The sequence below is a fragment of the Microcaecilia unicolor genome, chromosome 13 (assembly GCF_901765095.1).
Source record: "Microcaecilia unicolor chromosome 13, aMicUni1.1, whole genome shotgun sequence".
Lineage (NCBI taxonomy): Eukaryota > Metazoa > Chordata > Amphibia > Gymnophiona > Siphonopidae > Microcaecilia > Microcaecilia unicolor.
Window position 1 is genome coordinate 87,050,530 of NC_044043.1, and position 287,403 is coordinate 87,337,932.

At 46.5% G+C, this 287,403-nt stretch overlaps 2 protein-coding genes across 2 annotated transcripts; one reads left to right on the forward strand and one right to left on the reverse strand.

Moving 5' to 3' along the window:
- Positions 1 to 23,279: 23,279 nt before the first annotated feature.
- LOC115456845 (trichohyalin-like) lies at positions 23,280 to 184,072 on the forward strand. The gene is given in 14 exon segments (XM_030186168.1): positions 23,280 to 23,345; positions 38,613 to 38,743; positions 89,437 to 89,499; positions 97,081 to 97,210; positions 100,944 to 101,034; positions 123,404 to 123,491; positions 131,692 to 132,327; positions 136,308 to 136,444; positions 141,286 to 141,348; positions 143,394 to 143,477; positions 143,480 to 143,518; positions 156,564 to 156,685; positions 170,761 to 170,858; positions 183,574 to 184,072. Coding segments are annotated over 13 exon segments (1,764 nt in total). The 5' UTR covers positions 23,280 to 23,345; positions 38,613 to 38,694; the 3' UTR covers positions 183,738 to 184,072.
- Positions 184,073 to 207,625: 23,553 nt separating this feature from the next.
- TNFRSF9 (TNF receptor superfamily member 9) lies at positions 207,626 to 244,750 on the reverse strand. The gene is made up of 8 exons (XM_030186009.1): positions 244,683 to 244,750; positions 235,926 to 236,203; positions 234,168 to 234,278; positions 230,720 to 230,857; positions 217,877 to 217,943; positions 213,569 to 213,672; positions 211,418 to 211,552; positions 207,626 to 209,424 (listed from the first exon to the last, which is right to left on the reverse strand). Exons 2-8 carry the CDS (start codon positions 236,038 to 236,040, stop codon positions 209,306 to 209,308), a joined length of 789 nt encoding a protein of 262 aa, XP_030041869.1. The 5' UTR covers positions 236,041 to 236,203; positions 244,683 to 244,750; the 3' UTR covers positions 207,626 to 209,305.
- Between the last annotated feature and the right edge of the window lie 42,653 nt (positions 244,751 to 287,403).

Sequence of the window (287,403 nt, forward strand, 5' to 3'; positions counted from 1 at the left end):
TTCCTACTTTCTTACTCATCTATACGTTACACTTTACCTTACCCTCCACTACCAATTATAATGTTCTATTACGTATTGTGTTGACATTGCAAGTAGTATACCATGCCATACTTTGTATTGTTACTTGAATATTTTTACTGCTGTAATTGCCTATTGCTCATGTTTGATCTATTCTTACTGTACACTATTGGTCTGACCCAGTATGGCTATTGTTTTGTTTTTATGTAGAATTTGTAAGTATCTTCCTAATGTTTGTCATTTTCTGTTTTGGCTGTGAAGAGAACAGTTTTAATTGGCAAGTAAAGACTCTGTTTGTTAAATAATGATTGTAAAATAAAGGGAATTTGTGCATTTTACCTCATGAGTTACCGGGCATCAGTGAGGCAACAAACACAGAGCTACTCCTGCAAAGTACTACTACTACTACTTAACATTTCTAGAGCGCTACTAGGGTTACGCAGCGCTGTACAAAATAAAAATAAACAAAGAAGGACGGTCCCTGCTCAAATGAGCTTACAATCTAAAGAACGAAATGTCAAGTTGGGGCAGTCTAGATTTCCTGAATAGAGGTACAGTGGTTAGGTGCCGAAGGCGACATTGGTGGGCTTTAAGCAAAGATTTGAAGATGGGCAGGGAGGGGGCCTGACGTATGGGCTCGGGGAGTTTGTTCCACGCATGGGGTGAGGCGAGGCAGAAAGGGCGGAGCCTGGAGTTGGCGGTGGTGGAGAAGGGTACTGAAAGGAGGGATTTGTCTTGAGAGCGGAGGTTACGGGTAGGAACGTAAGGGGAGATGAGGGTTGATAGGTAAGGAGGGGCTGCAGATCGAGTAAATGATAAGGTTAATTTCAATGAAAATGTCCTCCCTGAGCAGACACATAAGCATGAAGCTACGTACATCTCCACTGTCTTATTGCAGCGACAATCATGCATTGATCAACCTTTTCCCATGCACTCAGTACTCTTCCGATGTTCTGTTGTATCAGGTTCGCCAATATTTTTCAGAAGCTTGTTTAAGCTCCCCCCCCCTCCAATTTTTTGACAGAAATTTAACAATGTCATTTTACATAATAATATTTAGTTTGTCAAAAAAAACTTGATAACTCTAACTTCTTTAGTAAACACCATTTTCACAGTTTGTCTAAACAATGACATCATGCTGACAACACTTTTGCTTGGTAGAAAAAAGTAAGCAAGCAGTGAGTTCTGGTGGTCAATCATGCAAAGTGTTGCTTGACATTTCGTTTGGTACAAATTACCCAAATTTGCTTAGATTGCACTGCTAAGCAAAAAGGTAGACGATAAAATCTAAGGGGCACCTTTTTTTTGCCAAACACTGTGTAGCATCAACACCTAGACTAGAGTTGATTTGATTTTGGGTGTCTGTTATTGAGATAAACATGGGGGAAGCCATTGCTTGCCCTTCGGATTGGCAGCACGGAATCTTGCTACCCTTTGGGATTCCAGAACCTTGCTATTCTTTGGGATTCTGGAATCTTGCTACTCTTTGGGATTCCGGAACCTTGCTATTCTTTGGGATTCCGGAATGTTGCTACTCTTTGGGATTCTGGAATCTTACTATTTGGGATTCTGGAATGTTGCTACTCTTTAGGATTCTGGAATGTTGCTACTCTTTGGGATTCCGGAACCTTGCTATTCTTTGGGATTCTGGAATGTTGCTACTCTTTGGGATTCTGGAATCTTGCTACTCTTTGGGATTCCAGAACCTTGCTATTCTTTGGGATTCTGGAATCTTGCTACTCTTTGGGATTCCGGAATCTTGCTATTCTTTGGGATTCTGGAATCTTGCTACTATTTAGGTTTCTACCAGGTACTTGTGACCTAGATTGGCCACTGTTGGAAGCAGAATACTGGACTAGATGGACCATTGGTCTGACTCAGAATGGCTATTCTTATATTTTTATGAGAAGTGAGAGTATAAAGAGTCCACTACAAGTAGGACTATGAAGCTTGTCTTTCCCATACCTCTTAGCACCTGGCAGGTAAAGAAACAGGTCTCCCTTTCACAGCTGATCCATTGGCTAAGTCCAGTATGGGCAGGTGCCCAGGGGGTTTGTTGCACAAAGAAGGAATATTATTGTGGTTTTCAACTCATTAATTCCCAAATGCTATTTGTTATGAACCTTCTGGGAATGACTACAACAAAATGTACCTTAATTCTTCCCTGTATGACTAACAGGTTATGCTATAACCAAAACAAAGTTTCCCGGTCTGCATAGATTGAATTATGTCTTTTTAAAGACTTATCTTTGTCTAGAGATTTAAGACAAGACTTTCTTAGCGGCTGGATAACTTAAATATGGAGGAACCCTGGCTTCTCCTGCACCATTTATTTAGTTTGGAGATAACTGGCATCCAGCTCTGAATGGGCTGCGATTGCCAAAGATATTATTTTATGTTGAGAGGTTTCCATGTCCTTTGCATTTGCCCCAGCCAGGGCAGCACACAATGTCCCAGTCTTATGCTCACCTACCGAAGCCAGAGAGCTAAGTTGGCCGCATCACTGCTGGAAGCACCAGCTGATAATTAACTCACTAAGTGTAGGCTCAAAATCTGCTCTGCACATCTTTTTATGGTTCAGCATGAAGGACGTTCAGCCTGGCATGCATGAGAGTTGGATAATACTTTGTGTAGAGCGCAACAAAGAAACCTCAGTTCTTGGGCAGTTCCTATGTCCTGGTATCTGCAGTAATCTCCTTCATTTTTTTTTTTTTTTTGTTACATTTGTACCCCGCGCTTTCCCACTCATGCCAGGCTCAATGCGGCAGGCAGTGGAGGGTTAAGTGACTTGCCCAGAGTCACAAGGAGCTGCCTGTGCCGGGAATCGAACTCAGTTCCTCAGGACCAGAGTCCACCACCCTAACCACTAGGCCACTCCTCCACTGTTGCTACTATTTGAGATTCTACATGGAATGTTGCTATTCCACTAGCAACATTCCATGTAGAAGTCGGCCCTTGCAGATCACCAATGTGGCCGCGCAGGCTTCTACTTCTGTGAGTCTGACGTCCTGTCCTGCACGTACGTGCAGGACGTCAGACTCACAGAAACAGAAGCCTGCGCAGCCTTCTACATGGAATGTTGCTAGTGGAATAGCAACATTCCATGTAGAATCTCCAATAGTAGCAACATTCCATGTAGAATCTCCAATAGTATCTATTTTATTTTTGTTACATTTGTACCCTGCGCTTTCCCACTCATGGCAGGCTCAATGCGGCTTACATGGGGCAATGGAGGGTTAAGTGACTTGCCCAGAGTCACAAGGAGCTGCCTGTGCCTGAAGTGGGAATCAAACTCAGTTCCTCAGTTCCCCAGGAACTGAATCCACCACCCTAACCACTAGGCCACTCCTCCACTGTTGCTACTATTTGAGATTCTACATGGAATGTTGCTATTCCACTAGCAACATTCCATGTAGAAGTTGGCCCTTGCAGATCACCAATGTGGCCGCGCAGGCTTCTGCTTCTGTGAGTCTGACGTCCTGCACGTACGTGCAGGACGTCAGACTCACAGAAACAGAAGCCTGCGCAGCCTTCTACATGGAATGTTGCTAGTGGAATAGCAACATTCCATGTAGAATCTCCAATAGTAGCAACATTCCGTGTAGAATCGCCAACAGTATCTATTTTATTTTTGTTACATTTGTACCCTGCGCTTTCCCACTCATGGCAGGCTCAATGCGGCTTACATGGGGCAATGGCGGGTTGAGTGACTTGCCCAGAGTCACAAGGAGCTGCCTGTGCCTGAAGTGGGAATCGAACTCAGTTCCCCAGGACCACCACCCTAACCACTAGGCCACTCCTCCACTCCACTCCACTTCATGCACAAATGCAACCTGCTGTCATTTTGTTTAGCCATTTATGATCAGGTATCTTTCTGCTACTTCTTTTTTTTTTTATTGGTTTGAGTCTCATTTCCCTGGCAGCGCTCTCCTGCCAGCTACATAAGAATAGGAGAACCGCCAAAAGTAGATCATACCAATGGCATCCCACAATGTTTCCTGTTTCAAACAGTGCCAGGGAGCAAGTGCTTAGCTGAAATGTGTAAGACATAGGCTGTGTGCAGCTACCCATCAGAATCGATCTCTTGTGATATTCCTCTATCAGATTACATGGAGGCTAAGTTATTGGAATAACCTTGTCAGGGTGAACCTCTGACCTCCAGGCAGCAGGTGTCAGTAGGCTCCGATCAGTGACTGCTCTATATCTGCCACTTCCTTTCAGAGGTCATCTTGTTCCTTTCTAGAGTCTGTATATAAATATAGTCCTAGCTCAACCTCTTGGCCGGAGCTTGGTCTACATGTTGCTGTGATGCTTGTACCTCTCACTCAGGGGTGTGCTGGTAAAATTTTAACAACGGGCTTTCTCTCCGGGCATAACAGGCCCTGAAATTTGGGGGGGGGGGGGGGGATACATGCCTCTCTCTCCCCTCCCTTGTGCAGGCACTGCTAGGCATACCTTTTCCGAGCCCCACCAGCCAATAAATGGACTGCCACCATTCTCTGGCAGCGATGCTGGTGGGGCCAGCATCGCTGCCAGCAAAGTAAAAATGAATTCAGGAGGGGGCCCAAGCCCACATTTTGGGAGTCAGTTGTTAAAGTAGGCATGGGGAGGCCGACTTTAACAACCGGCTCCCAAAATTCTTAAAAACGTAAACGGCTCTCGCGAGCCTGTGAGAGCCCGCTCCAGCACACCACTGCTCTCACTGCATCCCTTCTCTGCAAGGGTCGCCTTGATTTTGACTAGGTGTATCCCTTCTATAGAGGAAGAGGAGGGAATCAAAGCAAAACTTAAATTACCTTCACATTTTTAAACAAGGCAGAGAGGGATGCAACCTGCAAAGAGCGAAAGGTACAACCCAAAATTAAAGCATAGAGGGTGCAACCTGCACGGAATGGCAGGTGCAACTTTAACCACCTTATTGCGTGTACTAGACGGACCATACGGGGTTTTATTTGCCATCATTGACTATGTTATGTAACAATTGATTAGAAATAATGGAGCCAGTATTCAGACAGCGGGAGTTAGCTGGCTGACTCCCACGGTCTGCAGTGGTACCGGATATTCAATGTCGGGCTGTTTCCGGTGACCGGCGCTGAATATCTGGTTTATGGCCGGTTTGAATTTAACCAGCCAAGCTGATATTCGGCACTGGCTGGTCAGGTTCAAACCAGCCAAAGATATACCAGGTATGCACGCGGCTAAACATACGCTGAAAATCGGCAGATAGCTGGTTATATCACACGCTATAACTAGCTAGCTGCTGTGGATTTTTAGCGGGTCACGGCTGGCCATGTCCCACTGAAAATCACGTGTAGCTGGCTGAGTACCATTTAACCAGCCAGGTGCCATTCCTGGCCGGTTAAATGGTTTTGAATATCGGGGGGGACTGACTGTAAGCTACGCAGAAACCAGGAAAAAGTCTGGCCACTTCCAAGAGCACAAGATACCTCATGCAGCAAGTACAGGGCAAGCCTCTAGACCTCTTAAAACTGGATTTTAAACCTTCGTGAACTTTTATTCATTTTCTTTGTTAGTATTACAACAGTGCCGTGACGACTTTATATTGCTATGAATAATCCTTCAAAGTTGCTCTCTCTTTCAAGGGCATCCTGCAGAGCTGGAAACTTGAAATTCACAAGGCAATGTCCAGTAAATGATATGGATTTATTCATTAACATCTTAGTCATTATCACCATCATTAAAAAAGAAAGGTATTAAGGGTCCTTCTTTGAATAATATTTGAGAGAACGTCAAACAGCGTGCGGTCTTGGGGCTTTATCTACCATTCGATGACTTACTCCCTACTCGCTATGTAAATGAATGATGTATGGGGGGAGGGGCATTGCAGGATGAATCATAACCTTCTCTATCCATGATAAATTAGATGGTAAGTTATAACAATTGTTTGCTTACGAGGGCCTGCTTTGAAACATAATTGTATACGTTTGCAGTTATACAGGGCAAGTTGCAGGATGTGGGTCCCCTTTGAAAACCAGCAGGGGGGACAGCAGGTCCAATGCACCTGTATAAATGTATACTTTCTTTGAAGCAGGGGTATGTATGCTGCACGAAGTCCACATGGGACTTTCAAAATTAAAGCCCTGTGTGGACTTCCCTCACTTGACATGGAGGGGCATAATGGAACAGAAACGCCTATCTCCATGGGCGTTAATCTCCGAGAACGGGTCCGTGAAGGGGCGGAGTGAACCGTATTTTCAAAAAAAAATAGACGCCCATGTTTTATTCGCCAAGGTGTGAGCTGGGCGTTTTTGCTTTTCAGCGATAATGGAAAATGAAATCGCCCAGCTCAAAAACGAATAACTCCAAGGCATTTGTTCGTGGGAGGGGCCAGGATTCATAGTGCACTGGTCCCCCTCACATGCCAGGACACCAACCGGGCACCCTAGGGGGCACTTTTACAAAAACAAAAAAAAGGTAAAAGAGCTCCCAGGTGCATAGCACCCTTCCCTTGGGTGTTGAGCCCCCCAAATCCCCCTCAAAACCCACTGCCCACAAGTCTACACCATTACTATAGCCCTAAGAGGTGAAGGGGGGCACCTACATGTGGGTACAGTGGGTTTGGGGGGGGTTGGACGACTAAGCATTAAGCAGCACAATTGTAACAGGTAGGGGGGGGATGGGCCTGGGTCCACCTGCCTGACGTCCACTGCACCCCCTAACAACTGCTCCAGGGACCTGCATACTGCTGCTTGGGAGGAGGGTATGACATTTGAGGGTGAAAGTAAAAAGTTGTGAAACATCATTTGTTGTGGTGGGAGGGGGTTAGTGACCACTGGGGGAGTCAGGGGAGGTCATCCCCGACTCCCTCTGGGGGTCATCTGGTCATTTAGGGCACTTTTTGGGGCCTTATTCGTCAAAAAACAGGGTCCAGGAAAAGTGCCCTAAATTCTAGCTACAAACGCATCCATTATCGGCGAAGGGCGCCCATCTCTGTTCGGGTGATAACCACGCCCCAGTTCCGCCTTCACCACGCCTCCGACACTCCCCCGTCAACTTTGTCCGCATCCGCGACGGAGTGCAGTTGAAAGCGTCCAAAGTTCGGCTTTCGATTATGCCGCTTTATTTGTTTTTGTGAGAAGAACGCCCATCTCCCGATTTAGGTCGGAACTTGGGCGTTATTCTCGTTCGATTATAAGCCGGATAGTAACATAGTAGATGACGGCAGAAAAAGACCAGCACGGTCCATCTAGTCTGCCCACGATAAACTCATATGTGTATACCTTACCTTGATTTGCACCTGTCTTTTTCAGGGCACAGACCGTATAAGTCTGTCTATTTCCCGCCTCCCAACCACCAGTCCCGCCTCCCATCACCGTATAAGTCTGCCCTCCCCCATCCTAGCCTCTCAACCACCAACCCCTCTTCCCCCCGCCACCCAATTTCAGCTAAGCTTCTGTGGATCCATTCCTTCTGCACAGGATTCCTTTATGCCTATCCCACGCATGTTTGAATTCCGTTACCGTTTTCATCTCCACCACCTCCCGCGGGAGGGCATTCCAAGCGTTCACCACCCCTTCTCCTGTGCCTTTTTGGATGCAGATAAATATACCCTAATGAACCAACTTAATTCTACCAGCCCACCTACACTGCTCCTGCTCTGAAGATGACGCTGACTTTGACACCAATTGCACCTCTGACCTTATCCTCAAATCCCCTTATCCTCAGTCTCCAATCTTCTCTTCTCCATCCTTTTATACCATATCCCTCCCAATCTCCTTCCCTTTTACCTATCCTATCCTCTTTCCTTGTCGACCTCCCCTATTCCAATTCATATACTCTTGGGCACTGTTGTCATTATGTTTATCATAGGTTATAATATTCTTCTTACATGTTCTTTGTAATGCTTTTTTTTTTTTTTTTTACTGTGTAAGCTGCACTGAACCTGCTGTATGTGGGAAAGCGTGGGGTACAAATGCAATAAATAAATAAAATAATACCCACACTGTGAACAGTGAGGAGTATTTTTTTAACCTGTATTGACGACAAAAGGGACAGTTTTCAGGAGGGTTTTGAACCAGTGGCGTAGCCACAAAGAGTAGCAAGGTTCCGGAATCCCACTGTAGCAACATTCTGTGCGGAATCCCAAAGACTACTCTACTACTTCTCATTTCTATAGCGCTACTAGACGTACGCAGCGCTGTACACTTGAATATGAAGAGACAGTCCCTGCCCGACAGAGCTTACAATCTAATTAAGACAGACAAACAGGACAAATGAGATAAGGGAATATTAAAGTGAGGATGATAAAATAAGGCTTCTGAACAAGTGAACAAGGGTTAGGAGTTAAAAGCAGCATCAAAAAGGTGGGCTTTCAGCTTAGATTTGAAGACGGCCAGAGATGGAGCTTGACGTACTGGCTCAGGAAGTCTATTCCAGGCATACGGTGCAGCAAGATAAAAGGAACGGAGTCTGGAGTTAGCAGTGGAGGAGAAGGGTGCAGATAAGACGAAGGGCTACCTTCGAAAGCTAATCAAAAAATGAATTGTTAGTCCAAGGTATCATCTTATTTTCTTTTCTATGTTTTATTTTATTCTGTTTCTATTGACTCACTTGTATGTTAAAATCCGGTATCACTAATAGTGCACGAGAGAGACAGTGAGAGAGAGTTTTATACAGGCCCTTATTTAAAAGCTCTATTCATGTTTGATATGTGTATAAACAAGCACTTAAATGTTTGCATACATGTCTAAGTCCTCATTTTACAAAGCGGGGCTATACATATGTTAAAGCCAAGAGGTTGTAAATGGCAAGAGGGCACGTTTAGGTGGGACAAGGGCATGGCAAGTTCATAGGCATTTATTCCTAATCTAATCTTCTTTGAGTTCTTGAAGTTGATTCCATTTGCAAAATAATCCCTTCCTCTCACTGGCCCTGGCCCACCTGCTTTGTGTTCAGGCCCACCCATTAGCAGCACACCTATGATGTGACTGGCAGGGATCCCCAAGCCCCACCAGCCGAAAACTCCCAACTATCCTTCTTGCATACCTTGTAAATAGCAGATCTTTGCCTGCAGCAAGTAGCGACTGATACATACTGATCGCACTGGCCCCACAGCCTTCCCTCTGATTTAGTCCTGCCTATGCGGAAACAGGAAGTTGCATCAGTGGGAAGGCTGTGGGGCCAACATGAGCAGTGTGTATTAGTTGCTGCTCACTGCTGGTGAAAATCTGCTATTTAAATGGTATGCGGGGGAGGGGGATGGTTGAGAGACCCTATGGCATGCAGGCGAGAGAGGAAGAGACCAAATCACTTGTGGGACAGGGAGGTTCTTCTGACCACCCATCTTGGGCCCAGGCCCACCCAAAATTGGGTGTCTGGCTACGCCCCTGTTTTGAACACTTCCCCCTTCTGTCTAATCCTACTCTTTCTACAGCTATTCGAACTGCATGAAATTCTAGCTTTAGTTTAGAAAGTGTTCCGCAAATTTCAGAGTTTTCCCCACAGTTTACCTGCTGGAAAAGTCCTGCTGAAAATTAGCCACTCCCTCTATGAACTGCGCAGAGCCTCTCTTGGGCGGGGGAAAGATAAGGGAAGGAAAGTTCTTGTAAATTTTCAATGGGTACATTTGCAAATCAGGTATAAAGAGATGTGGCTACAGTAGACTCACTGTCCAGCCACAATTTAAAAGAGAAATCTTGTCCGCGGTTTCCCTTTAAAAAGGTGCTTTAAGGACTACGGCTATGAGCTTTGCAGTTATTTTTAAAATTGACCCAATAACCATTTCAAACCCTGTACTGAAGGTATAATGGAGAATATCAGGGCGGTGGAGTCGGAGTCAGAAGCAATTTTGATTCCAACTCCAGCTTCTAAACAAAAACTTACATTATAATATTATACTTGTATCTATCTACCTATCTATATTTATCCTGGTCGAAGGTTTGGTGTACTACTACTACTTATCATTTCTATAGCGCTACTAGACGTAGGCAGTGCTGTACACTTGAAAATGAAGAGACAGTCCCTGCTCGACAGAGCTTACAATCTAATTAGGACAGACAAACAGGACAAACAAGAGATAAGGACAAAGAGTAGCAAAATTCTATGCAGAATCCCTAAGAGTAACAAGATTCCGGAATCCCTAAGAGTAGCAAGATTCCACGCAGCATCCCAAAGACTATTACTACTACTACTTATCATTTCTAAAGCGCTACTAGATGTACGCAGCGCTGTACACTTGAACATGAAGAGACAGTCCCTGCTCGACAGAGCTTACAATCTAATTAGGACAAACAGGACAAACAAGAGATAAGGGAATATTAAAGTGAGGATGATAAAATAAGGGTTCTGAACAAGTGAATAAGGGTTAGGAGTTAAAAGCAGCATCAAAAAGGTGGGCTTTTAGCTTAGATTTGAAGACGGCCAGAGATGGAGCTTGACGTACCGGCTCAGGAAGTCTATTCCAGGCATACGGTGCAGCAAGATAAAAGGAACGGAGTCTGGAGTTAGCGGTGGAGGAGAAGGGTGCAAATAAGATGAAGGGCTACCTGCGAAAGCTAATCAAAAAATGAATTGTTAGTCCAATAAAAAAGGTATCATCTTATTTTCTATGTTTTATTTTATTCTATTTCTATTGACTTACTTGTATGTTAAAATCCAATATCACTAATAGTGCAGGAGACACACAGTCAGAAAGAGTGAGTTTATACAGGCCCTTATTTACAAACTCTATTCATGTTTGATATGTGTATTTTTATTTTATTTTTGTTACATTTGTACCCCACGCTTTCCCACTCATGGCAGGCTCAATGCGGCAGGCAATGGAGGGTTAAGTGACTTGCCCAGAGTCACAAGGAGCTGCCTGTGCAGGGAATTGAACTCAGTTTCTCAGGACCAAAGTCCACCCACCTTAAGCACTAGGCCACTCCTCCACTCCTCAAGCATTTAAATGTTTGCATACATGTCTAAGTCCTCATTTTACAAAGCGGGGATATACATATGTTAAAGCCAAGTGGTTGTAAATGGCAAGAGGGCACGTTTAGGTGGGACAAGGGCATGGCAAATTCATAGACATTTATTCCTAATCTAATCTTCTTTGAGTGCTTGAAGTTGATTCCATTTGCAAAATAATCCCTTCCTCTCACTCCAAACCCAATTGGGCTTCAATATTTTCACTGGTTTTCACAATGTTCAGGCTTAAAGATTCTTAAGGGGCTACTATGATAAATATAGACCCTTTTTGAAATCAAACAAATCACACATTTTGGGCTCATGATTTTTACACCTTGCAGTTTGATTGAGTGGAGGTTCCCTGGTGTTTGGGGGACATGTCACGAGAGACAGGCTTAGCAAGCCCTGGTTTTACGCCCCCCCCCCCCCCCCCCCCCGCATGCATGAAGGCAGAGCTTTGCTTTTCTTGGCCAATCATGCTTCTACAGGGTTTTTTTTCAGTACAAAATGGGGCAAAAAACCCCAGGTCTGTACCACCCTGTCCCTATGACACAGGGCTATTCATGCACCCATGCTTGCTTTCAGGTTTCCCAAAGTTTTTTTTTTTTTTGTTACATTTGTACCCTGCACTTTCTCACTCATGGCAGGCTCAATGCGGCTTACATGGGGCAATGGAGGGTTAAGTGACTTGCCCAGAGTCACAAGGAGCTGCCTGTGCCTGAAGTGGGAATCCAACTCAGTTCACCAGGACCAAAGTCCACCACCCTAACCACTAGGCCACTCCTCCACTGTTGCTACTGTTTGAGATTCTACATGGAATGTTGCTATTCCACTAGCAACATTCCAGGTAGAAGTCGGCCCTTACAGATCACCAATGTGGCCGCGCAGGCTTCTGCTTCTGTGAGTCTGATGTCCTGCACGTATATGCAGGACGTCAGACTCATAGAAACAGAAGCCTGTGCAGCCTTCTACATGGAATGTTGCTAGTGGAATAGCAACATTCCATGTAGAATCTCCAATAGTAGCAACATTCCATGTAGAATCTCCAGTAGTATCTATTTTATTTTTGTTACATTTGTACCCTGCGCTTTCCCCCTCATGGCAGGCTCAATGCGGCTTACATGGGGCAAAGGAGGGTTAAGTGACTTGCCCAGAGTCACAAGGAGCTGCCTGTGCCTGAAGTGGGAATCAAACTCAGTTCCTCAGGACCAAAGTTCACCACCCTAACCACTAGGCCACTCCTCCACTGTTGCTACTATTTGAGATTCTACATGGAATGTTGGTATTCCACTAGCACAACATTCCATGTAGAAGTCGGCCCTTGCAGATCACCAATGTGGCTGCGCAGGCTTCTGCTTCAAACTCAGTTCCTCAGGACCAAAGTCCACCACTCTAACCATCCTCTGCACACATTAAAACAGAAAGCCAGTGCTTGCACATTAGATGAAGTAGTCTGTAAACTTCTCATCGAGCCTCCCTTGCGTAAATTAGTCCCGCGTCTGACTTCTTTGCTTCAGATTAATGAAATCTTTCGTCTTTGCTGTCAGATTAATGAAATCACTCAGGCGGACTGCAGGCTGCGATGCTTCCTTTGCCCTTTCAATTATATTCTTCGTTTGCTATAAACACAGTTGCTCTGACATTCCCTTCCCAGCTGATATTTGATAGTTTACGATTCAGACAATAAATTTGCTAAACGGTGTAGAGCACGATATTGGGCAGATGCCCGAATGGCCAACGTCGGTGGCCTTTGGACTGCAACCTTCCAAATCAATAAAGTCTGAGATGAATTTATGGATCGGCCACTGACGTCAAAGCCCATAAAACAAAGTGGGGATTTATGGTTTTGGGCTCAAAAGCTGAAGTGGACAAAGTGAAACCTCTTTAATGGGTGTAAAAACACACCAAAAAGTGTTTGTTTGTTTTTTTCCACCTAAAGGGATAGTGGATGCATTCAGAAGTCAAGAGAAGACTTGCTATGAAAGGTCTAAGCACATGTTTGCAGGAGTTAAAAGCCACTTAAGTTATGCAAAGAGATTTAACAGGCTTACAGTATAAATAAATATAAGTGAGTCAGAAATAGTATAATCACACTACCTTAATTTTATTTATTTGGATTTTGCTCATACCTTTTTCAGTAGTGGCTCCATAGTGCAACCACACCTCGACTACAGTGTGTAGTTCTGGTCACTGCATCTCAAAAAAGATATAGTGGAATTAGAAAAGGTACAGAGAAGGGCGACGAAAATGATAAAGGGGATGGGGTGCCTTCCCTATAAGGAAAGACTAAAGTGACTAGGGCTCTTCAGCTTGGAGAAAAGACGGCTGAGGGGAGATAAAATAATGAGTGGAATAGAATGGGTAGATGTGAATTGCTTGTTAACGCTTTCCAAAAATACTAGGACTAGGGGGCACACAATAAAGCTACAAAGTAGTACATTTAAAACAAATCAGAGAAAATATTTCTTCACTTAATGTGTAATTAAACTCTGAAATTCGTTGTCAGAAAATGTGGTAAAAGCGGTTAGCTTAGCGGGATTTAAAAAAAGGTTTGGCTAACTAAAAGTCCATAAGCCATTATTAAGATGGACTTGGGGAAAATCCACTGCTCATTTCTAGGATAAGCAGTTTAAAATGTATTGTACTGTTTTGGGGACCTTGCCAGGTACTTGTAACCTGGATTGACCACTGTTGGAAACAGGATGCTAGGCTGTATGGCAATGCTTATGTTCTCAACTTGTATGATGGGGATTTCCAAATTTGGTAGAACGAAGCTTAAGGTGACATTCCTCTTCTGAGGGTATGTTGTGCCGTACTTTAATTCTATAACTCCACAGTAAACATTTCAGCTTCATCATTATTTTGCACCAGACTTGGGTGTCTGTGCAGTAAACTTTAACGTGCATGGAAAGGCTGTCTTGTACTATTTATATAGCGCTACTAGTTGTACGCAGCGCTTCACAATTGAACATGAAGAAAAGACAGTCCCTGCTCAAAAGAGCTTACAATCTAAATCAGGACAGACAGACAGGACCAATAAGGATAAGGGTAGGACAGACAGAAGGACACATAGCAATGATTCTAAATGGAATGTTGCTACTATTGGAGATTCTGTTGCTACTATTTGAGATTCTACATGGAATGTTAATGTTGCTATTCCACTAGCAACATTCCATGTAGAAGCCTGCCCTTGCAGATCAGCAACGCGGCCGTGCAGGCTTCTGTTTCTGTGAGTCTGACGTCCTGCACGTACGTGCAGGACGTCAGACTCACAGAAACAGAAGCCTGCGCGGCCGCGTTGCTGATCTGCAAGGGCAGGCTTCTACTACTACTATAAATCATTTCTATAGTGCTACCAGTTGTACGTAGCGCTTCACAATTGAACATGAAGAAAAGACAGTCCCTGCTCAAAAGAGCTCACAATCTAAATCAGGACAGACAGACAGGACCAATAAGGATAAGGGTAGGACAGATAGAAGGGCTCATAGGGAAGGGACTATTGAAGAGAGGAAGACAAGATAAAGATTACGAGCAAGTGACAAGTTAGGAGTCAAAAGCAGCATCAAACAGGTAGGCCTTTAGCCCGGATTTGAAGGCGGCCAGGGATGGAGCTAGACGTAATGGCTCAGGAAGCCTATTCCAGGCATCTTGTACTGCTAAAAATAGTCCTCTGTGCAGAAAGATCTTAATGTACACATTGCAGGAATCCAAAAAGACTTCTGTGTGAGCCTTCTAACATTTGCATGCCCACACATGTGAACGAAGGAAGGAGTAGTCACTGATCTAATCACAGTTCTTATATTCCGCTTAATCCCAAGGATAGTTCAAAGTGGATCATGCTGATGGAATCTAGACATTCCTAGAATTGACCACATTACCAAATTCTATTATCAAGATCAAGAATAATTCCATTACATAAATTAAATTATCAGTCCTGAATTACAATGATGCAAAAGTACCAAACAGGCTACAATGATAAGAAAAACAGTCTGTCTTAAGAGGGAGCTTCTTCCAAAGGACAGCTGCCTGAAAAGGAAAAGCATTTTTCATCTTAAATATTTAACTTCTTGAAAACGTAACCTAGATTGTCCTTGACCATGCAAGGGGGAGATCAAGGGAGGATTGGGCCAACCAGGCTTAGTTGTATATTTCTAGGATGCCAGCAGGAGGAGTCAAGAGGCGAAGGGTACTGAGCATGCTCAGTTTAGCATGCTTACACCGTTTAGCTTGCTTTCATTGAGTAGCATGCTCATTGTGACCCTTTAATTGAGAAGCAGAAGCTCAGAGCCCCGTTAAGGATCGACCTTCACCAAGCAGACCTGGCAGAAGGGAAAGACGAGAAAAGATGTGCTGTGATTGAAACAGATTGTTACCTCAAAGAGGTAAAGGAGGACCCCCCCCTAAACACACACACATGCCTTACAACCTTGTCCCTGCTGGACAGAATACTACCTGTACGTGCACACATAACAGATAAGAACATAAGTGTTGCCTTACTGGGACAGATTGAAGGTCCATTAAGCCCAGTATCCTGTTTCCAACAGTGGCAATGGCCAATCCAGGTCACATGTACCTGGTATGATCCCAGAACAGTAAAGCAGATTTTATGCTGCTTATAAGCAGTGGATTTTCCCAAGTCCATCTTAATAATGGCTTCTGGATTTTCTTTATGAAATTATCCAAACCATTTTAAAACCCTGCTAAGCTAACTGCTTTTTACCATATTCTCTGACAACGAATTCCAGAGTTTAATTACACATTTGAGTGAAGACACATTTTTGCCAGTTTATTTTAAACTGTACTACTTTGTAGCTTCATTGTGTGCCCCCTAGTCCTAGTATTTTTGGAACATATAACCAACCCCCAGATTCTATATATGGTGCCCAAATTTGGACGCTGATTCAAGATGTGTGCCCAACTAAATTGGCTGTGCCAATAATTGGGTGCTAATTGGTACTAATTTGGATTTGCATGCACATCTTGCTATGTGCTACTCTATAATCATGCATGCCCAAACCCAATAGCGTGTAATCCAAGTGGACACATGGCCATGGGAGGTACCTGGACAGATCAGGGGCACTCCTAAAATTTGCGTGCAGTGTTATAGAATACCAGGGATAAGTACATAAGTATTGCCATACTGGGAAAGACCAAAGGTCCATCAAGCCCAGCATCCTGTTTCCAATAGTGGCCAATCCAGGTCACAAATACCTGGCAAGATCCCAAAAAAGTACAAAACATTCTATACTGCTTATCCCAGAAATAGTGGATTCTCCCTAAGTCCATTTAATAATGGTCTATGGACTTTTTCTTTAGGAAGCCGTCCAAACCTTTTTTAAACTCCGCTAAGCTAACCGCCTTTACCACATTCATGCGCATCCACATGTGCATCCAAACTGGGCACCAGGAATTCCAGCTGGTTTCAGGAGATGTAAGACCTGGCGCTCAAACATCAGCATTATTCTGTAATGTGTGCTCATTGTTGAGTCCCCATTATGAAATAGCATCGAGCGCTGATTTTTTTTTTGTGCCGATTTTTAAGCATCATTTACTGAAACTAGCCCTAAACCCATTACATGCATAAATGCTCAGAACAGGGTTGTCCAACCTCGGTCCTCAAGTCGCTGCAATCCAGTCAGGTTTTCAGGATTCCCCAATGAATATGGAATGCACTGCCCAATATCTTAAGATCAATTCAGAACCATCTAAATTTCAGGAAATTACTCAAGACCACCCTGTTCGAGAAGGCCTACCTTCCAGACTCAATTTAAATTACTTCTTCTTTGTTACAGCAAAATTCATGGACTTTATCATAACATAATAGATGACGGCAGAAAAAGACCTGCACGGTCCATCCAGTCTGCCCAACAAGATAAACTCATATGTGCTACTTTATGGGTATACCTGACCTTGATTTGCATCTGCCATTTTCAGGGCACAGACAGTAGAAGTCTGCCCAGCACTAGCCCCTCCTCCCAATCACCAGCCCCGCCTCTCACCACCTTTAATTATTTGTTGTCTTATACGTTCCATATTCGATTACTATCTTATTATTACATTGCTAAATTGTATTTTACTAACTGTAGCCTACACTACGGTCTTGTGTAAGCCACATTGAGCCTACAACTAGTGGGAAAATGTGGGGTATAAATGTGTTAAATAAATAAATATGCATGAGATCTATTTGCATGCACTGCCTCCATTGAACACAAACAGATGTAATGCATATTGATTGGAGAAATCCTGAAAACCCGACCTGGCAAGGGCCGAGGTTGGACACCTCTGGCTTAGAATAATGATGAATAGCACCAATCTTTTCCCACTCAGAATTTCACAGAACCCCGAAAACCTCAGCGGTGCACCTTGCAAATGATTTTGCATTCATGCAAGGATTCTCCGCACCCACCTCGTCATCGGTGCTCAAGTAGTTCAATAGCCAGTTCGTTATAGTTTTCTCTTAACTTCACTATAAGTAATATATTCACGTATGCAAAAGTTCTCAAGTGTTTAGAACTATATATATATTTTTTCAAAATCCACTTATCTTGAGCAGAGAGCATTTGTCTGACGGGGAAATATATCCTCCGACACAATCATGGTTCACCCTCCGGGGCTGTTTTGAGGGCCATCCCCTCAAAAAACTCAGTAGCGCCAGCTTAGCTCCTGCATATCAGGTCTCCCCCCCCTCTCAGCTGCAGCATCTAGGCATATGCCTACTTTGCCTAGTGCTTCCATTGATTCCTTTGAAACCCCACTTAATTCTCTTTGGTTAACTGCCTTTAATTCTGTGACTGCTGATCCTTAAAGTTGCACTTGTGCAAAAAAAACAGAAGATGGCACTGCACAGGCAAAATAAAATTTGTTTTATGTTTCTGAAACCAAATAAACGTTTTAGTAACTACTTATCATTTCTATAGCGCTACTTTATATATGCAGCGCTGTACACTTGAATATGAAAAGAGAGTCCCTGCTCAACAGAGCTTACAATCTAATTAGGACAGACAAACAGGACAAATAAGAGATAAGGGAATTACTAAGGTGGGGATGATAAAATAAAGGTAGTGAACAAGTGAATAAGGGTTAGGAGTTAAAAGCAGCATCAAAAAGGTGGGCTTTTAGCCTAGATTTGAAGACGGCCAGAGATGGAGCTTGAGGGACCGGCTCAGGAAGTCTATTCCAGGCATATGGTGCAGCAAGATAAAAGGAAAGGGGTCTGGAGTTAGCAGTGGAGGAGAAAGGTGCAGATAAGAGAGATGTACCCATTGAATGGAGTTCCCGGGGAGGAATGTAGGGAGAGATGAGAGTTGAGAGGTACTGAGGAGCTGCAGAGTGAAGGCACTTGTAAGTCCATAAGAGGAGTTTGAACTGTATGCGGAAACGGATAGGGAGCCAGTGAAGTGACTTGAGGAGAGGGCTAATATGAGCATAGTGACATTGGTGGAATATAAGTCATGCAGCAGAATTTTGAACAGATTGAAGAGGAGAGAGATGGCTAAGTGGGAGACCTATGAGAAGCAAGTTGCAATAGTCGTAAGTGAGAGGTGATAAGAGTGTGGATAAGGGTTCTGGTAGTGTGCTCAGAAAGGAAAGGGTGAATTTTGCTGATGTAGAGAAGGAAACGACAGGTTTTAGCAGTCTACTGAATATGTTCAGAGAAGGAGAGAGGTGAGTCGAAGATGACCCCAAGGTTACGAGCTGATGAGACAGGGAGGATGAGAGTGTTATCCACACAAATAGAGAATGGGGGAAGAGGAGAGGTTGGTTTAGGGGAAAAGATAAGAAGCTCAGTCTTGGTCATGTTTAGTTTCAGGTGGCGGTGAGACATCCAGGCGGCAATGTCGGACAGGCAGGCTGATACTTTGGCCTGAATTCCTGCTGAGATTTCTGGTGTGGAGAGGTAGATCTGGGAATCATTAGAGTAAAGGTGGTACTGAAAACCATGGGATGAAATCAGAGTACCAAGGGAAGAAGTATAGATGGAGAAAAGAAGAGGTCCCAGGACAGATCCCTGAGGTACACCAACTGACAGTGGGACAGAAGTGGAGGAGGATCCATCAGAGTATACACTAAAGGTAGGATGGGAGAGATAAGATAAGAAGAAAACTCAATGTGGAAACTCAAATGCGTAAAACCATTCTTCCCTAGGGCAATGTTCCACAACCTGATACAATCAATGGTACTAAGCCATGCCAACTGCTGCAACGGAATTTACGCGGGATGCAAAGACCAACTCATAAAGAAGCTACAGACCGCTCAAAACACAGCAGCCAGGCTTCTATTTGGAAAATCGCGATTCGAAAGCACCAAACCCCTTCAAGCTCCCAATCAAAGAACGTATTACTTTCAAAATCTGCACCCTGGTCCACAAGATGCCCCAGGATACATGTATGACCTCATAGACCTGCCAACCAGAAGCTCAACCAGATCATCACGAACATACTTAAATCTTCACCACCCTAGCTGCAAAGGACTTAAGTACAAATCAATTTATGGATCCAGTTTCTCCTATATAAGCACGCAACTCTGGAATGCACTCCCAAGAGTCGTAAAGACAACGTACGACCACCTCAACTTCCGGAAATCACTAAAGACCAACTTGTTCGAAAAGGCATACCCTACCGACCGAACTTAAATGCCTTAACCCAGCAACGCAATGAAACAAAAATTGATAACGAACTCTATATAACTCCTCTTCTCTACGATTCCCTACTGTGTCTGTAATATATTTATCTCACCGACTATAATATCACTCTGTATTTGTTTCACCACCGGAGGTAGCTACTGCCTCACGGTACTATATAAGCCATATTGTGCCTGCAAATAGGTGGGAAAATGTGGGGTACAAATGTAACAAATAAATAAATAACCCAGGCAAGAACAGAGCCCTGAAATCCAAGTGAGGACAGCGTATCAAGGAGTAGGCTGTGATCAACAGTGTCAAAAGCAGCAGATAGATCGAGAAGGATGAGGATAGAATAGAGGCCTTTGGATCTGGCCAGGAACAGGTCATTGGACACTTTAGCAAGGGCTGTTTCAGTGGAATGAAGAGGGCGAAAGCCAGATTGAAGTGGATCAAGAATAGTTTGAGAGGAAAGAAAGTCAAGACAATGGCGGTGAACAGCACGTTCAAGTATCTTGGATAGGAAAGGGAAGAAGGAGGTGGGGTGATAGTTGGAAGGACAGGTAGGGTGCAATGAAGGTTTTTTAAGGAGTGGTGTGTGACTACTCCTTAAACATAAACCATTTAAAAAAAAAAAAAGAAGAAGAAAGTGTCACATATGGATTTGATAATCTAAATCCATTTTCTTTTTACATTCGCTTCTCCTCTTTGAAAATGGTTTGTTGCTCACAGAGTTGCCTTTATTCTGGTGAAAGTGAATTTATTTTTGTTACATTTGTACCCCGCACTTTCCCACTCATGGCAGGCTCAATGCGGCTTACATGGGGCAATGGAGGGTTAAGTGACTTGCCCAGAGTCACAAGGAGCTGCCTGTGCCGGGAATCGAACTCAGTTCCCCAGGACCAAAGTCCACCACCCTAACCACTAGGCCACTCTTCCACTGTTGCTACTATTTGAGATTCTACATGGAATGTTGCTATTCCACTAGCAACATTCCATGTAGAAGTCGGCCCTTGCAGATCACCAATGTGGCCGCGCAGGCTTCTGCTTCTGTGAGTCTGATGTCCTGCACATACGTGCAGGACGTCAGACTCACAGAAACAGAAGCCTGTGCAGCCTTCTACATGGAATGTTGCTAGTGGAATAGCAACATTCCATGTAGAATCTCCAATAGTAGCAACATTCCATGTAGAATCTCCAATAGTATCTATTTTATTTTTGTTACATTTGTACCCTGCGCTTTCCCACTCATGGCAGGCTCAATGCGGCTTACATATTGTATACAGGTACTTATTTGTACCTGGGGCAATGCAGGGTTAAGTGACTTGCCCAGAGTCACAAGGAGCTGCCTGTGCCTGAAGTGGGAATTAACTTTTACCCAAAAAGCAGTTGAGAAACCTAACTAGGACATGTTTAAATTTCCATGGTGTAAATAATCTGAGCTGTTCCAATGGTCTCTTCCCATGCCCACCCATCCATACATACAGTTTTTTTTTGTTAAACTTTCCCCTCTGCCTCTGCTATCATCATGCTTCTCTCCCCCCTCACCTCTCAGCATCTGCTCTTCTCCCCCCATTGCCCGGCATCCGTTCCTCTCTCCCTCCCTGGTCTACCTCCCAGGGCCGCCAAGATGGGGGGCAGGGAGGACAAAATTCCCCAGGCCTGGGCCTCCAAGGGGGGGGGGGCCTGGCACTGGGGTCTCTCTCCTTCTCCTGCTCCCAGGCCACCGGCGCCGCAGTCCCCAGTCTCACCTGCCTGCCCTCGACTCCATCAATAGCCCCCCTCCATCCGCCACTGTGACCAGGCCCCCTGCATTCAAATCGGCAGCGCCTCACCTCCGTGTGAAAGCGGCAGATCGCCTCCCTACGGGCCCTCCCTCACTGTGCCCCGCTCTCGCGGAAACAGGAAGTGAAGAGGGTGGGACACAGTGAGGGAAGGCCTGAAGGGAGGTGATCTGCCGCTTTCACACGGAGGTGAGGCGCTGCCGATTTGAATCCAGGGGGCCTGGTCACGGTGGCAGACGGAGGGGGGCTGCCGACGGGGCTGGAGGTGGGCGGGTGGAGACTGGGGACTGCAGTGCCGGCGGCCTGAGAGCAGGAGAGGGAGGTGACAGTGGTAGGGATTGGGGGGGGGGGCAGCCTTGCCCCGGGCCCGGCTCAGTCTCTCACCGGCCCTGCTTCCTCCAAGCTGTCGCTGGCAAAGATTCCAGTAAGCAGCCTGCGCCAGCCCTGCAGGCTTCCCTCTACTATGTCCCCACCAGTGAAGAAGCAGGAAATTATGTCATCGAGGGCGGGACGTGGTAGAGGAAAGCCTGCAAGGCTGGCACAGGTTGCTTACAGGAATTGGTGCTGGTGATAGCTCAAAGGTAGATGGAGGGCGGGGGGAGGGAGATTAGAGAGAGACGGGCAGATGGAGAGTGGGCATTCCTGTGCTACATTACACTAACCTCTTCCCCCTCCCCTTTTATAAAGCCACGCAGTAATGCGGATACAGCCCGTTCACTTTGAATGGGCTGTGTCGGCATTACCACACCGGCAGGGGTGTGTGTGTGGGGAGGGGGGGGGGGGTAGCTGATTAGCACAGAATTACCATGTGGGCCCTTACTGCCTATAAAATAGGGGATGGTAAGTACTCATGCAGTAATATTTTTAAATGGCAACATTATCACGTAACTATTAATTCGAAAAATGGAAAAACCTGTGCAAGGGCCCCTTCAAGGGTTGTTAAGCCCCAACATGCACTTAGGGCCCCTTTTACCAAGCTGCGGCATAAGGGGGCCAGCGCTGGCCTGTGTTTTCTACATTCGCCGAGGCTCCCTTTTACCACAGCTGGTACAAAGGAAGTCTCGTCTTCCTACAAGCTGGGTGCAAGTAAAGCACTTGCCGTGCGGCCGTTTCATGGGGGGGGGGGGAGCCGTTAACCCACCCACGAGTGGCACTGCGCAATTACTGCCGGATACACTCCGGTGCTACAAAAAAAAAAAAAAATTTTTATAGCGCCAGAAATGCACTACTTCCTGTACAGCAAACCGTAAGCCCACATTAGCCTTACCCAGGGCCACCAAAAGACTAGGCCGGGCCTGGGGCAAGGCCGCCCCCGCCTCTGCCCCCAGCCCCTGCAGTCTACGGTCTCACCTGCCTGCCTCCGCGGCTCCGGGCCCCCTTCATTCAAAGCGGCAGTCGCAGATCGCGTCTCTTCCCTCCCTGTGTCCCGGTTTCCGCGAGGGTGGGACACAGGGAGGGAAGGACAGAAGAGACGCAACCTGCAACTGCCGCTTTGAATGAAGGGGGCCCGAAGCCGTGGAGGCAGGCAGGTGAGACCGGGGACTGCAGCGCCGGCGGCCTGGCGCCGGGCCTGGGGAATTTTGCCCCCTTTGCCCCCCACCTCTCGGTGGCCCTGGGCTTACCACCGCTTAGTAAAAGGAGCCCTAAGTAAAAGGACCCCTTTAAAAATAGTGGGGAACCTTAATTTTAATCCATGCGTTTCTGGACGGGAAGTTGCCACATTTAAATAAGACACGTAAAGCTCCTTATCTTTCTGTTAATTATTTATTTGGGGGGGGGGGGGGGGGAGAGCGCTGAAAGTTACCCCCGCCCCCCCCCTAAAAAAATCAAAGTTTATTCGGGCTAAAGAAGCCCAGTGTACAGAATGCAGAGCCCCGGACGCATCTTATCCGGTAAGAGGCAGGCTCTGCCCTACCCTGCCCTCCCTCTCCCGGGCGGAGCCCAGCCAAGTTCTCTCCGGTCCGGCCTCCGTTTCCCAGCGGCAGCGGCGAGTGTCCGGGGCGGCTCCCGAGCAGGTAACCACCGACCCTACCGAGGGGGACATTGGCGAGGGGAGGGAGCGCGACTAGCAGTGATTTCAGGGGGAGAAAGAAGACAAAGAGAGAAAGGGAGAGGAGAGGGAAAGTGAGGAGGCAGAAGGGATGCAGTGAGGGGAGGGCAGCTTCGGCATGAGAGAGAGAAGGAAAAGGGTGAGGGTGAGTGAGGGGGTGCAGAAATGGGTGGGGGAGGGCAATTTCGGCATGAGAGAGAGAGAAAAGGACAGGGGGGGGGGGGGGGGGGCACGGGAAGCGCAACTAGCAACGACTTGCGGAAAAACAGCAAATTATTTTGTGGTTTTGTGTAAGTAGATCGAAATAAGAGACACCTACTAATCTTTGCCCGGAGAGGAGGGAGAGAGTAACTTGTCAGAAAGAAAGAGAGGGAATGACAAAGAAGGTCAAACAGGGACTGCACAGAACAGAGACAAGGGGGGAAAAGAGAGAGCAGAAACAAAGAACAGACAGAGGGAGCGCAGGAAGGAAAGCCAAAGAGACAAAGGGATTTACAGAGGAGAGAGACAGAGAGGGAAATGAAGCTGAGAGACAAAGGGAAAAAGAGAGGGCGAACAGACTGCAGAGGGGGAGACTGGAGAGTGGGACCTGAGCCCCCTCCCCTTTCAGTCTGTATGTTGAGATCTGTGCGCCTATAGCCAATTTAAAAAAAAAAAAAAACTGGTAAAAATCACTATTAGATTTTTAGTGCGGTTTAATTTTTTACTTCCTTGCTAAAATTTTACTTTATTTCACATGCAGTCATCTAATTATATGCAAAAAGCAGCAAAGCAAAACTTCTCACTGACACTAATAATACATTCAAAGTAAACTTCAAAGTGTGGGATGATATGATATCAGCTTATCAACCTTATCAGCTTCCTTGCACCTACTGGTACTCTATTTTCCACTCTGTATATATTCCCGGAGTTGGTTCTCTCCTGTCCGGTACCTGTAAGCCACATTGAGCCTACTGCGATGCGGGAAAATGTGGGATACAAATGTAATAAATAAATAAATAAATTATGCTTGTAGTCGCCAACTCCTATAACTGAAGTTCAAAGCGGGAAAACAAAAAAAAGTGAAAAAATGAATTTATGTGATTAAAAATGCGATTTCTGGAACAATGAAGTCTTCACATTTTTACAGAGGCATAATCCTAAATTCAGCAGGCAAAAAACAGCACCAAATATGGACTGTTTGCCTGTAAAGATTTCCTGTATTTAACTTCAGAAAATGAAGGAAAATAAAGGAGGGGAGAATCCCCAGATCGAGAAGAAGTAGTGGGAAAGAAAAGAAATAAATATTCTAGACATGGGCCTCCAAACATTTTAGAAACCCAGCAAGCTGACTTAAAAGAAATATGAGCATTCATAGGCAACCAACGCAATTTAATCAAGGAAGTGATAGCAAGATCAAACCTTTTTTTCCCCCCAAATCTGTTTTTTCTCTCTCATGGAAATAGTTAACTTCTGACTGTACCATTATTTTAACTATGCGGGGGGGGGGGGGGGGGGGGGGGGGGGGGTCTGGTCCAGGGGTCCTTGTATCTCTGCGTATCTGATTATACGAGTCACAAAAAGGGCTTCACCCGTATTGCTGGTGCAGATCACAAAAGAAATTGTAACCCTCTGACAGTATGAGACTTTACATAGTAACATAGTAAATGACGGCAGATAAAGACCTGTATGGTCCATCCAGTCTGCCCAACAAGATAAACTCATTATACATGGTATGTGATACTTTATATGTTGTGACAAAGCTAGCACTCGGGGGCCCCACAGAGAAGCTGCTAATCCCTGAACTACGGTTCCCAGAAGCCCTCTTACACCTGGCATTCATTTGATGTGAACTGATAGTCTACTGTTCTAACTTGACGTTCATTGTTTATTCTTTAGTAGATTGTAGTCGTGTTATTATTTTGGTTAGCAGTTATCTGCTACAGGGCCCACCTGAACCCAGGCCCCAGCACAGATCCTCCAAACCTCTCATCCCATTACTGCTGATGGTGGTCCAGCTGATGTCAAAAGTAGAGGCTGACAAATGCGCAAACCAATAGGGAGATAATCTCAAAAAACAGTTTATTCAGAATATTCATATCAATATCAAGTTCCCGACACGGTCCGTGTTTTGGCGCCAAAGCGCCTGCCTCAGGAGTCACAATCAACTTTCTTGTCACATGGTGTTTGCTGATCGGTTGGCTGTTCCTTTGTTCTCTCTGTGGATTAACTTGCATACATAAAGGAATTCAAGCCTATCAGCTTCTTCTCAGAGAAAGTTGATTGTGACCCCTGAGGCAGGCGCTTTGGCGCCGAAACACGGACCGTGTCGGGTCCTTGATATTGATATGAATATTCTGAATAAACTGGTTTTTGAGATTATCTCCCTATTGGTTTGCGCATTTGTCAGCCTCTACTTTTGCTGTTTTGCTTTGACTTTCCGTGGAGGCTCCTCCTGTCTTCTTGGATTTGGTCCAGCTGATGTCGTCATGTTTCTATGATGTTTGCTGAGGTTCGTGAACACCAGTGAGCTGCTTCTGTTTTCCAAGATGGTGGCTGTGAGGAGGGACCTCCAGTGTTCCCTCAGGACCATGTGTCCAAAAAGGGAAAGGAGGAAGGGGTATAACAGATTTGATGGTTGTCTGGTCAAGAGCCTCCCTTTGGTGGGTATGCCCTGAAACTAGGGGAATCCCATCTCAAGGGCTCCCTCATTTGGGAATCCAGTGCTGATATGTTTACTTTCCATTAAAAATTATAGGGACAGGCTTATGAACCTCAACATGTATACGCTGGGAGAGAGGAGACATGATAGAAACGTTTAAATATCTCAAGGGCATTTATGTACAGGAAGAGAGCCTTTTTCAAATGAAGGAGAGCTCTGGAATGAGGGGGCATATGACAAAGTTAAGAGGGAATAGGCTTAGGAGTAACCTAAGGAAGTATTATTTCACAGAAAGGGTGGTGGAGGCGTGGAATGGCCTCCCAGTGGAGGTGGTGGAGTCGAGGACTGTTCCAGAATTTAAAAGGCATGGGATAAGCATGTGGGATGGCTTAGGAACAGGTAGAATTGGGGGTTACAGAGGATGGGCAGACCGGATGGGTCATATGGCCTTTATCTGCCGTCATGTTTCTATGTTTCTATTAACATCAATAAAATTAAGGTGACATAGTTTCAGTGGTAATTCAAAAGTAAAAAGAAATCCTGTTGATTTTAGCACAGTTTGCAGCACTGGAAAGTAAATCTGGATGTAGCTTTGAGGCCTCCTGGTGCAGTTCGTGGGTCACTTGCCTACTGCACCCATGACCTGAATTTGAATCTTGCGCTGGGATTTCTGTCAGGTAGCTGGCAAACCACCCCACTGATAGACTGCCAAGAAACCATCATGTAATTGATGGCTTCCATAAGTCATTTATTTATTTATTTATTTGTAGCATTTATACCCCGCTCTTTCCTGCTTGATAGCAGGTTCAGTGCGGCTTACAGAGTATGGTACAAAGTATCACAGAGACAGTGCAAAGTATATTACAATGTATAACAGAGGTAATACAAAGTATGGTACAATGTGTCACAGAGAAACATAGTTATATAGGGTGGGACAATAGTGAAACGTGGGGAAAGGATTGGAGTGTGGGTAGTACTGGTGGTATGAGTTTGGTACTTGTGTATAAGGGACGATCTTTATCTTTACAATGCATGTTACAATTGGAAACATTTGTAACACATACTTCCTGTTTAGCCCTGTGCTGTGCTGAGGTTTCTGTGGTTTGTTATAGTGGGTCAATGCATAGGAGTATCTTCTTCTAAGGTGAACTGCTCCCTCGTCCTCCCTGGGTCCTTTGAAATTGGTTTTACAGTTTGCCTGGATCCTGAATTCAGGATTTGGAATCGGTCCCTTGGTCTGAGTTACTGAAACAAGAGCCACTGCTTCAAGATCATTATCCAAATGTTTGTGTAGATTGGGTTAAAAATATTTGAAAGGCTGGAAAGACAGCCTTGTATTCGCTCTTTCACCCCCATCCCCCCCAGGAAAGGCTAAAAAAAGATCTGAAGCAGCTAGATCAGATTACGTTTATACGTTTGTTTTTCCTTATATGTTGTTTTAAACCAAGTTCGCCTTTCGGTATTTCTATTATCTTCAGATGGAATCATTTGTAACAAAGACTCTGATCTGACTTCATCCTTCATCTGACCTACGGGTATTCATGCTAGTAAGAAATCTGATTGGCTACTGCAGTGATGGATTTTCTAGATGCTTTTTCAAACTTTTTTCTTATGCAGAAAATCTTTGAGGTTTTCCTTCATTTCAACAGTTAAGAGAACTGTAAGCAGAAGGACTGAATGTCAAGGAACATTCAGGATGAGGAAGGCTTGAATTGTTGAGTTGGAAGTGTGGAAAAAAACAAGGCCAACAATCAAGCTGTAAGGGCCCCTTTAACTAAGCCGCGTAGGCGCCTACGCGCTCCCAACACGCGGCAACTTGGAGTTCCCGCACGGTTACTGCCTGGCCCTTGTGTTAATTTCAATTTTGGTGTGCGTCCGCTAGGCCGTGTAAGTCTGCCCAGCACTATCCCCACTTCCCAACCACCAGCCCCACCTCCCACCACCAGCTCTGGCACAGACCGTTTAAGTCTGCCCAGCACTATCCCCGCCTCCCGCCACCGGCTCTGCCACCCACTCTCGGCTCGTAACCTTGGAGTCATCTTTGATTCCTCTCTCTTCTCCTCTGTGCATATTCAACAGATTGCCAAAACCTGTCGTTTCTTTATCTACAACATTAGCAAAATTCGCCCCTTCCTTTCTGAATACGCTACTAAAACCCTTATCCAAACCCTTGTCACCTCTCGTTTGGATTATTACAATTTGCTTCTCACTGGTCTTCCAGTCAGCCATCTCTCTCCTCTCCAATCTGTCCAAAATTCTGCAGCACGACTTATTTTCCGCCAAAATCGTAATACCCACACTAGCCCACTCCCCAAGTCACTTCACTGGCCCCCTGTCCACTTCCGCATACAATTCAAACTTCTCTTACTGACCTTTAAATGCATCCACTCTGCAGCCCCCCATTACCTGTCCACTCTCATCTCTCCCTACATTCCTTCCCTTGAACTCCGCTCACTGGACAAATCTCTCTTGTTGTCCCCCTTCTCCTCCACTGCTAACTCCAGGCTTCGATCCTTTTCCCTCGCGGCACCTTATGCCTGGAATAGACTTCCTGAGCCTGTACGTCTAGCTCCATCTCTACCTGTTTTCAAAGCTATGCTGAAAACCCATCTTTTGTTTGTTTGTTACATTTGTACCCCACATTCTCCCACCTATTTGCAGGCTCAATGTGGCTTACATAGCGCCGTGGGGCGAAAGCCTCCTCCGGTGAAGGAACAAATATAGAGTGATGTTATTTTAAATGAAATAGATATGTACAGACATAGTAAAGAAGCATAGAGAGGGAAGTTACCTGCGTATAATTTTCCTTCCTTTAGTAGCAGAAGAATCATCCAGGAACTGGTGGGTTGTGTCAATCTACCAGCAGGTGGAGATAGAGATTAAACTGAAGGCAGTGATAACCAGACGGTCAGCTCCTCCTTCACTTCAGTATCTCTCTCATCACCAAGCAGAATCAGACAAGAAACCAGGAAGCCTTCCTCACCAACCAAACACAACAGAAACTCATCATTAAGACTTAGAGAAACCACGACCGCAATTGACTCTTCTTCAGTGGTTTCTGTTCTCTCTCATTTTTTTCACCACTGCTTTTGGCTCCTAGCCCTCCCCTTGTTCCTTCTCACACAGTACTTCCCTCGCCCTTAATTGTCTTGTCTGTCTGTATTTTAGATTGTAAGCTGTATTGAGCAGGGACTGTCTCTCTCTGTGTCAGGTGTTCAGCGCTGCATGCGTCTGGTAGCGCTATACAAATGCTAATAATAATAATAGTACACTACCGCAGGCCATTTTCAGCATGCCTTTGGAAAAGGGCCCCTAGTATCGTTTTTTCTAGTACTAACCTAGCCTGTTTCTGGTGCTCCAAGGATTGGAATTTTTTTGCTCTGGGTGGCGTCACGAGGAGGTCCAAATTTAATTTTTATCTCCTTTTCCAATGGAAAAGAAGGCGTATGAGATTGCTATGTGTGCGTTCCACCACAGATGTGCTAATTCAATGGCTCCTGAGGTAGATTTCTACCCTGGTAAGTCAGCTGCTGGTAAAAAGATGAGTGGGGTGAGGTCATCAGAACCAGTGCTACCATCAATAAGGAGTCGGCAAGCGGTGCTTCTTACCTGTTGCTTCCTTATCTGTTGTGTCTTCCTTTCAGTCAGAACCACACAGGACGCCATGCGTGAAAGTTTTGAAATGGATTTATGTTACAATGCATTTGCTTGCTTAGGGTCCACCAAAGGGGTAATGCTGTTCTGCTAATAAAGTTTGCATTTGGTGTAGTGTCTGCACCAAATTTTCAGGATATGGGTGTGGGAGAAGCATGAGGATGTATGTGTGTATTGTGGATTTTTTTTTTTTTGAAAGGAGGGAGTGGGATCCATGGATTATACATGTATCAAAAAGTAGGCTTCTTTATGACTGGCTGGACCTTATTGTGATTTAAGTACAATGATGGCCAGAGCCCCTCCAGTTTGCTTTCTTCATTAATGAGTTACGTAGGCTGTTTTACAGATGTGCCATATTACTGGAGTAGCATCGTGCAGTCTGCATCATGGTTGGTTCTATCAGCCCAGACTTCTATTAGCACAGCTGAAACACTTAGGGCCTGATCTACTGAGCTTTGTTTCCTTATGATCCCTTAATGCCATGTGAGATGTCTTCAAACACACTTAAAATTTATGACCGGGCTGCAAGTTGCTACATTTGCATCTGCCATATTCTTCCATTAAATAAGAGGTTGAGATTAAGTTAATCCCCTCCACATTCAAATGTAGTTCAGTGCTTTGTTGTTTCTCTCCTGCCTGGCAGCCCATCCCATACAAACAAAATGTGTCAGTGTTTAAACCAGGGTTAAAACTGGCTTCAAGTTCTAGGTGCCCTTTAGATGTGACTGTATTACACCTTTGCTTATTCATTTCCATTGGCTTCAGGTACATTTTAGGATTATGTTTAAATTGTTGGTACTTGTCCCATCTTGCTTCTTCGGTTGTACCCTACGTACCAGAAAGGGTCTTAAGATTCCTATCAGATCACAGGGTTGTAATTCCTAGCCCCTCAAGAGCCTATTGGGAATCGACTCACGAAAGCTTTTTTTTAAATTTTTGTTTTTGGCTTGGAACAAATTAATGTTATCTGTGCTGAGGATTCCATAAAGAAATTTTAAGTTTTGTTAAAAACTCATTTTTTTTTTTCTGAATGCTTTTGGTGTAGAAGAGCATCTGGTATGATAACAGGGACTTGTTGAAGGTTATCTGTATGTAGACATTTTTATTGAGCGAATGATAATCTCTTTGTATGAATGGGTTAGACACTTTTCTATTATTGTTTAATGAAGTTCTTTTCTTAAATATTTTATCTTGTAAACCACCGTGATCTGTGGAAGCCTGGCGGTATATCATCATCAGATTTTAATAAAATATAAGCTATTAACTATAAGGGAGGAGGGGAATATGGCACTGTTATATAATTAAGACCATATGAGTCATCTGTATATAGCTGGTTATGTGAAAAAAACATTAACAGAGATGTCAAGGGTGAACCATCCCAAAGAGTGAGATTTTTCAGACGGTACATCCAGGGTATAAATCTAGAATGATTTAAGTGTAGTATTGCTTTGCAAATGAAGCAAACATCCTCTGAAAGAATACGGAGTGGAGGAGTGGCCTAGTGGCCTAGTGGTTAGGGTGGTGGACTCTGGTCCTGGGGAACTGAGTTCGATTCCCACTTCAGGCACGGGCAGCTCCTTGTGACTCTGGGCAAGTCACTTAACCCTCCATTGCCCCATGTAAGCCGCATTGAGCCTGCCATGAGTGGGAAAGCGCGGGGTACAAATGTAACAAAAATAAAATAGATACTATTGGAGATTCTACATGGAATGTTGCTATTCCATGTAGAAGGCTGTGCAGGCTTCTATTTCTGTGAGTCTGACATCTTGCACGTACGTACAGGACGTCAGACTCGCAGAAGCCTGCAGGGCCACATTGGCGATCTGCAAGGGCCGACCTAGTGGAATAGCAACATTCCATGTAGAATCTCAAATAGTTGCAACAGTGGAGGAGTGGCCTAGTGGTTAGGGTGGTGGACCTTGGTCCTGGGGAACTCAGGAACTGAGTTTGATTCCCACTTCAGGCACAGGCAGCTCCTTGTGACTCTGGGCAAGTCACTTAACCCGCCATTGCCCCATGTAAGCCGCATTGAGCCTGCCATGAGTGGGAAAGCGTGGGGTACAAATGTAACAAAAAAAATAATACAGACATAGTGGGCTGTGGGGAGTAATTTGGATAAACATTTTGAGCTGAAAATTGTTTCCCACCCAGTAGTTAAAGTAAATACATTGGTTTCAGATCACATGTACTTGCAGTCAAGGGAACAGAGACAGGACAGGGGGAAGCATTAGGCAAAAAGGTGTGCTCCGATTTCTTCCTATTGGTTGGACCATATGGTTTACCTCTCTAAGGGGCCCTTTTGCTAAGTAGCGGTATGCACCGAATTAGCACTGCGGCCGGAGTAGTGCAGGTGCCCAGCGGTAATTCTGAAGTTGGCGCACGCTGTTTCCCTTGGTAGAAAATAATTTTCTTTTTTCTACCAGAAGGGCATTCCTGGCGGTAGTTGGCAGCACAGCAACATTGGCGCACCCTGCACGATTACCCTGTGAGTAGCACGTGAGCCCTTATCGCTAGGTCAGTGTGTGATGATAAGGGCTCAGGCAGTAAATCGCCGCACGCTATTTTTAATTTTATCACACGGCCATTTACTGCCCCGTTAAAAAAAAAAAGCTTTTTTTTTCCCAGCCGTGGTAAAATTGACCCAATTTCACGTGTCCACACTACCACAGGCCACTTTTTACCGGAGCTTAGTAAAAGGAATCCTAAGGCTTCCCTCTCGTGAAAGTAGTGATCAAGATGAGTAACATACATAGTAGCATAACATAGTAAATGACGGCAGATAAAGACCTGAACAGTTATTACCTCTAAAGAGTGATGTTGTAGTAGTCCTTAATCGCTAGCGCTCAACCTCGGCTGCGTACACTAAAGTTCCTTCTGCTTTATAGATTATAAATATCTCAGTTAGTTTACTTGAAGTTTAATTTTTCCTAGATCTTGGATCAAGTATTGTGGACTAAAATTTATTGAGTTAAGTTACCTATATTTTTTTCTTCTTTCTTGTATTTTTCAAATATTCTAAAAAATTTATGTTTATTGCATAAATGTAATTTGTGAAAATTTCATAAATAAAAAATTTAAAAAAAAAAAAGACCTGAACAGTCCATCCAGTCTGCCCAACAAGATAAACTCATTTTACATGCTATGTGATGCTTTATACCTGAGTTTGATCTGTCCTTGCCATTCTCAGGGCACAGACCGTAGAAGTCTGCCCAGCACTCTTCTTGTACTAAAAGTTCTGAAGATTCTGGAATCCTAAAGAGTTACAAGATTCCGGAATCCCAATTAGTAGCAACATTCCATGTAGAACCCCAAATAGTAACATAGTAACACAGTAAATGACGTCAGATCAAGAGCTGAACGGTCCAGCCAGTCTGCCTATTAAGATATATTCATTTTACTTGATATGCGATACTTTATATATATACCCGAGTTTGATTTGTCCTTGCCATTCTCAGGACACAGACCGTAGAAGTCTGCCCAGTATTGCTCTTTACTAAGTTCTGAAGCTAACGTCAAAGCCCCTTAAAATGTACACTCCAGCCCATCCCTATCTATTCAGTCACAATCATGGCATAGACCGTAGAAGTCTGCCCAGCTCCCGTTTTGTTTCCCAGTTACCGGCGTGCACTGGTACTGAAGCTCTGGCAGTGAGAAAACTTTCAAATGAGTGTGACGCACTCCTAATGAGTGAGACTGAACATCACTGCGTTCTACAGGTTGAACTCACAGCATCGCTGTACACATACCAGCTTTGTTGATTAGCTGAAATTAATAGCTGACCTGCCATCGTCTCTTCCAACTAAGGATGATATCGCCTGCTTTGGGAGCTACCCAGACACCAGACAGCAAACACTGTCTACTGGGCCTTGGCATACTTAATGTTCATGTTGTGCTTTTCCTGTTTAAGTGAGAACAGATTTTTCCAAATTTTGCGCTTGTAAAATAAGCAGCATTGCCACTTAAACCTTCCTATGCTCCCTCTCCAAAAAAGCTGTGAAAACATTGTCTTTTTCCTAGAGCTGGTAGTTCTCATCATTTCTGAGGGAAGGAGTGTCATTGTCGCATCAGACTCCTTCCCCTTGAGTTTTATTTAGTCTGGAATATTGTCTGCAAACATAGTAACATAGATAGTAACATAGTAGATGACGGCAGATAAAGACCTGTACGGTCCCTCCAGTCTGCCCAACCAGATAAACTCATAGCATAAAGTATGATGGGATACTATGTAAGTACCTATACTTGATTTTGATTTGTCCTTCGAAGCCAACACCTTCAGAAGGTGACCTCTCCACAGGAGAAACGAAAGCCAAACAAAGCGAACAGTGGATCCAAAAAAAAATTCCTCTCTCAGATGGTGTTTCTTAAAACAAAGTCTTTATTCAAATGAATAAAAAGCGACCTGACACGAGTCGTGTTTCAGCCTTAAAGGCCTGCGTCAGGGGTCGCATTTGATGTGCTGCGAAACTTGGTAACCGAAAAAAACCCCTTTTTTTTCCGATTACCTATTTGGTGAACCACGTTTGACAAGAAGGCTCCGAGTTTTGCAACACCATCTGAGAGAGAAATTTTTCTGGATCCACTGTTCACTTTGTTTGACTTTGATTTGTCATGATCAGGGCACAGATCGTAGAAGTCATGGCTGCCGAGGAGGAGGGGGCAAAATTCCCCAGGCTCGTCTCCGAGGGGGGGGGGGGGCGGTGCTGGAGTCTGTCTCTCTCCTGCTCTTGTTGGGACCCGGTTGATTGTGTTAACATGATAACCCGGTCCTGGCACACAGGAACAGGTGAGAGATAGACCCTACTGTCGGGCGTCCCTTGGAGGCTGAGGAGGAGCAAACGCACTGACGCATGAAGGTGGGGGCGGGGATGGTGGCGACCTGAGCAAGTGAGGGGCAGTAGCGTCCCGAGTGGGGAGGGGGGCGGCTAAGAAGGTTAAGGAAATTTGCATACATAAGCGTTTGGGCTTTCTTGGATTGAAAATGGTCCGGCCGATATTCAAGCTGCTGACCGATTAAATTGCTTGGTCAGGGTTAGCCACCAATTTTCAGTTACTCTTAACTGGCAGAGTGCCGCTGAATTTGCGGTTAACACCTAACCCAAAGCTGACTATGTTGGGGCGTTCTGGAGACGGAGTCAGCACTTGGTTACTTAAGAGCTGATATTCAGCCCTTTAGGCCCAGATTCTATATATGGCGCCTAAAAAAGCTGCACGGAAAACATTTCCCATTAAGCATATTCTATAAGCGGCACCTAGATTTAGACGCGGTATATAGAATACGCTTAGTCAATATTGTATATACTGAAGCTTAGCAGAGATTGGGTGGCAGAGCCGGTGGTGGGAGCCGGGGCTAATGGTTGGGAGGCGGGGCTAGTGCTGGGCAGACTTCTACGGTCTGTGCCCTGAAAATGGTAGATACAAATCAAGGTCAGGTATACACATAAAGTAGCACATATGAGTTTATTTATTTATTGCATTTGTATCCCACATTTTCCCACCTCTTTGCAGGCTCAATGTGGCTTACATCATGGATGATGGAAATATATAAGAAAATAGACATTTAGTTTTACAGAAGGATCTTGGGTAACATGATACTGATAAAGCATGATAGTAATATTACAAGCAAGTATTATAAGACAATTCTGGATATATGTGGAGGAGTTCACATTTGTTGATCTTGTGGGCAGACTGTATGGACCGTACAGGTCTTTCTCTGCCGTCATCTACTACTAGATGAGTGGTAGATACTTGGAATACCCTCCCGCGGGAGGTGGAGGAGATGAAAACGGTAGCGGAATTCAAGCATGCGTGGGATAAACATAAAGGAATCCTGTGCAGAAGGAATGGATCCTCAGAAGCTTAGCCGAGATTAGGAGGCGAGGCTGGTGTTTGGGTGGTGGGGCTAGTTCTGGGCAAGACCTCTACGGTCTGTGTCCTGAAAATGGCAGATACAAATCAAGGTAAGGTATACACAAGAAGTAGCACATATGAGTTTATCTTGTTGGGCAGACTAGATGGACCGTGCAGGTCTTTTTCTGTCATCATCTACTATGTTTACTATGTTACTTTGTTACTACGACTACTACTACTAATCACTTTTATAGCGCTACAAGGCATACGCAGCGCTACTATATTACTATGATATCTCAGCGCCTAAAACTATGCGCCTCCATTTATACCAATGAAAATGTGATGTAAATACCAATGCATAGATTTAGGCGCAGAGGGCCATATTCTATAAATACGCATGTAAATTTCAGAACACCCATGAAATGCCCATTTCCCCGCCTATAACCACTCTCCTTTTTATCTGTGCACGTTAGACGTTAGGCACATTGCATTACAGAATACGCTTAGCGAATTGTGCATGTACATTCTAATTATTGCCAATTGGTGCTCATTATTGCTAGTTAAATGTTATCAATGCTAATTAGCTTGTTAAGCCAATTAAGTTACACTTTGTTATAGAATACGCTTGGATTTTAGCGCAGATCTCTAGGCGCTATATAGAGTCTGGGGGTAAGCGGCCAGGTTTAGCACATAACTGGGACCACATAAAAGCCTGTCTTAGCCGGCTCAGAAATAACTGGATATTCGAAGCTCGGACAGGACCCGGCTTTGAATATCCAGGGATAGCCAGTTGAAATCAAAGCAAGATTGCTAGAGCTTTGAAAATATACTGGATATCTTCCGAGCTGCTAGACTAGGTTTTAAGATATGTGGACAGCATAATACACAATGGTAATTATTTTTAATTCTTTCCCCCAGGTTAAGTATTGTAGTGGAATAGAGTTTTATAGATTTGAAGCATGGCAAAATTCTTCCTCATGCTGAGTGCCGTGTAGTCAAGAAGATGCTCTCAGGTTACCATGTTTTAAATTCTCTTTTCGTGCGTTGAAGAAACCTTTAAGGCTGTGCTTTTTGAGGCAGGCTGTGATATTTCGCTGGGATGATGGTAATACAGGAAATGTTTAGCAGAACTGTACTTGGCAATTTGGAAAGGAAATGGAATCCTTTCCCATTCCGGCCTTCCTGTGAGTCTGAGAAGAAAGAGTCTCTTCCCCGTTTACTGGCGGGCACAGCTGGATGTTTGCCTGCTTCAGGAATTGCTCAAGCCCTTCCGTCCACAGGGTAGAAGTCTGGGCAGGTTTGGATTTCTTTCTGAATCTGTGGCAGGAGCCAGGGAGCTGGAAAAAAAACCTAAGAGGTGTAATGAAAAGAGGGATTGGAATGGTGTGAATGAATGAGAGATGTGAAGCAGTGGGTCATTGTTATCTGATCAGCCTTAGGTTAGGCTGAGATAGTTAATGGCGCAGAATGGCAGAGTGGAAGGATTTGAGGGGTCCTTTAATTAAGCCTCGGTAGGCTCTACCAGCGTGCAGTGCCCCCCCCCAAATGAGACTACTGCCAGGTAATTTCAGATTTGGCGCACGCCCATAATGCATGGATGAATTATGTATTTATTTCCTGCTACGCGCGCCAGTTCCGGCGGTAATCGGTACTTGGCACACGCCGACCGCATGTGTAGCGCGTGAGCCTTTACCGCTAGATCAGTGGGTGGTGTTAAGGGCTCAGGCCAGTTTTGGGCACGCGCTGGTTTCATTTTTACCGCAGGCCCTTTTCCCGTCCCGTTAAAAAAAAGCCCTTTTTTTTAGATGCGGTAAAAACTGGCCCAGCGTGCGCCCAATACACGCGCCTACACTACCGCAGGCCACCTTTTACCGCTGCTTAGTAAAAAGGCCCCTGGACGCCCTTTTGTTTTTAATGTATGTCGGATGGATACACCAACTTGTTTCCTCATCAAACAAGTGTCTCGTGCATCCAGTCCACATTTATATATTTATTTGTTATTTGTACATTTGAGATCTCGTGGCTCAGTGGGACTGAATGCCCCCCAGGACACCACTACTTGCCATCCTAAGCAGTGCCTCTAGACAGGGCGTCTTTTCCCTGAAGAAGCCCCATTGGCGAAACGGGTCCATTGGGGATGCCCGAGTTTTTGTGTTCTTTGAACACAGTGAATTTAGTAAATTGAGTGTATTCGTTATAAAAAATTACAAAAATTTTGTTCACACCACGGGAGGAGGTTGGGCTAAGACCAATGATTGATATATGGTAATCTATCAAAAGCAATCCCAGCAATTTGGCTGATTATCACCTGTCTGAGGTCTTCCCCCCCCCCCCCCCCATTTATTTTCCTGCATATCTGTTTTGATCAGATCCGCTTATTCTACTGTTGTTTTACATTTGTATCCCACATTTTCCCACCTATTTGCAGGCTCGATGTGACTTACATAGTGCCGGAGAGGCGTTCACCAACTCCGGTATGAACAAATACAAAGTTGTGTTTTGGTAGGATGAGGTTCATGAGAAAAGACACGTTAGGGAATTGTAGAGCGGAAGAGTTGTGTTGTGTCCGTTACGTGCTTTAGTTTCGCTGTGACTTGAAAGCTGTTTCTTCCTGTCCCGGGTTATTTGAGACTGTTCTGGAGAACTGACTTTCCTCTTTTGGTGGAGAATAAACGAGCAGATCAAAGTGACATCCAAAGGATTTTATTAGAGATACCGTATATAAGAAAGTTGGATGTCACTTAGATCTGCTCCTTTATCCTCCACCTTGGATCTTGCAGATGGCTTGCCTTGTTGTTTTTTGGAACTGACTTCCTCGGACAGGTAATTTGCCTGCTTGCCTGGGGATGTATGGCACAAGGGCAGCGCAGGGATACAGCTGGGGCATTTCCCTGTTCAAGTTCCTAGAAAGCCTCGACCGCTGTTTCCACTTTCACAGTTTGCTGTGCCAATGTGTGTCCAGGGCATGGTAAGACCCGTTATTATGTGGTTGTGGAAAAAGTATAGCTACTGCATGTTTGTGTTTAAAGCAACCGCTTAAGTGAAAAGAGACACAGGACATTTCCATTGGTATATATTTTGTCTTCACAGTTGGTTGACCCTGAGAGCTCATTGCGTCTAAAGGCGCTGGGTGAAATTGTTGCCAGTGGAGGATCAGGTTGTGCTTCAGAAGATGACAGAGACTGAGATCGACGACTCGAGCCTCCATGGTGTGCAGGAAGGTAAGGTGTACTTTGTGGTGAGTGAATCTGGACCTCTGGGTATACAAACCTGTCTAGGATTAAGGATATCCCTAAAGAATATTCAAGAGCGAGATTTATATACTCTTTGGCCTTCAAAACTGATTTGTTTAGATCAGGGCCGCCGAGAGGGGGGGACAGGGGGGGACAAAATTCCCTGGGCCCAGGCCTCCAGGGGGTGGGCCCGGCGCCACCGCCACAGTCCAGCCTGCCCGCCCTCCCTGGCATTGAACTTAAGCACCTCACCTTCGAAAGCACAGCAAGTAGCAGCAGACCACTCCTTCCTTCTGTGTCCCGCCCTCGCCTGACATAACTTCTGCGAGGACGGGACACGGGAGGAAGGAGTGGTCTGCCGCTGCTTGCTGCGCTTTCGAAGGTGAGGCGCTTAAGGTCAGTGCAGAAGGCCCGGGGGTGGAGAGAGGGCGGGTGGAGGGGAGCCCGACGACCTCGGTTCGGGGGCGGGGGGCGGTCTTGTCCCGGGCCTGGCCCAGTCTCTCGGCGGCCCTGGTTTAGATACATTGATTAGCCTGAAAAAGAGATGGGATTTATGAACGGCTGACACTGATGATAGTGTTATTAAAAAAAAAACAAAAAATTACATTCCCCACATTCATATTCTTAGATGAGAGATGGACAGTTCTGGAGAGCCACTGACCATTTTGTTTTTCCAGGATACCCAGAATTTGCAAATTTAGCTGGGTTCCTATGCACTCATATTTGATAAAATATTTGTTGTGAACCCTGTACTTTGAAATAAGATCTGTCTGTACCGCTCGGGGCTGGGGTGTATCTGTACCCTCTGATGGCTTTTCACCATTTACATCAAAATTCACATATGATATTTTTAAACTTTATTTTATTTTATTTTTTTAAGACCTGAGTTATAAGCCTCTGAACTCATTTGATTTCTCTCTCTAGGCTTTTCTTTTTTTTCTTGTTTTTATTGAGGATAAAATGAAGACTTTTTTTGCCAATGAACTTTGTTATAAGTTACTGACGGGGCCTTTTACTAAGCTGCGGTTAAAGGGGGCCTGTGCTAGCATCAGCGCGTGTTTTTGATGTGCGTTATGGGCCGCTTTTTACCACAGCAGGCTTTCCGTTTTTGGGAAAAAGAAATGGCCGTGCGGTAAGCAGTGGCGTAGCCACAGGTGGGCCAGGGCCCACCCATTCAGGGCTCAGGCCCACCCGTTTAGTGGTAGCTGGTGGGATCCCAAGCTCGGCCAGCTGAAGACTTTCTCCTGACGGTAATGAAAACGCTACTGTCCACGATACCTGCACCTGCGCATGCTGCTGCAGACTGACAAGGTGAAAAGAAGCATTTTTCCACCAGCTGAGATATTTTTGGGTGGTGGTTGGGGGGGGGGGGGGGAGAACACTTGGTGCCCACCCACTTCTTGCCTAGGCCCACCCAAAATCTGTTCTCTGGCTACGCCCCCGGCGGTAAGTGAACCACTTACCGCATGGCCACTTCGGTGGGGAGCCCTTTGGTAAGGGCTCCTGCATTAACCTTGCAGTAACCTGATTACCACCGGTTGATTTCCGGCAGTACAAAAATAGGACATACAGTAGTACCTCGGTTATCGTCGATTTCGGGTTTCGGCGATTTGTTTCTGCGAAAATTTTGTCTAGGATTTCGTCGGTGTGCCCACGTGACCTCGCTGCTAATTTTGCGAAAGCAAAGGGCGACCCATGCGTTCTCCTGCACAGTGTGACGTTGTTTCTCGTTGTGTGAGCATCACCCCGCGCGTCTAGCCAAACAGTTCCATTGCTTTCCAGTGTTGATTCTTATGGAAATAATTGCCTCGGTTTTCGTCGGTTTTGGATTTCGCCGATTGTTTTCGGACGGTTTATCGACGAAAACCGAGGTATCGCTGTATTTTTGTAGCGCTGGAAATGTCGCGCGCTAGGGGGTCGGAACTACCGCTGGGCTCCTGTGGTAGTCCAGCGGAGGTCCAGATTGGCGGGAGGCAAGCCCACGGTGAGCTTACCGCTGCCTAGTAAAATGGCCCCTGAGTATTCTATTCCTCAAAGCTGTTAGCTTTGAATCTCACTTGTTGAGGTGCTCTGAATTTGCACTCGCATCCTGGGAGGACGATATGTGCTGCTGGCAATCTGAGGGGCCCTTTTACAAAGGCGCGCTGAAAAATGGCCTGCGGTAGTGTAGACGCATGTCTTGGGCGCGCTCAGAATCATTTTTCAGTGCACCCGTAAAATGTTTTGCCGAAAATGGACGTGCGGTAAAATGAAAGTTGTTGCGTGTCCGTTTTGGGTCTGAGATCTTACTGCCAGCCATTGACCTAGCGGTAAGGTCTCACGTGGTAACCGGGCGGTAATGGTCTATACGCGTAAAACGCCGATTACCGCCCGCATGCCAGAAAAGAAAAATATTTTCCCACGCGCATAGCAGACGCGCGTCAAAATGAAATTACCGCAAGGGCCACGTGATAGCCGGGTGGTAACTCAAAATTGATGCATGTTGGGTGCGCGTAGGCGCCTACTCAGCTTAGTAAAAGGGGCCCCTTTGAGCCTAAAATCTCCCCCAGCCAATGCCCCGGCTGCTTGTGAGACTCTGGAAAAGGCAGATCTATCAATATTTTGTTATGGACTTGACTCATTTGTGCAGTGAGGAGGGGGAAGGGAGATGCCAGGCATTTTATCCCAAACATCAGGGGAGAGCCTTTGTCTATGTAAATCCTGGGATGTGCTCAAACATTTGTTCCTTTCCACCTCAGACACTGAGACCAGGCTGGAGTAACTCTAGTTTTCTTCCCTATTCAGACTTTTTGCTTCTAATCAAAGTTGTAATTTATTGCATCAAACAGTGTCATTTTCTAGTTACTCACTGTATTGTGGGTGGCTGCTGGACCAAACCCAGGTTTATGGTTTAAAATGTGAACTGTAGAGCTTGGTGTGAACAAACATCCATGCTTAAGAGAGGTTTCAAGCAGTCTGCTCTTCTTTGAATGCCGGTTGCTTGTTTGCCCCATTGCTGTTTCTCCTCTCAGGTGAAATCTGTACAGTCCTCTCTTTTGGTCACAGTAACGCTGTAAACTGTTGGTGAAGAGTGAAAAAGCAGCTGGACACATCCTGCGAGATCCGTGCTTTCTCTGAGGCTGGAAGTCGCGCATGACCGTGTACAGAAAAGAATGTGTCACTTTTCCTATCCTGGAATTAAAAAAACTATTTAGGGGTCCTTTTACTAAGGTGTGCTGAAAAATGGCCTGTGGTACTGTAGGTAGGGGTTTTGGCCGTGCGCAGGATCATTTTTCAGCGCACCTGAGATGATTTTCAAGGGTGACGATGCAGAGGAACTGAAAGAAATCTCAGTGAACCCAGAAGATGTACTGAGCCAAATCGACAGGGCATAGCCCCCATTCCGACAACCCTTTCGGCCCCCCCTCCCGCCGCCAACCCTCCTCCGCCATCGCCGTGGGCTACCTTTGCTGGCGGGGGACCCCTATCCCCGCCAGGCGAGGAGGTCCTCTTCTTCCCCCGAAGGCTTCGTTCTGTTTCTGATGTCCTGCACGTTGTACAGAACGAAGCCTTCGCGGGAAGAAGAGGACCTCCGGGGATTGGGGTCCCCGGCCAGCAAAGGTAGGCGACGGCAGGGGAGGGTTGGTGGCAGGAGGGGGGGGGGGGGTCGAGAGGGTCGTCGGCAGGGGTCGTCAAAGTTGGCGGCGGTGGCGGCGGGGGGCCATGGCGGTGTGGTGGGTCGATAATGGCTGGGGGGGGGTCTTCAGCGCCGGGGGGGGGGGGGCTAAAATATGCCCCCTCACCTCGGGCTCTGGACCTCCCTCCCACCGAAGTCTGGCTACGCCCCTGCCCCAGGGTGCTGAAGGAACTCAAATATGAAATTGCAGATCTGCTGTTTGTGATCTGTAACCTCTCGTTAATATTGCGCCTTGAGTATTGTGTGCAGTTCTAGTCACTGTATCTTAAAAAATGTATAGCAGAACTATGAAAGGTTCGAAGAAGAGCGACCGAAATGATTAAGAGGATGGAACTTTTAAAGTATGCACATTAGTCCACAAAATCATTCACGGCGAAGCCCCAGCCTACATGTCTGAGTTAATCGACTTACCACCCAGAAGCGCTAAAAGATCATCCCAAACTTTCCTCAACCTCCACTTCCCTAACTGCAAGGGCCTGAAATACAAGGTGCTGCACGTGTCAACCTTTTCTTACATGAGCACGCAGTTCTGGAACACACTGCCGCGGAACCTGAAAACGATCTACGAACAAACCAACTTCCGCAAATTATTGAAGACCCATCTTTTTGATAAAATTTATGGAAAGAACCAAAACACATAAAGTCCACACTCACTGTTCAGTAATACATCAATACATCCACTTATGAATTCTCAACCCCCGAAATCTCACCACACTCATACCTTTACTCACAGAAAAATGTATACCATATGTTTTTGTTATGACATATTGCCCTTTAGCTCCTCATTGTTTCCTTCCAATGTTTCAACATTCTTTTCCATTGATATATTCCTTAACGATACTTTGATTTTGTCTCGTATAACTCTTCACAATGTAATCCATAACCGAATTGTAACAAATTGTATTTCCATCATTCATAATGTATTGTAAGCCACACTGAGCCCGCAAAAAGGTGGGAAAATGTGGGATACAAATGCAATAAATAAATAAACTCCTCTTATGAGTAAAGGCTAAAGAGGTTCGGACTCTTCAGCTTGGAAAAGAGATGGCTGAGGGGGATATGACAGAGGTCTACAAAAGACTGAATGGTGTAGAACGTGAAAACGTAAATCGATTTTTACTCTTTCGTAAAGTACAAAGACTAGGGGATACGAGGAAGTTACATGGAAATACTTTAAAAACAAATAGGAGGAAATCTTTTTTCACTCAACGAATAGTTAAGCTCTGGAACTCATTGCCAGAGGATGCGGCATCGGCAGTTAGGGTATCTGGGTTTACAAAAGGTTTGGACAAGTTCCTGGAGGAAAAGTTCATAGTTTGCTATTGAGACTGAAATGGGGAAAGCCACTGCTTATCCCTGGGATCAGTAGCATGAATCTTGCTACTATTTGGGATTCTGTCAGGCAGGGCCGGTCAAACCCGGTAAGCGGGGTAAGCGCCGCAGGGGGGCGTCTGCTTTCAAGGGCGCTGCTGCGGCGCCATACCGCGCTGCCCTTGGTGCTTTAAATCTTTAATTTACCTCAGTTCCAGCAGCCGCATCATTTGAAAGCCCTGCCCCTTCTCTAGCCTTTCCTCCCTTCGTGAGTTCATTCCGCAGTCCCGCCTTCTGACGTCATTTCCTCGAGGGCGGGACTGCAGAACGAACTCACGAAGGGAGGGAAGGCTAGAGACGGGGCAAGGCTTTCAAATGACGCGGCTGCTGGAATGGAGGTAAATTAAAGATTTAAAGCACCAAGGGCGGCGGGGGATGGGGGCGATTCGGGCGAAGGAGAATCGCTGGACAGCGGCAGGGTGAGAGAAGAGAGAAAGGAGATGCGGGGGGGGGGGGGGGGGGGCGCGGGCGCCAACTCATAGTCTGAAGGGGGGCGCCAGAGACCCTAGGACAGGCCCTGCTGTCAGGTACTTGTAACCTGAATTGGCTACTGTTGGAAGCAGGATACTGGCCAGATGGACCATTGGTCTGAACCAGTATGGCTATTCTTAAGTTCTTCTTTCCCCAGTGAATATGCATGAGATCTATTTGTATGCAGACAGATCTCATGCATTTTCATCGAGGAAATTCTGAAAACCCGACCGGGTTGCAGGACCGAGGTTGTCCATCCCTGCTCTAGAAGCTAATAGGCTATCGAAGCATGTCATCTGTTTATTTGTGCGAGACATTCCTTGCTTGAGTTTCCTAAATTTTGCAGCATTTTTTGGCTGACGTTGATCATTTTACCATCTGGATGCCCAAATAACCCAGGCTGGAATGAGCGCTTGTATCTGCATCTCTCGTTAACTTAAATGAGCCTAAAATGTCAGAAGTTCCCCACAGGAACATTCAAAAGAATAAAAAGAACAAATGAGGCAACGTGCTTAGAGGGCAAGTCGTCCCAATAATCGCATTTGACAAAATGCAGTAGGAATAAAAAAAAAATCAAACGTTTCATTCGGATGATGGGGGCAATGCCTCCAAACGGGTTAGTTTTGCGCATACTATGATAATGAAAAACCTCACTCCTAAGCCAGGGATGTGGAGTTGGATCCCAGATTCTCAAATTTACAGTTAACGGTCACTCTAGTGCTTGCATTGTGCCAAAGAGAGCTGCCCTGTGGAGTTCATAAGATGTCATATATACAGGCAACTAATCACGGTTTACTTAGAAATTGCTTTTAATCTAGGCTGTGGTACCTGATACGATAGGAAATATTTCTGTATGTCTGCCAAATTTCCTTGGTCTCCTCCGTGAGAATCCTTTCTTTCTCCGCAAGAATCACAGAATAATCCCTTGGCACTGACATCTCTCTTATATCAATGCTGTTCTCGTGTTTTTTTTTCCCAGATGATCACAATCTCTTCAATTCCTGTAAGTCTCTTAAGGTTGTGATTCCAATGCTAGTATTTGTAAAAGTTTCCAGTGGGTGAGACGTGCCACCTGATTGTGCCTTTCTGTATAAAAATGTTCTGCCTTCAGAACTTTTATGTGGGCACCAGTCCTATTCAGATCCAGTACCTAAATGTAACGTGCCTTGAGCTACAACTGAAAAAACGGACAAGCTAGATCTGCTATTTAAAAGGTACATGGTGGGGGGAGGGGGGGGGGGTTGAGACACATGGCATGTGGTGGGCGAGAGAAGGAGAGATTGAATTGTCTGTGGGATGGAGGCGAGGCAGGGTTCTTTTGGACCCAGGCCCACTCAGAATTAGATGTCTGGCTACGCCCCTGCCACTGATCCTCACAGGCTGAATATTGACCGGAATATGGTTAAATCTGCTGCACCTCTCAAAAGAAAAGTCCAAAGGGAACCTAGATGGAATGGAGTGACTTCTTTAAAAAAGAAAAAAAACAAAGAAAAACCCAGTCCTTTCTTTTGGGAGTCGTCTGTACTGCATCCTGCTTCTGTGGATAGAATTTGTGTGGATTTCACCAGCAGGGATCTTGTTTCGATAATACGGGTTTCCCCGCCCCTTTGCGGGCACGTCCTGCGAGGACGCCCTCAGGAAAACTTGGGCGCCCCGTTCGATTATGCCCCTCCCCGTATTCCTAGAAGAACCAATATTATTATTAGCATTTCTAGGTAAAATTATTATTAGTCTTTCTGAGTACTAGCCAACTTATTATCATATATCCAATAAGTGCTAACCACGATATTATTGCAGCCAATAAGTGTGTTTATTGTCGTATTACCTATGAATAATTTGTTGCCACCATAAAGGTGTAAGAGTGATTGTATTTCCTACTTCTAGGGAGATCTGGATTGCGAATACCTTTGTCTAAAAACAGTTCTCCTCCAGGGCCGTGCCAAGGGTCTGTGGCGCCCCCCTGCAGAAGATCAGTTGGCGCCCCCCCCCCCATAGACGAACAGTTGGCGCGTGCGCCCCCTCCCCCTGTGAAAATGATCACTGCCCTCCCATCCACGCTCCTCTTTCCCCTGCCCTCTCGCTCCCATGTCCCAACTGCCCGTCCTCTTCTCCCCCCCAACAAGATCCCTTTTAAATTTACCTCCGTCCGGCAGCGAAGGCGCAGCATCAGTGAAGGAGGCGGCGCTCCCGACGTCTCTACTAGTCTTCCCTTCGCTCAATGTTCCGCCTTCTTCTGACGTCATTTCCTTGAGGGTGGGACACAGAGGGAACGAACGAGCGAAGGGAAGGCTGGTGGAGAGTCGTCAGACAGGCAGCGCTTTCACTGACGCTGCGCAGACGTCGGAGGCAGAGCGAGGTAAATTTAAAGGTCTGGGGGGGCGCGTGCGCCAACTGATAGTATCCAGGGGGGTGCCAGAGACACGGCCCTGCTTGCCACTTAGGTTTCTCAACTGATCATGTGGCTTGGTACTGATCTGAAGCTTAGGGCCTGTCAGCTTTCAGGAGGACTTGAGCCCGAAACCAAAGTAAAAACAATGGTTCATGATATACACTGGCTATTGGGATTCCCTACCTTCCCTGTTTTGGTGATATCTTTTAAAGATACCTTGTTCCAAACCATGTGCTTTTGAGCGACTGTTGGCTTTCAGTGTTCAGTTGGAAAATTCCCACGGTTTGTTCTGTGTTATTTATGTTTGCATTTCAAAGCTAAATCATTGTCAGGGAGGGTGAAACATTTTTTGCTGTGAACTAACCCATTGAAGTGACCTGTGAAAGAAAAGTGAACCTCAGTAGAAATATGGGGATTTTTCTGGAAGGGAAGTGATTGTTAGTTTTTGGCTTCATGACCCCCCCACACCTTTCCGTTCATCTCTGCCTCTTTCCTTTTTGAGTCATCTGCTTTGCCAGCTTATTTTTATATGACCCTTTGCCACTTGCGTTTAGAAGTTTATTATTGGTTTTTTTTTTACATTTTTGTTTTTAGCTGTATGAAGTTACAGGAAAGAGGTTTTGTGCAGACAGAGAGAGAGAGAGCCTTGGCTGTTTCAGCTGTCTGGTGACTCTGAAGTGCAGACTGACTATTGATTTAATTATAAAATCTTCCTTATGTTCAGCACTGAATCAGATAAAGGGAACTGGGACTTGATATACTGCCTTTCTGAGGTTTTTGCAACTGCATTCAAAGCGGTTTACATATATACAGGTACTTATTTTGTACCTGCGGTAATGGAAGGTTAAATGACTTGCCCAGAGTCACAAGGAGCTGTAGTGGGAATTGAACCCAATTCCCCAGGATCAAAGTCCACTGCACTAACCACTAGGCTACTCCACTAGCAACATTCCATGTAGAAGCCTGCCCTTGCAGATCAGCGATGCGGCCGCTCAGGCTTCTGTTTCTGTGAGTCTGACGTCCTGCACGTATGTGCAGGACGTCAGACTCACAGAACAGAAGCCTGCGCGGCTGCATTGCTGATCTGCAAGGGCAGGCTTCTACATGGAATGTTGCTAGTGGAATAGCAACATTCCATGTAGAACCTTCAAATAGTAGCAACATTCCAGAATCTCAAATAGTAGCAACGTTCCATGTAGAATTTAGAATCTCAAATAGGGAAAGGGAAATGGGACTTGATATATCGCCTTTCTGAGGTTTTTGCAGCTACATTCAAAGCGGTTTACATATATTCAGGTACTTATTTTGTACCAAGGGCAATGGAGGGTTAAGTGACTTGTCCAGAGTCACAAGGAGCTGCAGGGACTATCAAATGAAAATATCGCCATTGAAGGTCACCTGCTTTGCAGATGTGGCTCGTAAGTTTTGGTTTCAGGCTTGGCAAGAATAAGCACAGACCAAGCTTCTTATGATAAAATGTCCTTGTAGCAGAACAGTTTGCTGTAGCAAGATGAATTCTAAAAAGGCCCATCGTACCTATAAATTTATTTTCAGAAGGAGACAGAGAAACTGAGATATCAATTGGACTTCTACCATTTGATATTAATTTCCTTAAACATGCTTTTAGCTCTATAAATCCAATGTACTGATACACTGCAAGGAATCATCATTTCGGAACAGCTGTCACATTTATTAAAGAATCATAAATTTGGGATTTGGAGGGGAAAAAAACTCTGTTCAGACATAAGGTCTTTTTTTCCTTTCTTTTTTTTTTTTACTGTAGTATTTCATAAAATCTTTCTAAAATCCTTTTCCTACAGGTTGCCGTGGGCTGCCGTTATGTGAAATAGATGTTAAGATCATCTGCTCCAACTTCTTCAAATAATAAGCCCATTTTTTTTCTAAGCTTATAACGTTAGGGTCTCTGACTAGGATCTTTGTTAAGAGGGAATGTGCCTGCCTTGGGAGAAGGGGATCAGTCTGATCGTGATGGGCATGGCCAATGAGGAGACACCCTCCAGATTCTGCCATCGTTCCCTTGCAAAGATGTTAGAGGGTAGAGCATAGGAAACGCTGCTGTGTTTGGCAGGGTTTTAATACATTGGATCCATACTTGCGAGCGTAGTGTCCAGTGCTGCTTGTGAACTACCAATTTCACTATTATTATGCTGCAGCTCTGTCTGTACATTTTAGACTTAGCAGCTCTGTCTCTGAATCTCCCCCACAAATTCAAACTTAGTGGGTGTGACCTGATTCTCTGTTAGAGGGGCAGCCTTCTATACCAGTTTTTCTTGAGAAATCCATCTTTTTTACAGATTAACTGGCTGTGCTGCAGCTCTGTCTGTACATTTTAGACTTAGATCCCTCCCACCCACCCCTCTACCCACCCACCCCTAGGGTGATAGTTCTTATATACCCTCCCAAGCAACCTAATCTGCCTGCAGATAACTGCTCTGTCTCTGTGTTCAGGCTCTTCACCTCCTTTCCTCCCACATTTTTCAAACATAGTGGGTGTGACTTGTTCTTACTGGGCAGTGCCTACCTGCCTGCTGCCTACCATTCCAGTTTTAAGCCTCTAATCCAGCTCTGCCGTTCTATCTATCGCTTAACACCTCAGTCACTACATATATACCCGTAACACCTCAGTTACTACTTATGGCCCCTTTACACATTCTCTTCCTTGCCCTGTCCCTTCCTAATCTTTTTCCCCTCCCCCTACCGCTGTCTACCACTGGAACTCACTGCCCACCCATGTCCTCTCCCATCTTGCTCACTACTGCAATACCCTACTCACCCCCGTCCCTCACCACCTCACCATCTCTCCTGTCCCCCTCCTCCTTCCTAGCTCTCAACCTTCAACACTTCCTTCCTGCCATTAACCCATCCCCATTCCTCCTAAGCGCATCCCGTCTTCGTCGCCTTCGTCGCCCTACCTCCCCCACCCTCCTCCGCACTCTCTTGCTCCTCCTCCTGCTATCCGCAGGAGACATCAATCCCAATCCAGGTCCCCCACACCTGTCTTCGTCCTATCCATGCAAACGTTTCCGGGATGTCTCCAATCTCATATCTATTCCCCTCCTCCCCCCCTCTTCCCTCCCCTTCTCATGTGCACTGTGGAATGCCCACTCGGTCTGCAACAAACTTCCCTTCACCCACGATCTCTTCATCTCTCATTCCCTTCACCTGCTTGCCCTAACTGAAACCTGGCTCTCCCCTGACGACTCTGCCTCAGTTGCGGCTCTATGCCATGGAGGCTATCTCTTCTCCCATACTCCCCGCCTAGTTGGCCGTGGAGGAGGCGTCGGGTTACTACTCTCGCCCTCCTGTAGCTTCCAACCCCTCCTCCTACCACAGTCTCACTGCTTCTCATCCTTTGAAGTCCACTCCATCCGTCTATTCTACCCGTTGCCACTCAGAGTGGCAGTCATTTACCGCCCCCCTGATAAATCCCTCCCTTCCTTCCTCACCGACTTCGATGCCTGGCTTTCTGTTTTTCTTGAACCCTCATCTCCATCCCTCATTCTCGGAGACTTCAACATACACGTTGATGACCTGTCCAACTCTCACGCTTCTCAGTTCCTCACTCTAACATCATCCTTCAACCTCCAGCTTTGTTCCACCACCCCTACTCACCGTGATGGCCATTGCCTTGACCTCGTCCTCTCCTCTTCCGGCTCACCCTCCAATTTCCACACCTCAGCTCTTCCTGTCTCTGATCATCACCTGATCACCTTCACACTTCTTCACCCTCCCCCTCAGCCCCGCCCAACATTAACCACTACTTCCAGGAATCTCCAGATTATTGACCCTCCCACCTTATCATCTAGTATTTCTAATCTCCTCCCCTCCATCATGTCCTCCGAGTCTGTTGACGAGGCTGTCTCCGCTTACAATGCCACTCTCTCCTCTGCTCTGGACACCCTTGCACCATCCACCTCCCGTCCCACAAGGCGTACTAATCCCCAGCCCTGGCTGACCCCTTGCATCCGTTACCTTCGCTCCTGCGCCCGATCTGCTGAACGCCTCTGGAGGAAATCTCGCACCCATTCAGATTTCCTTCACTACAAATTCATGCTATCCTCCTTCCAGTCCTCACTATTCCTTGCCAAACAGGACTATTACACCCAATTGACTAATTCTCTCAGCTCTAACCCTCGTCGTCTCTTCGCCACCCTTAACTCCCTCCTCAAAGTGCCCTCCGCTCCCACCCCCCCGTCACTCTCTCCTCAATCACTGGCTGACTACTTCCGCGACAAGGTGCAAAAGATCAACCTTGAGTTCACTACCAAGCCACCTCCTCCTCTTCACCCTTCAACCCTCTCCCTCAACCAACCAACCCAGACCTCTTTCTCCTCCTTTCCTGATATCTCCGAGGAGGAAACCGCCCGCCTTCTTTCCTCCTCAAAATGCACCACTTGTTCCTCTGATCCCATCCCCACCAACTTACTTAACACCATCTCTCCTACTATCACCCCCTCCATCTGTCATATCCTCAACCTCTCTCTCTCCACTGCAACTGTCCCCGACACCTTCAAGCATGCTGTAGTCACGCCACTCCTCAAAAAACCATCACTAGACCCTACCTGTCCCTCCAACTACCGCCCCATCTCCCTCCTACCCTTCCTCTCCAAGACACTTGAGCGCGCAGTCCACAGCCGCTGCCTTGATTTTCTCTCCTCTCATGCCATCCTTGATCCGCTTCAATCCGGTTTTCGCCCTCTTCACTCGACAGAAACAGCACTTTCTAAAGTCTGTAATGACCTGTTCCTTGCCAAATCCAGAGGCCACTACTCCATCCTCATCCTCCTGGATCTATCCGCTGCTTTTGACACTGTCAATCATGACTTACTTCTTGCCACACTGTCCTCATTTGGGTTCCAGGGCTCTGTCCTCTCCTGGTTCTCCTCCTATCTCTCCCACCGCACCTTCAAAGTTCACTCTCATGGATCTTCCTCCACCCCCATCCCCTTATCTGTTGGTGTTCCCCAGGGATCGGTCCTTGGACCCCTTCTCTTCTCAATCTACACCTCTTCCCTGGGCTCCCTGATCTCATCTCATGGTTTCCAGTATCATCTCTATGCTGATGACACCCAACTGTATCTCTCCACACCAGACATCACCGCGGAGACCCAGGCAAAGGTATCGGCCTGCTTATCCGACATTGCTGCCTGGATGTCCAACCGCCACCTGAAACTGAACATATCCAAGACCGAGCTTATCGTCTTTCCACCAAAACCCACTTCTCCTCTTCCTCCACTTTCTATCTCAGTTGATAACACCCTCATCCTCCCCATCTCATCTGCCCGCAACCTCGGAGTCATCTTTGACTCCTCTCTTTCCTTCTCTGCGCATATCCAGCAGATAGCCAAGACCTGTCGCTTCTTCCTCTTTAACATCAGCAAAATTCGCCCTTTCCTCTCTGAACACACCACCCGAACTCTCGTCCACGCTCTCATTACCTCTCGCCTGGACTACTGCAACTTACTCCTCACCGGCCTCCCACTTAGCCATCTATCCCCCCTTCAGTCTGTTCAGAACTCTGCTGCACGTCTCATATTCCGCCAGAACCGATATACTCATATCACCCCTCTCCTCAGGTCACTTCACTGGCTTCCGATCAGATACCGCATTCAATTCAAGCTTCTCCTTCTTACCTACAAATGCACTCAGTCTGCTGCCCCTCACTACCTCTCTACCCTCATCTCCCCTTACGTTCCCGCCCGTAACCTCCGTTCACAGGATAAATCCCTCCTCTCAGTACCCTTCTCCACCACCGCCAACTCCAGGCTCCGCTCATTCTGCCTCGCCTCACCCTATGCTTGGAACAACCTTCCTGAACCCTTACGCCAAGCCCCCTCCCTGCCCATCTTCAAGTCTTTGCTTAAAGCCCACCTCTTCAATGCTGCGTTCGGCACCTAACTCTTACCGTTCAGTAAATCCAGACTGCCCCAATTTGACTGCCCCGATCGGACCGACTGTTCACTTGTCCTTTAGATTGTAAGCTCTTTGAGCAGGGACTGTCTCTCTTTGTTAAATTGTACAGCGCTGCGTAACCCTAGTAGCGCTCTAGAAATGTTAAGTAGTAGTAGTAGTAGTAGTGTTAACAACATTGTAAGTTTTATGTTAAACTGCTGTGCACTGCCTTGGATGAATCTCTTCATAAAGTCAGTTAATAAATCCCAATAAATAAATAAATAAGGGGTCCTTTTACTAAGGTGCGCTGAAAAATGGCCTGCGGTAGTGTAGGCGCGTGGTTTGGTTGCACGCAGATCCATTTTTCAGCTCACCTGCCAAAAATGCCTTTTTAAAAATTTTTTGCCGAAAATGGGCGTGCGGCAAAATCAAAATTGGCACGTGTCCATTTTGGCTCTGAGACCTTACCGCCAGCCATTGACCTAGCGGTAAAGTCTCATGCGGTAACCGGGCGATAATGATCTACGCGCTGTGACAAAGCTAGCGCTCGGGGCCCCACAGAGAAGCAGCTAATCCCTAAACTACGGTTCCCAGAAGCCCTTGTAAGCAGGAGACAGGAGGATAGCCCCAAAAGGGTGGAACGGATTTCCAACCCCAGCAGGGGGAGCAGTGGCTCAGTGCTAGGGGAGCCAGTTACTCCCTTCCCCACTAGAGGGAGGTGAAGCTCAGTCCCTTAGCTGCATCGCCGGTATATAATTCCCTCCAGCTGTGAGAGGGGGGAGAGATTTCCGGGTGGCTCCCAGCCACCAGGAGGGAGAGGAAACTGATTGAGGGAGAAGCTGCCATGGAGTACGTGGAGGGCGGAAAGGGTCTGCCATTGGAACTTCCCTGGGGGGGGGGGGGGGGGGGGAGAGTAAGCTGCCATGGAGTGTGAGAATGTAAAGGTAGCCCTGTCCAGCACATGAAGGCAGTGTGAGAGGCCACAGGGGTGTGGTGCTGTGAAGTAGGAGGAAAGCTGCCATCGCTGTTTGGTACAGGGTCCTCCTGGGTGCTGTGAAGAGGACAGGGGCATTAAGTAGTGGTTTCCTTTGAAGGGTTGAATTATTGGGATGTATAGAAGAGCAGGCTGAACTTGGACTGAGCCCTTCTGAGGGAGAGGGGAAGGTAGTGCAAAGGAAGTGGGCCTGAACTGTTAAGGAACTGAATGTTGTCTGGAGTTTGGAACCCAGCCTGAACCCTGTTTGTGAACTGCATTTCAATTTTGCGAGTGGAACTGAATTGAGAATAAAGCGCTTTGGTCTTAAGTCCGTATGGCAGTCTGGTTCTTTGCTGGAAACCTGTGAACCTAACAGGGCTGCCGGCCCCAACGCAGAGTGGAGGAAGCTGACCCCTTTACAGCGCGCCAACAAATGCGTGCTAGCAAATAAAAAATTTTTTTTTTTTGGACACACGCCAAAAATGAAATTACCGCAAGAGCCATTCAGTAGCCAGGCGGTAACTCCATTTTGGCGCGCATAGAGGCTTACGCGGCTTAGTAAAAGGGCTCCTAAACAAACAAACTAAACTTTTTTTTAAAAAGTGTCTCTTAAAATGTTTGTTTGTTCGCTACATGGGAGCAGAACATTTTTTTGTGCAGCACCAGCTTAAGCGGTCACCCTACGTTTCAGCCTGTATTTATTTCCTCTAGATGTAATATTATAATGTACTGTTGAGGGTGTATGGATAAAGCTATGATGTCATTGGCTAGTAAGGGCATGTGATCCTTATAACGCTTCCCAAACCACTCTAGAGGACCTTAAAGGAATTCTCATACTTTAGGAGAGGGGAGGAGGGTGACATGATCAATCACATACTTTGTGTGTGTCCTGTAATTTTCCCTCTAGAGAGAGGAGTGTGGTAGCCGTGTTAGTCCACTCTTTTTTATTGGACATAACTTAATACATTTCTTGATTAGCTTTCGAAGGTTGCCCTTCTTCGTCAGATCGGAAATAAGCAAATGTGCTAGCTGACAGTGTATATAAGGACTTAACAAGGATCTGGGGTTCCTAGCCCATTATAAACCATAAAGCTGTATTTCTCTGTTGATCACCCCACCCCTCACCTATCCACACCCATCCTGTTAGAATATCAATGATATGCTTTGATGTCCCCATGCATACTTCCTACCCACCCCCCTCCTCCCACCCTGTCAGACTGTCATAGTAATGCTTGAATGTTTTCACTTATATACACTGTCAGCTAGCCCATTTGCTTATTACCCTCTAGAGAGAAAAACTATATGTGGAGGGGCGTAGCCAGACAACAAATTTTGGGTGGGCCTAGGCAAAAATTGGGTGGGCACCAAGTGTTCCCCCCCCCCCCCCCAAAAAAAAAAAAAAATTATCTCAGCTGGTGGGAAAACGCTTCTTTCCACCTTGGCAGCAGGCATGCACTGAAAACTGAGCATGTGCAGGTGTTGTGGAGAGTAGCATTTTCGTTACCATTAGGGGAAAATCTTCAGCTGGCGGAGCTTGGGATTCCCACCAGTTACCACTAAACATGTGCTACTGTTGGGTGGGCCTGAGCCATAAATGGGTGGGCCCTGGCCCACCCAAGCCCACCTGTGGCTACGCCACTGATGTGGACACATGATAACTGACCCAAGAAGCGACTGAATTAGCAGAATTGTTCAGGGAGAGAAAGAGAGAGAGAGAGAGAGAAAGAGAAAGAGAGAGAGAGAGTGAGAGAGAAATAGAGAGAGAGAGAGAGGGAAAGAGAGAGAGAGGGAAAGAGAGAGAGAGGGAAAGAGAGAGAGAGGGAAAGAGAGAGAGAGAGAGAGGGAAAGGGAGAGAAAGAGAGAGAAAGAGAGAGAGAGAGAGAGAGAGGAGAGAAAGAGAGAGAGTCTCTATATATCAGTTGTTTATCAGACCTGTTGTTCTCCCTGGTGGAGGGAGGGACCATGTATCACTCACCAGCCAGGCAGTGTACCAGAGACCTTCCATGGTATCTGCTTTCTCAATGGAAGGAATTCTGACCCAGCCACCCCCCCCCCCCCCCCAAGCTTTTCAGCTCTTTATTTTACAGAAAAAAGTTTGCTACTGCAGGGCTTTCTGAGTTTCAAGAAAACAAGTCTATTTTGAATCTTTGTGGCACTCCCCCCCCCCCCCAAGCAAACTCGTTACTGAAAGTAATAAAGACAGAGTAATGTGCTGTAGAAATCTACAAACTCCCTGGCAAAATGCCTGGTGGAATAAACACATCGAGCGACCCCTGGCCTCTAGAGAACTTAAGACAGAGTTGCTTTACTTTTTTTGCTGGGCTGCTTTTCATGAAATGAGATGTGGTATTGGGGTCATTATGTACAGGGAAGAGAGGTTTATTTTTTTTTTTGGAGAGGGGTGGGGGCAGGAGGAGAGGCTTTTGCTTTTTTTCCCCATTAAAGTATGCAGGCCCCATAGATCAGTTGATCTTTTTTTTTCTCACGATGGTGTATAATCGTTGTGGATATCCTGAAAACCAGACTGGCTTAGCATATCCTTAGGACTGGGGGGCATGCGATGAAACTACAGTGTAGTAAATTTAAAACAAATCGGAGAAAATTTTTCTTCACCCAACGTGTAATTAAACTCTGGAATTCGTTGCCGGAGAAAGTTGTGAAGGCGGTTAGCTTAGCAGAATTTAAAAAGGGGTTGGACGGTTTCCTAAAGGACAAGTCATAAACCGCTACTAAATGGACTTGGGAAAAATCCACAATTCCAGGAATAACATGTATAGAATGTTTGTACATTTGGGAAGCTCGCCAGGTGCCCTTGGCCTGGATTGGCCGCTGTCGTGGACAGGATGCTGGGCTCGATGGACCCTTGGTCTTTTCCCAGTATGGCATTACTTATGTACTTATGGGTGTGAAACCCACTGTTGTAAATTGATGGTGCCCAGCACTTTCCTTTTTTGAACCCTGCTTTACAACAACACCAGAATGTCTGGACTCCTGCTTCCCTGGTTTTGTTTTGTGAACCTTTAATGCCAAATGACTTCACAACCATAAACGGCAGTTTGCTTCAGGCTCGGGGCTGACACAGAAAAGCTACACAAAAATCCTATAAAAATGCAGGTTAAAGTTTGTGTTAATAGCCACAAAAACTTAAAGACCTGTCAAGACATACTGTTTTCCTTTGATAGTAGCTGCTCTTTCTACCTCCCCCCCCCCCCAGAAGATGCAGGCCTAGGCAACTGCCTAGTCTTTCCGAATGATTTTGTGACTGTGCTCCCACTCGCTGAGCTAGGGAACCAAAGAAGGAGAAAATACTCCACGGGTGAAATCAATGAAGAGAGAACAAAAGTGGAGCACACATTCCACTGGTGGAACCAGAAAGAACTTTATTCCCAACGTCCCACTGCATCAATAGTTACTTTATGTTTGTATTAATTTATTTGCTTTTTGCACTTATTCACAGTTGGAAAGTTTTCATGGTTCAATCTATTCTTGAAGTATTTTTATGTGTTTTTTGAATTACAGTGTTTGAATCTTTTTGTTGCATTTTAAACTTTCATTCACTTTGATCATCGAAGGTTTACATGTATATATTCATTTAGGGGTATGTTTACTAAGGTGCTTTAGTGTTTTTAACGCGCCTGTAAATTTAAGGCGCATTAAACGCTAACGCGCCTATACATTTTTATGATATTAACTAACACTTCTGGTCACAGCACTCTATTTATCGGTTAATACAATTAATTCTTCTCAATTATAACCTAAATTTTACAAAAGTATATATTCAACCGTTACTAATACATCAAAACCATACCTTTATTAATATTCAACCTAAAACATCACATTGGAAATGGAGATTCAATTTTACCCCTCGAAGTGGGTTAATTATCAACTATAACAGATGTCCATAATTACAAAGTTTATCTCCTTAAACTTTGCTTAAAGTGAATGTAGTCTTTTACTTATCTTGTTTGCATTCCCAAAACGGTACTGTAAAGTTCATCCATAAATCGATGTCAAATCTTCTGTTTGTTGATAAAAAACTGTCGTCAATCCCAACAGTATCTGTCTCCTTAAAGGAGTATAGTCTCTTCACACGCAATCTGCTGTACTCCAAAATAATCCTTCTGTTGGATACCACTCACAACGGTGTTGTAATCTCACATTATCCACTCAATTCACGGATCTCAACACAGGCCGTGTTTCATAAATACTTCTTCAGGAGATCCAGCCACATTTAAGCGCTAGGCTCAAAAACCGGACAGCCCTCACTGATGACATACATCGTCATACTGAGTTGAACTTTGGGAATGCAAACAAGATAAGTAAAAGACTACATTCACTTTAAGCAAAGTTTAAGGAGATAAACTTTGTAATTATGGACATCTGTTATAGTTGATAATTAACCCACTTCGAGGGGTAAAATTGAATCTCCATTTCCAATGTGATGTTTTAGGTTGAATATTAATAAAGGTATGGTTTTGATGTATTAGTAACGGTTGAATATATACTTTTGTAAAATTTAGGTTATAATTGAGAAGAAGGAGTATACATTTTTATGGGCGCGTTAGCGTTTATTTATTAGGATTTATTTACCGCCTTTTTGAAGGCGTTCACTCAAGGCGGTGTACAGTAAGAATAGATCAAACATGAGCAATAGGCAATTACAGCAGTAAAAATATTTGAAAACAATACAAAGTATGGCATGGTATACTACTTGCAATGTCAACACAATACATAATAGAACATTTTAATTGGTAGTGAAGGGTAAGGCAAAGTTGTAACATATAGATGGGTAAGAAAGTAGGAAGAATTAGAAAGTAAGGTGACTGATTTGAAGAAAGTTGCACATGGAGGAGTGGATAAACATGTCCCGCTGCAGTATGTGCAGCCCGAGTCACTCCTTGTGTGTGTGAGTGAGACTAACAAGTTAGTTACTTCTTCCATTAAAGGCCTGGTTGAAGAGCCAAGCTTTCACCTGCTTCCTGAAGTAGAGGTAGTCTTGTGTTAAGCGGAGCCTTTCAGGCAATGCATTCCAGAGTGTGGGGGCTACTCCGGAGAAGGCTCGCTTGAGGGTTTAACGCTCATAAACCATTTATGTGCATTAAAAACGCTAATGCACCCATAGCGCCGCTTAGTAAACATAGGCGTTAATGTGAAATGGTTGGTGTTTTACTATTTATTTATTATTCCTTATTTTAATGTCCTTGTGAAACTGTTGATTCATTTATTCAATTGTTTTTATGCATTTTGTTCTATCATATATGGTTTTTATTTTTTAATTTTCTATGATTTTATACAATTTTTGAATGCAATTATTTATGTTGTTATATTTATTTTGCTATTATAGAGTCTGTTTGACCCCTGAAGCAGGCGATGTGTGTGCCCAAAGAAAGCTGTGTCAGGTCATCTTGTAGATATTGTTGACCCTGGGAATAAAGTTCTTTCTGGCTCCACTTTTGTTCTCTCTTGGTTGATCCCACTCAGTCTGTTCACAGGCACCTGCTAAGCTCCTCGGGTCAGGACCCCGGGACCAGGATATACAAACAGAATTTAGATGTTTAGTGGGGTGCAGGCTGGGGCCGGGCTAAAATCTCGACGGGCTGTGGGGTTATCTTCGTCTGGATAATCTCAAGTCCGCTCTCATGCAAAAACAACCAGCAGTCACTGGATTAAACTTCAAACTGGCTTTACTTAACAATAACTAGAAAACAGTTCAAAATGCAAAATGCAGTTCGGGCATATAACAGTTCCAAATGTCTTCCTATCTCCAAAGTAGTGCAACAGTCAGCAGCATCTTTCTCGTTTATTTCTGTCCCACCCCGGTTCAGGATTTCCCTTTCAACACCCTTTGAATGCCCTGCCAAAAGTGAGGCTCCCACTTCTCCTAGCAGGGTTGTCTCCCCCCCCCCCAGCACTCCTTTTCGTTCCCAAGTTGGGAACTCCCTGTTTAGTGTCCAGCACTTCGCCCTCAGTGCTTGGGTCTGGGTCAGGGGCGTAGCTACGTGGGGCCACAGGGGCCTGGTCCTCCGTAGATTTGGCCCTGGACCCCCTGCCGACAACCCTCTCGACCTCCCCCTCCTGCCTTCAACCCGCCGTCTACCTTTGCTGGCGGGGGACCCCAACCCCCGCCAGCCGAGGCCCTCTTCTTCCTGCGCAAGGCTTTGTTCAGTTTCTGAGTCTGACGCCCTGCACGTACAATGTGCAGGACTTCAGACTCAGAAACTGAACGAAGCCTTGTGCGGAAAGAAGAGGAACTCGGCTGGTGGGGGTTGGAGTCCCCCGCCAGCAAAGGTAGGCGACGGCAGGGGAGGGTTGGCGACGGGAGGGGGGTTGAGAGGGTCGTCGGCAGGGTGGGGGGGGGTCAAAGTTGTTGGTGGTGGCGGCGGGGGGGGGATAGGCAATGGCGGGGGTCGGCAATGTTGGGGGCATCAGCGGCGCCAGGGGGGGCTAAAATGTGCCCCCTCACCTCGGGCCCTGGACCCCCCTCCTGCCAAAGTTGGCTACGCCCCTGGTCTGGGCAGGGGTGGGCAACTGAAGGCCTCCATTTCCCAGACAATCCCTTTTATCACTTCCTGAGCCAATCCACCCACCAGGCTGGCAATCCCAAGCCTTTGTTGCCTTAGTGACCTCCCTGAGGGGCCCTTTTACAAAGGCGTGCTGAAAAATGGCCTGCAGTAGTGTCGATGCCTATTTTGGGTGCATGCAGAATCATTTTTCAGCGCACCTGTAAAAAAATGCCTTTTTAAAATTTTTGACGAACGTGAACGTGCGGCAAAATGGAAATTGCCGTGCATCCATTTTGAGTCTGAGACCTTACCGCCAGCCATTGACCTAGTGGTAAAATCTCACATGGTAACTGGGCGGTAATGATCTATGCGTGTCAGATGCCACTTGGCACATGCCAAAAATGAAATGACTGCAAGAGCCACGCGGTAACTCCATTTTGGCGCATGTTGGGCGTGTGTAGGCGCTTTCTCGGCATAGTAAAAGGACTCCTGAAAATCCTCCTTCCCACTTAGTAAAAGGAGCCCTGAGGCTCCCATTATATTCCTATGGGTGTCTCAGCATTTACCGCCAGCTGATTTCTAGCGCAAGCTAAAAACACCAGCGCGACTTGGTAAAAGGACCCTTTAATGTTCTTCTGCCCACTGCAGTGCTCTCAGGGTGTTGTTTTTATTTTTCTAGAAAGGATCTTGTGTGACCCCCCCCCCCTGGAAGTTTGCTTGTAAACATACTAGGATGTATGTTTACTAAGGGACGTTAATGTTTTTAACGCGTCTGTAAATTTAAGGCGCGTGAAACGCTAACGCGCCTATACATTTCTATGGGTGCGTTAGCGTTTAACGCGTGTACACCATTTATGCACGCTAAAAACGCTAACGCACCCGTAGCACTGCTTAGTAAACATAGGCGTAGATTCTGTGGTCCAACTTGTTAAAAATACTTTTTACTTTGTAGTAAAAAAGTAGTTTGAAGAGCTGTATTTTTACTTGAGTATTTTTTTTGGGGGGGGGGGGGGGGGATAAGACTGTATACTTTTACTTCACTACTTTTGAAGCCAGTACTTTTACTTTTTACTTAAGTACTTTTAAAAAGTAACGACCTCAGCTTTGATAGTTCATCCTGGGAACCTGGCTAATCCAAATTGTAAATTTTTTAATGCCACATAACAGATCAAAATGATATGTTTAGTGAGTTCTGCTTCTTAAATTTTTTTTTAAAAAGAGAGCTAACTCTGGACCTATATAATCATACACTGACCAGGACAACTGCTCATGCTTTCGTCATCTGTTCTTTGCTAGTTACTGTTTTATTGTTTATATTATAAAAATTGTATGAGCACAGTTGGCCAACCAGTTCTGATAAACTAATTAGTGACTGTTCATTTGGATGGAAAAATTGACATTTTGTTTTAGGAGCACAATAAACTGTTTTACAGAACCGATGGTGTCTGCTCACCCGTAAATTTTTCCTTTGTTCTCATTTCCTAGTCCAGTTTAATGCCGTTAATGGTCCCTAACTGAGCACCAGTTTAGGTGAACTGAAAAGATATATTTGTTTGGGAGGAGGGGAGGAGGAAGGAGAGAAGGCTTGGGTTTTTTTTTTACTAAGGTGCGCTGAAAAATGGCCTGCGGTAGTATAGGCGTGGGTTTGGGGCACTCGCCAGTGGCGTAGCAAGGGCGGGGCGGTGGGGGCAGTCCGCCCCGGGTGTCAACGGGTGGGGGGGGGCTCTGCTAGCGAGTCCCTACCAGCTCCATCCACCCGGCAGCTGTGTGGTGCGGCGCCTCATGTCTGCGCTGCTGTAAGAGAAGAAAATCGCCTCGTCGGCCCTTCCCTCACTCTATCCCGCCCTCGAGGAAACAGGACGTTACATCAGAGGGCGGGACACAGTGAGGGAAGGGCCGACGAGGCGATTTTCTTTTTTTTACAGCAGCGTAGAGTCGCACGAGGTGCCGGGTGGACAGAGCTGGTAGACAGGTGGGGTCGGGGGGGTGCCGTGTCACGCCCGGGGGGGGGGGTGCGCGCGCAGCAGCGATCCACCCCAGGTGGCAGTGAACCACAGAATGCCACTGGCACTCGCGGATCCATTTTTCAGCGTGCCTGTAAAAAAAGGCCTTTTTAAAATTTTTGCCAAAAATGGACGTGCGGCAAAATCAAAATTGCCGCGCGTCCACTTTGAGTCTTCGAACTTACCGCCAGCCATTGACCTAGCGGTAAAGACTCATGCGGTAACCGGGCGGTAGTGACCTACACGTGTCAAATGCTACTGGGTGCATGTCCGATAATAAAAATTTGTTTTTTGGATAAGCGGTAGCCGGGAGGTAACTCCATTTTGGCGCACATTGGGCGCGCTTAGACGCTTACATGGCTTAGTAAAAGGGCCCCTTGGGTATTGAATAGGACATTTCATTAACTTTGGGGGGTGGCAAGTAGAGGTACCTTTGCGTGTGTGTGGTATCATTCATCTAATGGTAGGGCCGTCACTGTCATTTGGTATATGCACATGTACAGTATGCGCCATTACATTCATGATTTACACGTGTAATCGGTGTGTAAATGTTGGTGCCTACATTGTAGAGTTGCTCTGAACATGCCTAGATTTATTTATTTATTTGTTACATTTATACCCCACATTTTCCCACCTATTTGCAGGCTCAATGTGGCTTACATAGTACCGGAAAGGCATTTGCCGTTACGGTTGGTAACAAATACAAGATTGTGTTGAGGTCAGATGAGGTAGATGTGATTCAGGCGTCATTGGGTTGAGGGGAATAATGATAGTAGGTTGACCAGTACGATCCTTGATTGTGTTGTGTTGCCGGGTGTGGGAAGTTATGTTGGATCGGAGGGATAGGCTTTTTTGAAGAGGTGAGTTTTTAATAATTTCCTGAAGTTTAGATGGTCATTTAGATGGATTTGAAAATGTAGTCTTCATGATTTACGCACATCCCCGGGAATGCGTCCTCTCAGTGTGGCTAAAACTTCACAGGTCGTGCAACAAAAGTATCAACTGGTAGCTCCAATGATGGAGGGCAGTTTCTAGGCAGCCAGTTAACACAGCTAAAACACTTGTCTGTGTGAATTGCTTTAAAAGTTAGGCGAGAATGGATTTTTGGGGTTGGTTCTGTCAAATGTTGACCACAATAGGTGTGAAAAGCCTGTGAACTGACTAGCATGGTTTTAAAATAGTTTATCTTTCTACCCGAGGCTTGAATTGCCTTAATACCTAGAAACCTAAATAAATAAATCTCCCAGGGGAAGTGGGGGGGGGGGGGGGGGGGGGGGATCCGGCATGTGAACAAAAAGCTTTTGGGAAAAAAGAACTACAAATCTGTTGTCTGATATCCCAAATTTCACACGTATCAGTGCCGCAGTGGGTTTTGCTGTACATGTTTTCCCCCTGTAATAGTTCTGTGGCTTTTCCTATCCTTTTTCCTCTTTAAAAGTGTGGAAAGTAGCCATCTTTCGACAAATGATGCAGTGTTAGATTTTCATACAGCGAGTGCTCAATGTTTTCTGTTTTTCCATCTCCTTGGTTGCCTTCCCTTCAAACATTTTTGGCTGGGCAATCAAGGACCTCAGCCCAGTTTTCCTTGCCAGCTGCTGTTTGGGAGGGAAGGTGGGGGGGGGGGGGGGGCAGCACAGCTGCTTTCTATTGACTGACATGCTGATGGCTGTAAGAGCAGTGAAGATGATCAGAATTAATAAGGAGGCCAAGGAGCAGCGTAATTATGTTTTTAAACCAGTTGTCATGCAGTTACTCTAGAAGATCACCTCTGTTAAGTGCAGTGAAGGTTCGTTTTGCATACTGCTTTGGGGGTCCTTTCACTGAGGTGCGCTGAAAAATGGCTTGCGGTAGTGTAGGCGTGGGTTTTGGACACTCGCCGATCCATTTTTCAGTGCTCCTGTAAAAAAAAAAAAAGGCCTTTTTAATTTTTTTGCCGAAAAAGGACGCGTGGCAAAAGCAAAACTGCCGCACGTCTATTTTGGGTCTGCGACCTTACCGCCAGCCATTGACCTAGTGGTACTCATGCGGTAACCGGTCGGTAATGACCTACGCACGTCAAATGCAACTTGGCACGGGTCCGAAAATAATTTTTGGACACGTGTATTGGACGTGCCGAAAATGAAATTACCGCATGAGCCGCATGGCAGCCGGGCGGTAACTCCGTTTTGGCGCGTTGGGCACACGTAGACACTTACGCGGCTTAGTAAAAGGGCCCCTTAGTGAAATAGTTTAGACCACATGTTCTCAACCCAGTCCTTGCAACACACCCAGCCAATCAGGTGTTCAGGATAACCACAATGAATATATATGATATAGATTTTCATGCACTACCTGCATTGTATGCAAATCTGTCTCATGCATATTCATCGTGGACATCTTGAAAACCTGACTGGCTGGGTGTGTCCAGAGGACTGGGTTGAGACCGCTGGTTTAGACCAAAAGAATAAAGGCCTGGGAGCTCCTGTTACGACACACCCGCCTACCGCTGTCTCTTTGAGCAAGTTACAACAATTTCCCGTAGTCTAGCTTAAGATAGCAAACACCATTGTTCTCTGTGGTACTTTGTATGACTCTGTGTGCATATATTCACATTTCACTTTTACTTGGTAGATCACAAATCTAAGATTTAAACTCTAAGTGGATCCACAGAGCTGAATAGGTTCTTCCGAGAAGACAAGAGCCATGTGGCCGAAACCACAGGCAACTCGAGCTTAACGTGAACTGGGCGGCTAGCCCAACACTAGGATATTACAGTAGCGTAGCCAAAGGTGGGCCTGGGTGGGCTAGGGCCCAACCTCTTAGGGCTCAGGCCCACCCAACAGTAGCACACATTTGGCAGTAGCTGGTGGGGATACCAAGCTCCGCCAGCCGAAAACTTCCCTCTGATGGTAACGAAAACGCTGCTCTCCACAATACTGGCACCTGCGCATGCTCAGTTTTCCGTGCATGCCTGCTGCAGACTGTCAAGGTGGAAAGAAGCATTTTTCCACCAGCTGAGATATTATTTTGGTGTGTTGGGGGGGGGGGGGGGGGGGGGAACACTTGGTGCCCACCCACTTCTTGCCTAGGTCCACCCAAAATCTGCTATCTGGCTACGCCCCTGGGATATTAGTTGTAAATGAGAGACCGATTAGTAAGGACCACAGGTATAGAATAGTTTAAAGGCAAGACTTTAGTGTTTTAAACTCAATCCAGGTGACAACAGGTAGCTAATGCAAGGGTTTCCTTAATGGAGTCACCTGCAAAACGTAGATTTATATGTAACCGTCTACTGTCTGGTTTTGGTAAAGTTTCATTTTCTAGTATTTAGGATGGATCATTATGGTGTGCCTTTTTGAACAGGTTGGTTTTCAGTAGTTTTCGGAAAGTTGTTAGGTCGTGCATTGTTTTTATGACATTTGGTAGGGCGTTCCATAGTTGCGTGCTTATGTAGGAGAAGCTGGATGCATACGTTGACTTATATTTGAGTCCTTTGCAATTGGGGTAGTGGAGATTCAGTTTAACATTGTGTCTGTATAAATTGAGCTGTGTCTTTAGCACCTGGCTTATTTCTCCAACATAGCACCCTTCGTCACACTTTTTACATTGAATGTTGTATACCACATTGGAGGATGAGCACCTTTACAGGTGCACTGAGAAATGGATCTGCGCACCTTTTCCAGCTTATAGGAAGGGTAGTTTATAAAAACCCATTTCCAAGCGTAAAGCACCAGTTTACTTGCAGAAATACTACTACTACTTATCATTTCTAAAGCGCTACTAGACGTACGCAGCGCTGTACACTTGAGCATGAAGAGAAAGTCCCTGCTCGACAGAGCTTACAATCTAATCAGGACAGACAAAGAGTAGCAAGATTCCACACAGAATCGCAAACAGCAACAAGATTCCGGAATCCCAAAGAGTAACAAGATTCTGGAATCCCACTGTAGCAACATTCTGTGCGGAATCCCAAAGAGCAGCAAGATTCCGGAATCCCAAAGACTACTACTACTACTTATCATTTCTGTATCTCTACTAGACGTATGCAGCACTGTACACTTGAACATGAAGAGACAGTCCCTGCTCGACAGAGCTTACAATCTAATTAGGACAGACAAACAGGACAAACAAGAGATAAGGACAAAGAGTAGCATGATTCCGGAATCCCAAACAATAGCAAGATTCTGTGCAGAATCCCAAAGAGTAGCAAGATTCTGGAATCCCAAAGACTACTACTACTACTACTTATCATTTCTAAAGCGCTACTAGACGTACGCAGCGCTGTACACTTGAACATGAAGAGACAGTCCCTGCTCGACAGAGCTTACAATCTAATTAGGACAGACAAACAGAACAAACAAGAGATAAGGGAATATTAAAGTGAGGATGATAAAATAAGGGTTCTGAACAAGTGAATAAGGGTTAGGAGTTAAATGCAACATCAAAAAGGTGGGCTTGCAAGGGCAGGCTTCTGTTTCTGCGAGTCTGATGTCCTGCAGGACGTCAGACTCGCAGAAACAGAAGCCTGCCCTTGCACATCAACATCGCGGCCACACAGGCTTCTGTTTCTGTGAGTCTGACGTACGTGCAGGACGTCAGACTCACAGGAACAGAAGCCTGCCCTTACAGATCAGCAACGCAGCTGTGCTGGAGAAGAGGACTTAGGATATCCACAATAACTATGCATGAGATAGGTTTACTACTACTACTCCTTATCATTTCTAAAGCGCTACTAGACGTACGCAGCGCTGTGCACTTGAACATGAAGAGACAGTCCCTGCTCGACAGAGCTTACAATCTAATTAGGTCAGACAAACAGGACAAACAAGAGAAATGACTTTGAAAGTTATCCTTTAAACAGTCATTGAAATAATTAACTTTTTAAACACTATTTCTATCTTAAACATATGAATTGCTGTACTTAATTTAACAGCAGCTGTTTTTGAGTTATGGTGATTTGACGCTAATAAGCTCCTATCCCTGCTTTTCATTCTTTTGGACAAGAAGCTGCCAGCATTTAAAAACGGCTTGTTGGTGTTTTGATTTGTGATGTTTTTCTTGAATTTTTGTTCAATTTTTGTATTTTCTTTATGATTGGAAAATATGAATAAATTCTTAAATTAAAAAAAAAAAAATAATAATAAAAAAATCTAGGTCACTTGTAAGATCCCCCACTAAGTCTCATTGAAATCTACATGGAGGGGCATAATCGAAAAGGGTGCCCAAGTTTTCCTGCGGCAAAGGGGCAGGGAAACCCGTATTATCGAAACAAGATGGGCGTCCATCTTTCGTTTCGATAATACGGTCGTGGACGCCCAAATCTTAACATTGAGTTCGTCCCTAGAGATGGTCGCCCTTAGACTTGGTCGTTTCTGATTTTCGGTGATAATGGAAACTAAGGACGCCCATCTCAGAAATGACCAAATGCAAGCCCTTTGGTCGTGGGAGGAGCCAACATTCGTAGTGCACTGGTCCCCCTGACATGCCAGGACACCAACCGGGCACCCTAGGAGGCACTGCAGTGGACTTCAGAAATTGCTCCCAGGTGCATAGCTCCCTTACCTTGTGTGCTGAGCCCCCCAACCCCCCTACCCCCAAAAAAACCCACTCCCCACAACTGTACACCACTACCATAGCCCTTATGGGTGAAGGGGGCACCTAGATGTGGGTACAGTGGGTTTGTGCTGGGTTCTGAAGGGCTAACATTTACCACCACAAGTGCAGGGCCTGGATCCGCCTGCCTGAAGTGCACTGCAGTACCCACTAAAAACTGCTCCAGGGACCTGCATACTGCTGTCATGGAACTGGGTATGACATTTGAGGCTGGCATAGAGGCTGGAAAAATATTTTTAAAAGTTTTTTTGAGGGTGGGAGGGGGTTAGTGACCACTGGGGGAGTAAGGGGAGGTCATCCCCTATTCCCTCCGGTTGTCATCTGGTCAGTTCGAGCACCTTTTCACGGCTTGGTCATAACAAAAAAGGACCAAGTTGCCCAAGTGCTCATCAGGGACGCCCTTTCTTTTCCATTATGGGTCGAGGACGCCCATGTGTTAGGCATGCCCAAGTCCCTCCTTCGCTACTCCTCCGACACACCTCCTGGAACTTTGGTCGTCCACGCGACAGAAAGCATTTGGGGACGCCCAAAATCGGCTTTCGATTATGCCGATTTGGGCGACCCTGGGAGAAGGCCGGTCATCTCCCGATTTGCGTCGAAAGATGGGCATCCTTCTCTTTGGAAAATAAGCCTGATAGTAACATAGTAACATGGCAGATAAAGACCTGTACGGTCCATCCAGTCTGCCCAACAAGATAAACTCATTTTACATGGTATGCACTACTTTATATGTATATCCGAGTTTGATTTGTCCTTGCTATTTTCAGGGCACAGACCATAGAAGTCTGCCCAGCACTGTTCTTGTACTAAAGGTTCTGAAGCTGACATCGAAGCCCCTTAAAATTTACACTCCAGCCCATCCACATCTATTCAGTCACAATCAGGGCACAGATCGTAGAAGTCTGCCCAGTACTGGTTTTGCTTCCCAGTTACCGGCATTGCTACCCAGTCTCTGCTAAGATTCCCTGGATCCATTCCTTCTAAACAGGATTCCTTTGAGTTTATCCCACACATGTTTGAATTCCATTACCTTTTTCATCTCCACCACCTTCCACAGGAGAGCATTCCATGTATCCTTTCCATGAAAAAATACTTCCTGACATTATTCCTGAGTCTGCCCCCCTTCAACCTCAATTCATGTCCTCTAGTTCTACCGTCTTCCCATCTCCGGAAAAGGTTTGTTTGCGGATTAATACCTTTCAGATATTTGAACGTCTGTATCATGTCACCCCTGTTTCTCCTTTCCTCCAAGATATACATGTTCAGGTCGGCAAGTCTCTCCTCGTACAGCTTGCAATGCAAATCCCATACCATTTTTGTAGCTTTTCTTTGCACAGCTTCCAGTCTTTTTACATCTTTAGCAAGATGTGGCCTCCAAAACTCAACACAATACTCCAAGTAGGGCCTCGCCAACGACTTGTAGAGGGACATCAACACCTCCTTTCTTCTGTTATACCCCTCTCTATGCAGCCTAACATCCTTCTGGCCACGGCCGCTGCCTTGTCGCATTGTTTCTTCACCTTCAGATCCTCGGACACTATCACCCCAAGGTCTCTCTCCTGAGGGCAAGATGCACAAAAGTCCTCGTTAGAGCCGTTCCGTACCGAATTCCATAACGAATCGGTACGGAACGGCTATGCACGAAGGAAAGGGAATGCAAATGAACTGCTCGTTGCAGCTCACTTGCATTCACTAACCCTTCGTTAAAACCTATGCTTATCATAGCCCCCGTCTAGTACTAGTTGGCCTTTTGTGTATGCCTCCACCCCACAAACTGCACATGCCATCCCTTGCTCTACCTGCTCTGCCACAAAAAAAAGCCGAGAGAAAGTCTGTTCATAATAATAGCATTTTATGGACTGAGCACCGTATTTCTGCTTGGCATATTCTAATGAAAGTCTATGCATAATTGACCTATGCCTATTGATGTACAGTGTTTACCTTTCCTTTTTAGTCAGACTTCTAGTTTTTTTTTTCTCCACAAGTATGCTGATGGGTGAACTGTTTAGGCTTCAAAACTTGTAGAAAAGGGTGATGCTGGCCATTGCTCTCTTCGTCACATTGACTGGTCCCAGTTCAGATGCCTGTTTAGCAATTTCACTAGATGCTCCTTCTGAACTGCCTCATCTGGGTGTCTGCCTTTCTCAGCCGAATAGGACACAATTCATACCATCCTGGTTTGTAGGCCCTTCATGTAATTGGTGCTAGAGCATTGTCCAACAGGCTGAGTGACGTTACTGTTCCATGTTTTCTGTTGCTCCTGATAACATCAAGAGCACTGACTTCTTGAAGCAAGATAAAGCATCGTCAACTTCATTATGAATTCTTGGAACATTCTTCACGCTCATTGTTAAATGTAATTGCCGTGCTGTAGGGCTGCCCTCTTTCATTAACCTTGTATGTCGGAACATTTTGCTTTGCTGTATGCTTACTAATAGCAGCCACGTCCACTGTGTTACATTCCTTTGTTGGCAAGCCTCCCCTCCCCCCCCCCCCCAAACAAGAAACACTAATACGGGGATCAATTTTATCAAAGCGATGTTCTTAGCAATTCTAGAGCTGTACTTCTGGTGCAGTTTCCTGTTTCCGCCTGGGCAGATCTCGGCAGAGAGGGGAAAGCTTTGGGGCAGCCAGAGGCAGCTTGTGAGGATGGCTGCTGTGCCAGGGCCCCTCTGAGAAGGGAAATACAATTTTAAAGAAGACCGCAAGGTGAGGGGAAGGGAGGGAGAAAAACCATGGTGGGGAGAAGGGTAAGAGATGTCAGGACTGCAGGTGGGGAGATTGGGGAGAGGAGAGAGGATCAGGGGCCCCCCTCCTTAATTTCTGCCGTGGGCCTCACCGTGTCTAAAACTAGCCCTGGTGGGGGGAAATGCACATGAATGAAGAGAGAGGGGGAAATGATGCACTTGAATAGGAGGGAAGGGAGAGGGGGAAATGCACATGGATGGAATGGAAGGGAAGGGAGAGGATGAAAGGCTGCATATGACGGGAAGTAGGGAAATATGCTGCACATGAAGGGAAGGGAAGAGAGAAAGCTAGATAGATTTGAGAAGGAGGCAGAAAAATTGAAGAAAGATGAATATGAAAGATCAGTGCCAAACAGACATAGGGCAAATAAAGATGAATTCCTTCCTCTCCCATACATGGAAAGCTCTATGTGAGTCCCACAGGGCTCGCCACTCTCACCAACCAATACTATTCAACTTATGATGGTCCTTCTTGCCCAAACACTATCCAAGCAAGGATTCAACCCACTTATATATGCCAATGACGTATCAATCTATATCCCTTTTAAAAAGAATATGCATGAAAGCACAACCAGGATTACAGAAGGCATAAACGTAATGGAATTCTGAGCATCAACGTTCAAGCTTAAACTGAACAAGGTCAAAACATAATCCCTGATAATCACATCCCCACACAACACCGCCCACTTTCCCAAACATCTCCAGCATTGGCACATCCCTCCCAATATCCACAATCTAAAAATCCTAGGAGTCACCTTAGACTGCAACCTGACCCTCAACACACAAATCTGAAACCCTACAAAGAAAATGTTCCACACCATGTGGAAATTGAAACGCATTAAAAACTACTTCCCAAGAGATGTATTCTGCACACTAGTACAATCCATGGCCCTCGCCCGTGTTGACTACTGCAATGGAATTTATGCCGGGCGCATTAGGTGTCCAAAGAGGCTGAGAAGTGATTGCTCCTTTTGTCCATCCCGATGGACGCTTACCTCGAATTCATCTGGTAAGGTGGATTTCAGCAGCTCAAGCATAGTCAATTTCGCAGAGCAGTTATGAGGCTGGTTCAGAGGAATTTGCTGTGTCTCGATACTAGAAAGTTAAAATATCCCCTTTTTTAATGATACAGGATCATTGTGAAGCAGCAACTTTACCTGCGCTTAGATGGGAAGCAAACACAGAGCTGGTACCTCCTCTCCCTGGCCATGTAGGGGCTCCCTCTTGAGCAGTAACCGGCAACCGGCACCTCTTCCTCCTCCTCCCTTCTGGCATTCTGGGAGGAAGAGCTGCACTTAACGCACAACTCTTGAGCGCATGCCCCAAGCACCATCCTCCCCCTAACTTCTAAACAACTTCCCAATGCTTAACACAATGACCCCGCCCATATTTGCGTCTCATTGGGGCAGTTGTTCAGAAGCGCTGTTCCGGCGCTGTTCAGTATAGTGCCGGAGTTTTGAGCATCGGGGCCTAAAAGTGGCAGAAGTAGCTCCAGAATATCAGCTTGCAAGTTTTTTTTTTTTTTTTGTTACATTTGTACCCTGTGCTTTCCCACTCATGGCAGGCTGAATGCGGCTTACATGGAGCAATAGAGGGTTAAGTGACTTGCCCAGAGTCACAAGGAGCTGCCTGTGCCTGAAGTGGGAATCAAACTCAGTTCCCGAGTCCACCACCCTAACCACTAGGCCACTCCTCCACTGTTGCTACTATTTGAGATTCTACATGGAATGTTGCTATTCCACTAGCAACATTCCATGTAGAAGTCGGCCCTTGCAGATCACCAATGTGGCCGCGCAGGCTTCTGCTTCTGTGATACGTGCAGGACGTCAGACTCACAGAAACAGAAGCCTGTGCAGCCCTTCTACATGGAATGTTGCTAGTGGAATAGCAACATTCCATGTAGAATCTCCAATAGTATCTATTTTATTTTTGTTACATTTGTACCCTGCGCTTTCCCACTCATGGTAGGCTCAATGCGGCTTACATGGGGCAATGGAGGGTTAAGTGACTTGCCCAGAGTCACAAGGAGCTGCCTGTGCCTGAAGTGGGAATCGAACTCAGTTCCTGAGGACCAAAGTCCACCACCCTAACCACTAGGCCACTCCGTTTCTCAGATCTGTTACTGCCTCTTTGCTCTTATTTGCTATTCACCTTTTCTTCCTGACCTCCTATAAGTTCTTAAGTTTTTACACACTCTTGGGTTCTGAAGGAGTTACTCGTTTTTGTAATCCTCTGTTTTTCAATCCCTCTTCTGCTTGCTGTAGTTATTTCACTTCCAGAGTAGCCTGCATTGACATTCTTCCTGTTGAGTGTGGTTCTGACATCAATACCTCCATTTAGTTAAATTTATCACGGTGCCAGACTGCTCTTAAAACATGAGCATCTAAGAGGCATTTTAATGGTTTTGTGTTTTTGTTTTGGTTTTTTTTTTTTTCAGTTCTGCCCACAGAGTCACCCTAGGATAACTTTGGCAAGTTCCTCCTTGTCGAGTGTTGCTCAATTCCTGCACCAAACCCATCTAGGATGGTTTGGTGCTTGCAGACAGCATTCTTAAAGAGGGCGTAACTGCACGAAGTTGTAGGAACTCACATGCAAACAAATCGTGAGCTGTTCAAATACACGTGCGTCTGAAGGGCTACAGAGTGCATCAAAGAAGCTATGCAGAAGCCAGCTACAGCAGTAAGAGTGTCCAAATGGAAGGCACGTCAAGCATGGTACTAAAGGCTGGGGCTGATCTGGCAAGCTTGGATCATGGAGCAAACTTGCGGTCAGCTGTGGTTTCCAGAACTCCAGTTTTCTGCTTGTGTGTTTCAACGAACACTTCCTGCATCGTAAAATAGGAGTCCAAAGGGCGTGATGCTCTAATTTCAGTTTTTATAACCGTTTGGGAGTGAGACAAGCTTGAAATCGGTTGTGTTGAAATAGTCTCCACTTATAAGTAATTATTGCAATAGGGTCAGAATTCAAAGGCACTTATTTAATTAACAGGGTACCGCTAGTCGGATAACATAGTAACTTGGTCCTAAAAATAAGTGGACCAAGTGAAGCCGGCGAAATGCTCGTCAGGGCTGGCTTTCTTTTTTCCATTATCGGGCGAAGCCGGCCACCTCGTAACCACGCCCCTGTCCTGCCTTCACTACCCTACCGAAACGCCCCCTTGAAGTTTGGCCCGCTCCGCGACGGAAAGCAGTTGACGCCGGCCAAAATTGGCTTTCGATTATACCGATTTGGCCGGGTTCGGGAGATGGCCGGCCATCTCCCAATTTGTGTCGGAAGATAGCCGGCGATCTCCTTTGAAAATAAGCTGGATAGTAACATAGTACATGACGGCAGAAAAAGACCTGCACGGTCCATCCAGTCTGCCCAACAAGATAAACTCATTTGTGCTACTTTTTGTGTATACATTACCTTGATTTGTATCTGTCATTTTCAGGGCACAGACTGTAGAAGTCTGCCCAGCACTAGCCCTGCCTCCCAACCACCAGCCCCACCTCCCACCTCCGGCTCCGCCACCCAATCTCGGCTAAGCTTCTGAGGATCCATTCCTTCTGAACAGGACCTTAGAGATGGTCGACCTAAATGTTGAGATGGGCGACCTTAGAGTTGGTCGTCCCCAGTTTTCGGCGATAATGGAAACCGAGGACGCCCATCTCAGAAACAACCAAATCCAAGCCCTTTGGTCATGGGAGGAGCCAGCATTCGTAGTGCACTGGTCCCCCTGACATGCCAGGACACCAACTGAGCAATCTAGGGGGCACTGCAGTGGACTTCAGAAATTGCTCCCAGGTGCATAGCTCCCTTACCTTCGGTGCTGAGCCCCCCAACCCCTCCCAAAACCCACTCCCCACAACTGTACACCACTACCATAGCTCTAAGGGGTGAAGGGGGCACCTAGATGTGGATACAGTGGGTTTCGGGTAGGTTTTGAAGGGCTCCCATTTACCAGCACAAGTGTAATAGGTAGGGGGGATGGGCCTGGGTCCGCCTGCCTGAAGTGCACTGCACCCACTGAATGCTCCAGGGACCTGCATACTGCTGTCATGGAGCTGGGTATGACATTAGAGGCTGACAAAAAAAAAAATTTAATTTTTTTTTGAGGGTGGGAGGGGGTTGGTGACCACTGGGGGAGTAAGGAGTGGTCATCCCGATTCCCTCCGGTGGTCATCTGGTCAGTTTGGGCACTTTGTTGAGGCTTAGTCGTGAAAAAAAATGGACCAAGTAAAGTCGACCAAATGCTCGTCAGGGACACCCTTCTTTTTTCCATTATCGGCTGAGGACGCCCATCTCTTAAGCACGCCCAAGTCCCCCCTTCACTACGCTTCCGATACGCCCCCGTGAACTTTGGTCGTCCCTGTGATGGACTGCAGTTGAGGATGCCCAAAATTGGCTTTCGGTTATGCCGATTTGGGTGACCCTGAGAGAAGGACACCCATCTCCCGATTTGTGTCGAAAGATGGGCGTCCTTCTCTTTCGAAAATGCCCCTGATAGGAGACCTTTCTAGTTGAGGTTCACTAGGTTTCAATGGGAAGCAAACTGTCCACAGTACCTTTTTCTTTTCCTGGAAATCTAGATTTCCCCCCCCCCCCCTCAAATTGTACATATCACAAGAGCTATGAATTGTTGCTTTCTGGCTGCATAGGATATGTGCTTTAGGATCAAATTTTGGTAGCCTTTTTACCAAGCTACGGTAAGCACCAATGCATAATTACCACAGCTTAAAATGGCATATCACAGGGCATTCTGAGGCGTCCCGCACTACTTTTCACATGTGTGTGTGCTACTGGCACACTAAAAAATAAAACTTCTTTTTTTGCCGAGGGGGTGTATCTGGGGGTGGAGAGTGGGCATTTCTGTGGTAATCTATTAGTGCAGCTACATTGCTGTCCAGTAACTAATTACCGCAAGATTAGCACATGAGCCCTTACCGCCTGCATATGCTAATTTTTGTAAATGACCACTCACTAATGGCAGCGGCGTAGCAAGGGCGGGGCGGTGGAAGCGGTCCGCCCCGGGTGCATGCTGCTAGAGGCTGCATAGAGCAGCCGTGTGCCTGTCGGCGCCGCTGGTTCCCTGCTCCCTCTGCCCCGGAACAGGTTACTTCCTGTTCCAGGGCAGAGGGAGCAGGAAGCCAGTGGAGCTGACAGGCACGCGTCTGCTCTCTGCACCCTCCAGCAGCCAAGAATGCATCGGGGGGGGGGGGGCTTGATGCACCGGGGAGGGGGGTGTCGTGCTGCACCCTGGGGGGATGGACGCTGCTGCACCCCGGGGGGAGGGGGGGTGCGCAGCGGCAATCCGCCCCGGGTGGCAGCCGACTTAGGATCACCACTGACTAATAGCAAGATTAGCGCACAGCCATTAAATCGGAAAATGGAAAATCGGCCACTTTTTGCTGCAGCCATTGGTGTTCCAGGAACCTGTTTTCTTTATCACTTCTTCTCTGAGATCAGTTGATAAACGGTTAACAGTTTGTTCTTAGGTGGAGTGCACCCCACACGCCTAGAACTCGACCATGAATTTCAAATTATTAGCCCATAACCTTTTTCTGAACAGCTAACTTCTTCCTTCTTTAATACCATGACTTAATTTTATGGCTAATTTCCTATAAATGCTGCAGTGATACGGACAATAACTTCTGTGGTTTTTTTGAAGCCCTTCAATGAGCACATCTGAAAATAAACCAAACGAGTTTGTTATAATCGGTGGCAAGTTCGTTATGATTTTGTCCATTTGCTATGCTCTCTGCCATCATCAAACACTGGTTGGGTGTCAATAGTGCAGTGGAGACAGGGAAACAGCAGGGTAGTGTTTTAACATAAGCATGCGGCTGCTTATTAAATAGAGAACCCCACTACCCCCATCCCCCATAAATGGCAAAAAGAATCATTGTTGCATTGATCAAATGCTGGACAAAACCCTGTTTGGTCAAGGTTACTTACCAGCTCATTTTCGAAAGTGATCGCCGGCCATCTTCCGACATAAATCGGGAGATGGCCAGCGATCTCCTGAACCCAGCCAAATCGGTATAATCGAAAGCCGATTTTGGCCGGGTTCAACTGCTTTCTGTTGCGGAGCTGGCGAAATATCAAGGGGGCATGTCGGTAGGGTAGTGAAGGCGGGACAGGGGCGTGCCCACGAGATGGCCGGCTTCGCCCAATAATGAAAAAAAAAGCCAGGCTTGTAGAGCATTTCACCGGCTGTACTTGGTCCCTTTTTTTTCACGACCAAGCTTCAAAAAGGAGCCCCAACTGACCAAATGACCACCGGAGGGAATCGGGGATGACCTCCCCTTACTCCCCCAGTGGTCACCAACCCCCTCCCACCCAAAAAAAACATCTTTCAAAATATGTCGTGCTAGCCTCTATGCCAGCCTCAGATGTCATACTCAGGTCCCTGGAGCAGTTTTTAGTGGGTGCAGTGCACTTCAGACAGGTGGACCCAGGCCCATCCCCCCCCCCCATCTGTTACACTTGTGGTGGTAAATGGGAACCCTCTGCGCCCCCCCCCCCCCCCAAATTGCAGAGCTGGCTATAGCTGGGGAGAGAGCCTGGGGGGGGGGGGAGTGGCAATGCATTACTCCAGGAAAAAAAATTAAATGATCTCAGGTTCCAATCTAATTCATGTTTAATGTGCGATAAAATGCCATAAATAAGTAAATAAATATAAACTTTTAATGTTGAGCACCTGATTCTCAAAGTGAACATATTCCAAACACTATAATGAAAATAAAATGATTTTTTTTCTACCTTTGTTGTCTGGTGACTGTTTTTCTGATCATGCTGGCCCAGTATCCGATTCTGCTGCTATCTGTCCTCTTAACTCTTCTTTTCTTCTTCATTTCTGGTCCTCAGCTTCTGCCTATTTTCTTCATCCATGTGCAGTTTTTCTCCTCTCTTCCTTTTCCCTCATCTCATCTCCTTCCTCACGCTTCCCTCCATCCATGCCCAGCATTTCTTCTCTCTCCCCTCCTCTCCCCTGCCCTCCATCCACCCATGTCCAGTGACCCTTCTCTCCCCCTGCCCTGCATGCACCCATACCCAGTGACCCTCCTCTCCCCTGCCCTCCATGCACCCATGTCCAACAGTGACCCTCCTCTCCCCTGCCCTGCATGCACCCATACCCAGTGACCCTTCTCTCCCCTGCCCTCCATCCACCCATGTCCAACAGTGACCCTCCTCTCCCCTGCCCTGCATGCACCCATACCCAGTGACCCTTCTCTCCCCTGCCCTCCATGCACCCATGTCCAACAGTGACCCTCCTCTCCCCTGCCCTGCATGCACCCATACCCAGTGACCCTTCTCTCCCCCTGCCCTCCATCCACCCATGTCCAGTGACCCTTCTCTCCCCCTGCCCTCCATCCACCCATATCCAGCGACCCTTCTCTCCCCCTGCCCTCCATCCACCCATGTCCAGTGACCCTTCTCTCCCCCTGCCCTGCATGCACCCATACCCAGTGACCCTCCTCTCCCCTGCCCTCCATGCACATATACCCAGTGACCCTCTTCTCCCCTGCCCTGCATGCACCCATACCCAGTGACCCTCCTTTCCCCTGCCCTCCATCCACCCATGTCCAACAGTGACCCTCCTCTCCCCTGCCCTGCATGCACCCATACCCAGTGACCCTTCTCTCCCCTCCATCCACCCATGCCCAGTGACTCCCTTCTCTCCCCTGCCACCCCTCCCGAGTTGTTCAGTGGCGACTTCTCCCTCCCTACGGATCCATCCCTCACCAACCTGCCCTTCGAATTCTTCAGGACAGGCAGTCTTGCCTGCCCGCTGCCAGCGCTGACTCTCCTCTGCCGGTTCGCGCTTCAAAATGGCCGCCGAGACTTACAAGGGCGGCCTCCAAGACTTCAGTAGAAGTCTCGTGAGGCCGCCTCTGGCAGTCTCGGCGGCCATTTTTAAAGTGCAAACCGGCAGCGGGGGAGAGTTAGCACTGGCAGCGGGCAGGCAAGACTGCCTGCCCCGAAGAATTCGAAGGACAAGTCGGTGAGGGAAGGAGGAGGGAGGGAGGAGAGCCGGCTCGCGGGTTTTAACAACCAGCTCGCAAGTCGGAAGAAAAGTTAACAACCGGCTCTTGCGAGCCGGTGCGAGCCGGCTCCAGCACACCACTGAATTATACCCTGTTTTAGGAGGTCTTAAAGTTTTATTTTCAGTATAACCTTTGACCTCTGCTGGAGTTATAGAAGCTAGTAGCATTCACTTAATGGCAGATTCCACAATCCTTGCTTGTGTAGGTGAAGCGCTGTTGCTCTGTTTGCAGAGTACTGGAACTGTGAGTACTTTGTTTTTGAAACTCTGTGTGTGCTGTTTTAGGTCTTGTTGTTTGTTGTTAACATAAAGCCCTTTAAAAAAAATTGTTAATGAGTTTTTACCACACTTATTAACACGTAATATTAAAATTAGTGCATGGCTATTTACTGCCTGAGCCTGAACTGCCACCTATTTTTAGAAGGTGGTAAGGGCTCATGCGCTACTCATTCGGTAATCAGGCAGCTCATGGCAATGCGGCCACGCTGCTGATTACCACCGGAAATGCCCCCCCCCCCCCCCCCCCCCCCCCCCCGTGATAGAAAATAGAAAATAATTTTCTACTGTGGGAAACTGCGCACGCCAACTTCGGAACTACTGCTGGGCACCCGTGCTACTCTGGCGGTAGGGTCGATTTGGTGTGCGCTACCCGTGGCGTAGTAAAAAGGGCCCCTAAGGTTGGTGGATAAATTTTTGCTATTAGGGGAAGGTGTGTTTTTATTCTCCTTTAGGACGTGTCCTTTCAAGTGCTAATTATATTTGCATCACTGAAATGTTCAATGGACATGAATTGAGGTTGAAGGGGGCAGACTCAGGAGTAATGTCAGGAAGTATTTTTTCACGGAGCGGGTGGTGGTTACATGGAATGCCCTCCCGCGGGAGGTGGTGGACATGAAAACGGTAATGGAATTCAAACATGCGTTGGATAAATATAAAGGAATCCTGTTTAGAAGGAATGGATCCATGGAATCTTAGCGGAGATTAGATGGCAACGCCGGTAATTGGGAAGCAAAACCAATGCTGGGTAGACTTCTACGGTCTACACCCTGATCGTGACTGAATAGATAGGGATGGGCTGGAGTGTAAGTTTTAAGGGGCTTCGACGTTAGCTCCAGAACTTAGTACAAGAACAGTGCTGGGCAGACTTCTACGGTCTGTGCCCTGAGAATGGCAAGGAGAAATCAAACTCGGGCATACATATAAAGTATCGCATACCATGTAAAATGAGTTTATCTTGTTGGGCAGACTGGAAAACTCTTTTTATTGGAAAAAACTAAAAACAAATAACATACAAATCAAAAACAAGCCCCTAGCTATACACGGTCCTCCTATCTATGTACACCCCCTCCCCCTCCTCAATAGTACAGTGGAAACTGTTTATTAGAAAGACCAAAGAAAAAAACCGGACATGCAAATCAAACCCCAGGCTCCTAGCTAGACATGGTCTGCCTATCTATGTACACCCCCTCCTCAATAATACAATGGATCAACCCCCCCCCCCCGACCCCCCACAACCCCTTCAGACAACTGGCACACAATCCCCTGGGAAGCATGTCCCCTCATGGCGGCTTAAGCCTCACGTGTCTCCACCACCTCGAAGCCACCCCCACCCCTTTTTCCACCCTTTCCCACTTCGCCGCTTCCTGCACCGCCCTTACCACATCCCAGCTGACTACCTCCGCCGGCCGGACCTCCTGGTACAGGGACACCCTGCAGCGCGCCATCCAGAGGCAGTACCGCAATATCACCGAAATCAGAAAGCGTGTTACCGGATCCCCGCGTCCCTCTCCACCCCTCTGGGCCATACACCCAGTCCGCATAGCTGTAGTTGCGGAAACTGGGGATCTGCAGCAACGAGGAAACCCGGTCAGAGACCTGGACTGTAAATGGGCACCTCACCAGGAAATGCTCCATCGTCTCTTCAGTTCCAGCACATTCCTCCCGTGGGCACCCTCTATCCCGCACATTGCGATATTTCAAATTTCCTCGGACGTACAGTCTACCGTGAAAGGACAGCCACGCCAGGTCTTTATACTTCACCGGGATGCGGTTCGAAGCAATCAACCGTAACCCCTGCTGCATCCGTGGGGCCGGCGCGTCCCTCAGCGCCAGAGGAGCTGAGAACACCTGCGCCCGTACTCTGTCCATCCAGACCCCCCGTTGTCCTGCCTTCACCTCCCCCACCGTCAGCCCCCACACCCTCACCAATTTCACTAGGGTCTTGCAATAACTCACCCCCCCCGGAGCCCCCCTTCGCAGTGCCACTACCCTCCCCCCCTCCCGCCATAGGTCCCAATATCTCGGCCACCACTGCAGGACACTCCTAGCCCACCCCGGTGGCTCCCGCCCTACCGCCCTCCCCAGATTGAACTGCAGGAACAAAGCGCTGAAAAACAGGACTGGGTTTATCATGCCCACCCCCCCCCTCCCTCCTAGGCAGATAGGTAACATTCCGTTTTACCGGATTCGTCCTGTTGCCCCAGAGCAGCCGGAAGAACACCCCATACAAGGCCGTGTACCGGCTCTCCGGCAGCAGGCAGATGTAACTGACGAACAGAAACAAAGGAACTAAGTGTGCCTTGATGAGCTGTACCCGCTCCCCCATGGTCATTTTCCACCCCTTCCATCTATCCACCCTCCCCTTCACTTCTTGGAGACACCTATCCCAGTTGTAGAGCCTATAATCCCCCTTCTCGAAGTATATTCCCAAGACCCGTATACGTTCCACAGCTGTAGGAAACCTACCTCCCAACTCAAATTGCAGCCCCTGATCCCCAACCCACAGGCTATTGGACTTTTGAAAATTGACCTGCGACGCTGTTGCCTGCGAGTATTCCTGGATCAGGTTCTGCAATCTACCTCCCTCCCTCTGGTCCGCTACCCACACTGTAACGTCATCTGCATACGCCACGACCCTTAACTGGTTATTGTCCCCCACCTCCACCCCTTCCAGCCCCTCCGCCCCCCCCTTCTCCAGCCGTCTTATAAAAGGGTCGATGGCGTATGCATACAACAGCGGGCTGAGTGGGCACCCCTGTCGGACCCCTGCCCCTACCTCAAACCCCTGCCCTCTCCACCCGTTAACCAGGGGAAAACACCCCGCATGCCGATAGAGTAGCTGTAATTGCTCTATCCAACCCTTCGGAAACCCATAGCGCTCCAGAATGCTCCATAGGACACCCCACTGCACTCTATCAAACGCTTTTTCCTGGTCGAGTGTTACCAACAGCCTACCATGCCCTCCCACTCTACTGCGTTCTACCCCCTCCCGCACCCACGCTGCAGCTTCCAAGACCCCTCTCCCTTTAACCCCACATGCTTGCGAGGCTGCTAGCAAATCCCCAGACACCTGCCTCATTCTCTGGAATAGCATTCGCGCAAAGATTTTTCGATCCGTATTAAGCAGTGCTATAGGCCGCCAGTTGGCCAGCATCGCCGGGTCCTTCCCCTTACTTAGTAGGATAAGAGCCGCCTCTGTCAAGGAACTAGGCAAGGAACCCTCCAACTGGGCTGCCCCCCATACCCTCACCAGGATCGGCACCAGCTGCTCCTTAAAGGCCTGGTAGAACTCAGTTGTTAGCCCATCCGGCCCCGGCGAGGTCTTCCTGTGGAGCGCCCCGATGGCTTCCTCCACCTCCTGTTCTGTCCACGGGTTCAAGAGGGCCTGAAGCTGGGGTCCCCCGTGACCTATCCCCGGGGTTCCTTCCACATAACACTCCATCTGCTCCATATCAATCTGCTGGGCTGAAAGGAACACCGCAAAGTGGTCCCTCACTGCCCCCAGAATCCCCTCCTTGGTGTCCTGCAGGACCCCCTGTGCATCCCGCACCCCTTCCATCACCCTGCGCGCCCTCCGCTCCCGGCAGCATGCGAAGGGGTCCGGGCTACACATTTTCCCGAAGTCCCGCTCATACACCAAGGAGGTGTAGCGGTTGTACTGTACCTGCTCCAGGAGTGCTTGGAGATCATGTATTTCTTCCTCCCTCCCCCCTTGTGAAATCAATGTGTCCCTCTTTTTCTTTATTGCCATGCCCAACTTTGTCCTTTCCCTCCCCTCCCTTCTCGCCTGTCTGAGAAAGAATCCCCGCGTTCGTCTTTTCACTGTATCCCACCACTCCCCCAATGATTGAAATGCCCCCTGCACTGACACCTGATCTTCCAAAAACCGGCGGTACTCCTCCCGCACCTGCTCGCTACCTAACCACTTTAAATTTAGTCGCCATAACCCCCTCCCTGGCCTCTGCGCTGCCGCCCCCCCCCACCTGAAGGAGGACCATGTGGTGGTCTGAAAAGTCCACGTCCACGGTTCGTGGACCCCCCAGACAAACCCCCTTCTTTACCAGGAATCTATCGATTCTACTTTTACACTGCCCTCGAAAGAACGTGAACCCCTCCTGTTCCTCACAGAAGGCCACATGCGCGTCTACCAGCTCCGCCTCCCGCATGATCCCTGCCAGCCTCACCCCGTCATAGCCCACCTGTACCGATCGTCCCCCACTATCCTTTTTCCGCAATATGGTGTTAAAATCTCCCCCCCAGACTACTTGGCGCGAAGTGTATAGGTAGGGCTTGATCTTCCCAAAGAGGAGCACCCTTTCCTTCTTGCTTTGGGGCCCGTACACATTCACCACCCTCAGTGCTCTATCCTCCCAAATCGCATCCACAACAAGACATCTCCCCACCCCCAGCTCCACCACTAGCTGAATATTCACCCGGTGGGACTTAAATAAGATCCCCACCCCACCATACCTCTCCCCCGCCAACCCCCACACCGAGGGACCCCACTTCCAGGCCCGCCTTGCCCGCCTGATCACCTCAATGGACCGCAGCCGAGTCTCCTGGAGCAGGAAGCAATCTGCTTGGACCCTCGCGAACCAGTCATACGCTAAACCCTGCTTCTTCGGAGAGGCGATGCTGGCCACATTCAGCGTGGCAAATGTCAACACTAAGCCTGCCATCCTCATTGCGAGTCACGGGTCTGCTCACTCCCAACTTCTTTCCTTATCTCCTGGGATACCCCCTTCTTACCCTGAAGCAGGTCCTCTGCTATGCGGTCTACATCATCCCCTGCCAAATCCCCCTCCCCCCCCCCCGCAGCCGTCCTGTCTGCACCTTACCCCCCCTCCCCCTTTCTTCCTTCCTTTCTTCTTTGCTCTATCCGGACCCACCCCCTGATCCCTCCCTCTCCCCTCTTCACCCCCGCCCCCTACCTCCTCCTCCGAGTCCTCCACCTCCCCCAAGTCCTCCAAGTCCTCCAGATCCTCCTCTAGCTCCACTCTGTCCCCCCAAGCCAGCACTTGGGCCTTCACCACCTGCCCGGCCCCCTCAGCTTTCCTCTTACTCCCCTTTCCCCTCCCTCCCTCCCTTCCCTCTTCCGCCTCCCTCACCCCTACCCCTCCCCCCAGAGCCTTCCCGCCCTTCTTCCTACCACCAGTACCCTCCTCCAGTGCTTCCTCATATTTCCGTTTGCCCTCTCCAATCCCCCCTGCCGCCCCCTCTTCCTCCATTAACTCCACCTCTTCTCCTTCCCCCTGTTCTTCCTCCTCCCTCCCAACCTCCCTATCCTCCTCCTCCTCCTCCAACACCTGAAATCTGTTCCCCCCCCTCTTCCCCTGCAGCGACCCCTCCCTGCCCACCCCTACTTTCCCCCCCCTCCGAAACTTCCCTTTCCTCTGTGGCACTTGTACCCACTCCCCCTCTCCCCCCTGCTCCACTCCTGACCCAGCCCCCTGCCGCCCCCCCTCCTGCATCCCCTCCTTCTCCCCCCTTGCCCCTCCCTGCCTATCACCCCCTGCCCTATCCCCTCCTCCATTACCCCCCCTCCCCGTCCCTTCCCCCACATATCCCACTCGTTATGGGCCGCCCTAGGGCAGTTCCGATATGCATGGCCTAACCCGCCGCAGAGGTTGCACCTGATCGCGGTGCAGTCCTCTGTGGCATGCTGATCCCCGCATCTTCCACACTTTACCACTGGGCATGACATGCTGAAGTGCCTAAACGAACCACATCTGAAGCACTGCCGCGGCTGCCCCTTGTAAAAGCACAGTATCCTGTCACGACCGATAAAGGCAGCCGAAGGAATGTGCTGGACCACATGGCTCTCCTGTCTCAATTTGACCAGGGCTCCCCAACCTCCTGCCCAAACCCTGCTTGGATCCGGTAACTTTGTAAGTGGGGATCTCAGCTCCGCGTACCTCTGTAGCCAGTAGGCTAAATCTGCCCCAGAGATAGACTCATTTCTCACGAGCAGGGTGATCTGCACCAGGTCCGGCTTGCTGACTGGAATGGCCCTGAGGTCCCGCCACTCCCCCTTTCCCCTCACCCCCTCGTACCTTTCCCAGAATATTTCCATCCCCCTCTGGGTCATGAAGCTCAAGTCATATTCTGGGATGTTGATGGGGTGTATACACGCGTAAAAGTCCTCGGGTATAAACCCCATCCCCATCACCAGCCTCAAGACCCGATCCCTGGAGGGCATTGCCCCCTCCCCTATCCATTTGAGCTGTACCACATTTCGCCGCTTAGGCAGCTGTCCACCCCCTGTCCCCGCTCCCCCCCAACCCCTCCCTGGGCCCTCAAAACCACCCGATCTCCCCCCCTCCCTCCTTCCCCCTCCCTGGACTACTGCCGCAAAGGACTTGGACCCCAGCCCCCACCGCCCCCCCTCCACACTTGTTCCAGCCCTTCCCTCTGCCTCCCCCCCCTTCTGTCCCTCTGCCCCTCCCCTCATCCCTCTCCCTTCCTCAATATCCACCGCCCCCTCCCCCTCCCGTTGTCCCCCGTCCCCTTCCCTCTCAGACAAACATCCAGCAACGTCCATAGTCAGTTCTGCGGCTTGGGCTGCCTCCAACTGATTGTCCTGCCCATCACCACTTCCTGGAACGTCCCTGCTCGTCCCTGCCACTGCAGGCTCCAGCCTCTGGGCTAATCGCCTCCTCTCCTCTGTCTCCTGGCGATACTCTGGCACCTGCCCAGTCAGGTCTGCAGCTGGCGATACCAGACTCCCTGCTCGCTCTGCCCCCGAACTCCCTCCAACCTCCGGCACCAGGGGCGAAGCCTCCGGAACTCCGCCGCTCCCCTTGGCTCCTCGCTCCCAGCCGTCCTGCTGGCAGGTCTGCTCCACCACCCGCTGCACATCTGTTAGACTTGCCATGTCCACTTCTGTAGTCAACGAAAGTCTCTCAACAATCGGGTTACTTCCCCCTTGCTTCTGGTGCAGTCCCTCCTGCGTTCTCCCAATGGCTGGCGCTTCCCGGGGGCATGGCTTGTCTGTTCCTGATTCCGCCACAGGCTGGCTGTTAGCACCCCCCCGATTTCACCTCTTGTAATGGACAGCTGGTCAAATGAGCTCCCAGCTGCTGCCCGCTCCTATTCCTCTCTCTCCGACCCCTCTCCTGTAAACCGCCAGCTACTCCATGCTCAGGGAAGACCTCCCCTGCTCCCGGACTTCGTGGGCGGGGCTTCTCCAGATGCCATGCTGCTTCGGTTTCCACTTCAGTCATTGCAGACCCGGCCAAAAATACCGGAGTCTGCCTCTGCTGACCCTTTTCCAACAGGGCCTCCTTCACGGCAACTGTCTCTGCTGTTTGCACAACTGCAGGTAAGCCCTCTGAGACTTCGACCACCACCTCTGTAGAAAACAGGCTGCTACCTGCGTCTCCCTCTGCTGCCTCCATTATCTGGAGTTTTGAAAAGTTACTGAGTTCTGTCCTCCCCTCCACAGGTAGGATCTCTACTCCAGCCCCCACCTCAGAGCCATGTCCTGCCGCTGCCTCCTTATCCTCTGGCTGCTGGGTAAGTCTCTGGACTGTGTTGCCAACTGTCTCATGTATTTTAAAGTGGGGTCACCTCTGAACCCAGACAACTCTTTTGAGTCTAATGCTGCTGAAGACACTGAAGCTTGCTGCAACTGTAGTGTTCCTGAACCCCCAGACTGTGGTATTGAAGCCATCCTTTCTCGGTTAACATAGAGCTCCCTCAAAGGATTCACAGAGCCCTTTTTTAAACAGTTCAACAAGTGTTCTTTTTTCCCCAACAACTTTGATATCCGGGCTTCCTCTTTAACATACATTTGTCTGTGCTCCGCTGGGGCAAATTTACACATAGTTCTTGCCATTTTCAGACATTTTCCTAGCTCCACTACTTCTTTTTCCACCAGCTTAATTCGTCTTACAATATTTACCACACTACTTGCTGGATCATCAGGGTCATAGCTCACTTCAAGGAACTCCTCATCTGACGATCCACTCTCCTCACTCTCACTCTCAGCTGCCTCCAGCAAAGGCTTCTGGCAAACTTCCATCGCCTCTTCCTTCTCCCTTCCTTGGAAGCGCCCTTCTGGGGCCTGTACTATCTTCCTCCCCCCTCCACTGTCTTCTCGCTTACCTTCCGCAAGCTGGGCCATGGAGGGGGAAATGCTCTGGTGGCCTCCACTGGGCTGCTTCTCCCTTCGGTCCACTGGACTCCTTTCCCTTCTCCCGGTAGTCAAACCAGGGAGAGTGCCACTCCTTTCGGCCTTCTGGTCCCGGGCCCCAGGAGGCCCCATAGCCTGGGACTTTCCTGAGGCCTTCTCCCCAGGGACCCTCCTCATCTTTGGGGAGGGAGCTAGGTCTCACTCCCTTTCCACTGGAAGTCAGCAGAGCTCTCTAAAACACCTCCTTCCTCCTCAGCAGACTGGATGGACCATACAGGTCTTTATCTGCCATCATTTACTATGTTACTGTGCATGTTACACTACAAGATGTTATATAATAAGAGAGTTTTGCTCTATTTGTTTCAAAACTTATCGCACTCTGGCCCTGATGCTCAGAAGCAGATGTGTGCGCTAGAGACCATTAGATCTTGACTAGCACCCGCATTTGCTACTGTTGAATGCTCGGAGGGTTCTAGCGCGTGGACCAACGAGCATGCCAAAGCCTAACATAGATAGCATGCAAATCGCATTTAAATTAGACCATTATCAATTCGCCTTGATGCTCAAAGAAGAATGCCCGTAACAAGGGTGCCCTTAACGGTAGCGTTTATTTTGAGGTTTTATATCAGCTGGCGATCCACCGCCCCTGACGCGGCCATTTTTATACTGTGGAAACATGGCCACGTCAGGCATTTTATGTTGAATATCTGGGCGCTTTTAATCTGCTAATAAAGACATTTGGTTTTTTTTTACAAGGTCTGCCTCATTGTTTTATCTTCCGTATTGGATTTGGCAGACCGACTGCCTCGTTGTTGTCTGACTCCTTCCTTTTTAGCCCGATTTTATCCAAATTTTCCCTCGTGTACTTCTTTAAAAGATTTAGGGCCCTGTTTACTAAGCCGCGCTAGAGGCGAGTTAGCGTTTTTAGTGCACGCTAATCAGCGCTCGCTAACTGTGTAGATACCTATATTATTCCTATGGGCGTTTACACGGTTAGCGTTCTCTAAAAAAGCTAGCACACGTTAGTAAACAGGGCCCTTACAGCCCTCCTGTTCAGTGGAATGCAGTGTCCTAACTGGATAATAACAAACCTTCCCCTAAATGTCAAAACACAACAGGAGTCTCAGGCCCACCCAGCTGCTGCACCATTACTACTACTACTACTTAGCATTTCTATAGCGCTACTAGGGTTACGCAGCGCTGTACAAGTTAAAACATGGGGAAGGACAGTCCCTGCTCAAGAGAGCTACCACACTGCTGTCTTCCCCCTCTTCTCCGCAGCATCCCGGCATCTGCGCCAGGGGCGTATCTGCGTGGGGCCACAGGGGCCTGGGCCCCCACAGATTTTGCCCCGGACCCCCCTACCGCCGTTAACCCTCCCTCCCCCGCCTACCGCCGTCACCTACCCCGAGGTCCGCTTCCTCCGGCTTTTTAAAATATTGCTTCAGCTGGCGGGGGACCCCAACCCCCCCGCCAGCCCAGCCGCGATCTTTAACTTCTTCATCCTCGTCGTGCAGCGTGCTGTGAAAGCTGCATGCATCTTTAGATCCAGTTGGATGGAGTCTGACGTCGCAGCACGTTGTAACGTCAACATTCCATGTAGAACCCCAAAGAATAGCAAGATTCTGGAATCCTAAAGAGTAACAAGATTCCAGGCGACGTCAGACTCCATCCAACTGGAACTAAAGATGCATGCAGCTTTCACAGCGCGCTGCACGACGAGGATGAAAAAGTTAAAGAAAGCGGCTGGGCTGGCGGGGGGTTGGGGTCCCCCGCCAGCTGAAGCAATATTTTAAAAAGCCGGAGGAAGCAGACCTCGGGGTAGGTGACGGCGGTAGGCGGGGGAGGGAGGGAGTGTTGACGGCGGTGGGGGGGGGGGGTTGACGGCGGTGGGGGGGGGTTGACGGCGGTGGGGGGGGGGGTTCGACGGCGGTATGGGGGGCTATAATGTGCCCCCTCACTCTAGCCCCTGCCCCCCTTACCGCCGAACCTCAGATACGCCCCTGATTCTGCGCTTCTGTCTCTGAACCCCTTCCCTCTCCGGTGTCACTAGAGGCGTCCCCAGCGCCTACAGTGCTTCACCCTTGCTGCTTGCACCAAGCCCCACAGGCTTCTATCTGCCGCATTCTGCCACACAGGAAGCAGGCAATGACGTCAGCGAGGGCGGGACACCGGCAGATGGAAGCCTGTGGGGCCGGTGCAAGCAGCAAGGATGAATCGCCGCAGGCTCCGGGGACACCTGTACCGACACCGGGGAGGGATGAGGTTCAGAGACAGGAGCGCAGAAGCTGAGACGCCGCGGAGGAGAGGGACAAGATGTGGGGTAGGTGAAAAAAAATCTGTGTCCTTAAAAAAAATCTTTGGGAAGATGTGTGTGTGTGGTGCTGGGGGTGGCGGCTGCATGTGCGCACGGAAGGGCCCATCCAATTTACCTCTAGGCCCATCCAAAATATTGAGTCTGCTTCAAAATGAGAAACATAACAATAATTACAAATAATAAAATGCATACATGAAACTTAAGAAAGGCATAATATGGATTCACTATTATGCTTTATTAGTCCTTCTTACCCAGTGTTGTTTTCCCTGCTTGTTTTTCAGTCTGCCGAGATTTTGCTGTGCTTGAAGATGGAGCCCTGGCTCACTGCCTGCAAAAACAAGAAAGTAAGGTGTTAGATTGTGAGCTATTTAATTCCTGTGGAGTGGTTGTAACCAAGAACTTGGGTCTATGCTGGGGGCAGTGGTGTTCCTAGGGGGAGCGGTGGGGGCGGTCCGCCCCAGGTGCACGCCGCCGGGGTGTGCCGTGCGCGCCTGCCCTCCGTTGTTCTATGCTTCTTCTCTGCCCCGGAACAGGTTACTTCCTGTTCCGGGGCAGAGAAGAAGCATGGAACAACGGAGGACAGGCGCGCGCGGCACCCCCCCCAGCGGTGTGCACCCGGCGGGGGGGGTGTCCCTTCGTGGGGGTGTCCTTTCGCCGGGGGGGGGGGGTCTGCGCTGCATCGGGGGGGGGGGGGGCGCTGCACCCGGGGGGCGGGACGAATCGGCGATCCGCCCCGGGTGCCAGCCCCCCTAGGAACGCCACTGGTTGGGGGCTATTTTTAAAAGGATTTCTGTGGGTAAAACTTGTCTAACCCTCTGCCCGCTCTTCTGCAGGGAATTACGGTGGGGGTAGGCCAGCTCAAATGCATGCTGGGATTTCTCTTTCAAAGTATATAGGGAATAAGATCTCTGTGACACTGGTTTTGAGTGGATTTTTTAAAGGGAGCATTCCTTTAAAAATTGCTTTGCATTCTGTGGCTACTCTGTACAAAGTACTGATGGGCATAGGTGCCAGTTCTGTGGGTGCAGTGGGTGGGTGCTTGAGTACCCCAAATACTGAGCAAACACCTTCAGTGTACCCAAGGAGATGTAATTTGTGCTGAGTTTTACATCCCCAATTGTTTTGGAAAGTTGATTCCTATGCCCGTGGACCTACAGACTACCTGTACTGGCTCAAAATTACCCATCGTCGATTCCATTTCCATATCAGCTCATAAACTGGGTTATCTAAATTACCAGTTTGGGATAACAGATGTTTTCTTCCTGTACAGGGTAGTCGGAGACTGAAAATTAGATTCGGGTAGAATTTGCATGCAGAAAATGTAGGTCCTACTGCCTTCTGATGCTTGGTCTTGTTTCTCTCTGATCAATAAATTTTTATAGCTACAAGTAATCATAGTATAAGCAGGGTTTTTTTTGAGGGGGTACTTGGGGGTACTGAGTACCGGCACCTTTTCCACTGGGTGCTGAAATTGGCCCATGGTGGTCCCCAAGTTTTAATGAAAGAGCTCAGGCTCTACACACCAATTCTGCCTTGTCATAGATTCTGTGACTGGTTGCAGGGGTCCTGGCTATTGTGGGGTGGGTTCCTCAGTGATCACCTCATCCCTGAAGGGTGGCCCGGCATTTGAGTACCGGCACCTTTTTCGCTAGAAAAAAACACGCTGCTCTTTAGGATTCCAGAATCTTGCTATTCTTTGGGGTGCTAGATGGAATGTTGCTAGTCTTTGAGATTCTGCATGGAATCTTGTCACTCTTTAGAAGGGCTTTTTTTGAGGGGGTACTTGGGGGTACCAGCACCTTTTCCATTGTCTGCTAAAATTGACCCATGGTGCCCAAGTTTTAATGAAAGAGCTCAGGCTCTACACACCAATTCTGCCTTGTCATAGATTCTTTGACTGGTTGCAGGGGTCCTGGCTATTGTGTGGTGGGTCCCTCAGTGATCACCCCACCCTTGAAGGGTGGCATGGCATTTGAGTACCAGCACCTTTTTTCTAGAAGGAACACACATAAGTACTTCCTACTGAATCTCCTATAACGAACACTAGGACATGTAGAAAAGAATGATTTCTGCTTTAGTAGAACATTGACATGGAAAATTGAATTGCAAGTAAATGAATTTTTAGAAAGTAAATTTTCTTGGTTAGGTTTCACCACTTCAGTTAGTATATTGTGAAAGTAATAGATGTGATTAGAAAGGATACAGATAGGACTAGATTCTAGTTTACCTCTGACTCATGCTGTTTTAGCTCAGGTCCTGTTTTATGCAATGAGTTTTGTAAAAACTCCAGTCACCACAGGCTTTTCATACCAGATATTCAGTGCTAGGCCATGCCTGGATATTGGTACTGAATATCCAGGTATAAAAGAAACATACATAGAAAAATGTAGACAAAGACCATGTGGCCTACCCGATCTGCTCATCCATGCCATCTGCTTTCTCTATCACTCCCTTATAGATCCAATGTACTTGTCCCAAGATCTCTTGAATTACATAGTAACATAGTAACATAGTAGATGACGGCAGAAAAAGACCTGCACGGTCCATCCAGTCTGCCCAACAAGATAAAACTCATATGTGCTACTTTTTGTGTATACCCTACCTTGATTTGTACCTGTCCTCTTCAGGGCACTGACTGTATAAGTCTGCCCAGCACTATCCCCGCCTCCCAACCATCGGCTCTGGCACAGACCGTATAAGTCTGCCCAGCACTATCCTCACCTCCCAACCACCAGCCCTGCCTCCCAACCACCAGCTCTGGCACAGACCGTACAAGTCTGCCCAGCATTATCCCCGCCTCCCAACCACCAGCCCCGCCTCCCACCACCAGCTCTGGCACAGACCGTATAAGTCTGCCCAGCATTATCTCCACTTCCCAACCACCAGCCCCGGCACAGACCGTATAAGTCTGCCCAGCATTATCCCCGCCTCCCAACCACCAGCCCCGCCTCCCACCACCAGCTCTGGCACAGACCGTATAAGTCTGCCCAGCATTATCCCCGCTTCCCAACCACCAGCCCCGGCACAGACCGTATAAGTCTGCCCAGCACTATTCCCGCCTCCCAACCACAGCCCCGCCTCCCACCACCGGCTCTGCCACCCAATCTCGGCTAAGCTCCTGAGGATCCATTCCTTCTGAACAGGATTCCTTTATGTTTATCCCACGCATGTTTGAATTCCGTTACCGTTTTCACCTCCACCACCTCCCGCGGGAGAGCCATTCCAAGCATCCACCACTCTCTCCGTGAAGAAATACTCCCTGACATTTTTCTTGAGTCTGCCCCCCCCCCCCCCTTCAAATTCATTTCATGTCCTCTAGTTCTACCGCCTTCCCCTCTCCGGAAAAGGTTCGTTTGCGGATTCAGATACAGTTTTCATCTCCATCCTCCGGGAGGCCGTTCCACAAATTCACCACCCTTTCTGTGAAAAAGTATTTTGTCAGGTTACTTCTGCTGCCGACACTGATCCACGTGCGGGTAATATTCAGACCAGTATCCAGACAGTTACCCGGTTAGCAGACTGAATATTAACCGCTAACTGGGTAATTCTTAGCTCCGCCCCTGGACTATCTGATGCATCTGAAGTGTCTCTGGTCCTCGAAAGCTCATGTCTAAATAAATTGTTTAGTCTATAACGTGTCTCCTGCCTCTGTCAGTTTTATCTGGGTAAGTGCTGATAAAGATCCAGTTATGATCTGGTGAGGTGGGGGGGGGGGGGGACTTATCTGGATAGGAACCTCTTCTACTTAAATAAGTCCTGCTGAATATTGGACCCATTCTTTTAGTTCTGAGCAGGGGCGTATCTGAACTGCGGCGGTAGGGGGGGCCAGGGCCAGAGTGAGGGGGCACATTATAGCCCCCCCCCCCGCCGCCGCCGCCGCCGCCGCTGCCATTGCCGATCCCCCTCCCCCCAGCTGCTACCATTTCCAACCCTCCCCCTCCGTTGCTTGCCTACCTTCGCTGGCGGGGGACCCCAACCCCCGCCAGCCGAGGTCCGCGTCCTCCTGCCGCTGCCGCTGCCGGCTGCCTTTGGTCCATTCATTTGTCCATTGAAGCTGGCGCCGACGAAAGTTTCTTTTGACTCTGACGTCGCTGCACGTTGTACGTGCAGGACGTCAGACTCAGAAACATTTTCTGAGCCTGACGTTCTGCACGTACAACGTGCAGCGACGTCAGACTCAAAAGAAACTTTCGTCGGCGCTAGCTTCAATGGACAAATGAAAGGACCAAAGGCAGCCGGCAGCGGCAGGAGGACGCGGACCTCGGCTGGCGGGGGTTGGGGTCCCCCGCCAGCGAAGGTAGGCGAGCAACGGAGGGGGAGGGTTGGCAGCGGTAGGGGGGTCCAGGGCGAAATCTGCGGGGGCCCAGGCCCCTGAGGCCCCACGCAGATACGCCCCTGGTTCTGAGGCACAACAGGAGCTACACAGAAAATCTTACATTGGCTCATGTCTAATCTCCACTCTGTATTAGGAGAGTTGCCTTTATTGAAGCCACAATTCTCATCCCGATAAAACGATCATCCATCTTATTTATGAATCATTTTTCAGTTTTGCAGAACTTGTCCGCTGTGTAATCACGGCAGATATCGGATGCAAAGATCAATGTCCCTGTTGTTAACCAGACTGTTTCATTACAATCTGTCTTTCTTGACAGGATGAGATGACGAATGTTGTAGAGAAAACCTTTCAGTGTTAAAGACTTTACAGAAAAAAAAAATGTTTCGTGTGTCTTTGGTTTGTTTGCGTCAGTCAGTGGTCCTTCGGCGTAAGAAACGTTTGCCATAATGAGCTGAAGTCTTAGGAAGTTTGTCGGATTCTCTGTGATCTGACTCCCAGCCTGTTTCTGAGAAAATGTCGTTTGTGAGACACAGTTCTTACTTCACTGGATGAATGACTTCAGCTCCCCACTTGTAACGTCCAGGGCCACCGAGAAGGGGGGGGGGCAGAATTCCCCAGGCCCAGCTGCCAAGGGGGGGGGGGGGCCAAGCTTCTTCCTCCCTGCCTGCTTCCAGCAGTGGCGTAGGAAGGGGGGGCGGGAGGGGCGGTCCGCCCCGGGTGCACACGCTGGGGGGGTGTCGGCCCCGCTGGTTCCCTGCTCCCTCTGCCCCGGAACAGGTTACTTCCTGTTCCGGGGCAGAAAGAGCAGTGAACCAGTGGAGCCGACGCAGCTCCGAGCGACGTGCACTCGAGGCGGATCGGCCCTCCCGCCCGTCCCCGGCAAGTAAGAATTCTCTCCGGAGGGGGGGGGGGTGCGCGCCGCAGAGGGGGGGTGCGTGCCGTGCTGCACTGGGGGGGGGGGGGGTGCGCAGCGGCGACCTGCCCCGGGTGTCAGCCGTCCTCGCTACGGCCCTGGCTTCCAGGTCTGTCTCTCTCCTGCTCCTGCATGCCAGGACCCAAATTATTGCATTAACACAATAACCCGGGTTATTGCGGGCATGCATTCATCCGGGTTCCGGCACACAGGAGCAGGAGATGACAGACCGAGGGAGGAGCACCCAGACACAGGAAGGCAAGGGGGTGGGCGGGGGCGGCGGCCAAATGTTGGGGACAGCGCGGCAGCGGCCCAGGTGTGTGTGTGTGGGGGGGGGCAGCCCTACCCCACCCCAGGCCCGGCTATGTCTCTCGGCGGCCCTGGTAACGTCTGGTCCCATTTAGGCCTCTGTGCAGCGGCTGGTCTGTGCCGATTCAAAGCACAAAAGCATTTGTTAGCACCTGTCATAACTTCTAGAGGACAAACGTGGAACAGGGTCCCTGGTATAATCTTTGGACGAGAGCCAGCAACTAATTAGCACTTTTGCCTGTTGGCAACTGGAGTGTTTCCGCCCTTCTTACCGCCGACCATGCTGCAGAAACCTTATTTGAAATTCGGCAGCCCTGCTCTCCCCAGTGCAAACTCTTTGCTTCATCGTCCTCTTCCGGGGATATTTTATTTTTGTTTTAATTAAAAGGTGCCTGAGTGACTCAGCTTCTAGGGCAGACACAGAGCAATTAGCCAGGAGACTGAAGTCCCAGGTCCCAGGGGGCTCTACAGTGAATGTGTGCTGATGATTCTTTTTCCCCCAATCACAGCTTTTAGTTAATATAAAACTAGGCATAGGGTAGGCCAGTGACGTCTGAAAACATTACGTCCTGAATGCTTTGACGTGTGGCATGTATGGAGAATTACTGTAGGTGCAAAGTGTAGAACAGTTTTTCAGCACGGGGGACGTAACACTTGGGCGTGTCGTCATTGATCACTGGAATATAACGTTAGAATAGGCTTATAGCATTCTGTTTGAAAGTTAGGTCTTTTAACTTTTTAAAAAGTCATTGCTGTTGTAAATATTCCAGTGACATTTCCTTTGTTAACAAGTTTATGACCAGGGCAGGGGGAGCAAAATTCCCCGGGCCCGGCCTCCAAGGTGGGGCCGGGCCAAGCTCCGGTAAGCTTCTTCCTGCTGCCTGCTTCCAGGTCTGTCCTCCCCTGCTCCTGCGTGACAACCAGGACCCGGATGATTGCATTAGCGTGATACCGTGTTAATGCAGTCATCCGGGTCAAACCGTTGGAGCAGGCACACAAGAAGCAGCTTACTGGCGCCGGGCCCAGGCCCCCCCTTGGAGGCAAAGACAGAAAGGAAGCGGGCAGGCGGGAACAGCTGTGAGTGTGAGGGGGCGGCTTGCGGCAGTCCAGTTCTGCCCCGGGCCTGGCTATCCAGCTCATTTTCGAAAGTGATCGCCGGCCATCTTCCGACACAAATTGGGAGATGGCCGGCGATCTCCTGAACCCGGCCAAATCGGTATAATCGAAAGCCGATTTTGGCCGGGTTCAACTGCTTTCCATCGCGGAGCTGGCGAAACATCAAAGTGGCGTGTCGGTAGGGTAGTGAAGACAGGACGGGGGCGGGACGGGGGCGTGCTCACGAGATGGCCGGCTTCGCCAAATAATGGAAAAAAAAAGCCATGCTTAACGAGCATTTCGCCGGCTTTACTTGGTCCCTTTCTTTTCACGGCCAAGCTTCAAAAAGGAGCCCAAACTGACCAAATGACCACCGAAGGGAATCGGGGATCACCTCCCCTTACTCCCCCAGTGGTCACCAACCCCCTCCCACCCCAAAAAAAACTTTTTTGCCAGCCTCTGTGCCAGCCTCAAATGTATGACAGCAGTATGCAGGTCCCTGGAGCAGTTTTTAGTGGGTGCAGTGCACTTCAGACAGGTGGACCCAGGCCCATCCCCTCCTACCTGTTACACTTGTGGTGGTAAATGGGAGCCCTCCAAAACCCACTGTACCCACATGAAGGTGCCCCCCTTCACCCCTTGGGGCTATGGTAATGGTGTAGAGTTGTGGGGAGTGGGTTTTGGGGGGGATTTTGGGGGCTAAACAAGGGAAGGGAGCTTTGCACCTGGGAGCTATTTTTAATTTTTTTTTTTAATTTTTAGAAGTGCCCCTTAGGGTGCCTGGTTGGTGTCCTGGCATGTGAGGGGGGCCAGTGCACTACAAATGCTGGCTCCTCCCACGACCAAATGCCTTGCATTTGGCCGGGTTTGAGATCGCCAGCATTATTTTCCATTATGGCTGAAAACTGATGTCAAACCCGGCGAATTCTGACATTTGGCCGGGCCCAACCGTATTAGCAAAGAAAAAGATGGCCAGCCATCTTTTTCAAAAATACGGTTGGCTCCGCCCGCTTGCGGCGCCGACCCCGGGGATGGCCGCCACCGTTCGATTATGCCCCTCCAGGTCTCTCAACGGCCCTGTTTATGCCTTGCCGAGAGAGTCTGAACGTTCTGTGTCTTCCTTATGCCTGCCCTAGAATTTCTGCAATAAAGTCAAACATTTTGCTTTCCAGTGAAATGTTTGGAGTGAGTTTTCTGTTTCTGACAGCCTCAGTCCTGCAGTGGTCCAATGGCTATGTCTGACTGAACCCGTTTCTCCCTTTACCACCCCAGTTGAGCAACATTATGCTTTAAACATTCAGAAGAACAAGCTAGTCCAGAAGGACATTCGAATAGCCAAGAAGCTTCAAGATGAAGAAGACCAGCAGAGCAAGCTCCAGTGTTTACAAAAACGACGACAGATGTAGGTCAATCCACTTTTATTTGACTGGGCTTCAAGGTCCATTTTCTGTTTTTGTTTCCTACTGGTCTCACAATTTTTTTTTTTTTTTGTGAAGGGGTTTTAGATAACCAGAGCACAGCACTTTAAACTTGATTTTATTCCAGCTATTATGTTTTTTTTAATTAAAATTTGTGAATATTATACGCAGGACATAGACAAAGGAGGGGTTAAGTGATTTGCCCAAGATCATAAGGAGCAGTAGTGGGATTTGAATGAGGCACCCCTAGATGTGAAACTGAGGGGCCCTTTTACTAAGCCGCGTAGGCGCCTACGCGCGCCCAACGTGTGCCAGTTCGGAACTACCGCCCAGCTACCGCGTGCAGCACTAACTGGGCGGTAATCGCCAGTGTACCCGCGCGCTGATGATTACTGCCTGGTTAACGCGCGAGACCTTACCACTAAGTCAGTGGGTGGCGGTAAGGTCTCAGCCCAAAATGGATGTGCGCCAATTTCCCCTGGTACAAAATAAGTACCTGAATATATGTAAACCGCTTTGAATGTAGTTGCAAAAACCTCAGAAAGGCGGTATATCAAGTCCCATTTCCCTTTCATTTTGCTGCACGTCCATTTTCGACCAAAAAAAAAAAGACTTTTCTTGTAGGTGCGCTGAAAAATGGACCTGCACGCATCCAGTACACGCGTCTACACCAGCGCACCTTAATATAAGGACCCCCGGTGTTCTAACCATTAGGCTACTCCTCCACTCTATTATGAATTATTAATATTAGTAATTAGCAGGTGGAAGGGTGAGCAGGGAGCACGGTTACCATCCAGCAGTTCCTTTCTTGAATTGTGCTTCATAGACATTAATTCCTGCAAATTTATCTCTTTTACACTTGATCCATTGGGTGTACCTAGATGCATTCTGCTTTTGTGGTCTATGTCTACATTCCTCCTCCCTCCTCATTGCAAGTCTGTTAGCCCCTCCACTGCCTAGTTGGCATGCCCAGGTGACTCAAACTACCCTTGCCATCCCAAGGGCTGGTGGAGAGCTGCCACTTATGGATCAGCAAGGGGCCACTGTGGCAGTGGCAGCAACAACACCCATCTTCTCTCCCTCTCTGGCCCTGGGTGGGCCACCTCCGTTTTATTTTTAGATTTATTTATTGGGAAATGCTTTGTTCAGCTAACATCCATGTAAGGCTGAAACCCATTTTTGAGATTAACCTAATCAATGTCATTGAATCATGAGGCCTCATTTGGAGTACTGCGTGCAGTTCTGGAGACCGCACCTACGGAAAGATATAAACAGGATGGAGTTGGTCCAGAGGGCGGCTACGAAATTAGTAAGCGGTCTTGAATGCAAAAATTACAGGGACAGGCTTATGAACCTCAACTTGTATACGCTGGGAGAGAGGAGACATGATAGAAACGTTTAAATATCTCAAGGGCATTTATGTACAGGAAGAGAGCCTTTTCCAAATGAAGGAGAGCTCTGGAACGAGGGGGCATATGACGAAGTTAAGAGGGGGCTTAGGAATAACCTAAGGAAGTATTATTTCACAGAAAGGGTGGTGGAGGTGTGGAATGGCCTCTCGGTGGAGGTGGTGGAGTCGAGGACTGTTCCAGAATTTTAAAAGGCATAGGATAAGCATGTGGGATCGCTTAGGAACAGGAAGAATTAGGGGTTACAGAAGATGGGCAGACTGGATGGGTCATATGGCCTTTATCTGCCGTCATGTTTCTATGTTTCTATTGGCTCTGAAAAATGTTTTTGATCTCTTTAAGGGGGTCTTTCACTAAGCGGTGGTAGCATTTTTAGTTCGCCATAGAAATCAGCTGGCGGTAAAGTCCGATATGCCCATTGTTTTCCCATGGGTGTCTCGGCATTTACCGCCAGCTGATTTCTACCACGAGATAAAATGCTATCACAGCTTAGTTAAAAAAAACCCTTATATTTTGAAGTTTCAAATTTGGGCTTAATTTTGGATTTTCTTCAGCCCCTTTGCTTTATCTTTGTTACTTTACCTGAGTGGTAGTAACTCCTGAGTGGAAGAATAGCCTAATATTTAGAGCCGTTGGCTGGGAAGCCAGAGTTGAAACCCCACCGCTGCTTCTCATGATCTTGGGCAAGTCACTTAGGTCTGGATTGCGTTTGTTTGTTTGCATAATGGAGACCCGGTATCACCGACATAGATCCATGTTTCGCTGTACGCTATGAGAAAACAGGAGACTACCTTGAAACAGCGTACAGCGAAACATGGATCTATGTCGGTGATACCGGGTCTCCATTATGCATGTTCACTGAATCTGAAAAGCTAAGTATTAAATTGAAAATCGATAATGAGTGTGGAAAACCAAGATAAATGATAGAAGTGAATAATACAAAAAGAAAAACTAAAAATTGGGATCAATGAGGATTGTGGTACTGCCTTTGAAACATGCTTGGCTCATATTAGCCATTATAGAGGCAGACACGCTGGTCTGACAATCCTATTAAAGTATCTTTGTTTAACTAGACCATGATGTTTTGAATAAGGATGTATTTTATGTGAAGTTGAAGCTGAGTATAATGAGATAGATTATCTAAGCACTCCCTTCACCATCAAACAGTTATGTATGCCTAGTGAATACTTTGATAATAATTGATTGTTAGCACCCAATTAGCACTAATCGGCTTGTTGGCCAATTTGGTTGCATGCACATCTCAGTGATATCATGCAATTTTGTGTATGGCAATCTGTGTGCCATTTATAGAATCTGCCATTAATCCCTCCATTGCCTGCAGGGTCCTTCTACTAAGGTGCACTGAAAAATGGCCTGCAGTAGTGTAGGCGCGTGTTTTGGATGCGCACAGAACCGTTTTTCAGCGCACCTGTAAAAATGCTTTTTTTTTTTAAAAATTTTTTTTACCGAAAATGGACATGCGGCGAAACGAAATTTGGCGCGCCTCTGTTTTGGGTCTGAGACTTTACCGCCACCCGTTGACAGCGGTAAGGTCTCATGCGTTAACTGGGCGGTAAGGGTCTACGTGTGTAAAATGCCTTTTTACCGCCTGGTAGTGCCTCGTGTCAGAGAATAAAAAGTATTTTCTGGCGTGCATAGGGTTCGTGCGTCAAAAATGAAATTACTGCCCGGGCCATGCGGTAGCGGGGTAGTGATCCCAAATTGACATGCATTGGGCATACGTAGGCGCCTACGCAGCTTAGTAAAAGGGCCCCTGCCTTTGTAAATGTACTCTGCAAGGTAGTGAGTAAGCGCATTAGTGCATAACTGTGCAGGGGAGTGAGCATGGGCAGAGCATGGGTGTGTCTCCCACTTATGCGTGTAATTTACAGAATACTGTAAAGTTACACATGTGACATGTTGCACATTGTTACACCCCTTTACACCTGCCATTGACCTGGCATAAGTGAGCATGTCTAACCTTAGCCACACCAGTGTTCAGTAATGGTAACCATCATAAAATGGGGATTCCCCGTGAGCTTTGGAGCACCTAATAGGGGGGTACCCAGGTATAGAATTGCCTTCTTAGATTGTGAGCCCTCTGGGGACAGGAAAATGTCTACTGCATCGGTCTCACCTTGAGCTACATCTGAAAAATAAAAAGTTAAGAGCTAAATCCAAAATCTCCCCCCCCCCCCCCTTCCACATTGACTTTCTTACCTTGGAACTGCACGGGTTGGGTTGAGAATGGAGACCGGTTTGTGCTATAGGTAATAAAACTCCACTTTGTCTTTGTTTCTATTGCAAGTGAAGAGAGGGATCTGGCATATGCTCGTGTAATTCAGGAGGAGCTACAGAAGAAAGCAGAGGAGTGGCAGCAGAGAGAGGTGGAAGACCAGGTAGAGAAATCTTTTGTCTGTAGCCCTTTCTCAGACTAATAAAATTCTACTGGAAAAATGTTAATACCACTGGTAACCACATTCCATTCTACCTTGTTTGACTGTGGAGATGGCAGAGTTGCTCATAGGTTAGCACAAAAGTATTGCCATACTGGGACAGACCAAAGGTCCATCAAGTCCAGCATCCTGTTTCCAACAGTGGCCAATCCAGGTCACAAATACCTGGCAGAAACCTAAACAATAGCAACATTCCATGTAGAACCCCAAAGAGTAGCAACATTCCATTCAGATTCTCGAATAGTAGCAACATTCCATGTAGAACCCCAAAGAGTAGCAACATTCCATTCAGATTCTCAAATAGTAGCAACATTCCATGTAGAACCCCAAAGATTAGCAAGATTCCATTCAGAATATCAAATAGTAGCATAAGTACATAAGTATTGCCATACTGGGAAAGACCAAAGGTCCATGGAGCCCAGCATCCTGTTTCCAACAGTGGACAATGCAGGTCACAAGTGCCTGGCAAGATCCTAAAAATGTACAATACATTTTATGCATCTTACCCTAGAAATAAGCAGTGGATTTTCCCCAAGTCCATTTTAATAATGGTCTATGGACTTTTCCTTTAGGAAGCCATCCAAACCTTTTTTTTTAAACCCTGCTAAGCTAACTGCCTTTACTACATTCTCTGACAACAAATTTCAGAGTTTAATTACACGTTGAGTGAATAAATATCTTCTCTGGTTTGTTTTAAATTTACGAAGTAGCTTCATTGCGTGCCCCCTAGTCCTAGTACGTTTGGAAAGAGTAAACATTAGATTCACGTCTACCCATTCCACTCCACTCATTATTTTATAGACCTCTATCATATCTCCCCTCCGCTGTCTTTTCTGCAAGCTGAAGAGCCCTAGCCGCTTCAGCCTTTCCTCACAGGGAAGTCGTCCCATCCCCTTTATCATTTTTGTTGCCCTTCTCTGTACCTTTTCTAATTCCACTATATCTTTTTTGAGATGCGGTGACCAGAATTGAACACAATATTGGAGGTGCGGTCGCACCATGGAGCGATACAGAGGCATTATAACATCCTCATTTTTGTTTTCCATTCCTTTCCTAATAATACCTAACGTTCTATTTGCTTTTTTAGCTGCCGCCACACACTGAGCTTCTGCAGACCCAGGGGGGGTCTCTGTTCATTGCCCTAGCTGCAGCTCAGTGTATGACCTTGAAGTATGTATTTTGACGTTCTTGTGCTTAACGTGAATTTGCAGGATTGTTCGGATAGGCAACTCCGCAACTAGGTGAATTATCTTGTACAACGGTTGTGTAGACCATCTGCTGCTGAACGAAGAATTATTAGTTCCCGTTTGTCCTTTTTGAGTTTCAAGTGCTCCTGTCTTCCAGTATCACTTGACATCAAGGTTATTCTTGTTTTCAATCAAGACAACTTGGCTTTCGGGGGCTAAAACTAAACCAGCCCCCCCTTTAGAATGTAAAGACTTGTTTAGCAAGTAAAGCGTATCTTGAGTGAAGGTTAATTTAGTGGCGTTGCCTTGTTGACGTCTGTGTGCAAAGGATTTTAATCTGACCTCCAGAAGTCAGCGTTTCACGTAGCTTGTGTTCTGGTAATATATGGTACCACCCCATTAGATGCTAAAACATTTTATATCTAATTGCTTTTTATGCTCACTTAGCTGGAACTCCGACAAAACACATCTAAATGATTGAATAGAGAGCTAATGAACATACATATATATATTTTTTCTTAAATGCCACCGTAATAAAACATCCAGAAATGCATCTATTCCCTGAATTTTAATTCCAGACTCCTCTTGATGCGTTCACATCCTGTGCTCGCTCTTTAAGGACAAATTCAGACATTGGTAGATGCGGGGGGGGGGGGGGGAGAGGGGGGTTCTTTGTAGTTCTGTTGGGCAAAGTAGGAATATAAATATTTAGAAAGGTAACTGTTTAAACTACTGAAATTTAAACCATTACACGTTTAAATATGCCAGGGTCTTCTCAAGCTGGCCAGCTGTGGCTTAGCCTGCCCTGTGGGGGTGGCCATGGAAGCTGCTTAGGTAGCCGAGAGGAAGCACCAAATCTTGTATGGCCTCTTGTCCCTGGCAGCTGAGATTAAGCAGTAAGGCTTTATTTATCAGTAACATTTTACATCCCTACTTAAAAAAGACATCTTAAAGCATAGACTTAGCTTGGCATAAGTCACACACCAGCATAGGTAGGGCTGGAAATTAGGGCAGGCAGAAAAACAATAAAACATTTTTTGCCAGCCTGTATGCCAGCCTGAAATGTCATACCCAGCTCCCTGACAGCAATATGCAGGTCCCTGGAGCAGTTTTTAGTGGGTGCAGTGCACTTCAGGCAGGTGGACCCAGTCCCATCCCCCCCTACCTGTTACACTTGTGGTGGTAAATGGGAGCCCTCCAACCCCCCCCCCCCCCCCCACAAAACCCACTGTACCCACATGTAGGTGCCCTCCTTCACTCCTTAGGGCTATGGTAATGGTGTAGAGTTGTGGGGAGTGGGTTTTGGAGGGGATTTGGGGCGCTCAGCACCCAAGGTAAGGGTGCTATGCACCAGGAAGCTATTTTTTTTTAAATTTTGTTAAGTGCCCCCCTGTTGGTGTCCTGGCATGTCAGGGGGGCCAGTGCACTACAAATGCTGGCTCCTCCCACGCCCAAATGCCTTGCATTTCGCCGGGTTTGAGATGGCCGGGCCCGGTTTCCATTATGGCTGGAAAACGAAGCCGGCCATCTCATGTAAACCCAGCGAGCGATTTGGCCGGCGCCAAGCGTATTTCAAAAATATGCTTGGCTCCGCCCTCTCGCAGAGCCGGCTGCGAAGATGGCCGGCCACCGATGTAGCCGGCGCTGTTTGATTATGCCCCTCCAAGTTATTCTGTGATTATTAGATATTCCATCACTATTACATTGTATTATATCTCTGTTATTTGAATTTCAGTGCTGGTAAATGTGTCTATTTAACAAATCTGAGTACGTGCAGGATGTCAGACTCACAGAAACAGAAGCCTGCGCAGCTGCATTGCTGATCTGCAAGGGCAGGCTTCTACATGGGATGTTGCTAGTGCAGGAGTAGCCTAGTGGTTAGTGCAGCGGACTTTGATCCTGGGGAACTGAGTTCATTTCCCACTGCAGCTCCTTGTGACTGTGGGCAAGTCACTTAACCCTCCATTGCCCCTGGTACAAAATAAGTACCTGAATATATGTAAACCGCTCTAAATTTAGTTGCAAAAACCTCAGAAAGCTGGTATATCAAGTCCCATTTCCCTTTCCACATCAGGTTTGTGTTTAATCAGGGCTGTCCCAACCATTAGGCAGGACTAGGTGATTCCTTAGGGCAGTGATGGGCAACCTTTTGAGCTTGGTGTGTCAAAATTCGCCAAAAAACCGAGCATAACTCGGGTGGTGTGTCACTTCAAGAAAAATCACTGCTACTAGGACCGCCCCCGGGCCCCCCCTACCCAAGATCGCTGCCCACCCGAGGTCGCCGGGCCCCCCCTCCACCCGCTACCAGGCCCGGAACTAACCTTAAAGCCTCCTTTCACGTCGCAGCAAGCAGCAGCAGGGCAGACCTCCCTTCTGTGCTCCGCCCTCGCGGACGTTACGTCAGGCGAGGGCGGGACACGGAAGGAAGGAGTGGCCTGCCCTGCTGCTGCTTGCTGCGACATGAAAGGAGGCTTTAAGGTTAGTTTCCGGAAGTGAGGAGGGAGGGCGGACCACACTGCGGTGGCGCCACGTGTCATCGAAAATGGCTACGCGTGTCAGTGCTGACACGCGTGTCATAGGTTCGTCATCAGGGCCTTAGGGCATCAACTTCAAGGGGTCATCAAAAAGCAGGCTGCAGTCAAAGCAATGGAAAAGTCCCAACAGCAACGCAAACCCAAAAGGACCATTTACTCATACTTTTACCTGCGAAAAAAGTTGACTGTTTAACTTAAGATGTCCAGTTCTGAGATTTTTATAAAGTGAATTTGGGGAGTGTAATTCTGAAGGTTCACCTGGGGCACCCAAGTACTCTTGCAAAGTACAAAAAGAAAAAGTAGGGGGTAGACCAGATGTATATCCAAACAGCAGGTTTATTCTCACATGAAAATCCAAAGACTCGACGCAGTCCTGCGTTTCGGCGCTTTCCTCACCTGTCTCAGGACTCGATGTCAATTGCCTCAGCCACTGACGGTAATAACACATAAATAGACTTGAGAATCCAATAATACAGCATTCGGTGAACACACAGAAGAGTATCGTCACAAAAACAAATGCAAGGTAAAGTACGTGTGAGGCAAAGACAGGCACCCAATACTCTTAAACTAGCCAAGCGTTTTAACGTTCATCACATAAAGCAGAGCTACATAAGTACATAAGTATTGCCATACTGGGAGAAGACCAAAGGCCCATCGAGCCCAGCATCCTGTCCACAACAGCGGCCAATCCAAACTTCCCAAATGTACAAACATTCTATAAGTGTTATTCCTGGAATTGTGGATTTTTCTCAAGTCCATTTAGTAGTGGTTTATGGACTTGTCCTTTAGGAAACCGTCTAACCCCTTTTTAAACTCTGCCAAGCTAACCACCTTCACCACGTTCTCCGACAATGAATTCCACAGTTTAATTATGCGTTGGGTGAAGAAAACCTTTCTCTGATTTGTTTTAAATTTACTACACTGTAGTTTCATCGCATGCCCCCTAGTCCTAGTATTTTTGGAAAGCGTGAACAGACGCTTCACATCCACCTGTTCCACTCCACTCATTATTTTATATACCTCTATCATGTCTCCCCTCAGCCGTCTCTTCTCCAAGCTGAAAAGCCCTAGCTTCCTTAGTCTTCCTTCATACGGAAGTCGTCCCATCCCCGCTATCACACGAGATAGTGTGTAGTTGGTACACAACTACACACTATCTCGTGGTAACATAAAATCATCGATGGTGAGACCCCGGGATACATGCTAGACCTCATTGACTTTCCAACCAGAAACACCACAAGGTCAACACGCACATACCTAAACCTACACCACCCAAGCTGCAAAAGAATTAAATACAAATCAACCTATGCATCCAGCTTCTCCTTTACAAGCACGCAACTATGGAACGCACTACCATTCACCTTGAAAACAACTCACGACCTATCAGACTTTTGGAAATCACTAAAAACTTACTTATTCAAAAAGGCATACCCTGATGACCTAACCTAAATGACTCGATCTCACAACTTAATGAAACTAAGACTCGAATTGTTCACAACTTCAACCCTTCTTCTGTATTCCTGATGTGTTTATTATACAAGAACCTCAACATTGTCACTCTGTATCTGCCATACCGGAAATGGCGATCGCCATCACGGTCATTATGTAAGCCACATTGAGCCTGCAAATAGGTGGGAAAATGTTGGATACAAATGCAATAAAATAAAATAAATAACATGACACGTTGCTGGTACAGTTTTTTCTGTTATCCTCTCTTGATGCTAATGGATGTGTGTCCGTATTGTCCAGTTCCTGGCCCTTTTTTAAATGGAAAGGTGCTTTTTTGTCTACTGTACTGGATCCCACTTTCTAGATTGATTCCCTTTATCGGCTTGCCCTTTGATTTATTGTTTTAACTTTCAACAATTTTTTATTGATGACATTCTAATAAAACAAACACCTTGACAAGCAGCAAAATAGTCACATCAGATATATCAATCACAGTCATGTGCATACAGTCATCATCAATACTTTCCATATATATATACCATTTATCCCTATCCCCCCACTAATTCCCCCCTCGTTATACCCCCCACTCATATCGAATCGGCTTTACTGCTACTTTCCTCCAGGAGTCTGAACTTGGAAAGTCCTCGTAGGATCCGATCGTTTCTCAGCCGATTGATTTACAGATAATCAAGACAAACATTTCCAACATTGCATGTTACAACAGTAGGCATATCTATACAAACCCAGCAATTGCCGAATGATAAGTACAACCTTCAACCTTTTAACCGTTGTATCCCCTTACCCTATCCCTATCCTCCCCTCTATTCCATCCCGCGCTTCCCCGCAGTACCTTTGTGATAGTAAGAGTTATGGCCAATAGGGGGAAATGGGCAGCCCACAGGTACCTGCTGATATGAAGCTCTGCTAACAGTTTGTTCTATATCTCCACCTGCCCTCCCTCTCTCCCTTGGCCTCGTATTGATTTATTGTTTTAATAAGAAGACAGAGTAATGATTGATCGTTAACACATTGTGACAGTCTATCTCAAGTTTGCATCTATGCGTTCATTTACCTGTGTACAGCGTTTCTCTCCTTCATGCTAATAACTGATAGGAAATACAGTCAACCAGTAATTGTGTCTTTGCACAGCAAGAAGGTGAAAGGTTCATTTTTAAGTTTTTGAAACGGATGCTTAAGTCCACCTCCCAGAAGGAGGCTGGAGCTTACCTAAAATTTGGAAGTCCTGGAAAGTTTATTAGTGGCACTTCTGTCTAGCCGAAAGTCTACAAGTCCAACACTTTAATGTCCGTACGAGACCAAGACGCAGCTCTGATTTATGGGCTGTGTTTATTACTCTATGACTTTGTATGATTCAGTGCAAACCCTCAGAGCCTTAAAAGCCTGTTAAAAAGACACCTTTGGCTTGATCTAATGTTCAAATAGAAATTGTGAGACACGACAGATTGGCCTTGTCTGCGAATAATTATGAATGTAGAAATTTGCAATGCTTTCTTTGCCCTTCCGGTGTGCTGTAGCATCTTTACTTTTTTTCCCCACACTCCAGGGAGTGATTTTTTTAAACATTTTTGACGAGCTTTCTGGATTCTTCTGACACCATAATGTGGGTTTAATGGGTCTGCTCTCTGATCTCTGTAACTCCACCAGTCTGAATGTCCACACTCTGAGTGAGCTTTAAAATAAGCCATATTAAGCCAAGGTTTTTCAGCTACATGGTGGAGAAACTTTCTGAGGGATAGGAAAAGTGTAAAAGGGAAGCTTAACAAAAAAACATGAGTAGATAGTGGAGCTCATTTTCAAAAGAGAAAAACGTCTAAAAAGTGGCATAAAGCATCATTTGGACATTTTTCTCACAAAAACGTCCAAATCAATATTTTCAAAACCTATTATTTAATGTTTTTCTATGACGTCCCTCAGAAGTGCATTCAAAACACGGGGGGGGGGGGGGGGGGGGGGGGCATGCCGGGGGCGTGTTAAGGGCGGGATGTGGGCGTTCCTATGACTTGGTCATTTTACTGCCATAATTTTACTTTGCCGAGATTGGGTGGCAGAGCCGGTGGCAGGAGGCGGGGATAGTGCTGGGCAGACTTATACGGTCTGTGCCAGAGCCGGTGGTAGGAGGCAGGGATAGTGCTGGGCAGACTTATACGGTCTGTGCCAGAGCCGGTGATTGGGAGGCGGGGATAGTGCTGGGAAGACTTATATGGTCTGTGCCAGAGCCGGTGGTTGGGAGGCAGGGATAGTGCTGGGCAGACTTATACAGTCTGTGCCAGAGCCGGTGTTTGGGAGGCGGGACTGGAGGTTGGAAGGCAGAGATAGTGCTGGGCAGACTTATACGGTCTGTGCCAGAGCCGTTGGTGGGAGGCGGGGATAGTGCTGGGCAGACTTACACAGTCTGTGCCCTGAAAAGGACAGGTACAAATCAAGGTAAGGTTTACACAAAAAGTAGCACATATGAGTTTATCTTGTTGGGCAGACTGGATGGACCATGCAGGTCTTTTTCTGCCGTCATCTACTATGTTACTATATAATGGAACAAAACAAAACAGTCCAGGACTAAAACTAAGATGTTTTGAGCTAGACCTGTTTTTATAACGAATAAGGCATAAATGAACAGATGACCCCTGGAGTGATCAGGGGTGACCCCCCCCCCCCCCAATACCTCCTCCAGTGGTCACTGACCCCCTCCCACCCTCCACAAATATGAATACAAATATGATTTAGCAATCTCTATGACAGCCTCAGATATTATAGCCAGGTCTATTAGAGCAGCATGCAGGTCCCTGGAGTAGTGGAGTGGTCAGTGCAGTGCACCGTGGTGTGGGGGGGGGGGGGGGGGGACTCTGGTCCCTATCTCCCTCTACCTGTCACATTTGTGGTGGAGCTGTGTGGTGGAACTGTGAGCCCTCCAAAACTCACCAGTACCCCCACTGTATCCACATATAGGAGTAGGTGCCCCCTTCACCCATAAGGGCTACTGCAATGGTGTACAGTTGGGGAGTAGTGGGGGTTTTTTGTGGGGGGGGGGGGCTCAGCAGACCAAATAAGGGAGCAACGGTGAGATGTGTATCTGGGAGCATGTTTTTGAAGTCCACTGCAGTGCCCCCTAGGGTGTCCCATTTATATCCTGGGATGTCTGGAGCACCAGTCTACTAAAAATGCTGGCTCCTCCTACATCACAATGGCTTGATTTTGTGCGTTTTGCACTTGGACGTTTTTTTGGTTTTTTTAAATGGACCAAAAACCAAAATGTCCAAATCACAAAATCTTGTTCAAAACAGTATTTTCAGAAAAAAAAAGATAGACGTTTTTCTTTTTTGAAAATGACCTTCTTTTCTATTCAGATTTTGAACGTTTTTTGCAAAACGTCCAAAGTCGGACTTAGATGTCGTATCGAAAATGCCCCTCAGTGTATACCCAAAGCCCAGCAGCAGAGGGATCTGTTCTAATTTCTTGTCAACTTTTTGTCTGCCTCTTATTTTGGGGCTAAACTTGAAATTGTCTTCAGATTTGAGATGGGGATGAAACTTACTAGAGACGAGATGTTTTCCCGATCTTTCAGAATCTAAACATAATTGGGAGAAAGTGGTAGCAGAAATAGGGGTTGAGAATTTCGATAAGAGTTGGCAGGGATGCTGGGGTTGGTTTAAGACTGACGACAGGGCTTTTCCTTTGTATTCTCCATAGATATAACAGAAACTTGTTAAATTTCATTTCGTTTTGGTATTTTTCATCTCAATAGTGTCTCAGAATAACTTAACAATTCACAGAAGGTCCCCCCCCCCCCCCCCCAACCAAGTGAACTGTGTTTTTCCAAGAACTCTGTGAGAGTCTTGAATCAATTTTGGATTTTTTTCCCTCCTTTAATCAGCAAATAAATAAACTGAAGCCTTGTTCTCAGGTCCAGGTGCCAAGAAGAATATGAGATGTGAACTTTTGTCCTGCCAGGTGGAAGCGCACAGTACTGGCAACTTTTCCAGCTGAGTATGTGAAAATTAAAGCAATGCTGATGATGGGATTTACATAGTAGCCCCAGTGAATGTTGGCAGACAAAGACCAAAAGGCCCATCCAGTCTTGTTGGTCGAGATCGGAGCACTGGGTGGATGCACATAAGTTCCCACATACAAGCCAACCACAGCTATCCTTTTCCTCCCAACCCTATCATACCTGAAATCTTTTACAGGGATTGCCTCCCCTACCTTCACTGGTAGACCATATCAGGTCTTGCCGTCCTCGTAGTAACATAGTAAATGACAGCAGCTAAAGGACCTGTACGGTCCATCCAGTCTGCCCAACAAGATAAACTCATTTTACATGGTATGTGATACTTTAAACCCGAATTTGATTTGTCCTTGCCATTCTCAGAGCACAGACCGTAGAAGTCTGCCCAGCACTCTTCTTAAGCTAACGTCGAAACCCCTTAAAATTTACACTCCAGCCCTCAACATTAATTCTTACAAGATCGATATTTAAGGAAAAGGGCAATCCAAGCAGATTTTGTGCCTGGGGCAATGGAGGGTTAAGTGACTTGCCCAGAGTCACAAGGAGCTGCAGTGGGAATTGAACCCAGTTCCCCAGGATCAAAGTCCACTGCACTAGTCATTAGGCTACTCCTCCAAAATCCAGGCTTCCTTCCTGGTTAAAATTTGGCCTCCTGTGCTCTCAGAAACTTGGGTTTAACACGCTCTGTCTGTGCAGGTCCCCCAAGCTTTCGTGGAGGGGCATTTTTGAAAGGGACGTCCAAGTTTCGATTTGGATGTCCTTGCAAATCGTCCCAATCCAGGGGCGGGGAAACCCGTATTTTTGAAACAAGATGGACGTCCATCTTTCGTTTTGAAAATACCGTCAGGGACGTCCAAATCCTTAAATTTCGCCATCCCTAGATTTGGATGTCCCTGGACACGGTCGTTTCTGATTTTTGGCGATTTTCGAAACCAAGGACGTCCATCTCAGAAACGACCAAATGCAAGCTTCACATCCACCTGTTCCACTCCACTCATTATTTTATAGACCTCTATCATGTCTCCCCTCAGTCGTCTCTTCTCCAAGCTGAAAATTCCTAGCCTCCTTAGTCTTCCTTCATAGGGAAGTCGTCCCATCCCCGCTATCATTTTAGTCGCCCTTCGCTGCACCTTTTCCAATTCTACTATATCTTGAGATGCGGCGACCAGAATTGAACACAATACTCAAGGTGCGGTCGCACCATGGAGCGATACAACGGCATTATAACATCCTCACACCTGTTTTCCATACCTTTCCTAATAATACCCAACCTAAACTGACTAACACGCTCCCTCCCCTGCCCAACTTGCCCATGACTTTTCTTGGTGCAACTCCCTTCCTTGAAGTTGTGTACTCTGGAATTTGAGCACTTAACGTATAGAATACTGACTAAGAGTAATGTGATACCCCGGGTGAGAGTTATGGGGTAGCCCTGTGAAAAACTCAACCAGATAAGGGATATAAATATGAAAATAAATGTTTTATTCACCTGAGCCCTGGGACCTGTTGCTTCACAGGCCAGGAATATCAGATTCAACTGTTTCTTTTATTTAGTAACAGTCTTGAATAGGCCTCTGGCTAGCGGGCCAATCAATCTGTGGCTGGTGGGGGCTGCCCCGTCCCAAACACAGCCTGTAAGTTCTTTGGTCTTTTGAGTCCCAGGTCTGGCCGTAGCTGGACCTCGGCAAGGCTTACAAGCAAGATTTTGGGTGGGCCTAGGCAAGAAGTGGGTGGGTACCAAATGTTCTCCCCCCCGCCGCCAAAAAAATATCTCAGCTGGTGGGAAAATGCTTCTCTCCACCTTGGTAGTCTGCAGCAGGCATGCACTGAAAACTGAGCATTCACAGGTGCCAGTAACGTGGAGCACACCATATTCATTACCATCAGGGGGAAGTCTTCAGCTGGCAGAGCTTGGGATCCCTACCAGCTACCACTAAACATGTGCTACTGTTGGGTGGGCCTGAACCCTAAGTGGGTGGGCCCCGGCCCACCCAGACCCACCTGTGGCTACGCCACTGCTTACAAGTCTTAGCAAAAGAAGCAAAGTTGGCTTACCTCATCCAGGTTACAGCAGCTAAACATGTTCAGTAAAGACATAGACTTGGGCTTCAGTTCTTCCTTCCCTGTCTTTTAATCTCCCAGGTATTGACTCCGCCCTTCCCCGCTCACTTCCTCACCGGGTGGGACCAGTGTTCTTAAGGTAGCCCAGGCTATCGGAGGGACTTTTCTTAAGGGTGAGGGGCAGTGTTCTCTAAAGCCCCTTACAAGCAGTTACCTGTGTACCTGCCAACTAACAATCAATTATTGGCTATAATTGGTGTTAATTGGCACTAACGCCAGTTAGCAGCTAATTAAGTCATTGTTACTCACGCAACTGACAGTATTATATAAGATGTGCACGCAAATTTGCATGCTAGTCAGAAATTTGGACATGCAGCTTTCCAGAATTAGGAGGGAAAAGACATTAGTGGTAGCGAGAGGCAGAAGACCACAGTTAAGGTCGATTCGGATGGGCAGAGCATGTTTCCATGTTTAAAAGTTCCCCCCAGAAACAATAAAAAGCAACACCGGGCCTTCAGGTTGGAGATAATTACAGTTCTTTTATTTGAGAAGTGACCCAACACGGGCCGTGTTTCGGCGCAAAAGTGCATGCCTCAGGGGTCAAAGTGTTCTTATGGATATGATCAAAAAATGTTGGAATAAACCAAGCAATCGGTATTTTGCCCTGAGCGTGGCAACTTGACACAAGACTATCTCTACTTCGGCAGGCAGGTGAAGGCTTGGCTCTTCGACCAGGCCTTTACTGGAAGAAGTAACTAACTCGTTAGTCTCACTCACATACACAAGGAGTGACTCGGGCTGCACATACTGCAGCGGGACATGTTTACCCACTCCTACCCTCGCTGAGATAACATTTAACAATTTCTCTGACCTCATGGGCAACTTTCTTTAACTCAATCACCTTACTTTCTAACTCTTCCTACTTTCTTACCCTTCTCTATGTTACATCTTTGCTTTACCCTTCGCTATCACCTATCAAACATATAAATGGCGAGTGACCGTACTCACTCGCAAATGCGCAGTAGAGACTTCCCTGTCTGTCCCGCCCCCGCGTCAATACGTGATGACGGGGGGGGCGGGCCAGAGAGGGAAACTGCGCGAAGGGGAAGGAACCGCCGAGGTCGCCACTGGTACCCCCCCCCCGCCACCCCTCCACCCGGCCATCTCTTCGCTATTCAACTTACATCGCCGCAGCAGGCAGATCAGCTGAGCTGCCGTTGGCCTTCCTTCCCTGCCTGTGTCCCGCCCTCGCTGACATTACGTCACACGAGGGCAGGACACAGGCAGAGAAGGAAGGCCGACGGGACCTCAGCTGATCTCTGCTTCCTGCGGAGATGTAAGTTGAATAGCGAAGAGACGGGCCGGGTGGAGGGGCGGCGGGGGCGACGAACCACCAGCCCATTTTAATGGGCTCAACGGCTAGTAATGTTCTATTATGTGTTGTGTTGACGTTGTAAGTAGTATACTATGCCATACTTTGTATTGTTTTTGAATATTTTTAACGGCTGTAATTGTCTATTGCTCATGTTTGAGTTATTCTTACTGGACACCGCCTTGAGTGAATTCCTTCAAAAAGCTGGTAAATAAATCCTAACAATAATAATAATAACTGCCAGTGTAGTTTTTAAGCAAAAGCTGTCGGTGTAAAAATAATTTTGGGCACCAGTCAAAATGGTGCCAGATCCCCACCCTTACCCGATTATATATCAATGGGAAATCACACTTCATGCAAATAACATTCGTTAATTCGCACAGTGCACTGCCATCACAGTTTGTACTCTGTTCCTTATGCCAAGGTCTCTTGTAGTGTGATTTTGAAGTTGTGTTGACCCTCACTATTTGGTAGCTTTCTCATAAAATACATACCGAATATGATTCCAACAGCTTTATAGAAATATTTTTAATCTAGGTAGGTATGAAACTTGTTTACAGTTTATTTATTGTCCTGGTTGTGTTAAATTGACAGTATTTGCTGCCCTCTTGTGGTGAAAGAACAGAGTTAACCTTGCTTAGAAGTTTACTTCCAGTTTTGCCACCATACCCTCTTGCTCTGCGTTGGCCTCATTCCCTGTATGTAGTTAATGTTTGTGAGAATAAAATTAGTCTGTTGTGGGCTAATGGAAACGCACCTTAATGAGACATACAGTGTTTGAGAAGCAAAAATCTGTTGCCAAGCATCAATGTGATTGAACTTGAAGCCCATCTTGTTTCTGATTAGCCATGCAAGCTGACCCATGACCCATGTAACCAAAGACCCATTGATGGCATGACCTATTATCCATGACCTACCCACAATATATTGGGTTTAATCAATGATAGTTTCTGTAACTGTTGCATAAGTCACTTCAGTAACTTGTTGTTATAGCCTTCAAGGACAATTTATGGATTTGATATGCCACCTTTCTGTGGTATAACCAAAGTGGTTTATATTTTTATTTAAATTATATACAGGTACTTTCTCTGTCCCTAGTGGACTCATTATCTACGTTTTTGTACCTGGGGCAACAGAGGGTTAAGTGACTTGCCCAGAGTCACAAGGAGCCACAGTGGGAATTGGATCCATTTCCCCAAATTCTCAGCCCACTGAACGTCCCATTAGGCTGCTCCTCCACCTGCATAATTTCTGAATACATGTTGTTTCACTGTGCTGTAATGATATTACAAGTATTGAAGGCATTAAAATGCCTTTGAAGTTCAGCAGATGAAGCAGGAATCACCTCGTTCCCCCTTGAAATGACCACTGTAATAGATAACTGTGAAGTAATATTTGAAACGGAGCTGGAATACGTAGGATCGTACGTATTTATTTATTGCATTTGTATCCCACATTATCCCACCTATTTGCAGGCTCAATGTGGCTTACATAGTTTTGTTATGACATTGTCATTCCAGAATATCAGATACAGTTAGTGGTGTGTAGAGTTTAAGTAGGGAAGAAAGAGGAAGTGATTGGGCGGGTGACAGTAGAAGTGGATTTTCCTAACTGGTTGGGTTGGGAGAGTGAATTAGTGGAGCTGTTGGTTCTCGTTGTAGGCCTTGTTGAAGATTTGCGAAAGTTATTTGATTCGACAATTGATTTCAGGTCTGTGGGTAGAGCATTCCATATTTGCGTGCTCGTGTAGGAGAAGGTAGTGGCGTGCATCAGCTTGTATTTTAGTCCTGTACAGCTGGGGAAGTTCAAATTGAGAAATTTGTGGGATGTTCTTGTGGCGTTTCTGGGAGGTAGGTCCACTAGGTTCAGCATGTAGATCGAGGCATTTGCATGGATAATTTTGTGTACGATCGTACATATCTTGAACGCAATGCGTTCTTTAAGTGGGAGCCAGTGCAGTTTCTCTCTAAGGGGTTTTTGCACGTTCATATTTAGGGTTTCCAAATATGAGTCTGGCGGCAGTATTCTGGGCTGTTTGGAGATTTTTGATAGTCTGTTCTTTGCAGCCCGCATATAGTGCGTTGCAGTAATCCAGATGGCTTATTACCATTGACTGTACAAGGGTGCGGAAGACGTATCTCGGGAAGAATGGTTTTACTCTTTTGAGTTTCCACATGGTGTGGAACATCTTTTTCGTCGTGTTCTTCACCGTGGGTATCAAGAGTGAGGTTTTGATCAATAGTAACTCCAAGAATTTTCAGGTTTTGTGAGACTGAAAAGATGGGTCACATTTTTAATATACAGACCCATGACCCATTCAACTCACTAACGCATTGCATGTTCTGCTGCCCCTCTTATTTCCTGTTTCAGTGCCAGAGACCAGAGCTAACCTCTGAGGGAAGAACTATTAAGGGAGAAAACCCCAGATGTAAAAGAAGGCTCAGGGTGCCAGATTTTAGCCCTAGTTCCGACTTGAGCTGGAAGCTTAAAACCAATTTTTGATTGGCGAAGAGCTGAACAGTGGTTAAGTTAAGATTAGATTGGTCAGGCATCGTTACTAAGTTACATTACAAGATGGTTAAATGCCTGCGGCTCGATATTCTACAGTAGTTACTCAGAAAGCGGCACCTACTATCTGGATACATACCACCGACCAGTGTTTTCGCTTGATTTTCGATGGCACTCTCTGGATAGTGCCACTGAGAATCATTACCAATCACTCTGGTGCTATTTGGTGCTGTCTGTAATTATCTATTTAGCAACTATATACTATGGAAGGGTGACACCTAGCAGTAGTACTGCAAGACTACCACTAGAGGCCAGTGCTGCCATTTTGAACACGGAGCCAAACAGAGCAGGCATTCAAGGAGCAAAGGATATGAGGAGAAGGATTGGTGTGGGGGGGGGGGGGGGGGGAATCAGAACAGGTGGGGGAGGGGATAAGGGGGAGTGGCAGACCTGACAGATTGCCTTATGTAGATCCCAACCAATATTCAACCAGGATGGTTATCTCCTGGCAGTCATGCCTGGATTCTCAGTGCCAGTGCCCAGACGTTGACCTGGCATGGAATATCTGGGTCTAATTTTAGCTAGCAGCAATTGGCATGTTAAAAAATGCCAACCACTACTGGCTGGATATCAGCGTGGGGGAGGGGGGAGGTTTTTTTCTTTTTTTTTTTTTCTTCACAACTGGGCTTTCTACTGGAATAGGGAAAGTCTCTTCTTGACTGGTAGCTGCTTCAGAATTGGTGGGTAAAAAAGAGAGATTTCCCAGCAGGCAGTTTTATTACAGTAAGAGACAGCTGCCCAGACTAATGCAGAAGGGAATCTCCAGGTAGTCTCAGCAAAGAGCGTGGTTTATTTACAGGAAGGCTTAGACTGCAGTGTGAGTAATAGCAGGGCTGCTTAAAATGGCCAGGGTTTTTTCTCAGCCTGATGCCTACCGATGGCACTAAAATGCCTTCGACAGAGTCTTTATGTCCCCCCTGACATGTCCTGAGAATTTGGTGTAAATGGGACCCAAGTTATTAAGAGGAGACACATGCCTGGGGGGCAACCTTTTCCCCCACCTCCCATCTACTTTGTCTTCAGAAAGTAGGTTAAAAAGCAGTCGTGACATACAAAATAGTGTAAATTTATCTTCTTAAAATCATCATCTACAACAGCTAAAAAAATGCACATCTATATAAATAATTCTCACCTCAAACATTTTGAAGCTCACTCTGTGGCAGGGAAACACTGAAGCCCTGCACTGTTGGTAGGCTAGGCTGTCAGCACCACTCACTGGCACTCATAGACCCGCCCTCAGCCACGCCCCTTCAGCGCATAATTCGCAACCCCAACGTTCTAATGAAGCTGCAACTTCCGAGGTGGCATAGATCGGAATTTTCCCCCATGAGTGTCGGCCCCGCCCTCGCGTCACAACCTGATGACATCGAGGGCGGGGCTATGACACTCAGCGAATCGCATCACTCAGCCCTACACTCCCCCCCCATGTTGCCACCACTACCACCCTCCACCACCCCCCCCAAGGTCGCCGCACCCACTGCTGAACCCTCCACCACAGATCGCCGCCGCTCCCCCTCCCTCCGTCCGACGTCAGCTGTGTTAAAAAGGAAGCGGGGCACCGCAGGTAGCCATTGGCTGTCAGCTCTGCATCCTCTACTCCTCTCACGTCACTGCCCCTGGAGTAGAACCCCGGAGGAGCGCAGCGACATGAGAGGTGAGAGCAGGAAAACCTTGCTAGCGCCCGTTTCATTTGTGTCCGAAACGGGCCTTTTTTACTAGTAGTTAAATAAAGAGCTTCCTTGGCGTGGAGGAGTAGCCTCAGAAACAGGGGAACTGTGCTTGATTCCCACTGTGCGTTGATTGTAACCCCAGAAAGGCAGTATATCAAGTCCCATCCCCTTTCCCTATATTTAGGTCAGGGGAGTAAAACACTGTCCTGCTTATAATCGAAAGAGAAAAACGCCTATATTGTGACCCAAATCGGGAGATAGACGTTTATCTCCCAAAAACGAATAAAGCGGTATAATCAAAAGCCGAATTTGGACGTTTTCAACTGCACTCCGTCGCAGATGCGGACAACGTTGATGGGGGCGTGTCGAAGGCGTGGTGAAGGCGGAACTGGGGCGTGGTTATCTGCCGATCAGAGATGGGCGCCTTTCGCCGATAATGGAAAAAAAATATGCGTTTTTAGCGAGAATTTAGGGCACTTTTCCTGGACCCTGTTTTTCCACGAATAAGGTCCCAAAAAGTGCCCTAAATGACCAGATGACCACTGGAGGGAATCGGGGATGACCTCCCCTGACTCCCCCAGTGGTCACGAACCCCCTCCCACCACAAAATATGCCGTTTCACAACTTTTCATTTTCACCCTCAAATGTCATACCCACCTCCCTGGCAGCAGTATGCAGGTCACTGGAGCAGTGGACTTCAGGCAGGTGGACCCAGGCTCATCCCCCCCCCCCCCCCCACCTGTTACACTTGTGCTGGTAAATGGGAGCCCTCCAAACGCCCCCCAAACCCACTGTACCCACGTGTAGGTGCCCCCCTTCACCCCTTAGGGCTATAGTAATGGTGTAGACTTGTGGGCAGTGGGTTTTGAGGGGGATTTTGGGGGCTCAACACCCAAGGGAAGGGTGCTATGCACCTGGGAGCTGTTTTACCTTTTTTTTGTTTTTTGTAAAAGTGCCCCCTAGGGTGCCCGGTTGGTGTCCTGGCATGTGAGGTGGACCGGTGCAGTACGAATCCTGGCCCCTCCCACGAATAAATGTCTTGGAGTTATTCGTTTTTGAGCTGGGCGTTTTCGGTTTCCATTATCGCTGAAAAACAAAAACGCCCAGCTCAAAAAAAGATAAACGTCCATGTTTTTTCGAAAATACGATTCGGTCCGCCCCTTCACGGACCCGTTCTCGGAGATAAACGCCCATGGAGATAGGCGTTTCTGTTCGATTATGCCCCTCTGTGTGTACTCAGCATTTTCCAAAGTATGTGTGCTGCCTGCCCCTCCTGCCAGCACCCTGCACAGATGTAGCATGAATGGGTGAGGAAGCAGCAAGCAGAGACTTTCCTGAAACATGGATTCATATAGGGCAATGCAGTCTGGAGGTTTTGACTTGGTATCAAGCAAGCACCGGTACAAGTTCATATATACCCATTGTACCTGAATGTAACTCACCTTGAGCTACTACTGAAAAAGGTGTGAGCAAAATCTAAATAAATATATTTGTCTGGATATGCTGCATTTTTCATAAACTGTTTTGTTTCATTTTTTTGTGGGATTCACGGTTGATTTTGAATATTTTGAATTAATTATTATATTTGTTGGAAAGAAGGTTCTGGTTTTGATATTCCACCTTTGTATTAATGAGGAGTTGAACGTAGTTCAAGAGACTTGTTGAGAGCCATTTTAAGGAACGAAATGCACTGTGATATTTACTTCCCCACACTTTCAACTAGGACATTTTGAAAAGGATAAGCCATAAAAAAAAGAAACTTTCCATCGTATATCTAGGGTCATGTTAGGGGAATACTTTTTCACTTGTGGTAAGGAAATAATGCACACATTTGACTCTAAACACATGTTAAATGGCAAAATTGCATGTTATTTTACCATAGTGCACGTTAATTTAAGTCACCGCAGGCTACATAATAATGAAATGCAAAGCATGAAAAGTGCCTTATTATTATGCAAATCAAATAACTCAGTGTGTGTTGAACTTCACAAGCTGCATTATTCTTGGAAACATAATATCAGCTTTGAGCTGGCTTTATTTCTTCTGCCTTGGACCATCAGGACGCTAATATGGCTCTGTGCTCCAGGGCATCTTCTTAAGGGGCCAGAACTGTGGTAATATGAAGCGTGGACTGTTATTTCCCTACTCGCTTAGCAAAGATCCCCCCCCCCCCCCCAAACAGACCTCCACAGTCCCCTGGAGACATATTTAAAATTCACAGTCCAAATCCCTCACCCCTACTTCAGTCAATCACTGTGGTCTAGTGGAACAGGGTAGGAGCAATCCCCAGTTAATCTTACCCTGTACACTTTGGAGTTCAAAATGGTGCCTCTCAACTATTGTTTGTTAATCCCAACTAGCATCTAATTATTAAATCAAATTACATGCATAACTGACACTATTCTATAACTTGCATATGGGCTAAATTCTGTATACGGTGCCTGATAAATCCGTGTGGTAAAAAGATACGTAAGTACATAAGTATTGCCATACTGGGACAGACCAAAGACCCATCAAGCCCAGCATCCTGTTTCCAACAGTGGCCAATCCAGGTCACAAATACCTGGCAAGATCCCAAAAAAGGTCAAAACATTTTATACCGCTTATCCCAGAAATAGTGGATTTTCCCCAAGTCCAATTTAATAATGGTCTATGGACTTTTCCTTTAGGAAGCCGCCCAAATCCTTTTTAAACTCTGCCAAGCTAACCGCCTTTACCACAATCTCTGGCAACGAATTCCACACCTAGGTATATTCTGTAAAGTACGCCTAAATTTTGTAGAATTGCCTTAAAATTCCTGCACAGTATGTAGAAAATATGCCAAGCGCCTCTCCACTTGACCAAATTTCGTCAACGTTCATTTAGGCCATATTTGGCCTAAATCCTGACACCTAAATTGGACGCAGAGCAGGTGCATTCTATAATAACGTGCATAGATTTTTAAAATGCCCATGACCCGCCCATTCTACGCCTTTAACCACGTCCCCTTTCAACTATGCGACTTGGAACATACGCACATGACGTTACAGAATACGCTTAGCGAGTTGCGCATGTAAATCTTAATGCCAATTAGTGCTGATAATTGCTTGTTAACATCCAACTGCCAGCAGTGATTAGCTAGGTAACTAATTAAGTTATGCGTGTTGTTGTAGATTATGCTTCAATTTCCATACGGAAATTAAGACGCGATATATAGAATTTTGGGGTAAGCGTGAAATTCTGTGAATAAGTCTATAGAATTAGGGGATAAGTGGTTTTCCTCGTATTTTTTCCTGTGCATCGGACATTCCTATAGTAATTGGACCCTGAAGCTTCTTTAGAACTGGCAGCCCTTTTTATGTGCGTTTTACTGATATCTGGTATATCTTGCGATTATACAGATGTTCTCTGCCGAGGTACAGCATATTTCTGAATATATTCTAAAGCAGCATTTCCTAAATCTGTGTTTGGGGATCCTTAGTCAGTTTGGATACAGTGGAGCTGATACATATGAAAGTATCTTTCATAAATATTCATTGTGGATATCCTGGAAACCTGACAACAGATTTAGGAAAGGGAAATGGGTCTTGATCTACTGCCTTTCTGAGGTTTTTGCAACTACATTCAAAGCGGTTTACATATATTCAGATACTTATTTGTACCAGGGGCAATGGAGGGTTAAGTAACTTGCCTAGAGTCACAGGGAGCTGCAGTGGGAATTGAACTCAGTTCCCCAGGATCAAAATCCATTGCACTAACCACTAGGCTACTCCTCCACTCATTCCACCAATAAGAGCCAACCTCATCAGTGATGTCACAATGGCTTGATTGCCCAATACAGTTCCCCAGGATCAGTCCACTGCACTAACCACTAGGCTACTCCTCCACTCATTCCACCAATAAGAGCCAACCTCATCAGTGATGTCACAATGGCTTGATTGCCCAATACAGTTCCCCAGGATCAAAGTCCACTGCACTAACCACTAGGCTACTCCTCCACTCATTCCACCAATAAGAGCCAACCTCATCAGTGATGTCACAATGGCTTGATTGCCCAATACAGTTCCCCAGGATCAAAGCCCACTGCACTAACCACTAGGCTACGCCTCCACTCATTCCACCAATAAGAACCAACCTCATCAGTGATGTCACAATGGCTTCACTGCCCAATACTTGGCTCACTTCTGATATTGTGATGTCATAAGGGAAAGGGGGAAAGGGAAATGGGACTTGATATACTGCCTTTCTGAGGTTTTTGCAACTACATTCAAAGCGGTTTACATATATTCAGGTACTTATTTTGTACCAGGGGCAATGGAGGGTTAAGTGACTTGCCCAGAGTCACAAGGAGCTGCAGTGGGAATCGAACCCAGTTCCCCAGGATCAAAGTCCACTGCACTAACCACTAGGCTACTCCTCCACTAGCAACATTCCATGTAGAAGCCTGCCCTTGCAGATCAGCGATGCGGCCGCGCAGGCTTCTGTTTCTGTGAGTCTGAGACTCACAGAAACAGAAGCCTGCGCGGCCGCATCGCTGATCTGCAAGGGCAGGCTTCTACATGGAATGTTGCTAGTGGAATAGCAACATTCCATGTAGAATCTCAAATAGTAGCAACAGAATCTCAAATAGTAGCAACATTCCATATAGAATCTCAAATAGGGAAACAGAAATGATATACCGCCTTTCTGTGGTATTTTGCAACTACATTCAAAGCAGTTTACATATATTCAGGTACTTATTTTGTACCAGGGTCAATGGAGGATTATGTGACTTGCCCAAGTTACAGGGAGCTGCAGTGGGAATTGAACTCAGTTCTTCAGGATCAAAGTCCACTGCATTAACCACTAGGCTACTCTTCCACTCCACTAAGACAAGTACTTAATTTCATCAAGGGGTCCTTTTACAAAGATGCGCTGAAAATGGCTTGCGGTAGTCTAGGCTCGGGTTTTGGGGCGCGCACCGATCCATTTTTCAGTGCGCCTTTAAAAAAAACTTTTTTAAAAAAAAATTTTGCCGAAAATGGACATGCGGCAAAATGAAAATTGCCACGCATCCATTTTGGGTCTCAGACCTTACCGCCAGCCATTGACCTAGTGGTAAAGAGTCACGTGGTAACTGGGCAGTAATGACCTACTCGTGTCAAATGCCACTTGGTGTGTGTCCGCTACGCGCGGCCGAAAAAAAATATTTTCCGGACGTGTGTATCAGACGCGCGCCGAAAATGAAATTACCACAAGAGCCACACGGTAGCCAGGCGGTAACTCCATTTTGGTGTGTAACGGGCGCGCATAAACACTTACGCGGCTTAGTAAAAGGACCCCCAAGTAAATAAGAATATTCCAGCGCACAACCCAACGTGTCACTATTTCTATATGAATTTGTTGGGCACAAATCAGTTTTGCGTTTGACCGACCCATGAGCTTTACATTAAATAGTGGCATTCCTTTCCCCCCTCCCTCCCCCTGCACAGGAAGTAGCCAGGAAACTGCAAGAGCTGGAAGAAGAAGCAGAGCACCAGGATCGGAGGTGGAGTCTTGGCAGCCGCAGCAGGCATAGAGGTAAGTCCGTACACTTTCACAATGAGGGCAAAGGCTGCTTTGGGGACCAGATAGGTGCGGCCAGTGCCGATTTTATTCACCATGATTAGAAATGGGGGTCATTGCTCCCTTTAGAAGTGCTGTTGATGGTATAGAATCATAGTCAGCATGCATCTGCTCGCAGGGTGCTTTTAGGGTAATTCATGGGTGGACCTGTTTATTAGTATGGCTGCCTCTGTATGACTAAACTTGTAACTCTGAACAAAATCTAGATTTTTTTTCTGCTTTTTTTATTTGAAGAGGGGACAGCTGTTTCCTCATCCTCCCTACTGCTTTCAACTTAGTCAGAACCTGCCCGGATCTTACTAGGAATGTAGAACCTGACTGCAGAAAGATCGTAACGGCCCCTCCAGCCTGCCCATCCACATCAAGCTCTGTAATCCCTTCCTCTCCTTTGAAGTTCTCTGTGCTTGTCCTGTGTGGATTTTTGACTCTCTATTTTGTCCCAACTCACTTAGCCCAGTCCTTGTCGTTACAATCCTCTGCCTGTGACCATGCACCAGAGCTGCTTCCTAAACCCTGTGGTCATTGACCCCGAAAGCAGCCCCTAGTGTGTGTGGGGTTTTCTCTCTGCTTCTGCAGCCCCACAGCCAGAGGAGTCGGATCCAGTCTCAGTGTCAGTCTCCTGAATCTCCTCTGCCAGTGAACCACCAGGCCGTCCTTTTGTCATTTTTTAATAATGTCTAGAATGATTGAATATGTTTGGCAGTAAACTCATTATGGAGCTTTGTTTCCTAATCAATATGAATCTGCTGGCCCCTTAAGATATCAAGAGGTCACAATTCAGCGGGAGGCGCTCGGCATTTTGCTGATTGCTGCCGGCGTTACACCTGCAGATTCAATGCCGAGCCATGTCCTGGCTCCAGAAATGCAGTGCCGAGCCATGTCCGGGCTCCAGAAATGCAGTGCCTGGGCCATGTCCGGGCTCCAGAAATGCAGTGCCGAGCCATGTCCGGGCTCCAGAAATGCAGTGCCGGGCCATGTCCGGGCTCCAGAAATGCAGTGCCAGGGCTCCAGAAATGCAGTGCCGGGCCATGTCCGGGCTCCATAAATGCAGTGCTGGGCCATGTCCGGGCTCCATAAATGCAGTGCCGGGCCATGTCCGGGCTCCAGAAATGCAGTGCCGGGCCATGTCCGGGCTCCAGAAATGCCGTGCCGAGCCATGTCCGGGCTCCATAAATGCAGTGCTGGGCCATGTCCGGGCTCCATAAATGCAGTGCCGGGCCATGTCCGGGCTCCAGAAATGCAGTGCCTGGGCCATGTCCGGGCTTCAGAAATGCAGTGCCGGGCCATGTCCGGGCTCCAGAAATGCAGTGCTGGGTCATGTCTGGGCTCCATAAATGTAGTGCCGAGCCATGTCCGGGCTCCAGAAATGCAGTGCTGGGTCATGTCCGGGCTCCATAAATGCAGTGCTGGGCCATGACCGGGCTCCATAAATGCAGTGCTGGGCCATGTCAGGGATTGGGCATTGAATTTCTGGGTTTATGGAGCTGGAAAAACCATAGCTGGTTAAGTGCAGTGTTCAGCCCTTAACTGACTGTGGTGAACAGCGTAAAGACAGGACTGACTTTTATGCAGTCCTACTTACGCAGTTAACCTAGCCGGTTAAGTGCAAAATATCCACATTTGACTGACTCCACCTCCGAAATGCCCCCCAAAAAGGTTTCGACTTGGGTGCTAACCAGACATTTTCAGCAGCACTGATCGGTTAAGTGATTTAATCAGCCGGGAGCTGTTTCTGGCCAGTTAAATCGCTTTGAATATCGACCCCCAAGAATTCATTTTGGTAGAGTCATAGGTGGGAATCTATTTTAAAACCCACCTGTTTCTTGTAGGTGACGTGCCCTGTTGATGCATTTCACAATGCAGTATTTTAGATTCAGTCTGTGCAGTATAACGCCTTGGTGGAAATGGCTGCTTTTCTTTTCAAGACTGGACATTTCTTGCACTGAGTCAGTTTCACACCGGTCAGCAGGGCAGTGGTAGCTATTTGCTAATAACCATTCCTTGGTACCTTTGCCCAGTAAATCTGATTACAGATTATTTAAAGTGATATATTTTAATAAATGTATTCCATTTTGTATTTGTGACAGTCATACAGGAGGTTTTAGTGACTTGTACTGTGTTTTTAAAGGACATTAAAAAAACGTTGGTTGAGTACGTTAGAGTTCAAGACTGTACAGGCTGTCTCAGATGTGACCTAGAAGAAGGGACATGTGTTGTCTCAAAATCTCATGTACTGCTGAATATCTCCTCTTGGCAGAGGTGGACTAACAGTAATCTGGGCCCCCGGGCAGTGAGGGTGATCTCCCCCACCTCTGGCCGCTACCCACTGCCCCCCCCCCCACCGCTGCGCTGCTGCCCCCTCCCATACACCACAGTCCCCCAAGCCTCAGTGGTCTAGTGGCTTCTTCGGGGGCAGGAAAGAACCCCAGCTCTTCCACGTGGCAGTTCATTGGGTTCCCCAATGTTGTTTTTTCCTGCCCCCCCCCCCCCACAGAGGCCATTAGACCACCAGGCCCCTTCAAGGTAGAGGGGGGGGGGGGGTTGTAGTGTGCAGTGGCAGGCACCGTGGGCCCTCGGGCATTGCTTGGTTGCCTGAATGGTGGGTCCACCCCTGCCTCTTGGTCCAATGAAATGTCTCATGACCTACAAGAGGCTCTGGGTTTTTTTTCTTGAGCAGGAGTTCTCAACCCAGTCTTTGGATCACACCTAACCAATCAGGTTTTCAGGATATCCGGAAATGAATATGCATGAGAGATTTACATGCCCTACTTCCATTCTATGCAAATTTATCTCATGCATATTCAATGTGGGTAGCCTGGAGACCTGTGTCTTGAGGACTGGGTTGAGAACCCCTGCTCTAGAGTACTGGTTCTCAGCCCTTCTCCTGGAGGCGCATCTAGCCAGTCAGGTTTTCAGCATTACCACAATGAATATGCATGAGAGAAATTTGCATACAGTGGGTCTCCATATTATACTAAGGTATGTCATTCATATTCATTGTGGTAATGCTGAAAACCTGACTGGCTAGATGTGCCTCCAGGAGAAGGGTATCGAGCACCGCAGTAGCCTATGTCATAGCTACTGGATCTCGGCACTGTTGGTCACACCCATGCGGAGTATCTGTAGCAAATGTGTGACCTTGCTTTTTCACCTTTGATATTATTGCAAGCTAAGTTTTGTGAGTTTAGTAACATGCTACAAGAGCAGCTGTCACTTAGGAGTCTGTGGTTTAGTTTGTCTTCTCTTTCACCTTTTCTGTAGCTCCATCACAGTAGGTTCATATGAAATGAAGAAGCCTCGGCAGGCTTCATGGCTTCCTTGAGTTGATTACCAGACTGATGGATGCTTGTCAGATTCTGCAGAACCTTTTCTTTATTTGCTCGAGGGTTTGCTTTCCTGCTACTGCTTGAAATTCTTTGGCCATCTCGCTATTAAAATAGGCAGCTGTGATGCCCTGTCCCACCCAGGCCATGACCCAGTGGGACAGGGGGGTGCCAGGGGAGCGGCTGCTCCCCCAAACGGCGTTCTGCCAGCTCCAGCGCCTATTTTTTCTCAATGTGTTGCATTGAAAATGTGTGCCAGCGCCAGCGGAAGTGCGCTCTCGCTACCCTCGCACCGTCAACCTGGCTCTGCTTCTGCCGTAACCCATCCCTGCACCCTGGTGTAATGATGGGGTGGGGGAGAGCGCTGACCCAGGCAAAGGATAGCAATAAATACACTTAGGGTTACCAATTTATCCGGATTTACCCGGACATGTCCTCTTTTTGAGGACACTGCGGGGCATCCGGGCGGGTTTTGCCAGCCTACCTATTTGCCTGGGTTTGCGGACGAACAGGCAGGCTGGCAGCGACAGGCAGGCAGGCCTCAGGGGGGTGTCCTATCCTATCCTCCATTCCCCTACCTTATTATTGTGCCCTGGTGGTCTAGTGGCCTCTTTGGGGCAGGAAAGAGCCCCCTCCGACGCGGCTGCAGACCTGTCTTGCTCCCGGCGCTTCTTCAAAATGGCTGCCGAGAGTTCAAGCGGCAGCCTCGTGAGACTTCTGCAGAAGCCTTGCAAGGTCACTGCTTGAACTCTTGGCAGCCATTTTGAAGCGACGTCGGGAACAAGACAGGTCTGCGGCCATGCTGGGCAGGAAAGAGGGGGCTCTTTCCTGCCCTGAAGTGGCCACCAGGACACTACAATAAGGTCAGGGGAGGAGGGGAAGTGAAAGGTTCTGGACTGGAGTCATGTGGGTGGAGGGAGGCTGGAAAATTGGGGAGGGGATATTCATGTGGGGGAGAGAGAGGGAATTTGGCTTTCTTGACAGGGGCAGGGTGGGGTGTGACAGGGGGAGTGAAAGGGGCAAGGTGGGTGTGACAGGGGGCGGGGCAAGATGATATTTTCTGTCCTCTTTTTTTCTTAGGGCAAATATGGTAACCCTAATTACACAACACAAGACCAGAGTGGTAAGAACTTGGGCCACAGATTGATTATGCAAAATATGTAATCAAGGGGCTATCAGAAATACATATGGAGTTGCAATTGGCTCAGGTATCCTTAAGAGCAATCATAATGTCCCCCAGTGCCCCTTGTGACCAGCAAGGCTGACAGTCTCTCAGATACAAATTGTAGGACACCCTACCATGCATCAAGGGTATCAATCAACAGGAGCCACTAACCCAGCTGTTCCACGTGGCAGGTCATTGGGTTCCCCAGTCCTTTTTGCTCCTCTCTTACTAGCAAGGTTGTGTCTGGGGTTGGGGTCACTCCGCCATGAAAATCCAGTTCATAACTCATCTGCAATGATCCTGACCTGGGTTCTCCCAACATTACAGTAGCCGTGACATTCTAAAAGAACAGCAGTCGGGCTGCACATGGATGGATGGGAGGGAGGGTCCACATGCTCTCCGGTGGTACAGACGGGCTTCATCAGACGCGCAGGGGCTTTAAACCCTGCTGCAAGCATATGTGCCTGGGCCACGGAAAGAAAGATTTCCGCACTTCGGCCCGAGCAGACCAAACCCAGCCGACAGCATCACGTTAATAAATGTTCCGTGCACCTGGTCACACTCCACCTTATATTTTTCCTGCATTTGGGCTGCTGGTTGCTTGCTCTGTGTTGTAAATGCTGCTTGCATGAACTTGCAGTGCCAGGCGCTTCATTTCATTCTCCAGAATTCCTGTGTTCTTTGCCTTTCTTTTCCCAAACTGCTCTTAGAATTCAGAAAATAGGGATGGGCATTCATTTGCAACGACGGGGGACACATCAACGACAAATTCTATGTCACTGCACGTTGTTATCAAGCAAAAATAAGCAGAAAAACATGAAAATTCACTTTTTTATCATTTGAGACTATGTGCTATTTGAAAAAGGCCCGCATTGCGCATTTGCAAACTGCTGTGCGTGTATGCGTAGTGCACAGTCTTTCAGAAACAGTGTGCCCTCTTTGCACATAGGGCCAGATTTTCTACATGGCTTCTAAAATGTAGGCACGTCGGAATAACACACATAGAGGGGCATTTTCGAACAGGGATGACCATCTCTAAGGGTGCCCATCTCTAAGGACGTCCCGGCGAAGGGGCAGGGAAACTCGTATTATCAAAACAAGATGGGTGTCCATCTTTCGTTTCGATAATACAGTCGGAGACGCCCAAATCTCAACATTTAGGTCGACCTTAGAGATGGTCGACCTAAATGTTGAGATGGTCGACCTTAGAGATGGTCGTCCCCGGTTTTCGGCCATAATGGAAACCGAGGACGCCCATCTCAAAAACGACCAAATTGGTCATGGGAGGAGACAGCATTCGTAGAGCACTGGTCCCCCTCACATGCCAGGACACCAACCGGGCACCCTAGGGGACACTGCAGTGGACTTCAGAAATTGCTCCCAGGTGCATAGCTCCCTTACCTTCGGTGCTGATCCCCCAACCCCCCCCCCCCCAAAACCCACTCCCCACAGCTGTACACCACTACCATAGCCCTTATGGGTGAAGGGGGGCACCTAGATGTGGGTACAGTGGGTTTGTGGTGGGTTTTGGAGGGCTCACATTTACCACCACAAGTGTAACAGGTAGGGGGGGGATGGGCCTGGGTTTGCCTGCCTGAAGTGCACTGCACCCACTAAAAACTGCTCCAGGGACCTGCATACTGCTGTCATGGAGCTGGGTATGATATTTGAGGCTGGCATAGAGGCTGGCAAAAAATGGTTTTACTTTTTTATTTTTGGGGTGGGAGGGGGTTGGTGACCACTGGGGGAGTAACGGGAGGTCATCCCCGATTCCTTCCGGTGGTCATCTGGTCAGTTCGGGCACCTTTTCGAGGCTTGATCATGAAAATAAAATGGACCAAGTAAAGTCGGCCAAATGCTCATCAGGGACGCCCTTCTTTTTTCCATTATTGGCCGAGGACGCTCATCTCTTAATCATGCCCCAGTTCTGCCTTCGGTACGGTGCCAACACACCCCAGTGAACTTTGGTGTTCCCCGCGACGGAAAGCAGTTGAGGGCGCCCAAAATTGGCTTTCGATTATGCTGATTTGGGCTACCCTGAGAGAAGGGCGCCCATCTCCCGATTTGTGTCAGAAGATGGGCGCCCTTCTCTTTAGAAAATTCCCCTGATAGTGCTATTCTATAAACCGCGTCTATGGTAAGACGTGGTTTACAGAGTAGTGACATTAAAAAGGTGGCGTAAATGCCCAAACCTAAATGCGCGCACACTCCCCGAATTCTATAACAATGTGCGTAAATTTGATTGATGCCCTGACATGCCTACACTCGTCCCATGTCCGCTCCCCCTTTTCAGCTACGCGCATTGAGAATACGCCTAAAAAGCGCACGTAAATTCCAATTATTGCCAATTAGTGATGATAATTGGTTATCGGCCAGTTATTATGACTGCCTCATTACTCAATTGAGTAGCGTGAGTAAATTTTGTTCATGAGTAAATCGGGTGGCAGAGCCGGTGATGGGGGGGCGGGGCTGGTGGTTGGGAGGCGGGGCTAGTGCTGGGCAGACTTCTACGGTCTGTGCCGTGAGGATGGCAGATACTAATCAAGGTCAGGTATGCACAAAAGGTAGCACATATGAGTTTATCTTGTTGGGCAGACTGGATGGACCGTGCAGGTCTTTCTCTGCCGTCATCTACTGTGTTACTATGTTGGCACAATTTAATGTGTGCTACTTGCCATGCCTTATATAGAATCCGGCCCATGGTCTGCACTCAACGACATAGCCTCCGTGATGAAAAAATGGCCAAATGAATAAAATGGAGGCGTACACTAATAGTGCAGTGGACTGAGAACCTGTGGAACTGGATTTGATTCCCACGGCAGCTCGTGACGCCAAGTCACGTAACCCTTTGTTGCCCAAGGTACAAAAAAGGGGCCCTTTTACTAAGTCACGTAGGCGCCCACACGTGCTAAATTGGAGTTACCGCCCGGTTACCGCGTTACCCTTGCGGTAATTTCAATTTTGGCGCGTGTCCGCTACATGTGTCCGAAAAAGATTTTTTATTTTCTGACGCACGGCAGCTACGCGCGTCAAGTGGCATTTGATGTGTGTAGACCATTACCGCCCAGTTACCGCGGGAGACCTTACCGGTAGTCCAATGGCTTGCGGGAAGGTCTCAGACCCAAAATGGACGCGAGGCAATTTTCATTTCGCCGCACGTCCATTTTTGGCAAAAAAAAGCGCCATTTTTTGTAGGTGCGCTAAAAAATAATTCTGTGTGAGCCCAAAACACGGGTCTACACTACCGCAGGGCATTTTTCAGCACGCCTTACTAAAAGGACCCCTTAGATTGTGAGCGCATTAGGGACAGAGAAAGTGGTATATCAAATCCATGACCCCCATTCCCGGAAACGACACAAAACAAAAATGTTCTGGCTGCCCATCCCTATGAGAAAGTGCATGACCTAACTTCAGAACAGAAATGTAGGACTATGTTGTCTTTGTAATTTCCATTAAATGGTCCTCATCCTAACAGATCCATCTGCTCACTGCCATGTCCTGCGCCTTTTTGTCATCAGTAGATCTAAAACCCCAACAGTACTGTCAGACCCTACTGGTTAGCTTTTACTGTGTAAAAACTTTATCAGCCAAATAGAACTTCTGTTTGTTTTTTGCTGTGTTAACCCCATACTAACCCAGAGCTTTGTGTTTGCATGTTTGCATGAAGAGCATGGCAGACCTCTGACCCACCAACCTTGCCTGAGAGAAACACACAGTGAGGAGGAGGAGGAGGAGGAGGAAGACTATTACCTCTACCATAGAGAGAACGATTGCAGCCCAAACACAGCAGCTGGCAGGAGAAACTTGTGGAAACTTAAGCAAGGCTTTGGCTGGAAAGACTCGCATGAGCAATTCACTAACTCTGGGTTCTTTTGTGGTAACGATTCCAGCCAAGATGCTCTCAGGGACAGCAAGCGTCGTCCACATTTCCAGAAAAGGTTCTGCAGTGAGCCTTACAGGGATAGGCCTCAAAGGTTCAAGGAGGCCTCATGCAAGGGACACAGGGAGTTTTCAGAAGATTGTGGACCAACTCAAGCTGAGCGGGCCTGGGAAGAGTTTGGGCGTAGTCATAGGAGGGAAATAAATATGAGTAAAAGGGGGCAAAAGGAGTCTAGGGAGAGGTTCAGTAAGCAGCAGAGCGAAAGGTACAGACGCTCCAGCTCGGAAAGTGAGGTCTGCCCTGAACAGGAAGTGAGGGACAAGAGAAGCCGATACTCACAAAGGAGCCAAAGCAGGGAGCAGAGGACACATCACAACCCGAGTACTTGTCCTTCTAGGAGACGCAGCCCAGTTTCACAAGCAGGTATTGGTCACAAAAGAATAATCGTGTTTTGCTGTAGATGTTTCCAGACGTATAGTTAATATGTAAACTAATACCACGGTAAAAATAAACAAGCTAAAGAAATATGATGAGCTGAAATGTTCGGAGCCTGTGTCGGTGAAGCCCCCAGTTAGAGACCTCTTCTGTTCTCTGCAGTGGCGTTCCTAGCCTGGCTGACACCCGGGGCGGATCGCCGATGCGCCCCCCTTCCGGGTGCAGCGCGACCCCCCCCCCCCCCCCCCCCCCCGAGTGCATTTTTACCTGCTGGGAGGGGGGGTGCCACACGCCTGTTAGCTCCAAGTCCTCTCATTCCCTCCCTGCTGCTCCCTCTGCCCCGGAACAGGAAGTAACCTGTTCTGCGCAGAGGGAACAGCAGGGAGGGAACGAGCGGACTCGGAGCCAACAGGCGCGCGGCACTCTCCCAGCGGCGTGTACCCGGGCTGGACTGCCCCCCCCCCCCCCCCCCTTGGTACGTCACTGGCTTTCTGGTGGTTTGAGTAGGGAAGTTGAACCAGGTCCTAAAAGAATTAACCTTCTTAAAATCTCAAATTCTTGAGCTATGTAGGAATGGGAGCACCCTGCTGGCTAATACCCAGTGGCCACAGTGTGTGGTGAAACGCTTGGCTTTCTCTCTGTGTGTACCCTATTTACAGTTTCCACGTTTCTAGCTACATGTGGCACATCCTATAAATGTATTTCATTATTGGGATCTATTAGCCGTCTTTATGAAGAGATTCACCCAAGGTTCTGTACAGTTGGTACAGTTTAACATAAAAAGCTTACAACTTTGTTAACAGCATAATAATAGCAAAATGACCAAATATAAGCATAAATACAATTAGCATCTTCTGTTTATTTCAAGTCTCTAAACATTCAAAGTCGTGATCGAAGGCCACTCATGACCCTTCAAAAGCGAAGACAGCTTCCCATCTGGAGAACCACAGTTTGTAACCGTAAGCCCCGTCCGTACATCGTCTCGTTATTTCCTTTGATGATTGCCGATTTCAGTTACATGTAATGTTTAGCTGCTATCTGGTTGGCGAAGGTTTAGCGTGGATGGAAAAGTGCTGCCAACGTTAAGTACTTTTACTTCTACTAAGTACTATATATAAGCATCTCAAAATTTCAAATTAAGCGTAAGGAGAGACTGAGGAATATTGATAAAAGAAAAAAAAAGAGATTTAAAATAAATCGGGTGATCCATGAAGATGTACGCAGCTCCATAAACTATGGGACTGCTGCTCCCGAATGGGTCCTGCCGTTAAATGTTCTGATGATCCCTGTAGAAAAAAATCGTTTATGACGCTAAAGATGATGATTGTGTTAAATTGGACTGTGTACTACATATTGTGATATCCCCCTTCTCACTCAGGGTGACCTGGTTCTCAATATGCAAATCATATGCAGATTAGTGCGCTACCCCTTCTCACTCAGGGTGACTTGGTTTCCACTCGGCACATTAAGCAGGTCTCACCAACTGCATGTTTCTCAGGCAACTCTCTATTCCAGCCCCTGGGCACACTTCTTCTAGCTTAATACTTTATACTTTCATAGGACTTCACACTGAGCCTCCCCACACAGATACATGGGCTCAGTACTATACCAATACTTTGGGGACTCTCAACCCCAGGCTTTGCAGCCTGCTTCTCTCAGTACTTTGGACACACAGTCCCCTCTTTGAACACACAGTTCTAGACACCCAGTCCACCCCAAGTCCATAAGGTTAGCCAGTATCTTTCAGGGGCTCCCTCTTCTTCTGCTGTTTTCACTTCCCTCCCTTTCACCACTCAGGTGGGGTATAAAGTGGTTAATTAGCTACACACGACCCAGCCCATAACCGCCTGCACCTGTGGACCTCCCAGGGCTCTCCGCGGTCCTAGCGACCTCCAACTTCTTCTAGCGCCCTCTAGTGGCCTACCCCGCATAGGACACCCTCTTATCACAATATGAGTTGAAGTGTTTGGGACAAATCAATCTGAAAAATCAAAAATATAAATGGCAAGTGACCGACTCACCTGCAAATGCGCAGTAGAGACTTCCATCTCTGTCCCGCCCTCGCGTCAAGACGTGATGACGTCAGAGGGTGGAACAGAGAGGGAAATGGAGTCGGACTGTCGGACGCTGGAGCCTGGAAACAAACATCGCGCGCACCAACATCCACCCACCCACCCCCCATCCCCGCCGCCGCTCCCGCCCCCCCCCTCCGTATCGGGTCCCCTGCACTGACCTGACAGCGCCTCTCACCTCCGTGTGGAAGCGCTGCAGGCAGCAGCAGTGCGATCTGCTGCTGCCTGCAGCGCTTTCACACGGAGGGAGAGGCGCTGTCAGGTCAGTGCAGGGGGCCTGGCACGGAGGGGGGAGGGAGCAGCAGCGAGGAGGGTAGCTGGAAATCTCGCCCGTTTTAACGGGCTTAACGGCTAGTCTGGTTATGTTCAGCAGTGGGCATTCCTATGTCGGCTGCCACCTGGGGCAGATTGCAGCTGTGCACCTCCCCGGCGCATCACCTCCTGGGGGGTGCAAGGAGCAGTCGAGCAGTTGTTGGCTCTGCCAGTTCCCTGCCCCAGAACAGGAAGTAACGTCAGAGGGAGCAGGGAACCGGAGGAGCTGACAGCCGCGCAATTGCTCCCTGCACCCCCTTGCAGCGTGCACCCAGAGTGGACTGCCCCCAACGCCCCGCCCTTGGTATGCTACTGATGTTCAATCACCCTCAGCCAATTATCGTTACTTCATTAAAATGTGCGCACAACATACAGCGCCTTATATAGAATTCAGGGATTAGCGTAGGCAAATCTTAATGCAGTAGCCGCATAATACAGCAACACCCACTCCCCACTCATGACAACCCCCTTCCAAAAAATAATTTTTAAAAATCAGTACCACACAGGTTAGTACCCAAAAACAGGGAAAATACCACAGAATGCTTTGATGTGTTTCTGTGGTAGCTTGTTAGTAAGGGCTAACCAGTGGGGTAGCCACAGGGAGCCTGGGCTCCCCCCCAATTTGGGTTTGAGTCCCCAAAGTCTACTGGTTTGGCTAGTGGAGGTCCCCTAGCCCTGCTAGCAGAAGCTTTCCTGCGATGAAATTCGCTGCCCTGCTTCCCCCTCCCTCGCGTGTATTTTTGGTTTTAATAAAATTGAGCATGTGCGAGATTTGTGCATGCTCAGTTTCACTAAAACTGAACATGCACAATGGGGTGGGAAAGCAGGGCAGGCAGCGTGGTGCCGAGCATTGCCACCAAAGTAACCAGATGGGTCGGTTTCCGACCCAATTGGGCTGGTTTTTAAGCGAGGATGCGGGAAATTTTTGAAGGCTGCGGAAATTGGGCTTCTTTTTTCCTGCAGCTGTGCGGGTTTGGGCGCTTTTTCCCGGGCTTCTATGGGTCCAATTTGGTCCAATAGAAGCTTTTCCAGGGCTTCTATTGGTCCAATTTGGTCCAATAGAAGCTTTTCCGGGGCAGGGTTGACATCGGGGGCGGGGTTAATTACATCAGAGGTGATGTCAGGGGCGGGGTTAATGACATTGGGGCGGGGTAATGACGTTGGAGGCGGGGTTTGACTTTGGGCGGGTTTAGGGCTGGTTTTGGGTGGGGAAAATTTTTCCCATCTGGTAACCCTGATTGCCACAGGAAGGCAGGAGGAGGAGTGGAGGAGTAGCCTAGTGGCTAGTACAATGGACCTTAATCCAGGAGAACTGAGTTCAATTCCCACTGCAGCTCCTTGTGACTCTGGGCAAGTCACTTAACCCTCCATTGCCCCTGGTACAAAATAAGTACCTGAATATGTAAACCACTTTGAATGTAGATGCAAAAACCTCAGAAAGGCAGCATATCAAGTCCCATTTCCCTTTCCTTTTCTGCTAGCAGGGCTTGGGGACCAGCTATGCCACTGTTACATCCGTGCAGCCACAAGTCCAATCTTCCCTTCATTTGCTTTAGAGATTTATGGACCTATGTTCTGTTTTAGATGGGAACAGGAGGCACTGCCGTGACAAAGACCCACTGGAGGGGCAACTGTCTGGCTTACAGATTAAGAACAGCGATCAGCTCTTAAGAGATGAAGAACTGGCCCGGAGACTGCAAGAGGAAGAGAAGAATGAGCTAGTAGGTGCCTTATACTACTACTACTATTTATCATTTCTATAGCGCTACAAGGCATACTCAGCGCTGTACACCATACACAGAAGACAGTCCCTGCTCAAAGAGCTCACAATCTAAATATGGAATGTTGCTAGTGGAATAGCAACATTCCATGTAGAATCTCAAATATAACAACAGAATCTCCAATAGTAGCAACATTCCATGTAGAATCTTATAGCAACAACATTCCATGTAAAATCTCAAGTAATAGCAACATTCCAGAATCTCAAATAGTAACAACATCCCATATTCCACTGCACTAACCACTAGGCTACTCCTCCACTAGCAACATTCCATGTAGAAGCCTGCCCTTGCAGATCAGCAACGCGACTGCGCAGGCTTCTGTTTCTGTGAGTCTGACGTCCTGCACGTATGTGCAGGACGTCAGACTCACAGAAACAGAAGCCTGCGCGGCCACGTTGCTAATCTGCAAGGGCAGGCTTCTACATTACTACTACTACTTATCATTTCTATAGCGCTACAAGGCATGCGCAGCACTGTACACCATACACAAAAGACAGTCCCTGCTCAAAGAGCTTACAATCTAGATACAAGGGAAGAAAAACTGACCTGTGTCAGCTCTTCCACTTGGCGAGTCAACTAAATTGAAGAACTACCCAACGGCGTGTTGCATGCAACTTATAACAAAATGAACTGAATACTGAGCACACCCCTATTTTTAATAATTAGCTTTGCTCAGTAATTATTTACTGAGATTTATTAACTGCTTTTATGGAGAGACTAGGTTGAAACCTGGGAGCATTTAAAAAAAATTCTTGTGCTATGTTATAAAAATGCACTTAATATTGTTTACTAGTAAAAAAGGCCCGTTTCTGACACAAATGAAACGGGCGCTAGCAAGGTTTTCCTTGGAGTGTGTATGTTTGGGAGAGTGTATGTGAGAGTGACTGTTTGAGAGTCAGAGTGAAAGTGTGAGTGTGTGAGAGAGAGAGTGAGTCTGGGTGTGAGTGTGTTTGTGAGAGAGTGTGTGTGTGAGAATGAGAGTGTGTGCAAGTGTGTATGTGAGACACAGTGTGAGAGAGAGTGTGTGTATGAGAGCAAGCGAGTGTGTGAGTGACTGTGTGGCACATAGAGAGTGAATGTGATACAGTGTGAGACAGAGTGTGTGAGAATGAGAGTCAGAAAGACATTGTATATGAGAGAGAGAGTGTGAGCCGTGCCCTCCCAATCCATGGCCATCTGTCCCCTGCCCCCTCCATTCATCCTTTTCCAGCAATTCCCCTCTCTCCCTGAGCTCTGCCCTCCCAATCCATGGCCATCCATGTTTCTCTGTCACCTGCCCCCTCCATTCATTCCTATCCAGCATTTCCCCTCTCTGCCTGAGGCCTGCCCTGCAATCCATATCCATCCATGCCCATCTGTCCCCTCCATTCATCCCTATTCAGCAATTCCCCTCTCCCTGAGTCCTGCTCTTCCAATACATGGCCATCCATGCTCCTCTGTCACCTGGCCCCTCCATTTTTCCCTATCCAGCATTTCCCCTCTCTGCCTGAGGCCTGCCCTGCAATCCATATCCATCCATGCCCATCTGTCCCCTCCATTCATCCCTATCCAGCAATTCCCCTCTCCCTGAGTCCTGCTCTTCCAATCCATGCCCATCCATGCTCCTCTGTCACCTGGCCCCTCCATTTTTCCCTATCCAGCATTTCCCCTCTCTGCCTGAGGCCTGCCCTGCAATCCATATCCATCCATGCCCATCTGTCCCCTCCATTCATCCCTATCCAGCAATTTCCCTCTCCCTGAGTCCTGCCCTTCCAATCCATGCCCATCCATGCTCCTCTGTCACCTGGCCCCTCCATTTTTCCCTATGCAGCATTTCCCCTCTCTGCCTGAGGCCTGCCCTGCAATCCATATCCATCCATGCCCATCTGTCCCTTCCATTCATCCCTATCCAGCAATTCCCCTCTCCCTGAGTCCTGCCCTTCCAATCCATGCCCATCCATGCTCCTGTCAGCTGGCCCCTCCATTTTTCCCTATCCAGCATTTCCCCTCTCTGCCTGAGGCCTGCCCTGCAATCCATATCCATCCATGCCCATCTGTCCCCTCCATTCATCCCTATCCAGCAATTTCCCTCTCCCTGAGTCCTGCCCTTCCAATCCATGCTCATCTGTCACCTGGCCCCTCCATTTTTCCCTATCCAGCAATTGCCCTCTCTACCTGAGGCCTGCCCTGCAATCCATATCCATCCATGCCCATCTGTCCCCTCCATTCATCCCTATCCAGCAATTTCCCTCTCCCTGAGTCCTGCCCTTCCAATCCATGCTCATCTGTCACCTGGCCCCTCCATTTTTCCCTATCCAGCAATTGCCCTCTCTACCTGAGGCCTGCCCTGCAATCCATATCCATCCATGCCCATCTGTCCCCTCTATTCATCCCTATCCAGCAAATTCCCTCTCTCCCTTAGTCCTGCCCTCCCAATCCTTGCCCATCCATGCTCCTCTGTCCCCTGCCCCCTCCATTCATCCAATTCCAGTAATTCCCCTCTCTCCCTGAGCCCTGCCCTCCCAATCCATGCCCATCCATGCTCCTCTGTCCCCTGCCGCCTCCATTCATCCTTTTCCAGCAAGTCCCCTCTCTCCCTTCCATGCCCCCCCCCCTCGCATCCATGCTCCTCTCTCTCCCATGTCCCAGCCTGACCCGCCCTCTTCTCCCCCCCCTTCGCATCCATGCCCCCCCTTCGCATCCATGCATCCCCCCCCTTCGCATCCATGCCCCCCCCCGTTCGCATCCATGCATCCCTTTTTTTTTTTTCTTCTTCGTTTTAACTTTACCTCCGTGGCGGTTCGTGCAGCGAAGCGTCAGGGAAGGAGGCGGCGCTCCCGACGTCTAGCTTTCCCTTCGCTGTGTTCCGCCTTCTTTTGACGTCATCCTTGACGTCAGAAGAAGGCGGAACACAGCGAAGGGAAGGCTAGACGCCGAGAGCGCCGCCTCCTTCCCTGACGCTTCGCTGCCGAGCGATGCGATTGGTTGAGTGTCATTGCTCCGCCCTCGACGTCATCACGTTTGACGCGTGGGCGGGGCAGACACAATGGGATCTCACCCCCTTCACTTTTGGCTAAAAGAGGCTTCATAGAACGTTGGAGGTGCGTTTTATATAGAGAGATTGTCCTAGGCAACATACATTACTGGAACAGCACAGCGATAGTAAAATGACCAAATGTCAGTGTAAAACAATTAGAACGCAGATAGTCAAATTAAATTATGGTCATAGCAGTAATATGATATTGTGTCAGTAAGATACACATTAAAAGAGCACATTCATAACACAGAAATATGATATAATGTCAGTATAATTTACGTGAAGGGGTGAATTCTATATACAGCTCTATTTTATAAACTGCGCTTAAAGTTAGACGCGGCTTATAGAATAACGCTTATGCCCAGGGATCGTGCCTAACTTTAGGTGTGGCCATTTGCACCAACTGAAACGTGGTGGCAAATATTCACGCCTAAATTGTGCGCGTATCCTCCATATTCTAACGCGCGTAAATGCTAGGAACGCCCCTTTCCGCCTGTGACCCTCCCATTTACTCGCCCCTTTTTTTCACTCGCATGTGAAATTTAGGCGCGGGATTTACATGCACAAGTTCTAATTAAATCTAATTGGTTCAATTCAAATCAATTCTTGTATACCGATAATTTCCCTTTTCCATGGTTCAGTGCGGTTTACATTCCCATCATTTATCTGCTCTTGGTCCCTCAGCTGTATGGTAAGCCGTATTGTAGAAAATCTTTACCATCATATCTATGTCAGTTGAATGCTCTAATGCATGCTTATTAGGTGTATCATTATTATTAATCTAATATTGTATTACTAGTGGAACCATGCCCGTTTCCTCAACAATGAAACGGGCCCTAGGAAGGCTGTCATGTAAGCTTTTTTTTTTTTTCCTCTCCCCTGCCCTCCCCTCCATGTCCAGCGATTCTTCCCGCGATTCTCTCCTCCCCTCAATTTGTACCTGAACGTTCTCTGGCTGGCTGAAGCTGGCTTCCGTTCCGTTCGTAACATCCCTCCTGACGTCAGCTCGCCTCCAGCGTTCCCTTCCCTCTCACTGTTCTGTCCTCTGACGTCATTACACCTTGACGCGAGGGCAGGACAGTGAGGGGGAATGGAACGCTGGAGGCTGGCTGACGTCAGGAGATGTTACGAGCCCAGGCAGCCAGACATGGAACGTCGGAGGTGCAAATTATTATATAGGATATCTCTGGTATTTGAATTCCAGTGCTGTTAAATGTATATTTATTTATTATTAGGATTTATATATATTTATTTGATACTGTTTCACGGTAGTTCTATTATTAGGTTTCAATCTACTGTTTTCAAGTTTCTCATTTATTCTATTTATGTTCATTCTTGGTAATTCTGTAAGTGGGGGTGGCCTCCTTTAGCCATCCCAAAGCTGCACAGTGAGGGCCTTTGAAGTAACAGCAGCTTAAGAAGAAAAAGTATTGTCAATTCAAATAAAACATTATTTTTTTTTGTCCAATGTCAAAGCGTTTCTGACATGCTTATTTATTCATTCATTCATTTATCTGCCTACAACCTCCTAGGTAGATCAGATCAGCCTTGAAACAAAGCCAATAAAATCAGCATAAAATACAATTATCATATACACAGTCTTCACAATAAGAACACCAGGCGTCCCCAATGAGCCACCTGACTGTACACTCAAAGTAAAAGGCTGCAGAAAAAAATGTGCTTTCAAATGCTTAATAAATCAATCATTTTTAATCCGTTCCTAATGCACTTGGTAATGGGGTTTTTTTTTTTTTTTCTGTTCTAGGCAACTTTAAAACATCAGAGGCAAAATGAGGATTTCCGGGCTGCTCAGGTGGCACAAGATGAGGTAAAATGTGATTAACCAGCACGTCAAGGTAGTGTTCAAAGGTTGCAGGATGCCAGATGCGCCTTCCTTGCACTTTGCTTCCCTGCTCTAGAAAAGTGCTACTCAAAGTCTTAAGGGGATGAGCTAGTCTGGGAAAACCCCAGTGGTGGGTGTTCTCTAGAGGGTGGAAGGAAGTATTGAAGTGAGTGTAGGAAGGTGCCAGGGGCTTCCTCCCCACAAAAGGGAGTGTGGTGGGCTTTCTCACTCAGATACCCATGAGGGACCTTGGTCCGATAGGGAAAATTATCTGTGAGGGCACTGCATTAGTCTTTGTGTACTAGTAGGCTGCAGTGGCGTAGCTACATGGAGCACCGGGGGCCTGGGCCCCCCCCCCCAAAAAAAAAAATTTCATCCGGGCCTTTAAAGGAGCGTGCAGGACATGAGGAAGAGAGAACAGGGCAGGGAATACGGTGGTGCCGGAAACTGACGCTGGAGAAGGCTTCAGCTGGTGGGGGTTGGGGATCCCTGCCAGGGTGCGGCAGCAGGGCGGCAGACTAAAATCTGCCCCCCCCCCCACTGCAAAGTCTGGCTAAGCCCCTGGTACACTAAACTGTTATGTGTGTAGAGATGAAGTATGAGTTCCATAGGCAGTGGTGTGCTGGAGCGGGATCTCACGGGCTCACGAGAGACGTTTGTTAAGTTTTTAAGAATTTTGGGAGCCGGTTGTTAAAGTAGGGCCCCTCCCGCCATGGCTCCCAAAATGTGGGCTCGGGCCCCCTCCTGAATTCTCTTTTACTTTGCTGGCGGGGACGCTGAGCCCTGACAGCCAAGTCAATAGACCGGCCAAAGTTCAAGGGGGCGTATTGGAGGCATAGCAAAGGCGGGACTTGGGCGTGCCTAACACTAGGACGCCCTCGACCCATAATCGAAAGAAACAAGGACATCCCTGACGAACACTTGGATGACTTTACCTGGTCGTGTTTTTCTTACGACCAAGGCACAAAAAGGTGCCCGAAATGACCAGATGACCACTGGAGAGAATTGGGAATGACCTCCCGTTACTCCCCCATTGGTCACTAAGCCCCTCCCACCCTTAAAAAGCATCTTTAAAAATATTGATTGCCAGCCTCTATGCCAGCCTCAGATGTCATACTCAGGACCATCACAGCAGTATGCAGGTATCTGGAGCAGTTTTACTGGGTGCAGTGCACTTCAGGCAGGCGGACCCAGGCCCATCCCCCCCTACCTGTTACGTTTGTGGAGAAAACAGCAAGCCCTCCAAAACCCATCAGAAACCCACTGTACCCACATCTAGGTGCCCCCCTTCACTAGTAAGGGCTATTGTAGTGGTGTACAGTTGTGGGTAGTGGGTTTTGGGGGGGGGGGTTGGGGGGCTCAGCACACATGGTAAGGGAGCTATGTACCTGGAAGCAATTTCTGAAGTCCACTGCAGTGTCTCCTAGGGTGCCCGGTTGGTCTCCTGGCACGTCAGGGGGACCAGTGCACTAGAAATTCTAGCTCCTCCCATGACCAAATGGCTTGCATTTGGTCGTTTCTGAGATGGACGTCCTTGGTTTCCATTATCGCCGAAAATCAGAAACGACCAAGTCTAGGGACGACCATCTCTAAGGACGACCAAATTTCAGGATTTGGGCGTCCCTGACCGTATTATCGAAACGAAAGATGGCCGTCCATCTCGTTTCGAAAATACGGGTTTCCCCGCCCCTGGATGGGGACGTTTTGTGAGGACATCCCTTTCGATTATGCCTCTCTGTAGTAACATAGTAGATGACGGCAGATAAAGACCTCTATGGTCCATCCACTCAGCCCAACAAGATAACCTCATTACATATAGTATGTATATCTGATCTTGATTTGTCCTTGCCATTTTCAGGGCATAGACCATAGAAGTCTGCCTAGCACTGGTCTTGTTTGGGCACCTGCATAATTTACTTCTGTGCTGGCTTTCTGGAAAATGCCCTCCCTGCTTATGTAGAGTTACTGTATATACTTCCTTCAGAACTGAGCTGAACTATTTTTCCTCTTTCTGTATTGTAATGTTTCAGGAGATTGCAAAGTACATTCAGCATCAAGAGCTGAAGGCCCATCAGAGATCTCAAGAGGTGGAATTCAGGAGGACGAGCACTGGGGTGTTAGCGGCTCAGAAAGAAGGGGACACACAGACAGAAAGGTAAGGCGCTTCCAAGGGGCACTTCTCTGATCAGGAAACGCCAGTGGGGAAACCTTACTGCCCCATGTCCTTCCCTTTCAAATGCAAAATGGAGGAAGGAAAATATCTCGGAGGAAACGGAACTCCAGATGGAGTTGGCCAAGGTCAACTCAAGGGGTTGTCACTCCCTGGGCCAATGTTTGCTTTTGCACAGGAGGAGTAGTGTCAGTGGCGTACTGAAGGCGGGACGGTGGGGGCAGAGGGAGCATGGAACGAACGAAGGACAGGCACGTGTGGCACCCCCCCCCCAGCAGCGTGCACCCGGGGCGGACCGCACCCACCGCCCCCCCTAGGAACACCACTGCTTCAGTCTGTCCCAGTATGGTGATGCTTATGCTTGGAGGTTGGAGGAGTAGCCTAGTGGTTAGCGCAGTGGACCTTGATCCTTGGGAACTGGGCTCAATTCCCACTGCAGCTCCCTGTGACCCTGGGCAAGTCACTTAACCCTCCATTGCCCCTGGTACAAAATAAGTACCTGAATATATGTAAACCACTTTGAATGTAGTTGCAAAAACCTCAGAAAGGCGGTATATCAAGTCCCATTTCCCTTTCCCTTATTTTCTTATGATAGATCAAGTCCCATTCCTCCAGATATTTAAATTCCTCTTAAGTAGTAGTCTTTCAACGGAAAAGAAACTCTGGATGAGGGTCATAGGATGAAGGTGAAAAGAGACATATTCTAGAGTAATCTAAAGAAACACTTCTTTATGGAAAGAGTGGTGGATGCATGGAATGGCCTCCTGGTTGAGACTTTATCTGAATTCAAGTAGACTTGGGACAAGCACATAAGATCTCTAATGGAGAGAGTAGGTGCAGTGGCGTAGGAAGGGGGGGGGGCGGTGGGGCGGTCCGCCCCGGGTGCACGCGCCGGGGGGGGGGGGGGTGTTGGCTCACTGGTTCCCTGCTCTTTCTGCCCCGGAACAGGTTACTTCCTGTTCCGGAACAGAGAAAGCAGGGAAGCAGCAGAGCCGACGCAGCTCCCAGTGACGTGCACTGGGGGCGGATCGGCCCTCCCGCCTGCCCCCCGCTGCAAGGTAGGGTGCGTTTTGGGGGGGGGCCGTGCCCTGCACCCGGGGGAGGGTGCGCAGCGGCGACCCGCCCCGGGTGTCAGGCACCCTCGCTACGGCACTGAGTAGGTGATATTGATGGGCAGACTTGATATGCCATGTGGTCTTTATCTGCTGTCGTTTTCTCTGTTTCTATATATTCATCATCGTTGTATTCCACTCTCAAGCAAAATGCATTTGTTAAAAGGAGTATAAGTGGGAAATTGAATTCGACCTCCATGTTATCAGTGGAAAAGTGATCAAATTATCAGCGACTGAACTTTTTTTTCCATTCGCTGTCCAGTGAGTGAGTACTTTGCTTGAAAACCAAGTTAGTGGCTTCCCTGCATCTGGCTGCTGATCGATTATGTGTTCAGATCAGTAAAATGAAAGAGAGAACATTACAAGTGCCCTGATTAACACTCACGGAAGAGCCTTGGAAAATAAATTGTAGCGTCCATCCCCAAATTATTCTTAAAGAACACTACGGACAGGGCTGTTTGCTTTGTGGAGAACATGCAGGGCTAGTTCTCTGGTACATTTACCTAACTGTGTTCTTTTCCTTACTAAGGGAACACAAACACTTAAAGAGGCCTGGTTTTCAAAATGTACCTGCAGGACTGTAAGCTATGGAGTTTCCCTTAAAAATTCCGCTGACGACCGGCTGAGCGAAAAAAGATGTAAATGTGCCAAAATCTTCCTTCGACCAATAAAGAACAGAGTGGGGGTTGCAAAATGAAATTAGTGCACGTACTTCATAGGTCTTCTTAACCCCCCCCCTCCCCCACAACCTGGCACAGACCATTGTGATGACCTTGGAAAGGAGGCAATTTTCAAAAGTATTTTTCCCGTGGATACGCTGCCATTTCACCATGAAAATCTCTTTGAAATTTGCCCCTGAAGCCATCACTCTATGGTCCTGTTCTCTGATAATTAGATTTGGAGTGACTGCACGGATGGCAGTTAATCCATATGTTAACAGTTGTCAATGCCTTTTTATTTCTGACTGATTTAACAAGTGGAGAAAGCACACTACCAGAACCCTCATCCGCACTCTTATCACCTCTCGCTTAGACTATTGCAACTTGCTTCTCACAGGTCTCCCACTTAGCCATCTCTCTCCTCTTCAATCTGTTCAAAATTCTACTGCATGACTAATATTATGCTCATATTAGCCCTCTCCTCAAGTCACTTCACTGGCTTCCTATCCGTTTCCGCATACAGTTCAAACTCCTCTTATTGACCTAGAAGTGCATTCACTCTGCAGCTCCTCAGTACCTCTCCACTCTCATCTATCCCTACATTCGTCCCCGGTAAATCTCTCTTAATCTGCACCCTTCTCCTCCACCGCTAACTCCAGACTCCGTTCCTTTTATCTTGCTGCACCATATGCCTGGAATAGACTTCCTGAGCCAGTACGTCAAGCTACATCTCTGGCCAAATCTAAGCTAAAAGCCCACCTTTTTGATGCTGCTTTTAACTCCTAACCCTTATTCACTTGTTCAGAACCCTTATTTTATCATCCTCACTTTAATATTCCCTTATCTCTTGTTTGTCCTGTTCATCTATCCTGATTAGATTGTAAGCTCTGTCCAGCAGGGACTGTCTCTTCAAGTTCGTGTACAGTGCTGCGTACGTCTAGTAGCGCTTTAGAAATGATAAGTAGTAGTAAGTAATAGTAGTGTTTGGGATTCTGGAATCTTGCTACTCTTTGGGGTTCCACACAGAATCTTGCTACTCTTTGGGATTCCGGAATCTTGCTACTCTTTGTCCTTATCCCTTATTTGTCCTGTTTGTCTGTCCTAATTAGATTGTAAGCTCTATCGAGCAGGGACTGTCTCTTCATGTTCAAGTGTACAGCACTGCGTACGTCTAGTAGCGCTTTAGAAATGATAAGTAGTAGTAGTAATTTAACAAATGGAGAAAGCATTCAGAGCATGACTCATTGAATTCTTTCCAACCCCTTTGCACAAATATCTTTGTGTGTCTGTGTCACCTTTGTGTGTCAGACCTAAGGGAGGGTAAATTAAACAGAGCAGTATTCACACATTCCATTGTATTGAAAAGAATAGAATAGTAAAATCAAACCAAAGGTGATAATATATCAAACTATTAGATGTCACTATACTGTCAACAGATTTCAAAGCAGGATAAATTTTACAGTTTAAACCTCATGGTGTTACTGCCCCATGACTACAGGTATTGGTGTGTTTCTCTAACACCAGGAGGCGAAGCAGGACTTTTGGGCATCGCTCTTAAGGCACCCAAAACAGTACTGTTAGGGGCCCATGTTATAGAAGACTTATTAAAGAGCTCCAAGCAGTGGTGTTCCCAACCCCCGCCAGCCGAAGCCTTCTTCAGCGCGGTCTCCGGCGTAGCCGTGTTCGCTGCCTGCCCCCTGGTCTTCTTTCTTCTTGTTCCTCTTGTGCGCACTGACGCCCAGCAAGGATAGGGATTTAGCAACAGGGGAAGGGCGATGCATGCAGAACTGCCTCTTCCTTACCAACACTTTTGCATGTGCGTGTATGTGCCTCTTTTGCTGGTGTAGGGTGTGTTGCTGTGTGCGCCTGGTGGTTTGTGCATATATGTATTTTTATATGTGTGTTTGTGTTTTTATGTCTATCTCTGTTGGCTCTCGGCGGTTTGAAAGGTGCCAGTTCCCTAACTGCTATGCCACAGTAAATCAAAGTTGGGAAACTGCCTGTCCCATGGAAGCCCACTGGGCTGCTTTTGTAGAAACTTCAAACCGCTCAAAACACAGCAGCCAGGCTTATATTTGGAAAATCGCGATTCGAAAGCGCCAAACCCCTTCGAGAAAAAACTGCATTAGCTCCCAATCAAAGAACACATTGCTTTCAAAATCTGCACTCTGGTCCACAAAATTATCTATGGCGAAGCCCTGGGATATATGACTGACCTCATAGACCTACCAACCAGAAACACAAACGGATCATCACAAACATTAAATTTATTTATTTATTGCATTTGTATCCCACATTTTCCCACCTCTTTGCAGGCTCAATGTGGCTTACAATACTTCGTGAATGGTGGAATTACATTAGAAGATAGACATTTTGTGTTACAGAGGATCTTGGGTAACATGATAATGGCTTACAATATATCAAGAATGGTGAAAAAGCATTAGAAATTAGACTATTAATGTTACAGAAGAATCTTGGGTAACATGGTAATGATAAAACATAATAGTAATATAGCAAGTAGAAATTGTAGAGCAGGACTCAAGTACAAATCAATTTATTCATCCAACTTCTCCTCTATAAGCACGCAACTGTGGAACGCACTACCAAAAGCCGTGAAAACGACGTACGACCACCTTAACTTCCAGCAATCACTAAAGACCAACCTGTTCGAAAAGGCATACCCTACTGACCCAACTTAAGTGCCTGAACCCCGCAACACAACGAAAACAAAGCCCGTGATGAACACTATATAAGTCTTCTTCCCAACAATTCTCTAATGTGTCGGTAACACATGAATCTCATTCAACCATAACATCACTTGGTATTTGTTTCATCACCGGAGGTGGCTTACGCCTCACGGTACTATGTAAGCCACACTGAGCCTTCAAATAGGTGGAAAAATGTGGGATACAAATGTAACAAATAAATAAACAAATAACTTTTTTTCTCTAGAACTCCCGGTATGAGCTGTCTCAGTTTCAAACCTGATATGTCTTTTCACTGGCTTTTCCTCGATGCCAACTTTGGTCCCATTAAATTCCATTTTTAGAATTATTTTGCCTCCAGACAGAAGGCTGGACAGATAGTTTTTCAACCTCTTAACATTTCTTTGGTTGGAAAAGCAGGGTTGCCGAGAGGGAGGGGCAGGGGGGGGGCAAGAATCCCCTAGGTTCAGCCTCCAAGGGGGACCCGGCACTGGCAGTCCAGATAAGATCCGGTGTCTTTCCCTTCCTCCCAACCCTCCCCCCCCCCCCCTATTCTTTACTTGACTTGAATGTATTTATAAATGTATTTATAAATGACCTAGAGATGGGAATAACTAGTGAGGTAATTAAATTCGCCGATGACACAAAATTATTCAGGGTCGTCAAGTCGCAGGAGGAATGTGAACGATTACAGGAGGACCTTGCGAGACTGGGAGAATGGGCGTGCAAGTGGCAGATGAAGTTCAATGTTGACAAGTGCAAAGTGATGCATGTGGGTAAGAGGAACCCGAATTATAGCTACGTCTTGCAAGGTTCCGCGTTAGGAGTTACGGATCAAGAAAGGGATCTGGGTGTCGTCGTCGATGATACGCTGAAACCTTCTGCTCAGTGTGCTGCTGCGGCTAGGAAAGCGAATAGAATGTTGGGTGTTATTAGGAAGGGTATGGAGTCCAGGTGTGCGGATGTTATAATGCCGTTGTATCGCTCCATGGTGCGACCGCACCTGGAGTATTGTGTTCAGTACTGGTCTCCGTATCTCAAAAAAGATATAGTAGAATTGGAAAAGGTACAGCGAAGGGCGACGAAAATGATAGTGGGGATGGGACGACTTTCCTATGAAGAGAGGCTGAGAAGGCTAGGGCTTTTCAGCTTGGAGAAGAGACGGCTGAGGGGAGATATGATAGAAGTGTATAAAATAATGAGTGGAATGGATCGGGTGGATGTGAAGCGACTGTTCACGCTATCCAAAATACTAGGACTAGAGGGCATGAGTTGAAGCTACAGTGTGGTAAATTTAAAACGAATCGGAGAAAATTTTTCTTCACCCAACGTGTAATTAGACTCTGGAATTCGTTGCCGGAGAACGTGGTACGGGCGGTTAGCTTGACGGAGTTTAAAAAGGGGTTAGATAGATTCCTAAAGGACAAGTCCATAGACCGCTATTAAATGGACTTGGAAAAATTCCGCATTTTTAGGTATAACTTGTCTGGAATGTTTTTACGTTTGGGGAGCGTGCCAGGTGCCCTTGACCTGGATTGGCCACTGTCGGTGACAGGATGCTGGGCTAGATGGACCTTTGGTCTTTCCCAGTATGGCACTACTTATGTACTTATGTAGGCAGCAGGACGCAGCAGGAAGAAGGACCCATGGCCAGCAGAGCAGTCTCTCTCGATCACTGCTGCCTGCCATTCAATAACTCCATGCAAGTTGGAGGGGGGGGGGCACAGTGGCAGTGGGCTCCCTACATTGTTTGCCCCGGGTCCAGCTTTGTCTCTTGGCGGCCCTGTTGAAAAGAATACAAATCTGACCCATTTTTTGCTAGAGAACCCAAGTATTCATGATCCTGTGTACAATTAGGATGTGTGTTTTGATGAGGGGGGGTGGAATTGGTAATTGAGTTTCAAAACTGTAACTTGCAAACCCTGGCACTGTGCGTGTTATAATCTTTTTTTATTACATTTGTACCCCGCTCTTTCCCACTCATGGCAGGCTCAATGCAGCTTACATATTATATACAGGTACTTATTTGTACCTGGGGCAATGGAGGGTTAAGTGACTTGCCCAGAGTCACAAGGAGCTGCCTGTGCCTGCAGTGGGAATCGAACCCAGTTCCCCAGGACCAAAGTCCACCACCCTAACCACTAGGCCACTCCTCCACTGTTGCTACTATTTGAGATTCTACATGGAATGTTGCTATTCCCCTAGGAACATTCCATGTAGAAGTCAGCCCTTGCAGATCACCAATGTGGCCGCGCAGGCTTCTGCTTCTGCTTCTGTGAGTCTGGCATCCTGCACGTACGTGCAGGACGTCAGACTCACAGAAACAGAAGCCTGCGCAGCCTTCTACATGGAATGTTGCTAGTGGAATAGCAACATTCCATGTAGAATCTCCAATAGTAGCAACATTCCATGTAGAATCTCCAATAGTATCTATTTTATTTTTGTTACATTTGTACCCTGCGCTTTCCCACTCATGGCAGGCTCAATGCGGCTTACATGGGGCAATGGAGGGTTAAGTGACTTGCCCAGAGTCACAAGGAGCTGCCTGTGCCGGGAATTGAACTTGGTTCCTCAGTTCCCCAGGACCAAATTCCACCACCCTAACCACTAGGCCACTCCTCCACTCTGTAGTTAGAACTATGATAAACCAACTGTTGGGCTGACAGAACAAAGTCTTCTGGGTCCCCCCCCCAACCACCACCACCTCCCTGTGAAGGAAAGATTTACTAACCCACAGTGAGTGAGATGAAACAAGCCACAGTTTTGGGAAACTTACTTTACTGTGTCTGAAACAGCCTCCAAAGCTGCTGCAGTTACGTTCGAGGTCTGAGCTGTAACGTGTGTGGGTTGTGCGTGGTAGGTAGGTGGGAGGCACGAAAAGAGAGGGTGAAAACCAGGGGTTTTTTTGAGGGGGTACTTGGGGGTACTGAGTACCGGCACCTTTTCTGTTGTCTACTAAATTTGACCCAATTCTGCCTTTGTCATAGATTCTGTGACTGGTTGCAGAGGGGGCCTGGCTATTGTGGGATGGGTCCCTCAGTGATCACTCCACCCCTAAAGGGTGGACAGGCATTTAAGCACCGGCACCTTTTTCGACAGAAAAAAACATACTGGTGAAAACTAATTGTCCCATCAAGTGATGTGAACTCGCCAATGGGCCCGATGCTCAGAACTCCCGCGGTAAGCCAACAGAGCAGAAACCGTACCGTTGGAACAGTGCGGAAACGTAGCTCGTCAGTACTCAAAGGAAATGGTATTTGAATTATATGCGTGCTGTAAAAGCGAAAGCAAAGGGAGGGAACGTGCGTGGCCTGTGCGCAGAAGAGTTTCGCGGTAAGTTCAGCTCTTGTGCGCTTGCACCTGGCAAACCCGAAAATGAAGCACACGTCGTCATCTGTTTTCTGCACCTTTAAATGTAAGCGTTTCAGTTTTTTTTTTGTTTACTTGGAAGGCTCATATTTAAACGCAGGGAACAAGCGTCAATGTGTGCTTTCACTTTTGGGTTTGCTTTGTCTTGCACGCATTCGTCTTTCACTATCAGCATTTTCAGGCTTCCTCTGCTTCCAAATTTTAAAAAAGATGGGCATATTTTAAAGAAAGAATCATGAGAAATCCTCTCTTCATACACCCTAAAGCCTGCTCTGAGCGGGCGTTATTTTTTCAGCGCTAAGGGCGGCTTTGTTTTGCGCGCTGCTCTCTGGGCATTGGGAGGGAACAGGAAATGACCTCATTAACATCTGTTTGACTACATTTGCATTCTATTTGCACTAATCTTTGGCATGCACATTGTCTCCCATGCCAGAGCCTCTCAGCATTCTATGCTAATGCAGGCGCTAATAATAAGTACATAATAAGTATTGCCACACTGGGACAGACCAAAGGTCCATCAAGCCCAGCATCCAACAGTGGCCAATCCAGGCCACAAATACCTGGCAAGAGCCTGAAAAAGTTCAATACATTTTAAGCTGCTTATCCCAGAAATAAGCAGTGGATTATATCCCCAAGTCAATTTAATAATGGTCTATGGACTTTTCCTTTAGGAAGCCGTCCAGACCTTTTTTTAAACCCTGCTAAGCTAATCGCCTTTACCACATTCTCTTTGGGTTGAAAAGCACTAGCGCTTGTGTTTGGTTCTGAGCATCAGCCCACTAGAGACTTCAGTTCTGAAAATGACTCTAAGTACCTGGTTCTTATTCTTACCTGTGTCTGTCTAACACAGAAAGACTGTTCTATGCTCGAAACCTTGGGATCATCTTTGACTCTTCTCTCTCCTTCTCTGCTCATATCCAGCAGACCGCCAAGACCTGTCGTTTCTTTCTTTACAACATCCGTAAAATCCGCCCCTTTCTTTCCGAGCACTCTACCAAAACCCTCATCCACACCCTTGTCACCTCTCGTTTAGACTACTGTAATCTGCTTCTTGCTGGCCTCCCACTTAGTCACCTCTCCCCTCTCCAGTCGGTTCAAAACTCTGCTGCCCGTCTCATCTTCCGCCAGGGTCGCTTTACTCATACTACCCCTCTCCTCAAGTCACTTCACTGGCTCCCTATCCGTTTTCGCATCCTGTTCAAACTTCTTCTACTAACCTATAAATGTATTCACTCTGCTGCTCCCCAGTATCTCTCCACAGTCGTCCTTCCCTACACCCCTTCCCGTGCACTCCGCTCCATGGATAAATCCTTCTTATCTGTTCCCTTCTCCACTACTGCCAACTCCAGACTTCGTGCCTTCTGTCTCGCTGCACCCTACGCCTGGAATAAACTTCCTGAGCCCCTACGTCTTGCCCCATCCTTGGCCACCTTTAAATCTAGACTGAAAACCCACCTCTTTAACATTGCTTTTGACTCGTAACCACTTGTAACCACTCGCCTCCACCTACCCTCCTCTCTTCCTTCCCGTTCACATTAATTGATTTGATTTGCTTACTTTATTTATTTTTTGTCTATTAGATTGTAAGCTCTTTGAGCAGGGACTGTCTTTCTTCTATGTTTGTACAGCGCTGCGTATGCCTTGTAGCGCTATAGAAATGCTAAATAGTAGTAGTAGTAGTAGTACTATGCTGCTCCAAACATGGCTCGTGTGGAGCACTGTGCCTTCCAAAACTCTTAGTTTGCAAATCTTCTTGCAGAACATTGCAAACTGTGCAGAAAAGAAAAGCTGTGGACAGGTCTCACCTTTGCCTTCACGTGAAACCACCGTTCCTCCCACAACCTTGATTCAGGACCTTGGCATTTTGTTGAGTAATCAGTGATGTTCCCAACTCTACAAGTGTTAGAACACAGAGACGGGTGTCCGCTGAGGCCATGGGGAGAGGTCCAGTTTTATGCAGGAAGCATTTCTATAATAATAATAATAATAGTAAAACATGACGAATGAGAAAGGTGGTGAAAGAAAATTATTTATTTATTGCACTTGTATCCCACATTTTCCCACCTATTTGCAGGCTCAATGTGGCTTACAAAGCCCTGTTATGGCATAGCCATGCCAGGGTAGACATTACAGTTGGTGTTATAAATAAATCAAGGGAGGCAAAAAGAATTGGTCAAGCGGTAATAGAGAGATACATTTCTGAGTAAAGGTGGATAGGTATAGTGTTATAATTGGTCATGTGTTCTCGTGGTGAGCTTTGTTAAAGAGAGAGGTTTTCAGAGACTTGCCACCTTATAATTGAAAGAGGAAAACGCCTAGATTTCGACCCAAATCGGGAGATAGACGTTTATCTCACAAAAACGAATAAATTGGTATAATGGAAAGCCGATTTTGGACGTTTTCAACTGCACTCCATCGCGGAAGCGTACAAAGTTGACGGGGGCGTGTCGGAGGCGTGGCGAAGGTGGAACTGGGGCGTGGTTATCGGCCAAGGAGAGATGGGCGCCTTTCGCCGATAATGGAAAAAAAGTATGCGTGTGTAGCTAGAATTTAGGGCACTTTTCCTGGACCCTGTTTTTTCACGAATAAGGCCCCAAAAAGTGCCCTAAATGACCAGATTACCACCAGAGGGAATTGGGGATGACCTCCCCTGACTCCCCCAGTGGTCACTAACCCCCTCCCACCACAAAAAAAGATGTTTCACAACTTTTTATTTTCACCCTCAAATGTCATACCCAACTCCCTGGCAGCAGTATGCAGGTCCCTGGAGCAGTTGTTAGGGGGTGCAGTGGACTTCAGGCAGGTGGACCCAGGCCCATCCCCCCCTACCTGTTACAATTGTGTTGCTTAATGCTTAGTCGCCAACCCCCCCAAACCCACTGTACCCACATGTAGGTGCCCCCCTTCACCCCTTAGGGCTATAGTAATTGTGTAGACTTGTGGCCAGTGGGTTTTGAGGGGGATTTGGGGGGCTCAACACACAAGGGAAGGGTGCTATGCACCTGGGAGCTCTTTTACCTTTTTTTTTGTTTTTGTAAAAGTGCCCCCAGGTGCCCGGTTGGTGTCCTGGCATGTGAGGGGGACCAGTGCACTACGACTCCTGGCCCCTCTCACGAACAAATGCCTTGGATTTATTCGTTTTTGAGCTGGGCGTTTTCATTTTCCATTATCACTGAAAAACAAAAACGCCCAGCTCACAAATTGTCGAATAAAACATGGATGTCTATTTTTTTTTTAAATAAGGTTCGGTCCGCCCCTTCACGGACCCGTTCTCGGAGATAAACGCCCATGGAGATAGACGTTTTCGTTCAATTATGCCCCTCTATGTATTATGAGCTAGTGAATGAAATTAAATAAATATAAATTTAAAACCAGTACAGATGCGTGGCTGGTCACTACAAGGGGCGGAGCTTTTGAGAGCGTTGTAAGGGATAGTGGGGCCAGACCTGTTTGGTAGGAGTGTAGGGATTTTATCTGATCTGGTTTTTATGTGTTTGATACTGTAAATTGTATTGGGCAGTTGGTAGACTGCAAAATGAAAATCAAATCAAGTCAATGAGATAACGGAGTTGTCTCATCGGATTTATGCTTGAATATTTTTAGTATGCGCACTGTCTGTCTCCCTTTAAATCAATGTGTATGGGGACAAGTTTGCTTCTCCTTCCCTATGTGGTGGTTCTAAAGCTCTCCTTTATTAGAATTAACAAAAGTATTTTCGAAAGCATTTCCACAGGTAAAACAGTGCTTCAGGGCCAGCTCAAGGGATAGTGGCACCCTGAGCCAACTTGCTTTGATGGAGCCCCCTCCCCCCCCCCCCCCATTGCAGTGCTTCTGGCATCCCCCTTCCCCCAATAGGTTCGGCATCTCTCCTCCCCCACCCACCCCGCAGGTCCTGCGCTGCTCCCTCCCCTCTCTCACTTCCTCACAGCCTGTAAAGTTTACATCGGTTGCCCGCACAGAAACAGCAGCAGGACACCCTGGGTCTTCCCTCTGCCATGTTCTGCCCACAGGAAATTGCATCAGAGGAGGTGGAACACAGCAGAGGGAAGGTCCAGGGGTGATGGTAGAGCAGTGCTAGACCCGCAGGAAGAGGTGGGGGGGGGGGGGGGGGGGGAGAAAAGGAGAGAGACCGAACAGAGGGAAGGGGGTGTTGAAAAGTCTTAATCTGTAGACCAGATGATGTCAGAGACTGGGTATTTTGGCATCCTTAAACACCGGCGCCTTGGGCCAGAGCAGGGGCATAGCCAGACCTCGGCGGGAGGGGGAGGCCAGAGCCCGAGGTAGGGGGTACTGTTTAGCCCCACCACCACCACCTTGGACCGCCGCAACCGCAACCCCCCCTCCGCTACCGCCCGCCCCCTGCGCCGCTGCCGCGTCAGGTACCTTGTTTGCTGGCGGGGGTCCCCAATCCCCGCCAGCCGAAGAGTCTTCTTCAGCTCCGCTCGACTCCGGCGCCTTCGTTGTGTGATCATCTGTTTCTGACGCCTTACGTCCTGCACGGGGCTACATGCACGGTGCAGGACGTAAGGCGTCAGAAACAGATGATCACACAACGAAGGCGCCGGAGTCGAGCGGCGCTGAAGAAGACTCTTCGGCTGGCGGGGATTGAGGACCCCCACCAGCAAACAAGGTACCTGATGCAGCTGCGGGGGGGTCAAATGTAGAGGAGGCCAGGGCACAATCTGTGGGGGCCCATGCCCCCCGTGGCCCCACGTAGCTACGCCCCTGGGCCACAGCCTCACTGGTCCACTGGTTAAGCCGGCCCTGCAGTGCTTTACTGACTGGAATTGACTTTAGAAAACTGTCCATCCGAATTACACATGTACAGCCAGTGTTCATATCAATTCACGAGTACCCAGTGGATGTGGTTGTTGGGGAGGAATTTGCACTCAGGCATACGTGTGGAAATTTACCCTGAAAGTTTGTACAGCCAAAGAGCAGCGAATGATCTGTGGTTATCATCAATGTGAATGTACAAGCATGCATTCATTTTGAAAATCTGGCCACTGTCTGCTCAATGAAAACTATGCAAGTACTTAGCAGAATCCAGATAGCAAAGTAACAGCGATGAGCATGTTTATCTTCTTGCGGTCCTACTGCAAAGTTTGACCTGCTTTGACCGAGAGAGCAGAGGCTGTGGGTTTTGTGCTAGTAATTTGATGTGTTCCTCTTTTATTTCCTTTAGGCTGAACTAGCTGCTTCTCATTCAGAAAGGCTGAACTCTGAGGGCCTGGTGACTCCTACAGAAGGCCTCATCCCTGAAGGGTCAGACTTTGCCACAGAGGGAGCAAGTGCAGAGAGGACAAAGTAAGAGCATATGGACAGTGCCGTAGCGAGGGCTAATGGCACCCGGGGCGGGTCGCCGCTGCGCACCCCCCCCCCCCCGGGTGCAGCACGGTGTGACCCCCCCCCCCTCTGCGGCGCAACCCCCCTCCCCCGGACCGCATTCTTACCTGTGGGAGGGCCGATCCGCCCCGAGTGCACGTCACTCGGAGCTGTGTCGACCCCGCTGGTTCCCTGCTCTCTCTGCCCCGGAACAGGAAGTAACCTGTTCTGGGACAGAGAGAGCAGGGAACCAGCGGGGCCGGCACCCCCCGAGCGCGTGCACCCAGGGCGGACCGCCCCTCCCGCCCCCCCCCCCTTCCTACGCCACTGCATATGGAGTCCTGCATAAATCAACAGGCCCACAGCCATCACTAAAGAGTAATCTGTCTTCTCTCTAAGTCGATGTGCATGGCTGAGTAACTTGCTGACAGAAAACTGCCCACCCTTCCTCTGAGAGAAAGTATGTGCGGGGATCAATGAAATGTGCTGTTACCTGGGCAAAATGTAGCCAAGGTTAGGTCAGGTCTGGCATCAACGCATGTAACTGGTATTGTCAAACCTATATATGGAAAAGGCATCCACAGAAAAGCAGATGCTTCAGGCATTTTTATTCCTTCAGGCTTTTTTGATTATAGTGTACATTTGTGTTGCTACGGCAGTGGGTAGGGAGTGGCAGGGCGGGGAGGGGTGGCAGACCAAAATGTGCCTCCCCCCATCTCAGGCTCTGGCCCCCTCCCACCGCGAAACCTGGCTACGACCTTGTTATGTAGTAACAGCGGTTAGCTCATCTGGGTTTAAAAAAGGTTTGGACACGTTCCTGGAGGAAAAGTCCATAGTCTGCTATTGAGGCAGATATGGGATGCAACTGCTTGCCCTGGGATTGGTAGCATGGAATGTTACCATGATTTCAGTTTCTGCCAGGTACTTGTGGCCTGGCTTGGCCGCTGTTGGAAACAGGATACTGGGCTAGATGGACCATGTTCTTATGTATTTCTTGATTTTTTTTAATGTTATTGTTTTTGGTTTATTATGTTAACAGTACATGGACATTTTTATGTTGCATGTTTTTATGTTAACCATGGGATACGTGGACCGTACACTTTCTTAAATGAATCTGGTTTTTTCCAAAGGCAGTTTTCAAAGGGAAGGTATGTTTCCACTTTGCGTCAGTTCTCACAGGGAAAGTTCTGTGCTGAAAGTTTCTGTGCACTTTGAAGGTATATGGGCAGCAGGGGCGTAGTCAGACGTCGGCAGGAGGGGGGGCCAGAGCCCGAGGTGGGGGGCACTGTTTAGCCGCCTCCCCCTGCTGCCGCCGCAACCACAACCCCCCCGCCACCGCCACCCACCCGCCCCCTGCCCCACCGCCGCATCAGGTACTTTGTTTGCTGGCGGGGGTCCCCAATCCCCACCAGCCGAAGAGTCATCTTCAGCGCCGGTCTGCTCCGGTGCCTTTGTTGTGTGATCATCTGTTTCTTACGCCTTACGTCCTGCACGGGGCTCCGTGCAGGACGTAAGGCGTCAGAAACAGTGCCTTGTAGCGCTATAGACATGATAAGTAGTAGTAGTAGTAGTAGAAACAGATGATCACACAACAAAGGCTTCGGAGTCGACCGGCGCTGAAGAAGATTCTGCAGTGTGTAAAAGGCAGTTCTTTGTGTTTTTTTAAGAAATGGCCATGCGGCAAGTAAAGCACTTGCCACATGGCCATTTTAGGGAGGGGAAACCCTAACCGCCACCCATTGAGTATGGGATCCTACGCTAACCCGGCGGTAAGCCTGATTAACACAGGGTACCCACCGGTGCTACAAAAATTGAAATATTTTTGCAGCTCCAGAAATGGCGCACACTGGGGGAGGAAAGTACCGCCGGGCTGCTGTAGTAGACCGGTGGTACTACCCTTTCAGCGAGTGGTATTTAGGAGCCGGTTCTGTGGGTGCTTGAGCACCCCCAATATTGAGAAAATTCCTTGTATGTGTCCAGGGAGGGGTTATTTCCATTGGGCTTAGCACCCCCCAATAATTTTGAAAAGTTGGCTGCTATGGTTGAGCTTAGCACCAACAGTGGCCAATCAAGGTCACAAATACCCGGCAAGATCCCCAAAACATTTTATACTGCTTATCCCAGAAATAGTGGATTTTCCCCAAGTCTGTTTAATAACGGTCTTTGGACTTTTCCTTTAGGAAGCCGTCCAAACCTTTTTAAAACTCCGCAAAGCTAACCGCCTTTACCACATTCTCTGGCAACGAATTCCAGAGTTTAATTACACGTTGAGTGAAGAAACATTTTCTCCGATTCGTTTTAAATTTACTACATTGTAGCTTCATAAGGTTAGAGATTAATGACCTCAGACCCAGGACATTTGAGACCGTGTATAAAAACTGAAAAACTGAAGTGTACCCGAATAAATGTTCATAGGCCTTAGTTCTAGTTTGCAATAATCAGTCGATTCATGCAGTGGATTTTTTTTTCTTGTTTTTGAAGGGTTCAACAGCAAAAATAGGCAAACTACTGCCTTAGTAATATCTGGTTATTCTTGTTCTAAAAATAGAGCTGTACACTTGAAGCCCACGTTGAGGGGACACCTACTTCTTTCTGGTACTGTGTTATTTCATGTTGAAGGAAAGTGGAAAAATTGACACTGAGACAGGAACAAATGTTGACTTTACTCTGCGATTTTTAAGATCTCTGTCTCTCCCTTGTTGTTCATAGCTGTGAGAAGCAGTTTGGTGAGAATTTGTAATGTCTCTTTAAGGCTCTAAGGGGTCCTTTTATGAAGGTGCGCTGAAAAATGGCCTGCGGTAGTGTAGACACGTGTTTTGGGCAGAGTTGCAGAGACGCCTACAGCTATTACAGAATACAGCTGCGAGATTAATTTTTGGTTTGTGTAAATTTTGATAGGGTTTCCCCTATATTGAAAAATCTTCACTGGTTGACTGTTCAAAAGCCTATTCAGTTTAAAATTATTATCTGATCTATAAATCTTTATAGGGTTTAAACTCTGAGGTTTTGGGGGAACTGTTGGTAATATCCTGTCAGAGTTGCAGTCTCTGCTTTTCTAGAACACTGTGCTTGGGTGATCCTTCAGTTAAAAATTTGTGTCTGTTCATGAAAGTTTATTTTCAGTCCAAGGAGGGCGGCTTTGGAACTCATTACCTAGAGATAGTAAACAAGTGTTGTCGTATTTTCATTTTTAAAGACTTATTTGTGTGAGTATTAATTATTCCTTCAGATGTTTTGGTTTCTAAACTTTTATATGAGGTATCTGAAATGTTGAATAGATGGCTGTATTAATTTGTAATTCTTTCTCTGTATGAAGAGTTTTTTAAAATATGTAAACCATTATGAGTTCAATTATGGAATATTGAGCAGTATATAAGACACAGATGGGAAAGGATAGGATTTGTAGGGCAGCCCAGTATCCCAAAAGTGCCAAAACTGAGGGGTCCTTTTACTAAGACGCGTAAGCGCTTACGCATGTCAATTCTGAGTTAACACCCGGCTACCGCGTGGCCCGGGTGGTAATTTCAGTTTTGACGCTCGTCCAATACGCGCGTCAGAAAATATTTTTATTTTCTGGCGCGTGGGTGGTAATTGGCATTCTGATGCGCGTTGGCTGTTACCGCCTGGTTAACGCGTGAGACTTTACCGCTAAGTCAATGGCTGGCGGTAAGGTCTCAGACCCCAAATGGACGCGCGCCAATTTTCATTTTGCCACATGTTCATTTCCCCCCCGCCCCCCCCCCCCCCAAAGGCATTTTTTACAGGTGCGCTGAAAAATGATCCTGCCCGCGGCCAAAACCCACGCCTTCACTACCGCAGGCCATTTTTCAGCACACCTTGTTTTGTTACATTTGTGCCCCGTGCACTTTCCCACTCATGGCAGGCTCAATGCGGCTTACATGGGGCAATGGAGGGTTAAGTGACTTGCCCAGAGTCACAAGGAGCTGCCTGTGCCTGAAGTGGGAATTGAACTCAGTTCCCCAGGACCAAAGTCCACCACCCTAACCACTAGGCCACTCCTCCACTGTTGCTACTATTTGAGATTCTACATGAAGTTGCTATTCCACTAGAAGTCGGCCCTTGCAGATCACCAATGTGGCCGCGCAGGCTTCTGCTTCTGTGAGTCTGACGTCCTGCACGTACGTGCAGGACGTCAGACTCACAGAAACAGAAGCCTGCGCAGCCTTCTACATGGAATGTTGCTAGTGGAATGGCAACATTCCATGTAGAATCTCCAATAGTATCTATTTTATTTTTGTTACATTTGTACCCCGCGCTTTCCCACTCATGGCAGGCTCAATGCGGCTTACATGGGGCAATGGAGGGTTAAGTGACTTGCCCAGAGTCACAAGGAGCTGCCTGTGCCTGAAGTGGGAATCAAACTCAGTTCCTCAGTTCCCCAGGACCAAAGTCCACCACCCTAACCACTAGGCCACTCCTCCACTTAGAAAAAGGACCCCTGAAAATGCAAGCTTCAAGTTGTAACACTTTCAGCAAGATAATAAACCTGCAACTCACCAACAGCAGAATCCTTTTCTGCTTTCTTGTATGTGTGGTGGTGGGGAGGGGGGGAGGTTGATTTCAAAGTCTCTTAAAATACACTGTAAAATTACTCTGGTTACAAAAGTGATACGTGTTACTGTATTTCCCAGTAAGAGGTTGACCAAATAGCTTCAGTACGTCAGGGGTTGATTGGGTCAGGGTTTTGGCTAGTTCCTTTTTTTAAACTCCATCCTAAATGCAAGCATAGTCTTACAGACGTGCTCTTGTTCTCTGCGTGCCCAGGAATAGATTTTACACTGATTCCTCATTATAGACTTAGTGATTCCACCTCTGCCGGAAACCTTGTATTTAATGACCCTGGCCCAGAGACCGCACTGTAAAATAGAAATGGCACTTCTCTTTCTACTGTTGCTCTGTGGTTTTCATGTTCAGCTCTTCTTTCCTTTGGATCTCATTCATAGTAGATGACGGCAGGAAAAGACCTGCACGGTCCATCCAGTCTGCCCATCAAGATAAACTAATATGTGCTACTTTTTGTGTATACCTTACCTTGATTTGTACCTGTCCTTTTCAGGGTACAGACCGTATAAGTCTGCCCAGCACTATCCCCGCCTCCCAACCACCAGCCCCTCCTCCCACCACCGGCTCTGGCACAGACTGTATAAGTCTGCCCAGCACTATCCCCGCCTCCCACCACCGGTTCTGGCACAGACCGTATAAGTCTGCTCAGCACTATCCCCGCCTCCCAACCACCAGCCCCGCTTCCCACCACCGGCTCTGGCACAGACCGTATAAGTCTGCCCAGCACTATCCCCGCCTCCCGCCACCGGCTCTGCCACCCAATCTCGGCTAAGCTCCTGAGGATCCATTCCTTCTGAACAGGATTCCTTTATGTTTGTCCCACGCGTGTTTGAATTCTGTTACCGTTTTCATTTCCACCACCTCCCGGGGGAGGGCATTCCAAGCATCCACTACTCTTTCCGTGAAAAAAATACTTCCTGACATTTTTCTTCAGTCTGCCCCCCTTCAGAATATATTTGGTAACTTGTCTGAATGCTGAAACAAATTGTGACAGCCAGTAAGGGCCTGAAAATCCTCGGAGTTACATTGGACCGCAACTTAACACCGGAGAGCCAAGCTAAATCCATGACGAAGAAAATGTTCCACTCAATGTGGAAACTCAAACGCGTGAAACAATTCTTCCCGAGGGAAACATTTCGAAACCTGATACAATCAATGGTATTAAGCCACGTAGACTACTGCAATGGAATTTATGTGAGATGCAAAGAACAAACCTTAAAGAAACTCCAAACCGCTCAAAACACGGCAGCTAGGCTTATGTTTGGAAAAACGCGATTCGAAAGCGCAAAACCCCTCCGCAAAAAACTACACTGGCTCCCAATCAAAGAACGTGTTGCTTTCAAAATCTGTACCCTGGTTGACAATAGTTATCTACGGTGAAGCCCCGGGATACATGACAGACTTGATCGACTTACCAACTAGAAACACATCCGAATCAACACGAACATATCTAAATCCGCAGTACCCAAGCTGCAAAGGTCTTAAATACAAATCAACCTACGCATCCAGTTTCTCCTACATAAGCACACAACTATGGAACGCATTACCAAAAGCCTTGAAAACGACGTACGACCACCTAAACTTCCGGAAAACACTAAAAACCAATCTGTTTAAAAAGGCATACCCTTCTGATCCAACTTAAATGCCTAATCTCGACAGCACAACAAAACTAAAGTATGTAATGGACATAACACAACTCTTCCGCTGTACGATTCCCTAATGTGGCTGTGCCACATGAACCTTATCTTACCACAACATCACCCTGTATTTGTTTACACCGGAGTCTGCAAACACCTCTCCGGTACTATGTAAGCCACACTGAGCCTACAAATAGGTGGGAAAACGTGGGATACAAATGTAACAAATAAATAAATAAATAAATCTGTTATGGCCAGTTTGCTTCCTGGTGTACAGGGCCGCCCATTCCAGGTAGTCACAGCTGTGGATTCTCTGTGCTTATAGAGTTCGGATTTAGGCATGAGTTAAATCCAAACGCTACAAACCCAGGGGTCCTGTGCTGGTGTACTGGACCGAAAATGGACGTGCGGCAAAATCAAAATTGACACGTGTCCATTTTGGGCCTGAGACCTGACCACCACCCATTGGCCTAGCGGTAAGGTCTCACGCGTTAACCGGGCGGTAATGGTCTACATGCGTACAATACCGGTTACCGGCGTGCTTAGTGGACACGTGTATAAAATGAAATTACCATCCGGGCCACACGGTAGCCGGGTGGTAGTTCAAAATTGACTCATGTAGAACGCGCGTAGGCGTCTACGCGGCTTAATAAAAGGGCCCCACACAGATTTCTTTGCGTTGAAGACTGGAAGGACCAGACAGAGCAGCTGGAATGGGCAGCCCTGTACCATGAAGCAAACTGAGCAGAACAGATGTGCTTTTACAATCCTTACTGGCTGTTACAATTTGTTTCATAAAATACAGGGTTACCGGCAGAGGCTGAGTCACTAAGCACAGACTGTCAGTAGTAGCTCAAGGTCAGTTACATTCAGGTAAAATAGGTCTTTTCCTATCCCTGCAGAGCTTACAATCCAAATTTGTACTTGAGGCAATGGAGGGTTTTTGGATTTGCCCAAGATCACAAGGCGTTGCAGTGGGATAGAGCAGGGGCATAGCCAGTCACCCAATTTTGGGTGGGCCTGGGCCCGAGATGGGTGGGCAGAAGAACCTCCCTGTCCCATAAGTGATTTGGTCTCTTCCTCTCTCGCCTACATGCCATAGGGTCTCTCAAACATCCCCCCTCCCCCCGCATACCATTTAAATAGCAGATTTTCACCAGCAGCGAGCAGCAACTAATACACACTGCTCATGTTGGCCCCACAGCCTTCCCTGATGCAACTTCCTGTTTCTGCATAGGCGGGAATACATCAGAGGGAAGGTTGTGGGGCCAGTGCGAGCAGTATGTATTAGTCTCTGCTTGCTGCAGGCAAAGATCTGCTATTTACACGGTATGCAAGAAGGACAGTTGTTGGGAGTTTTCGGCTGGTGGGGCTTGGGGATCCCTGCCAGCCACATCATAGGTGTACTGCTAATGGGTGGGCCTGAACACAAAGTGGGTGGGCCAGGGCCCACCCTTGGCTACGCCACTGGGATAGAGGCCGACCGAAACTGCTTTTTTTTCAGTTTCAGCCAAAACTGAAACTGCCACTGAAACTACCTGAAAGCTTTCAGCCGAAACTAAAACCGAAAACTCAAATTTAGTTGTGTGACTGTGAACCAGTGAGGGCTGCTTCTACTCTGTATCCCTCTGCTAAAGCCACAGTATCCAAGTCAGAATATCATTTAAATAATGAAAAAACATATTTTACTTCCAAGCAAAATAGCCTCTGCACACCTGGACTGCAGCTAATGAAAACGGAAACTGAAAGCCATGGTTCTTTTCAGTGGCTGACTTTGAGAGGCATAATCGAAAGGGACATCCTCGTTTCAATTTGGATGTCCTCGCAAAACATCCCCATCCAGGGGCAGGGAAACCGTATTTTTGAAACAAGATGGACGTCCATCTTTCATTTCGATAATACAGTCAGGGATGCCCAAATCCTGAAATTTGGTCGTCCTTAGAGATGGTCGTCCCTAGACTTGGTCGTTTCTGATTTTCGGCGATAATGGAAACCAAGGATGTCCATCTCAGAAACGACCAAATGCAAGCCATTTGGTCATGGGCGGAGCCAGCATTTGTAGTGCACTGGTCCCCCTGACATGCCAAGACACCAACCGGGCACCCTAGTGGGCAATGCAGTGGACTTCATAAATTGCTCCCAGGAACATAGCTCCCTTACCTTATGTGCTGAGCCCCCAAAACCCACTACCCACAACTGTACACCATTACCATAGCCCTTATGGGTGAAGGGGGGCACCTAGATGTGGGTACAGTGGGTATGTGGTGGGTTTTGGAGGTCTCGCTATTTCCTCACTCAAAGAATAGCTAAGCTCTGGAACTCACTGCCAGAGGATGTGGTAACAGCAGTTAGTGTACGTGGGTTTAAAAAAGGTTTGGACAGGTTCCTGGAGGAAATGTCCATAGCCTGTGATTGAGATGGACATGGGGGAAGCAACCGCTTGCCCGTGGATTGGTAGCATGGAATGAAGCTACTATTTGTGTTTCTGCCAGGTACTTGTGACCTAGATTGGCCACTGTTTGGTAAACAGGATACTGGGCTAGATGGACCATTGGTCTGACCCAATATTGCTATTCTAATGTTCCTACGTTCCTGTGAAACCCTGAGAGTCAATCTTGTACTTCAAGGGCAGTGTTGCAGGGTTTGGCTTGGAGACTGCAGACAAAGCCCCTCCTCAAATATTGAACCTCTGCTCAAGGGGGGGGGGGGGGTCTTACTGTGGTTTAGAGGGAGAGATCCTGTCCCCAAGCAAGACAGGCCCCATTAAAGACCAGGCAGAAAGCCATTTACCATCCGACACAAATTCTGATTCACATCCTGTTTCCCTAATACCATGCAAACAAGTTAGTCTTTACAGAAAATAATTAGCAGAAGTTATAAAATGTTTGCTTCATCAGATATTCAGGGATTTTCCTTATGTTCCTATAATCTTGAGTTTTAATGGTCTGCACAACACAGTGAAATTGTTGTTTAATGGCTTTGGGTTCCGTGCATATCTTGGTTTCCTACTGGTAAAAAATGCGTTATAATTTGTGTGATATGCATAGAACTATACCAGCTGGTTCCTCTTTCATTAGATTATTATTGTCCATGAGGAACTGTTCTCTTTTACTTGTAAAACTTATGTCAACAAAAAAGAAGTCCTATCTCTGTAGTCACGCGTAGTAACATTTTTTTTTTTAATATTTAAATTTGTTTATTGATTTATCATTTAAACAAAATAAACTACATCCACAAGAATAATCTTGCTACAGAAACACAGCTCCATATACAAAACATTGTTGTTATATACATATACATAGGTTTAATCCATTTAAGGTTAGCTTCCTTAGACCACAACTGGTGCGGGGCGTACTCAATTTAGGGAAGATTTCAGAGGGGAAAAAAAAAAAAAACTTATGTCCAAACTTGACAAGTGCATGTCTCTATTTATTCTATCTAACGTTTAGCATCCAGAAAAAACTTGAGCTGCTCCAGTACAAAGAAAACATGTTTGACCATCCCTATTTTCACTATACATTTACAGGGGTATACTAACAAAAAGGATCCTCCCAGCTCTAAAGTCTTTGATTTTAAGTTCAAAAATTCTTTCCTCCGTTGTTGCGTTTGTTTAGTTACGTCTGGGAACATCAATATCTTTGCTCCACCAAAAGGAGTTTTTGCGTTTCGAAAATATAATCGTAGTATGGAGTTCAAATCTTGTTCAAACACAAAGACCACAAGAAGAGTGGCCCTTTCTGTCACATCCTCTAGGGACTGCTCCAATATTGCGGAAATATCTTTTAAACCTTCACTTTTATCCTGTACCATAGGATATAGCGTAGTAACCTTTTTGATGGCAGAAAAAGACAACTATCCAGTTATATCCTACGTGCATTGAGGAGGAATACAACAGCCAAGAGATGTTGATCTGCATGTGAACAGACCACAAACAGAATAGAGCAGACCACTCTGTTGAAAAAAAAAACAGATATTTATTGTTCAAGATGCCCGATGTGGCTGCGTTTCGCCTTCCAAGAGACTGCGTCGGGGGCTACACTGTTCAAAATGATTAAACCAAATGCAATGATCAAACCGGTCGCAATAAATAATGAAAACAAAAAGAGTTAGTACATGCATAAAGTATTGAATACTGGATAAAAATCATGTCCCCCTTTTACTAAGGCGCGCTCACGTTTTTAGTGCGCACTAAAATTGTGGGCACGCTAAACATTAGAGAGGTAATTAAATTTGCTGATGACACAAAGTTATTCAAAGTTGTTAAATCGCGACAGGATTGTGAAAAATTACAAGAGGACCTTACGAGACTGGGAGACTGGGCGGCTAAATGGCAGATGATGTTTAATGTGAGCAAGTGCAAGGTGATGCATGTGGGAAAAAAGAACCCGAATTATAGCTACGTCATGCAAGGTTCCACGTTAGGAGTTACGGACCAAGAAAGGGATCTGGGTGTCGTCGTCGATAACACACTGAAACCTTCTGCTCAGTGTGCTGCTGCGGCTAAGAAAGCGAATAGAATGTTGGGTATTATTAGGAAAGGTATGGAAAACAGGTGTGAGGATGTTATAATGCCATTGTATCGCTCCATGGTGTGACTGCACCTTGAGTATTGTGTTCAATTCTGGTCGCCGCATCTCAAGAAAGATATAGTGGAATTGGAAAAGGTGCAGCGAAGGGCGACTAAAATGATAGCGGGGATGGGACGACTTCCCTATGAAGAAAGACTAAGGAGGCTAGGGCTATTCAGCTTGGAGAAGAGACGGCTGAGGGGAGACATGATAGAGGTATATAAAATAATGAGTGGAGTGGAACAGGTGGGTGTGAAGCGTCTGTTCACGCTTTCCAAAAATACTAGGACTAGGGGGCATGCGATGAAACTACAGTGTAGTAAATTTAAAACAAATCGGAGAAAATCTTTCTTCACCCAACGTGTAATTAAACTCTGGAATTCGTTGCCGGAGAACGTGGTGAAGGCGGTTAGCTTAGCAGAGTTTAAAAAGGGGTTGGACGGTTTCCTAAAGGACAAGTCCATAAACCACTACTAAATGGACTTGGGAAAAATCCACAATTCCAGGAATAACAAGTATAGAATGTTTGTACGTTTGGGAAGCTCGCCAGGTGCCCTTGGCCTGGATTGGCCGCTGTCGTGGACAGGATGCTGGGCTCGATGGACCCTTGGTCTTTTCCCAGTATGGCATTACTTATGTACTTATGCCTATAGGAATGCATTGGAGTCTCTAACGTTTAGCGCACACTTAAAACATGAGCGCGCCTTAGTAGAAGGGACCCCATAAGTCTTAAAAGTTTAGATCCTGGAAATGTTCTATCAGTCAAGATTTTTTTCACATATATCCATGTTCTAAACTTTTAAGACGTGATTTTTATTCAGTCCTGAAGACTTTGTGCATGCACTAACTCTTTTTGTTTTCTTATTTGGCTCATTATTTATTACGGGCAGACTCAAGAGAAATGTCAGGAAGTATTTTTTTCATGGCGAGGGTAGTGGATGCTTGGAATGCGCTCCCGCGGGAGGTGGTGGAGATAAAAACGGTAACGGAATTCAAAAAATGCATGGGATAAACACAAAGGAATCCTGTTCAGAAGGAACGGATCCACAGAAAGTTAGCGGAGATTGGGTGGCAACACCAGTAATTGGGAAGCAAAGCTAGTGCTGGGCAGACTTCTATGGTCTGTGACCTGAAAATGGCAAGGACAAATCGAGGCAAACAAGACGGGGGTCCTCACAGTTCCCGCAAAGAAGTCAAGCGGCACCAGTGACGGTGAGAGTGAGGAGAGTTCCAAATGACCAAGGCAAACAAGAAGTAAGGGCGTCAAAGAGTTTATTGGCCAAAATATGCTGACACAAAGACCCAACATGGGCCGTGTTTCAGCTAAAAAAGCCTTCATCTGGGGTCGTAAAAGTGCAGATCAATCAGCTTCACATAGACGACTGGTTGTTATGCCGTGCAGTAGTATCATCACGTCAAGTTCCACATGTTTTATGATTCTGTGACGCTGATTGATTTGCACTTTTACGACCCCTGATGAAGACTTTTTAGCTGAAACATGACCCGTGTTGGGTCTTTGTGTCAGCATATTTTGGCAAATAAACTCTTTAACGCCCTTACTTCTTGAGTGCCTTGGTCATTTGGAAGTCTCCTCATTCTCGGTGCCGAAGGACAAATCAAGGTCAGGTATACATATAAAGAAGCTCATACAATGAGTTTATCTTGTTGGGCAGACTGGATGGACCGTACCGTTCTTTATCTGCAATCATCTACTATCTACTATGTTGAGCAATATATGTATGTGGTTTTGCTCTATTTTGTTTGTGCATTATGGAAGATACATCCCACTTGTTAGCTACAGCAAGATTTCTCCTTATACGGAACAGTCTTTTCCCCCTCCTTCTTAAGTAGGTGAGAATACACGAGCCATGTTTGCTCCCTCCTGCATCCACTTTCCTCATGTCTAACTGTGATAATCTAAATAGCCACATCTACAAACAGACACAATAACCAGCACTGTCCTTAATTTAGGAACAATACACTCCTTGAACCCTCCACTCAGTGGGTGTTTCTGGTGGACCTCATATGAAATGTGCATTTCAGTTTGGGAGCTGGGTCTCCCCTGGTATGTGACTAGAAAAGATTTTTAGTTTACAATGTTATATAAGAACATAAGAATAGCCATACTGGGTCAAACCATCTAACCCAGTATCCTGTTTCCAACAATGGCCAATTCAGGTCACAATTACCCGGCAGAAACCCAAATAGTAGCAACATTCTATGCTACCAATCCCAGGGCAAGCGGTGGCTTCCCCATGTCTATCTCTGTGGGATACAAATGCTACAAATAAATAAATCTCAATGGCAGACTATGGACTTTTCCTCCAGGAACTTGTCCAAACCTTTTTTTTAACCCAGATATGGTAACCACTGTTACCACATCCTCTGGCAAAGAGTTCCAGAGCTTAACTATTTCCTCCTATTTGTTTTAAAAGTATTTCCATGTAACTTCATTGAGGGTCCCTTTTACTAAGCAGCGTAGGCGTCTATGCACGCCCAACGCGCAGCAAAATGGACTTACCGCACGACTACCACGTGGCTCTTGCAGTAATTTCATTTTGGCACACGTCAGCTACGCGCGTATGAAAAATAATTTTTATTTTCAGTCACGCATAGCGGATGCGCGCCAAGTGGCCTCTGACGTGCATCGGTCCTTACCGCGCAGATTCCTTACCACTAGGTCTATGGCTGGCGGTGAGGTCAGACACCCAAAATGGACGCATGGCAATTTTGATTTTACCTCACGTCCATTTTCGGGGGAACGAAAAGGCCTTTTTTTACAGGCGCACTGAAAAATGATTCTGCGTGCGCCCAAAACCCGTACACCACACTACCGCAGGCCACTTTTCAGCTCACCTTTGTAAAAAGACCCCTGAGTGTCCCCTGGTCTTTGTACTTTTTGAAAGAGTAAATAATAGATTCACTTCTACCTGTTCTACACTATTCAAGATTTTGTAGACCTCAGTCGTGTTCCCCCTCAGCCGTCTCTTTTCCAAGCTGAAGAGAGCCCTAACCTCTTTAGCCTTTCCTCATATGAGTGGAGTTCTGTCCCCTTTATCATGAGTTAATGGATGTCCTCTTGTCTTCTGTTTCCCTTTCCTGTTTTGCATTTCCTCTCTGCTCCTCTCTTGTTTCTCTGTTTCGGCTGTTTTTCTCTCCTGTTCTTCTAGTCCTTCTGTTCTGAATTCATGGCAAAAAGCCAGTTTTAAAAAAAAGTAGAATTAACATGGCAGCAGCCTGAATGTAATGTCTTGTAAAACCGTTTCAGGCAACCATTACCCAGAAACATTGCCGAGGCCCTGGATCCAACCTTTCAATCCAGCCAAAAGGAGCCATCTGCCAGCGTGTTGGGAGTTCGTTCACAAGGTAACTTCTTCAGAAACTTCTTTTGCTAAAGATCCTCACAGAAACCCTGCGTCCCATTCAGAAGCTGAAGTCTAAGCAAAGGTGTCCCAGGGTCCAGCACTCTGGTGCGGGGGCGTAGCTAGGTGGGGCCACGGGGGCATGGGCCCCCACAGATTTAGCCCTGGCCCCCTCTACTTTTGACCACCCGCCGCCGACCCTCCCCTGCCACTTTCCCCCCTCCCACTGCCGACCTTCCCCCGCCACCACCAGGTACCTTTGCTGGCAGGGGTCCCCAACCCCCTGCAGCCAAGTGTTCTTCAGTGCCGGTCTCCAGCGCCTTCGCTGATCTGTTCCTGTGAGTCCTGACTCCTGACGTCCTGTGGGAGGGCGGATCAAAAGTGGCAGGGGAGGGTCGTCATCGGGGGGGGGGGGGGGGGGGGGGCGGGTCAAAAGTAGAGGGGGCCCGGGCTAAATCTGTGCACACAGGACATCAGGAGTCAGGACTCACAGAAACAGATCAGCGAAGGCGCTGGACACCGGCACTGAAGAAGACTTTGACTGGTGGGGGTTGGGGACCCCCGCCAGCAAAAGGTACCAGGCGGTGGCGGCGATGGGGTAGGGTCAGCGGTGGCAGGGGAGGGTCGAAAGTGGCTGGGAGGGGTCGGCGGCTGGGAGAGGCGGGCTAAACTGTGCCCCCTCACCTCGGGCTCTGGACCCCCCTTCCGCCGAGATCTGGCTACGCCCCTGCGCTGGTGTCAGGATTTAAGGCATTCTGGGGATAAATTGTACAACGGGGCACTTCCATTTAGGCGCCCCGGTAACACAAGATGAAAACATATTCATTTTTTAAAGAGAAAAACGTCTAAAAAGTGGCATAAAACAGCATTTGAACATTTTTCTCGCAAAAACGGCCAAATCAGTATTTTCAAAAACTATTTTTCAGACGTTTTTCTAAACTATTCTTCTGCAATGCATCCAAATGTCAAGGGGGCGTGTTAAGGGCGGGATTTGGGTGTTCTAAAACTTGGACGTTTTCTAGCCATAATGGGACAAAACAGAACTGACCAGGACTAAAACTAAGACATTTTGAGCTAGGCCTGTTTTTAGAACGAATAAGGCACAAAAAAGTGCCCTAAATGACCATATGACCACTGGAGGGAATCAGGAGTGACCTCCCCTTACTTCCCCAGTGGTCATTGACCCCCCCTCCCACCCCATAAAAATGTGATTAAAAACATTACTTACCAGCCTCTATGCTAGCCTCAGATGTAATACTCAGGTCCATTAAAGCAGCATGCAGGTCCCTGGAGTAGACTAGTGGTGGGTGCAGTGCAGTGCACTGCAGACAGGTGGACCCAGACCCATCCCTCCCCCTACCTGTTACACTTGTGGTGGAAACTGTGAGCCCTCCAAAACTCACCAGAAACCCACTGTACCCACATATAGGTGCCCCCTTCACCCATAAGGGCTATTGTAGTGGCGAGCAGTTGGGGGTAGTAGGTTTTGGGGGGCTCAGAAGACAAGATAAGGGAGCAATGGCGAGGTGTGTACCTGGGTGTATTTAAATGAAGTCCACTTTAATGCCTCCTAGGGTGCCTCATTGCTCTCCTGGGATGTCTGTGGGACCAGTCTACTAAAAATACTGGCCCCTCCTACATCCCAATGGCTTTTTCACTTGGACTTTTTTTTTTTTTTTTTCAAAAAAAAACCATACAAAGCACACAACCTTTTTCGAAACAGTATTTTTTTGGGGAAAAAAAAGATAGATGTTTTTCTTTTTTGAAAATGACCTTCTTTCCTATTCGGATTTTGGACGTTTTGTGCAAAACTTCCAAACTCGGTACTTAGATGTCATATCGAAAATGCCCCTCCATGTGACTTTGTAAGTCTACGTGCTTTGAAAATACGCCTCTTAGGCTCCCATATTCACACTTGCCATAGACTTGCTGTAAATGGGGCGCTGAAATGTAGCAGCCATGCAGTAAACTGACGCTATTCTGTAAGTAGTTTACCTAGGTGTCTGCTCCCCTTACATTTGAAGATTAATTAGTTAATGAGCCTTTAATCTATTATCGGTGTTAATTGACGCTCGAGTGGATTTGCTCGTGCATCTATCTACACGCTATTCTACTACGCTGTGCACCCAAAGTGTCTCACGTGCAACCCAAAAGGTGGGGCGTGGGCTGGGTTGGGGCGACTACTGTCTTACAAAATTCCTGGGTTGTGTGCCCAAATTGCACACCAGGATTTACAGCAGGTTTCAGCAGGTGTAAGGCCTGGAATTGCACTAACGCTATTCTATATTCTATAAAGGGTGCTTGGCGCAGAGCTCTCTTTATAGAATACAAGTTTAGCATGGATCATTCCTGTGCCTACATTTGGGTGCCATATACTGAATCTGGCTCTGTGCATTTGAGTGCCTATTTGTAGAATACCACTTAGGCGTCAACATGGGCAAGTGAACACCTAAATGTCTAAAGGTTAATATTCTGTACATTTAGACGCGTGGAGGGGCATAATCGAACGGGAGCGCCCATCTCTAAGGACGGCCCCGTAAAGGGGCGTCCCAGACCGTATTATCGAAACAAGATGAGCGTCCATCTTTCATTTCGATAATACAGTCGGGGACGCCCAAATCTCAACCTGTGGGTCGACCTTAGAGATGGCCGACCTTGGTTTTCGCAGATAATGGAATCCAAAGACGCCCATCTCAGAAACGACCAAATCCAAGCCATTTGGTCGTGGGAGGAGCCAGCATTTGTAGTGCACTGGTCCCCCTCACATGCCAGGACACAAACCGGGCACCCTAGGGGGCACTGCAGTGGACTTCAGAAATTGCTGCCAGGTGCATAGCTCCCTTACCTTGGGTGCTGAGCCCCCCAAACCCCTCCCCCCCCCTAAATAGCAGGCTTATCTTTGGCTGCTATAAACTTAACTGGCTAGTGCTGAATTTAAGCCGTCCAAAAAACCCCCCGGATATTCAGTGCCGGTTACGGAAAAGACCCAGGTTTACCGCCGTCGGTGGCGGACAGCGCGCTGCCCAGTGCTGGCTGAATAACACCTGGCCAGTGCTTCCAATGTGACACCCACTAGTATAGAGAGGCATGCAGGAAATCTCACTATAAAAATAACACTTCCTCTTAATAACCACAGAGAGCCAACGCCTTGCTTCTCTGACAGTGGCTAAGAGTCATAGTTTCGCAATCTGTCCAAATTTGGCTGTTGGTCTATTTAGAACATACTTTTCGTCCAGAAAGTAGTTTTTTCGCTTATAATAAGCGAAGGTGTATTCACCGCGTGGTGGATCATTCTCTTTTAAAGAACATTTTTTAGTTAGGTCTGATTATTCCTATTGTGTTAACTAGACGGGTGAGAATGTAGTGTATTTAAAAGTAGATAGTGGAAAGGACGTAAACACTTAGATGGGCATGTCACGAAAAACACTTGAACGTGCTAGGTGCTAGGGCTTCTTCAAGTGGTAGCACCTGATACGTCCCATTGAACAGGACCGTGCACAGATTTTCAATAGCACTCTCCAGATAAGTAACTGCGAACTGCTCTGTCATTCTCTGGATAGTGCTGAGGCCTTGTAGAGGCAGAGCCTAGGCAGAGCTGGGATTTGGCCTAAGTTATCCATATTGGCCTGCAGCAATCAGCGTTTTGCTGACCACCGCCGGCTCTGCAAACCCAGAAATTCAATGCCAGGTCATATTCAGCACTTAACTGGCTATGGGATACTTTTGTGCAAGTCCTATTTACGTGGTTAACCTAGCCACTGAAAATTAGCAGTAAGCCACAAACAGGCGATTTAACCGACCAGCAGCCATTTCTGGCCAGTTAAATCAATTTGAATATTGATCCCTGAGCAGTGGCGTAGCTACGTGGGGCCACGGGGGCCTGGGCCCCTGTAGATTTGGCCCTGGACCCCCCTGTCAACGACCCTCTCGACCCCCCCCTCCCGCCACCAACCCTCCCCCGCAGTCACCGTCGCCTACCTTTGCTGGCGGGGGACCTCTTCTTCCAGCGCAAGGCTTCGTTCTGTTTCTTTGAGTCTTGCTTCTTTGTCCTTTCAAAACATAGACTGTAGTTTGACCGCTTTGGTCACATTTCATCATTGACAGTTCATCATGTGACAGATCATCAACTGACACTTCATCATCAAGCCAGTTCATCATGTGGCTCTTCATCACCGAGCTACTTCATCACACAACACTTCATCGTGATGTGGTGGATCATGATCTTTTGTCCAATTTGGGATTTGTGAGAAAGTCTTGTCCTGATTTCAGGGCTTCCTGAAGTCTAGGTCTTACAGAGTAAAAATGTCGGGCATATTATCAACGTCTTGGCCTCTAAGTTGTGGTGTGCCCCAACGCTTGCTCCTAGCTCCAATATTATTTTAATGTCATGATGGCTCCTCTAGGGGGAGAGACTTGAGTCAATGGGATTCCATCCTTTTATCTACTTGGATGATGTCACTATTTACATCCCTTTTCGAGGGGACATTCTATATAGGATTAAAACTGGCCTTGATTTAATAGAATCCTGGGCCTCTGAATTCAGGCTAAAGTTAAATCCAATGACCTATTACTGGCTAAATCCAGAGGTCAATATTCCATCCTCATTCTTCTTGATCTTTCCGCTGCTTTTGACACTGTCGATCACAGCATACTTCTCGATACCCTGTCCTCACTTGGATTCCAGGGCTCTGTCCTTTCCTGGTTCTCTTCCTACCTCTCCCTCCGCACCTTTAGTGTTCACTCTGGTGGATCCTCTTCTACTTCTATCCCTCTACCTGTCGGCGTACCTCAGGGTTCTGTTCTTGGTCCCCTCCTCTTTGCTATCTACACTTCTTCCCTTGGTTCATTAATCTCATCCCATGGCTTTTCCTACCATCTCTATGCTGATGACTCCCAAATCTACCTTTCTACCCCTGATATCTCACCTTGCATCCAAACCAAAGTTTCAGCGTGCTTGTCTGACATTGCTGCCTGGATGTCTCAACGCCACCTGAAATTAAATATGACCAAAACCGAGCTTCTCATTTTCCCCCCCAAACCCACCTCCCCGCTCCCTCCGTTTTCTATTTCTGTTGATGGCTCTCTCATTCTCCCTGTCTCCTCAGCTCGAAACTGGGGTCATCTTTGACTCCTCTCTCTCCTTCTCTGCTCATATCCAGCAAACCGCCAAGACCTGTCGTTTCTTTCTTTACAACATCCGTAAAATCCGCCCCTTTCTTTCCGAGCACTCTACCAAAACCCTCATCCACACCCTTGTCACCTCTCGTTTAGACTACTGCAATCTGCTTCTTGCTGGCCTCCCACTTAGTCACCTCTCCCCTCTCCAGTCGGTTCAAAACTCTGCTGCCCGTCTCATCTTCCGCCAGGGTCGCTTTACTCATACTACCCCTCTCCTCAAGTCGCTTCACTGGCTCCCTATCCGTTTTCGCATCCTGTTCAAACTTCTTCTACTAACCTATAAATGTATTCACTCTGCTGCTCCCCAGTATCTCTCCACACTCGTCCTTCCCTACACCCCTTCCCGTGCACTCTGCTCCATGGATAAATCCTTCTTATCTGTTCCCTTCTCCACTACTGCCAACTCCAGACTTCGCGCCTTCTGTCTCGCTGCACCCTACGCCTGGAATAAACTTCCTGAGCCCCTACGTCTTGCCCCATCCTTGGCCACCTTTAAATCTAGACTGAAAGCCCACCTCTTTAACATTGCTTTTGACTCGTAACCACTTGTAACCACTCGCCTCCACCTACCCTCCTCTCTTCCTTCCCGTTCACATTAATTGATTTGATTACTTTATTTATTTTTTGTCTATTAGATTGTAAGCTCTTTGAGCAGGGACTGTCTTTCTTCTATGTTTGTGCAGCGCTGCGTACGCCTTGTAGCGCTATAGAAATGCTAAATAGTAGTAGTAGTAGTAGTAGTAGAAGATGAAAATTTGGGTAATAACTCATCTGTTTGACCATGATCCCTGCAGCAATTTTAGCATTGACTGTATTTCTTATCCTTTGAAGACCACTCTAGAAATTGTAGGCGGTGTTGTTGATTGGCACTTAACCTTTCAATCTCAGGTGTCCTCGGGGGTTACTAAATCTTTTAAATTACTTTGGAAGCTGAAGCATATTAGGCCCCTTTTTTCAACTGATATTTTCAGATTACTGGTCCAATCTCTTGTTTTGACCCAATTTGATTATTGTAATTCCATCTATGCAGGGTGTAAAGAATATATCTTAAAGAAACAGTCGTTGAATTCAAACATGCGTGGGATAAACACAAAGGAATCCGGTTTTGAAGGAACGGATCCATGGAATCTTAGTGGAGATTGGGTGGCAACGCCGGTAATTGGGAAACAAAATGGGAGCTGGGCAGACTTCTATGGTCTATGCCCTGATTGGGACTGAATAGATAGGGATGGGCTGGAGTGTAAATTTTAAGGGGCTTCGACGTTAGCTCCAGAACTTAGTACAAGAAGAGTGCTGGGTAGACTTCTACGGTCTGTGCCCTGAGAAAGGCAAGGACAAATCAAGCTCATGTATACATATAAAGTATCACATACCACGTAAATCAGTTTATCTTGTTGGGCAGAGTGGATGGACCGTACAGGTGTTTATCTGACATCATTTACCCTCTTCACCCTTTAACCCACTCCCTCAACCAACCAACCCAGGCCTCCTTCTCCTCTTTTCCTGATATCACCGAGGAGGAAACCACCCACCTTCTTTCCTCCTTGAAATGCACCACCTGTTCTTCTGATCCCATCCCCACCAACTTACTTAACACCATCTCTCCTACTGTCACCCCCCCCCCCATCTGTCATATCCTCAACCTCTCTCTCTCTCCACTGCAACTGTCCCTGACACCTTCAAGCATGCTGTAGTCACACCACTCCTCAAAAAACCTTCACTAGACCCTATCTGTCCCTCCAACTACCGCCCCATTTCCCTCCTGCCCTTCCTCTCCAAGATACTTGAACCGCCGTTCACAGCTGTTGCCTTGATTTTCTCTCCTCTCATGCCATCCTCGATCCGCTTCAATCCGGCTTTCGCCCTCTACACTCGACAGAAACGGCACTATCTAAAGTCTGTAATGACCTGTTCCTTGCCAAATCCAAAGGTCGTTACTCCATCCTCATCCTCCTCGACCTTTCTGTCGTTTTTGACACTGTCAATCACAACTTACTTCTTGCCACACTGTCCTCATTTGGGTTCCAGGGCTCTGTCCTCTCCTGGTTCTCCTCTTATCTCTCCCACCGTACCTTCAGAGTACATTCTCATGGATCTTCCTCCACCCCCATCCCGCTCTCTGTTGGAGTTCTTCAGGGATCCGTCCTTGGACCCCTTCTTTTTTCAATCTATACCTCTTCCCTGGGCTCGCTGATCTCATCTCATGGTTTCCAATGTCATCTTTATGCTGACGACACCCAGCTTTATCTCTCCACACCAGACATCACTGCGGAAACCCAGGCCAAAGTATCGGCCTGCTTATCTGACATTGCTGCCTGGATGTCCAACCGCCACCTGAAACTGAACATGGCCAAGACTGAGCTTATTGTCTTTCCACCCAAACCCACTTCTCCTCTCCCTCCACTCTCTATCTCAGTTGATAACACCCTCATCCTCCCCGTCTCATCTGCCCGCCAGTTCGCCAACGCGGTAAGGTTTTTTTTTTTTAATACAACTCGACGGCGCCCTTGAAGGCAGGCTGCTTTTACAACCCCCGCTCGCCTACCAGGATGTCATCATTTGTTGCAGTTAGGTATTGTTATTATCTGTAAATATAATGCATTTGCTTTTAAAAGGTTGATGGTAGCTCGCTGCTGGTGAAGAATTTAAAATCGGTCATAATTACAAACTGAGTTTGTACAAACAAAGAAGAACTCTAATGTCTAGGGACAACTATTTTTGTACTTTCAGAATGAGTGTAAGAATACACAGTTATAACGCTGAATGTTCTCACAGACAGAAGAGCATACCCCACCAACCCAACATAAACATTTACCTGGACACCTGCGACACAATATAACAAAAGACCGTAATGGACATTACCTGACTCTTCCTCCCCCCTCCCTCTCCAAGTTCCCCCCAATTGTACCTACCATGCATGTACCTTATCTACCATAATATCACCTTATAATCATTCATACCTTATATTTGTTCAGACCGGGACCGGCAAACTCGATAACGGTAATATGTAAGCCACATTGAACCTGGAAAAAGGTGGGAAAATGTGGGATACAAATGTAACAAATAAAATAAAAAGAAATATGATCCTCGCTAAAACTTCTTGCACATAAATCTATGCCCTGAATCAGGGGCATAGCCAGGGCTCGAGGGGGCCAGAGCGCAAGGTGGAGGGGCACATTTTGGTTGCTGCCGCCACCTCCGCCGCTGTAAACACCTTGGCCGGCGGGGGTCCTCAACCCCTGCTAGCTGAAGACTTCGTCCAGCACTGGTCTCCGGCGCCGCCGCATTGCCTGCCCTGCCCTCTCTTCCCCTCACGTCTGGCACGCTTCTTTTAGTGAGACTTCATCTTCACTAAAAGACGCGTGCCGGACGTGAGGGGAAGAGAGAGCAGGGCAGGCAATGCAGCGGTGCCGCCACGGACCAGCGCTGGACAAAGTCTTCAGCTGGCGGGGGTTGGGGACCTCAGGAAGGCAGCATATCAAATGCAAAATGATTAAAGGGATGGAATTCCTCTCATATAAGGAAAGGTTTAAGAGGTTTGGGCTCTTTAGCCTGGAAAAGAGACGGCTGAGGGAAGATATGATAGAGGTCTACAAAATCCCAAGTGGTGTAGAACGGGTAAACATGAATCGATTTTTTACTCTTTCAAAAAGTACAAAGGCTGATGGACACTCAATGAAGTTACATGGGAACACTTTTAAAATGGAGAACGTATTTTTTTTACTCAACGAATAGTTAAGTTCTGGAACTCATTGCCAGAGGATGCGGTTACAGTGGTTAGCATATCTGGGTTTAAAAAACATTTGGTCAAGAAAAGTCCATGTAGTTTGCTATTGAGATAGACATGGGGGAAGCCACTGCTTGCCCTGGGATCGGTAGCAGGGAATCTTACTACTCTTTGGGTTCTGGAATCTTACTCTTTGGATTCGGGAATCTTGTTACTCTTGGGAATTCTAGAATCTTGCTACTCTTTGGGATTCCGGAATCTTGCTACTCTTTGGATTCGGGAATCTTGTTACTCTTGGGAATTCTCGAATCTTGCTACTCTTTGGGTTCTGGAATCTTGTTACTCTTTGGATTCAGGAATCTTGTTACTCTTGGGAATTCTAGAATCTTGCTGCTCTTTGGGATTCCGGAATCTTGCTACTCTTTGGATTCGGGAATCTTGTTACTCTTGGGAATTCTCGAATCTTGCTACTCTTTGGGTTCTGGAATCTTGTTACTCTTTGGATTCGGGAATCTTGTTACTCTTGGGAATTCTAGAATCTTGCTGCTCTTTGGGATTCCGGAATCTTGCTACTCTTTGGGATTCTGCCGTGGTCTTGTGACCTGGATTGACCACTGCTAGAAGCCAGATAACCTGGGCTAGATGGACCGTCGATCTGACCCAGTACGGCAATTCTTATGACACACAAAGACGCACACACACATACATACACACCTCCTGTAGCCTGTGTCACCCAAACAAGACATCCTTTCTCATTTCTTTGCACACCTAGTCCTTGAAAAGTCGTGCATGAGTTTGCAAACAGAGGAAGGAGAAATGTGCCATATTTTAAAAATGTTTATATTGTCTTAGGGTATTGTTGTAATGTTCTGTGTTTATTGTTATATTCCTGTACGTTACCCTGAGCAGTCCTGCAAAGGGGACTGGGAGGGTGGGTTACACATTTTGGAATGAATAAATGCACATCCCTTGTGTCTCCCATGTCTGTTTGAAAACCCGTATGTTTAAGTGTGGAGCAGAGCATCCCCCCCCAAACTTGAGCCTCCTTAGCTCTCTGTATTTCATAGGTGTTGCCGGGTAGTCCTCCACTCCACTGAATGCCAGCCCTGTTCTTCCCCTCCCTCATCCCCGTTTGTAGTGGTGAGTCTGCAGATCGTCAAAAGCAGTGTTCAAAGAGAGGACTAGAGGAAGGGCTGATGCCTCTGAATGGTTTTCTGTTTTCATAGCAGATGCAAATAAGGAGGAAGTGTAAATATAATGAGTGAGTCACCTGGGATTTGGTAAACTTGTGTTTTTACTTTGCAAGCACCTCTGTAAAGATTTACGATAAAATATGCAAACTAATCTGTTTATGTTAAAGTCCATGAGCCATCAGCAAGAAATGTATTGAGGGGAAACCCGATGGGAATTCCTTCTTCCTTCGTGTTAAATAGATGATTAAGGTTTCCCCACGAAAATAAGAAGCACTGTTGAGGTCAACTGAAGAAAATTAACGCACCAACTGCACGGTAACCCCTCCGTGGGGTCCTTTTACTAAGGTGCGCTAACCAGGGGCGTATCTGTAATGGGGCCAACGGGCGCCTGGCCCCCGCTACCGCTGCCAACCCCCCTGCGCCGCCAATGGAAGCCTATGGGACGCGCCGGGGGGAGGGCAAAATGGCCCCCGCACTTCGGGCTCTGGCCCCCCCTACCAGGGAAAGTCAGATACGCCCCTGGCGCTAACGGATTTAGTACGGCTAAATGCCATAATATTTTTATGGGCTGCATGGCATTTAACACATGCTAAATCTGTTAGTGTACCTTTTTTTTTTTTTTATTACATTTGTACCCCGCGCTTTCCCACTCATGGCAGGCTCAATGCGGCTTACATGGGGCGATGGAGAGTTAAGTGACTTGCCCAGAGTCACAAGGAGTTGCCTGTGCTGGGAATTGAACTTGGTTCCTCAGTTCCCCAGGACCAAATTCCACCACCCTAACCACTAGGCCACTCCTCCACTGTTGCTACTATTTGAGATTCTACATGGAATGTTGCTATTCCACTAGAGACCCCTATGTCTCTTGTGATAGCAAATAAATTTTTTTTTTTAACTTGTGCTCATGTATCACAAGACGTTGTCGTCATGAAGTGAATCATAAGCTTAATCTGCCCCATATTTAAAACCATTTAACCAGCCAGGAACGGCTTCTGGCTGGTTAAATGGCACTTAACTGGCTATCCGGGAGATCGTCGGTTGTCTCCCACTGAATGTTACTGGTTAGTGCTTAGCAGATAACCAGTTATATCGCATGATATAACCCAACTATCCACTAATATTCAGCGCATCGCCAGCTAAGTTTGGCATCCAAATTCAGCCGCCGTAATAGCAGGCCTATGTTTGGCCGGTTTCAACTTAACTGGGTAGCGCTGAATAACGGCTTGGCCACTTAAATTGAAACTAGCCAAAAAACACCCGGATATTCAATGCTGGTCACTGGAAACAGCCTGGCATTGAATATCTACCCTCAGTGCCAACCGCGGGAGTCAGCCTGGCTAACTCCAGCGGTCCAAATATCGGGCCCAATCTCTCCGCAGATTTAATCATTGCCCTCAAAGCCAAATTTGTTTTTTAAATGTGGCATCTCAATCTCAGTGTACAAAACAAAAGCTTAAAATCAAAATTTTCTGCAAAATTAAAGTTTCTCGCCAAACACTGCTGCGGGTTTCCATTTCAAAGTTGCCTTGGCTACTGTATCGCTGGTGTTAAAGGCCAATGATGACACGAGCTAGCCACATGGGAAGCTAGGGAGGCGAAAGGGAACCTGAAGCGGAAAAAACATTTTCTCTTGATATGGAGTTCTTACATACAAGAGGGCGAAGCTTGCTTCTTAACCTGCTGTGAATAGGAGCAGAAGGCTTTAAGATGAACATTGTTCTTCACCCTGGCAGTGGTTGGCACAAAGGGGGGGGGGGAGGGAGGAGATAGGCCCTACCTGGGCTATCAGAAACTAAGTTCAGGTAGGCAGAGAGGAAGTACGAGGTATATGGAGAGAAGGGGGGAGGGTGGGGGCAGTGGCGTTCCTAGCCTAGATGGCACCCGGGACGGATCGCCGATGCGCCCCCCCCCCCCCCCCCCGCGAAATGACACCCCCCCCCCCCGGGTGCACGCTGCTGGGGGGTGGTGCCGCAGTGCGTGCCTGTCTGCTCCCAGTTCGCTACGCTCACTAAGTTCTCTCGTTCGCTGCAGCTCCCTCCCTCTGCCCCGGAACAGGAAGTAACCTGTTCCGGGGCAGAAGGAGGGAGCTGCTGCAGCAAACGAGAGAATTTAGCGAGCGTAGCGAACTGGAAGCAGACAGGCGCATGCTGCGGCACCACCCCCCCCAGCGGCGTGCACCCAGGGTGGACCGCCCCCCCCTTTGGTACGCCACTGGGTGGGGGAATGGGGAGGGAGGAGGGAAGGATAGGGGTGGGAAGGGGGTAAAAACGTTAAAGGTTTGCTGACGGAATGCGGCACATGGGTGTGAGGAGTTATGTCAAATTTTGAATATTTACACCTTTAAAAGGTGGAATAAGTTTGTTTCGGTTAACGTGTCATCAAGGTAAATGTTGAACATCTGAGAGTGGGAAGGAAGGGGGGGAGAGAAAAAAGTAAAAAAGATTGATGACAACATGTTTAATTATGTCATTGTTGCAGCTAATCTTCTTTCTAGGACAGTTGATGCAAAATATTATGTATGTGTGCTTTCTGTGATGTCATTAATAAAAATTGTTGAAACATAAAGGCCAATGATGATGGTTTAAGCAATGGTGTGACGAGGTCTTTTCTCTTAAATTTAGATTGCCCGGTTTCTTCACAGCCTTGTGCCGTCCCAGTCGAAGGCTTCTATGACTTTTTGGATGACGGCAACGAACCAGTGTTTGTTTCACCAACCAAACGCCAACCGGAGAAACTAGGACAGCAGAAGTCGAGAGACAAGAAAGAGGGTTGCAAACAGCAGTGAACCGCGTCCACGTCACTTCCCCTAGACCTTCCTGTTTCTTTGCAGGCTCTTCGGTCATGGGGATCACACAGGGGCTTGATCCAGACGCCATAGAAGGGCTGACCACGGTCAGTCGCTACAGCCGTTGTTTAAACAGTAAAGGAAAAAGGCAAGGATGCCCTCCATGGGGAAGGTGAACTGCTCTGAGTCAGAATGCCAGCTCTGCTGTAGTATTTTTTTTGGTAATTATAATGTGCTTTAGAGGTAAGCTGGCATTTCTCTAGGAATTGGCTCTCTCTCTCTATAAATGTACTCACTCTGCTGCTCCCCAGTATCTCTCCACACTCGTCCTTCCCTACACCCCTTCCCGTGCACTCCGCTCCATGGATAAATCCTTCTTATCTGTTCCCTTCTCCACTACTGCCAACTCCAGACTTCGCGCCTTCTGTCTCGCTGCACCCTACGCCTGGAATAAACTTCCTGAGCCCCTACGTCTTGCCCCATCCTTGGCCACCTTTAAATCTAGACTGAAAGCCCACCTCTTTAACATTGCTTTTGACTCGTAACCACTCGCCTCCACCTACCCTCCTCTCTTCCTTCCTGTTCACATTAATTGATTTGCTTACTTTATTTATTTTTTGTCTATTAGATTGTAAGCTCTTTGAGCAGGGACTGTCTTTCTTCTATGTTTGTGCAGCGCTGCGTATGCCTCGTAGCGCTATAGAAATGCTAAATAGTAGTAGTAACCTATAAATGTACTCACTCTGCTGCTCCCCAGTATCTCTCCACACTCGTCCTTCCCTACACCCCTTCCCGTGCACTCCGCTCCATGGATAAATCCTTCTTATCTGTTCCCTTCTCCACTTCTGCCAACTCCAGACTTCGCGCCTTCTGTCTCGCTGCACCCTACGCCTGGAATAAACTTCCTGAGCCCCTACGTCTTGCCCCATCCTTGGCCACCTTTAAATCTAGACTGAAAGCCCACCTCTTTAACATTGCTTTTGACTCGTAACCACTCGCCTCCACCTACCCTCCTCTCTTCCTTCCTGTTCACATTAATTGATTTGCTTACTTTATTTATTTTTTGTCTATTAGATTGTAAGCTCTTTGAGCAGGGACTGTCTTTCTTCTATGTTTGTGCAGCGCTGCGTATGCCTCGTAGCGCTATAGAAATGCTAAATAGTAGTAGTAGTCTCTCTCTCTGGAATTTATGTTTTTTTAACAATATTTGAGTTGAAATTAGAGCCAACCTAATTTCATACAACAGCAGTCATAGTGGCTGCTGTCTCTTCAGAAGAATGACCCCCCCCCCCCCCCCCCACACACACGTTTCCCTTCAGAAAACTCCCCAGAGGAACTTATAGTAAAGTTCCTTTTTGAGTGTGATTCTGAATTTGTGTATGTGTGATCCGAGAACTCTGCCCTGCTGGGTTTCTGCCTGTGCTAAGCATTGCTGAACCAATGTGCTGGAGCCTGTGAATGTTGAACCCAACCTCTTGTTGAACCTTGAGGCATCCGAGGTTCCTGCTGTGACCACAGGGAATGTACAGTGGTTGCAAGCTGCTGTTGAGAATTTCCTGTGCGAAGAGGCCTTGTGCTGTTTCGGCTGGGTGTAAACACAGTGGGAACATCTCATTCCAATGCATACGTATGGGGCCAGATTTAGTAAAGGTGCTGAAAAATAAGCACCGATTAAAATCAGCAGTCAGCGCTATCCTACGAAGGGCACTCCGGGATTTCCACGCCAACTTTAGGTGTGAGGACGTAGGGAAACTGAATCCTGGTGTTCAAGTTGGACACAGATTCCTGGAATTCTGTAACAGTGCACGTATCTTTTGAGAGTGCCCCGGATCCGCCCATGCCCCTCCGATGGCCATGTCCTTTTTTGGGTGGCATACTATGGAATTTTGGTACACAGCATTATAACGTGCAGCCAGATGTGTGTGTGTGTGTGTGTGTGTGTGTGTGACCCCTAATTGGCACCAATTAACATAAATAATTGTTAGCGCCCACTTGTTAATTGGCTCGTTAATCAGTTATGTACTGAGCGCATCCCAGGATCGCACACAAATTTGAGTGACCCGCAATTCTGTAACTGGGGACTGCCATGTAGGTGCCCCGATGCTGTGTGGTGAGAGCCCATTCTGTAATGGCATCTTGGTTCCCAGGTTCCATTATATAATACTAATAAAACCTGCCATTGACATGCTTGACATTTACACATTTGCATAGACCTGGCATAACTGGCAGGACCTAAGTGTGCGTAAGTTATGTACATAAGTGGGAGCCCCACCCATGTTAATGTGCCCCTTGCATTTACATAAGTACTTAAGTACATAAGTATTGCCATACTGGGAAAGACCAAAGGTCCATCAAGCCCAGCATCCTGTTTCCAACAGTGGCCAATCCAGGTCATAAGTACCTGGCAGAAAAACAAAGAATATCAACATTCCATGCAGAACCCCAAAGAGTAGCAAGATTCTAGAATTCTGAAGACTAACAAGATTCCATGCAGAATTTCAATGTGTAGCAACATTCCATGTAGAACCCCAAAGAGTTCAATAAACAGTTGCTCATTCAACTTATTGCTTGTTCAACTTTTTCAATTTTTTACATGTACACCCCATTGCTTTGAAGTGTTCAAATATTTAACTTTTTTTTAAAAATTTTTATGAAGACATATATAAAAAGAAGGAAAAAGCCTCTGTATTCCCGTTTTCAGTACATGTTAGTGTCTGTTAACCGGGACAGAATCTTCATAGGCTCAAAAACCTCCTCTTATTTTTAATTAACAAAACCAGGTTATTATGACGAACACTTATCTTTTAGTGCCGTCCTTGCCGTTGCAATTTAGCTTCACTCTAATATGCCGACGGGGTCCCGTTTCGCCGTGCAGGCTTTCTCAAGGGAAACATCTGTTGCTACGATGTCAATCTACTTATTCAGCCCTGCCGTGCTCACTGTCACTAACATGTACTGAAAACGGGAATACAGAGGCTTTTTCCTTCTTTTTATATATGTCTTCATAAAAATTTTTAAAAAAAAGTTAAATATTTGAACACTTCAAAGCAATGGGGTGTACATGTAAAAAATTGAAAAAGTTGAACAAGCAATAAGTTGAATGAGCAACTGTTTATTGATTGAACCACTTCGGATGGTAAAATTTTATTTGTTTCAAAGATAGTGGTATCGTCCCATTGTTTATTTAAGAACCCCAAAGAGTAACAAGATTCTAGAATTCGAAAGAATAACAAGATTCCATGCAGAATTTCAAAGTGTAGCAACATTCCATGTAGAACCCCAAAGAGTAGCAAGATTCCATTCAGAATCCCAAGTACATAAGTACATAAGTGTTGCCATACTGGGACAGACCAAAGGTCCATCAAGCCCAGCATCCTGTTTCCAACAGTGGCCAATCCAGGTCACAAATACCCGGCAAGATCCCAAAAAAGTACAAAACATTTTATACTGCTTATCCCAGAAATAGTGGATATTCCCCAAGTCCATTTAATAACTGTCTATGGACTTTTCCTTTAGGAAGCCGTCCAAACCTTTCTTTAAACTCCGCTAAGCTAACTGCCTTTACCACATTCTCTGGCAACGAATTCCAGAGTTTAATTACACGTTGAGTGAAGAAAAAGCTCCGATTCGTTTTTAATTTACTACATTGTAGCTTCATCGCATGCCCCCTAGTACTAGTATTTTTGGAAAGCGTGAACAGACGCTTCACATCTACCCGTTCAACTCCACTCATTATTTTATAGACCCCTTAGGTGCTCCACTGGCACTTTTACGGGTAAGGGTGTATTATGTGCAAAAATAATAGTATTCTATGCATTTACGGGCACCAGAGGTGCATAAATTTGGGCGCACAGTGGTAGAAGGGTACATGTATGTGCCAACATGTTTAATGAGGGTTCCTGTGTGTATGTGGAAGCATTTTGACATGCAGCGAGCTTCATCAGTGCATCAGTGGCATAGCTATGTGGGGCCAGGGGGGCCTGGGCCCCTGTAGATTTGGCCCTGGACCCCCCTGCCGACGACCCTCTCGACTCCCCCCCTCCCGCTGTCGCCTGCCTTTGCAGGACGTCACAAACAGAAGGAAGTCTTTTGCGGGAAGAAGAGGACCTCGGCTGGCGGGGATTGGGGTCCCCCACCAGCAAAAGTAGGCATTGGCGGGAGGGGGGCATCGAGAGGGTCATTGGCGGGGGGGGGGCAAAGTTGGTGGTGTCAGCAATGGCAGGGAGGGTCGACGGCGCTGGGGAGGGCTAAAATGCGCCCCCTCACCTCGGGCTCTGGACCCCCCTCCCGCCAAAGTCTGGCTATGCCCCTGATTTCTGCATAGATGTATGGATTCATTATGACAGCTAAGGGAAATGATATCTAGCTAAAACAAAGCACTATTTTAGCAGTTTACCTACATTTTTCATTTATTCACAGATGATGTGGCGCTTAGGGGTCAATTTTGTAAAAGGTCATCAAGGTTAAGTGAGGAGAAGGCGGTATTTTGTAAAGACACATGAGGTGCTTACAGTGGGGGAAATAAGTATTTGATCCCTTGCTGATTTTGTAAGTTTGCCCACTGACAAAGACATGAGCAGCCCATAATTGAAGGGTAGGTTATTGGTAACAGTGAGAGATAGCACATCACAAATTAAATCCGGAAAATCACATTGTGGAAAGTATATGAATTTATTTGCATTCTGCAGAGGGAAATAAGCATTTGATCCCCCACCAACCAGTAAGAGATCTGGCCCCTACAGACCAGGTAGATGCTCCAAATCAACTCGTTACCTGCATGACAGACAGCTGTCGGCAATGGTCACCTGTATGAAAGACACCTGTCCACAGACTCAGTGAATCAGTCAGACTCTAACCTCTACAAAATGGCCAAGAGCAAGGAGCTGTCTAAGGATGTCAGGGACAAGATCATACACCTGCACAAGGCTGGAATGGGCTACAAAACCATCAGTAAGACGCTGGGCGAGAAGGAGACAACTGTTGGTGCCATAGTAAGAAAATGGAAGAAGTACAAAATGACTGTCAATCGACAAAGATCTGGGGCTCCACGCAAAATCTCACCTCGTGGGGTATCCTTGATCATGAGTAAGGTTAGAAATCAGCCTACAACTACAAGGGGGGAACTTGTCAATGATCTCAAGGCAGCTGGGACCACTGTCACCACGAAAACCATTGGTAACACATTACGACATAACGGATTGCAATCCTGCAGTGCCCGCAAGGTCCCCCTGCTCCGGAAGGCACATGTGACGGCCCGTCTGAAGTTTGCCAGTGAACACCTGGATGATGCCGAGAGTGATTAGGAGAAGGTGCTGTGGTCAGATGAGACAAAAATTGAGCTCTTTGGCATGAACTCAACTCGCCGTGTTTGGAGGAAGAGAAATGCTGCCTATGACCCAAAGAACACCGTCCCCACTGTCAAGCATGGAGGTGGAAATGTTATGTTTGGGGGTGTTTCTCTGCTAAGGGCACAGGACTACTTCACCGCATCAATGGGAGAATGGATGGGGCCATGTACCGTACAATTCTGAGTGACAACCTCCTTCCCTCCGCCAGGGCCTTAAAAATGGGTCGTGGCTGGGTCTTCCAGCACGACAATGACCCAAAACATACAGCCAAGGCAACAAAGGAGTGGCTCAGGAAGAAGCACATTAGGGTCATGGAGTGGCCTAGCCAGTCACCAGACCTTAATCCCATTGAAAACTTATGGAGGGAGCTGAAGCTGCGAGTTGCCAAGCGACAGCCCAGAACTCTTAATGATTTAGAGATGATCTGCAAAGAGGAGTGGACCAAAATTCCTCCTGACATGTGTGCAAACCTCATCATCAACTACAGAAGACGTCTGACCGCTGTGCTTGCCAACAAGGGTTTTGCCACCAAGTATTAGGTCTTGTTTGCCAGAGGGATCAAATACTTATTTCCCTCTGCAGAATGCAAATAAATTCATATACTTTCCACAATGTGATTTTCCGGATTTAATTTGTGATGTGCTATCTCTCACTGTTACCAATAACCTACCCTTCAATTATGGGCTGCTCATGTCTTTGTCAGTGGGCAAACTTACAAAATCAGCAAGGGATCAAATACTTATTTCCCCCACTGTATGTGACTTTAAAAAATACTGGTGCAAATCCGGTAGGAATTGCCTCTAGACTTAAGGCGCCGACATTTTGCCTGTCCAAAACCAGGTGGAAATGTACAAGCGTATGTGATAAAACGTGCACTTAAATCATGACTCCGCCCACACTCTGACCTCCCCTGAGCACCCCCATTGTAAAAGTATTATGTGCTTGCACCTTGCGTAATCATAGGCGTGGAGACCCTTTATGTACCTGAAATACTACTACTACTACTTAACATTTCTAGAGCCCTACTAGGGTTACGCATCGCTGTGCAAATTAATAACTAAGGACGGTCCCTGCTCAGAAGAGCTTACAATCTAAAGGACGAAATGTCAAGTTGGGGTAGTCTAGATTTCCTGAGTAGAGGTTTTCTAAAATAGTGTTTTAGATGTGAAATTGGGTTGGAAAGTTACCCTCCTTGAGTGCAGTTCAAGGAAATTCAGATCCATGAAACATTCCTTCATCATCATGACTTATGGTCAGCACTACGTTCATTCCCGCAAAAAAAACCATGGAAGACTGTCAAATGCGGTGGCTAATGGGGATCCCCAAGCCCTGCCAGCTGAAACTCTCCCCTTCTGGTGGCCAGAACACTTTCCAAGTTCAGCAGCTGGCGTACCTGCATAAAAACTGAGTATGCACGGAGAACAAGGAGCCAGTGGAGGTAGCGACTTGGGGACACTGCTACCAGCTGCTGAGCTTGAAAACATTTCTGACCCCCCAAGAGGAGGAGGTTGTCAGCTGGCAGGGCTTGGGGATCCTCACCAGCTCAAATATTTATATATTGAGTTTAGAGGGGCCCTTGGGGGGGGGGGGGGTGACAAGGAAGGAGCAGATAGTGGGAGGAGGGCTGGTGCAGAGAGAAATTATCATGCCCACCACTTTGGCCTGAGGCTCACCCTAAATTAGCTGTCTGGCTACACCACTGCAGGGTGATAGAGAATCAGCGAGAAATACAACAAAATCGGACCTGAATAAGGGTTGACATCCTACAGGAGGCCCTGCCTTTTGGCAGGCACCTTGCATCGACCGTTGCACAAACTAAGGGCAGATTGGATGGACCGGTTGATCTTTATCTGCCATCATCTATTGTGTGACTTTATTTTTTTGTCCTCAATGAATTTTGAAAGAAATCCTAGCTGTGGTGGTGGTGGTGGGAGGCGGGGCTGGTGGTTGGGAGGAGAGGATAGAGCTGGGCAGACTTATACGGTCTGTGCCAGAGCCGGTGGTTGGGAGGAGGGGCTGGTGGTTGGGAGGCGGGGATAGTGCTGGGCAGACTTATACGGTCTGTGCCAGAGCCGGTGGTTGGGAGGAGGGGCTGGTGGTTGGGAGGCGGGGATAGTGCTGGGCAGACTTATACGGTCTGTGCCAGAGCTGGTGGTGGGAGGCGGGGCTGGTGGTTGGGAGGCAGGGATAGTGCTGGGCAGACTTAACCGGTCTGTGCCAGAGCTGGTGGTGGGAGGCAGGGCTGGTGGTTGGAAGGCGGGGATAGTGCTGGGCAGACTTAACCGGTCTGTGCCAGAGCTGGTGGTGGGAGGCAGGGCTGGTGGTTGGGAGGCGGGGATAGTGCTGGGCAGACTTATACGGTCTGTGCCAGAGCTGGTGGTGGGAGGCGGGGCTGATGGTTGAGAGGCGGGGATAGTGCTGGGCAGACTTATACGGTCTGTGCCAGAGCTGGTGGTGGGAGGCGGGGCTGATGGTTGAGAGGCGGGGATAGTGCTGGGCAGACATATACGGTCTGTGCCCTGAAGAGGACAGGTACAAATCAAAGTAGGGTATACACAAAAAGTAGCACATATGAGTTTATCTTGTTGGGCAGACTGGATGGACCGTGCAGGTCTTTTTCTGCCGTCATCTACTATGTTACTATGTAAATATCCCTGAAGAGGATAGCTTAAAATCTTCTGCTGGGAATCTGTATTGTTTTCTTATTCTTAAACAGTGTTATTTCCAAGGCTACGTCCTGGTGACTAGCAAAGAAGCTCGTATTTGTCTGTCTGTCCGTCTGTGATGTTGTACTGCATGATCAGAAATCCGGGGAAAGCTTGCTATGCCGGTCACTTTGTAAGCGGCTTCACCCTGGCACTGGCTGAGCTGCAGTGGTTCTATTATTTAAACCGCTTTTGACCCACTATCATGAATTGCGTGACAGAAAAAAAATAAAACAAGGCATTTTGCGCATGGTACCTTTTTTTTTTACTTTTTGCACTTTTATATATACAGAGATGTTTTATCACTCCATGCATTAATAAAAAAATATATATATAAACTACACATGTATTTCCTGTGTGGAAATTCCTCTTGTTTTTAAGTTCAAATAAAATGGGATTAGCAGTTATGCTTTGGGGCTCATTTTCAAAGCACTTAGACTTACAAAGTTCTGTAGGTTACTATCCTGCTTATAATCGAACGAGAAAAACGCCCAAGTTCCGACCTAAATCGGGAGATGGACGTTTATCTCACAAAAACGAATAACGCGGTATAATCGAAAGCCGAACTTGAACGTTTTCAACTGCACTCCATCGCGGAAGCGTACAAAGTTGACGGGGGTGTGTCGGAGGCGTGGTGAAGGCGGGCCTTGGGCATGGTTATCACCCGAACAGAGATGGGCGCCTTTCGCCGATAATGGAAAAAAAGTATGCGTTTGTAGCTAGAATTTAGGGCACTTTTCCTGGACCCTGTTTTTTCACGAATAAGGCCCCAAAAAGTGCCCTAAATGACCAGATTACCCCCAGAGGGAATCGGGGATGACCTCCCCTGACTCCCCCAGTGGTCACTAACCCCCTCCCACCACAAAAAATGATGTTTCACAACTTTTTATTTTCACCCTCAAATGTCATACCCACCTCCCTGGCAGCAGTATGCAGGTCCCTGGAGCAGTTGTTAGGGGGTGCAGTGGACTTCAGGCAGGTGGACCCAGGCCCATCCCCCCCCCCTACCTGTTACAATTGTACTGCTTAATGCTTAGTCGTCCAACCCCCCCAAACACACTGTACCCACATGTAGGTGCCCCCCTTCACCCCTTAGGGCTATAGTAATGGTGTAGACTTGTGGGCAGTGGGTTTTGAGGGGGATTTGGGGGGCTCAACACACAAGGGAAGGGTGCTATGCACCTGGGAGCTCTTTTACCTTTTTTTTTGTTTTTGTAAAAGTGCCCCCTAGGGTGCCCGGTTGGTGTCCTGGCATGTGAGGGGGACCAGTGCACTACGAATCCTGGCCCCTCCCACAAACAAATGCCTTGGATTTATTTGTTTTTGAGCTGGGCGCTTTCATTTTCTATTATCGCTGAAAAACAAAAACGTCCAGCTCACAAATTGTCGAGTCAAAAGCAATGTTAAAGAGGTGGGCTTTCAGTCTAGTCTAGTCTAGTCTTACTAGTCTTACTAGTCTAGTAGTAAGGTAAGGGGTGTGTGACAGTGGGGAGGGGAAAATGTGACGGGGCGGAGCGAGGGCATGTCCGGGCAACCGGTCGGGTTTTGCCAATCTGCCCGTTTGTCCGGATTTCTGGACAAACGGACAGATTGCTAGCCTCCCCTCCCCTTACTACTGCCCTGGTGGTCTAGTGACCTCTTCCGCCTTCGGGGCAGGAAAGAGCCCCCTCTTTCGATGCCCTGCATGCATCCTTCCTGTTGCTGATGTCAGCGCCGATTCAAAATGGCCACCGAGAGTTGAAGTGACCTCACAAGACTTCAACTCTTGGCGGCCATTTTGAATCGGCGCCGAGATCAGGAACAGGAAGGATGCATGCAGGGCAGCGCTCCGGGCAGGAAAGAGGGGGCTCTTTCCTGCCCCGAAGAGGTCACTAGACCACCAGGGCAGTACTACTATTTAGCATTTCTATAGCGCTACAAGGCATACGCAGCGCTGCACAAACAGAGAAGAAAGACAGTCCCTGCTCAAAGAGCTTACAATATAATAGACAAAAAAAAAAGTAATCAAATCAATTAATGTGAAGGGGAAGGAAGAGAGGAGGGTAGGTGGAGGCGAGTGGTTACAAGTGGTTACGAGTCAAAAGCAATGTTAAAGAGGTGGGTTTTCAGTCTAGTCTAGTCTAGTCTTACTAGTCTAGTAGTAAGGTAAGGGGTGTGTGACAGGGGGGAGGGGAAAATGTGACGGGGCGGAGCGAGGGCGTGAAAGGGGGCGGGTGGGGTGGGGCGTGTGTCCTCCTTTTGGGGGGACAAAATATGGTAACCCTAACTCAGGCCCATACCTCCCCTACCTGTTATACTTGTGGTGGAAACTGTGAGCTTTCCAAAACTCACCAGAAACCCACTGTACCCACATCTAGGTGCCCTCTTCACCTATAAGGGCTATTGTAGTGGTGTACAGTGGGAGATAGTGGGTTTTGGGTGGGTTCAGCAGACAGGATAAGGGAGCAGCGGTGAGATGCATGCCTGGGAGCATTTATGTGGTCCACAGCAGTGCCCCTCTAGGGTATCCCATTGCTCTCCTGGGATATCTGGGCGACCAGTCTACTAAATATACTGGTCTCTAGTAAATATACTGGTCTCCCAATGGCTTCATTTTCTACATTTTTCACTTGTACTTTTTTTTTTTGAAGATGGTCTGAAAAGATAAATGCACAGAGCACAAAAACTTGTTACAAATGGTATTAAAAAAAAAAAGGAAGATAGACATTTTGCGGTTTCAAAAATGGTCATGTTTTCCATTTGGATTTGGGACGTTTAGCGCGAAACGTCCAAAGTCCGACTTGGACGTCATATCAAAAACGTCCCTCCACGTAACTTTGTAAGTCTAATTGCTCTGAAAATACGCCTCTTTGTCTCTTTCAGATCTGGTGTGAACGCATTTTATAAAAGTACATACACGTCGTCTATGTTGTGTTTATAAAATTGACTTTACAGAGACGAGACGCTGCTCTGACGGTTTATTCTTCACTTTGTTTTCAAGGATTACCTAAGGCTGTAGTTCAGAAAGAGACACACATATTCCTTTTACAATTGGATAGAGTTAAAAATCAACACATGGTGAGAAGACTCCTGACGCAGGCCTGCACGGCCGAAACACAGCTGTGTCGAGTCCATTTCTCCCTGCTATCCTTTGGCTAATAAAGTGTTTTAATTTTTTATGAACAAGTGTCGTCTTTTTTATTTTTTTACTTTTTTTATGTATTTGTAAATTTGATATATTTTTTTGTTTTTAATTTTTTTTTTTTTTTTTTTGTTAGTCATCTTCGCTGTTTTGCTTTTTTGTTGTTTTTCTTGCGAAGACTGGTTTCTTCTGTTTTTTGTACTATAAAATTAGACTTACATGAGGCTGGCAAGTCCGTGAAGGGCACACTAATGCAGCACAGGGACAGCCTATTCTTTAAAAACACCAGGGTGCCACACTGTGAACAGTGTTGCCAGGTGGGCGGGTTGCAGTTTTTTGGGCTGTTTTTGGGCTTCAGGGCGGTTTTTTCGGCCGCGGGGGGGGGCGGGGTTAGTGACGTTTTTTGGGCGGGGTTAGTGACGTTTTGGGCGGGGTTAGTGACGGGGGAGGCGGGGCCGATGACGTAGGAGGCGGGACCGATGACGGGGAGGCGGGGCCGATGACGTGGGAGGCGGGGCCGGTGACGGCGGGGGCGGGGGTGATGACGCGGGGGTGGGGGTGTCAGGGGCGGGGTTTGTGTTTGGGCGGGTTTTGGGCTGTTTTTTGGGCTGGATTGGGCTGGAAAAAAAATTTCCACCTGGCAACCCTGACTGTGAAGATTTCATCCCCCCCCCCCCCCCTTTGCCCTTAAAGTTATAACCGCCATTCTGTACAGGTTATCCCTCCGGACAAAGTATCCGGGAAGGCTCTCTCCACAGAGTGGATGAACACAAAATCCCACGGGGTAAAGATACAGAAAAACACAGTGGGAAGTGGACCAATGACTTCAGGACGCAGAGACTTTGGTGATATAAAGAGGAATAAACTTTATTGTAGTAGACTCGACACAGTACTGTGTTTCGGCCACAGGCCTGCCTCAGGAGTCTAAAAAAATCATTTAAGAGAAAAAATATTTTATAAAATAATTGTGGCATAAATATATAAAAAATATTAGTGACATAAATACAGAAGAAAGTTTTTATTGAAAAGCTTCGACGAAAATAAATCATAAAATCTGCAAGCGTAAAATTCATCTACATTTATATTTAAGAGACTTACATCAAATAAAACAAAAATCCCTCCCCCATGCCCTTTTTTACAATGTTAAATAAAAGTATGAAAGTCATTTATCTGAGTGAAATTACTCTATGGGACCGGTATTCAAACAACAGCAATCAGCATTTCTCTGATGGCCACTGGTGTTATACTTGGAAATTCAGTGCCGGACCATGTCCAGAGCCAGTGAAAATATAGCCGGTTAAGTGCGATATTCGGAACTTAACTGGCTATGAGGAACTGCATAAAAATAGGGCTGTGTTTTATATTGTCCTAATTATGCAGTTATCTTAACTGGTTAAATGCTGACTATTGGCACTGAACTGGTTAAGTGCCGACTTTTCCCCAAGAACACTCCCAAAATAGCCAGTTTTTGACTCGGCCGCTAACCAGTCATTTTCAGCGGCATGATCTGGTTAAGTGCAACTGAAAATGCCCGGTATCCCCGGACAGACAATTTAAAGGGCCAGGAGCCTCTCCTGGCCGTTTAACTTGTTTTAAATAGCTGGCAAACTATATATAACAACAGGGATAAATCTATTATACCTAGAAGTACAAATCTCGTAACTATTTACCACAAAAACGTACTTCCTTTACAATATTTCATTCACTTTATTTATCCCGTATTATGCTGTGGTATAACCAGTATTGAAAGTGTGTTGCTGTGTATGTAGATGAATGAGCGGAGAAGTGAAAGGTTTGGATGGGTGAGTTCCGGAACCTGCAGAGGTGATTTTTTGTATGGTATACAGGGCTTTTTTTGAGTGGGGAATTGGGGGTACTGAGTACCGGCACCTTTTTCATTGCCTGCTAAAATTGATCCATGGTCTCCAAGTTTTAATGAAAGAGCACGGGCCCTACACACCAATTCTGCGACTGGTTGCAGGGGGTCTGGCTATTGTAGGGTGGGTTCCTCAGTGATCACCCCACCCCTGAAGGGTGACCTGGCATTTCAGTACCAGCACCTTTTTCACTAGAAAAAAAGCACACTGATGGTTTATGATTATCTACAATAAAGTGAATGAAATATTGTAAAGGAAGTACATTTTTGTGGTAAATAGTTAAATATCTGGCACCAAGTTTTTACTCTATTCTAATCAGTTGACTTCTATCCTATACAGGAGAAAAAAAAAAAGCTTGTGAAGCTACAAAGTAGTAAATTTAAAACAAATCATAGAAAATGTTTCTTCACTCAACATGCAATTAAACTCTGGAATTTGTTGCCAGAGAATGTAATAAAAGCGGTTAGCTTAGTAGGGTTTAAAAAAAAGGTTTGCATGGCTTCCTAAAGGAAAAGTCGATAGACCATTATCAAACTGGACTTGGGGAAAATCCACTGCTTATTTCTGGGATAAGCAGCATAAAATGTATTGTACTTTTTTGGGATCTTGCCAGATACTTGTGACCTGGATTGGCCACTGTTGGAAACAGGATGCTGGGCTTGATGGACCTTAGGTCTGTTCCAGTATGGCAATACTTATGTACATTAGGTACTTAAGAGCATCTTACCAGCCAAGCAAAGTTGGGGAAGAGGAATGTCGTGCACCCCTGGTATAGTAAAACAGCTGGCAAACTTGGTGCTGTGGGAAGCTGCAGGGTGAAAGCACTTTGAGGCAAGCAAAATGAATTTAAAGTTTTTGGGGGGTTGGAGCCAATGTCATGATTTCAGAACAGGGGCGTATCTGGAATCCGGCGGTAGGGGGGGCCAGAGCCAGAGAGGGGGGGCACATTTTTGCCTCCCTCCCCCCGCCGCCGCCTCTCTCCACCCCCCTCTCTCCACCCCCTCCCCGCCGTCAACCCTCCCCCGTTGCTTACTTTTGCTGGCGGGGGGCCCCAACCCCCGCCAGCCGAAGTCCGACCCGCAATCTCCATATTTCGTCTTCCTCCGTGGCCATGTGCTATTGTGCTTCAAGGAAGTAACGCTGCAGTGCTGATTCGTTGAATCCAGTTCGGTGTCTGACGTCGCAGCGACGTCAGACGCCGAACTGGATTCAACGAATCAGCACTGCAGCGTTACTTCCTTGAAGCACATGGCCACGGAGGAAGACGAAATATGGAGATTGCGGGTCGGACCTCGGCTGGCGGGGGTTGGGGCCCCCCGCCAGCAAAAGTAAGCAGCGGGGGAGGGTTGACGGCGGGGAGGGGGGCCAGGGCGAAATCTGCGGGGGCCCAGGCCCCTGTGGCCCCACGCAGATACGCCCCTGTTTCAGAAGAAGGGTTAAATAGTTGTAATGGTAATTTTATAGAGACTGTAATGGAGAAAAGAAATCAACAGATTAGTGGTAGGTGCTGCCTTTTTACTGGGATAACCTAAACCATATTAAAATGAGGAAGTGAACCAGGGTGACTGTCAATGGAGGAGTGGCCTAGTGGTTAGAGCACCGCTCTTGTAATCCAGAGGTGGCCGGTTCAAATCCCGCTGCTGCTCCTTGTGATCTTGGACAAGTCACTCAACTCTCCATTGCCTCAGGTACAAACTTAATTGTGAGCCATCCTGGGACACAGAAATATCTAGAGTACCTGAATGTAACTCACCTTGAGCTACTACTGAAAAAGGTGTGAGCAAAATCTAAATAAATATTAAATATTTGAGATTCTACATAGAATGTTAATGTTGCTATTCCACTAGCAACATTCCATGTAGAAGCCTGCCCTTGTAGGTCAGCAACCCGCGCAGGCTTCTGTTTCTGTGAGTCTGACGTCCTGCACATTCGTGCAGGACGTCAGACTCACAGAAACAGAAGCCTGCGCGTCCGCATTGCTGATCTGCAAGGGCAGGCTTCTACATGGAATGTTGCTAGTGGAGGAGTAGCCTAGTGGTTAGTGCAGTGGAACATGGAATGTTGCTACTATTGGAGATTCTACACGGACTGTTGCCAGTGGAGGAGTGGCCTAATGGTTAGAGCACCGGTCTTGCAATCCAGAGGTGGCCGGTTCAAATCCCACTGCTGCTCCTTGTGATCCTGGGCAAGTCACTTAACCCTCCAATGCCTCAGGAACAGACTTAGATTGTGAGCCCTCCTGGGACAGAGAAATATCCAGTGTACCTGAATGTAACTCACCCTGAGCTACTACTGAAAAAGGTGTGAGCAAAATCTAAATAAAATGTTCATAAGGTGATAAAACAGCTGTTATCTTATGGGAGGGAGGACGGTAATGGTTAGAGCAGAGGAGTAAGAAGCAGTGTTCAAATCCCAAGTCAGATACATACTTAGCCATTTCCTTGTCTCCAGAAGGCTTAAAGTCTATCATGTTTGCAAGTAACTTGACTTGAGCTGCTATTGAAAAAGGTGTTAGCTAATGCCCAAAAAATAATATATATATATATATATCCCTGTATGCTACGCTAGTGATATGTGCTGTGTTTGGACTGTGGCTACTGCTGGAAATTTGCTGATACCCACCCCTGGCACAGAAACTAACTTCGGACGCCTTCCTAAAGGCCACAGACCACTGCTATTTCTGGGATAAGCAGCATACAATTTATTGAACTTTTTTGGGACCTTGCCAGGTATTTGCGACCTGGATTGGCCAATGTCAGAAACAGGATGCTGGGCTTGATGGACCTTTGGTCTGTCCCAGTGTGGCAATACTTATGGACTTATGTCAGGGAATGGGGTGGGGGGGGGGGGTGGAAAGGAGGTAAAAACAATAAACTGACTCCACCCCCCCCCCCCCTTTCAAAGTTCCAGAAACTCTCTTCGGTGACCTCTGCCCCATGTGCATGTGCTCCTGTAACTTAAATGTACCAGTGAGTAGATCCTTCAGGTTGAGACTGACGGCCACCATGATGTACTGATGGATCTTTGAAGGGGCTGAGGAGCCCAGTCCTTAACCCCACCACATCACTGCCAGGAATTGCACTTGAAATGGTGCCACAAGATCTCACATCTAGTTACTGGGGGAGGGATTGTAGATTCCCTCCCTCCCAAGGTTATTATCTATTAGCAGTGAATGACTGTTGCAAACTTGTGAATTGCCAGCGACACCCACTACGCTCTGCAGAGTAAAAATGGACAGGAAGTAATAGACGTAGAGGAGGAGTGACTTTATTTCCAACCACAACCACAAGGTTTACGCAAGTCGAAAAGTACAGCTTGCATGTGCTCTGCTGCTGACTCAAAGTACAATGTTTACGCCACAGAAAGAAAAGCACCAGAGGTGATCAGGACGGACAAAGTAATATTTAGCCTGCCCTGAGTGCGTTTGTCAATGGTTTTCAAATTGGGGATTGGGGGGGGGGAGTGAAACATTCTGCTGCACTTTAAATAAATAAATTCTGCCCTTTTGTTGAGGGGAGGGGGGAGAGAAGGAAGCTCTGAAAGTATTACAGAGTAGAAAAAAAGCCAGGTGTGACCTATAAATTCAGATAAACAATGTTCGCGTAACTAACTAGGCATCAAATACTGGGATTCTTTCAATGATGAAAGAAGCTTCACAAAGTTTATAGGCAACCCCCCCCCCCCCCACCTTGTGTACCAGCTGTCCCCTAACTATATGAATAACCTGATTGACCTCCCTATCAGAAACAGATCAATGTCTTCAGGTACCTACCTTAATTTACACCTTCCCAACTGCAAAGGAATGAAATACAAAACCTCCTATGCATCCAGTTTCTCTTTTTTGGGCAGCCAGCTTTGGAACGCTCTACCACGATCCCTCCGAACAATTAACGACTATCTACCCCTTCAGAAAAATGTTGAAGACCCATCTCTTCAAGCAAGCTTACCATAACGGCCAGAATTAGCCTTATAAGCCCACCCGCTCGACTCCTGTTTTTGACGATGATTAATCTTAGACAGGGGTGTGCTGGTAAATTTTTAACAACAGGCTCTTTCTCCGGACGTAGCCAGCTCTGCAGTTGGAAGGGCCAGGGGTGGCCGGGGAGGGGGGGGGGGGAGCAACACTTGCCTCTCTCTCCTCCCTCCTTTCTTGCGGGCACGCTAGGCATACCTTTGCTGGCAGCCACCACTCCCAACATCTTGCTCTGAGCAGCATGCTGGAACTTCTCTCACATGCTCAAGAAGTCTCAGCCTGCTGCCCAGAGCTGGAAACAAGGAGCGGGGAGCAGCAGCAGTCTATTTACTTGGCTGGCAGGGCTCAGCATCCCCACCAGCAAAGTAAAAGAGAATTCAGCAGGGGGCCCAAGCCCACATTTTGGGAGCCAGTTGTTAACATAGCCATGGAGGGCCTTACTTTAACAACCGGCTCCCAAAATTCTTAAAAACTTAACAACCGGCTCTTGCGAGCCTGTGAGAGCCTGCTCCAGCACACCACTGATCTTAGACCATGTCTCCCAACCTCCTTCATCTTCATCTTCATCTTCCCTACACCATACCCTCTCCCAGTCTCTTTTTCCTTTTGCTCATCCTATCTTTGTTCACCTTTCCATGTTAAAATTCACATGTTCTTAAGACCTTATTATTACTATGTTTACTACAGTTTGTAATATTTCTCCTTACAAGACTTTGTTATTCTACTTACTATGTAAGCCGCATTGAACCTGCTATGTGTGGGAAAGTGTGGGGTACAAATGTAATAAATAATATAATAATAATAATAGGCAACCCCTCCACCTTGTGTAACAGCTGTCCAGCCTCTTATGTAAATATCCATACCTAACACATAGAAATAGAGAAAATCATGGCAGAGAATGGTCCTACGGCCTGTCCAGTTTGCCCATCTGCAATAACTGCTCAGCTCTTCAACCTCCTTTCCTCTCTCTGAGCTCCCCTCTACTTGTCCCATGGGTTTTGTATTCTCCACAGCTTTAAGTCCCTTGTTTCTGGGTGGCACGAAAATGCTCTGGACTGTGGCTAGGAGCTAGATCTAGTCAACGGCACAACTCGACCTGCCATTTTGGGTGGGCCCTTCCCAAACTCCCATTGCCCCCTTTGTCCTGCATCTCTCTCCCTCTCCTTCACCCCAGATTTAGCATCTGCCCCCTGCCAGCAACTTCCTATCTGTCTGAAACTCCCCTTCCCTACTCTACCCTCAGAACCATCGTTGATGGCAGCAGTGATTTATATCTGCTGCCTGTACTGGTCCTGTTGGCTTCCTTCTGCCACATGCCACCAGTGAGGAAAAAGGAAGTGATGTCAGTGAAGGAGGGATCAGGGATGTGGCAGAGGGAATTGAGCAGAACTGGCACAAACAGTGGATATGAAGCAAGGAGCTGAATGTGCAAAGAAGGGAGAATCATCTAGGCCCAAACTTAAAATTCAAGACACATATTTACCCTTCTTTTTTTAACATTTCACTAAATGTGCTTCTACTTCAAAGTCAAATAGAACCTGTTCACAAATTACTGCCCTCTTTTCTGTGTGTGGGGACCTCCACGTAGGAAGGGGTTCCAGATGGATTCTCTGGCCTTCCTGCATTGATGAAGTCCTTCAACTCAAACACGGTATCTGCACACCTCTGTGTACAATCACTAACCTTCAAATATAAAGGTACCATCAAATTAAAAATATGAACAACAAAAATCAGTAACTCACCCAGTCCCCATCCAAAAGGCAGATGTTTATTACTGCTACACCCCATTTTCCTAAGAGACCCCCAATACCATAGCAGATCCATTTCTTCTAAGCACCGCCTCAGAGGCAACCCAAATAGCCAACATTCAACCCCGTTCTTGAAGTATCCAAGCCTTTATACACTGTTGAACTCCAATCTGATACCCTAAGTCAATGCTTATGCTTATTTGATGGGTTTCCTAGCTTGGACCCTGCTAATAAAATCATACAATTGATACATCTGACCTCATTGTGATAGAACTTCCAGCCAAGTACCCCGACTTAGTTTATCAGGTCATATGATACCAGCCCAGCCTCTGAGACAAATAGTAAAAAAAAAAAAACAAAATAGCACAGTACAGTAAGAATCTTGCACCAAATCCGCTCCCCAACTGATACGCAATACAAATCCTTCAGCAGCAGAACAATGTTTAATTTAGTTTACGACATAGTATAGTGCCTCACAGCCATAAAATGAAAAACAAGGCAATTTGCAACAAATCTTCTAGTGAACTCAAAAGTCCCCTTTACTGCCATTGTGCTTTTCCCAGGCAATGCCAAGCATAGAGCATTACAATAATCAAGAAGAGAGCCTTGAACCCAACCACTAGGTGTCAACCCTGAGCAAACCAATCCTGCCCCTCCCCAAGCTGTCTCTTCATGGTCCCTAGCTCTGGCAGACCAAGGGAATGGAAGATCACCCTGGGATCAAACTGATCACCTTCTCCACGTCCTTGATCCCTTAGAGCTCTGGTTCCCAAACCTGTCCTGGGGGAACCTCAGCCAGTCAGGTTTTCTGAATATCCACGCTGAAAATGCAAATCAATCTCATGAATATCCATTGCAGATATCCTGAAATATTGACTGGCTGGGGGTTCCCCCAGGACTGGTTTGGGAACCACTATCTTAGACTAATGGATTTTGTGCAGACCTCCACCAGAAGCACAATTTACGGACACTTGGGGGGAGGGGGGGAGAGTTATCAATGTTAAGTTGGGTTATTTTAGAATAGGGTCCCATTTTATGCAATGAGACCCTGTGGTAAAATAATCCATCTTAACCTGATTTAATAACTGTTCTATTTTTAGATGAGTTCTGCTACAGACCAAGAGTTGACCCTGTGATTCCTTGTTTGTCCTTCTAGCTGTGCTGGAACCAGTGCTGGGATTCTGGTACTATAAAAAGTGTAAACAGAAAAGGGGGGGAGGGGAAGTTGACCACGGACACCAGAGCCTGGAAAAAATGGACTTAAAAACAAAAAAATGTTTGTTTAAAAAAGGACTCGACACAAACGTTGTGTTTCGGCCACTAGGCCTGCATCAGGAGTGTGCATGGGTAGAAAAGCATCCAATGCCCTGATGTGGTAAAGTACAGAATAATCCATACACATAAAGTAACATGCAATCCCTTAATATTGTGAGTTGGATGATGGTCTGTTTTTAACTCCATTTTTTCCAGTCTCTGGTGTCCGTGCTCAATTTCCCACCCTTTTCTGTTTACACTTTTTGTGGTTTTGCATGGGACGTTCGAGTTCTCCGCCTTGGTGGATTCTCTTGGACACATATTCTGGTACTATAAGCCTTCAATCTCAACCACCCTGGGATTGTTCTCCTGCTTCAGAAGAACTCCTGCTGATTCACTTCTGGTCACTGCAGACGTCAGACAGCAGGTCTCCTTCCAGAGGCTCTAAATCTGGGCTCCAGCTGTCCCCCTTTAGGAGGACCATGGCTTTTCCCTACCTACTCACCCCAAGGGCCGCAGCCAACCTTGGGCACAAAAGGCCCAATCTGAGAATCAAACCCAAGGCCCCTGACTTAGCAGCATACAAAATCTCTGTTTTAAAGATCTAAAGATGGGATGACTTCCCTATGAAGAAAGGCTAAGGAGGCTAGGGCTTTTCAGCTTGGAGAAGAGATGGCTGAGGGGAGACATGATAGAGGTATATAAAATAATGAGTGGAGTGGAACAGGTGGATGTGAAGCGTCTGTTCACGCTTTCCAAAAATACTAGGACTAGGGGGCATGCGATGAAATGACAGTGTAATAAAATTAAAACAAATCGGAGAAAATTTTTCTTCACCCAACGCATAATTAAACTCTGGAAGTCGTTGCAGGAGAACATGGTGAAGGCGGTTAGCTTGGCAGAGTTTAAAAAGGGGTTAGACGGTTTCCTAAAGGACAAGTCCATAAACCGCTACTAAATGGACTTGGGAAAAATCCACAATTCCAGGAATAACATGTGTAGAATGTTTGTACGTTTGGGAAGCTCACCAGGTGCCCTTGGCCTGGATTGGCCGCTGTCGTGGACAGAATGCTGGGCTCGATGGACCCTTGGTCTTTTCCCAGTGTGGCATTACTTATGTAAAGATATTCTTGCTATTGAAAACATGCATTGTCTAAGAAAGATCAATTTCCACTGCAAGAATCCACACAGCAAACATCCCCTCTGCAGTATGACACAACACTAAAAGGGCCCTGTTTACTAAGGCAAGTTAGCAGTTTTAACGTGCCCACAATTAGCGTGTGCGCTGTGTAGGCGCCTATATGGATATTGTAGGCGCATACACATGGTTGACCCGCATTAAAAAAGCTAACGCGCCTATAACGCAGTTTAGTAAACAGGGTCCTTAGTGTGGTATAGGCTGCCTCTAAGTTTTACCAATTCAAAATGCTGTTGTGGGTAGGAAATGCTTTCTCTATTTATAGTTTTAGGCCATTATTGGGATAATTTTCAAAAGAGGAGGACGTCCATCTTTCGACATAAATCGGAAGATGGACGTCCTTCTCGTCCAAATCGGTATAATCGAAGCTCGATTTAGGACGTCTTCAACTGCACTCCGGCGCAAGGACGGCCAAAGTTCAAGGGGGCGTGTCGGAAGCGTAGCAAAGGCAGGACTTGGGCGTGCCTAACACTTGGACGTCCTTCACCCATAATCGAAAAAAGCAAGGACGTCCTTGATGAACGCTTGGACGTTTTGACCTGGTCGTGTTTTTCTTACAACTAAGGCACAAAAAGGTGCCCGAAATGACCAGATGACCACTGGAGGGAATCGGGGATGACCTCCTGTTACTCCCCCAGTGGTCACTAACCCCCTCTCACCCCCAAAAAATATCTTTCAAAATATTTTGTGCCAGCCTCAGATGTCATACTCAGGTTCATGACAGCAGTATGCAGATCCCTGGAGCAGTTTTAGTGGGTGCAGTGCACTTCAGACAGGCAGACCCAGCCCTTATCCCCCCCCCCCCCCCCCCACCTGTTACATTTGTGGAGGAAACAGCGAGCCCTCCAAAACCCATCACAAACCCACATCTAGGTGGCCCCCCCTTCACCAGTAAGGGCTATGGTAGTGGTGTACAGTTGGGGGTAATGGGTTTGGGGGGGTTGGGGGACTCAGCACACAAGGTAAGGGATCTATGCTCCTGGGAGCAATTTATGAAGTCAAATGCAGTGCCCCCTAGGGTGCCCTGTTGGTGTCCTGGCATGTCAGGGGGACCAGTGCACTACAAATGATGGCTCCTCCCCCAACCAAATAGCTTGCATTTGGTCGTTTCTGACATGGATATCTTTGGTTTCGAAAATCGCCGAAAATCAGAAACGTATGTCTAAGGACGTCCAAATCTAGGGACGACCAAATGTAAGGATTTGGATGTCCCCGACTGTATTTTCGAAACAAAAGATGGACGTCCATCTTGTTTCGAAAATACGGATTTCCCCACCCCTGGATCGGGCTGTTTTGCAAGGACGTCCCTTTCGAAAATGCCCCTCTACATGACCTTTATCCCAAAAAAAAGAGAACACAAAATAACACTAATTAAAAAAAAACAACAATACAATCAATGTAGGATAAAATTAAAAATACATCAAGATATCATAATAAAAGAAATGTGAAAGTTTACAGTACAATAGTCAACTACATACCCACTTTCACCAGGTTAGTAAAAGGCGATGTCATATATATATATTTAAAAAATAACCCTCCCACCATATATAAATATTTAATTGCCTATTATAAAGTGACTTACACCAACAGAAACAGCTGCATTAGACTGCACTACTAATTCTGTATGTAGGGAAAGGGAAATGGGACTTGATATACTGCCTTTCTGTGGTATTTTGCAACTACATTCAAAGCGGTTTACATATATTCAGGTACTTATTTTGTACCTGGGACAATGGAGGGTTAAGTGACTTACCCAGAGTCACAAGGAGCTGCAGTGGGAATTGAACCCAATTCCCCAGAATCAGAGTCCGCTGCACTAGCCACTAGGCTACTCCTCCACTAGCAACATTCCATGTGGAATCCTGCCCTTGCAGATCAGCGATGCGGCCACGCAGGCTTCTGTTTCTGTGAGTCTGACGTCCTGCACATACGTGCAGGACGTCAGACTCACAGAAACAGAAGCCTGCGTGGCCGCATCGCTGATCTGCAAGGGCAGGCTTCTACATGGAATGTTGCTAGTGGAACAGCAACATTAACATTCCATGTAGAATCTCAAATAGTAGCAACAGAATCTCAATAGTAGCAGCATTCCATCTAGAATCTCCAACCTCAACATTCCATTTAGAATCTCAAATAGGGAGAGAGAAATGGGACTTGATATACTGCCTTTCTGTGGTTTTTGCAACTACATTCAAAGCGGTTTACATATATTCAGGTACTTATTTTGTACCAGGGGCAATTGAGGGTTAAGTGACTTGCCGAGAGTCACAAGGAACTGCAGTGGGAATCAAACCCAGTTCCCCAGGATCAAGCTCCACTGCACTAACCACTAGGCTACTCCTCCACTAGCAACATTCTATGTAGAAGCCTGCCCTTGCAGATCAGCAATGCGGCCGCGCAGGCTTCTGTTTCTGTGAGTCTGACTTCCTGCACATACGTGTAGGACGTCAGACTCACAGAAACAGAAGCCTGCGCAGCCGCGTTGCTGATCTGCAAGGGCAGGCTTCTACATGGAATGTTGCTAGTGGAATAGCAACATTCCATCTAGAATCTCCAATAGTAGCAACAGAATCTCAACATTCCATTTAGAATCTGAAATAGGGAAAGGGAAATGGGACTTCATATACCGCCTTTCTGTGGCATTTTGCAACTACATTCGAAGCGGTTTACATATATACAGGTACTTATTTTGTACCTGGGGCAATGTACGTAGATTGTACTGACCTAAATGTAACCTCAGGGACAGAGTTAATGGGACACCGTGAGCTACACTCTCACGTTTTAATTCCTCTAGTCTGAGGACGTTATGACTACACGAAACTTCTGAAGACATGAGCACGGCCAAAAAAATGTGGACAAACATGAAACAGTCAATAAAACTATAACTAGCAGAAAGACCAAAAGTTGCAATCCAGTCAATAAAAACAGACAGATGGTTATATTTTAAGCAGTTCTGTCTTGAGCCTACTCAAGGGTGAAATAATGGCAGCTTGAACTGATTTTAACAGATAATATTGTTCATGAAACCACTCTAATAGGCAGTAACAGCATATCTCCTTAACGGGCTTTACCAGAGTCTGGGGGCAGACTGAGAGTGGGCAAGAAGGACCATTGAGCCCCACCGGTCCTGCTGCTTCCCTCTCCCCCTGCCACTGAGTTTTTCCTTTGGTCTTGCAGCTAAATCGGCCATCTGCCGCTGACACTGGAACTTCCCTGTGCTGCGGCCCGTGCTTGTGGAAGAAGGAAGTGATGTCAGAAGGCGACGAGCCGTGGTAGAGGGAAGTTCCAGCATCAGCAGCAGATGGTCAATTTAGCTGCCCGTGCCGCTGCTTGCGAAGGGGTGGTTTGGGGACAGGAGCGCAGGAGGGGGAGGAGACGGGGCATTCCGATCCCTGATCCAGAGGAGAGAGAAGGATATCGCATGTCAGGCATGTGGGAGGGAAGCACTGCCCCCCCCCCCCCAGCTCTGGGCCCTCGGGCACTGCCCGTATGGTCAGTCTGGCCCTGCTCGAGTCAGCATATAAGGACCCCTTTTAATAAGCTAAGGTAAAAAAATTTGCAGTTAGTATGGCTTAACATGAGACTTTACCCTATGGTAGCTGCATTTTGGGGGGAGTGCACCCAGCATGCCCTACACAGGCCCTGTGTAAAACTGCTCATTAGCATCCGGTAATCGGTGTAACCACAGAGGCACAAGGAGAGTGTGGTCAATTGGGAAGTCTTCTTTCAAGTCCTGATTCCATTCCATAAGCCAACCGCAACCGAGAATGCTGCAGAGTTAGATTCTTCATTAGATAAGATGACATGTTGTCCACAAGTTGTCCTCAGACTGTTGCATCCAAACATCACTGTTGCATTTAATGCATCTTTTATGAAAACCAGACCAAAGCGAAGTTGCATTCAGTTCAACAAGATTTGCAGCCAGCAACGAGAATCGTAGGCGAAAACACTGCTGACTCGATTTTAAGATGACCTTGTTGTCAGTCACACCCAAGGCAAGACGGCTAGGTTTAGTTACACCAATTCTCACCTTGCCAGAAAATTTGTTTGCAGGGAAAAAAATAGCACAAATAAGCCCCAGCCCTAGGGTAAAAGAAGTGTGTTGACCTCTGAACTCTACTGCCTGTGATGTCCTGGGAAAGTTCCTTCTGACTGGTTCCAGAGGTTGAGGTCATTAATCATTGACTGCCAGTTCATCTGAACTGAAATCTTCTCTCTCCTGGGACAGTTTCTACTTGAATCATTGCACCTTTCCTTCCCACCCCCCTTGAAGCAACTTAGATCACGGGCTTTGTCCTGGAATTGATGATTTCAGTTGTCATCCTGTGTTTGTTGAAAGAATAATCAAGCTGATAGTGCTGCTTGATAGGTGGTTGTCCCCCCCTCGCCTTCTTCTTCCTCTGGGAAACGGCAGCTGCAGGCATCCTCCTGCTGAGCCGTCTGTATGAGCTGCAGATTTGGAACTGGACAGAAACAGAACGGTGTTTACTTTCTTTTATTTTCACTTATTTAGTTTTAGTATTTTTGTCGGTTTTCAACACAATGCAATCATGAAACAATAACTATATAAGAATCATGGTAAACAGTTATAGAAAGTTGGTAAGAAAGAAAAAAAAATAATACATTTTATTTTTGTTACATTTGTACCCTGCGCTTTCCCACTCATGGCAGGCTCAATGCGGCTTACATGGGGCAATGAAGGGTTAAGTGACTTGCCCAGAGTCACAAGGAGCTGCCTGTGCCTGAAGTGGGAATCAAACTCAGTTCCTCAGGACCAAAGTTCACCACCCTAACCACTAGGCCACTCTCCACTGTTGCTGCTATCGGAGATTCTACATGGAATGTTGCTATTCCACCAATGTGGCCACACAGGACGTCAGACTCACAGAAACAGAAGCCTGCGCAGCCTTCTACATGGAATGTTGCTAGTGGAATAGCAACATTCCATTCCATGTAGAATCTCCAATAGTAGCAACATTCCATGTAGAATCTCCAATAGTATCTATTTTATTTTTGTTACATTTGTACCCCGCGCTTTCCCACTCATGGCAGGCTCAATGCGGCTTACATGGGGCAATGGAGGATTAAGTGACTTGCCCAGAGTCACAAGGAGCTGCCTGTGCCTGAAGTGGGAATCAAACTCAGTTCCTCAGTTCCCCAGGACCAGAGTCCACCATCCTAACCATTAGGCCACTCCTCCACACGTTGCATGCAAATGCCATATACACCCAAAGAGCAACAGCTAATGACATTTAGCACAACAAGTTACATTAGGAATTTTTGAAGTTAGATACGATGGGAGACCATTTCTCCTCATGCAGGGCAAATTTAAATGATTTTTTTGTGAGATATGTTGCGTATTTACAAGTTTGAAATAATAGATTCCACCATTCTTGGTATGTGACCTGAGCCAATGATTTCCAGTGCAAAAAAATTACCTTCAAAGTCAAAGAAAGCATAGTATTAACAATTGCACATTCATTAGGTTGTAAACTATTCTGAAAACATTGGTCTTTAAGTATCACATATTTATAAGATATTGAATAGGTGTCGCCGTTGATGAGACGTTGAAACCTTCTGCTCCGCGTGCTGCTGCGGCTAAGAAAGCAAATAGAATGTTAGGTATTATTAGGAAAGGAATGGAAAACAAAAATGAGGATGTTATAATGCCTTTGTATCGCTCCATAGTGCGACCACACCTCGAATATTGTGTTCAATTCTGGTCGCCGTATCTCAAAAAAGATATAGTGGAATTAGAAAAGGTGCAGAGAAGGGCGACAAAAATGATAAAGGGGATGGGACGACTTCCCTATGAGAAAAGGCTAAAGCTGCTCGGGCTCTTCAGCTTCGCGAAAAGGCGGCCGAGGGGAGATATGATAGAGGTCTATAAAATAATGAGTAGAGTGGAACGGGTAGATGTGAATCGTTTGTTTACTCTTTCCAAAAATACTAGGGGGCATGTGAAGAAGCTCCAAAGTAGTAAATTTAAAATGAATCAGAGAAAAATTTTTCTTCACTCAACGTGTAATTAAACTCTGGACTTCGTTGCCAGAGAATGTGGTAAAGGCGGTTAGCTTAGCGGGATTTAAAAAAGGTTTGCCTGGCTTCCTAAAGGAAAAGTCCATAGACCATTATTAAAATGGACTTGGGGAAAATCCACTGCTTATTTCTGGGATAAGCAGCATAAAATGTATTGGAGCTTTTTGGGGATCTTGCCAGGTATTTATGACCTGGATTGGCCACTGTTGGAAACAGGATGCTGGGCCTGACGAACCTTTGGCCTGTCCCAGTGTGGCAATACTTAACGTACTTTTGGCATCAACCATGACACATTATAAATCAGATTTGCACAGTCCTGCAGTGCAGCCAAACTACATAAACACACTCACATAGGGTGAAATGTGTCACACAACAAACAGGTTAGAATGTGGCAGAGCTCATGGAGGAGAGGTATACCTGGTTTGAATCCATCTTTCACTTTCTTCTTGCTCCAGACCATTAGATACAGTGTAAAAAGCACTACGCACATCACAAAGAGGACTGAAAGAATGATGAAGATGATGTGCACCATGATGCCTTCCTCAGGATTATCTAAGAGAGCAGAAGAATTTCAGAACATTTAGGAGACAGAAAGAACTGAGGGGCCCTTTTACTAAGGCGCGTAGACACCTAAGTGTGTCCAACGCACATCAAATTGGAACTACCGCCCAGCTACCACGAGCCCTGGGGGGGAATTCCATTTTTGACGCGCATCCAAAACACGCGGTAGTAAATATTTTCTATTTTCTGCTGCGGGGCGCTTACACCGGCGGTAATCGGCAGTTTACGTTCGCTGATGATTACCGCCCGGTTAGAAGGTGAGACCTTACCGCTAACTCAATGGGTGGCGGTAAGGTCTCAGGCCAAAAATGGACGCTCGCTGGTTTTAAATTTTGCCACACGTCCATTTTCGGCCACAAAAAAAAGGCCTTTTTTCCTAGGCCCGCTGAGAAATGGATCCGCGTGCTTCCAAAACACGTGCATACATACACCAGCGCAGGCCATTTTCAGCGCGCCTTAGGGCAGATGGTTTCAGCCACACCCTGAATACCATGTATAGAGAGCAGTGCGTTTTTTCTAGCGAAAAAGGTGCCGGTACTCAAATGCCAGGCCACCCTTCAGGGGTGGGGTGGTCACTGAGGGACCCTCCCCACAATAGCCAGGCCCCCTGCAACCAGTCACAGAATCTATGACCAGGCAGAACTGGTGTGTAAAGCCTGAGATCTTTCATTAAAACTTGGGGACCGTGGGTCAATTTTAGTAGACAATAGAAAAGGTGCCGGTACTCAGTACCCCCAAGTACCCCCTCAAAAAAAGCCCTGATAGAGAGTGTGACAAGACAGGGTTCCATTATATGTCCTGAAAGCAACAGGAAGTAGACAGATAAACAATGAATATGTTTCTAGTTCAAGCAGGGCTGACTTAAGGATATCTGACACCCTAGACCAGTGGCTTTCAGCCTAGTCCTCAGGACAGCCCAAGTAAGTCAGGTTTTCAGGATACCCACAATGAATATGCATGGGATAGATGTGCATGCAAAATATATCTCATGCATACTCATTGTGGATATTCTGAAAACTTGACTGGATTGGGTGTGCCCTGAGGACCGGGTTGAGAACCGCTGCCCTACTTGAAACAATAAAGGCTCTCTCCCCCCTCTCCCGGGCGACCAGCATCTCTCTCCTTCCCTACATCCCCCTCTCCCAATGTTTATTATCTCTCCTGCCTTCCCTTGCCTCCTCTGGAGCAGTACAAATGTGACAGTCAGTGGATGCTCAAAGCCCTATGCCAGCTGCTAGTCTTCCAGAGAAATGCTCGCTGCCATATTGGTGCTGCCTCCCAAATCGTTCAGTAAGAAGAGCAAAATCCATAGCTCAGGCTTGGCCTGGTTACTCAGGGGCAGTGCTACACACGGCCATGCAGAAGGTTCATGGTTAGGAGGTGCTGCAGACAGTGTCCACAGCTTCCACTGGTGGGTGGGGGTGGGAAGGAGGAAGAAGGGAGAAAGATTTATGGACCTCACTTAAGGATGATACTTAGCTGTCAGTGTTGCAGAGGAAGACCTATGGTGTCAGAAACTAAACAAACCCACCCCCTTTTTCATTAAAGAACTGGGGGCAGAACCTACCTACATTCCCACCAACCATCCATCCCTAATACCATTTCAACCTTCATTCTTTTCCCCACCTTAAAAAAGTGCTTTACAAGCAAACATCTTCAAAATGGTGGACACAAAAGCAAAATGGCCGACACCTAATATGCTACTGAATGGCCACCAAATGGACAGCAGCCATAGGTGTTGCCCCATGGTACCTATCTGCAGCATCTGGGGTCCTCTACATCCAGAAAACCTGAAGATACCACCGTAATAACCCCACATAGCTGGTAATACTACTGTAGCTGATGCCGGAGTGACCGACCTCCTAGATCCTTCATGTATCCTGTCAGATGGGCGAGTGCCTGTTGCATTTTCATTAGATTCCTCAGGTGATCTCTGTACTTGAATCCTTCCAGGAAGACAGAGCTGTTGGTATGATTCTAGTTGACGAAGAATGAGCAGTAACTTACATGGTATCCCTTCCACAGGGACATCTGCAGATGGAGCAGGGCCACAAACCACATCCGTCTTATTGGTTCCATTATTCATGACAACAAGTCCTTGAGCAGTGCAGCTTGAATATAAAAACATTGAAATAACAATGTTATTCCCTGTAGTTACACTCAGAGCATAACAATAATACATATAACAACTGTTTTACTAACATGTTCAGGTGTAATTAGATTGTAAGCTCTGTCAAGCAGGGACTGTCTCTTCATGTTCAAGTGTACAGCGCTGCATACGTCTAGTAGCGCTATAGAAATGATAAGTAGTAATAGTAGTCTTTGGGATTCTGGAATCTTGCTATTCTTTGGGTTCCGGAATGTTGCTACTCTTTAGGATTCCGCACAGAATCTTGCTATTGTTTGGGATTCCGGAATCATGCTACTCTTTGTCCTTATCTCTTGCTTGTCCTGTTTGTCTGTCCTAATTAAATTGTAAGCTCTGTCGAGCAGGGACTGTCTCTTCATGTTCAAGTGCACAGCGCTGCGTACGTCTAGTAGCGCTTTAGAAATGATAAGTAGTAGTAGTCATTGGGATTCCGGAATCTTGCTACTCTTTGGGGTTCCACACAGAATCTTGCTACTCTTTGGGATTCCGGAATCTTGCTACTCTTTGTCCTTATCCCTTATTTGTCCTGTTTGTCTGTCCTAATTAGATTGTAAGCTCTGTCGAGCAGGGACTGTCTCTTCATGTTCAAGTGTACAGCGCTGCATACGTCTAGTAGCGCTATAGAAATGATAAGTAGTAGTAGTAGTCTTCGGGATTCTGGAATCTTGCTACTCTTAGGGATTCCGGAATCTTGATACTCTTTGGGATTCTGTGTGGAATCTTGCTACTCTTAGGGATTCCGGAATCTTGTTACTCTTTGGGATTCTGCATGGAATCTTGCTACTCTTAGGGATTCCAGAATCTTGCTACTCTTTGTTCTTATCCTTTATTTGTCCTGTTCGTCTGTCCTAATTAGATTGTAAGCTCTGTCGAGCAGGGACTGTCTCTTCATGTTCAAGTGTACAGCGCTGCGTACGTCTAGTAGCGCTATAGAAATGATAAGTAGTAGTAGTAGTAGTTATTAAGAGGATGCAACAGTCCAGCTGAAGTCAACATTTTAGTCTTCCTTTCTAAAGTCTAAGCTCCTTCTTTTCTTAATATTTGCCCTTTTTCCGTCTGTGACCAAAACATGCAGCTTTTTATGCCTGCCATTCTTTAGGGCTGGTGTTAGACATTCAAGGGCCCAGGACAGAAACCAAGGAGGGGCCCTAGAAGCTGAACTTCAGCCTATGCCTCCCTCAGCTTGAGGAATGCTTGGGGCCCCCTATGGCATGAGGGCCCAGGGCAAATGCCCTGTTTGCCACCCCCTAACGCCGGTCCTGCTCTTCAGCCGCCCATGCTGTATTCATGCTTCAAGTAAATCAGTCACATATTTATTTACTTATTTATTTATTGCATTTGTATCCCACATTTTCCCACCTATTTGCAGGCTCAATGTGGCTTACATAGTAACTGTGATGGCGATCGCCAATTCCGGTATAACAGATACATTGTAGAAGATTTAAGGGGGAAGGGTTGAGGTGTGACCAGATTGAGTATTAGTTTCGTTGTGTTGCAGCATCGAGGCATTTAGGTTGGGTCATTAGGGTATGCCTTTTTGAATAAATTGGTTTTTAGTGATTTTCGAAAGTTTGATAGGTCGTGGGTTGTTTTCAAGGCGTTTGGTAGTGCGTTCCATAGTTGCGTGCTTATAAAGGAGAAGCTGGATGCATAAGTTGATTTGTATTTGAGTCCTTTGCAGCTTGGGTGATGGAGGTTTAGGTATGTGCGTGTAGATCTTGTAGTGTTTCTGGCTGGTAGGTCAATGAGGTCGGTCATGTATCCCGGGGTCTCGCCGTAGATGATTTTATGCACTAGTGTGCAGATTTTGAAGGCAATATCAGCATGGAGGCTCCAATTTGTCGAAGAGATTCATAATGGAACCAAGCACAAGCCGCTTTTCCAAGCTTTTCAGAAATTACATAAAATTCAAGAGCCACAAGGAAGAATCACATATTGTTTCCTTGTTCTACCTGCCAAGAAGTGTATTCCCATTTATATATGTGTAATTGTGCTTGCACTATAGTTTTAAGCAATGACTGATAGCTCTGGAACTCGTTGTTGGAGCAAGTGAAAAAGCAGTTAATGTAGCTGGGTTTAAAAAATGCTTGGACAAATTCCTGGAGGAAAAATCTATAAACTGTTATTAAGGTGGATCTGGGGAATGTCCTTGGGATTCGGTAGCAAGAAATTTTGCCACTTTTTAAGACTCCACCAGGTACTTGTGACCTGGACTGGCCACTGTTGGAAAGAGGATACTGGGCTAGATGGACCTTGGTCTGACCCAGTGGGACAACTCTTATGTTCTTTGGTTCCAGAAAGATTTTTGCTAGAGACCTTTAAGTTGGCTGTAGACAATGCCCTGCCCAGGGGTCAGTGATGCAACATATCCACAATGAACTGGTGCCTACAGGATTTTTGTCATTATACATTTGTTACATTTTTAAACTGTTTATTGAAAATAACCCTAAATGCTTTATCTTCTTATACAGAGGAAGGCAATTCTTGTTGCAGATTGATGCATCTCTAGATTGCAGCTAAATAGTGTAAGATTGTAAACCCTCATGGTGGAGAATTCATATAGTACCTGGACTGTGATTCATCTTGAGCTCAGATTTGGAAAAGGCAAGTTATCACATCTAAAATCTAGACCAAGTACAGAGTTGGATTGGATTCATAAGTACATAAGTATTGCCACACTGGAACAGACCAGAGGTCCATCAAGCCCAGCATCCTGTTTCTAACAATGGCCAATCCAGGTCACAAATACCTGGCAAGATCCCAAAAAAGTTCCCAGAAATAAGCAGTGGATTTTCCCCAAGTCATTTTAATAACGGTCTATGGACTTTTCTTTTAGGAAGCTGTCCAAATCTTTTTTAAACCCCACTAAGCTAACCGCATTTACCACATTCTCTGGCAACATAAGAACAGCCATACTGGGTCACACCAATGGTCCATCTAGCCCAGTATTATGCTTACAACAGTGGCCAATCCAAGTCACAAGTACCTAGAAGAAACACAATTAGTTGCAACATTCCATGCTACCAATCTCGGGGCAAGCAGTGGCTTCCCCCATGTCCATCTCAATAACAGATTGTTGACTTTTCCTCCAGGAACTTGTCCAAATCTTTAAAAAACCCAGATATGCTAACCGCTGTTACCACATCCTCTAGTAATGAGTTCCAGAGCTTAACTATTCTTTGAGTGAAAAAATATTTCATCCTATTTGTTTTAAAAGTAATTTCATTGAGTGGTCTCTGTACTTCTTGAGTGAAAATCGATTCACATTTACCCATTCTACTCCCCTCAGGATTTTGTAGACCTCAGTCATACCCCCCCCCCCCCCCCAGCCTTTTCCAAGCTGAAGAGCCCTAACCTCTTTAGCCTTTCCTCATACGAGTGGAGTTCCATCCCCTTTATCATTTTGGTCGCTCTACTTTTGAACCTTTCTAATTCCGTTATACCTTTTTTTGAGATATGACAACAAGAATTGAAAGCAATACTCAAGGTGAAGTCACACCATGGAGCGATACAGGGGCATTATAATATTCTTGGTCTTATTTTGCATCCCTTTCCTAATCATTCCTAGCATCCTGTTTGCTGCTGTGATGGGAACCTAGCAAGAATTCATAGGAAATTATCCTAGCTTGGTACAAGGTAACTCGGGGGGAGGGGGGGCCATATTCAAAGTGATTTAACTAAGCAGGAGAGGCTCCTGCCACTGCCTGTGTGGGACTAATTGGGGGGTATTCAACGGTACTTAACTGGATAGTGCTGCTGAATCTCCCCTGTAACCGCCTAAGCGAAACCAGCTACGTTGTGGGTGGTCTGAGGGTGGTCTTGGCATTTATGTGGTTAAATACCAATATATAGCAATTAACCCTATAAGGGAACCGGACAAACTGGACCACATAAAACACAGTCCTCTCTTGGTCCGGTTCCACCTATCCAGTTGGAATGTGTGGAACAGTTTCCCAGTGGAGGTGGTGAAGACGAAAACTGTATCTAAATTCAAGAAAGCGTCGGAGAAGCACGTAGATATCTCTTAGGGAGAGGAAGGGGTAGTAGATGGGATGGATGGGCAGACTGGACAGGCCCTATTGGTCTTTATCTCCTGTCATTTTCTCTGTTAAATGTTGGTAACTTTCAGTGAAAGGCAAATGAAACAGTAATAACCTCTAACTTACTTTAACCAGGGTTTGCAACGAACATGCGTCTCGCTGGAAAATGTTCCGGGAGGGCAGCTTCTGCAGTCTACAGTCAGAAAAAAAGAAAGCACAGCTTGTAACCTGCTCGCAGATATTACTCACACAAAGTACTGTTCCTGCCCGGGGCCATATAAAATCTTAACAGACATACAGACTGCAGCAAAAGGGCCCCTTAGCTGGAAATAATTTTTTTTTCACTTTTCATTTTCTTGAAGATTGAACGCTACTGACAAGAAATATTCTGTTTCCACATTAAGGTGGCAGATCTATAAGCAGAAGCCTCCTTGTAGGCAACTTGATGCCACGTGGGGAGGGTCTATTCTGGACGCCCAGATTCCATTACAGAGAACAAGTGTAATCTGGCACGGGAGCACCTTAACCATTACACACCTGCGCTAACCCTCTGCAACTCCTTGTGACTCTGGGCAAGTCACTTGACCCTCCATTGCCCCTGGCACAAAATAAGTACCTGAATATATGTAAACCGCTTTGAATGTAGTTGCAAAAAAAAACGTCGCAAAGGCAGTATATCAAGCCCCATTTCCCTTTCCCTATTTGAGATTCTACATGGAATGTTGCTGCTATTGAGATTCTTTTGCTACTATTTGAGATTCTACATGGAATGTTAATGTTGCTATTCCACTAGCAACATTCCATGTAGAAGCCTGCCCTTGCAGATCAGCAACGCGGCCGTGCAGGCTTCTGTTTCTGTGAGTCTGACGTCCTGCACGTGCAGGACGTCAGACTCACAGAAACAGAAGCCTGCGCGGCCACATTGCTGATCTGCAAGGGCAGGCTTCTACATGGAATGTTGCTAGTGGAGGAGTAGCCTAGTGGTTAGTGCAGTGGAGCTTGATCCTGGGGAACTGGGTTTGATTCCCACTGCAGTTCCTTGTGACTCTGGGCAAGTCACTTAACCCTCAATTGCCCCTGGTACAAAATAAGTACCTGAATATATGTAAACTGCTTTGAATGTAGTTGCAAAAACCTCAGAAAGGCGGTATATCAGTTCCCTTTCCCTAACCTTTACACACCTGCAGTAACCCCAGCCTTGGAGCTCACATAACTGAGCGCGGGCACGCGTAACGTATAGCATTCTGTAAGTTGCACGTGTAACGTATTTTGAATACTAGCCTCCTGTACTTTTCCACACAAGGTGAAGAGAAAGGCATTTGGCTGTGTTCATGTTTTGATACGTCGTCCCGTCCAAGGCCTCATTATTTTTTTGATATATAGTTGCAAATATTTCAAAGATAAGATACTCCCTTCTGCTTTTTCTTTCACGTACAACAGCTTTTATCTATATTCGTCTTCAAGGTTACAAGCCTTTCATAAGTTGCTGAGCACAGGAAGGGAGGAATGACTGTAAATTGAGTTAATTTTCAACATACCTGCCCCTCCCCCTCCCCAGCCAGGGTATGTTAGCCTAGATTCTGTTCTGTGTGTGTGTGTGTGTGTGTGTGTGTGTGTGTGTGTGTGTGTGTATATATATATATATATATATATATATACATACACACACACACACATATACACACACACTGACTGATGATATCTTTAAAAAAATAGCTCTAGAAAAATCTGGCAGCCTTGAAACGTTCAAAATATCAATAACAATATAGTTCTTTGTCAGCGCATTTGTTCTAGCAAAAAAGGTGCCGGTACTCAAATGCCAGGCCACCCTTCAGGGGTGGGGTGATCACTGAGAGACCCTCCCCACAATAGCCAGGCCCCCTGCAACCAGTCACAGAATCTATGACAAGGTAGAATTGGTGCGTAGAGCCTGAGCCCTTTCATTAAAACTTGGGGTCCATGGGTCAATTTTAACAGACAATGGAAAAGGTGCCGGTACTCAATACCCCCAAGTACCCCCCTCAAAACAAGCCCTGGTTCTTGTTGACCTCTATTTCCCCTGAAACAGTTCAATGCAGTGTGCAAAATATAAAACAGTATAGAAAATGAAATGATCCAGAAAAAAATTACAAAATAAAATATACAGTGATATCACATCTATAAAACATCCATGACGTAAAGTCTAACAAATCTTATCAAACCTGAAAGCATAATCAGTAAGTACAGTACAATATTACTATGATCTATCAAACAGGAAAGTTTTAACTTTTTTTCTGTAGAGGAGTGTGGTAGCCGTGTTAGTCCACTCTTAAGGTTATCAATAGAAATCAAACAAAATAAAACATGGAAAAGAAAATAAGATGATACCTTTTTTATTGGACATAACTTAATACATTTCGATTAGCTTTCGAAGGTTGCCCTTCTTCGTCAGATCGGAAATAAGCAAATGTGCTAGCTGACAGTGTATATAAGTGAAAACATTCAAGCATTACTATGACAGTAAAATAGATACCATTGGAGATTCTACATGGAATGTTGCTACTATTGGAGATTCTACATGGAATGTTGCTATTCCATGTAGAAGGCTGCGCAGGCTTCTGTTTCTGTGAGTCTGACGTCCTGCACGTACGTGCAGGACGTCAGACTCACAGAAGCAGAAGCCTGCGCGGCCACATTGGTGATCCGCAAGGGCAGACTTCTACATGGAATGTTGCTAGTGGAATAGCAACATTCCATGTAGAATCTATAGAAATCAAACAAAATAAAACATGGAAAAGAAAATAAGATGATACCTTTTTTATTGGACATAACTTAATACATTTCTTGATTAGCTTTCGAAGGTCGCCCTTCTTCCTCAGATCGGAAATAAGCAAATGTGCTAGCTGACAGTGTGTATAAGTGAAAACATTCAAGCATTACTATGACAGTAAAATAGATACCATTGGAGATTCTACATGGAATGTTGCTATTCCACTAGCAACATTCCATGTACAAGGCTGTGCAGGCTTCTGTTTCTGTGAGTCTGACGTCCTGCACATTGGTGATCCGCAAGGGCCGACTTCTACATGGAATGTTGCTAGTGGAATAGCAACATTCCATGTAGAATCTATAGAAATCAAACAAAATAAAACATGGAAAAGAAAATAAGATGATACCTTTTTTATTGGACATAACTTAATACATTTCTTGATTAGCTTTCGAAGGTCGCCCTTCTTCCTCAGATCGGAAATAAGCAAATGTGCCAGCTGACAGTGTATATAAGTGAAAACATTCAAGCATTACTATGACAGTAAAATAGATACCATTGGAGATTCTACATGGAATGTTGCTACTATTGGAGATTCTACATGGAATGTTGCTATTCCACTAGCAAAGAAAACAGTGGAAAACAAAAAAGTCCTCTCTCAAGTGGTGTCTTCTAAAACAAGGTCTTTATTGCAAACCAATTAAAACAACGACCCGACACGAATCGTGTTTCGGCCGTATTAGAAGACACCACTTGAGAGAGGACTTTTTTGTTTTCCACTGTTTTCTTTGCTTCGTTGCTCTTCTGTGGAGAGAACACCTTCTGCGTGTGTTGGCTATTCCACTAGCAACATTCCATGTAGAAGGCTGCGCAGGCTTCTGTTTCTGTGAGTCTGACGTCCTGCACGTACGTGCAGGACGTCAGACTCACAAAAGCAGAAGCCTGCGCGGCCACATTGGTGATCTACAAGGGCCGACTTCTACATGGAATGTTGCTAGTGGAATAGCAACATTCCATGTAGAATCTATAGAAATCAAACAAAATAAAACATGGAAAAGAAAATAAGATGATACCTTTTTTATTGGACATAACTTAATACATTTCTTGATTAGCTTTCCAAGGTCCCCCTTCTTCGTCAGATCGGAAATAAGCAAATGTGCTAGCTGACAGTGTATATAAGTGAAAACATTCAAGCATTACTATGACAGTAAAATAGATACTATTGGAGATTCTACATGGAATGTTGCTATTCCATGTAGAAGGCTGCGCAGGCTTCTGTTTCTGTGAGTCTGACGTCCTGCACGTACGTGCAGGACGTCAGACTCACAGAAGCAGAAGCCTGCGCGGCCACATTGGTGATCCGCAAGGGCAGACTTCTACATGGAATGTTGCTAGTGGAATAGCAACATTCCATGTAGAATCTATAGAAATCAAACAAAATAAAACATGGAAAAGAAAATAAGATGATACCTTTTTTATTGGACATAACTTAATACATTTCTTGATTAGCTTTCGAAGGTCGCCCTTCTTCCTCAGATCGGAAATAAGCAAATGTGCTAGCTGACAGTGTGTATAAGTGAAAACATTCAAGCATTACTATGACAGTAAAATAGATACCATTGGAGATTCTACATGGAATGTTGCTACTATTGGAGATTCTACATGGAATGTTGCTATTCCACTAGCAACATTCCATGTAGAAGGCTGCGCAGGCTTCTGTTTCTGTGAGTCTGACGTCCTGCACGTATGTGCAGGACGTCAGACTCACAGAAGCAGAAGCCTGCGCGGCCACATTGGTGATCTGCAAGGGCCGACTTCTACATGGAATGTTGCTAGTGGAATAGCAACATTCCATGTAGAATCTATAGAAATCAAACAAAATAAAACATGGAAAAGAGAATAAGATGATACCTTTTTTATTGGACATAACTTAATACATTTCTTGATTAGCTTTCGAAGGTCGCCCTTCTTCGTCAGATCGGAAATAAGCAAATGTGGTAGCTGACAGTGTTTATAAGTGAAAACATTCAAGCATTACTATGACAGTAAAATAGATACCATTGGAGATTCTACATGGAATGTTGCTATTCCACTAGCAACATTCCATGTAGAAGGCTGCGCAGGCTTCTGTTTCTGTGAGTCTGACGTCCTGCACATTGGTGATCCGCAAGGGCCGACTTCTACATGGAATGTTGCTAGTGGAATAGCAACATTCCATGTAGAATCTATAGAAATCAAACAAAATAAAACATGGAAAAGAAAATAAGATGATACCTTTTTTATTGGACATAACTTAATACATTTCTTGATTAGCTTTCGAAGGTCGCCCTTCTTCCTCAGATCGGAAATAAGCAAATGTGCTAGCTGACAGTGTATATAAGTGAAAAACATTCAAGCATTGCTATGACAGTCTGACAGGGTGGGAGCTGTATGTCTCTGTTGATCACCCTCCCCTCACCTGTCCACACCCACCCTGTTAGAATACCAAAGATATACTTTGATGTCCCCATGCATACTTCCTACCCACCCCCATCCTCCCACCCTGTCAGACTGTCATAGCAATGCTTGAATGTTTTTCACTTATATACACTGTCAGCTAGCACATTTGCTTATTTCCGATCTGAGGAAGAAGGGCGACCTTCGAAAGCTAATCAAGAAATGTATTAAGTTATGTCCAATAAAAAAGGTATCATCTTATTTTCTTTTCCATGTTTTATTTTGTTTGATTTCTATTGATAACTTTTTTTCTGAAATTTTGAATAGTTTTGTTCTATCCTAACACGAAGGGGGAGAGCGTTCCAAAAAGAAATACCGATAACAGAGAATCAACTGGTTACACAGAGGTGGCAAAATAGGTCTTAAGTGTTCAACTTACAGCTTTGCTAGAAAATAGGACCAGTGGAAATGTCATGACTAATTCCCGCTGGCTTACTGGCAGTCGGTGTCTCATATACAGGGGTTTATTGCTGTTACAACCTAATTAGTGTCTAGGGTTTTAACAGGGAGTTTTTCATGATAGATACAGACATATTTTTAAATAGAACTGGCCATTGTGAATATATTTTGAGAAGTGAAATCAAATGAAACAGGGCATTTCCTGGGGATTATCGCCCTGTGATCTAACCAGGGCCTGCTGACACCGGTACATGTTTTTGCGCATGCCCTGAAAACTGAGTATTCGCAGCTGCTGGAATCAGCCATAACGGGAGCTGCAGCGGACTGCAGAGGTGAACAGCAGCATTTTCAGTGCCATCCGGGGGAAGGCCTGACTAGCTCAACTGTGGGGGGGACGTTCAATGTAGGGCTATGATATAAGTTTGGAGTTGTATGTGGTTTGCAACATATCATGCCCCTCCCTCTGGCCCCCACCCCCAGGACTCTTTTCCTCCTGTTCTTCATCATGGGAGTGGAGGAGTAGCCTAGTGGTTAGTGCAGTGGACTTTGATCCTGGGGAACTGGGTTCGATTCCCACTGCAGCTCCTTGTGACTCTGGGCAAGTCACTTAACCCTCCATTGTCCCAGGTACAAATAAGTACCTGTATATATGTAAACCGCTTTGAATGTAGTTGGAAAAATAACAGAAAGGTGGTATATCAAATCCCCTTTCCCTATTTGAAATTCTACATGAAATGTTGCTACTATTGAGATTCTGTTGCTACTATTGAGATTCTACATGGAATGTTAATGTTGCTATTCCACTAGCAACATTGAATGTAGAAGCCTGCCCTTGCAGATCAGCAATGCGGCTGCGCAGGCTTCTGTTTCTGTGAGTCTGACGTCCTGGTCAGACTCACAGAAACAGAAGCCTGCACGGCCGCATTGCTGATCTGCAAGGGCAAGCTTCTACATGGAATGTTGCTAGTTGAGGAGTAGCCTAGTGGTTAGTGCAGCGGACTTTGATCCTGGGGAACTGGGTTCAATTTCCACTGCAGATCCTTGTGACTCTGGGCAAGTGACTTAACCCTCCATTGCCCCTGGTACAAAATAAGTACCTGAATATATGTAAACCACTTTGAATGTAGTTGCAAAATACCACAGAAAGGGAGTATATCACATTGAGCCTGCAAATAGGCGGGAAAATGTGGGATATAAATGCAATAAATAAATAAATAAAATAAAAATATATCAAGTTCCCTTTCCCCTTCTTAGTTCTGTTAGATAGGGAGCAATAAAGGTGTGGGTGAACCTTTTTTTTATTGGGCTAATTCAGTGTATCTGTCATGAGCTCATCACAGATTTCACCCCCACTTCCTCCATCAGGTAAGTCTAGAATGAGCTTTGGCCTGATGTTGCTCAAACATGCAAGTATTTACAGGTTGTACTGGAAAACAATTAAGGTCTGTTGAAAATCTGGGTTTTCCGGAAATCTGATCCAGCTCTGACTTATGGTTCTGGCACTGTGGGGACTATTTCACATAGAAATTCCAGCATTCCTGAAATGATTTTTCATTTTAATAAAGTTATATCTGCAGTTGTTAAAAGTTATTGCTGTTAACCTTCAGACTGTTTAACCCTAACAATGATAATAGTTTACATACTGGGATGATTAAAAATCGCACTGTCAGGGGTTATCTCTTATTTGCATTTCTTCATTGATCAGATCCTTCTCTACCTCTGACTTTCTTCATAGCCATCCTGCATCTACTACTACTACAAGGGCAAACGGTCTGCAAGCTCCAAGATGGAAAAAAACGAAGCAGATCGCAAAAATAAAACAGTAATTTATTATTAAAACCTGAAGTTATATATACATAAATAGCCCGACACAGGCCGTGTTTCGCCCGACAGGGCTGCTTCAGGGGCTATACAACAATCCTTTACTCACAAGTTTAATTGATAATATTGGATATGTGCTGAGATGAACTGAAATTTCATACATAGGAGATCACTTTAGAAAAACAGCTGTATCAGAGATGCCAAAAGAGTATTGACACAATGTCAAACGATCAGTCTCTTATCTCTTATTGCTTTTTTCAGCGATTTCAGAGATAAGAGACTGATCGTGTGTCGGGCTATTTATGTATATATAACTTCAGGTTTTAATAATAAATTACTGTTTTATTTTTGCGATCTGCTTCGTTTTTTTCCATCTACTACTACTACTACTACTATTTCCAAGCATAGGGTGAGGCGAGGCAGAAAGGGCGGACAGCTCACCAAAATGTGAGCTGTCCTCTTCCCCCCCCCCCCCCCTGCCCCCCCAGGACTCTTTTCCTCCTGTTGTTCATGTGTTAGACTCCTTTTTATTTCTGTGAACCCCTTTTGAGTAGTAAAAGTAAACCCATACTGTCTCAAACTGAGCATGGTTTGGTTTCCAAATTGTCGTTAATTTATATAGGGGTCCTTTTACTTTGCTGCGGTAAAAAGGACCCCGCGCTAGCGGCGGGGGCCATTTTTGCTGCATGCTGTATCCCTTTTTACCACAGCGGGTAAAAAGGCTGCAAAAAAAAAAAAAACCCAAAACAAAACACGGCCATGCGGTAAGACTGCTCTTACCGCCACCCAACCGTAGATGGGAAGGCGGTAGAACTAGAGGACATGAAATGAGATTGAAGGGGGGCAGACTCAAGAAAAATGTCAGGAAGTATTTTTTTCACGGAGAGGGTGGTGGATGCTTGGAAAGCCCTCCCGCGGGAGGTGGTGGAGAGGAAAACGGTAACGGAGTTCAAAAATGCGTGGGATAAACATAAAGGAATCCTGTTCAGAAGGAATGGATCCTCAGAAGATTAGAGGAGATTGGGTGGCAGAGCTGGTGGGAGGAGGCGGGGCTAGTGGTTGGGAGGCAGGGCTAGTACTGGGCAGACTTCTACGGTCTGTGCCCTGAAAATGGCAGATACAAATCAAGGTCAGGTATACACATAAAGTAGCATATAGGAGTTTATCTTGTTGGGCAGACTGGATGGACCGTGCAGGTCTTTCTCTGCCAGCATCTACTATGTTACTATCCAGCTTATAATCGAAAGTAATCGCCGGCTATTTCCCGACACAAATCAGGATATGGCCGGCGATTTCGCAAAAGCGACGAAAAGCATATATTCGAAAGCTACATTTGTGATAGCTTCGCCGCTTTCCCTTCGCCTCGCCGGCGAAAGTTCAAAGGGGCGTGTTGGCGGCGAAGCGAAGGCGGGACATGGGCAGGCTTGGGCGTGGCTACCAGATGGCCGGCTTTCGCGGATAATGGAAAAATAAAACCCGGCGATAAGCAGTATTTCGTCGGGTTTACTTGGTCCTTTTATTTTCACGACCAAGCCTCAAAAAGGTGCCCCAACTGACCAGATGACCACCGGAGGGAATGGGGGGTGACCTCCCCTTACTCCCCCAGTGGTCGCCAACCCCCTCCCACACTAAAATTATTAAAATACAAACCTTTTTTGCCAGCCTGTATGCCAGCCTCAAATGTCATACCCAGCACCCAGACAGCAGTATGCAGGTCCCTGGAACAGTTGTTGTTGGTTGCAGTGGACTGCAGAAAGGCAGAGCCAGGCCCATCCCCCCCCTTCCTGTTCCACTTGTGGTGGGTAATGTTGAGCCCTCCCAAACCCCCCAAAACCCACTGTACCCACATGTAGGTGCCCCCCTTCAGCCCTTAGGGCTAGGGTAATGGTGCACACTTGTGGGCAGTGGGTTTTGGGGGGGATTTGGGGGACTCAGCACACAAGGGAAGGGTGCTATGCACCTGGAAGCTAATTTGGTTGTTTATAAAAGATGTTTGAAGTGCCCCCTAGGGTGCCCGGTTGGTGTCCTGGCATGTGAGGGGGACCATTGCACTACAAATGCTGGCTCCTTCCATGGCCAAATGACTTGGATTTCGCCGGGTTTGAGATCGCCAGCAGTTTTTTCCATTATTGCGGAAAAACAAAAGTGGCGATCTCAAACCCGGCGAAATCCAAGGCATTTGGCCGGCCCACACCGTATTATCGAAAAAAAAGATGGCCGGCCATCTTTTTTGAAAACACGGTTCCGGCCAGCTGTTGCGCCGCCGCCAAAATAGATCGCCGGCGACCTATTTCGCTGGCGACGTTCGATTATTCCCCTTCACGTTATATTAAGGTGGTGTTACGGGCTCCCACGCTAACCTGGCGGTAACCGTGCAGTGTGCAGCTCTGCCCGATTATTGCCAGGTGAACCCTTGTGCTAGAAGATCAGGTCTGATTTTCTGTAGTGCGAGAAATGGTGTGTACTGGGGCTGGAACTATCGCCGGCGATAGCTCTAAATTGGTGTGTGGTAAGCCCACATTGGGCTTACTGCCACTTAGTGAAAGGGCCAAGTTTAGCCTGCATATATCACAAAGATCAACATGTGTAACTGTATAATCTTAAAACTTCCAGACTGTCTTATAATGTCTTTCTGTTTTAACACCTTCATGTATTTCACCACCATGTAACACAAAACCCTCTGTAAACCAAATGTATATTCACTGCTATTTCCAGTACCCATGACGAATTGTAAGCCACATTGAACCTGAAAAGAGGTGGGATAACATGGGATACAAATGCCATAAATAAAATAAATACCTGCTTCAGCCTCCACTATCTGTTATTTAGGAGGTCTACTTCTATAATTGAACCTATTCCTCAAGAAGCTTTCCACTTGTATTTTTATTTGTTACGTTTGTATCCCACATTTTCCCACCTATTTGTAGGCTCAGTGTGGCTTACATAGTACCGGAGAACAGTGGCGTAGCTACGTGGGGCCTGAGGGGGCCGGGGCCCCCGCAGATTCACCCCAGGACCCCCCTCCCGGCAAACCCGCCCCCGCCGCCACCTACCTTTACTTTTGCTGGCGGGGGATCCCACTCCCCGCCAGCCGACGTCTTCTCAGTCCTTCCTGCTCTTCAATTTGTTTGCTGACGTCCTGCACGTAATTGTACGTGCAGGACGTCAGACTCAGAGAACAGTTCTGTTCTCTGAGTCTGACGTCCTGCACGTCAGCAAACAAATTGAAGAGCAGGAAGCGACTGAGAAGAAGACGTCGGCTGGCGGGGAGTGGGATCCCCCGCCAGCAAAAGTAAAGGTAGGCTGCAGCGGCAGCGGGTTCGCGGCGGGAGGGGGGGCGGCAATGTCGGCGGTGGGGGGGCGGCACCGGGGGGAGGGCTAAAATGTGTCCCCTCCTCCACGGAAGGCTGGCTACGCCCCTGCCGGAGAAGCCTTTGCAGGCTCTGGTGTGAACAAATACAGGGTGATGTTGTGGTAAGATCAAGTTCACGTGGCACAGCCACGTTAGGGAATCGGAGAACGGAAGAGTCCATTACGTGCTTCAGTTTGGTTGTGTTGCAGAGATTAGGCATTTAGGTTGGATCGGTAGGGAAGGCCTTTTTAAACAGGTTGGTTTTTAGTGATTTCCGGAATTTTAGGTGGCCGTACGTCGTTTTCAAGGCTTTTGGTACTGCGTTCCACAGTTGTGTGCTTATGTAGGAAAAACTAGATGCCTAAGTTGGTTTGTATTTAAGTCCTTTGCAGCTCGGGTAATGCAGATTTAGATAAGATCGTGTTGATTCGGATGTACAGTGGGGGAAATAAGTATTTGATCCCTTGCTGATTTTGTAAGTTTGCCCACTGACAAAGACATGAGCAGCCCATAATTGAAGGGTAGGTTATTGGTAACAGTGAGAGATAGCACATCACAAATTAAATCCGGAAAATCACATTGTGGAAAGTATATGAATTTATTTGCATTCTGCAGAGGGAAATAAGTATTTGATCCCCCACCAACCAGTAAGAGATCTGGCCCCTACAGACCAGGTAGATGCTCCAAATCAACTCGTTACCTGCATGACAGACAGCTGTCGGCAATGGTCACCTGTATGAAAGACACCTGTCCACAGACTCAGTGAATCAGTCAGACTCTAACCTCTACAAAATGGCCAAGAGCAAGGAGCTGTCTAAGGATGTCAGGGACAAGATCATACACCTGCACAAGGCTGGAATGGGCTACAAAACCATCAGTAAGACGCTGGGCGAGAAGGAGACAACTGTTGGTGCCATAGTAAGAAAATGGAAGAAGTACAAAATGACTGTCAATCGACAAAGATCTGGGGCTCCACGCAAAATCTCACCTCGTGGGGTATCCTTGATCATGAGGAAGGTTAGAAATCAGCCTACAACTACAAGGGGGGAACTTGTCAATGATCTCAAGGCAGCTGGGACCACTGTCACCACGAAAACCATTGGTAACACATTACGACATAACGGATTGCAATCCTGCAGTGCCCGCAAGGTCCCCCTGCTCCGGAAGGCACATGTGACGGCCCGTCTGAAGTTTGCCAGTGAACACCTGGATGATGCCGAGAGTGATTGGGAGAAGGTGCTGTGGTCAGATGAGACAAAATTGAGCTCTTTGGCATGAACTCAACTCGCCGTGTTTGGAGGAAGAGAAATGCTGCCTATGACCCAAAGAACACCGTCCCCACTGTCAAGCATGGAGGTGGAAATGTTATGTTTTGGGGGTGTTTCTCTGCTAAGGGCACAGGACTACTTCACCGCATCAATGGGAGAATGGATGGGGCCATGTACCGTACAATTCTGAGTGACAACCTCCTTCCCTCCGCCAGGGCCTTAAAAATGGGTCGTGGCTGGGTCTTCCAGCACGACAATGACCCAAAACATACAGCCAAGGCAACAAAGGAGTGGCTCAGGAAGAAGCACATTAGGGTCATGGAGTGGCCTAGCCAGTCACCAGACCTTAATCCCATTGAAAACTTATGGAGGGAGCTGAAGATGCGAGTTGCCAAGCGACAGCCCAGAACTCTTAATGATTTAGAGATGATCTGCAAAGAGGAGTGGACCAAAATTCCTCCTGACATGTGTGCAAACCTCATCATCAACTACAGAAGACGTCTGACCGCTGTGCTTGCCAACAAGGGTTTTGCCACCAAGTATTAGGTCTTGTTTGCCAGAGGGATTAAATACTTATTTCCCTTTGCAGAATGCAAATAAATTCATATACTTTCCACAATGTGATTTTCCGGATTTAATTTGTGATGTGCTATCTCTCACTGTTACCAATAACCTACCCTTCAATTATGGGCTGCTCATGTCTTTGTCAGTGGGCAAACTTACAAAATCAGCAAGGGATCAAATACTTATTTCCCCCACTGTATTTCTAATTGGTAAGTCGATCAAGTCTGTCATGTAACTGAAAAAGAGGACATGTCCGGGTAAATCCGGGCATATGGCAACCCTAGGCATCACTATCCCTTGAGCCCGTCCTGTGTATAGCTTACTGTCTTCTGTTGCCTCTTGCCCCGCTTCACAGGTTTGCATACAGCTGCCACAGTTCTCTCCTCGACAAGTGAAGCCAGCTGCACATTCACACTCTGCATTCCGGGTGGAGGAACAGGATCGTTTATAGGTGAATATACCTTCAAAATAGGAAAGGACAGAACAGATGTAATTGTAAAAAGTGAAGGGCAGAGCTGGTGCAAGGGTATTAAGCATCCTAGGTACTCCCCCTCCTCCCCAATTAACATTCAAGCTCCTAGCACCTCCCCCCCCCCCCCCCCCCCACTGATAATAAAACTTATTGCCCCAACACTAACCCTTCACAGAGCAATCCTGAAAAATGCAAAAATGCACATCTCACTTTTAAATATTACACTTTTTTTTGGGGGGGGTGGGGGGGGAGTCATTTACATGGGAAAGGGCAGCCAGCTCAGAGCCCTGGGGCAGTTCTCAGGCTCCAGTGGCCTCGCCCCCTCTGACTAACACTTCCTGCCGCTATGGGGAAGGGACAGAGCCTGACTAATACAGCTGAGGCTCTGGCTGGCTGCCCTTTCCAAAGTATAGAACAGGAAAAGTTCTCTACGATGACGAATCACAGAAGGCAAAAGTAGAGACTAATAGACGATTCACCACTGGAGACGTGAGTCCAACAGTCTTTATTATATCAAAGATAACGACCCGACACAGGCCGTGTGTTGTCAGCTCACTGATCACGTAGCACCAAACAGAATATGCTGTCAGACGGGGGCAGGCCAAAAAGGAGAGAGACGCGAAGGAAGAATGGAAGACAGAGGCGTTAGCTGATCTTCTTGCCCGTGCAGCGCCTTCACATAGAGGTGAGAGGCGCTGCACGGGCCCGGTAAGAGGGAGGGGGCCCGATGGAGTGGGGGAATGGCGGCGAGGACCCGCGGAGGAGGCGGGGCACAGGGCGGAGAGTGTCAGTCAGGAGGCGGAGCTGTGGGGTTGACAGAAGAGTACAGAGGAATGGAGGGGGGCCGGCCGGGGCTTCTAAAGCAAGGATTTCTTCGTTTTGCTTTTTAAATTTATAATGCGGTGGCGAAAGGGGGGAAGGGGTTTTGGCAAAGTTGAATAGGTAAATACAAGTCATGTTGTGAAGTTACATTATCTTTATTAGAATAACAACACTGGTATGAGGCATAGGGAGGGAGGAAGGGAGAAAATGAAAATGATAAGAATATCTACAACTGTGTTTTATTTGTTGGTATAGTCGTTCGACTGTTTTTGAGTTTTATGCAATATGTTGACTACTGTTAAATTTAAGTCGATGTACATCAATAAAAAAGATTTAAACAAAATTTATAATGCGGGGAGCAGCAGCGACCTCGGACGGGGTGGGGGGGGGCAAGGCCGTTCAAACAGGACGCTCCTGACGAGCGCCTTTGCCCCCTCCCGGTCCTTTATTTTTTAACTTCTGGATCGCTTGCAGAGGGAGCGGGGAGCAGCGGCGACCTGGGGCGTCAATAAAGGACGCCCCTGGTGCGTGTTTTCACCCCCCTTGTTCTTTTTTTTTTTAGTTCTACATTAGAGTTTTTAGCCGGAGAGCCCTAACGAGAGGTACAGACCTCTCGTTAGATTTCTCGGCGTTTTCCTTCGTTAAACCAATTGGAAAACGTTAGTGCATGTCATTTCAAAAGGGTTTCTACACTAATTGCTCATCTGCATTCCATTTTCGTTAGCTGCTACGGTCCTCGAAAAATGGGCTTTAGTACATGAAACGGTTGGCAATTTCTTCGATAAAGGGTGGTTAAAGGGTTGTTAAAGTTTTGTGCATCTGGGCCTTGGTGTCATACCTCAGACCCCCATTGATCCACAGCTTCCCTTCACTTGTTCACAGCTAGCCATCCTCTCTGTACTTTCTGGAATCCCATAAGTACATAAGTATTGCCATACTCGGAAAGACCAAAGGTCCATCAAGCCCAGCATCCTGTTTCCAACAGTGGCCAATCCAGGTGACAAATACCCGGCAAGATCCCAAAAAGTACAAAACATTTTATGCTGCTTATCCCAGAAATAAGCAGTGGATTTTCCCAAGTCAATTTAATAATGGTCTATGGACTTTTCCTTTAGGAAGCCGTCCAAACCTTTTTTAAACCCTGTTAAGCTAATCGCCTTTACCACATTCTCTGGCAACGAATTCCAGAGTTTAATTAATTACACGCTGAGTGAAGAAAAGTTTTCTCTGATTCGTTTTAAATTTACTACTTTGTAGCTTCATCGAATGCCCCCTAGTCCTATGTCCTAGTCCTCCACCACTAAACTTTGGAAGACTGTTTCATACACTTTTCACTCCATAGCCATGTTCTCATTCTTCACACTCCTTGACCTTCTATTACAATCCTACAATGATGACCTTCTATTTGTTCCCCTTTCAATCAGAGTCTGTTTTTTTCCATCTCAGCCCCACATGCAAAAATTACTGCGGGATGCTTGAGCCTGCCCCGTGCTGAGCCCTTTTTTGCCACGGTAAACACACGCTAGTGCTTACTGCAGCTTAGTAAAAGGACTCCCCTAAGAGTTGATGGGGTCTGGGGATTCTGAGCATGCCAGTAGGTCAACTGCGCTCTGGCTTCACAAACCAAGCACTGTCTGCAGTCGTAACCTTGGGGTCATCTTCGACTCCTCCCTCTCCTTCTCTGCACATATTCAACAGACTGCTAAAACCTGTCGTTTCTTTCTCTATAATATCAGCAAAATTTGCCCTTTCCTTTCTGAGCACACTACCAGAACCCTCATCCATGCTCTTATCACCTCTCGCTTAGACTATTGCAACTTGCTTCTCACAGGTCTCCCACTTAGCCATCTCTCTCCTCTTCAATCTGTTCAAAATTCTACTGCATGACTAATATTATGCTCATATTAGCCCTCTCCTCAAGTCACTTCACTGGCTTCCTATCCGTTTCCGCATACAGTTCAAACTCCTCTTATTGACCTATAAGTGCATTCACTCTGCAGCTCCTCAGTACCTCTCCACTCTCATCTCTCCCTACATTCCTCCCCGGGAACTCCGTTCACTGGGTAAATCTCTCTTATCTGCACCCTTCTCCTCCACTGCTAACTCCAGACTCCATTCCTTTTATCTTGCTGCACCATATGCCTGGAATAGACTTCCTGAGCCAGTACGTCAAGCTACATCTCTGGCCAAATCTAAGCTAAAAACCCACCTTTTTGATGCTGCTTTTAACTCCTAACCCTTATTCACTTGTTCAGAACCCTTATTTTATCATCCTCACTTTAATATTCCCTTATCTCTTGTTTGTCCTGTTTGTCTGTCCTAATTAGATTGTAAGCTCTATCGAGCAGGGACTGTCTCTTCATGTTCAAGTGTACAGCGCTGCGTACGTCTAGTAGCGCTTTAGAAATGATAAGTAGTAGTAGTAGTTATCTGTGTGTCTTCAGTGATGCATACCAACCATCTTTTAAAAAAGTTACCTCGACACATCCTGCATTTGTTGCAGTAGCTGCGCGTGCTTGATTGATCGGAATAGCTGCCGGCAGGGCATCTAGCGCAGCCAGCACAGTTGGTGGTGTTGTAGAAAGTACCTAGAGCAAAGCAGAAAGAAGTATTTTCAGTTACTCATCCGTTTTTTATTTTATTGGTCTCTGATCACTTTGGACTGTGACACAATAGTCAAACATTTCTCTTAGGTCAATTCCTTTTCGTTCCGGAAGGTTTCTGCCTCTCCTTTGGGCTTGGAACCGGCCTCAATTGGACTATTTTGTCATTAGCTTTAAACTGCAAATAACTGGACATTTACCCCCCCGGATTCTGTATAGGTCACCCAAATTTGGGCACAAATCCCAGATCTGCATACATAGAAGCATATTTTCAAAGCACTTAGACTTACAAAGTTCCATAGTAACCTATGGAACTTTGTAAGTCTAAATGCTTTGAAAATGAGCACCATAGTAACATAGTAGATGACGGCAGAAAAAGACCTGCACGGTCCATCCAGTCTGCCCAACAAGATAACTCATATGTGCTACTTTTTGTGTATACCTTACCTTGATTTGTATCTGTCTTTTTCAGGGCACAGACCGTAGAAGTCTGCCCAGCACTAGCCCCGCCTCCCAACCACCAGCCCCTTGATTTGTAATTGGTCAATTAGGTGCATAATCAATTTTTGGAGTTACTAAGCACTTGTCAGTAATTAGAAGTTATGCATGGATCTGCACTACGCCCTATTGATCCTGGGGAACTGAGTTTGATTCCCACTGCAGCTCCTTGTGACTCTGGGCAAGTCACTTAACCCTCCATTGCCCCTGGTACAAAATAAGTACCTGAATATAAGTAAACCACTTTGAATGTAGTTGCAAAATACCACAGAAAGGCAGTATATCAAATCCCATTTCCCTTTCCCCCTCTCCCTTATGACATCACAATATCAGAAGTGAGCCAAGTATTGGGCAATCAAGCCATTATGACATCACTGATGAGGTTGGCTCTTATTGGTGGAATGAGTAGAGGAGTAGCCTAGTGGTTAGTGCAGTGGACTTTGATCCTGGGGAACTGAGTTCGATTCCCACTGCAGCTCCTTGTGACTCTGGGCAAGTCACTTAACCCTCCATTGCCCCTGGTACAAAATAAGTACCTGAATATATGCAAACCGCTTTGAATGTAGTTGCAAAAACCTCAGAAAGGCGGTATACCAAGTCCCATTTCCCTTTCCCTATTCCAGAGCTGCCAAGGGGGCAAGCCTCCTATGTGGGAGATTTAGAACCTGCCCCGCCCACAACTCCTTCCAGCCACACCCATAACTCCACCCAGCCCCGCCCACAGTGGCAGCCTCTCCTTCCAGCAGTAGCAGGTGTGCCCTGAGGACTGGGTTGAAAACCCCTTCTCCGGAAGATGAGCTGCCGCTCTCAAATGATACTTATTCCTTAACACAAACCGCAATATTCATGTGACCAGAACTCTTTCCCGTTATTGCACTTTGACAAGTGTTTTAAATTCTGAGCCATCGCCGGTATTTTACCCATGCTGAGTTTTCAATCAATTACAGCTAATGGTAAATGATGCAACAATAAGAAATTAACACAGACAAATTGGAGATGATTCTCCTTTAGTAACAGTATGAAAATGTGATTAGCATCTGTAGTCGAAGGGGAAGAAGTACGGATGGAAAGGATGCTAGCTGAAAGCAAAGATGGGAAACATCTTTGCTGCTCATAGACTTGTGAAAGTCTCACCTGGAGGGCAGACCTGAGATTTTGCCCCTTCACAGGGGATCTTCGCACTGACGAGGTTTCTGAGGTTCACGGCTAGCAGCATGACAAATAGGAGGCCAGGGAATGTGTGTTCCATGCTGAGCTGCTGAGAGGGTCCTTTACGGGCAAATAACCTCTACTTTGGGGCTTCAGCTCTGGATCCCACCCCAAAGACACCCTCCTTCTTCAAGGAAGACAAGTTTTCAGCTGCAGCTGGTGACTTGTGCTGTTTCGGAGGGCTGGTCCAGTATCATTTTGACCTGCAAACAAAGTTGATTTGCAAAATGATCAAGTACAAAAGTTATTTTCAAACAAAAGTGCGCAAGAAGCAATTTTTTTGGACTTATTTTGAGCACATATAATACTACAATAATAAAATATAAAAACAGCATAAGACTAGATTATTTTTCTGTGCAAATCAGAGAGCAGGTCCGTGCCTGAGTTTTCTTACCAATGTCCTAAATCTTTGTTGCCATTAACAAATCTGACTTCCAGTCAGTAGCATAGTGAGGGGAGAGGGAGGGGGGAGCAGGGCTGCCCAGAGACAAAGCTGGACCTGAGGCAAATAATGTAGTGGGCCTACTGTGCTCCCCCTCCAGTCCTGAACTTGTCTGGAGCTATTGAATGGCAGGCAGCAAGCGATCAATCGAGAGACTGCTCTGTCAGCCATGGATCCTTCTTCCTGCCACGTCCTGCCTCCTGTGAAGTAACTTCTTCTTTCCACATAAGCGGGACAAGGCAGGAAGAAGGACCCATGTCCGGCACAGCAGTCTCTCTCGATCACTGTTGCCTATCGTTCAATGACTCCAAGCAAGTAGAGGATGGGGGGGAGGGTGGGAAAGGAGGGTCATGGCTTAAGGGAGAAGAGATAAGGGAGATGAGAAGATAAAGAGAAGGGGGACAGAGGTGAGACAGAGAATGCTGTGAGTGGAGAGAGGGCAGAGCCATCGGGGGGGGGGGGGGGGGGGCAAGATTCCCCAGTCTCCAAGGGGGCCCAGCGCCAACAATAGAAAAGCCACTTTTTTCAAGCTTCCGGTGGCAGGCACAGTCAGAAGGCTGGATTGGTCTCCTGCTCCTGTGTGCCGGGTTATCATGTTAACTCTGCTCTGCTGGCCATGAGTCCCTCTTCCAGCCGTGTCCCACCTCCTATGTCAATAACATGGGCAGGCTGCACTCGCTCTGGTCCCCCTCCCTCATCTTAACCCATCGTGCCACACAGACCAAGCATGAGACAGGAGTTTTTTCTTTGGGAATAAATGGCCACAGCTTTATTGTAAACACATCAAAACACATTAACAATCGCTAGGAAGCACCCGAGCCCTGGACCTGGAATTGCCGATGCTCCGGCTCTCCGCCATGCTTTCCAGCTAGAGAGCCCGCTTCTCAATCCGGCGCTGCGGCCAGCCATGCTCCGCCCCTAGCGTGGCCATGCATCTGTCTGCCGCCGAGAGACCCACTCTGTCTCGTCGGCAATCATTTAAGCAGTGCACGGAGGCTGCCCACTGAGGTCCCGCCCACTTCCGGTCTCCCCGCCAATGCCGCTGAGGGTCTCCCTTCCTCGTCACCTGGGAAAGCGGGGAAGCCGGAAGCAGAAGGGCGATTCAGGCCAGGGGCCAACACGAGGCAGCCGCCATGTTAGGTTCGGCTGCTCCGTATTTGCGTCGCTGGCCTCCTTGTACTTCCTTTTTCTGCACAAGCCAGTGGCGTAGCTACGGGTGGGCACGAGCCCACCCATACTTGCCTCAGGCCCACCCAGTCTAGTGGTCCCCCAAAGCTCCTCACTGGTGGCGCCTCACTCCTCTCTCTCTGTCACAACCCCCCCTCCCCCCCAATCTACCTTTCAGCCACCGCCAACCGCAATTCCTGTAAGCAACCTGTGCCAGACTGTTCCTCTACAGCGACTCGCCCTTGATTACATAAGTACACGTGTTAGTTATAACCCTAGTACGGACAGTTGGTTGTAATAGAGCGGAGTGGATATTATCAAAATTTTAATTTTGACTGATGGTGCGGAGGGGAGGGGGGTGTCTGTGTGTGCGAGGGGTGCCCTTAAGATTGTTTGCCCCGGGCCTGGCTTTGTCTCTTTGCGGCCCTGAGAGAGGGGAAAAGGGGCAATGCTGGGGGGGATGAGGAGACAGAAATGAAATGTAAGTGTAATGTAGTTCTTGTATCCCGCCAACTCCAATAAAAGTGGTTCAAAGCGGGTAACAAAATTCAGAAACAATATGGATGAGGAAGATAGGAAGAAGCAAGGGGAGGAAACAAGGAAGGGAAAATGGAGAGATGCTGTTGCAGGACAGAGGGAAGATGCTGGACTGGGGGATACAGAGGGGCCAGTGAGTGAACCAGAGAGGAATAAGAGGCCGTAGAAGCATGGAGTGAAGAGCAGCACTGGATTCTTCCACTGGCGGGGCCTCGGGATCTCTGCCAGCCACAAGGTATCTCAGTTGTGGCAGCGATGATCCTGGGGAGCGGTGATGATCGGGGGGGGGGGGGGGGGGGCGGGCGGCAGTGGCCCTGCCCCGAGCCCAGCTCAGTCCCTCGGCGGCCCTGAAGAACAAGAAGCACGTGAGGGCTGGGGATAGTGTAACTCAGTGTGCCGATGAGCTGGAAAAGATGTGAGAGAAAGAGTTGGAAAGCTAGTACCCAGATGCAATAGTCAGGAGATTGATGACCAGATGGTAAGGAGGAAGGGGGAAATCTGAGTGGATAAGGAAGCAGAAAAATAAATGAAAGAAAACTGAAAGGGAAAGATCAGTATCAGAGAGGGGTAGAATTGTGTTTCTTTTTCTCTTTCTCCAGCGTTGCACTGCTTGCAGAGTCTGGCGCCCTGTAATTTCCAGCTCAGGTGTTACCTGAATATTTCTAATTTGTGATTCTTTATTTTGAATTTAAAGAAGGGTCTGTCCATGTTCTTTGTGTGTGAGGAAGATGAAATGTTCTGCTAGAGTTATTTTCTGTGTGGGAATCGGTAGAAGTCTGGTTTAGAGATGTATTGGGGTTCTAGGGCCTGCTGTAAAATTATCAGTGCTGTCACTTCGTAGGTAGGGTCGATGTTGTACAAGTCCTGGCTGCTAATACTGCTGTTGTGTGGCAGGTTTGCTATTGGTTCTTGCAGGGTTTTGCATTACTTTATAATGCACCCAGCAGAGGATAGAAAATATTTCTTCACTCAATGTGCAATTAAATTCTGGAATTTGTTGCCAGAGAATGTGGTAAAAGCAGTTAGCTTAGCAGGGTTTAAAAAGAGTTTGGATCATTTCCTAAAAGAAAAGTCCATAAGCCATTATTAAGATGGACTTGGGGAAAATTCACTGCATAATCTAGGATAGGCAGCATAAAATCCGTTTTATTGTTCTGGGATCTTGCCAGGAACTTGTGACCTGGATTGGCCACTGTTGGAAACAGGATACTGGGCTTGATGGACCTTCGGTCTGTCCCAGTATGGCAACACTTAATTTCTTATGTTACTGTTAATGGTATATGATGTACAATTATATGCTTTCACAGGATCAGAGAGGATGGAGTTCTGATCAGGGATCTAGTAATCAACTTTTTGGGTGAGAACCCCATGGCCCTGAACTCTGATTCTTGTAGGTATTATTATAACTATTAAAATGTTCTATTACACATTGTGTTGACATTGTAAGTGGTATACTATGCCATGTTTTGCATTATTATTTGACTATTTTTACCGCTGTAATTGTCTATTGCTTATGTTTGATTTATTCTTACTGTACACCACCTTGAGTGAATTCCTTGAAAAAAGCGATAAATAAATCCTAATAAATAAATGAATAAATAGTAATTCCTCTGTCCATTGCTCACAGGCACTATCCATCGCTTCTCTGGTTCCCTCCTTGCATCATGTGGATTAATCAGTAGCCCATTTCTCACGTTGCTTAAAGCCATTTGAACCATACGGTGATCCTTATTGACATAAGTGCTCTGGGCAGTAGGAGTGGTTTACAGAGGCACTGGGTCAGCAGTGCTTTGGTCTCCTACCGTCAACTGGGAGGGAGGAGAGGAGAAAAGCAAAGCAATCACTGGTCCCTGGATGCTGGAGACCCTCTCTATACCATGGCTTCCAGCAGCAGTTTATGGCTCCTCCAGGTCCTGTGCTGCTCCCTGCCCCGCACACGGCCCGGGAAGCCCTGGAAGCAGGGGTCCTTGGCTGCAATAATGCACGTACCAGCTATGAGCATGAATACAGGAGGTGGCGCTGTTTCATCTTCACAGCCTGACCTACCTGCAAGCCATCCCTCGGACTCTATTGCCACACTGGCTTCAGCCTGCCCATCTGCCCATCTCCTTGCTGCTAAAGCCCATTTCTTCCAGCCATATGCTTGGAAGTCTGTGGGACCAGACCACAGAAAGTCAGACAGGAGGATGCAAGTAAGAAACATTTGGAGTGACCAACTAGCCGCTGGGAGAGGAGTGGCAGAGAAGGAGTGGAGGGGGTAGAGAGAGAGAGAGGGAAGAGTGCTGAATACTGGTGCTGGGGCGGAAAGGGGATGAGTGTGGGTGGAGAGTAGTATGGTATGTGATAAAGTCACATCCAGGATAGTTGGATTAAGGCAGTTTCAGTCTGAACTACAAGTCCCAGAAGGCATTGCAGGCAAGGAGCCAGGGGGGTGAGATGGAAAACCTGGACTGGACTCCTAGCTGCAATCAGGGAAGACATGGGTGTAAGCTGGCAGGTTGTATAGAGTTGCTGCCACTAGCAGGAAAGAGAGTTAGGAAACCCTGTGTGCAGGAGCTCTTCATGAGGCTCATGCTCAACTCAGCTGGTATGGGTGTGTAGAGAAGCTAATGAGTGGAGAATGATTGGTTGTGAAGGCAGATGCCAGGGATTGATTAGGCAGGTGGGAAGGAGTCCCAGGAGAGCAGCAGTGGAGTTCAGTTCAGGAGAGAGAAGCAGAAGGAGAGAAGCAGTTGCAGGCTGAAAATCCTTGGGCAGGGAGGTCCCTAAAGTACTGAAGCAGGCTGAGATTCCTTGGGTGAGAGGAAGTCCCAAAAGTATTGAATTCACTGGGAAGCTGATGCAGGGGAAAACCCTTGGGTAGAAGGAGTCCCTAAAATATTGAACTCTCCTGAAGGTAAAGAGGATAGAAGGTAGAAAATGCTGCTTAGTGACTGAACTGTGATGATGAACTGAAAGAACTGTTTGTCTTGGGAACTGAATTACTGTTTATTGTGCCCTGGATAACGAGCCCAGCCTGTAAGCCTGTATTGAATCCTGGTTTGTGCTATGCTGCTGTTGGAACTGTGTACTAGAAACCTGCATAGAATAAAAGTCCTTAAGATTGAAGTTACTGGTGGACATCTATTTCTTGGCTGGAGGAGATTGTTCTATCCTTGGCTGCACCTAGGGGCACCTGGTTACAGGTACCAACAGAATAGTAAGCAGGGGGAAAAGAGTGGTGTGGGGGAATGCTGCAGGGAAAGGGATTATTTGAGGATATTCTGGTGCTTTGTGGGACGGCACAGAGTTGAGGCAGCTGTGAAGAGAAGGGACAAAGGGATGGAAGGAAAGAAGGAAGTGGGGAGAAAAGGGCTGGTGGTGAGGGAGAGAAAGGGGAGAACTGCTGGGTACAGTATGTGGGGAGAAAGAGGATGCGGCTGCTGGACGGAGGGCAGTGGCAAAAATAGAGAGAAGGGGGAAGTCAAAGCTGCTTACCACACAGAAGCTTAGCTGAAATTGGGTGGCGGAGCAGGTGGGGGGAAGAGGGGGTGGTGGTTGAGAGGCGAGGATAGGGGAGGGCAGACTTATACGGTCTGTGCCCTGTAAAGGACAGGTACAAATTCAAGGTAAGGTATACACATATGAGTTTGTCTTGGGCAGACTGGATGGACCATGCAGGTCTTTTTCTGCCGTCATCTACTATGTTACTATGTTACACAGTACAGAGTGAAAAAGTGGGGCAGAAATTAGATTTGGCAATGAGTGTTACTATTTTTGTGGGGTCAGGAGATGTTACACTAAGGACCCCTGTTTTAGTGGGTACGGGAGAAGTGTTGGGGTGCCAAACCTCTGTTGATTTTGCAAGGGGCAGAGGGTGTTATGTTGAAGCCAACCCCCCCCCCCCCCTCCCTACATACATACAAGCACCACCAACACTTTGGGACTGCGGAAAGACTGTTGCTGTTTTGGTGGATGGGAGTTGAAGTATGATGTCTATTGTATTTTTACAGGATTTTGCTTGGAGGGACAGGAGGTAATCATGATAAAAATGTGTAGGGAGGGGAAGCAGGACCCTGGCCCTGATCTTTCAAGTAATCAGCAAAACCTCTGCACAGAAACTCTTACTACATCATAAACAACACAGAACGTAATGTACTAATACGTATTTGCACGTTATGACTGTAACATGATTTTCAGTAAAACTGATGCAATCCTTATACAAATGACTATATAGCAGCCCCCTGTAGCCACCCACAAGGAGACCACAATGGTAATGACCTTTAAAACCAACCCACCAGTGTGAAATCCACACTGGCAGAGCAGCTCATCAAACACCACTTGGCTGGTCTAAGCCTTGGCCAGGCACTTACATAAGAACAGAAGAGTAGCCATACCGGGTCAGACCAATGGTCCATCTAGCCCAGTATCCTGGCTTCCAAACAGTGGCCAAGCCAGGTCACAAGTATCTGGCAGAAACCCAAATCGTGGCAACATTCCATGTAGAACCCCAAAGAATAGCAAGATTTTGGAATCCTAAAGAGTGACAAGATTCCATGCAGAATCTCAAAGAGTAGCAATATTCCATGTAGAACCCCAAAGAATACCAAGATTCTGGAATCCTAAAGAGTGACAAGATTCCATGCAGAATCTCAAAGAGTAGCAATATTCCATGTAGAACCCCAAAGAATACCAAGATTCTGGAATCCTAAAGAGTGACAAGATTCCATGCAGAATCTCAGAGTAGCAACATTCCATACTACAAATCCCAGTTCAGTTCATAGCTAGATAAAATACTACGCACGCTGTCTTTGATGACTTGGGATAAGGGGGGGGGGGGGGGGGGGGGATTAGCTGAATTCTTTCAAGGCTTTTACCACAATGTACAGTACAGTCTATTATCCGACCATCAGGCATACCGGACAGACGTGACATCACATTTATTTCTATTAAAAATCTTTGTTTTAGGAACAATGTTTGAAAATCGGGAACTCTGTTGTGCCTTGTTTATGCAGTGTTTTCACTTGACTAACAAACGGGTCGGTCCGTTTACGTCAGATAATTAAGACTGACATAGGAGCCAGCTCCACTAATGAGTACTGTGAGCACCCCCAATATTCAGCAAACTCTTTGACTGCTTCCAAGGAGGGGAAATTTCCATTAAGTTTAGCACCCCCAAACATTTTGAAAAGTTGGCTCCTGTGACTATATAATTTGTCCTTCTGTACGAGTCCGGATCCCCTTTGGGAATATGTAGAGACCCCCATTCCTCCCCTACCCCCAAATACACGCACAGAATTCAACACAGGATCTCACTGTGCCTGTTAGAGTAGGAAAATCAGGGAGCAAGCCAGAGGGTCTTACCATGTCTACATAGTTTGTTTTCCTTAACATTACAATTGGATCTCTGGATCCCAAACATGTTCAGAGCTCAGAGCATAAGCACAAGGTAAGTCCGCTGGGGGCAGAGCAGGGTAACCGAGGAAGTCAAAACAAAAAGCAGCTCCATGCCCTGACCGGGACTCCCTCGGGCTTTGCTTTGCTTTAAATCTTTTTAACCCGCTGCCCTATTTTAAAGTTCCTGGAAGGAGTGGAATGAGGAAGGGTGGAAGAAACTGCAGCTGATGAGAACTGTCAGGGCACAACGTCTCCACTAAAATGATTCACAGTCTAGAAAGCATCCTGAAGCAGATCAGATTTTCAGATTACCACAGATAATGAAGCATGTTTTTAAAAGAGTCATTTAGCTTTCTGGCTAAGGGTCTGGCTGGCTCGCGAGCTAAGGACGGACAGTCAACCCCAAGAGTCAAAACCTGGATCATGGAAAGGAGGGAGGGACGTGAAGCTGTTTAAACCAGAGGGTCTCTCATCTTTCCTTAAAAATGAACAAATAAAAGCATACCCCCCCCTCCCAAAAAAAAAAAACCCCTCTTTATTAGTAACTGTATTACACACGCGCAAGTCTCAAATGACAACATACCTATTTGCAGATAACTACCCGGGATTTAGCCGTGTGTCACCTGCTGTTGAGGAGAAGAAACAGTCCAGGACAGCACTGGAAGCTCAGAGTTTCCTCTTTATAAGATCTCCAACAACAAACGGCCTAATCATGTCCCCCCCCCCCCCCCCCCCGAAAAGTATCACCAAGACCCCGGGCTTTTCCCAGAAAAGGGGCTCCAGCACACAAACGGGAGAGCCACCCTGCTAAACCACCAGCCTTGAATGAAAAGTTCAGCCTCTCTCTTTCCAACCCCTGCTCCCAGGATCCTTTTTCAACCTCTGGCTGCTGTAACCACGTGGCTTTGAAATGTAGCCTTCAGAGTTTTCTCCTAGAATGAATGGGTGCTACATAGAAAGAAAAGGGGGTTTACTCTTTCTGGCCAAATCTATAGTGAAAAAATGCAGCAAATTATAAATTAAGTTAGCTGAGCAAGTGACAAGAGCCTGGCAACCCTGGCACAGGGGATTCAGTATTTCAGATGAGGTTAGCAAGAGCGATCAGACTCGAGGGAAAGGGGGCTCCTGGGGGGGGGGGGGGGGGGAGAGATCGTACTCACAGCGGCTGGCAAGTTGGAGGGGCAGATCGGGCCCGGACTTGGCTCTGGGGTGCCTCTAGTCTCGCAGCTCCTCTCGAACTGAAAGCTTAGCAGACCCTCTTGAGCTGCTGATACTCCTCGTGGCTGGGTGGGAGGGGCAGGGAAATCCCCAGGCAAAGGTCAGATCACTTTAGTTACGCTGAGCGGGGGGGTTTCAAAGATCAGGGGCAGGGGCTCATCTGTCTTCACACCCTCACCCCCGTTCCCCGGATTGAAATTAAAGAGTTAAAAATCACCATTGCCTGCTGTCCCTCCAAGCACAATCCTGTAAAACACCATTTTAAGCAAAACAAAAGACACTATGTAACAGAACAAGTGAAATATATATAACAGATTTTTAGTTTAAATATCATAGTGCAAAACCCTTCCCCCCCATCCCAACACTACTATCAAAACAAAACAGCTTGGTTGACGGGGGGGATCTCACTAGAACATCCCCTGCCTCTTATAAAACTAACATGGCTTTAGCAGCCCTCCCCCTCTTCCTCCTCCCCCCCCCCCCCCAAAAAAAAAACCACAGGCAGCACCAGAATCCCCTACCCATCCCTCTCTTTCCCTGTCACCCCCCCCCCCCCTCCCAACTACTAGTTGACTAATGACTACACAAACGCCTATGTTTACTAAGCTGCCCTATGGGCACGTTAGCGTTTTTAGAAATGTATAGGTGCGTTAGCGATTAACGCACCTGAAATTTACAGGTGCGTTAAAAACGCTAACGCACCTTAGTAAACATACCCCATAATGTTTCCTACCTGGGTCCTCCTGTCTCAGTCTTTCTGGTCTGAGCACATAGGGGTATGTTTACTAAGGTGCGTTAGCGTTTTTAACGCACCTGTAAATTTAAGGTGCGTTAAACACTAACGCACCTATACATTTCTATGGGCGCGTTGGCGTTTAACACGCATAAACTATTTACATGTGTTAAAAACACTAACGTGCCCATAGCACCGCTTAGCAAACATAGGCAATAGAGTTCTAAGCATAAGCACATAGCATAAGAACAGCCATACTGGATCAAACCAAAGGTCCATCTAGCCCAGTAACCTGCTTCCAATAGTGGCCAACCCTGATCATAAGTAACTTGTAGAATTCCATGCTACCAACTCCTCTCCAGGGATAAGTAGTGTAATGGCTTTTTCTGGGTCTATTTTAATAACGCTTTATGGACTCTACCTATAGAAATGTATGCAAACCTTTTATTTAAACCCAGCTATGCTAACTGCTTTTATCACATCCTCTGCCAATCACTTCCAGAACTTATCTATGTGTTGAGTGAAAAAAAAATATATTTTCCTATTTGTTTTAAAAGTGCTACTATGCTCATGGGGTAGGAAAGTAAAATGGGGAATCATAGTATTATAAAGTGGGGGGGGGGGGGGGGGGAGTGGAGGGTAGGTTTGCATTGTAAGTATTTTGGGGGTTGTTTGTTGACTTTACAAATGTTATGTGACCCAAATACTTTTCTTATCTGTATTGGCTTGATTTCTGAAAGATTTAATAAAAAAAATATGAACCCTAAAAGTATTACTATCAGGCTTATTTTCGAAAGAGAAGGGCGCCCATCTTTAGACACAAATCGGGAGATGGGCGTCCTTCTCTCAGGGTCGCCCAAATCGGCATAATCGAAAGCTAATTTTGGGCGTCCCCAACTGCTTCCTGTCACGGGGACGACCAAAGTTCCGGGGGGGGGGGGGGGTCGGAGGCGTGCCGAAGGCGGGACTGGGGCGTGCCTAACAGATGGGCGTCCTCGAGTGATAATGGAGAAAAGAAGGGCGTCCCTGACGAGCACTTGGACATTTTCATGTGGACTTGTATTTTCCTAAGGTTGTAGACGGCTATTATACATGCAGCTTGTCTGCATGTATGCAATCGTCTTTGGCATGCGCAGAGCAGCCACGCATAATGCTTGGCTGCTCTGCACTGGCTTCCCCTCCTTAGGAAGGAAATCGTGCTAACAGTGAGCAGCTCATTTGCATGCGATTTCCTTCATGCATGCCCGTTCCTTTCTGAATCGCTAAGGGATCGATAAGGGAAAGGCTTTTTCCGTTCAGTTAGTGCATCAGTTAGTCCACTGCAGTGCCCCCTAGGGTGCCCGGTTGGTGTCCTGGCATGTCAGGGGGACCAGTGCACTACGAATGCTGGCTCCTCCCATGACCAAATGAGTTGGATTTGGTCGTTTTTGAGATGGGCGTCCTCGGTTTCCATTATCGCCGAAAACTGGGGACGACCATCTCTAAGGTCGACCATCTCAACATTTATGTCGACCATCTCTAAGGTCGACCTAAATGTTGAGATTTGGGCGTCCCTGACCGTATTATCAAAAAAAAAAAAAAAAGATGGCCGCCCATCTTGTTTCGATAATATGGGTTTCCCCGCCCCTTCACGGGACGCCCCGCGAGGACGCCCTCAGGAAAACTTGGGTGCCCCGTTTGATTATGCCCCTCCACGTCTTTTTTGAGATGCAGTGAGCACACAGTATTCGGGTGTGGTTGCACCACGGAGCAATACTCTCTCCTCTCTCCGATTTTGCAGCTTCTTATTCCTCAGTCTTTCACTAAATCTCCCCTCCCCCCATCAAGCACCCCCTCTCCTCCCTATCCTGCACCCCCCTTTATCTTTTTCCATTGGCTTCTCCTCAATCCCCTCCCCCTCTGCCTGAGCATCCCCTGTAAGATTATTAGGAAAAAAATGCAGCCTGATCGGGTCCTTTTGTCGGGGGGGCTAACTTGTCAAGGGTTATGTTGTGGGGAGGCCGTTTTGACGGTGGCTGTTATGTCACGGACTATTTTGTCGGGAGCTTTGTTTGTTTGGAGCTTTTTTTGTCGGGGCTATTTTGACCAGGTACCGACAAATTATAATTGAACTGGAAATGAGATCTTTCTTCCCCCAGAGAAATAACCCCCTAAAAATTATAGATGGATCAAAGCTCTCTTGACCACCCCTAAAGCAGTCCATATCTATTGATAAGACCAATTTCAGAAATAGAGATTTTTAAGGAGGACAAGAGGAAATAAGAAAAATATCAAAGGTGTAGTTAAATTTGCAGGCTGGATGCACTGATAATTTTATAAGGAAAAGACCACCAGGCTGGGGACAATAGGGTGTTCCAGGCACAACTACTACTACTACTACTACTTAGCATTTCTATAGCGCTGCCAGGGTTACGCAGTGCTGTACAAGTTTCACATGGGGAAGGACAGTCCCTGCTCAGGAGAGCTTACAATCTAGAGGTTACAAACTATGTAGTCAGTGTAGGTAATATGAATGGGGAAGGTGGTTAGGCGCCAAAGGCAAGGGAGAAGAGATGGGCTTTGAGTAAGGACTTGAAGATGGGCATGGAGGGCGCATGGCGTATGGGCTCGGGAAGTCTGTTCCAGGCATAAGGTGATGCGAGGCAGAAGGGGCGGAGTCTGGAGTTAGCGGTGGTAGAGAAGGGTACAGATAGAAGTGATTTGTCCTGAGAGCGGAGGTTACGAGTGGGAACATACGGGGAGAGGAGGGCAGAGAGGTAGTGGGGGGCTGCAGATTGAGTGCACTTGAAGGTCAATAGGAGAAGCTTGAACTGTATACGGTAGCGGATTGGGAGCCAGTGAAGCGACTTGAGGAGAGGGGTGATGTGAGAGTATCGGTTCACGCGGTAGATAAGCCGTGCGGCGGAATTTTGGACAGATTGAAGGGGGGATAGGTGGCTGAGCGGGAGGCCAGCGAGAAGAGGGTTGCAGTAGTCAAGGCGAGAGGTAACGAGCGAGTGGACGAGGGTTCGGGTGGTCTGTTCAGAGAGGAAAGGGCGGAAGCGACAGGTCTTAGCTGTCTGCTGGATATGGGCAGAAAAGGAAAGGTTCCAGGTCACCGATCTAGTATGACTTAGCAAAAAATTACCACTGGCTAAATGGAGCATCAATAGCATGGCTTGGAAAAACAATTCTTGAGAATGGTTATGAAATAACATGACTCCATATCTTGAAGCCTACAAAAGTTCCTCTCTATTTGCAATTCATATGAAGCAAATGCTTGGGACTTTTTATTTTATGGTATTGGGGATGTCCACTCATGAATCATTCCTAGATCATTTTTATAGCCTTTAACGGTTCAGAAAGCAAACTATTTGAATCTAGCCAATTGCCTTCTCTATTTTTTTTTGGGGGGGGGGGCAGGGGGAAGGGGAATTAAAGAATCTAGACAATTTTTTTAGGTCACACCATTTCTATTTCATTAGCGTATGTTTCATTTCAAACACTTTGAAACAGAAGCACTGCTAGGGGTAGATGATGGCAGAGAAAGACCAGTTGGACAATTCAGTCTACTCATATACCCATAAATCAAATTTAAAACCACTATAGTCAAAACATAAGAACATACAGACAATGCAAATCTAGATAAAATAATGAAAAGAGCATCCAAATAGCCAAGTAAGTGACATAGAGGGGGCATAATCGAACGCGGACGCCCATCTCCATGGGCGACTATCTCCGAGGACGGGTCCGCGAAGGGGTGGGACAGACCGTATTTTCGAAAAAGATGGGCGTCCATCTTTTGTTTCGATAATACGGTTTGTGCCGGGCAAATGCATCGCATTTGGGCGGATTTGAGCTGGGCGGTATCAGCGATAATGGAAACCGAAGGCGCCCAGCTCAAAAACGAACAAATCCAAGGCATTGGGTCGTGGGAGGGGCCAGGATTTGTAATGCACTGGTCCCCCTCACATGCCAGGACACCAACCGGGCACCCTAGGGGGCACTTGTAAAAAGTAAAAAAAATAAAATTAAAATACCTCCCAAGTCCATAGCTCCCTTCCCTTGGGTGCTGAGCCCCCCAAATCCCCCCCCCCAAACCCACTGCCCACAGCTCTACACCATTACCATAGCACTTTTGGGTGAAGGGGGGCACCTAGATGTGGGTACAGTGGGTTTTGGGGGCAGTTTGGAGGGCTCCCATTTACCAGAACAAGTGTAACAGGTAGGGGGGGGGGGATGGGCCTGGGTCCACCTGCCTGAAGTCCACTGCACCCACTAACAACTGCTCCAGGGACCTGCATACTGCTGTGATGGAGCTGGGTATGACATTTGAGGCTGGCATATAGGCTGGCAAAAAAAGGTTTTAAAGTTCTTTTTTTTTTTGGTGGGAGTGGGGTTAGTGACCACTGGGGGAGTCAGGGGAGGTCATCCCCGATTCCCTCCGGTGGTCATCTGGGCAGTTGGGGCACTTTTTGGGGACTTGTTCGTGAAAAAAAAGGGTCCAAAAAAAGCGGCCCAAATTCTCGCTACTACTACTACTATAAATCACTTCTATAGCGCTACCAGTCGTACGCAGCGCTTCACAAATGAACATGAAGAAAAGACAGTCTCTGCTGAAAAGAGCTTACAATCTAAATCAGGACAGACAGACAGGATCTCAAATAGCGAAAGGGAAATGGGACTTGATATACCACCTTTCTGTGGTTTTTGCAACTACATTCAAAGCAGTTTACATATATTCAGGTACTTATTTTGTACCAGGGGCAACGGAGGGTTAAGTGACTTGCCCAGAGTCACTCACAAGGAGCTGCAGTGGGAATTGAACTCAGTTCCCCAGGATCAAAGTCCACTGCACTAACCACTAGGCTACTCCTCTACTCATTCCACCAATAAGAGCCAACCTCATCAGTGATGTCACAATGGCTTGATTGCCCAATACTTGGCTCACTTCTGATATTGTGATGTCATAAGGGAGAGGGGGAAAGGGAAATGGGATTTGATCTACCACCTTTCTGAGGTTTTTGCAACTACATTCAAAGTGGTTTACTTATATTCAGGTACTTATTTTGTACCAGGGGCAATGGAGGGTTAAGTGACTTGCCCAGAGTCACAAGGAGCTGCAGTGGGAATTGAACTCAGTTCCCCAGGATCAAAATCCACTGCACTAACCACTAGGCCATTCCTCCACTCCATTAGCAGCACTGTGCCCATGCTGTCCAATTCCTGTCGGGAATGCCTACTCCTCGCCCCTGCACTAGAAAATAAACATGATTTTCTAGCATGGGAAATGGTGTGCAGAAAACTCAGAACTACTGCCAAGCACCTGGGCACACCCCTCGCTACCCTACCTCCATTTGATAAAAGGACTCCCTTATCTGGACTTTGCTTGCTGAACTCTCCCATCTGTGGCTCTGTTAACGTCTCAGTACTACAGACCTCAAAAGTTTCTGCTTTTGTTAGGATGAAAAATTTCTGGCTGGCCTTGAATCCTTAGACGGCTGGGATGAAAGGCTGGCGCTTTGCTTTTAAGCAGCTGTGTAATAACTGTCCTGAACTACAGCTGAGCAAACAGAAAGAGCTCGCCTGCTCCCCCAAGCTCAGACATGCAAACCGCAATCCTGAATATTCATATTGATCTTCAAGGATTTAAAAGAAGGTTGCTGGGAAAAAGACATTGTTCCCAGAAAAGCCAGGGGACAGCATCAGATGAGGTTGACCCTAACCTTGCTGAGTCCATTGAAATAGTTGCTGTGTCTGTGGCCTAAATTGATTGTGGGTTACGACGGTTTACAAACTGCTTCAGTGTTACTGGATTGCAGTGCTGAGATGTAGCCGAGCTCCATTCTTTATTTATTCAGAACATTTATACCCCGCTTTATACCACTGAAAGCAGCCTCAAAGCGGCTTACAAAGAAGAACTGAAGAAACAATTACAATGTCAGTAGAGAAAAAGGCACAGAGGAAGAAGGGAGGGGAAGAAACAGAAAAAAATAGAGATAAAGATGGCCCGCAAATGATGACGACTGCAGGCGTTATGATGAAGCTCAGGAATAGGCTGAATCTCTGAGTCTGCCTGTACAAACTCCGACGATGAGAAGGCCATGACTCTTCGAGTGAGTGACGAGAGCTGCCGAGTCAAAACAGCAGGCTGCAGAAGGAGAAGACGAAAGTTGCTCGTCAACCGACCACACCAGCTCCCCAGACGTCGGACACAGCAACCAGGAGACGCAGGTCCAAAAGGCCCAACGGCCTAGCCGCAGCGATCAACGATCGAAGAGCGGCTCAACGGATCACACTCAAAGCAGGCGGGGCCCAGGATGCCAACGGGCCCAGCAACAACACAGCCCATGTTGCCCGGAGCAGAGGCTGCCGTCTCCCCGTAGCAGCCGGAACCAGCAAGGCAAGCCGGGATATCCCCGCTGAACAGTTGGTGTGAGGGATGCCGGCGATCCCAAGCTGAGTCGATGCGGAGAAGAAAGACCCTATTCTGTCTTTTAAGTTAACAAGATGAAGGAAACCTGTTTACCATTTATGGGGCCCTTTTACTAAGCTATGTAAGGCTCTACGCGCACCAAAATGGAGTGGCTCTCGTGGCAATTTCGTTTTTGGCACGTGGCCAAAAAATAATTTTTCTTTTGAGACGCGCATATCGGATGCGCGCCAAGTGGCATTTGGTGTGTGTAGGTCATTACCGCCCGGTTACCGTGTGAGACTTTACCGCTAGGTATCAATGGCTGGTGGTAAGGTCACGGACCCAAAATGGACGCGCGGCAATTTTGATTTTGCTGCATGTCCATTTTCGGCAAAAATGTTTAAAAAAGGGCTTTTTTACAGGCACGCTGAAAAATGGATCGGCACACGCCCAAAACCCGCGCCTACACTATCGCAAGCCATTTTTCAGCGCACCTTAGTAAAAGGACCCCTATGTTAATCCTGCTACATATGAATAAACTCTGTATTAACCCACAAGAAACTATGTTCAGACCATGGCTAGTAACCTGGCAGGTCTGGATCAATCTTTTGAACTGGTAAGGTAGAATAAAAGCGCAAAACAGGACAGAATAGAAAAATTAACGAGCTAGGATTGTCAGGAGAACAGTTAATAACAGCAAAAGAGTATTTATAAGACCTACAACTGCACTACAAACAAGTTTACTATGTAATTTGTGTGACCTCCAAGTAATGTTCCAGTTACAGGCATTTCATCTTTCCCAGTGCAGCAAATACTGAATAGAGTTGATAATCTCAGAACCCTCCTACTACTACTACTTAACATTTCTAAAGCGCTACTAGGGTTACGCAGCGCTGTACAATTTAACAAAGAGAGACAGTCCCTGCTCAAAGAGCTTACAATGTAATAGACAAGTGAACGGTCGGTCCGATAGGGGCAGTCAAATTGGGGCAGTCTGGATTCACTGAACGGTAAGGGTTAGGTGCGAAACGCAGCATTGAAGAGGTGGGCTTTAAGCAAAGACTTGAAGACGGGCAGGGAGGGGGCTTGGCGTAAGGGCTCAGGAAGGTTGTTCCAAGCATAGGGTGAGGCGAGGCAGAATGAGCGGAGCCTGGAGTTGGCGGTGGTGGAGAAGGGTACTGAGAGGAGGGATTTATCCTGTGAACGGAGGTTACAGGCGGGAACGTAAGGGGAGATGAGGGTAGAAAGATAGTGAGGGGCAGCAGATTGAGTGCATTTGTAGGTAAGAAGAAGAAGCTTGAATTGAATGCGGTATCTGATCAGAAGCCAGTGAAGTGACCTGAGGAGAGGGGTGATATGAGTATATCGGTTCTGGCGGAATATGAGATGTGCAGCAGAGTTCTGAACAGATTGAAGGGGGGATAGATGGCTAAGTGGGAGGCCGGTGAGGAGTAAGTTGCAGTAGTCCAGGCGAGAGGTAATGAGAGCGTGGACGAGAGTTCGGGTGGTGTGTTCAGAGAGGAAAGGGCGAATTTTGCTGATGTTAAAGAGGAAGAAGCGACAGGTCTTGGCTATCTGCTGGATATGCGCAGAGAAGGAGAGAGAGGAGTCAAAGATGACTCCGAGGTTGCGGGCAGATGAGACGGGGAGGATGAGGGTGTTATCAACTGAGACAGAAAGTGGAGGAAGAGGAGAAGTGGGTTTTGGTGGAAAGACGATAAGCTCGGTCTTGGACATGTTCAGTTTCAGGTGGCGGTTGGACATCCAGGCAGCAATGTCGGATAAGCCTGCCTGTTATCCATTCCTGTTGTTGTACTGTACAGTAAATGAAGCCCACGTCAACCCATCAAAAAAAAAGCTCCTTCTCTCCTCCTATCATAAGTCCTTGTTCCAGAATTTTCTTTTCTATGGTGAAATGCTTTGTGATAATTTTCAGTGGCTGACATCAAAAACAAAATGGTGACCAGATTTCAGCTCCTAAAAAAATTTAGAAAGATCATGGATACCCTCATTCAGTCAGATCCAGCATCTTTCCCTCCCTTCCAAACCCTCGCCCCACTTGGCTCAGAGTCATTGGCTGGCAGGCAGCAGCAATCGAGAGAGACTGCTCTGCCAGCCACGGGTCCTGCTTCCTGCTGCGTCCCGCCTATGTGGAAACAGGAAGTTACTTCACAGGAGGCGGGAGGTGGCAGGAAGAAGGACCCGTGGCTGGCAGAGCAGTCTTGATCGCTACTGTCTGCCAGCCAATGACTTTACTTTTGACTGATGATGCAGTGGGGGAGGGGACCTCGCCCTCAAGATTGTTTGCCCTGGGTCTGACTTTGTCTCTCAGCGGCCCTGCTGCCTACAAAAGAGCAAACTATATAAACAGGGATTTGTTATTGAAAGGAACGAAGAAGAACATAGAAGCGGAGGATGATATGAGTTGGGTGATGAAGTTTTCAGTTCAGAGTGCAGAGATGGGGCAATTCTATATAGGGTGCTAGAAAGTAAGTGCCAAATTTCTGAGCCAAAGCCATTAGAGACTAAGGGCCCCTTTTACTAAGCCGTGTAGGCGCCTATGTGCACTGAACGCGCGCCAAGTTGGAGTTACCGCCCGGTTACCGCGTGGCCCTTGCGGTAATTTCAATTTTGGCACGCGTTCCCTACGTGCGTCTGAAAAATATTTTCTATTTTCTGGCACAAAGTGGCATTTGACGCTCGTAGGTCATTACCGCCAAGATTCTTTACCGCTAGGTCAATTTTGATTTTGCCGCACGCCCATTTTTGGCAAAAAAAAGAGGCCTTTTTTACCGGCGAGCTAAAAAATGGATCTGCGCGCACCCAAAACCTGCGCCTATACTACTGCAAGCCACTTTTCAGCGCACCTTTGTAAAAGGACCCCTAAGTTAGCAATGATGCATCTATGATTAGGTGCGACCACTTATTCCTGCTGTATGGCAGACGTAAATGTTTGCGACTCAATGCATTAGGAGAAACTGTTCTATAAAGTCTGCCCCAAATAGTTGGAACACCCATGGTCCACCCCTGGTCCACCCATACCTACTCATGTGGAGAACCCTTTGCAGATGTGAACTACAGAAATTGTGTGCCCAATTTATAGCACTGGCTGCTAACTCTACTACTATTACTTATCATTTCTATAGCACTACAAGGCATACGCAGCGCTGTACACCATACACAAAAAAAGACAGTCCCTGCTCAAAGAGCTTACAATCTAGATAAGACAGGTAAACAGGCAGAACAATTAAGGGTAAGGGAAAAAGAGGTGAGGATAAAAGTGAGTAGTGGTTCGGAGTCAAAAGCAGTGGTAAAGAGGTGGGCTTTAAGTTTGGACTTGATAATGGCCAAAGACAGGGCTAGACGTACAGGCTCGGGAAGTCTATTCCAGGCGTGAGGTGCAGCAAGATAAAGGAACAGAGTCTGGAATTAGCAGTAGAGGAGAAGGGGACAGATAAGAGAGATTTATCTACAGAACGGAGTACCCGAGGGGGGGCGTAGGGAGAGAGAAGAGTGGAGAGGTACTGGGGAGCGGCAGAGTGAATGCATTCAAGTACATAATTGAGAATTAGTGCCAATTAATGATAGATAATGCTAATTATTGATACTTACCGCCAATTAAGGGCCATTGAAGCACATCATTTTTTATTTTTGTTACATTTGTACCCCACGCTTTCCAGGCTCAATGCAGCTTACATGGGGCAATGGAGGGTTAAGTGACTTGTCCAGAGTGACAAGGAGCTGCCTGTGCCTGAAGTGGGAATCAAACTCAGCTCCTCAGGACCAAAGTCCACCACCCTAACCACTAGGCCACTCCTCCACTGTTGCTACTATTTGAGATTCTACATGGAATGTTGCTATTCCACTAGCAACATTCCATGTAGAAGTCGCCACTAGCAACATTCCATGTAGAAGTCCTTGGCAGATCACCGATGTGGCCGCACAGGCTTCTGCTTCTGTGAGTCTGACGTCCTGCACGTACGTTCAGGACGTCAGACTCACAGAAACAGAAGCCTGCGCAGCCTTCTACATGGAATGTTGCTAGTGGAATAGCAACATTCCAATAGTAGCAACATTCCATGTAGAATCTCCAATAGTATCTATTTTATTTTTGTTACATTTGTACCCTGCGCTTTCCCACTCATGGCAGGCTCAATGCGGCTTACATGGGGCAATGAAGGGTTAAGTGACTTGCCCAGAGTCACAAGGAGCTGCCTGTGCCTGAAGCGGGAATTGAACTCAGTTCCTCATGAGCAAAGTCCACCACCCTAACCACTAGAAGTCGGCCCTTGCAGATCACCAATGTGGCTGCGCAGGCTTCTGCTTCTGTGAGTCTGACGTCCTGCACGTACGTTCAGGACGTCAGACTCACAGAAACAGAAGCCTGCGCAGCCTTCTACATGGAATGTTGCTAGTGGAATAGCAACATTCCATGTAGAATCTCCAATAGTAGCAACATTCCATGTAGAATCTCCAATAGTATCTATTTTATTTTTGTTACATTTGTACCCCGCGCTTTCCCACTCATGGCAGGCTCAATGCGGCTTACATGGGGCAATGGAGGGTTAAGTGACTTGCCCAGAGTCACAAGGAGCTGCCTGTGCCTGAAGTGGGAATCGAACTCAGTTGCATGCCTAACTGTGTGCATCAATTATAGAATGAGGGGGCTAGCCCATATTAGGGTAGATGCTATATGTGGCACTGAAAAAAGCACTATTCTATAAACTATGCATGAATTTCAGCATGCTTTATAGAATAGTGCTTACACGTGGGAATTGTGCCTAACTTTAGGCGCGGCCTCTTGCACCAACTGAAACATGGTGCAAATCAATGCACCTATATTGGGCGTGTTACTCTATAACAATGTGTGTAACTTTTGCCACCTTTGTTGTCTAAATGATACCTATTTGTTTATTACCTTTCTTTTACACTGCTTAATTGTACTTTCCGTACTGAGGTCTTCCCTACGGTTCTGTGTAAGCCACATTGAGCCTGCATCTAGCGGGAAAATGTGGGGTATAAGCAGTGGCATAGCCACAGGTGGACCTGGGTGGGCCGGGGCCCACCCAACAGCAGCACACAGTGGTAGCTGGTGGGGATCCCAAGCTCCACCAGCTGAAGACTTCCCCCTGATGGTGCTGAAAACATTGCTGTCCACTTCAGAAGTCTGAGCTTCCTAAGCTGCCGATACTGGCAACTGTGCATGCTCGGTTTTCAGCGCATGCCTGCAGCAGGCTGCCAAGGTAGAGAGCAGTGTTTTCCTGTCAGCTGAGATATATTTTTAAGTTGGTGGGGGAGGGGGGAGAACACTTGTGCCCACCCATTTCTTGTCTAGGCCCACCCAAAATCTGCTGTCTGGCTACGCCCCTGGGTATAAGTGTATTAAATAAATTAAATAAATAACTTTTAGAAATGCTCTTGTTATGTCCATGACCTGCCAATTTCGGCGCCTTTTTCAGATCGTGTATAAATTTTAGGCGCGGATCCTGCACCTACATTTATTCATGTACATCCCAATTTAATCTAATTAGTGACAATACTTGCTTGTTAAAAAGCCAATGAGCGCTAATTAGCTTGTTATTACGTGTGAAAATTGGGTGCATGCCCAAATTTGAGCACGCAATTTTTGGCAACTTTTTTTTTTTTTTTAGTGTTTCAACATTTTTATTGATGGTAAACAGTAATTATCACAACCATGCAGTGGCGTTCCTAGCCTGGATGACACCCGGGGCGGATCGCCGATGCGTCCCCCCTGCCAAATGACACCTCCCCCCCTGGCGAAATGACACCCCCCCCGGGTGCACACCGCTGGGGGGGGGGGGTGCCGCGGCACGTGCCTGTTGGCTCCGAGTTCGCTAACTTCGCTCGTTCGCTGCAGCTCCCTCTGCCCTGGAACAGGAAGTAACCTGTTCCGGGGCAGAGGGAGCTGCAGCGAATGAGCGAAGTTAGCGAACTCGGAGCCGACAGGCACGCGCCGCGGCACCCCCCAGCGGCGTGCACCCGGGGCGGACTGCCCCCACTGCCCCCCCCCCCCCCCACTGCAACCATGGTCTGGGATACACAAAATGCTTCCAACAAAGCTTCCCAAGCTCACCCAACAATGTGGGTTGTGAGAAAATATTGGAAAATGGTGAGGGTGAATCCATATTTAAAAAATAGGCGGTTAAGGATCACTTATTTGCAGGACTGGAATCTGAAAGAGCTGCTCAGCCTGCCCCTATTACTGGCAACAAAAGACCAAAGACTGAAAACAAATGTTGTTTTATTTATTTACTAGGAAAAAATGCCCGTTTCTGAGCGGAATGAAACGGGCGCTAGCAAGGGGCCCCCTCCCTCCGTCCGTCGAAGGTACTTGCGTTGTTCGCCCTCCCTCCGTCCCTCGAAGCTACTTGCTGCCTTGTTCGCTGTGGGCCATTTCGGCCCTCGAGTGTCAATAGGTCCGCCCTCGACGTCATGACGTTTTGACGCGAGGGCGGTGCAGACACTCCAGGGCACACCGGATATCTCGGGCGCCTCAACTTCCGTGGAGGCTTCAGAACGTTGGGGTTGCCTTTTATATATATAGATTAGGATTTATTTACCGCCTTTTTGAAGGAATTCACTCAAGGCGGTGTACAGTAAGAATAGATCAAACATGAGCAATAGGCAATTAGAGCAGTAAAAATATTCGAACAACAATACAAAGTATGGCATGGTATACTACTTGCAATGACTACACATATATGTACTAGAACATTATAATTGGTAGTGAGGGGTAAAGCAAAGTTGTAACATATAGATGAGTAAGAAAGTAGGAAGAATTAGAAAGTAAGGTGATTGATTTGAAGAAAGTTGCACCTGAGGTCAGAGAGATGGTTAAATATTATCTCAGCTAGGCTAGGAGTGGATAAACATGTCCTGCTTCAGTATGTGCAGCCCGAGGCAATCCTTGTGTGTGTGAGTTAGACTAACAAGTTAGTTACTTCTTCCATTAAAGGCTTGGTTGAAGAGCCAAGCTTTCACCTGCTTCCTGAAGTAGAGATGATAACAACTTGGTAGGACATCACAGATCTACTGTTATGTTACATGTCTTGAAGTACGTCAAAACAATAACCAACAGGTCAGGGAAAGAAACCCCCCACGTGTAGATCAACAGCCAAAACAAAAGAGTAGGGGTGGACGTGGACCAAAGAATCTCACCAGCCAATGGTAAGTTGAAGTAACTTTATTCAGCACCAAATATTTTGTTTTGTATGGTCAGAAATAGTGACAAAGCTAAAATGTTGCTGTGCAACATGAATAGTGGTTTTATAGATTACAAGCTTAGAACCCAAAGTTTTAAACAATAATGTAGAATGGAGCATACTTTGGTAGAAATTGCAGAATTAAACATGTAAATCAGGATGATGACAAGTGATGACTTTGGAGAAACTCTGCCGCATGACTAATATTTCGCCAAAGTCGTTATGCCCATATCAGCCCTCTCCTGAAATCACTTCACTGGCTCCCTATCCGTTTCCGTATACAATTCAAGCTCCTCTTGTTGACCTATAAGTGCATTCACTCTGCAGCCCCTCACTACCTCTCCACCCTCATCCCTCCCTACACTCCTTCCCTAAAACTCCGTTCACTGGGCAAATCTTTCCTAATTGCACCCTTCTCCTCCATCGCTAACTCCAGACTCCGCTCCTTCTATCTCGCCGCACCGTATGCCTGAAATAGGCTTCCTGAGCCATTACGTCTAGCTCCATCCCTCGCAGCCTTCAAGTCCGGGCTAAAGGCCTACCTGTTTGATGCTGCTTTCGACTCCTGACTTGTAACTTTTATCTTATCCTTATGTGTCCTTCTGTCTGTCCTTCCCTTATCCTTTTTGGTCCTGTCTGTTTGTCCTGATTTAGATTGTAAGCTCTTTTGAGCAGGGACTGTCTTCTTCATGTTCAATTGTAAAGCGTTGCGTACGACTGGTAGCGCTATAGAAGTGATTTATAGTAGTAGTAGTAGTAAATCCTCTGCTCAGCGTGCTGCGGCAGGTAATAAAGGAAATAGAATGTTAGGTATTATTAGGAAAGAAATGGAAAACAAACGTGAGGATGTTATAATGCCTTTGTATCGCTCCATGCTGTGACTGCACCTCGAATATTGTGTTCACTTCTGGTCACTGCATCTCAAAAAAGATATAGTGGAATTAGAAAAGGTACAGAGAAGGGCAATGAAAATGATAAAGGGGATGGGACGACTTCCCTATGAGGAAAGGCTGAAGCGTCTAGGGCTCTTCAGTTTGGAGAAGAGATGGCTGAGGGGAGATATGATAGAGGTCTATAAAATAATGAGTGGAGTGGAATGAGTAGAAGTGAATCATTTGTTTATTCTTTCCAAAAATACTAGGCCTGGGTGGCATGCGATGAAGCTACAAAGTAGTAAATTTAATACGAATCGGAGAAAATATTTCTTCACTCAACGTGTAATTAAGCTCTGGAATTCGTTGCCAGAGATGTGGCAAAGGTGGTTAGCTTAGCGGGGTTTTAAAAGGGTCTGGATGGCTTCCTAAAGGAAAAGTCCATATACCATTATTAAATTGACTTGGGGATAATCCACTGCTTATTTCTGGGATAAGCAGCATAAACTGTATTGAGCTTTTTTGGGACCTTGCCAGGTATTTGTGACCTGGATTGGCCACTGTTGGAAACATGATGCTGGGCTCGATGGACCTTTGGTCTGTCCCAGTGTGGCAATACTTATGTACTAATGTAATTAGTGGGATTTGATAAATTGAAACCATCGTATTGGAAGTGTGTGATTGGACGACAGAAGCAGACAGAAATGAAAGTGAGATGACGTGTGAGTGGAATCCTGTAGTCTGTGTCTCGTATACGGCAAAGACAGATCAGGATGGGCTGGAGTGGGCTTCAACCACAACTCAAGTAGTTGGGAAGTAAGGCCAGTGCTGGGCAGACCTTTACAGTCTGTGTCCCGAAAATGACAATGACAGATCAGGATCCAGTATACATATTTTATTTTATATCACATTAATATCACATGCTGTGAGTGCGAGTGCTGTGTAACTCAGTGGGAGAGGGAAGGACATCTTAAAATTGAATCTAGCGAGTAAAATATTGTTAGTTAATAACATTGTTAGATTATTGCTTTAATCATGAATTGATAACGAATGTTTTATTAATACTATTTTGAGCCTTTGCAGAATTTGAAACTGATACCTCTAAAGAAGCTGGACGATGAAATGGAAGGACTCAATTGGATACTGAGATAAGTTTCATTTTGCAATTTGAGTGACAACATGGGAATGTTTTGAAAATTTTCATGAAAGAATTGGCATTTTTATAGAACAAAATTTTGCACAAATCAAAATTTGCACCTAGTAAAAAGAAGGGAAGTTTTTGACCAATGAAAGAGATGTAAAAAAGTTTAAGCTGAAAACGTCAACTACAAATTGACTCCTGAAGTCTTTTCCTCCCTGATTAAAACATTTTTTTTTTAATTTATAAATTTTATTTAACAACCATGGTAACAGCATTCTGGAGCAATAAGCTCCCATAACATTCAAAAATACATTTAAATAAACATGTTTCCAAAATCCTTTTTCATTTTTCTTCCTCCCCCCGATCCCTCCCTTCCACTCCTCCCACCCTCCCCCCTTACCCCCCCCCTCCTTCCTCCAATTTGGTTTGATTTAACCCGTCTATTTCCCTTAGATTTCAGCCAGAATAACCTCTATATGCTTCCATTCATCAGCAGAGGAATTAAATCGCCCTCTACGTTTATCTGTCAACTTTTCCATGGCAACCACCATTTTAAGCTTCTCAACCCAATCCATCCCCATGGGGGGGGGGGGGGCCCTTGTTTGCTTCCACTTCAAAGCCACAGTTGTTTTCGCTGCCGCCAGGGCCCATACGCTTAATTCTACACTGCCATTTCTTTCCCCTTCTATTTCCCCAGCCCAGCAAACACCACTTGGGATCGCAAGGTACCAAGGAGCCCACTGCCTTTGTTAGAAGGCTCGTTACTTCTTCCCAAAACCCCTGTATTACTGGACAATCCCACCATATGTGAAAAATTTGAAAATCTGTGGGGGGGATATCGATTTGAAAGGTAAAGGGATTTCAAAGCTCTACGAATTTATTAGGGGAAGGGATTTTGTAAAATTACCTTTTATGAAGGCCTGGGAACGAGATCTCGGCACTGAGATCACTGAAGCTGAATGGAGGGGAATCTGCTTGGAGGTTAAAAAAGCCTGATTAAAAATTTAAACTAAAGAATTGTATCATCTGTCTTCAGTTTGCAGACTTTTTCTCATATTTTTGGTTTAACAGACATAGCATATATGCAGGGCATCTTTGCCTGCCTTGTTGAAGAATTCCTAAAATTGACATCACTACAGATTAATTACATTTTCTGTATCTAAAAGGATTTTCTGGCAGAATGCAAGGGACATTCCAGTTTTAGTCACACAGAACACGTTATCTGTATGACTGGACAATGGTAGGACTTTAGTGCACATGGATACTCAGTGTTTGAAGTTCATAGGGAGGTTAGCGACGGTCACGTTGGTTGGGTGGTTTATTGTTCCTCTTTGTTGCCACCTTTTATAACAGAGTTTACTATGGATTTAAATCTTTCTGGATACTTTTTATTTCCTAGAGAAGTTGTCCTTAGCTTCTTGTTTTAAAAAGAGAGAGAGAGACCATACATTATCTCATTTTGCAGGCTGTACTGAAGAAAATAAGGATAAGGCATGTAGAAATTATAGGCTTTGTGACAGATTACGAACGTTATTGTTTGGTTTTTTCCTGCATTGGCTGTTCACATGATTAAAGGCTGAGAAAGCAGTGGTGCCTTGCATTAACTTGTCACGAGTCCTGTTTCACTTCTAAAACATTCATCTTCCTGTACTTAGCAATGTGAGTAAATGACGGCAGATAAAGACCAGCATGGCCCCTCCAGTCTGCCCAGAAAGGTGGCAACAGTTGTACCTGCCGCTCCGTGCAGGTTACCACCCCCCCCTCCAAAAAATTTTTTTTCCAAGTGTGAATGTCATTTAAGTTTTGCTTTGAGTGCAAATGATTTATGGTCTATAGAGCATCTCCACTGAAACCATTCCTGTTGCCATATAGACATTTTCTGTATTTATCCCACACCTTTTTGAATTCAGTCATAAGTACATAAGTATTGCCACACTGGGACAGACCAAGGGTCCATCAAGCCCAGCATCCTGTTTCCAACAGTGGCCAATCCAGGTCACAAATATCTGGCAAGATCCCGAAAAAGTACAATACATTTTATGCTGCTTATCCCAGAAATAAGCAGTGGATTTTCCCCAAGTCAATTTAATAATGGTTTATGGACTTTTCCTTTAGGAAGCCGTCCAGGCCCTTTTAAAACCCCGCTAAGCTAACCACCTTTGCCACATCTCTGGCAACGAATTCCAGAGCTTAATTACATGTTGCGTGAAAAAATATTTTCTCTGATTTGTATTACAAGTACTACTTTTTTAAAACCCCGCTAAGCTAACCGCCTATACCTCCCACTGACGAGTATTCCAGGCACATCCACCACCACATCTTAATACAGTACCTACAGGCATCCAATATTTCTCAGTTTTAGGGTTGTTCCTAGAAACTTAGGGGCAACGTTCAAAACTGATTACTTTGATGCAGAATCAATGAAAGGGTACTGGGCATCTCAGGCAAACCTTTCAACTCTCAATTAACTTTCACATTTCTGACTTAGAGGCCCCCACTACCCCCCCCCCCCCCCCCCCCCCCATACACACACACACAAGATTTTGATAATTGAACTGAACAATCATGATCATTACACAAATATCCTATAAAAATGCAGGTTAAACTATGTACTAATGACCCTTTGAATTTGTGTAACTGTCAAGACCTATTTCTTTTGCTTAGACTGCAGCTTAGTCTTGCCTAATGGTTGGGCCAGCCCTGCTTTGATGTAAGTCTGCAACTGCATTAATTTAGTCCTCTATATATCACTAAGTCGGCCTACTCGTAGACAACATTCTTTAAACTTAGCTCTTCCTTCAGCAAATAAGATTCATTATAAATGTTATATGGATAGGAGTAGCCTAGTGGTTAGTGCAGTGGACTTTGATCCTGGGGAACTGGGTTCAATTCCCACTGTAGCTCCCTGTGACTCTGGGTGAGTCACTTAACCCTCCATTGCCCCTGATACAAAATAAGTACCTGTATATATGTAAACTGCTTTGAATGTAGTTGCAAAATACCACAGAAAGGCAGTATATCGTCCCCTTTCCCTTTTAGCTATTTTGCTGTTAAATTATGGAATTCCATCCCTACCCAACTTAGGAAGTCTTTGAAAACTTTTTTTATTTCAGAAGTACTTTGACTCTTGATATTTGTCTGTGTTCTGATCATTCATTGTGACCTGCTATGATTCCTTGGCTTTGCCTCCCAATTACCAGAATTGCCACCTAATCTCTGCTAAGCTTCTATTCCTTCTAATCAGGATTCCTTTGGGTCTGTTTTAACTCTGTGTGTGTTTGAGTTTATGGCATATGGATGAGTTAGACAGTAGTGAATGAGTATAATGTTAAGTTTATATGTTGTAAACCTCTGTGATTGACTTCTAGCTAAAGTGGTAGTAAATTAATTTTAATACATAAGCACATATAAGTACATAAGTATTGCCATACTGGGAAAGACCAAAGGTCCATCGAGCCCAGCATCCCGTTTCCAACAGTGGCCAATCCAGGTCACAAATACCCGGCAAGATCCCCAAAATGTACAAAACATTTTATACTGCTTATCCCAGAAATAGTGGATTTTTCCCAAGTCCATTTAATAACAGTCTATGGACTTTTCCTTAAGGAAGCTGTCCAAACCTTTTTAAAACTCCGCTAAGCTAACCGCCTTTACCACATTCTCTGGCAACGAATTCCAGAGTTTAATTACACGTTGAGTGAAGAAAACTTTTCTCCGATTCGTTTTAAATTTAATACGTTGTAGCTTCATCGCATGCCCCCTAATCCTAGTATTTTCGGAAAGCGTGAACAGACACTTCACATGATGTGAAATGCTAGCCCCGGTTCTGACTGAATTGGCTGCCCACAAGTAGCAGGCTCCCTACCACACTCTTCCCCAAAAGAATGTAAATACACTGTGCCCGGAAAAAAGTGAGCCCCGTAAACACTTTGCAATAACAATTGCAAACCTGCACCAAATTAATTAGAATTTTACATGCACAAAGGGGGGGGGGGGGTCTTTTACAAAGGCACAGTAACGTTTTTAGCGCATGCTGATTAGCGCATACTAAACGTGACAGACACCCATAGGAATATATAGGCGTTTCTAGCATTTAGTGTACACTTATTTTTAGTGTGCGCTAAAGACACTAACACGCCTTTGTAAATGGACCCCAAAGTAGGGTTACCATATTTTGTCCCCCAAAAAGGACACATGCCCTGTCCCCACCACACCCCGCCCCCTGTCACACCCCATCCCGCCCCCTTTCACGCCCCACCCCTGTGACATTTCACCCTCCCCCCTGTCAAACCCCCTCCCCGTCACCCTCCTCCCCTTTCCTTACTACTGCCCTGGTGATCTAGTGACCTCTTCGGGGCAGGAAAGAGCCCCCTCTTTCCTGCCCGGAGCGCTGCCCTGCATGCATACTTCCTGTTGCTGATCTCGGTGCCGATTCAAAATGGCCGCCGAGAGTTGAAGTCTCGCGAGGTCACGTCAACCCTCGGCGGCCATTTTGAATCGGCGCCATGATCAGCAACAGGAAGGATGCATTCAAGGCAGCGCTCCGGGCAGGAAAGAGGGGGCTCTTTCCTGCCTGAAGGTGGAAGAGGTCACTAGACCACCAGGGCAGTAGTAACTAAGGGGAGGGGAGGCTAGCAATCCGCCCGTTTGTCTGGATTTCTGGACAAATGGGCAGGCTGGTGGGCGGGCCATCCTATAGGACGGCCCGCCCACCAGCCTGCCTGTTTGTCCAGATTGGCAAAACCCACTCGGTTGCCCGGACATGTTCTCAAAAAAAGGACATGTCCGGGTAAATCCGGACATATGGTAATCCTACCCCAAAGTGACATCTATTTCAAACAATGTTGTGTGGTTTCGTAGAATCCACCTTAACATAAGTACATAAGTACATAAGTAGTGCCATACTGGGAAAGACCAAAGGTCCATCTAGCCCAGCATCCTGTCACCGACAGTGGCCAATCCAGGTCAAGGGCACCTGGCACGCTCCCCAAACGTAAAAACATTCCAGACAAGTTATACCTAAAAATGAGGAATTTTTCCAGTCCATTTAATAGCGGTCTATGGACTTGTCCTTTAGGAATCTATCTAACCCCTTTTTAAACTCCGTCAAGCTAACCGCCCGTACCACGTTCTCCGGCAACGAATTCCAGAGTCTAATTACACGTTGGGTGAAGAAAAATTTTCTCCGATTCGTTTTAAATTTACCACACTGTAGCTTCAACTCATGCCCTCTAGTCCTAGTATTTTTGGATAGCGTGAACAGTCGCTTCACATCCACCCGATCCATTCCACTCATTATTTTATACACTTCTATCATATCTCCCCTCAGCCGTCTCTTCTCCAAGCTGAAAAGCCCTAGCCTTCTCAGCCTCTCTTCATAGGAAAGTCGTCCCATCCCCACTATCATTTTCGTCGCCCTTCGCTGTACCTTTTCCAATTCTACTATATCTTTTTTGAGATACGGAGACCAGTACTGAACATTAGTGAGATGTCAAATAACACTACCCAAAAGATAGAGTTTCCAACACAATGAACAGTTTCAATGTTTAAATCTGATCTTTTAATGCCATATCCTTTTTCAGCTGAGTATTTTAATTAAAACTCAAATCTTCTTTTCATTTTGTTTATCAACACACACTGACTTCACGGATGACGTCAGCAGGTAAGTAAGTAATTAACAGAAACTGAAATTTGTGACAGCAGTTTGTAAAAACTTAAAAATCTCTAAGGGGCTCTTTTACTAAGCCACATAATCGTCTACGTGTGCCCAACGCGCGCCAAAATGGAGTTACCGTCCGACTACCACATGGCTCTTGCAGTAATTTCATTTTTGGCGCGCGTCCAATATTGCATCTGAACAATATTCATTTTCAGGGGGCGTAATGGATGCGCGCCAAGTGGCATTTGACGCACATAGGTCATTACTGCCCGGATTCTTTACCGCTAGGTCAATGGCTGGCAGTAAGTTCTCAGACCCAAAATGGACGCGCAGCAATTTTGATTTTTCCGCACGTCTATTTTCAGCAAAACAAGGCCTAATGTTTGATCTCAGCTTAATGTATAACATTGTTTTGTATAGTATAAGTTGTTTTGTTTTGTTTTTCTTTTGTTTGCTCTATTTTGAAAAACTCAATAAAAATATATTTTTTTAAAAACACAAAACAAGGCCTTTTTACAGGCACAATAAAAAATGGATTGGTGCGCACCCAAAACCCACACTTACACTACCGCAAGCCATTTTTCAGCACGCCTTTGGAAAAGGACCCCTTAAACGGGAGAGGGATTCCTTTATAATTTGGCATTGGTGATGCAAATGGACGTCACTTTGTGAACATAAAATTTTAATTAATTCAGTGTAGGTTTGAGGTTGTTATTACAAAATGGTTAGGGGGCTCATGTTTTTCCGGACACAGGATATATAACCATTTGCTTGATTGTGGCGGATCTAATGCTGTTGGCAGTTTTTTTAAAAATAAAAATTACATTATTCAAGATGTATTATCTTATTATGATCACTTTACAACTGGGGTTTATTTTTAACGTTGCTTGTAGCAGTGAAATGGTTTATCCTGTATGCAATGCAGTATTTCTCAACTTGGGAAAGATGTGCTGTTTGCCGACATAAACAAAACATCCCAAGGCATGTTTTTGAGGCTGGGAATGGATGGATGAACATGTCACCCCCTGAATAAGTTTTCTGTCTTCAACAAAGAGCACATTTAAAGCCAACTGAGCAAGCTAGCTGAAATGCCCTCAGGGATAAACACAGGGCATAATTTGCCAAAAATAAAAGATGAAATGATGAGATTAATTCAGTTTGGTCGTGACATATAGAGGGGCATAATCGAATGGCGCCAGCCAAATAGATAGCCGGCACCGCAAAACAGCGGCCCCAAACCGTATTATCAAAAAAGATGGCTGGCCATCTTTCATTTCGATAATATGGTTGGGGCCAGCCAAATGTCACAGATGGCCGGCATCAGTGTTCACCAATAATGGAAACTAATGCCGGTGATCTCAAACCCAGCCAAATCCAAGGCATTTGGTTGTGGGAGGAGCCAGCATTTGTAGTGCACTGGTCCCCCTCACATGCCAGGACACCAACCGGGCACCTTAGGGAGCACTGCAGTAGACTTCAAAAATAGCTCCCAGGTGCATAGCTCCCTTACCTTAGGTGCTGAGCCCCCCCAAAACCCACTCCCCACAACTGTACACCACTACCATAGCCCTTAGGGATGAAGGGGGGTACCTACATGTGGGTACAGTGGGTTTTGTTTGGGGGGGGGTTGGAGGGCTTAACATTTACCACCACAAGTGTAACAGGTAGGGGGGGATGGGCCTGGCTCCACCTGCCTGAAGTGCACTGCACCCACAAAAAACTGCTCCAGAGACCTGCATACTGCTGTCAGGGAGCTGGGTATGACATTTGAGGCTGGCATAGAGGCTGGCAAAAAAATATTTTTTTTTCTTTTTTTGGGGTGGGAGGGAGTTGGTGACCAATTGGAGAGTAAGGGGAAGTCATCCCCGATTCCCTCCGGTGGTCATTTGGGGCACCTTTTTGAAGCTTGGTCCTGAAAAAAAGGGACCAAGTAAAGCCGGCAAAATGCTCATCAGGCCCAGCTTTCTTTTTTCCATTATCAGGCGAAGCCGGCCATCTCGTGAGCACGCCCTCGTCCCGCCTTTGTTACCCTACCAACACGCCCCCTTGAAGTTTGGCCGGCTTCGTGATGGAAAGCAGTTGGTGCCGGCCAAAGTCGGCTTTCCATTATACTGATTTGGCCGGGTTCAGGAGATCGCCGGCCATCTCCCGATTTGTGTCGGAAGATGGCCGGCGATCACCTTCGAAAATAAGCTGGATAATCACATTCCAAGCAGATGGCTTTCATTTCTTAAAATAGAGAAATGCCAGAGTTTAAAAAAAGAATTTGTTGTGAGCACATCTTCATTGTAGTTCGTTTTGGAGGATTTATTGTCTTGGTAGTTTTAATCCTGACCTTTTGGACTTGAACTCAACTGGAACCAGCTTCTACTGGAAGATGCTGCTAAAACCCTTCATTCACAACTACTTAGGGTTCTTTCTCTAGCCAGTAAAAGTGACAGAGTCCACAGCTTGCGACTCCCTATAGAACCCAGCTATGAAGACCAAGACTGGCACCCGGTATTGCTAAAACGTCCTCCCCTCGGGAGCTGTAGGCGTTGCCGCCACTTCATCTCCAGCCAGCCTGGGGAGCAGAGTCCTAGAGCAGGTGCTTCCCATGGTACCACCACGTCTGATCAACATCTAATCTAAGAAATATTTCTATACCGTAAACACCTTGTAACGTTCTATGCGGTTTACATAAAAAAGGAATCAGGTATACCTGGGAAAGTGTAGAAAACATCCAATAACATAATACAAGCGAAAAAAAAGACTAAACCATAATCCTTACTTTAAAAACTTCTCAAGTAGCCACATTTTTTTTGTTTTCATATTTTTATTGGTTTTCAATACAGTACAAGCAAGAAGCAACAGCTATGCAATAGGAATCATAAACAGTTGTACAAAGTTGATAAGAAAGAAAAAGAAAAGAAAAAAAAATTCATTACATTTAAATGCCATCCTATATAATAATTCTCACCTCCAACATTCTGTGCCTGGGATGAAGCCACATTCTGAGGTGCTGTGCTAGGCTCCGTAGATCAGGCTGACATCACCGTAGCTATTATGATGTCAATTTCAAAACCCTGGGGAAAAAAAACATGCCTCACAGCTGATACATGTCCAGAGGAGGGTTGCTGGACATGGGTGGCTGAAGGGGGGGGGGCATGGGTGGCTGCAGGGGAGCCAAGGAAAACCTTGCTAGCGCCCGTTTCATTTGTGTCAGAAACGGGCCTTTTTTTACTAGTATTCATCTAAAGAGCAACAGCTAGTGATACTTAGCACAACGTGTTACATTAAGAGTTTTTGAGGTGAGGTAAGGTACAAGTGGACACCATTTCTCCTCATGCAGGGCAAATTTAAATGATTTTTTGCGAGATATGTTGCGTATTTACAAGTTTGAAATAATAGATTCCACCATTCTTGGTATGTGACCTGAGCCAATGATTTCCAGTGCAAAAAAATTACCTTCAAAGCCAAAGAAAGCATAGTATTAACAATTGCACATTCATTAGGTTGTAAACTATTCTGAAAACATTGGTCTTTAAGTATCACATATTTATAAGATATTGAACCCGAAAGGTGGAAAACACCTACCAATAGTGACCAGATGTCTTTCCAGTAGTTTTGAATACATGCACAATCAAATATAAGGTGTTTAAAATTGCCTTGCTGGCAAGACCAGCAAAGGCTGGAATTTGAGGGGTCAGTCGTATGTAGTTTAAGAGGCGTCCACAATGCCCCCTATGCATGAAGAAGAACAGAGATTGCAGCGCCGATGAGGCTTTGGAGCATTTAAACAAGGATCTCCAAGTCTGCTCCCATAGATGATCTGAAATAGACTCCTGAATATCTTCCTCCCAGCATTTACGCCACATTTTTAATGATTTTCAAATAAAATAAGGCTATTAAAATGCCTGATCACAAAAGGAAGCTCATTCCATAATTTGGTGCCTTATAGCTAATTGACTGAGAGGAGGGTAGATACTACTACTACTACTACTTAACATTTCTAAAGTGCTACTAGGGTTATGCAGCAGTAGATGTAACAAGCAGTCGGAAAGGGAGCCCAAATAACCTCCCACTTAGAAAAGGTCTTCAACGCAACCAAGCGCTCCATGTCACAAATATACCACAACATAGTAATCCACCGCACCAAAGTGCAGTGCTTCCAATGTTTCACCAAATTGAGGTGAGCCCGCATACAGAACATGACGAACTAACAGACATTGCAAACGAGTAAGGCCCAAAGACTTCTTACCCAACAAAAAGACCGCTGGGTGCCATTGTAGTAATCCAACTGTAAGCCCGCCAGATATATGCCAAGCCACAACAACACAACAAGCAATCTGAAGAATGGAAGACAGAGTTCCAAGAACTGACGGAAGTCCAATATCTTCAACATGAAAGTTTATTCTCCAACGATGACTGTTACTTTTTTTGCATTTGGCGCGTGTAGGTCATTACCGCTCGGTTACCGTGTGTGACCTTACCTGCTCGGTCAATGGCTGGCGATAAGGTCGCAGACCCAAAATGGACGCGCATTTTGCCGCATGTCCATTTTCAGCAAAAATTGAAAAAAAGGCATTTCTTGTAGGTGCGCTAAAAAATAATTCTGCGCACGCCCAAAACACGCGTCTACAGTACCGCAAGACATTTTTCAACGTACCTTAGTAAAAGGACCCCTTAATTTTACACAATTTACTGAGTGTCTGAGTCAATAGCTGTTTTTCAGTATCACTGCCTTCTTACACATGGTCTTCATATTCTGTTGATACAGTATAAATAAATAATCATAAAAGTGACATATGTTCTAATCATAAATATACGTGATAATGATAATACTAATGATATATAAAAATGACTATAAAATACATGGGAAAATAAACAAATCTGAGAAAATATAATGAGAACAAATACGTATAAGGCTCAAGTTAGTACCCTTAGAGAGGCATTTTCGAAAGAAATGTCTAAGTTGGAATTTGGACGTCTTTGTAAAACGTCCAAATTCGGCGGTGGGGAAAAGATCAGTCTTTGATTTGCGGCCATTTTCGAACACAAAGATGTCCAAATGCAGGATGTCTAAAACAGAGGAGGAGTTGTTTAATGGTTAATATAGTGGGCTTTGGTCCTGGTAACATGGGCTCAATAATTCCCACTGCTGCTCCTTGAGACTTTGGGCAAGTCAAATGCACAAAGGGCATTTTTGGATATGACATCCAAGTCTAAATTTGAATGTTTTTTGTAAAACCTCCAAAATCAGAACAGGAAAGGTCATTTTCTACAAAAAAAAGTCTATCTTTTCCCTTTGAAAGTGCTGTTTGGAAAAATGTTTTGTGATTTGGGGGGAGGAAGGGGAGGTGATCCCCGAGTCCCTCCAGTGGTCATCTGGTCATTTGGGGCACCTCTTGTGTGGAATAGCCTAGTGGTTAATGCAGCAGACTTTGATCCTAGGAATGTGGGTTCAATTCCTGCTGCAGCTATTCGTTTATAAAAACAGGTCTAGCTCAAAATGTCTTAAGTTTTAGTCTTGCATGTCTTTGTTTTGTTCCATTATTGCTGAAAGGGAAAGGGAAATGGGACTTGATATACCACCTTTCTGAGGTTTTTGCAACTACATTCAAAGTGGTTTACATATATTCAGGTAACTTATTTTGTACCAGGGGCAATGGAGAGTTAAGTGATGTTGCCCAGAGTCACAAGGAGCTGCTGTGGGAATTGAACCCAGTTCCCCAGGCTCAGAATCCACTGCCCTAACCACTAGGCTACTCCTCCACTAGCAACATTCCATGTAGAAGCCTGCCCTTGCAGATCAGCAATGCGACCGCGCAGGCTTCTGTTTCTGTGAGTCTGACGTCCTGCACGTAGAATCTCAAATAGTAGCAACAGAATCTCAATAGTAGCAACATTCCATGTAGAATCTCAACTAGGGAAAGGGAAATGGGACTTGATATACCGCCTTTCTGAGGTTTTTGCAACTACATTCAAAGCGGTTTACATATATTCAGGTACTTATTTTGTACCAGGGGCAATGGAGGGTTAAGTGACTTGCCCAGAGTCACAAGGAGCTACAGTGGGAATTGAACTCAGTTCCCCAGGATCCAAGTCCACTGCACTAACCACTAGGCTACTCCTCCGCTCCATGAAAGATGCCCATATCTAGATGGACATCCATGTTCCGATTTATGTCGAAAGATGGACGCCCATCTCTTTCAAAAATTAGTCTGTTAATTGGATATGTGCTGATGTTTAGATAGGCTAAATGTGATACAGGTGATGTTCGATATCTAAAAAGGGGGGAAGAAAAATGTTTTTAAAATGTGAGCGTGAAATGTCACCTAGTTTGTAGGCAGCAAAGGCTTACATGCTAATTTGCGTTAATCGATTAGCGCTCAGCAATATAGCTGCACTAACCGATTAGCGCAGAAGATGCCAAAATTACCGCAGAATGCGTGAGCACACACCCCATGGTAAGACAGTTAAAACTGCAGTAAACATGCGTTAATGCTTACCACAGCTCAGTAAAAGGACACCTTAATGTTTTATGGATTTTTGACTCCTGTAGCTCGGTTTGAATTTAGTATTTGGGGATCCTATCAGAAAAAAAATTATATTTACAATGTTTCTGCACCAAGATGCGTTAAAAGATAGAAAACAGACAGTAGGGTTAAATGGTCAGTATTCTCAATGGAGAAAGGTAGTTAGTGGGGTTCCCTAAGGGTCTGTGCTGGGACCGCTGCATTTAACATATTTATAAATGACCTAGAGATGGGAGTAACTAGTGAGATAATTAAATTTGCTGATGACACAAAGTTATTCAAAGTAGTTAAATCGCAGGAGGATTGTGAAAAATTACAAGAGGACCTTACGAGACTGGGAGACTGGACGTCTAAATGGCAGATGACGTTTAATGTGAGCAAGTGCAAAGTGATGCATGTGGGAAAGAGGAACCCGAATTATAGCTACGTCATGCAAGGCTCCACGTTAGGAGTCACAGACCAAGAAAGGGATCTAGGTGTCGTCGTTGATGATACATTGAAACCTTCTGCTCAGTGTGCTGCTGCGGCTATGAAAGCAAATAGAATGTTAGGTATTATTAGGAAAGGAATGGAAAACAAAAATGAGGATGTTATAATGCCTTTGTATCACTCCATAGTGCGACCGCACCTCGAATATTGTGTTCAATTCTGGTCGCCGCATCTCAAAAAAGATATAGTGGAATTAGAAAAGGTGCAGAGAAGGGCGATGAAAATGATAAAGGGGATGGGACGACTTCCCTATGAGGAAAGATTAAAATGGCTAGGGCTCTTCAGCTTGGAGAAAAGGCGGCTGAGGGGAGATATGATAGAGGTCTATAAATAATGAGTGGAGTTGAACGGGTAGATGTGAAGCGTCCGTTCACGCTGTCCAAAAATATTAGGAGAAAATTTTTCTTCACTCAATGTGTAATTAAACTCTGGAATTCGTTGCCAGAGAATGTGGTAAAGGCGGTTAGCTTAGTAGAGTTTAAAAAAGGTTTGGATGGCTTCCTAAAGGAAAAGTCCATAGACTGTTATTAAACGGACTTGGGAAAATCCACTATTTCTGGGATAAGCAGTATAAAATGTTTTGTACATTTTTGGGATCTTGCCGGGTATTTGTGACCTGGATTGGCCACTGTTGGAAACAGGATGCTGGCCTTGATGGACCTTTGGCCTTTCCCAGTATGGCAATACTTATGTACTTATGTAGTAATATTGCTGCACTGAGTGATAACCAGGCGACAAATTGCTGAAACGTCACCTGATTATTTGCCATAGCACAAAAATAGCCCAATAAAAAGATATGTTGGGGTCCTATGGGACCCCAGTCATAAAATGAAGGTTAAATATTAAATGCAAAAAAATAAAAAATAAACCCCAAAAGTGCCACACACAGCACCACTGACCTCCTGACCTCCCCTAGATCCTCCCAGCACATAGACTAATGCCACAATATCCTGCTTGAAAAAGCAAAAACCTTTCAGTTTCTGTATGTAAACCAAATCAGATGTTCAGCATTGTTTACACGGGTGGCTGAGGATAATTTCCTGGGGCTTCCCTCAGAGTATCTATTATTCGCTTCTGTGGGTTTCTTTCACATTGTGGTTATAAACTAGTGGTTTATGTCGTTATGATAACACTTGGGGGAAAAACCTCAACATTTTCATGCTACAGTACAGGAATAACCAAGGAACAACTCCAGTATCATAAACAAGGCACATATGTAATACCAAAGACCATTACGTATTACATCAAAAGGGCTGCAGTCAGGGGTGTGCTGGTAAATTTTTAACAGGCTCTTTCTCCGAACGTAGCCAGCTCTGCAGTTGGAAGGGCCAGGGGTGGCCAGGGGGGGGGGGGGGGGGGAGCAACACTTGCCTCTCTCTCCTCCCTCCCTTCATGCGGGCACGCTAGGCATACCTTTGCTGGCAGCCAATAAATGGACTGCCACCATTCCCAACGTCTTCCTCTGAGTAGCATGCTGGAAACAAGGAGCGGGGAGCAGCACTAGTCTATTTACTTGGCTGGCAGCGTTCAGCATCCCCACCAGCAAAGTAAAAGAGAATTCAGCAGGGGGCCCAAGCCCACATTTTGGGAGCCAGTTGTTAAAGTAGCCATGGAAGGCCCTACTTTAACAACCGGCTCCCAAAATTCTTAAAAACTTAACAACCGGCTCTTGCGAGCCTGTGAGAGCCTGCTCCAGCACACCACTGGCTTCAGTCCAACTTTGCAAACAGTTCAGATCAGGAAGGAAAGTCAAGACATCTAAATTAACCAATAAATAGAGTCACTTTGGATCCTTTTAAAAAGCTGCGGGGAAAAAGGGCTCTGTGGTTGTGGCAGGGGCTGCTTTTTCTGTCGCTCTGTAAAAGGGCACTTCACGATTGCTTTCTTGGGGTGGTTGTTTTCTTTCCTATTTTAACTGGAGTTCTTTTGCTTATCTGTTACCTAGTTTTATTGGTAAACCGCTTTGTCCTGTGTCAGTAAAGGTAGTATATCAAGTTTTTAATAAACATAATAATAATATGTTTATTATATTATAATAAATATAATAATATATTTATTATAAATGGAATGCCCTCCCAAGGGAGGTGATGGAAATGAAGATGGTTCAAATTCAAAAATGTGTAGGATAAACACAAAGGAATCCTGTTTAGGAGGAATGGATCCAAAGAAGTCTAGCTGAGATTAGGTGGCAACACCGGTAACTGTGAAGCAAAGTCTGTGCCCTGATCGTTGCCGAATAGATTTGAATAGGTTGGAGTGGAGCTTTTCAGGGGCTTCGATGACAACTTCAAAAGTTTTAGAACAAGGACAGTGCTGGGCAGACTTCTACGGTCTATGCCCTGAAAATGACAAAGACAAATCAAGATCATACCTTAGGCTATGAGTTTATCTTGTTGGACAAACTGGATGGACCATACGAGTCTTTATCTGCCATCATCTACTATGTAATAAAAGTCTCATGCATATTCATTGTGGGTCTTTGGAAAATAAGACTTCTTTGTGGTCCTCATTGAGTAGATGAGTTTGCCAGCTTTTTTTTTGTTGTTACATTTGTACCCCGTGCACTTTCCCACTCATGGCAGGCTCAATGCAGCTTACATGGGGCAATGGAATGTTAAGTGACTTGCCCAGAGTCACAAGGAGCTGCCTGTGCCTGAAGTGGGACTTGAACTCAGTTCCTCAGGACCAAAGTCCACCACCATAACCACTAGGCCACTCCTCCACTGTTGCTACTATTTGCTACATGGAATGTTGCTATTCCACTAGCAACATTCCATGTAGAAGTCAGCCCTTGCAGATCACCAATGTGGCCGCGCAGGCTTCTGCGAGTCTGACGTCCTGCACATACGTGCCGGACGTCAGACTCACAGAAACAGAAGCCTGCGCAGCCTTCTACATAGAATGTTGCTAGTGGAATAGCAACATTCCATGTAGAATCTCCAATAGTATCTATTTTATTTTTGTTACATTTGTACCCTGCGTTTTCCCACTCATGGCAGGCTGAATGCGGCTTACATGGGGCAATGGAGGGTTAAGTGACTTGCCCAGAGTCACAAGGAGCTGCCTGTGCCTGAAGTGGGAATCCAACTCAGTTCCTCAGGACCAAAGTCCACCACCCTAACCATTAGGCCACTCCTCTAAAGAATCTAGCTTAAACTATTAGATTTTTGACCTTCAAGAATAGAATAAACATCTACTACAGTCCCACTGCCGTATCGCACATTGCAAGCTGGTTTCAAAATTACAGATGGATCACATGGTGTTTGGCTTGTGCATCATTTACTATTATGGGAGTAATCTGAATATGAAGGCAAATTTCAGCAGGATGGTTCTGCTTTGTCAACACATTCCTTCAATGGCCTTGACTTTGTGGCAGCATTTTGTAACGAGGGCAAAAACATGAGGATAGACACAGGAATAGCCTAATGGTTAGAGTAGCCAGCTGAGAACTTGGGCAGAGAGCCTGAGGTTGCCGGTTCAAATCCCATTGTATCTGTTTATTACCTAGGAAGGAGTGGCCTAATGGTTAGTGCAGTGGGTTTTGATCTTGATAGCCTGGGTTCAATTCCCACTGCAGCTCCTTGTGACCATGGGCAAGTCTCTTAACCCTCCATTGCTCCAGGTACAAAAAACACTGTGAGCCCTCTAGGGACAGAGAAAGTACCTGCATATAATGTGTACAGCACTGCGTATGTCTAGTAGCGCTATAGAAATGAGTAGTAGTAGAAATGTGAGAAAGGAATGAATTATGTCTGGAAAACCAAGAGGATAAATGTGCAAGACTGGGTAATGATATCCTGGATGTTTTCACTGTTACAGGCTCTTGCCCCAGGTGGAAAACATGAGCTTGGACTGTTTACATGCCATTTGCTCTCTGTAGATTTGACTATTGCAGTGGAATATTCCATTCATATATCCATCCCAAGGAGGTTTGATAACAGGATGTCACAAGGAGATTTTAATTCTCCCCAATGCAGCCACCATCTTGGAACCACCAAAACAATGACATTCAAAGAGTGATAAGCTCCGCCTACTGGCTTCAGCCTACACAATGGGCCAGATAGGCTCATGCCGTCTCCTGTTATCAAACCTCCTTGATCTATCCACACTAACACCATTGCCAAGTGTCTTATACTCCCATGCCTTACCCATTTTGAAAACACTACCTGGGATGCCTAGCTACTTTTTCTTTAAACTGCTTCCACATTTATGTCCTTCATGGTATTTCTTTCTTCTTTTACCTTATAACTGGTTGCACTGATTCAAGTCTTTATTTCTCTTACCTAATCTGGTTCAGCCCCTTCCACATCCCCTTTTTGTTCCTAGTCTATAGCACTGTACAGCAAATCCAACCCATGTGTGAAGGCACATAAGTGCATATGTTGTGCCTATTTTTTTGTTTTAATTCTCTCTATCCTTCAATTAATGGAGTTATTTTCCTCTTCTTAACTAAGATCATAAATCACTTGAGTGTCCCCTTGTATGGTGGTATAACAAGCACTGTTAACAATAAATAATATTTTATAAAGGCAAATGCCCCTATGTGTCTTTATAAATTAGCTTCACAGATAAAATACTCGAATATTTATCCCTGCCTTGAGGCAGGTGTCAAAGGTCTTCCTAAGTTAATAATTAATAAATATCTCTTTCATATACCACCTATCAAGTAAATAAGCAGTTTACATTTAAAAAAACAAGTAGGGTGGGGCAAGAAAAAGAGGCCTAGGCTACAAAATATATTTTAGGAAACATAATAATTTATTTTATTGACACGATAGAAGGGAAAAGTGTGTGAGAGACAGGACAGACAAGCATGCTTGTCTGACATTGCTGTCTGGATGTCTCAACGCCACCTAAAATTAAATATGACCAAAACCGAGCTTCTCATTTTCCCCCCCAAACCCACCTCCCCGCTCCCCCTGTTTTCTATTTCTGTTGATGGCTCTCTCATTCTCCCTGTCTCCTCAGCTCGAAACCTTGGGGTCATCTTTGACTCTTCTCTCTCCTTCTCTGCTCATATCCAGCAGATTGCCAAGACCTGTCGTTTCTTTCTTTACAACATCCGTAAAATCCGCCCCTTTCTTTCCGAGCACTCTACCAAAACCCTCATCCACACCCTTGTCACCTCTCGTTTAGACTACTGCAATCTGCTTTTTGCTGGCCTCCCACTTAGTCACCTCTCCCCTCTCCAGTCGGTTCAAAACTCTGCTGCCCGTCTCATCTTCCGCCAGGGTCGCTTTACTCATACTACCCCTCTCCTCAAGACCCTTCACTGGCTCCCTATCCGTTTTCGCATCCTGTTCAAACTTCTTCTACTAACCTATAAATGTACTCACTCTGCTGCTCCCCAGTATCTCTCCACACTCGTCCTTCCCTACACCCCTTCCCGTGCACTCCACTCCATGGATAAATCCTTCTTATCTGTTCCCTTCTCCACTACTGCCAACTCCAGACTTCGCGCCTTCTGTCTCGCTGCACCCTACGCCTGGAATAAACTTTCTGAGCCCCTACGTCTTGCCCCATCCTTGGCCACCTTTAAATCTAGACTGAAAACCCACCTCTTTAACATTGCTTTTGACTCGTAACCTCTTGTAACCACTCGCCTCCACCTACCCTCCTCTCTTCCTTCCCGTTCACATTAATTGATTTGATTTGCTTACTTTATTTATTTTTTGTCTATTAGATTGTAAGCTCTTTGAGCAGGGACTGTCTTTCTTCTATGTTTGTGCAGCGCTGCGTATGCCTTGTAGCGCTATAGAAATGCTAAATAGTAGTAGTAGTAGTAGTAGTAGTAGTAGACAGAGCTAAGCTGGGTGCTGCACTGAAGCTAAGGCCTAACAAGAAAAATGGAAAATACTGAGAAAAAAATAGTCCGTGGGGAAAAGCTTGAGTAAAGTAAAACGTCTAATACCATTTTAAATTTCTGGAATGAAGATGCAAGCCAAATATTAAGGAGGAGATTGTTCCACAATGTATAGTAAAACATGGAATGGGCCTGGCCAAGATGGCCGGTCAAGTGTGAGGGAATGGTTAAGTGGTTATGTTCAGATGAGGATACGGGTATAAGGCATGAGCAAACTGTTGAGGAATTAAGGAAAGCCCGAGCAGAAGATCTGATGCAGAATCACGAGAACCTTAAATGGGATTTGATAAGATATAAGGAGTCAAAGTTCCTCTATCAAAATGGGAGTGACATAGTCCTATCTTTTTTTCCCCCAAAAAAAGTTTTACTGAAGTATTTTGTATCAACTGTATATAATGAAACTGTACTTTTTAAATGTGAATAGTTACAGTAATCTAGCTACAGTAATAATAGTGTTCGAGTACGAAGATGGAATGCTTTCATACTGAGGATTGGAGAAACTCGACAAATAGGATTTCTTTGCAAAGGTAGAAATATGAGCATCAAATGTATGATATTTATCTATAATGACTCTGTAAGAATGCTTTTTCTCTTTAGAGGAATGGGTGGAATTAGAAAAGGTACACTACCTCGCTACCCTCCTCTCCCCGTATGTTCCCACCCGTAACCTCCGCTCTCAGGAAAAATCACTCCTATCTGTACCCTTCTCCACCACCGCTAACTCCAGACTCCGCCCCTTCTGCCTCGCATCACCTTATGCCTGGAACAGACTTCCTGAGCCCATACGCCGTGCGCCCTCCCTGCCCATTTTCAAGTCCTTACTCAAGGCCCATCTCTTCTCCCTTGCTTTTGGCGCCTAACCACCTTCCCCTTTCCTGATACCTACACTGGCTACATAGCGTGTTACCATTAGATTGTAAGCTCTCTTGAGCAGGGACTGTCCTTCCCCATGTCTAAACTTGTACAGCGCTGTGTAACCCTGGCAGCGCTATAGAAATGCTAAGTAGTAGTAGTAGTAGTAGAAGGGAGACGAAAGTGATAAAGGGGATGGGACAACTTCCCTATGAGGAAAGGCTGAAGCGTCTAGGGCTCTTCAGCCTAGAGAAGAGATAGCTGAGAGGAGATATGACAAATGTCTATAAACTGAGTGGAGTGGAACAGGTAGACATGAATCGTTTGTTTATTCTTTCCAAAAATACTACGACTAGGGGGCATGTGATGAAGCTACAAAGTAGTAAATTTAACATGAATTGGAGAAAAAGTTTCTTCACTCAACTTGTAATTAAACTCTGGAATTCATTGCCAGAGAATGTGGTAAAGGCGGTTAGCTTAGCGGGGTTTATTTTTTTATTTTTCAATAATTTTTATTGAGAAAAACGCTTCTTGAACCATAATGTACAAGCACAATAAACATATTGCAGTTATAACATCACTTACGTACATTGATATAAAACTGAAGTTGTACCAACTGTTTTCAATTTCCCCCCTCCCCTTTTCCTCTAACAATACCCGCCTCCCTCCCTCCCTCCCTCCTTCCCCTCCCCTACCCCTTCAACCCCTAGCTTAGCGGGGTTTAAAAAAAGTCTGGACAGCTTCCTAAAGTCCATAGACCATTATTAAATCGACTAGGGGAAAATCCACTGCTTATTTCTGGGATAAGCAGCATAAAATGTACGGAACTTTTCCAGGATCTTGCCAGTGGATTGGCCACTGTTGGAAACAGAATACTGGGTTTGATGGACCTTTGGTCTGTTCCACTGTGGTAATACTTATGCACTTATGTAAACAGAATAGGGGAGAGGAATAACAGTGCAACTGTTTTTGATGGATTCAGTTTCAAGACCTACATGGTGAGCCAACCAGCAATTATTTTCACCACTACTTTTTCTTCTAAGCTGTACAGATTTGAATACTATCTGCATGCATGAGAAATGTAACATAGTAACATAGTAGATGACGGCAGAAAAAGACCTGCGCGGTCCATACAGTCTGCCCAACAAGATAACTCATATGTGCTACTTTTTGTGTAAACCCTACTTTGATTTGTACCTGTCTTCTTCAGGGCACAGACCGTATAAGTCTGCCCAGCACTATCCCCGCCTCCCACCACCGGCTCTGGCGCAGACCGTATAAGTCTGCCCAGCACTATCCCTGCCTCCCACCACTGGCTCTGGCGCAGACCGTATAAGTCTGCCCAGCACTATCCCTGCCTCCCAAGCACCAGCCCCGCTTCCCACCACCGGCTCTGGCACAGGCCATATAAGTCTTCCCAGCACTATCCTCTCCTCCCAACCACCAGCCCCGCCTCCCAACCACCGGCTCTGGCACAGACCGTATAAGTGTGCCCAGCTCTATCCTCTCCTCCCAACCACCAGCCCCGCCTCCCAACCACCGGCTCTGGCACAGACCGTATAAGTCTGCCCAGCACTATCCCTGCCTCCCAACCACCAGCCCCGCCTCCCAACCACCGGCTCTGGCACAGACCGTATAAGTCTGCCCAGCTCTATCCTCTCCTCCCAACCACCAGCCCCGCCTCCCAACCACCGGCTCTGGCACAGACCGTATAAGTCTGCCCAGCTCTATCCTCTCCTCCCAACCACCAGCCCCGCCTCCCAACCACCAGCTCTGGCACAGACCGTATAAGTCTGCCCAGCACTATCCCTGCCTCCCAACCACCAGCCCCGCCTCCCACCACTGGCTCTGGCGCAGACCGTATAAGTCTGCCCAGCACTATCCCTGCCTCCCAACCACCAGCCCCGCCTCCCAACCACCGGCTCTGGCACAGACCGTATAAGTCTGCCCAGCTCTATCCTCTCCTCCCAACCACCAGCCCCGCCTCCCAACCACCGGCTCTGGCACAGACCGTACAAGTCTGCCCAGCACTATCCCTGCCTCCCAACCACCAGCCCCGCCTCCCAACCACCGGCTCTGGCACAGACCGTATAAGTCTGCCCAGCACTATCCCTGCCTCCCAACCACCAGCCCCGCCTCCCAACCACCGGCTCTGGCACAGACCGTATAAGTCTGCCCAGCTCTATCCTCTCCTCCCAACCACCAGCCCCGCCTCCCAACCACCGGCTCTGGCACAGACCGTACAAGTCTGCCCAGCACTATCCCTGCCTCCCAACCACCAGCCCCTCCTCCCACCACCGGCTCTGGCACAGACCGTGAAAGTCTGCCCAGCACTATCCCCGCCTCCCAACCACCAGTCCCGCTTCCCACCACCGGCTCTGGCACAGACCGTACAAGTCTGCCCAGCACTATCCCCGCCTCCCAGCCACCAGTCCCGCTTCCCACCACCGGCTCTGGCACAGGCCGTATAAGTCTTCCCAGCACTATCCCCGCCTCCCTACCACCAGCCCCAAGGATTGGATGAGTAATACAAATGGTGCCACATAAATGTGTGTATTTTGCAGTTTCACCCCCAGGAACATTTATGCGTTTTTATTCATTTTTACACTTTTGTTTATGTAGTCAATAAGGTATGTATGTTTCTTAGTAGTGCATCGAACGGCTTAGTTGCTTTCAACTATTTGCAGCATTTGTAAAAACGTTTCTCTTTATTCATGCACCATATCTAAATTTAAATTTTATATATTGAGTCTTTTATGCACTAATTGTTTATACTGTGATTGATTTTACTCATCTTAGATATTTTTAATGGTAGTTTGTATTTATGTTTTAATTTTTCTAAATGTTTATTGTTTCATTTTGTATTTCAATGATATACTGTATTTATTTATTACATTTGTATCCCACATTTTCCCATCTATTTGTAGGCTCAATGTGGCTTACGCTCGCCAAGTCCGGTAGAGAACAAATACAAGGTGATGTTGTGGTAAGATCAAGTTCATGTGGCCCAGCCACACTAGGGAATCGTACAACGGAAGAGTTGTGTTATGTCCATTACGTACTTTAGTTTTGTTGTGCTGCAGAGAGCAGAACCACTATCTGGATAATGCCTTTGGACAAAACTATCCAGTGATTTTTACCGGTCATTACGACCACCCCAGCACTATTCCGATAATGATGAGGCGGTATAGGGTGGAGAGAATGCAGACGTTATGCAGTTAAGATGACACATACCAGACTATGGGTGCACATTTGCATGTAAATGCCCATAAGCCAGCTATGTGCTATTTTGTGATACAGTAGATTCTGGTTAATTCTGCCCGATATTCAGCACTATTAATATGCATTTATTTATTCACAGGCTAGATAAGGCTCCTGATGAAGGCATGTCTGCCGAAACATGGCCATGTCAAGCCTTTCAACAATTGGATTACATTTATTTATTTATTTATTGCATTTGTATCCCACATTTTCCCACCTCTTTGCAGGCTCATCATTTTTGAAGCAATAACGCATACATGACATAGTAAGTGACGGCAGATAAAGATCTGGTTTTTTTTGGTTTCCTCATTTTTTGCTTCCTCAGTCCTGACTGTTGGGTTCACACTTATGTGTATACCACGTGTAAAGTATGTGCTTTGATGATGGCTTTAAGTTTTAGGGTATTAAGGTACATATTATTATTTTAATAAGTGCCTATTTATACACGTCAAATGCTGTTTTACACATAGAAATCGGTAGCTGAGGCAATGGGAGACACAGTGATCAGCCCGAAGTCAGAAAAGTATCAAAAGGAAAAGCTAAAATGTGAACCCTGCTTTCCTGGCTCACAGGCAATATAGTCAGGGAGGTGGGGGGGTGTCTCAATCCAGTCTTTGGAACACACCCAGTCAATCAAGTTTTCAGGATACAATACGCATCACATAAATCTACACACACTGCCTCCATTATATCAAGTCCATCTTATACATATTCATTGCGGGTATCCTGAAAACCAGACTGGCTTGGAGTGTCCCAAAGAGCGGGTTGAGAATCCCTGCAATACAAACAGAAGTAAAAGTAAACCAAAAGTGATAGATGCAGGGTCGGTTTCACAATGGAATCACAGAGGAAATACTCTCTGTGAATAAACAATCATCATCTCTAATTAGGGATTTTCTGGAGGTAAATCATAATAAGAACAAAAAAGGACATAATTGCAAAAAGGTGAAATTTGAGCTTCCCTGTTAAATGTCCCTCTTCCTGAATCTTACTAAACCACTCCAGGAATGGGTGATGTCTCTTTAATGGTAGAGAGAGACACAAAGACCTTTTGAGCCGATTCTTTCCCTATGAGACTGGGGCACCGAAAAGTCCCATAATTGTTTGGCAAAGCTCCAAACTCACACTTCTGAACAGCCCCAGTTAATTTAACTTTGAACTTTCGAGAAAGGCATAAACTTTAAATCCAAAATCATCAATGACAAAATATGCGACGACCCACAATGAAGTTGTACATTCCTAGAAAGACAGAGACTGCTATCCCAGTTAAGATCTGACAGACACAGACCACTTTATCCCAGGAAAAAGGGAAGACCCTGCCTAGACAGTTTGCAAATATCAGTGACAATAGGTTCCAACTTGGACATGTCCATGCGTTGCTCTCCCTCAAGATTCAGGGAACTCGTACTTGAAAAATAAGACAGCTCCTCGTTGAAAAATATGGAGACCACCAAGGCCTCATCCTCAGCAGCAGAGGGAATTTCTCTTTCCTCTAATTCTGGAAACAGTGGATCCCTCTTCAGGTTTTCCTTGCCAGCCCTTAAGGTCCTGCCTGAGCTTACCAGCTCTGGATAAGCCTCTGGAAATGTTCTATTTTCCCTCCAGAGGATGACCATCTTGGGGGCTGGGTTTTCTCCTTTATTACCATCTCTGTGCTTGCAGAGGGACAAAACCTACTCACTTGGACTGGTTTGGCAAGGTCCGGACAGTAATCAAATTTACCCAGAACATTTTCTTCCTTAAAATATTACACCACTAAAACAATACAGACTGATAAGCAAGTCTGCTGCTATGGTTGAACTGTCTGGCATAGTGGTAAATGAAGACCAAGGTGGCTGACTTCTAAACTTGGAAGCTGCATTGTAGCTCGGGGCAGATCTGTTGTTGATGTAGGATAATTCCATGCGAAGAGTTTGCCAATCATTCTTAGCAGGGAGCTACTACGATGGTTATTACTGCTAACTAATGCTGATACATAAATAATATTGTATATCAATGTTTGTAGGCTACCCATCATTAGTAAGTATAGCTCTTTTATTATTATTATTTTTAATGGCGATTAATAAAGAACTTTTCTTTTCACTTATCCACTGGATCATTCCAGAAACAGACTTTTAAAATTTCACATAAAGTGTGCTATTGTAACTTTCAGCAGCTTCTTTGAAAAAACAAAACGTTTCAAGTCGGAAAAATGTTAACCATAACTACCACCATTTCCTGTACTTAGCAAAGAGATATACACTTGATATTTAAAGCAGCTGATTGGGTCATACAAACATATGTCATCTATGTGTGACATTTCACCCACGTCTGAATTCATTACGCAGCCTGAATACCACAGAACTTCACTATGACACACAGTAAAGCTTATGCAAAGTTAGGACAAGAGGGAAAAAAAAAACCTGCTGAGGGATAACGTAGAACACTGCTATATTAATGTGAGCACTCAGCAAACACCTCGACAGCTTGCTCTGCTCATAAAGCAGTGGCTTAGCCACAGGTGGGCCTGGGTGGGCCGGGACCCACCCACTTTGGACTCAGGCCCACCCAAAATTGTGACACTTGCTGTGGCTAGTGGGGATCCCCAAACCTCGCTAGCTGAAGCTTTTCTCTCCTTGGGCTGCCTTCACTCTTCCAAATGCAAACCAGCAGCACTTGCCTTGAGCTGACACTGCGACCGGCCCTTCTGCACATGCTCAGTTTTCACACATACAAAACCACTGAGCATTCACAGCCTACCGGCTGCAGCACCAGTTTGAGGCAAGTGCTACCGGCTGCCGTTTGAAAGAGTGCTGGCTGCTCGAGGAGGAGGAGGAGGAAATCTTCATCTGGCAGGGTTTGGGGATCCCTGCCAGCTCAAGTATTCAATATTTGGCGTTTGTGGAAAGGGAGGGGTGGAGAGAGGAGCAAACCAGAGGGGGACCGGAGAGGGGGCAGATTCCATGCCCACCCACCTTGGGCTCAGGCCCACCCAAAAATTGGCCATCTGGCTATGCCCCTGTCAAAAAGATAGAGGAGTCTCCTCTATTTCACTACATATACTAAATACTGTCTGCATCCAGAGTTAATCAGAGCATTAACTCCTCTGCTAAGTGACAAATTCTCTAATATGCTTCATCTGTTCTGTGTTTCAGAACACTTGAGGAACAAGAGACGAGATAGAGTAGGGGACAAATAACTCCCAGCAAAACCATAGTAAAATGTAAACCTTTACCGAGCATGCACCATGCTGGGGACCTGACACGGGACCGTTTTTCGGTGGACAGACCGCCTGTCTCAGGGGTCACAACCGCTGTACAGTGTAAAGGCTAAAAATGTGGAGCAATAATGAGTCAAACGGAAAACACAAGCAATGAAAAAACAGAGCCCCAGCTCAGGATCTAATAGGAACGCATCCAACTCTGTCAGCCCTAGCTCCCCAGTCCAGCATCTTCCTGTTGGCCATGTGATCAATGATGTTCAGTGGCACCTCAAGGAGCAATCCTGTCACTTTCAAGGTAAAAGAACCGTTTTGCCATTGCTTGTGTCTTCCATTTGGATCATTATTGTGCCACATTTTTTAAAAATTATTTATTCATTTATTAAAAAAAAAAAATTATAAGAAACCTCTTGCTTAGAAAGTCTCTACAAACATAATAAGCTTTAACAAGGAAAATGA

What these genes read in the sequence shown, in the direction of transcription:
- TNFRSF9 (XM_030186009.1), bottom strand. Translation starts at nt 236,040, where the DNA reads ATGGAACACACATTCCCTGGCCTCCTATTTGTCATGCTGCTAGCCGTG. An exon ending in ATCTCAGGTCTGCCCTCCAG is followed by an intron (nt 234,279 to 235,925) that starts GTGAGACTTTCA and finishes GCTTTGCTCTAG; the next exon opens with GTACTTTCTACAACACCACC. An exon ending in GCAAGAGGCAACAGAAGACA is followed by an intron (nt 217,944 to 230,719) that starts GTAAGCTATACA and finishes TTCTGACTGTAG; the next exon opens with ACTGCAGAAGCTGCCCTCCC.